Consider the following 288,358-nt stretch of genomic DNA (forward strand, 5'->3'; position numbering starts at 1 on the left):
AGAACTAAATAAATATTGAGTTTCTGAAATGGTTCTTGGTACAAAGGAACTGCCAAATAAATATTAACTTCTATTGCTCTTGTTACTATTTCATGGCAGCACTTCTGTTTCCTACTTTTGGGGGGAGGTCCACAACCAGTGATGCTCTGGGTCTACTCCAGGCTCTGTACTCAGGGATTATTCCCAGCAGAACTCGAGGGACCATACAGGATTGGATCTGAGTCAGTAGGGGGAGGGGCAGCAGAAAGACATTCAGTAGAAATCATACAAATATGTGTGCAATTCCAAATTATACTAAGATTAACAAAGGAAAATATTTCAATGTGATGGAAGACTGTTAATGGGCAATTCGACTTTAGAGTGGGAGGGTCATGAAAAGGTCCTTGAAGATTGCATCAAGGTGAAGAACACACAGAAGAGTCTTCAGGGCAGATCACACAGCTGAGTGGGGCACCTGTCAAGAAGGCTGAGAGAGGAGGCAACAGCGCTGGTCAAGGGAGAGGTAGTGGTCGGAGGTTCAAGTAGGGCCAAGGCCTCCTGGAGGAAATGTTTGGAGCTCTGCATGTGCATATGCAAACAATAGAGTTCCTTATGTGGGTTTAAAAAGTTTTCTCTGGGCTCTGTCACTGGACTGGCTTCGAGGACTATATTGGACCATCCTAGAAAGGTGCTGGTGCTCAGGCCATCCTTTGCTTTGTTGAAATGATCCATGATAATCCTCCAATTTCTGGGGTGGGACTATCTGATACCCTCATCACAGAGCTCCACAACAACTTCAGTTGCTAACAGCTGACTCAACTGTGGGGTAATGTAGCCTCGAACATGCACCAGACAATTCATAGACAGGTGGAGAGGAAATGTTAGGAGTTGCATATTTTAAAAGATAGTGAACAAAAAAAGCTACTAAAATGCAGTTTCCAAATTATGTATTTCATTGTATATTTTATAACACACAAACACACACATACTCATATTAATAAACAAATCCACCTCAGTGTTATCAACAGGTTCTTGGAAACAGCAACTTACTCTTAAATTAAAAGAAGCAACTGAAACTCAATCACAAAAATTTGTAAATCTACAACTGTATCTCATGGTGTTTCACTAATAAAAATCTAAAAAAAAAGAACAAAAAACAAAAAAAAATTAAAAGAAGCAAAACTAAGGCAAAACAGCACACATGTCTTGGATGGGCCCTGAAATGCATAATATATGCTCAAAATATGACAAGATAAATAGAGCAGGTTCAGACAACATTCTTGGGAGTAGCCATATCTACAAAATCAAAGGTACTTTGAACTTGGGTCAGGCTTTGGGAATTCAGTTAGGAATCAGACAAAGAAGGTTTCTAATCCTCAAAAAATTTCTCAAAGATTTTTCTAATGAAGAAAATTAAGGAGAAAAGGGAATTAAGAAGAAAAATCAGCGTATATAATTTGAGGCAGTGATGAGAATGATGTTGAGAAGAAAACATGTGATGGAGATGGGATGTGTGATAATAGGTGAGACGTGGAGAGGAAATATAAATGTGTATTATCATTTAGCTGCGCTGGAGCGATAGTACAGTGGGTAGGGCATTTGCCTTGCACTCGGGCTGACCTGGCCGACCCAGGTTTGATTCCTCCGCCCCTCTCCGAGAGCCCGGCAAGCTACCGAGAGTATCTCGCCCTCACGGAAAAGCCTGGCAAGCTACCCGTGATGTATTTGATATGCCAAGCACAGTGACAAATGTCACAATGGAGACGTTACTGGGCCCACTCGAACAACTCGATGAACGATGGGAGGACAGTGAGAGTGACAGTGATCATTTAGCTGAAGGAGGTAGGTGGTTGTTTGAATTGAGATTCAAATGACAAAATGCATCATGAAGATCTTGACAGAGCAGCCAAGTTTCTCTCCTCTTGACAGACTTTCCAAGAGGAGGAAAAACCAATAGCCTAAGGAATATATTTAATATGCTCTAGTACTATTTTTAAGCATCACGGAGTAGATTGTGAAAACTCAGATTGGTGAGTGGGATGAATTCACTTTGTTATTTCAAGACTCAGAAGACCTTGAAATGGCTTGGACTAGAAGAACAGATACGGGATGTGGAAAGTATAGACTGGTTTGCTAATGAATTACATGTGAAGGAAAAGGGAAAATAAGTGGTTGTTGCTAAGAGTAGATTTGAGCAACTGGGTGAATGGAATCATGAATTCATTTAGAGAAAAATAGGACAGATACAGGTTCATGGAAGAAAACTCCAAAAAATATCTGTGTGATTTATGTTGTTTAGGAAATTTATTTCAGAACCATTAGAGATATCAAGGGAAAGTTGCTGACAAATTTTACCCTCACTGAACAGTTATGGGGAGAGGTAGTTTTGACATCAATGCTGTATGTCTCCATGGTTCTCGTGCAGGTCATTGAGGAAAAATATGAAGAAAGGAGGAAAAGGGGACTATCAACTTGAATATTTAAACCTCTAATACATGTTCATTTGTTCTAAGATCTGATTCATCCTGAAAGTTTTTCAGTTTTTTCACCATATCTTGAATTTATAATTCTCAAGAGTCACATGTTTTTAATAATTAGTCATTTGGTATAAAAATTGTTACTGTAAGCTATCCGTAATCATTTTAGAAATCAGTTAGTGGGTAACAGATGTATGTATGACCAAAGGAAATACCAAAACCCACTTCCCATGGATGTTCCTCTTACTGTACGCATCTATTTTTAGCACTCATAATTGTAAGGTACAGTCCTGTCACTTGAGGGAACTGTGTTTCCCAATGGAGACACAGTATAACCGGACATAGGGGCGTATGCCCTGCATGCCAACGTTGACTCCTGCTGATTTGGTAACAAAACTCAAACGGCCAGGAAATTTAAGAATGACCTTTGGTAACTTGTGTGGGAGTATGTGTTTGTGTATGTGTGTGGAAGGGGTGGTGGTAAGTGATTGCACAAAACCAGTTCTATACTTCTAAGAGTTTCCTACGATGTCAAAATTTCTCAGAAAGCTGTGTTAGTTTAGGACTTTGGGACAAATTATCAGAAGAATGTACATGTCTCTTTCCTAATAGGTCATGTTCGATAAATTGCAACTAAGTAGAATTCTTTTCTAACATGTTGTGGGTGTTGACCCAATTATTTGAGAGAGTAACCTTGAAGATTCAAACCCTAAAAGATCCCCCCGCTGATTTCCTGAAGCTGTGTTTACATTTCCCTAACATTCAACTGAAAAAACTAATGTTTAACGAAAGTCTTGTATTGTACTAACTACAAATATATGTTTTATTTCTTTGGGGGGGGGGTGTTTAGATAGAGATGTTATAGGAAGCCTGTTTTGTAACCAGAAAACTTTGGTTTGAATTCAGACTCTAAAATTTACTAGTGCTATTATTGTGGAGAGGAAACAAAATACTTTTAGTTTTTAGTTTCATCATCTATAAAATGGGTATTAGAAAGCCACCCCAGTATCCTACAGGAGTAAAATGTATTTTATATGTCACTCTTTGCCATATAAGATGATAGAGAATTTTTTATTCGTTTCCCAGTTTGCTCAGAAGGACTTTTGGAAGATGGCAAAGGTCTAAAGAAAGCTCTTATATTCAGGAACTCATGAATTTTTAGCCACAGAGGGACCTGGCTTTAGTAGTCACATCTCTCTACCAGGCAGGATGTGGGTGAATGTGAATCTCTATAGCAGTGACTCAATGCAGTACATTAACACTTCATTTATCTTGGTTATATCAGATGAGGAAGAAATAAAATTTTTTTGCCTCTGGCGAACAAAGTGTATTCCCTTTCACATTTCACACCCTTTCTGGGTCTATTTACAGGAAGTTTTAATGCCTCTTATTTCAAAGGTAGAATTGGGATGTGGGGGGGGGACATTAAATAATGTTCACTTACCTTACAATACTAAATCATGGGCTCCAGCAATTCCAGTTTATGAATTTATGCTTTAAATGGATTCACTGATGTACACTCAAAGGTATATAGGCAAGACTTATAGGATTGATTATAGAACTAAAGAACTGATTATAATTTATTAAATAAAGATTCATATAATTATGGCATATTAATAATATGTAGATGTATATTTTGAACGCTAAAATATTTCCTGGATTATTATTTGAAAATAACTGTTTTTTTCAAATAATAAAAATAACTATACATTTTTATAAATATATAACTCAATATAATTGAGTTTTTTTTAGTTATATGAGTCCATTTATGCAAAATAAGATATAAATACATCTACATGTATAGCTTGGAAAGCTTAGACATATAAAGCACTATTGGGTGTTACTTAGGAGTGAAGGATAGAGGGAGATTTTGCTTCTGACGGATCAGGGCTCCATAGATAGAGCTGGGGATTGAACTCAGATTAGTTGTGTGAAAGGCTAGGGCCCTACCTGCTATACTATTACTCAGCCCCCATTAGAGAATTTTTAAGCATACTAGGTTACAGAATATGTTATTTAAAAATTTATATATTATGTTGAGTCTGGGGGGTTGGGTTACACCCAGCTGTGCTCAGGACTTATTCCTGGCTCTGTTCTCAGGGATCCCTCATAGTGGTGGTGGGGTTCTGGCACCATATGTGGTTCTGGGATTGAATTTAGGCTGACTGCCTGCAAGGCAAGCACCTTACTTGTTGTTCTATGTCTCTCTAGGTAATTTTATTTTCAATTGTAAAGTCCTTAATCTGCTTTTTGTTGCCACACCAATGATTTTTTTCTATAAAATGCATATCCAGAAATTTGTTAATAAATATTGGTTGTAGAAAAGAACATCTTGTTGCATTCATCTGGGGGGCATAAAGTAACAAAATAGGAGACTAACACCCAAGAATAGCCGAGATAAGTACGAGAAGGATTACTCCATGGCTTTGAGGACAGCCGCACACGCTAGGGGAAAAGGCAGCTCAGATAGAGAAGGGAGCACCAAATAAAGGGTGTTGCGAGGTTCCTCTCAGGATGGGAAATGCGTGATGAGAGTAGACTATAGTCCGAACAAGATTGCCACTCAATGTCTCTTTTGCAAGCCACAGCACTCAAAAGGAGAGAGATAACAAAAGGGAATGCCCTGCCACAGTGGTAGGGTGGGATGGGGGGAAGGGGGGTGGGAGGGATACTGGGACTGGTGGTGGTGGAGAAGGGGCACTGGTGGAGGGATGGGTGTTCGATCATTGTATAACTGAAACCCAAGCACAAAAAATTGTAAGTCTACAACTGTACCTCATGGTGTTTCACTAATAAAACTTTAAGGAAAAAAATGAATAAGCAAGATTTTATTTCTGATTTAAAAATGCATTACTGCATATTACCTAATAAATATATTTTATATTTTTGATAAAAAAAGAAAGAAAAGAACATCTTGAAGACTATGAAATACTAAATTCTGAATAAGTTAATCGGTTTGGTGGGTTGAGGTTACTTGGTGACTAACACAACTGAACTTATAGGACCCTGTTAAAATTATGTAAAGGGTTTGTTTATATCACCATCAAATGTTCCTTCTCAATTTCCAATATATTAGCATACCAGGAATTTACTGAAAGATGGTTCAGATTTACTTTTTACATATTTTGGAGGTAAAATTAAAGAATATAAGTATGTTATTTGGAAAGTATATTTTAAGTGCATTCTGATAAATTATACTGACTAATATTTATGGAATATCCACTATAACTCAAGCACTCTGCTGGGCAGGAAGATTAAAGAAGTAAACGAATTCATCTGCTATCAAGAAATCAGTCTAGAGATGATATTCAAAAATGAAAAAATGCCTCATAATGTTTTATTAGAAATAGACCCAGTAGGGAAGGGAAGAACGAGGTGGAGAGATGAGCTTTAGACAAAGTTAAAAATATCTCAACTTTTGTGAAGATTGAGGAGGAAATACAAGATCATAACTTCCCAAATGAAGGGATCACCTGTACATTTGAATTTTCTGAACATCTATGTCATGTCCCCCTCCCCAGCTCATGCATGCATGCAGGAACACACACACAGAGCTATATACTTTTAATTGATTTTTATTTAAAAAATGCTGCAATCTACAAAGTTGTTTCAAGCATTTAGTGTTCTAGCACCACCAGTGTGATCTTCCCTCCACCAATACCCCCCAATTTCCGTCCCAGCCCCAACTTGCCCTCTGTGGTACACAACAAATTTACTTTATATTCCTTATTTTTTGATCATTCTATTTGCCAGTTCTTAAGGTTTTGTTGGAATCACAGAGCTATATATTTAATCTATCATTAGGTCAGGGTACATATTCCTCCTGACTATTTCTGTGTTCTTCACTATGAAGTGTCACCAGGCACCTTCGCCATCATATGTATGTCACAGGTGTCAATAGTCATTCTCACAACAAAACTGTTTATTGTATAGAAGAAAAGTCCAAAGACATAGCTGCAAAGAATGATGGATTTTCATGATCTAAACACTACCAAACACGGTAGAGAATAATATATTACTAATGTCAGAGAGATATTCATTTCCTCTTCCACTCATTATCTCTAAAAGGTTTATAGATAACCATGATTTCTATAACCATATGTTATATTTGCTATATTTTGGAATTTATATGGAATTATACAGTATGTACTAATTTACATATGACTTCATTTGTTTAACTTTATGCTTGAATGATTCATCTGTATCCTCATAAGTACTTTTGGTTTCTAAATTCTCCTGCTATTAGCACTACATTATACAACTATAACACATTTTATTTGTTCTTCTGTAGATGTATATTTGGGTTTATGCTCTTAAAAACAATGTTGCTATGTGATTCTTGAGTATGCCTTAATGTACACACATGTACAAATTTCTGTTGGGAAAATGCCTAGAAATCGAATTACTGAGTAGTGAGTAAATTCCCAAAGTATATATCCAATATTAGTAATAACTATAAAAATTTTCAAGATGGCTATACCAATTTACATTCTTCTAAATAATAGAGTTAAAGTTGTTCCTAATTTTCCCCAACAAGTTGGTATTATCAGTCTTTTAAATTGTGGCCATTTTGGTCAATGTATTAGTGGCGTCTCATACATTTTGTATCTCTTTGATGTATAATAATTTTGACACGTATTAATATGTTTTTGACAAGTGAACTGTTCTCTTTTGTTAAGTGTCCTTTAAATTCTTTCCTCATTTTCCCTCTTTAATTGGAATATTAGTTCTTTTCTCTTCAGAGTTCCACATATATTTTAGATTTAATTCCTTTGTTCAAATACAGCTATTTCAACTATTCTCCCATTATTTGACTTAAATTATTCTTCTAATGATAGTTTTGATAAGCAGAGCAACTTATTTTAAAGTGATCCAATTAATCATTATTTTATTTTATACTATTAAATTATATTTTTTCTGGAGCGATAGCACAGCGGTAGGGCATTTGCCTTGCACGCAGCCAACATGGCTGACTTGAGTTCGATTCCTCTGCCCCTCTTGGAGAGCCCGGCAAGCTACCGAGAGTATCTCGCCCGCACGGCAGAGCCTGGCAAGCTCCCCGTGACGTATTCGATATGCCAGACACAGTAACAACAAAGTCTCCAATGGAAACGTTACTGGGCCCACTCGAGCAAATCGATGATCAACAGGAGGACCTTACTTTACTTTACTTTTTATATTTTTTCGTGTCTTGTTTAAAAACTTTGGTCATATCAAGGCTGTAAAAATAGTCTGTTTGCTTATAAATATTTTATTCTTTTATTTTTCATACTTAGATGAAAAGTACTACTAGATCTACTTATTTTATAAGTTGGGGATCAAAATTCACATTTAATTGGCCCTAATTTAAGTAATTGTGCATAATGATTCTGCTCTTATAGTCTCTATTCCGTTCACTGTCTAGTTTAGTGACAATGACTATGGCGTTTTTATGACTGTAGCTTTACAATAATCTTTTTGTTTTTGTTTCTTTGGCCATACCCAGCTGTGCTCTGGGGCTATTTCTAGCTCTGTGCTCATTTGTGACCCCTGGTAGTTATCAGGTGACCTTATTGTGTCAGGGATTGAAGTTAGAATCAGTCAGATATAAGGCAAGTGTCTTCAACCTGCACTATCACTCGGCCATATAATAAATTTTTATAGTTAAATATTTTGGTTTTGAATGCTTATTTGGAATTCATGGATTCAGATTTCAGAATTAATCTTAATTTCCAAGAGAGAGCTCTTCAGGACTTTTGACTGGAATTGTCTACTTTGAGGTCTGCCATTGAAACAATAGATAAGTTGAAGGAGATTGTATAACCAGCCTTGCAGTTACTTAACATAGACTATTTTTCTATTTATTTGGCGTAATCTTTAATTTTGTTCAATAACATTTTGAAAGTTGTCTTTGTACAAAGTTTATGTCCATCGTTTAGATTTATTCTTTGTTAGATTTTTTGGTTAGATTTAATGCTTTGTTTGCTTCTATTGTAAATATTGCTGCATTTTGTGTTACTTTATTTCTACACTTCCTTAGTTTTACAGTATGGTAGAGAGCAAGTGGTATAGCAGGAGAGCATTTTCTGTTAGTCGGCATCCTAACAGCTAACTATGTGGCACTAATTTTTGGTCCCCTCACCCACTTAAATGATTTCTACCATTCTTTTATTATACCAAAAATTGGAGGAAGTTTTATTCACTATATGGTGAAATTAAAAGTAATATTACAATTGCTTTTTATCATGATAATGTGATTTATCATAATATCTATATGACAGTTTTTTTTCCAAGAGAAATATTTTATTTTGTTTTTTTAAATGTAGGAGTACTGCTATTTATTCAGCTACTGATTAGCTGATTGATTGTGCATGAACTCCACCTTACTGTTTTTAATTTTTTATAATTTTATTTATTGAATCACCATGAGAGCTGTTACAAATCTTTCGGGTCTAAGCCTCGGTCATACAATAAAACACCCGTACCTTCACCAGTGCCCATTCTCCACCCCCAACAACTCCAGTATACCCCCATCCTATACCCTCCCCCTACCTGTGGGGCAGATGATTTCCACATTACTCTCTCTACTTTGATCACATTCAATATTTTGACACCAGACCCACCATTATTATTTGAGATTTTACCCCAACACTCAGATCTGCTGAAAAGGTAACAGTAGACAATTTGTTTTCTATTGCTGGTTATGAATAACATATGATGTTGTGTGTCTGCAATAGTGGCTGCGCGATTTTGAAATTCTGAAATTTTAACACCTAGATCTGGAGGGATTTCTGCCAAAATGTGCTGGGTTCCAAGCCTCCTAAGTCTCTGGGATCATGGCCGTTAAGCAACTTGATCTGGAGCCAGAAAGGCCGTTTGTGGGCGACGACTTGCGGTCTCATTGGGGTGGGGGAGGACAGGACCAGCTCCACCGCCATCCCGTGAGGCCCAAAATGTCTCGTCACTGCGCGCCCAAACCTGACTATCCAGTGGCCTCTGGAGGATGACAGCCACCAGGCCTCCTGGGGGAACAGGCCAAGGCACGAAACCTATTCCCAGCTGGGTTGGTCCAGCACTGGTAACCTCTGCCAAAAGCCACTGGGTTTCGAGATTTGTTTCTGAGTCTCTGGGATCATGGCCATTAAGCAGTTCAATCAGGAACCAGAGAGGCCATGCCTCCAATTACATAGCTGAGCTGAAGGTAGTTTGTGGGTGTGTTTCCCACATACCTAACTTTTGACCGTTTACTTTCTTGGTAAACTTTACCCCAAGATTTTGGGGTCTGGCCAAAGGCACAGCAGCAATTTTGGGGTATCTGGAAGTCTGAAGGCACCATCAGGCTGCTGATGCACTCGCCTCACGGGTACAGATTGACCTGCTGGCGGCACCATACCCACCCCCGCCCCCATGACAGTTTTATGGTTGTAGTTCAACTCCTTTACCAGAATTTGTCTTTTATCCTTCTGACTTACTTCACTTAGCATGATACCTTCCAACTCTATCCAAGTTACAGTAAACTGCATGATTTCAACTTTTCCCATAACACTTCAGAACAAAGGCACAGAGTTTCGCCATTCTATACTCACCCCTCATCCTTATTGAGGGACATTTGACAAAAAAAATTAAAGACTTTACTTAGTAGACTAGTTTTTAGCTATTAAAAAAAATGGAAATCTTGTCTTTTGCAACAACATAAATGGAACTTGAGATTATGCTAAATCAGTAAGTCAGGAAATGAAAGCCACATACTGGATGTTTTCATTCAGATGTGGAATATAAGCAAACAAATAAAGCACAAATAACTTTTAGACTTTGAGAAAAAAATTGTAGTTACCAGAAGGAACAAAGAAGGTAGAGGGTGACAAGCGTAAGGAGAACTAGTTCGTTTGATAGATATGAATTACATTACAATTTTGGCGATGGGTGCATATATACATATCAGGGTGTGCAGTAGTTATCCTGAAACTTGTATGATATCAATTTTAAAGTGTATGTTCTTAAGGTATACAAAGGAATCACTCGGTGTGTGTGTACACTATAAAATATTTACTACAAAGTCACACATAAAATGTTGTTACACACAAATATGCACTGAAGACTAGCTTTAAAAAGGAAGGCAATCCTGCTTTTTTTGAATTTTTATATTTTTATTTCTGCCTCATGGTCTTACTGTATTTGCCTTCAGTTTCTCTGCTTTTTAGTATTTTTCTCACCTTTATTTTTTATTTTCTTTAATCTTTATTAGTGAGACACCATGAGGTACAGTTGTAGACTTACATATTTTGTGCTTGGGTTTCAATTATACAATGATCGAATACCCATCCCTCCACCAGTGACCATTTCCCACCACCACAGATCCCAGTATCCCTCCCAACCCCATCCCCCCCATCCCACCCTGCCTGCATTCATCTGGGGAACATAAAGTAACAAAATAGGAGACTAACACTCAAGAATGGCCGAGATTAGTACCAGGAAACCTGCTTTTTTGTGATGATGTAGATGAATCTGCAGTACACTATGCTAAATGACATATGGCAATCACAGAAGAATGAATTTTCCATATGACTTATATGTGGAATCTGAAAGAACCAAACTGAGAAAGAGCATGTAGAAAACTGGTTACTAAGAGCAGGGAGGGGAGTAGAGATGGAGAGATTAGAGCTAAGGGGCATGCAGAATCAACACTGCAAAATGAGTAATTTCTGGAGATCTGGTATACAGCAGTGTGACTATAATTGACAACAGTATATTACATACTCAAAATCTTCTAATCTTCTAATAAAATCATGAATTTTATTGCATCCAGAAAAAAAAACAGGGAAAGAAAAGAAAAAAATGTTTCAATTCATTGCTTGTAAAGTTTTCTCTTTTCTACTTGTTTATTGTTGGTAGCACTGCAGCACTGTCCTCTTGTTCATCAGTTTGCTTGAGCGGGCACCAGTAATGTCTCACAACAAATTATGAGACTAGTTATTACAGTTTTTGGCATATAGAATTTGTCACGGGGAGCTTGCCAGGTATTGCCGCGGGTGAGATATTCTCGGAAGCTTGCTGGGATCTCCGAGAGGGGTAGAGAAATCGAACCTGGGTTGGCCACATGCAAGGCAAATGACCTACCCACTGTGCTATCACTCCAGTATAATGTTTTATAAATTAATGATAATTTACCAATTCAATTGAGATAAAAAACTTACTCTATGGTATCATTTAAGCAATAATAGTTTTTATTTTATATTTTAAGAAACAACATAGGTAAGAATATTAAGTGGATACTACTCAGAATTGGAACAAAGGTAGAATTGAGAGAAGACTGTCACCTTCCTCTTGGAGGTTTAATCTCCAGATTAGAATTTTACATGTGCTGAGCCATCTGGTTTAAAAATGTGATTTGATTCTCACCAGGAATTTTTAAAATTAAATGAGTTGCATTTAAAATTAAATGCAACAATTAGGAGGGTTGAAACAAAAATACAGCCCTTGAATTTTTTCTTGAAAAACTTGGATGTCGGGTGCACTGGGTTTGGGTTCCTGCAAAACTACAAGAGGCAGCAACTGAGCAGAAAAACAATGCACTGAATACTCAGCTTTACCTTTGTCCTCTGAATCCTTGTCCTCTGAATTGGTCTCATTTAGTTCCCAAGCCTCATTGAAAAATATTCTCTTTATTTCAAAACACCTCCTAAGAGCTGTTCAAACATGATGCTTCCACCTCTCACCTCCCATTCTTTCTTTAGTTGGTTTTCATCTTCAATCATTCCACCAAATCTCTTTCAAGCTCTTTGCTGACTGAAATTTTGCCAAGCATAGTAGTCAATTCTTTGTCTTCATTACACTTGATCTCCTACTTGAAATTAACAATGTGGAACATGCTCCCTCTTTTGCAACTGTGATCTTGAAGTCTTCCATGCTGCCCAGAGCCTCCCATTTCCAGTCTGTTATATCACTTGATCACTTGACATCCTGTTACTCATTGATTTGCTCGAGTGGGCGCCAGTAACGTCTCCATTTGTCCCTGTCACATGCTAGAGTAGCCCAATGGCGTCTGCTCATTCTAGAAACACAAAGAGCCTCAAACAGATCACTGAGGGTCTTGACCTAGAAGTCTCACCATCTCGTAGGTGGGTGGCCACGTGGTCTTAGACATCCCGTGGAATCCAGTCGGTAATGGCTCTAGTCCAGTGGTTGTCTCTAAGTCTCGTTACGTGTCCAGCCCATCCGATTTTCGACACCTTGGCAAATAAGACAGTGTCCCTAATTCTTGACTGTCGATGAAGGTCAGAACTCCGGATTCTTTCTCTCATTTGAGTGAAGCGTGATACTCCAAGCATAGCTCTTTTGATTCCTCTTTGGGAGACTTGAATAGCGTTCTCATCCTGTTTTCATAAGGCCCAAGTCTCTGAGGTGTATGTTAATGCAGGAAGAACAGTGAAATCTAAGAGATGTGCCCAGAGCCGGAGGTTTTTTGTCCTCTTAGCTATTTCTTTGACGCTCTTGAAGGCATTCCAAGCTGCTCTCTTCCTCCTGCACAACACAGGTGCCAGGACATTCGTCATGTTGACTTCTCGACCTAGGTACACATAACTGTTGCATTCAGAGATGTTCATTTCGTTGAGAGCGAATGGAACGTCAGGAACAAGACTATTTCTCATAAACATTGTCTCCATGAGATTCAGCTGTAGTCCGACATTTCCACACTCACGGTTGAAGTTAGCCAGCATTTGTGCCTCTTGGCTAATGTTTGGTGTTATTAGAACAATGTCATCAACAAAGCAGATGTGCTGTAGTTGCCAACCGTCTATCTTCACTTCCATTCCTTCCCATTCCAGTTGCCACATGACATTCTCAAGGGTGACACTGAAGAGTTTCGGTGAAATGGTATCACCCTGCCAAACCCCTCTCTTGACATGGACAATCACTTCCTTGTAGAATGGTGAGATCCTGGTAGTGAATTCGTAATACAGCTCACAGGGTATCCTGATGTATTGAGTTTGAATGCCCTGTTTGGCTAGGGCTTCGATGACTGCTTCTGTCTCAATAGAATTAAAGGCCTTCTTTAAATCAATGAATGTTAGCAGAGTGGCATCTTGAACTCGCGAGAAACCTCAATGAGCTTGGTTATCATGTGGATATAGTCAATCATGCTAAATCCTTTTCGGAAACTGGAAACCGGCTTGCTCTCATGGTTATCCTTCATCTAGTGTTCTACCAATCCTATACAGGATGACTCGAGTGAACAGCTTGTAGATGACAGACAATAGGCAGATCAGGTGATAGTTGCCAATGTCGTGGATATCTCCCTTCTTGTGCAGTAGTGCAGTCCTGCTGGTTTTCCACTGGGATGGAGCCTTGCTTTCAGACAGGTAGTATGTGAAGGGCCGAGACAGAACGACCACAAACTGGGAGCTCTTTGGCACTTTTGCGGCAACATGGGACGAGGAATACGATCAACTATGTCAGCACCTCCATGATTGTGTGAGGAACGCCAAGAGAGAGATAACCACAAAAAAAAAACACCTGTCTTCGAAAACTCTTGAGCTTATTTGCCAACCTCAGCTTATTCACAAGCTTCAGGCAACCAAAAGCAATGATCCAAGCTTGCAATGCAGTGCAGAGAAGTGATAAAGGAAGACCTCAAAAAGAGAAGAGCAGCAGTGCTGGCAGATGCAGCAGAAGCCGGGAAAAGCATTCGCAATGCCTGCCTGTCCTTCGCCAACTACAAGACCAAGATGACTGCCCTCTGACGTCCTGAGGATCTATCACATCTTCCAGAAGGGCAATGGAGAAGATTATCCATGATTTCTACTTGGATCTCTTTGATAGCCTCATCCACCTGCCCACATACCGAATTCTGCAGGATGGATATGTTGTTCCCAATGTTCTCCCTTCCGAAATCCGACATGCCGTTTTGTTGGTAAAGAAGCAAACAGCACCAGGCCCAGACAAGATCAGACACGAACACCTGAAGAGTATGCAGTCAGTACTCATTTATACACTGGCTCGGCTCTTCACACGCTACCTGTCTGAATGTAAGACTGTTATATACGGTTCTCCTAATCATTTTGCTTGTGTGTATGACTCAGATTCTCAACGTATTCCAGAGCTCTGTCCTCTCTGTCTCTGTTATCTAACCATTCCCTTACTTGGTGTTCTTCTAAAGAGGACAGAGCCTTCTGTCATATTTGTTCCTCTACTGCCAGTCTCTGTAGTGTGTAGATACCATCATAAAGTGTGTGTTGCCTTTGCTCATCACAACAACAACAACAAGAAGTAAAGTCGATTACTTGCCTTGGCCATGGCCAGTGGTTTTTATGGCCTATTCTTGCCTCTGAGCTCAGGGATCACTTCTGGTGGGCTAACCAAAAGGTAAGAGCTCATATTAATACTAAATGACTGAGTTTAAACATTGGAATTGAGGGTTTCTTCTGTACTTTGCTCTCCAACAATATTTTGATGCCCACCTCTCCACAGCTACTCCTGTTCCCCCTCCTGGAGTCACTGAGCACACATGAGCCCACTGAATGGGACTGAGGATATTTGTCATTGATTTAAAAATTAAAATAAAAGCATTTATTGAAAAATATAAAGATATACAAAGTAAAAATTTCAGATGCTGTGATTATGCCACTGTTTAAAATATAAAAAGCATAAAATTATGATGCAATGAATATATAATCTGGATCTTATGTGTGGATATATATCAGTAGTGTTCCTAATGGGGTTGGAGGTCTTTAGAGTCTCTTTTAATTTCAGTCAGAAAGCTCTCTTTCAAAATGATTCTTGAAAAAAATACTCAAGAAATTGTTATCACATCAAATTATGTGATTGGTATTAATAATAGCTATACCGGGGAATATAGCAATAGTGCAATAGGTAGGGCACTTGACATGTATGTGGATGACCAGGTTTTGATACCCAACACCCCATATGGTCCTCTAAACCCTACCAGGAGTGATCCATAAGCACACAGCCAGGAGTAATCCCTTAGCACCACTGGGTATGGTACTACCCCCACAAAAAATAATTAAAGGAACAAAAATAACAGCTACATTGTAACACTTAAACTTCCTTACTCTGGCTAAAGTCTGGAGGAATAGTTTGTGATTACATCTGAAATTTTGGCATTTCTTATAAGTTACACAATTTGCAAATCCCAGAATTTTAGGCATTTCTGCATTGATGCTTATAAAGCACTAAATCAAATCTTTGAGGGTGTCCTAATGATAGTTTTTCCAAGGATAAATAACTACAAAACACAAATATGGCAAAAAGTATTATGCTATGTGCATGAGATCAAATGCAGAGCAAAACACACACTTAGTACAATATTTTCCTTTATGTCACATATTTATTGGTATAAGAGGCTGGAAGTCACAGTTGGAAGCTTGACACAGTGATGGTGGTAGTGGTGGGGGCGGGATAGAGCAGTTAGGATAGAGAAAGGACCACTATAACAATGATGGATGGAAATCATTGCTCTGGACAAGAACTGAGGGCTGAAAGTAGGTAAAGGAACATTATAACCCTTCAGTACCTTTATTGCAAAAAGTGATGCCTAAAAGTAAAGAGAAAGAGAGAGAGAGAGAGAGAGAGAGAGAGAGACAGACAGACAGACAGACAGACAGACAGACAGACAGACAGAGACAGAGAGAAGAAAAATGCTTGCCAGAGAGGCAGGCTGGCAGAATAGGTTATGGATGGGTTATGGGGTGGTCTGCTGGGAGGGAAACTGGAGAAACTGCTAGTGGGAAATGTGCACTGATGAAGAGATGGATGTTGGAACATTGTATGACTGAAACCCTATCAAGAACATCTTTGTAATTGCGTATCTCATGGTGAATAAAAAAAAAATTAAAAGGCTAGAATTTAGGGAAATTCTCTTTCTTCTACTAGTTTTTACCCAGTTTTAACTTTTTACTTATTGGTAAAACCTTTCTATTAAACATTTTTTGGAGACTAACACACTCACTCATGGACTACATTTATGTGAACTACTTTGTCTCAGTCAAAGGCTTCTTCTGATACGGGGTTTTCTAAATCAGGTTGACATCAAGCACAACTGAATCTTTCAGGTTGCTAAAAGAGTAAGACAAGTTTTGTTAATTTTAGGGAGCAAATTGGCACAGTGAGGAAAAGCTGTGAGGACCCTAACAAGGTCAAATGGCAGTAATCCTCTTTGAGCTATTTTATAAAGATAATTAATTACACCATATGTCTAATCACATGAGTATCAGGGCCCAGCTGTCTGGAAGTAAAGTAAAGTAAGTAAAGTAAAGGCCCTCCCGTTGATCATCGATTTGCTCGAGCGGGCCCAGTAACGGGCTGGAGTGATAGCACAGCGGTAGGGCGTTCGCCTTACAAGCGGCCAACATGGCCGACCCGAGTCTGGAAGTAAAAGCTTGAAAAATATCCGTCAGCTCAAGATGAAATTGGATATTCAAGGCAAAAAGTATTCTTTAAAAAATTTTATTTCCCCTTATATTTTATATCAACACTGTGGTTTATAAAGTTGATGAAGATTTGTTATAGACATTCAATACACCAACACAAATTCCACCACTACTGCACCTTCCTGCCACCATTATCTCTGATTTTTCCAACCACCCCTTAAACCTGCTGTCATAGCAGGTCTTTAATAATTTATCTTATATTGCTTGTTATAATTTGCTAAAAAGCTGATCAAAAATGTTTCTTCAGAAGGAAGTTATTGAAGATTGTATCTCACCATGCAGCTATTAAGTCCTTGTGTAAGTGATTATTAAGATGTTGTTATAGCTTAAGCCTTCTGTGTTGATATTTTGTTAATTGATATTGGATGCCTTCATTGCATCCCATCCAATCTATTGTACTACTCCTTGTTTATCAGTATTGTAGAGTTTGAGGTATTGTGTGGCCACGAATGCAGCTGCATGCTCCAGGTAGTCCAAAATTTTTAATGAGGGGATGCAGCTGGAGTTTAACTTGTTGGCATTTGGGACGTGTGTGACTGACAGGACTTCTGGAAGTACAGGAAGATCTTACTCTGTGAAAGCCTGGAGATTTCAGTCACAAAACCTGCGTACCTGAGTTTTTTAACATATTAATTTCTGGATGAGGCTCTGCCTGAAGTGTGGAGTCTGGCTGGGAACATGATGGTGATTATAGAATGTGGAGGGTTTTGGCTGCCAGGGCTCTGTTTGGGTGTGTGCTGGGTCCACCCATCCCCTCCAGGGTACTCTGGACAACTCAACCTTGTGTGGGGTCTGGAAGAATCTCTGCAACTTTTGATATGTCTTGAGATTTACTTATTAGTCTCAGGATCATGGTCAGTGAAAGAGCTTACCAAGAAATATACTTTCTCCTTCCCACACTAGTCTCTCCACCTGTGCTTTGGATTTTAGGCTCCTAATAATTGTTATTCTCTGGTAAGATGTTTCCGCTACTGGATTTCCCCCTACTTTGACAAAGGAGCTCAAGTCCCCCGTTTCAATAAGATTGAGAATACATGATTCAATAAGGGATTTAATAGACATGTCCTGCATATCTGTTAGGGACAACTGACCTTGCACACACAGAGATGGACAAGAACGTAATGCTCTCCTTCAGGGAATTTACACTTGGGGGCCAGAAATGGTTGATGGTGGACAAGTGAAAAAGTAAATGAGGAAATGTCAGATAGTATCAAGTACTCCATAGAAAAATAAAATAGAATGATGGGACTGATATTGGTAAATGGGCAGTGGGACATCTTGAATTGCCCAGAGTTTGGGATAGAACTGTGATGAGATCTACATGGGTATTTTCCTCCCTCTATGCCCGTATTTCATATCATCTGTCTCCATTTTAGAGTCAGATTTATAGGATCAAAACATCCCTTACAAACTGACATACTAAAATCACCTGGAATTTTCTCGTGACTGTTACTGAAGCATGAGTTTGCGGCTAGGCCCTTTTCCAACACCTCGACTCTTTGAATACTCACCATGGTTCAGTCAAAGGGGTTCTCTTATTACCCTGTTTATGCTTTTACACATGTGGCCCCAAGCCTTATGTTCAAGGCTCACCATTAGTACAGGGAAGGAAGTACATCCTTTCCCTTAAACCTTTCCCTTGTGACCGGAAGTGGAGTTCTGGCACTTACCCAAACTCCCACAGTGAGATATTAATCCTTCTTCCAAAGTTTTCCTGAAACTCCCAACCCACCCTCACTCTTGTAGAACAGGTAACCTGGCGTGTGTACATAATCTGCACTTTGCTTTCCTCTCCAACACCCATATATTAAAATTATCTCTATGTCCTATCTCTCTCCCTGTGGGACTGCAGGCACCTCCTGGGTGGGGCCACCACTGACATACCTAGCATACGCAATATCCACTTTGAACACTTCCACCTCAAAGTGACAGTACTGTTTTCAGGAATAATCATGAAATAAAATAAATAATGGTGACCAGAAAATATATTCTCTGTAACTGTGTTCATATGTTCATGCATATATTTGTGCATAATAACAAAAAATATATTATAAATGGACAGAGAGATAACACCATTAAAATATATTATAAATAGGAAGAGAGTAAGATGCTTGCCTAGCATGGGTCCAATCCAGGTTTGATACCAGACACTACTTATGGTTCCCTGAGAACCACCAAGAGCAATCCCTTAGCACTGAGCCAGATGTAATCCCTAAGCACAGCTAACTATGCCCCAAGCCCACACCCTAATAAAATATTACAGTGCACAAAATAGAAAACAAATCTCTGCGTTTTAATTGCATTATTTTTTGATTAAAAGGAAACCCTTTCACTTATCAACTGGTCTTCCATAGAATTAATGATACATATTGCAATTTATTTCTTTGACTTCTACACATTGACATTTGTATTTAATAAAAATTGCTCTTTCACATAATCATGTTAGATGGATAAAGAGATATCAATATATTTTCCAATGATTAAATAACACATTAATTTCTAATATCTGTAAAGTCACATGAAACAATTTATATAGAGGAAAAGTATGAGATGTTTAATATCACTGTCACTGTCCTCCCATTGTTCATCGATTTGCTCGAGCGGGCCCAGTAACGTCTCCATTGGAGACTTTGTTGTTACTGTGTTTGGCATATCGAATACATCACGGGTAACTTGCCAGGCTCTGCCATGCGGGCGAGATACTCTTGGTAGCTTGCCGGGCTCTCCGAGAGGGGCGGAGGAATCCAACTCGGGTCGGCCATGTTGGCTGCGTGCAAGGCAAACGCCCTACCGCTGTGCTATCGCTCCAGCCCGCTTCCCAGGGCTGGAGCAATAGTACAGCAGATAGGGTGCTTGATTTGCACATAGCCTATCTGGGTTCAATCCCTCATATCTCACATGGTCCCTGAGCACTGCCAGGAGTGACTCCTGAGTGCAGAAACAGACATAATTCGTGAGTATTTCCAACAATGGCCCAAATATAAAATAAAACAAAAAATCACAATTCCATTAAGAGCAATAGTGGTCTTGTCTTTTTAACTTGTGGTAAATTCTGGCAGCTTTAAAAAAGTACTGTACATTTATAGGATTTCTCTATTTTATGTGAATTTTAAAATGTATCATCATAGAATTATTTATCCTATGATTTTTTATTTTATGTACCTGTTAAATAGAAAGAATTTGAAAAAAAACTGTTGAGACACATTTTTTAAAAGGAATTTTAAACTTATCTTTGATTTAAAATTTGTGGAATTTCAGGAGTTTAGCTCTGTTCATCTATATGTGTATAGATCTCCATAATAAATTTTTTAAGAAATCTATTTTTTTATGTAGGATATAAAGAAACAGCATGGCACAACAAAGAGCCATTGGAATTAAAATCTTCTTACAGAACTGAGCATATACAGTAAAGAAGAGATGCGGGCGGGGCTCTTTGGACACGTGTGGAAGGAAGCTGGCTCTGTGGTGATATGTGTGGGGTTGGGATGAGGTAAGCATGAAAAGTATGGTTAATGGTATTATAAATTAAGATACTTCAATAAAAAATGGTTAAAAATTTTAAGGAAGCTTATACAGTGAGCTGGTAGAAGAGAAAAGAAAATAAGTTAAATCCTCTCTCATCTTGATATGAATTATTTTGAGCCATTTTTCTAAAACAGTAAAAGACTTATAACAAAAATTACAAACATTTCTACTGATTACACACCATACTATTTTATAACTCATCTATATTTTTGCTACCTCCCTATAAACTAGGTATCATTATCTTCACTATGCACATGATAAATCTTAGGCTTAGCAGAAACTATAATTTGACCAAAGTAATAAATACAATAAATGACAAAGCCAACACTTGAATGCAAGTTATCTGATCCTTTAGTTCGAACTTAGCTATAATATAAGTGAATCCTTTTCTTGCCATCATTAACAATGAATCTTGGAAACATCTATAATGTCTAACTACTCTCCTTATTAAACACTCTTTTCAAAACTATAATCATATTTGCAAAAAAATAAAACTCTTCACTCAAAAAATTACAATAAAAACTCCTTATGTTTATAGAGAATGGCAGCATTGTAATCATTTGAATTGTATTTCTTTATCTTTACAACCTCTATATTATCATTTTAAATTCTGTGTCTTCTGTTTGGAGTATGTTATTCAAGATTTGGAGACATACTAAGCCTGAAACACTCTCAAATCATTCTAAACCATCAAATTTATGTAAGAAACAAATATAGGCAGTAATCATATACCCAGAAATTTTTAAAAGTTTATACAAAAGAGGAGACAAACTTATGATTCTGTGATCTGCATGTGATAAGTAAAACTCAGCAAAGTGCAGAAATTGATTAGAACATAGACTAACAAGAGATTTTTTGGAGGGAAGAGTATTTTATCACTGACAATGTTTAGAGTTGCCACTGCATGGTGATGATAAAAGGCAAGGGACTTTCCGTTGGTTTTGCTGTTACTTTTATATTCTCTGTAGATGTTCACCCACCACCTTTCTCCTGGGTGTGTCATGGGGCCACATCCTATGGACTTGTATGTTCTGGGGATCTGGCACTACTGTTCACAGCACTTGTACTGAAAAAAAAACTTGTCTTTTATGTTTTGTTTTGTGTGGGGCACCCTAGGAAGGGAACCATGCAGTGCTAGGAATGAACCCTTGAGTTGCTAGATTATAGGCAAAGCATAAACTCTAGCTCTTTGAGACATCTTGCATGAACTCTGGATCTGTGAGCCTCAGCAAACACTGATCATATGTACTCTCATTTACCTAGTTCCCCTGACATGGTCTACCGATTCTCTTCCTACCTCTCTGCTTGACTCATTCCTTAAGTATTGCCTTTTTATTGATATATGTTCATCCATCTCTTACCCTGGCAACTAGCCCTACTAGACTAGTTCTTCTCTGATATTCTATGGGATTTCTAGAAATCAGGTAATTGGTTATTATAATTAAGAGGGTTTGGTGGCGGTGGTGGGCCCCAAAGTAGTGTTCAGGGAACCTGTGAGTACTCTTGTTGATACTTGGCCATGCAGGGTTGGCAACCCAATGTGAAGACCTGAGGATGCTATGCTGCTGGTGTCCTGAGGTGATGGGGAACACCAGCATCACCCTTAGGTGATGGGCCATGCCCAGCTCAGAAGACCATGTGGTGCCAGGGATTGAACCTGGATTAGGTGCAGGTTGTAGATATGACCTCAACCCTGTATTTAATTCCTGGCCTAAGTCATAGTAATAGTGTATTCCTCCTCCTCCTCCTCCTCCTTCGTCCTCCTTCTCCTCTTCCTTTGTCCTCCTCCTCCTCCTCCTCCTCTTACTCTTCTTCTTCCTTCTTCTCCTCCTCCTTTTCTGGGTTTTATAGACAAAACATTCTAGAATGTATAGTGCATTATAAAAATCTCAAGATATTCTTAGTCTCAACACAACCCAGTGCACTGGGTGTACAATTTTTAGGTCCAGATAGAACACTGAATCTTGAAACTGTGACTAAATAAGTAGATCTATAGCCACTTTCCCTTCATCACTGCCACTATTTCCCAATCTTATTTCTCCTTCCCAAATGGTTGCAGAGACTTCCTAAGAAGCATCACTGGTAGCATTTACTAAATTTATCAGAATTAACATGAAACTAGATCCATTTGTAGTGGTTTTAAGTCCAGCGAAGTGCTAGGCACTGAGAAAATATATATCATAGATTCATACCCATTAGGACTGGAAAGGAAAGACCCAGTATAGATAAAAGCAGAAAAGGGACAAGGGACAGTAGAAGCATACAGTTGCTGTTTTTGCTAGTGGGTGTGAGGTTGATGACAGGAAGATCCAATGCCAGGACTGTTTTTCACAGCCACTCTCCCTTCATCACTTCCACCATTTCTCAATCTTATTTCTCCTTCCCAAGTGGTTGCAAAGACTTCCTAAGAAGATTCACTGGTAGTCCCTTCTAATTTATTAGAATTAACATAAGAGACTAGAACCATTTGTAGTGGCATTAAGCCCAGTGATAAGCTAGTCTCCTAGGATCTCAGTTTACTGTTGCAAGACCATGGATGGGTTACTTAATATTCCTAAACCTTAGCTTCTTCATCTGTATTCTTGAGATAATAATAATAACACCTACTTCCTAGGACTGTTGTGAAGACTGAACAAATTAACTCAAATAAAGCATTTTGAAAGTGTCCAGTGTGGGGGGCTGATGTTTCCTATTGAGCTCTTTCAAAGTGAAAATTGCCAGGTCACTAGTTTCATAGGCACTTCTGGCAGGGTCATTGAGAAACCAGAATTAGCCTGGAGACAAGCTGCCTTCTCAAGTGGGGGTCCACAATGTACATGGTGTCTCTCCATGGTCTAGTCATTGGATCTGGAACTCTCCATACAGCCAACTTCTTTCACTTTCTCTTGAGGGAGCAGGAGCTGCAGGTCCAAGGGTGAATTAAACCTGGTGGTTATGTGGCAGTACTTGGCTCTATTTCATTGCTGGCTAGGCTGGGGAGAAGAGGATGCTGCAACGGCAAATGAAATAGGTCACTAGGAAGGAGACAAGATTGGATGTAGACCAGTGAGATGTCTACAATTATTCAAAACACTATGTTGTCCAGTATAGTGTCAAGAAGTCTCTATAAGAAGGAATAAAAGCAAAGCCAAATCTTCTCATGTAAAAATTCAGCTACAGAAGTTGCAGAGAGAGGGAAAAAAAAACAAATCCAGGAGTTAAAAAAAATTATTATTCTAAGATTAAGCAACAACAGGCAATTTTTTTTATTAACTCCCATGTTGAAGAAGAAAAACCAAAATTGATACTGTAGGAAGATTTAGGAACAGAGTTAGATTTTTCATCACTTGAATTGATTGGAGTCATTCATTATCTTTATTTACCTTCAATTGAATGGCCGCTTTTAACTGCAAGGAGTGGAGGAAAGAGCTCAAGACCTCTTGAAATTCTGTTGCCATGGAGGATAAGGACAGACAGAGAAAATACGTTGAGTGGAAGAAAAACAGAGAGAGCCTTGGGGGAAATGCTTGCTTAAGGGTAGACAGCCCTGCCCCAGTTACTGTCTTTCAAAGACCATCATGAAAATTGGGCTAAGCCTTCAAATTACTCTAAGTGGGCAGATCATAGAAACGGAGTCTTTATGCTCTGAAATCAACTCAGCCACCCACATTCAGAGTAAACCCTGCAGTTTCTTTTGAAATCTATATTATTATCTGTCTTTTAGTGAACAAACAAAAGACTTGTTCTCAAAACACAGCCCAAGTCAATTACAGTGTGAGTGCAGCCACTTTTTCAAGTTTGGTTTTTTGCCTTCCCGTCTATCCTCTGAAGGGTGTCTAGCAGGCAGTAAAATGAGAAGATGTTTTAATAATTATGTGCAAAGACATTTCAACCCCCATCATTTCTATTTAGAAATAAAATTGTACCGAAATCCTACTGAGAACAGTTTAATATATGCAAAAAAGGAAAGAAAGGGTCTTCTTTGTTGTTTGTGTTCATAGGAAAGGACCCAGACAGCTCGATGTATATGAACGCACATCAACCTATATTGCAATTTCTGAATTCGTTTTTTTCTGCGCTCCTCTGAATGCTGATTCCCACTGAGGCAGGAGCCCAGTGACCTTCAAGTATAAATCATTCAATCCTCGCAGAAGACTTAGGAACTACTAATTTCTCTGTTTTATAGAGAAGAAAACTGAATTCTGGCAGATTAATTAATCCAGGTGGCAAGGAGACGCCGAGTGGACTCTTGGATTTCAGACACTGCCTGAAATTCCCCGCTCTTCATGCTGAACATCTGACGCTCTTTCACAGGTATAACTATGTAACTCTAAAATATCCTTCAAAGGATTTCTTCACAGCATTTCCTGTGGATTCTGCTCCCTCATCCTGGACACAGACACCCCGTTGACCTCCCTCAAAGGGTGCGCTGCAGAATTCTGCGCAGAGCCCCAGAGGTGTGCTACAAGCTCCCTTCAAGAGAAGAGACTGACTTTTCAGGCTTCTGTTAACACCCTATCTCAAAGGGAACCCAAGAGCTGCTATGTTAACTAGGGCTTTCACCTCAGTTTTGAAGGCGATCCAGACACAAACTGGAGCATTTTTTTTAACCTTAAAAAAAGATATAAAGTCCTCCCTTTGATCATTTCCTCCCACAGGTAGCTATTGTTTCTTGCACACGCTGTCAGAAAATGTTAAAGTATTTTTTTTATTCTTCTCACAAAAACAGGATTTGTCATCAAAAAGAAAAATATTGACTGGGTATCTGCTAGGTACCAGGCACTGGGGATTTAAGAGAGAATAATCCTAAGAACTCTCTGGAATGCATGTTTTCAAGATTTCAGGCAAGAGAATGACCCCAAATTCCATAAGTTAGTTTTAGACTTTTTAGACTTTTTTAAAATCGAGAAGTTCAATTTAAATTAGTATCTGCATCCAAAAACCTCTCTGCCAGAGAGAGAAAAGTTAGGTAAGCATCTTAGCTTTAAGTAATCAGCTTCAGGCCTTGGTGTTAATATAGGTTGGAATTCCTAGGTCTTTAAAGTACAGAAGCCACTAGGTTTTAATATCTTTTTCTTTTGCTTAAACTTTTGTCTTTGAAAAAAGAATCCACTCTTTGGATTAGACTTTAATTTAAAGCTAGATGATACTTAAAAAGATCTCTTTGCCTGTGTCATTTCAGATGTGGATGGAAATGTTTCACCAATACTGTCTCATAAGCAGTGATTCCCGGCTTCATCTCACCCGTTTCTCCTGGCAAGCTCGTCCTAAAGCTTGTCTTGTCCTAAATAACTCCCATCCAGCTCATGGCAGGCACTTTGGCCATGTGAAAGAAAGCTCAGAGGGTCGGAGCATATCCTGGAACTCACGCGGCCTTAAGTCCCAATATTGCATGCCCCTCCCTAGCACTGTTGGGCATAACTTTGGTACCCCTTATCACAGATAAGATCCAAGCATTACAATTTTCCAGACCTCCATGGCCTCTGGGACACTGCTGAGCACTGGAGGGAGGCACCCCCTCCAAAAATATGGACTTGGCACCCCAGAATAATATATGGTGTCAGCCTTTGATCATCTCTTGTCACCCTCAAAATTGAACTCCCTGATCGAAAATTTGCTGGCTCCTTTATCTTCTGTGAAAGACCTGGATTATATATTTGTTATCTCTGGTCTCCTGAGTACTTCTGCTTTTTTCAAAAAATTATCAGAAAGATAGATGTCCTATTCCTGCAGGAGGGAACTAGTGGCTGTGCATTTTTCAGAATTTGCTATGAATACGTGTACTTAAATTTGTTCACCCTTAACTCATCATGATGATTTTGAAGTTTACTCATGTATTATGTATATCAAGTTTCTCTTTTTTACTTTCTGACAGATTATCATTGCCACTCCATTGTTTGAATATACCATAATTCATTTGTTCCTCCATCTATTGTGCATTTAGATTATTTCCAAGTTGGGGATTTGGAGCTACTAAAAATATATCCTAAAGAACATTTAATATAAGATGGGAAAAAGATAACTTCTATGAAAGTGACAAGTATTACTTGCCTGTTCACCAGAAAAGAAAGAGCAGAAAAAAATAAGAAGAGTTGTAGAACTTAAAATCATTTTCACTGATGTATGAAAGCCATGTTTGTGAGAGCCTCTCTGCAGGATTTGGATGGGCCTCTCTTTTTGTCCCAGTTCTGTCTATTGTGACAAGACAACAGTTTATTATCTATAATTATACAGCTAAAAGAGTAAACCTGGCGTGTGATAAGAGAATGTGGCACTGACAGGAGACAAATGCGATTCACTTCTTCATGTATTTAGTAAAATTTGGCCATGACCCTTTCCTATGTACTCAGCACAGGGGGCTTTGTTGAACTCATGGATATTGCCTTTGTGATTCATGAGCTATGACTGGCCTTAAGTGATTGATATGACTGGTCGTAAAGAGTGTGTAGTTGGATGAGAGGCAGTCTCCTGGTAGTCCAATGGAAACCCTGAGCCTACAGGCATCACCAAAATGTAATGGTGACCCACAGGGTGAAGGAAATGGTAGATGTTCCCCATCTAACTTCCAGGTAAGGAGAAATACAGAAGGAGACCCATGGCAGGTTCTAGGAAAACACACTGGTAAGTCGAGGAACAGTTTGGAAATGGCACTGCTATTCTTTCTCATCAGGTGTTGCCAAGAGTCCCAGATACAAGTGGTAAGAAATCCATGCTAGATGCTTTCTCAAAAACTGTTCTTCACTGCTCCAGGTGAAGTCATTTATTTCTCTTTGATAGGTGGTGACCAAGCATATGTAAATGTGCATAGCTGGTGGTCTATAATGATTCTATACAAGAATTGTGTTTGATTTATGCTCTGTATATGCTAAATGCTTTGCTTTCTGTTACAAATAGCATATTATAGTATGTAAAATGAATCTGTACCTTGCAAAGCCAACCTGCCCAACTCTAGGAAACTTTTGTCTTAATTGAAGCCAGTGGAGCTGATATTGCAACAAGTGAAGAAAGTTAGGTCAGCAACAAACTCTGCAGGAGGCAGAGTTGTGATGGGAAGATTGGATCAGGTAAGGTCAGAAGAAATGTGTCAATTGTAGCCGATCCTGTGCACTCTCCAACAGTTGCTTCTTTTTCCTTGTTAACAAAGCTCCAATTCTATTTAGGGATCCAACCGCTCCTCACTTGCATGGATCTCAAAGGGAATGACCCCAATTCCCAGCCTGATTGTACTGTTAATCACAAGAGCCCCTGATCATGTGACTAAGACTAGCTTAGGCATGAACCTGCAACTTGAAAAGCCAGAGACACAAGAGCAGAAGTCAGTCACAGAATTCTGGCAAGTTCCCTTTTCTTAAAGAGGTTCTCACAGGGGAGAGAACCTTTAAAGAAGGTTCCCTTCTCTTACAGAGATTCTCCTTTCCCTCCATCCCTTTCTTCTTCCCTCTGATGGGGCCAGAAAAATGTCCCCCTCTGCTCCAACCTGGGTGGAGTAGCTTGTTCTGCTTTAAACACAATAGGCAGCAAAACCCAGAGAGGGCACAAGCTGTCGCTTATCTCCAGCAGAAATATCAACCCGCAGGAGGGTTGATGGCAGAAAGGCCCTGAGTTCTCTCGTCTACTGTGTGTCTGATAGCCCCAACTCCCTTATCCACAATAAAATTAGCCACCTACACTGAAGCTGTTGGTCCAGTTCCCTTATCTGCAGGCCAGAGGCTCTCCACTAGCCTACCCTCCTCTAAAGAGCATCGTGATAGTTCCCAGTGTGCCATGAAAGGATAGAGGAAGGGATGGAGGCCCAATTCCAGGTAAAAGGGAGTTTTCTAAGGAAAACCAACACCTCCCTATCTACCAGGTACTTTGGTCTCCATGATGCCTACTTGTATTCCCATAGATGGTCCCTTTCTCCTATCAATAAACTCAGTGTTTGGAGGTGAATGGATCTTCTATAATTATTTTGGACTTTCTCCTGAGTCTGCTCTTTGTCGAACATTTCCTTTCATCCTTGTCTCGCCTCCACCCTTTCTTCCTTTATTTCATCTTTCATTTACTCCCTTTCTCCCCTTCTTCCTTTCTCCTTCCTTTAGATCTTTCCTTGATTTTCTTTTCTTCCCCTTCTCTCTCCTTCCTTCCTGATTCCACCTCCTCTCCCCTCTTCACCTCCCTCTTTTCTTTCTTCATTAAACTGGTAGGTAATTAAATGGAAGCCTTAATTAAACCAGCATTGTTTTGTGTGGCAAGTGGTATTTTGAAGTCTGTGCAAACTTTAATGAAGCTATCAATTCTGCTCTGATAATGAGAAATACTGTGAAATTTATATACATACTGGATCTTGAATAATGGTGTGGAGTTTATATTACAGAGAAGTAAATTATCGATTCAGGAGAAACTCAGTGAATTAAAATATCTTCCAAATTCTTTAGCATTTACTCCATCAAAGACAAGAAAAACATAGTCAATCATCTAATGGGATAAGACATATTAAAATATGTACATGAACTGAAAGGATCTCTTTTTTAAAAAAAATTAATTTAAAAAATGTAACCATCTGCCTTATTTGAGTGGATGGCAGCTGCGACTGAAGTCTTACTGAACAAAATGAATGGAGACCAAGTGCTTCAAATGTCTCAGGCAGAGGCTTAGAGTGGAATCCAGAAGAGAAAAGTCCAGTGATCAGGCAAAGGGCACGTTTTTCTTCCTGATTAGCTTTTGGATGGAGCACTCACGGCAGAACCAATACTTCTAGTGGACTGTAAACTTCTTTAGGAGAAGGGAAAGGATTTGGACTCAGTTAGATGGTAAAACTTTATCGTAAGACTCAGTTTCCTGCAGATCTGCGTAGAAAAGAATCTTGGAAGGACTGTCTTTGTGTTTCCCTTATTCCCAAAGATGAAATAGACAAGAGACAGAAATAGCAGGAGGATGAGTGATTGTTTCTGTAACTCTGCAACATCTGAGGAGAGGCAACGAGGCTCTAATCCAACAAGTCCTTTCTCTGGCCCCAATCCAGATTCAGAACAAAGGGGTGAAAACTCTGGCCAATTCAGGAAGACATGCTATACTTGATGGTAAGGAACATCAGTGGGAACAACTGAGGAGCAATCTTGAGACAGATTTAAATTTTAAGCCCTTACGCCTTCTGCCTTGCTGCCCCATGAACTCCGAGATTTCCCAATGCTCTCTTATCAACCCAGTTGGTGCAAAGATAGACCCTCAGGGTAGCTCTGGATTGCCATGGGATGGTGTGGAATCTGCATCACTATGTTGGCACAGGACTGGCCATGCAGCAGACACTCACCCCTGTTATTTCATTCGTAGGAGAAATACAAATAAACATTTAGACTTTGGACTTTGGGTTGAAACTGATGCAACAAATTGGACCATTTCCTTTCCTAAGTCCCTCATTTAGTGATTTAGTGCTGAAAACATAGTGGGAAACAGCACAAAAATATTCTTTCTTCATGGACTTACATTCTAGAGGGAAGACAAGTAAACACACACACAAACACACACTCACGCACACACACATACATACGTGACATTTCCCAAAGATATGCATACTTCATGCATTATTTTCAGATAAAAATAGAACTATGAAGAAATTTTTAAAAAAGAAAGAGATTCCCTTTTTCCCAGCACATGGAAAATGGGCACTGGTGGAGGGATGGGTACTTGATCATTGTATAACTGAAACCCAAGCACAAAATATTTTAAGTCTATAACCGTACCTCATGGTGTTTCACTGATAAAAAAAAAAGAAAGAGAGAAAAGAAAACAGGAATGATATAACAAACCAGTGTTGTACATGAGAACACGGGTTGAAGTTGAGATACATCTGGGGAAAGATGGAAATCTTTGACCGTTGGCACAAGAATTCTCTGAGTATCAGATTGACCCTGTGACTTTATATCTCACATGCCATATACTTATAATGTACTAACTAAGTCTGGATCCAGACAAATTTCTTTATTCATTTCAATTGGATTTATTTCATGACCCCCGTATTCCTTTTGGTGTCAGGGAACTTGGATTACTCATTCACTAAGTATTTTGGCAGATCCTTCAACTGATGTGTATTTTTAGTACTGGGTTCATGTGTAAGAAAAATACATACAGAGGTGCTGGATGTATAATGCGAAAGGAAAATAAAATAGCAAACTGTGTTTTAAGTGTTAGTTTCATAGTAATGGAGTCAAAAATATTATTTGATTTATGGAATATGTGAGACTGAAAACAAGCCTAAGCAAAATACCAAAGGGCTCAAAGTCTCAGAAGTGAGTGTTTTTATCATGAAAAAACTCGACCTCACAAAGGGAATGAAAAGGGTCAGAGTGAAGGATGTCAGAATACAGAAATAGACATTAAGGCAAAAAGGTAATCTTCAAGGAGAATAACTGATTGGAATAGAATGATCAAGAACAGTTATTGAAATAGTTCAAAGAACTTTTCTTTCAAGGTTGTGATGAACAAGGTAGCTTCTAAATAAAGAGCAAAATCATGGTCTCATCTTTGAATTTGTAGTGTGACGCTCAACTGAAGGCTTTGGTTAAAAACACAGTAAGAAAAGTTTTCAATATAGAAGTCTCTGATAAACAGATTGTAGAACAGCTAGAGGCTCTCTATAAATATCCACACAGAAAGGGTAAGCTTTCAAAACAGCTATATCTCATGCAGTCAATGCCGTTAATTGTATGTAGTTTATAAAGCACTTGACACAATTTATATCAGCATTTTGAAACCTACTCAGAAAAAGAACTCCAACATTTGGCTTAGATTTTACATTTCTGTGATCCAGAGTTGATCCTCTGATTCAGCTGAACCTCTAACTCAAAGTTTATTTGTTGATTTGGTGCTCAGAGATTACTTCTGGCTCTGTGCTCAGGGATCACTTTTGGAGAGCCTGGAGGATTATAAGAGGTGCTATGACTTAAACCTGGGTCAACCATATGCAAAGCAAGTGCCTTACCCACTGTACTATCTCTCTAGCACTATCTCTCTAGCACCAAATAAACCTCTCTCCATCTTCATTCCTTTCCTTTCCTTTCCTTTCTTTTTAGGCCAGACCCAACAGTACTTAGTTTACTCCTGGTGGTGCTCCGAGTACCATTTGTACCATACATGATGCCAGAGATCCAACCTGGGTCAAGCAGGCATGAGCAAGGCAACTTGTCTTACTGACTATAGTATCTCTCTAGCCCCAGCGCATCTGATTTAAGCTATCATAACATTTATTTCTCCTTGGACTCATGCCTTGATTTAATCTCTTCTTTTTTAGTTTTTTTTCCTTACATTACCTCCTCACCAATCTTCCTTTTTGTTTCTTCTACCTTTCAAGATTTAGCTCAAAGCTCTAGAAAAACTCTTCTATAATGAATCTGCTTTTATTGTGAAGAATCAGAAATCCCTTGATTTGATTTTCCACAGTGTTTCATACATATTTTTATGCTCAGTGTATTTGCTATTATTATGACTCAATGACTTGTGTATTATTGTGTACATGCCATGTGCTGGGACTCTTAAGTGTACCATATACATGGATATTGTATCAAAAATATATTTCATATAAAATATAGTCTTTTATGCATATATATATAAATTACCACAGCTTTTTTAGCTAGTTATTATTAATCTAATTTACTGATGAAATTGTGTAATTTGGGGATGGCACCACAGGTTGAGTTGGTGTTCTCATTCTTGTTAAGGCAAGTACATTGGCTACTGAGCCCTCTCTAGAAACCAATTATTTAATTTTTTGCTAATATAAAACCCCAAATAAACGTGTGAACTCATCTATCATACCAATTACTTCTTGTCTAGGACTTGAACATGTTATATTATTGCTTTGCATTATTTATATGCCCACTGATCCTTGCTGGGCTCTGATTCCTTCAGGAGCTATGGGCGTATCTTATTCATTTTTGTGAGAACAATGTTGCGAGTCAAATTATTTAACTGTAAAATGTGGGTCTATGCATAAAGGGAGTAAACAACATGACTTGTAAAATGATTGACTACATAAAAAGTAGAATTCATGACTGCGACAAACAAAATCTCTCTTCTCTAGAGAGACAAGGATTTATTCAGGACCAGGAAAATATAATCCAGAGTATTTTAGAAAGAGTAAATTATAATTATGTTTCTCTTCTCTTTCTACTCTTCTGGCATGTTAAAAGTACAAAATCTTTCATAGGTCACCTAGATAATGTACCACTGAAGCCTTGAAATGTTTACAAGTTAATATTTGCTATAGAGTTAAAGCAAAGTTTTCATTCCTTGAAATACATTTCAAACTATGAAAAGCAGTGGGCTGGAGCTATAGCTCAGTGGGTAGGGCGTTTGCCTTGCATGCAGCCAGCCTGGCTCAGTCGGGTTCGATTCCTCCGCCCCTCTCGGAGAGCCCTGCAAGCTACCGAGAGTATCTTGCCTGCATGGCAAAGCCTGGCAAGCTACCCATGACATATTCAATATGCCAAACACAGTAACAACAAAGTCTTATGATGAAATGTTACTGGGACCGCTCGAGAAAATCGATGAACAATGGGAGGACAGTGACAGTGACAGTGAAAAGCAGTACTTGGAGAATGAGTGAGCAATCAATCATCTGTTCATTATTCATTCTTGTATGCAATGAATATATAAATATAATTTATATGTGTGTGTTTGTGTGTATGTGTGTATGTGCAATTATGTCTGGAAGTATTAAGTTGGCGATTAGAAAATATAATAATAAACCAAAATATATGTGATCACTACTCTTTTTGCTATTTATTAAAGAGAGATAGGTACAATTTTGAGTCATTAAAAAGAACTTTATACTCATTATACTCATGATCATTGCATTAAAGAAATATGTTTGGTGCAAACTAAAACAGAGATATATTGTACAAATCAAGTGCGGGGACCCTTTTGGGTATAAGACCATACAAGAATTCTGAGTTTTTATTCCAACAACAATAAAAAGGAATTAAGCACTGAATTAATATGATTCTTTTGTGATTTCAAAAGACTTTTCTTTGCCTATTTGTTTGATTTTAAATATTTTTAGAATAATATATGATTTTAAATTGAGGGCACTATGATTTATAAAACTGTTCATACTAGAGTTTCAAGCATACTATATTCTACCTCAAATCCAACCACCAGCATGACCTTCCCTCCACCAATGTTCCCAGGTTCCTTTTCCTTCCCACTACAGCCTGACTCCTTGGCAGGCATATTTTTAAGTTTAATTATTATGGCTTCGGTCTCCTGCTTGAAGTGTTTCTGGCTTTATATTTTAGACAAATACATATGCTTCTACACCTCTGATACACTAGGGTCCCTTGGCTCCTACCCCTGTTACCACCCATTTACCTCTTATCACATCTATCTAGTCAGAGTAGAATTATCAAGTGTACGTTCTCTGGAAAATGAAAAACAAACAGGCTTCACTTCTTTGATTTCAAAGAAAATGAGTTTAGCTAAAATTGGGGGGCGGGAAGGACTTTTCGTTGGCAGGTGGGGGGCAAGTACAACTGAGCCACCTGGAAGAAAATAGTGCCTGCTTTCTCCCAGTTTAGTAGCTTATCCTTCAACATTTAGCCTAATCAAGATCTTTCAACTTGAAGAAATAAATGAATACCTGAGATAATCAGAAACAAACATGTGTAGTTTATTTACTATTCCTCATTAAAAGGAGTAATAACTCCTTCTTTCCAACAGAAATTGGTGCTTTAGAAATTTAACAGTTTAAATGAGTTGATTTAGGCACTAAATTTTTTTATATTTCAACTTTGTGCCAGACTGAACCATGATTTGATGAAGGTCAGGGCTTCATTTGTTTTTTGTGTTTCCAGTGCCTGGTTTTTGGAGCTGAATATATGAAGAGGAGAAAGAAAAGCTCATTAATGGAAAAAGAGACTTTATATTACTATAAAAGAGACTTTAGATTACTATAAATAATAGGTAAAAGAACTTGACAACTTAATACTATATGGAAATGGGTAAACATTAGTGGATTTTGAATCTTTTCTACTTAAATTTCCAATTTGACTGATTTGCTATTTAAATTTTCTATTGTCTTTTTGCCAAGACTGCTCTCTTTCCAGCTGCATGTGCTAAAGTAATAAATTAAAACATTATGGTTGCTCTGACTATCTATTGTATTTCCAGAGATCTTCAGTGCATTTATGAAAATAAACTCTAACTTTTTTTTTAAATAAAAATTCTGGCATACTGAGAGATGAATGATGGGTCTTTGAGAAACTTGATAGCCCCAGATTTGTCTTTTCTCCCTTCTCCAAGTTGATTTCACGGGGCAGCATTTCTCTGGGACACACAGGGAGTTTGGATTATCAGCATGTATTTTCTAAGTGTAGAGCCTGAGTGTGCGGGCTATAAGAGCTTGTAAAGATGCCTATAAGGAGGAACGAATGAACATGGATTAATGTGCCCTAGGTCAGAATCGATGTTATGAGTTTAGTCTCTTTGGAAAACTATTACTTCTTTCTTTCTTTCTTTCTTTCTTTCTTTGTTTCTTTCTTTCTTTCTTTCTTTCTTTGTTTCTTTCTTTCTTTCTTTCTTCTTTCTTTCTTCCCGTGCTTTATAACTACTGGAAGGTCAAGGGAAATGGCTCAAGGTCACAGAAAACAGTAAATCAAGATTCATGCTGGTCCTCAATCCATAATCCTCAATCATGCTAGTCCTCAATCTTCTCTTGGTAAAGATTAATCTTGAATTATTTATTCCCAGAAGACTTGCTCTGTTCCTGTATTAAATATTTTTGTGTCTTTGGCTTTTCTTGTTTGTTTTGAGGCCCTTCCTGGCAGTGCTCTGGGCCTATTCCAGTTCAGTCTCAGGAGTCATTTCTTGGTGGTACTCAGGAGATCATGAGTATTACAGATTAAAATGGACCTTTTGCATTCAAAGTATGGGCTCCATCTCCTTGAGAGATACTACAGTCACTAGCATTACATCTTTAAGCTAGAGGTATTATCATTAATCCTTTTGGTAAAGCCCAAATACTCTGTGTTTAGTCTTAGAGACTTTCATGTTTTGGTAGGTGAAAAGATACATGAAGTAGCCAAGAACATGACAAAATGAGTGGAGAGAGCCTGTGAACAATGCCAGGCTTCAAAAGTACATTTAACAAGTGAAGGTCCTTCAAACTCCCCCCTTCATTTTAGAACTAACCTCAACTTCCTTTTACTCTTAGCCATACAGTTTACTCCGCCCAATAAGGTCTACCTGTAAGCTAAGTATTATAGCTAATTCCACTTCTCCCTTCCTTAAGGTGCTGTTCTAAATTAGAACTTCATCTCCCCCCCCCCCACTCTTAGCATATATCCTTACCTCCAGTTTAACAGTTGAACATTCTCTGAACCTGTCCATTGCATTGTCAACAGTCATCCCTGTAAAATTTACATGTGACTACTTCATTCCATTGTTTGCACTTTGGTAGTTCCCCAGTCCTCTTAGGATAAGCTGGACCTCAGCATACTCAATTCACCTAGTCTTGAAAGGAGGGCGTCTTCATCTACTACCATTCCTCTCTTGTCCTGTACTCTAGAACATTGAACTACTTACTAGTTTCTATGGGTGTCCCATAATGGCACACTCATTTAGTGTTGGGATAGGCTGTTTGAAATAGAAATTCTAACCACACTGTATGTGGGGTCATTTCAGCATGGAGTCCCAAAATTTCAGCCTCATGCACTAGCAGTGGTTTTTCAGTCTCTCAGATCTTTTATAGTCAGTACATCTCTCTATTTGAAGTTCCTCCCTGGTTATTTCTGGTCAATATCCTAAACTATAGTTATGCTCTTATAGACTCCCTAGCATTTAAAGAATAATCTTTATAGATTGTCCCCTTGACCACTTCTTGAGTGACTCAAGCTATGAAACTTGTTTATGTAGCACAGGATTACTCTTTGTTTTCTTACATTCAAGACTTACTAATGGTAAGTCTTGGTCAATTACTATAGACCAGACCTGTTTCCTGGAATACAGCACAAATGTGGAAAGGAATGATCAAAAGAGAGAAAAACTAACACACTGAATTGGTGCTTGTTGATAATTGGCCTGAAAATTTCCTATTAATTTACACTACAGTTGATTAAAATTATTTTTATTTATTGTGACCATCCATTTGTCTGCCAGTATGTGTACCCACCCACAGAATTGTATTGTTTTATTAAAGCAAATAATTTGCCATCAGAAAAAAAAAGGATTTTTTTCCTACAGAACTGAGCTTACATGTGAGTGTGTGATGAGGGTTCTTGGGACACTGGTGGAGGAAAGCAGGCTCTTTGGTAGTCCAAGTGGTGTTGGAATGATGAATCCATGAAAAAAGTACAATTAACAGGATTGTAAATCCATCAAGTGGAGAGAAGAGAGAAGAGCATTCAAGATTGAGGGTGTCACCATTGAAGCAGTCCTTCATCATGACATTCCCCAAAACTCCCGTCCAAGCTTGAGAAGCACTGACATAGTCTGGTAAGCTTTCCCTGCAGCCCTGTAGGTATTCAACCTTGTCTATTTGGCTTTTAGTCCTTATCTGGTTGTATTACGATTAGTTGCTTATATGAACTTTTACCAAGAGAAGCTTTCCCAATATTTGCTTAAACACATACTAATTTTCTTCTATGATTTTTTTTTTTTGCCTTTTGGGTCATACCCGGTGATGCACAGAGGTTATTCCTGGCTCTGCACTCAGGAATCACTCCTGGCAGTGCTCAGGGGACCATATAGGATGCTGGGAATCGAACCTGGGTTGGCCGCATGCAAAGCAAAGCCCTACCTGCTGTGTTATCATTCCAGCCCCTTCTACAATCTTCTAAAAAGACAATGGACCCATTGTTTTCTCTCCTTCAGAGGTTTAATAAGTGTCCCCTACCCTAAAAAAAATCTCTGATTTTCTAGTTTCCCTCCCAGACAGCTCTGCCAATGAAATGCAAGCAGAACTTTGCTCACACATTTTATTTTTTCCCCTCTTTGTCTGGAGCATGAATGGAATGTTGGTGGTGCAACTACTTTGTGCTCTACCATGAGGTCAAAAAAAGGCACAACTCAAGAAGGCAGAAAACTCTGGTTCCTTGAGAACGACATCCTTACTATGCCAAATTGCATCTCAGTGTACTTTCTGGAGTGATATAAAGGCAGTTTCATGTGTTCACCGTCTCATGAGTCAGTTCACTGTTCATTAAGCATAAGACATGTATGACAAAGGCAATATCTACCTGTAGAGATGGGAAAATGCAATCTGAATTTCCTCTAATCACAGTTGCTGAGGTTCTTCAAGTGGAATAAAACCAGCAGCTTGAACAATGACTTTTCAGATATATTTTTAAGAAAATTACTTTAGTAAATTATGAATTTAAAACAAGTCTTACTCCCTGAGAGGGGAAACAGGGAAACACAGACTAGATAAAATTATGTTTGAGTTATGTTCCAATTCAGCAGTATACCTGACGCCCACTTCCTGGCAGTGCTCTGGGTCTTTGCTGCCTCCCAATGTTTCCCATATGCAAATTCTGTGCAATCTATATTTCACTGGGTTGCATGGCAATTGTCAAATAGGGACTGGGTATGATAGACTCTCAGTCGCTATATAGCAAAACAATGCCAAAAAGTAGAGAGAGAGTATGGGGAAAATTGCCTGCCATGGGGGCAGGAGGAGGGTGGGAAAGGGGGGTGGAGTATACCGGGTACATTGGTGGTGGGGAATGGGCACTGGTGGAGGGATGGGTGTTTGATAATTGTGTGATTGTAATCCAAACATGAAAGCTTGTGACTATCTCATGGTGATTCAATAAAATTTAAAACAAAAAAAGAAAACCATAACAAAGTGTGTGGGGATTTCGGTATAGTCGCTTGTGTGAAGATCTTGCTATCAAAAGTACTTCCTACACTATGGGTGGTATTTTGTCCTTAGTGCCTGATCTCTACAAATTCAGCAGCTGCTTCCTGGCCTGGCACTGTCAGAACTAGCCCAAGAATCCAAATCAGGAAAGTTGAGCAGCCCTGGAACATTTGCACATTATTTTCTGGGTGCATCCCGTCTGTATCTCCTGGAGCAGATCAGGTTATGCTTTGTTGTTTTGTGAGCCTCATCCTACCTAGAAGAGCCACATTCTCAGACTGTGCCAGAGGAGGGCTGTATTTAAAAACCGAGCTAAGACAGGAGCATAACTCCAGCTCTGTGTCACAATGAATATGTCTGAGATTATTGCCCTCAGCACATTCTTTCCAACACCTTCCACACTGGAACCTCTGTCCTCTGAAGTTAGGGTTGAGTCTGAAAACCTGAGCAGTCATTTAGAGATGGGTCTGGAATGGAGCTGCTTGGTTTTGCATCTGTAAACACTCTTCAAAGGAAACAAAGAAGTCTCTCTACTGGCATCCGGGGAAAGGACTGGATGTTGCTGGAGTGACCACTCATAGGAAACCCAAGAGACCACACTCCCCTAAGGTTGTGCGACACTTCTGCTTCATCTTTTTGTCCTTTGGTCGTCAAACTCTCTCCTGTATTAGAGTCATGGGGGTAGGGGACTTTCTGTTGCAGAGCCTGTAGGCTGCACTTTCTCTTAATCATGCAGAAACTTTTGGGTAAAGGGACCCAAATCATTTGAATTTCAAACATTTGCCCAGGTGATGCTTATCTTGCTGATCCAGGATTACATGTGGAGGACCACCATGTCAATTAACCCTTCTACTGTCATCTTTTCATTCCAACTGGCAGCTTAATTGTCCATCTGAATTTTTTAATAAAAGGAGTGTGGGATTGGAGAGACGGTCCTGCCCATAAGGCACTTGTCTTGCATGCATCTGACCTAGAATTGATCCCCAGCATAGCCAAGCATCACTAGGTGTGATCCCTGAGCACAGAGCTAGGAGGAATCCAGGAGTCCAGCTGGGTGTGGCCACAAAACAAACAAATGAAAAAGTAATGTGACTTGGTTACATAGCTTATACTGTGCCATGATTCTTTATCTCAAACGATTAGTTATGAGGGCTTAGACGCTCATACGGGATCTTAGGCACTGATTACATTAATAATCTCCCTCTCCAACTTTGGGATTCAATGAGAAAAAGAGCATTTCTGTCAGGGGTATGAGGAGGGATGAGGTGGGCAGGATGTGGGGGTGTCATGGCCATAAGAGATAATTATATTTACTGGTAGGAGAGGCCGCACGACATTTTATTTTCTCATTCCTACTTTGGACAAACTGGCAGGCTACCGAATGTAGCCTGCCCACACGGCAGAGTCTGGCAAACTCCCCGTGGCGTACCCAATACGCCAAATACCAGTAACAATGATGGGTCTCATTCTCCTAAAGAGCCTTGAATATGGCACTTTCTTAAAAATCTCAGGGCTAGGATGAAAGAGATGTTACTGGGGCCTGCTTGAAGCAATCGACGAATAACAGGATGGTCGGTAGGAGAGACAGTCACTCATTCTGAGCCTTGTCGGGGACCCCAGCGATGGATTTCATTTGCTTTCTGCATTGTAAAGTTTAATATCTTAACCTTGGGAGGAGCCCCTATGCGTTCCTCCAAACACAAGTTTGCTCTGTGTTCCTTGTGTGTGTGAGCACGTGTCCCAGCTTAGTGCTCCCTCTTCATTTTGCCTCTTCCCCATTTAGGTAAACAACAAGCATGCTCGGGTGGTCACTTTGCTTCACTTTGCCCAGAAAAAAATCTAGTTAATTCTGCAACACCAACTCACTGTGCACCTCAATCTTGTAGTTTTCCATCATGTACGAGATCTTAGTTGTCTCTTAAATAAACCCTTAATTAGTCAGACTGTTAATATTCTGTATTTCCTCAAAAAAAATTACAGTGACTCTAAGAGGAAAGCCAGTGACCTCAGTAGACCAGGTGCCCTTTGCCACCACGCACAGCCACCTCCCTGTTTCTGAACCCTGCCAGGTGCCTTCAGAGCCTGGAGTTGCTGGGTGTGCCCAGCTCACTCACACTTACCAGAGGTGTGGGATACAAAGAGCTGAAATGAGAGTTATGGGGGATGAACACTAAGTGGAAAATTTTGAGTTTCTTTTCCTTTCTCCTCTTCTTCCTCCTCCTCTTCCTCCTCCTTCTCCTCCTCCTCCTCTTCCTCCTCCTCCTCCTCTTCCTCCGTTGTGTGCGGACTCACCAGAATATGGTAGCATTCTTACATAAAGCTGCTTGCATCCAGTCAGAGGACTCTGTGGACCAGAGAACAATGACCGTGTGAGGGAGATTGATAAGCACAAAGTAGGGGAAGGTGCCTTTCTTGGCATCTCCTTTCCTTTTTATCTCTGCAAAAACAAGCCTCATTCGTTAGGGCTTGGGGAAGCAATGCAATCTTAGCATTTATGAGTATCTGTTTGGCAGGGGACAGTGAGCTTTCTCCACCTACAGGCTGGAGTGCGTGCTTTGCATGTGGGAAGCCTGAGTTCTATCCCTGGTACCACAAAGTCCAGCAGGCAGCCCTGGGAGTGACCCTTCATCATTAATCTGGTAACCTCTGAGCACTGCTGGGCAGAGTCCCCTCAAACCAGTTCCACAAACGCACAAAAATCCCCAAATCAAAAATACCAAGTGAAAAATTTTCTTTTCTTAAATGTCTGTGGAGGATCTTCTGAGTTGATTTGCTGCCATTTCTCCCTCTCCCTTTTGAGAAGCTTGGTGGACAGGTTTCATCTCCTCCACTCAGTGAATAATGGGTGCTCCTTCAGTCTGTTCACGTCTCTCTTGACAATGGCACTTCACTGGCCCACCCAGCGGCTGCCTGAAACATCAGGGACCTGAAGGACCAGCTGCTGAAGAGACTTTCTGAGTTAATGGGTCTGTGACTCCACACAGCCAGCAGCTCCTGTTCTTTTGGAATCTCGTCTCTTTTTCCTTGTTTTGCTTTCCTTTTCTCAGCCAAAACAAATCCAAAACAAACCCAAATCAAATCCGTTGGATAGAGGAGTTTCCTGATATATCCATGATAGCCAGGGATTGGAGCATAAGGGGATTAGACAAAAAAATAAATTGAGAGTGGCATTTTAATGGGGTTGTAACTCAGCTTGATGGGATGGCTGGGGAACTATAAAAGCATCTGGAAACTGGGATACTTAAGACTTAGCATCATGATCTGCCTTGATTCTCCCCTTGAACAAGCAGAGAAAAGAAAGCTGATCATTTTTCACTCCTGACACGAGAAGGTGGAAGGGTGTTTCTTCAGAAAGTTTCCTCTCATTCTAGTTTTGACACTGATTAGTAGGCTGGGCTTTGGAAAATTACAGATGCCTGATGTTGGATGAATTTCCTGGGGGTAAGGAAGTGATATTTTTGCAGAGGAAGTATTTTGGCTATTGGAAGTATATTGGCTAAGTTTCTACCTGGTTGGAGGACTAGCCTGGGGACTCGGATGAAAATGCTTCACGCTTGAGAGGTGTGTATTCACATTTCTCTTTGTTCCCTTTGTGCTACAACCCTATACTGAATAGCTGACACACATTGATACCTCACCATTGGTTGTTAGTAGTTGAGTCTAAATCTGAATGCACATTTGGGTATACAAACTGCGTGCAGGCTTCATCTCTGTACCATGCTTTATTTCAATGAAACTGACTCTCGGTGCCCAGCTTACCAGAGAGCAAGGCAGGAAGCCTGACCTCAGTCATGATTGGGTTCCTCCCCTTCTTGGGTCAACAGATCAAAATAATGCCCCATCATCAATTCATCATAATTGCTTTGCCATTTCCATTCTTGTACTGGAGTTCTCTTATGGTCCAGTAGATCCTATTCTTTTGTGTCCCACCTATGGTATGGGATGTTGCCGTAACTGGAGAAGCTTCATCCCATGTCCAGCCTCCTCAGGTCTATGAGGAATTCAAGTCTTCCTGCTGGGTTGGGAGTGGGGCTTGCAAAGGACTCTGAATTCTGACTTAGTGGACATCTGACTTTTTCCATTTCTGGCTTCTCACTGTTGTCTCATCCTCATAGGCCAACTCCTTTCTGCTTCCAGTTTCCTTTCTCATAGGGAATGTACCATAATATCCCCGGAGAATGTTAATGTGTCTGTAAAAGACTCTTGTATTTCTCTGACCTGTAAGATTCTCTGCCGCAAAGACATGCAAAGGGTTTAAAAAATTGTTTTTGGATAAAGAGGTTAAGGGAGGAATTTTGGAAAATGTACAGAGGGCAAAACTAAAGCGAATTGAAATGAAATCAAAATAATACTGGAAAAATGGGACTCTGAACCAGAGAAGTGGACATGATGAATAACACAGGCTGTTCTTGCAGATTGCACTAAAAATGCTCTATCTCCTTGAGGGTAGATGTGGATGATGACTTGGAGACATATCACACAAGACAGAGTGGCATTACAAGCATTTTCTAATAAAAGACAAGAATTTTCCGGGGTCCCTCATGCACACAACATAAAGAACAGAAATTAAATAGAAGGAAAATATAAAAGTCAAACTAGGTAGATATTTGAATGGGTGAAAGATGGTTGGTTTTAAAATGTGGAGATGCTGTAATTTTTGTATGAGAGGGAGGAGTAGATGTTATAAAGTGCATTTTTGGTCATTGATAAATGACATATTTTGAAAGAGTATAATACAATGGAGCAACCACTTACCCTCATACATTTACAAAGTGCAACACACATTGCATAAAAATGCTAACTACTTGCTTCATTCTATAAGTGGTCTCATTCCTAGTTTACATATAAGAAAACCAGAGGCTCTAGGTACATTAGAGACCTGGAAAGGAATGGGAACTAGATGGAGGCCTGGGCAAGCCCACAGCCCACCAACTCTCAGTGAATCAATAGGTCCTCCTGGGCCACTTATCTAATGAGGTGGACAGAGAGTACAGTGGATTAAACATCAGTCTTTTAAAAAAATTTTTATCTTTTTTCTTTTTGGGTCACACTCCTCCCTTTGCACTCAGGAATTACTCCTGGCAGTGCTCAGGGAACCATATGGGATGCTGGGGATTGAACCAGGTCAGCCTCATGCAAAGCAAATGACTGACTCGCTGTCCTATTGCTCTAGTCCCTAAACATCAGTCTTATAGATCCTCCCAGTTCATGAATCTGCCAGAGAAGTCCTTAGCACTCGTAGCACATGGAGAGGGAGTTACATATTTCTAGAAATAAATCATGTAACACAAGAAGTTATAGCCTTAGTTGTAATTATTACTGCCCAGAGGTTCACTTCTACACTCCAGACCAGTAACCCCTTCAAACACCTCCTCGGAGCCACAGACACATTTGAAACCACTTATCTTACAAAAAATTGCAGAGTCAAGGAATAGGCATGGAATTCCTTTGAATAACAAAGTTGTTGGTACAAAATCCAAGCAGTACACTTTGAACATCTAATTAAATCAGGGAGTTCCCTAGTTCTCACTCAGAAATGCTTTTTGGTTTTGTATCAGTTTTAATGAGACCGGTTATCTGGTTATTGCATCTCGAACCAACACAGCAGCAAAAGGCATGCCCCAGTCCCAGAAATATCATGTCACTATCTATGCTTCTACTCTTTCTGGTCAGCGGGGAATGAAAGACTGGAACACAAATCTTGGTCACACAGCTCTGGAACCTTCAAGCCTCCTTCAGGGAGTCGAGTATGGATGATTTCACAGAACAGAGTCAGCGTTCCCAGAATAATTTTCATTCCATTTGAAGCCATAGTGGTTTGCAAGAGCAGGAAGTGTGCTCTGTGTTACTGGGAAGTTTGGGTCTTACTTTTGGCACTGCTAAACAGGGCCAGGCAAGCGCCTGCCAACTTTGCTTTGTAGATGGGGTGGTCGGCAGTGAAGGACTTTCATCTCTCGCTGTCACAGTCTTGCCTCTTCTCTAAACGTAGAGTCATGGCATAGTCCACTGCCACCTCCACCCCTCCTTGGTGAATACACAGGGGGTGCTCCTCAGGGCTATTTGCAAGCAACAGAGTTGCTCTTTCTCTTCCAAATATTGTACCTGGTGTTAAAGTGGGACCACATGAAGAGATGCATTCTTGAGAGGAAAGTGACTTTTTAGCAATAGAAGGAGCCAAAAATATTCTCCTGCTTCCTTCAGGGAACTTATGAGATCCTAGGGATGTAGCCGAGTGCCAAGAGTGAAAGCTGGAATTTGATCTTCACTGGTTTGCATGCTAATTCCCTCTGAAAATTTATTACCAGGTCTCTGTCTCCATTAAGTTTTTTTAAATTTTTTAAATATTTTTATAGTGAGGTTATTACTAGTACCTGTAGCCCAGGGTGACTGTGAGGCTCCAATGAGATGAGACAGACAAATATTTATCAACTTATCAGGTGTCTAGACAATAAAAGCACTTGAAAAATTTACATCTCTTAACCATACTATGGTTGTTATGATAGTTAACACAATGTTTTTACCCACATATTTCAAAAGTATTAGAAATAACTTTTCTTTTGGCCAATAGATACACAAAAATATGGTTTTTTATGGTTTGTCTTTAGGAAAATGTTGGTCAAAACCACAACATGATATCACCTCTACCTATGAGAATGATCTGTACCAAAAAACTAGAAGCCAAAGTTGTCAAAGATAGGAAGAAATTGATGGAAATGTAAATTGAAGTAGTCACTGTGAAAAACAGTATAGCCATTCCTTGATCACTGGACATTCCATTACCCATTGATTTGCTCGAGTGGGTGCCAGTAATGTCTCCATTCATCCCTGTCGCATGCTAGTGTAGCCCAATGGTGTCTGTTCGCTCCAGGTAGTTCTGATTTTAATTTATTAACCAGAACTACCATTTCCGGGTATTCACCAGAAGAATATGGAAACATGGATTTGGAAAGGTGATGCAACTCTATTTCATGAAAACAGCAGTCACAATAGCCAAGATAGGGAAATAGTTTTAAGTGTCCATTGAGGATTGAATGGTTGTGAGAGTGTGGTACAAACACACAGAGGAATACTACTTAACCATTACAAAGAGATACCGTTTGTATTAAAATTGATGGATCTCATAAATTTTAAGGGGACATTACTGAATGAAATAGAAGGGAGAAAGTGCCATGTGAGTTTGCTAAGACATAGGATATAAAGAAACTAAGCAAATAAACATACAAAGCAAAACAATCAACAAACCCTTAGATTGTCAAAAGAATGATGGTTACCTAGGGAATAGAGGGTGGGAATGGGAGAGCAGGAAGAAAAAATTAGATGGTGGATGTTGATTAAATATTTGGAGGTGGGTGTATGGTAGGACCATTGCATTATTGAGGTGTAAAGCTGTCAACTTGAATTTACAATGTCATAAACCAATATTATCTAAAACAACACAAAGCAGAAATGAACGCCCTTTCTTTGCATGATGTCAAAGGGTTTTGTCAGTAATTGTTGTTTTATTTTCTGAAGAACAGCAAAACTAAACAAAAACTCAAAGAAGACCCGAAGACCATCTTTACAGTTTTTTAAACATTAATTGCTGTTGTTTTTCCAGGGCCTCATACATGCAAAGCATGTGCTCTCCCACTGGCCTACATCCTTGGCTTCAAAGACCATCTTTAGAACTTGAGAGTCGTAATGTCATATGAGGCTGGTTTTGATGATTAGGTATATAAAATAACACACAGTAGGTATTAGTGGGGAACATAGGTCAATAAATTTGATCTCCCGATGGGTGGTTTTTGCTTTCCTCTTGAGGTGAGCAATATACTAGCACAGGGGACCCCCCAGATCCTGCTTCTGGTTTACTCAGGAAGCTGGTATATTCCAAATTATTGCCATTGTAAGTTTTCATTACATATAGGTAATTTTGAAAACTGGTAATGATATTTTTGATTTGGAAACCAGAATGGGTTTTTAGGAGTAGGTTTCTTTTTAGATGTCATTAGTTCTTAAGTTATTGAAGCAGTATACTGATAAAATGCTTTAGAAACAAGGAGGCCTGCATTTCAGTCAAAGCTGTGATAGTTAGCTACTGCTCTCTGAACAGTCAAATTTCATATAACTTCAAAATTTTTAATCTAAAATATGAACATAATAATATCTTCCTCATGAGCTTATGATGATTGAAAGGGATATTAAATGGTTGGCAAGGAAGCAAGTTAGTTGTATAAAGATAACTGATAAAAATTACAAAAGAGAACTAGAAAAAAATAAGATGCACCCAGTTAATTTTAAGGTTCTATTTAGGACGATAAATAACTCCCTGAGTTTTCCATTATTGAATGTATATTCAAGCTGCCTCAGAGACAATAACCAAAGAGTTAGTGATTAAGAACATTTGGATTAATTTATTGGCACTGGTCTGTGACTTTTCTTTAACTGAGTGTAAAAACCTCAGCACAATTATCACATTCAATCAGAAGCTTCACCAAGGTGGATTAAAGGCACTAAATATGGCTGCATGTCATCATGGACAAGTCAACAACAATTCCTTCAATACTTCAATAATGGAGCTATATTTGTGCAAGTGGTACCTATACCAAGATCAGTAGGCTGAGACACGTTGGTTGGTTGCTAGGCAACCAGGGGCCTGCTTTTCTGTAGTCCATCAATATCAACAGGCAGCATTAAGCAAACCACACTCCTGGTTCTACTTACTTGACAGCCATGTGGAAATGCTGGGGAACAGAGGAGGATTATGTAATGTGGAAAAAGTGAGAACTGGTTCTGTATAGCAAAACTTCATCTTTGGAACAGGAATAATTCAATGAGGCTCATCTGCTAGTCGTGGTTCTTGCTTAAATAAAAAAATGTTAAAGGAAACATATTAAGTGGTACCATGCAACATCTGTACCACAAGGTGATGCAAAAACTTGGCATATTTTGGCTAATTTGATCCATATGAGAAGAGTAAATCATTCTTGTTTAAGTTCAGAAGTACAGTTCTAAAGATGGGATAAGTCTTTGGCTCTGATTCACCTGTTTACCAGGTTGCTCCACATAAAGAGTTATTTGTAGCTTCAATTATACCTATTCAATAATGCATTTCTCTTTAATCATGTAAGAGAAATTCTCTGAAGATCCCAAACAGATGTCAACACAGTTACATTTCAGAGAATTCTAGATTACAAAGAAAATTAGTTTTACACAAAGTTATCAAATTTTTATTTATTTATTCAGAGTTATTAAGTGCTTTTAGCTAAAAAAGAGAAAGCTGATACTATAAAAGTATACAATTTAGAGTCTTGGTATTTGTTCTTTAAATATGCATTTATATAACACATCAGAAAAATAAAAAATTAGATTTACTTGGAAATACAATTTTCAACTGGATAGTCAGTATATTTAAATTACTTTATATTTGAGTACAAAAACCCCATTGCCTGAAATTAAATTGTAAATATAAGTGACCACATGAAACAGCAAAACAGGCTAGTTACATAACAATTTGGGAAGTATCAGGAAAAGGAAAAGGGTGGAGATACGTGGACATTTTCAAAGATTTTGAGATAATTTTGTGACCATAGAGAGAATACATGGGCAATATTTGGCGCCAATAACCGGAGAAACCCAGGAGCATCACAATACATGCTCATGAGCATCATAGACATGTTTAGTCACTGGTCACTCAAACCATCAGTCATCATAGCTGTTTTGACACAAGGTAACCTCTGGTCACAGCTTTCTTCTTCCCTCCTATTTCTACATATGATTTTATTTAAAGAACCAGCCAGCACACCCAGACCATTGAGCTCTTCATAACTGTTAATGAGATGTTCATGCAGCCACCCAAGGTCAGGATTTTGTTTGTCACTGCTGGAAGCTAGTGTGTGAGAGTGAAAGAAAGGTGCCTACAGGGATTGCATTTTTGGTGCTTCTGGGAAGCTGCCCAGAACCCTGGCCAGGTAATTTATCCATGGCAATTAAATTCTGGCAACTGAGCCAGCGCAGGCATCTGCCAGGTCAGGCTCAAACTCTTCTCTCACTCAGCTACAAATGGGTTTGGTTGAGACCAGACATCCTCACCATACCTTACAATAAAGTAAAATTGCTTGTCGTGAAAATGTTGATTTTCTCATGTCAGAGATGTCATTGTTGATGTCTGGAAGATTACCCAAGAACAAAAAAACCCAATGTTTAATCAGTTAAAACAGGGGAGAAAGGACCCCCAAAGGTCTGAGTAACCAAGGAGTTCATGTGAACATACAAAGAATATTTTAGAAGGGCATGGATGCATCCTCACATGATCAACTCAATGACCTTTCCACTGCTCTTACTCATGAATTCTCTCTCTTAAACACACCAGAAGAGTCAAGAGAGAACCAAGTCATATGACTCATGGAACCACCCAGATTTTCTCAAATATTTATTGAGAAATTTCTGTTTTAGGCACAAGGCTAGGGATTATGTGGTAGATCTAAAGTAGTGAATAAAACATATATGGTCTTTGCTTGTTCTGAAAACCTAGAATTGTTTTTATGGAAAATGTTAACAAATCATAGGATGCTTATAACAAAATATACCCTAGTAGGTAGGTATATCCAAGTAATGTAAAGATGGTTAAATAACAGTACATATATAACTTTAATGAACAAAAGTAATAGCTTAAAGGAGAAAAACATGTGATCCTTTTTGTATATATGCCAAACCATTTTATAGACACTCTTACCCAATAAAAGTTGTTAATAAGTTTCAGGTACTACTTGAAGAAGAACACTTATAGGCCTATAAATATGTAAGAACCAGATAATTACAAAATAAATAAAATTATAAAGTATATAAAATAAGATTAGCCAAAAATTGTAGAAGATATACAAAGAAAACTTCAAAACTTTACTTCTAAAAAAGAAAATTTGAGAAAGTGAGAAATTTGAGTAGATAGAAACTATATTATTAATTTGGACAAATATGAAATATTGCAGTGACTTTAACTCACCCTAAGTTGACCAATTATTCTTGATTTCAATAAGACTTATCCATTTCTTTCATTTTTCTCAGAACATGAAACTCTGGTTTGAAGAAACAAACTGAATGTGAAAAAATAAAAATATAAATGGCTACATTTTGCATACAAACGGGTATGCATGGAAGCAAACGGAATGTGAAAAAATAAAAAATGTAAATGGCTACATTTTGAAAAATAGATGTGGTGACAGGATTATCTTATACAGAGATTAGATATAAAACCAGAGCAATAAAACAATTTTGTTCCAACACAGATCAACAAAAGGTAAATGGTCCCAGGTCTAGAAAAAAAGATTAAAGATTCAAGTCCACTCATATGTAAAAGGAAATCTTCTTAAGCTAGAGAAGAAAACACATTATTCAAGCAGACGTTTTGAAAACAACTTTTTTTTTTCAAATAAAGGAAAGTAAAGTTGTATCACTTCTTCCTATTGTTCAAAGATTATTAGAACCTGGAAACTGCTTTTCCTTTCTTTTTTTTTTTTTTAAATGGAGTCACCTAATCAGAGAATCACCGTGAGATACACAGTTACAAAGTTGGTCATGACCAGGTTCCTGTCATACAATGTTCCAACACCCGACCCTTAACCATTGTAGGACCTGGGTAGTAATTTGGGAACATGTTTGTCACGTGCCAGACCCAGGTTTGTTCCCCGCTGCCACATAGTTGCAGTGCATTGCTGGGGACAGCCCTGGAACTCCAGCCTCCAGCACTCCAGGAGTGGTGGAAGTAACCCTGAGAGATACCAGGCACCACAGAGACTGAGCCGCACAGCTCCCTTGCATTGAACTGAAGGCCAAGAATTGCTGCAAGGGCCTCTGTGCTCTTGAGCACCAATAGGGAGTACCCCCTTCAAATACATTTGAAGAATGAAACTGATTAGAGTATTTGAAGGAGAAAACAAAATAAAATGTGAGAACAGTGGAAACTTCGTGAGATATTAAACATAAATGCCAGTGAGGAAATACATGATCAATTAAAATGCATCAAACTTTGGGCTGGAGTGATAGTTCAGTGGGTAGGACACTTGTCTTGCACATGGTCAATCTGGGTTTGACCCCGACACCCCATATGGTCCCCTAATCCCAATTGGGAATGATTCCTGAGTGCAAAGCCAGGAACAAGCCTTGAGAACTGCTGGTTTGGCCCCCAAACTAAGAATGCTCCCAAAAGTCCATCAAAATGAAAAACTTTAGTATAGCATAAATGAGATGGAAAAAATATTTTCAACATATCTAATAAAAATAGCTAATTTTAGTACTATTAAAAGAAAATTTATAAATAAAAAAATCAATGTTATTAAAATTGGGAATGGGGAAAGATATGTTTATAATTTGTAATGAAACATGTATGTATATAGTAAATATAATTATATACTTTTATAAATGTACAAATAAATTAATAAATGACTTATAAATATGAAGAAATATTTATATTCATATTCAGAGATCACTTGATCACTTGACTTCCTGTTAATCGTCGATTTGCTTGAGTGGGTGCCAGTAACGTCTCCATTTGTCCCTGTCGCGTGCTAGTGTAGCCCAAAGGCGTCTGCTCATTCTAGGAACACGAAGAGCCTCAAACCGATCATTCATGGTCTTGATGAAGAAGTCTGACCATCTGGTAGTGGGCAGCCACGCGTTCTTTTGACAACCCATGGAATCCAGTCGGTAACAGCTCTAGTCCAGCGGTGGTCTTTAAATCTCATTATGTGACCAGCCCATCTGATTTTTGACACCTTGGCAAATGAGACAGTGATTCTTTTTTTTTTTATAATTTATTTATTTATTGAATCACTGTGGGAAAAGTTACAGAGGTTTCAGGTTTAGGTCTCAGTCATGTAAATATCAAACACATTTCCCTTTACCAATGTGATTCTTGATCGTCGACGGATGTTGGAACTCCGGATTCTTTCTCTCATTTGAGTGAAACGTGATATTCCAAGCATAGCTCTTTCAATTCCTCTTTGGGAGACCCGAATAGCATTCTCATCCTATTTGCGTAGGGCCCAGGTCTCTGAGGCATATGTTAATGCAGGAATAACAGTGGAATCAAAGAGATGTTCCAGGAGCCGGAGGTTCTTCATCCTCTTGACTATTTCTTTGACGCTCTTGAAGGTGTTCCAAGCCGCTCTTTTCCTCCTGTGAAGCTCGGTGCCAGGTCATTTGTCATGTTGACCTCTCGATCTAGGTACACACAACTGTTGCATTCGGAGATGATCGGTCTGTTGAGAGTGAATGGAGCATCAGGAACGAGGCTGTTTCTCATAAACATTGTCTTCGTAAGATTCAGCTGTAGTCCGGCCTTTCCACACTCACGGTCGAAGTCGGCCAGCATTTGTGCTGCTTGGCTAATGTTTGGTGTTATTAAAACAATATCGTCAGCAAAGCGCAGGTGGTGTAGTTGCCTACCATCTATCTTCACTCCCATTCCTTCCCATTCCAGTCGTCGCATGATGTTCTCGAGGGTGGCACTGAAGAGTTTTTGGTGAAATGGTATCACCCTGCCGAACCCCTCTCTTGACATCAATGATTACTTCTTTGTAGAATGGTGAGATCCTGGTAGTGAATCCGAAATACAGCTCACAGAGGATCCTGATGTATTGAGTTTGAATGCCCTGATTGGCTAGGGCTTCAATGACCGCTTCCGTCTCAGCAGAATCAAAGGCCTTCTTTAAATCAATAAACGTTATACAGAGTGGCATCTTGAACTCCCGAAAAACCTCAATGACTTTGGTTATCGTGTGGATATGGTCGATGGTGCTGAATCCTTTGCGGAACCCGTCTTGCTCGCATGGTTGTGCTTCATCTAGTGTTTTGCAAATCCTATTCAGGATGAGTCGAGCGAACAACTTGTAGATGACAGACAAAAGGCAGATCGGGTGATAGTTGCCAATGTCGTGGATGTCTCCCTCCTTGTACAGTAGTACAGTCCTGCTGGTTTTCCAATGGGACGGAACCTTGTATTCAGACAGGTAGCGAGTGAAGAGCCGAGCCAGCGTATTGATGAGTACTGACGGCAGGTTCTTCAGGTGTTCAGGTCTGACCTTGTCTGGGATTCATAGATAAGACAATTACAATAATAAGATGTCACTTTTACCTATCTGATTGGCAAAGATGAAAATGTTTAATAATATACAATATGGTCAAGAAACTGCTTCAGATAGACCCAATTAGCAGGTTACAAGTTACTATAGACTCTTTAGGGCCAGTTTTGGGAAGATATGTCTAATTTTAAGGCACATATTTCTCTCCTCAGCAATTATAAAAAACAAATTCTATACGTGTACTTATTATGTGCAATGAAACTAATCTAATCAAGTGATATTATTTTATGTTTATCAGTTCAGCCAAGACAGGAAACAATCTAATACTTGTCTATAGGAGATTTGATAAATATATGCAAAGTCTTAGGTGTAATAACACGCCTCCCCATCTCCCACATCCCATGCAAACAAATTGCTTTTCAAATCAAAATGCAGAGCCCTTTCCTACTTTACTGCTCTATCCTCAGAAACAAAGATTACCCTGGTATCAATATATTTGGGACAAAGAAGACTTGCTAAAACAGGTTGAGTTGTAAACTTTCACTTACATGAACAAATCAAACATCAAGCTTTTTAAAATATGTTTGAGGGGTCAACTGGTTTTTAAAGATTGAAGGCAACTCTTCAAATGCACTCCCAAGATTTGCAACTTAACAGATTTTGATAAAGTTTTTTCCAAAGTATAGATATTTTCAATGAAATGTCACAAATATATAAGTGCATATTTTAATTAAAAACTATGTTTTATAATTTAAAAACGTAACAAAGTTAAATATAAAAAAGGTGGTGTTATGGTGATAAATTGAAGCTGACAAAAATTTCCATTACAGTATGTTATCTGGAAATGTTTAGGAGTTGAGACTTTAAAAAGAGCTGAAAGAAAAATAAGCACCTGATATGATGTATTGCAGATGGAATTTGATTCTTTAGAAATAGCCCATAGATTTTATAGACCAGGGCACTCTCATCACATTCAAATGTAGCACCAACTAATTAACAAACAAATGCTCTGTAATCTCAATTGAAAAACTGCTTAACATCTCATTTTCCCCTGTACTTCAAGTCCTAACAAAGCAATTTAAAAATGCAAAAGCAAAATAAGTACAATGCCAAAGTGCAGTCACCACCTTGTTTAAAAAATCTCATGATTTTAAGGAGGTTTTTTTTCCAGCTCTTCTGGGCATTGAGTGCTATGGTACCATTATGCCTATAAGGCCTCCAAATAATAATCAGATGTTTCAACTTGAACTTAATGAAGAGAGAAATCAGTCAGTTTTCTGTTATGCTATACAATCAAATGGCAATTAGTAATCTAAAGCAAAGACTAACAAGCAAAATTTATTTTTAAGTATATAATTAGGAACTCAATAAAATATAGTTCGTAGGTGTGGTTCAAATGATTTTTAATTTATTTTGTATTTCCTGGATTAAAGGAACAGTAATTGATTACTGTTTCTGGAAAATACTGGATTTTGCAATGTAATACAAGTTAAAGTTAGAAAGTGAGTAATTCTTATCTGTATCAACTCATCAGCTCACACTTAATATCTCAGTTAGAACAAGACAATAAAAAATAATATTCACTTGATCACTTGACATACCGTTACTCATCAATATGCTTGAATGGGCACCAGTAACACCTCTATTCGTCCCTGTTGAGTGCTAATGTAGCCCAATGGTGTCTTCTCATTCTAGAAACATGAAGAGCCTCAAACCGATCATTCAGGGTCTTGACGAAGAAGTCTGACCATCTCATAGGTGGGCAGCCACGCGATCTCTAGACATCCCATGTAATCCAGTCAGTAATGGCGCTAGTCCAGCAGTCATCTCCAAATCTCATTACGTGACCAGCCCATTTGATTTTCAACGCCTTGGCAAAAGAGACAGCGTCCCTGATTCTTGACTGTCGATGGAGGTCGGAACTACGAATTTGTTCTCTCATTTGAGTGAAGCGTGATACTCCAAGCATAGCTCATTTGATTCCTCTTTGGAAGACCCGAATAGCCTTCTCATCCTGTTTTTGTAGAGCCCAGGTCTGAGGCATATGTTAATGCAGGAAGAACAGTGGAATCGAAGAGATGTGCCCAGAGCCAGAGGGTCTTCATCCTCTTAATATTTCTTCGATGCTCTTGAAGGTGTTCCAAGCCGCTCTCTTCCTTCTGTGCAACTCAGGTGCCAGGTCATTATTTATGTTGACTTCTAGACCTAGGTACGTGTAACTGTTGCAATCAAAGATGTTCGCCCCGTTGAGAGTGAATGGAACGTCAGGAACGAGACCATTTCTCATAAGCATTGTCTTTGTGAGATTCAGCTGTAGTCTGACCTTTCCATACTCATGGTCAAATTTGGCCAGCATTTGTGGCACTTGTCTGATGTTTGGTGTTATAAGAACTATGTCATCAGTGAAGCGGAGGTGGTGCAGTTGCTGACCTTCTATCCTATTTCTTCCCATTCCAGTCATCGCATGATGTTCTTGAGGGTGACTCTGAAGAGTTTCAGTGAAATGGTATCACCCTGCCGAACCCCTCTCTTGACGTCAATTATCAACTCCCTGTAGAATGGTGAGATCCTGGTAGTAAATACGCAATACAGCTCATGGAGGATCCTGATGCATTGACTTTGAATGCCCTGATTGGCTAGGGCCTCGATGACTGCTTCAGTCTCAACAGAATCAAAGGCCTTCTTTAAATCATTGAACATTAGACAGAACGACATCTTGAACTCCCGAGAAACCTCAATGAGCTTGGTTATCGTGTAGATATGCTCAATTGTGCTGAATCCTTTTCGGAAACTGGCTTGCTTGCGTGGTTGTCCTTCATCCAGTGTTCTGTCAATCCTATTCAGGATGACTTGAGTTGAACAGCTTGTAGACGACAGACAACAGGCAGATTGGGCTATAGTTGCCAATGTCATGGATGTCTCCCTTCTTGTACAGTAGAACAGTCCTGCTGGTTTTCCATTGGGATGGAACCTTGCATTCAGACAGTTAGCATGTGAAGAGCTGAGCCAGTGTATTGATGAGTACTGATGGAGGTTCTTCAGGTGTTCAGGTCTCACCTTGTCTGGGCTGGGTGCTGTTTGCTTCTTTACAGACAAAATGGTGTGTCAGATTTTGGAAGGGAGAACTTTGGGAACAACATATCCATCCTGCGGAATTCGGTATGTGGGCAGGTGGATGCAGCTATCAAAGAGATCCAAGTAGAAGTCATGGACAATCTTCTCCATTACCCTTCTGGAAGACGTGATAGATCCATCAGGACATCGGAGGGCAGTTACATTGGTCTTGTAGTTGGCGAAGGACAGGCGGGCATTGCGAATCCTTTTCCCAGCTTCTGCCACATCTGCCAGCACTGCTTCTCTTCTCTCTTTGAGGTCTTCCTTTATCACTTCTCTGCACTGCACCGTGAGCTCGGATATTCACTTGTAGTTGCCTGAGGCTTGCGTCAAGCCATGTTGACGAATGAGCCCAAGAGTTTTCTAAGACAGGCGTCTTTTTGTGAAGGTCTCTCGGCATTCTTTGCACAATCATGGAGGTGCTGAACCAGTCGATGGTATTCCTCATCAATGTTGTCAATGATGGCATCTTCCCTTGTTCCCACAATAGTGCCAAGGAGCTCCCAGTTGGTGGTCGTTCTGGGAATTCTCTTCTTAAACTTTGCAGCCTTTTCTCCCGCTCTGTAAAGTAGAATTTTGCATGAAGAGACGGTGGTCTGATCCTGTTTGGAATTTTGGGACAACAGTGACATCTGTCAGGCAAGACCTTCAATTGAATATGATGTGGTCAATTTCGTGGTGGAACCATCCACTGGCAGACTCCCATGTCCAATGTTTATTTATTTATTTTTGTTTGCTAATTTTTTTTACATTTATTTATTGAATCACTGTGGGAAAAGTTACAAAGCTTTCAGGTTTAAGCCTCGGTCATGAAATGATCAAACAACTTTCCCTTCACCAGTGCTTATTTTTCACCATCAAGAACACCAATACACCCCCCTATCTACTTTGATTACATTCATTATTTCGACAAAAGATGCACCACTATTGTTTAGAGTTTACACCCAACAATCAGAAATGCTGAAAAGGCATTGTGAAATAATTTGTTTTCTACAGCTGATTATGAGAACCATATGATGTCGCGTGGCAGCCACATGATTTTGGATTTCTCATATTTTACTTATTAAGCCTGGAGGGATTCCTGCCAAGAGCCATATAATTACGAGATTGGTTTCTGTGGCTCTGGAGCCATGGCCATGCTGGAGAGCCACTCGTGGGGAACAATTCGTGACCTCGGTAGGGTGTGAGGCTCGAGCCGGGAATGCACCCCTTCCCATGAGGTTGCAGTTGCCCTGTCATTGCCGACTCATACCTGACCTTCCAAAAAGCTCCGAGGTGGCTGCCATCTTGCTGCCCAGGGTGGAAAAGGCGGAAGGGAGCGACACCCCTTCCCTCCTGGGCAGGCATGATACTGTGGATTAGCGCATAGTCCATTCACTTTTCTGCCGCAAGCTGCTGGGCTCTGCATTAAGTTCTTGTGCCTCTGGAGCCATGGCCGTGCCAAAGAGCCACTCATGGGGGGCAACTCATGAACTCGGTAGGGTACGAAGGATGAGCCAGGAACGCCCCCCCCCCCTTCCCATGAGGTTGCAGTTACCCTGTCACCACCGGCTCATACCTGGCTTTCCAAAAAGCTCTCCCATTTCCAACGTTTAGATTCAGCCTTCTGGAACTGTGAGTTACCATGGATGGTCTTGGTCAACATGATGAACTCAGACAGTCTCTCACCCTGTTCGTTCCATTCTAGACCATGGGTCCCAATATGGAATTCTTCGGGTGATCTTCTCAGTCCTATCTTGGCATTAAAATCACCTTGTAGAAGGTGTGGTCTTCTTTATAGAACTTCTACAGCTCCATGGAGAACTTCTCAATTTCTCCTTCATTATAATTGGTTGTTGGTGCATAGACAACAAAGATAGAAACTGCCAGCAGTGAGCCACATGAATTCAAGTGTAATCATCCGATTTGGGTTGTTAGGCATTCGAATGAATCAATTTTCATGGCCATGTTCATGTTGACAAGGACACCGACACCACTGACACCTCTTTTGTCACATGTTCCGAGGTACAGTTGTTCCCTAGTGTCGAAGATGGAATGATGTGAGTGAAGCTGCCTTGTCTCTGTCAGACCAATGATGTCGTACTTGATCTTTTGCACTTGCACCATCAGGTCCTCGATGGATGCATCCAATGCTAGTGTGCATGCATTGAAAGTTCAGATGGTCATTTTTGTCTTTCTTCATTGTGGCAGCCTATGTCAGCCCTGAGATTTTATCAGCCTCTCCTTCCTCATCCTTCTTAACGCTGCCATATTTGTAGCTCTTTCAGGGTCAGGGGAATGAGACCCATTGTATTTACTGGTTTTGGCATATCGAGTAGACCTCCATTACCTCCATTACCTCCACTACCCGACTGTTGACACACTCCAGGACTCTTTCTGGACTGCGACACATCATAATACCCTTAATACAAGATTACCTCAACATATTTGATTGCATTGAAATATGGGTTGAACCTTGGGAACACCTGTAAGGACAGTTAGAGGCCGCCCTAAAAGCCTCTATCTCTCTCGGAGAGCCTGGAAAGCTATCAAGAGCGTTCCGCCCACATGGCAGAGCCTGGCAAGCTATCTGTGGTGTATTTGATATGCCAACAAATAACATTAAATTTATTAATATTTCCCACAAAATTTTTAGTACAAATATTTATTGATAAATATCAAATACCAATATTCATTGTCAAAGTATCTTTACTGGGTCTAAAGAGAGAGTCTGTATGGAAACCTTTGAAAAGGGACTTTATTCTTTTACTTGCATCTGCTTTATCAGTATCTGTCCTGAGAAATTCTCACGGTGGGTGAATGAGAAAGTAGGCCACCTCATAACATGATAGAAAATACTCTATAGGACTCAGGAAGGGAGAGTTCTGCGTTTTTCATTCTAACTCTGTCAGGGCTTGGTTTGACGATTTTTAATAAATTCATGAATCTCATGTAGTTCCAAGTCTTAAATTTGAGAGTGAAGGAATTAAATTAGGCTGCCAAAGATTTTTAAAAACCAGTGGCCCAGGAGATAGTACAGTGGTAAGGCATTTTCCTGGCTTGCAGCTGACCCAGGTCTGATCCCGGGAATCTCATATAGTCTCCCAAGCATGGCCCAGAGTAGTTTCTGAGTGCAGAAGTAAGCCCAGAACAAGGAGTATCGCTGCGTGTTGCCTCCAAACAAAAAGTTCTCATTCCATAAATAGTACTCATATTGGGACTGCGGCAATAGTAAAGCAGGTAGGGCATTTGCCTTGCACGTGGCCTACCTGGCTTCAATTCCCAGCATCCCATATGGTCCCCCGAGCACCACCAGGAGTAATTCCTGAGTGAATGAGCCAGGAGTAACCCCTGAGCATCGCTGGCTGTGACCCAAAAAGCGAAATAATAGTAATAATAATAATACTCATCTTTGCATGGAAAACAATGATAGAGAAACAAAAAAATAGGTGCCTGCTGTATTGTCATTTATACTCTTTCAGCATATCTGGGAAGAAATGTTCTCTGTCTGACTTCCCATAAAGCTAAAAGGGTGACTGCACAAGCAAACATATATGTAAGCACAGTGTATGAGACTGGAGAGATAGTACAGGGGTTAATGCACTTGTCTTGCACACAGCCAACCCCAGTTCCATCCCTTGCACTGCATATGTTTTTCTGAGAACCCAGAGGAGTTATTTCTTTAAATAAAACCAGGAAATAAGACCTGAGCACCACAGATTGTGGCCCATCCAACCCCCCAGATATGTTGGTAAATATAAGACTTGGTTGAACTTTTAGAGAGTTAATATGTTACAGTGTTATCAGTGGGGCTAGAGAGCAGTTAAGTGAGTTCCAGAAGTTAAAATAAAGTTACTGGAAAGTAAATTCTAGTTTTAAATATCTTGGTAAAATTTTCTATAAAGTTGGACACCAAATACCCAGACCTTGAGATTGGTATACTTCATGTTAACATGGTGCGGGAAGGTATTAGGACACATGAATATCTATTGAAATTAATCCATATTTGTTACTATTGCTGCCCTTTCTATGCTCACCACTCATGAAAACCCTTAATTTCTTTATTCTGGAGTCTGACTGTCAATGATTATTATTTAGTCTTATTTTATAGATATGGGTATATTAAAAATTAAGGCAAGTAATTCTGTTGATTTTGTTAAGAATCTATATTTTCAACATAAAATAAAAAACATAAAATTACAGAAGTTAAATAATAACTTTTAAATATTATTTGGAAATATCTTTTTCTCTTAAATTTTTTCCTTAGCTTTGTTTATTGAAAGGATTTAGAAGCAATGATAATCTAGGAGCAATGACCAACCCTAGTACTGTACCCAGAATGAGATTTCTAAACGTGCTATCTCTAAATGGAACTAGAGTTCTTAGAAAGGGCTTATTCTAGGTTTGAACCAGTAATCGAATGAGATAAGCCTGAATTTTTTTTTTTCAGGAATCAAGGAAGTCATCAAAAACTAGCAGCAAATAATTTCTAAAGACATAGGATTTAAATTTAACTTGTTTTCAGTGTGCTGATACAAGAGAATGTGAATTGCAAAGGGAAAACAATGGCAATGTATTGAAATTCATCAAACGTACAATCACACACACATATATGCAATAGCACAGCTGTAGGGCGTTTGCCTTGCAAGCAGCCAACATGGCCGACCCGAGTTCGATTCCTTTGCCCCTCTCAGAGAGCCCGGCAAGCTACCGAGAGTATCTCCCCCCATGGCAGAGCCTGGCAAGCTTCCCGTGACGTATTCGATATACCAAACACAGTAACAACAAAGTCTCCAATGGAGACGTTACTGGGCCCGCTCGAGCAAATATGTATATACATACTTAAAATAACATTTCCAGGATAACATTTATTGTTTTGAAAACTGGTAAAGCAAAAGAATATTTTGAGATTTTCTGGTACATAATACCCAACTTAGGATGAGGCAATAGTCAGCAAAAAAAAAAAATTACAACTAAAATGCAAAGACAGAGTGACATAATTTCTATTTTGCAAACTGAATAAAATGGTAGATTATAGGCAATGCTAAAAATTGTAAAATAATTGATGAGGAAAATTTGTAAAGAAGGAATCATTATTTCATCTTTAAAGTAAACCAAGCAGACAACATAGACTTCAAGAAAGAGGAAAGTAGAATGTATCGTCATCCCCACTTATCCACAGTTTAAGTACTAACCTGTGCATAAGTGGGAACTGTCTGTACTTTCAATGCACGTATGCTGGCATTGAATGCATCCATCGAGGACCTGATGGTGTAAGCATGAAAGATCAAGTACAACATCATTGGTCTGACCGAGATGAGAAGGCATCAATCACATCATGCCATTTTCGACACTGGAGAAAAACTGTTCCTTGGAACATGTGACAAAAGAGGTGTCGGTGATGTTGGTGTTCTTGTCAAAACGACCTTGGCCAAGAGCATTGATTCATTCAAATACCTAACAACACGAATCAGAGGACAACACTTGAATAGGTGTCGCTCACTGCAGGAAGTTTCTATCTTCATTGTCTACACACCAACATCCAGTTAAGATGAAGAAGAAATAGAGAAGGTCTACACGGAGCTGGAGAAGTTATATAAAGAAGACCACACCTTCTACAAGATCATTGTTGGTGATTTTAATGCCAAGATAGGACCAAGAGGATCAGCTGAAGAACTTCACTTCGGGACCCATGGCCTAGAATAGAAAGAACAGGGTGAGAGACTGTCTGAGTTCATCATGTCAACCAAGACCATCCATGGTAACTCTCAGTTCCAGAAGGCCGAGTCTAAACGTAGGACATGGGAGTCTCCCGGTGGATGGTTGCACAAAAAAACTGATCACATCATATTCAATCAATGGTTTTCCCTGACCAGTGTCTCTGTTGTCCCAGAATTCCAAACAGGATCAGACCACTGTCTCCCTTGTACAAAATTCTACTTCAGTAGTGGGGAGAAAGGGCAAAATTTAAGAAGAGAACTCCCAGAATGACCACGAACTGGGAGCTCTTTGGCACTATTGTGGTAACAAGGGAAGATGCCATTGTTGACAACATTGTGAGCTCAAAAATAAGTGCAGAGAAGAGATAAAGGAAGACCTCAAAGAGAGAAGAGCAGCAGTGCTGGTAAATGCAGCAGAAACCGGGAAAATTCGCAATACCCGCCTGTCCTTCGCCAACTGCAAGACCAAGATAACTGCCCTTCAATGTTCTGATGGATCTATCACATCTTCCAGAAGGTAAATGGAGATTATCCATGACTTCTACTCGGATCTCTTTGATAGCCATGTCCACCTGCCCACATACCAAATTTCGCAGGATGTGTATGTCATTCCCAACGTTATTCCTTCCAAAATCTGACACACCATTTCATCAGTAAAGAAGTGAACAGCACTCGGCCCAGACATGGTGAGACCCTGCGGTCAGTACTCATCAATACTCGGCTCAACTCTTCACACACTACCTGTCTGAATGCAAGGTTCCATCCCAATGGAAAACCAGCAGGACTGTTCTACTGTACAAGATGGAAGACATCCACGACATTGGCAACTATCAACTGATCTGCATGTTGTCTATTGTCTACAAGTTCACTCGAGTCATCCTGAATAAAATAGGCAGAACACTAGACAAAGGACAACCATGTGAGCAAGCTGGGTTCTGAAAAGGATTCAGCATGATCGACCATATCCACACAGTGACCAAGCTCATTTAGGTTTCTTGGGATTTCAAGATGCCACTCTGTGACAGCCCAGATGTAGAAGAGAGTACCAAATGGGGGGTGTTGCTAGGATTCCCCCAGGATGGGGGAAGCTGCTGAAAGTAGTCTCTAGACCGAACATGATTGCCACTCAATGCCTCTTTTGTAAACCACAGCACCCAAAAGGAGAGAGAGAAGAAAAGGGAGTGCTCTACCACAGAGCCAGGATGGGATGGGGGGATGATGGGGGTGGGAGGGATACTGGGATTAGTGGTGGTGGAGAATGGGCACTGGTGGAGGAATGGGTACTTGATCATTGTACAACGGAAACCCAAGCACAAAAATTTGTAAGTCTACAACTGTACCTCATGGTGTTTCACTAATAAAAATAATAAATAAATAAATAAATAAATAAATAAATCCTCAGAGGGAAACCAAAAAAAAAAAATAAAATAAAGACTTTGATTCTGTTGAGAGGGAAGCAGTCATCGAAGCCCTAGACAAACAGGGCGTTCAAACTCAATACATCAGGATCTCCATGAGCTGTATCATGGATTCACTACCAGGATCTCACCATTCTACAAGGAAGTGATCATCCATGTCAAGAGAGGGGTTCAGCAGAGTAACACCAGTTCGCCAAAACTCTTCAGTGCCACCCTCAAGAACGTCATGCGATGACTGGAATGGGAAGGAATGGGAGTAAAGATAGAAAGTCGGCAACTACACCACCTCCCCTTTGCTGATGACATTGTTTCAATAACACCAAACATTATCCAAGTGGTACAAATGAACTGAGGGACAGATGGGGGTGTGAAGAAACTTTAGGACAGTGGTGGAGGTGCATTGACACTCTGGTGGTGAGTGTGGTATAGTAGCATTGCAAGAATAAAACAGTAAGACGGAATTGTTGTAACCTATGTTAATGCAATAAAAATAACTTGAATAAAGTAAATAAATGATTGTGCAATGAAACAACCAGGCAAATCAAGAGTGGTGATCCTTTGTAGAAGGCACATATAAGTTTCTCCAACATATCATTGATGTGAAAAGGGAGGAAATGGTATTTCTACTGAAGATATTTAGGAAACAGAACCACGTTTGAATTATGTATTGGACCAAACTTTTATAGACATTTTGAAATTAGAAATTATATAATAGACTTATTAAGAATATTCTGTAAGTTTAGTAGAAGGTCTAATAGCACAGAAGGTCCATAAATTATACTTCATTAAAAATACATCTTGAAGTGTTTATGTGGTTATGACTGACTCAATGTCTAAATTTTTCTTTAAGTGCTCCAAATATGTTCCCCTTAGTTCATCTCCAGTCATATGAGGCATGACAAAAAAGTTGACAAAATGTGGATCATCATAAAGGTGAGTGGTGAGTACAGGAAAACTGAACTAACACTTCTTTGTGTACACATGACAATTTCTATAATGAAAAGCAAACTCTTGTAGAGAAATAGGCACTATTGCACCTTTTTAGTGAAGCTTCACTCACTCCAATTCTTCTGTTTCTCACTTGATTCTGTCTCGAAATGGTTTGTCTTGATTAAGTTCCTATAGTTTTGGTTCACTGGTTTTACTACAATCAGAAAAGTCTAACTTCACTTTTCCTATCTTTGTTGGACTCCTGAACTAAGATCTTTTGACCATAGTATTTTCCTTTGCTTTTAGATGACATAAACACCTTTGTCTATTTTCTTAATCAGCTCAAGGAGTTCATCTGAAATTTTTTCTTCTTAAGAAGATTTCTCAATTTTGTGTTGTATCCTTGGTTGAATTTCCTAATGTATAATTCTGTCCAAGAAAAACCTTTGAAAATTCTTTTAAGATATAGTTTCAAGCTTTATGTTCACAATTTCAGACTGACAGATGATTAATATTTAACCTATTTCATCACAGGTAAAATAGAAGGTACACATATCCCACATTGTAAGAAATTTTTTTTTTGTCCACAGAACTTATTTTTGTGGTATACATTCCTTCTAGGCATTGCAAATGTATGAGTTCAATAGTGATTTATTTATATTTCTACATGACATACAATCACTTCCGCATAATCTTCAAGATCACAGCTCAAAATTAGCCAATGTTCACATCCTAGATGTGCATCAGCTAAAACTGCATCATATGTCTGTTAATAGGTCTATCTAAGAGGATGCTGATTTATTGGAAGAGTGTTAACCTTGACCATAACCTAAAATACTAGGTACTTCAGTCCTTTGCATGGGCTCATTAATGTTAATAATAATAAAAGTGATCATTATAATTAGAGATAGTCTCGTTGACTTCTGCTATATTCCATTAGGTACATGATACTTTTAAACTGAATTATTTTTCTCTAAGTGTATTCACCCAAAAAAATTACTTATCACTGTCATCAATGGAAAACAAACATCAATTTCCATAAAGTTAAGATAACCATCAAGCATATAGAATGAAATTTTGATCTTGATAACTCCAAAATGGCTCTACCCGGAGGGAGTAGACTGGTTGTTCATCTCCAATGACACGAAAGAGTATCCCACCTAAACCACTTCATGGCCATTAATCATCCTGGTACCACACTGGTGATACTTTAAAAAATAGCATCCAGTGTATCTTCAAATGAATATATATGCACAATGGGTCTTTGTTAAAAAATAAAAGAAATTCTTCATCTTACTTGACAGGAACATTGTTTACACTAGGTTGGAGAGTTTATTGAGAAAAAATGAAAAGGTCTAGTTCAAATAACTAGATCAGAAAACTATCTAAAATGGAAGTATTATATATGTGGGCCTTCTTTGCCTTGGCAAAAAGTATTGACCATATTCAGGTTTTCTGTAACAAACATATATGTGTGAATATATAATTATTCATAAGGTATGATATACATGTATTCTGTGATCAAATATATATATTTATGGATCCACAAAAACACATGTGTGTAAGTATTAATTTTCTTATATTGAGAGTGCCGATGCTGTGTACTTGTCTTCTGAAAATTCTGTCTTCCAACATGGAAATGGCCCTATAAGATATGCTGCTTATAGGTTACAGTCCTTATTTATAAACAAGAAACCAACTCAAAAATATTTATGATAGGCTGTCAAACATAGCCATTATGTGGCTGTATATTGAAAATGTATTAACTAGCTTGAAAATTTCTCCCAAGATTTTAGGGGTGGCAAGTATGTGAGTAGAACAATGAAGAATTCCAAGCCCATTAAACATTCAGCACAAAGTCCACTCTTGGCATTTATTTTATTCCAAGTATCATACATCATATTAAGAATTTTGATTTAAGATCATGACAGTTTGTTGGTTAGGATTCAAAGTCCTTGAACATTAAAAAAGATCGAAAAACTTCTATTTCATGGGACAAGTGTTCTATTTTGGAAAGTAAAATAATTTAAAAGTAGTAAAAATGATTTTGGAGTCAGAAAAAACCCAATGTGGAAATAGCCACTTTCTACCTTCAAACTGGGAATACTTATCTATGTGTATTTTCTCACTCATTAAGCAATTCCTTCATCAAAGGATTTATATACAACATATATAAAATGGTAATGAGAAGTATTTGTGAATTATTAAGTCTAGTATTTGGCCTATTGTAACATTTATTTATTCACTAGAGAAAAAAATTGAGAAAAACTTTCACTAGAGGAAAAAAGGAGCTGGCACGTGGCAACAGATAAATGAGGTAGCTGTGATCTTCCAGAAAATAGGCCAGATTAAGATTGTGTTATAAAAACAACCGGGAAGTAAATAAAATAAGATAGTGAACTTTGGTGGTAAGCAAATCTCTTTTTAAGGAAGTAACATTAAAATCTGAGATCTGAGAGACAAGATTGATGATTGAGCCAGGTGCAGGGGGTAAGGAGAGGCCATGTCACTAGCAGACTCAATGCTGAATTGAGTTTGGGTAGTAGCACAACAATTGCATCTGTGGCATGTTATAAGTATTTATTTGTTTTCTTCCCTTAAATAGCCTCAAAGAGAAAACTACATCACTGAGCAATTTCAATAAAGAGTGAATTAAAAGAAGAACAGTATAATGTTTCTTATATAAAATGCTGATTCTTCCACATCTTGGAGTCTTCTGGATTTCCATTATGTGGATTATTTTTCTTCCTGACCAGGCCTAGGATCAGATATGCTACTATGACAAATTGGTCTGCTTTGGATTTGATTATTATTTTCATTTAGTGTTGCCTGTCCAGGTTCCTGGTAATAAAACTTTTCAGAGATAATATATGGGGAAAAAAAGGAAAGAATGTTCTCTTCTTCCCTGATGGATACTCACTTAGCTGACTCACTGGCAAACAAATTTAATCAGAGAAATTCAATGTTGTATTATGGTTCTTCTGTCATAGGCAAGGGAGATTCTTATGTGGTTTGGGAGACAGTCACAAAACTCTTAAATGAAAGGTATGAGACAGGATGTTTCTTGCAAAGAAAAACATCCCTCAGTTTACCTTCTTTCCTCTACATTCAGAGGCAATATTAATTTTGTTTACTGGTTATCTGGGTTATGAAAGTGTTGTCACTGTAGGAACTGTAGTGAACGTCTCTGTATTTGAAAGAACAGACAGCCTATTCTGCCACCATGAGCTTCCTTCAGCTCTACTCTTTGTACACATCCACCTTACAGATGTCTTTCTTTTTAGGTTTCCGTTCCCTTGCCTTGAAGTGTGGATCAAATGCCCTACAGGCTCGGCTGGTTTAAGAGGATAAGTTATCAGTCGTAGTGAACTGTGTCTTTATATTTGTCGACATAATAAGGCAAGGATTTCTTGCTTTTACATAGTCCTAATGGACTTGAAATGGAGAAACACTAGTAGGTAACCAAGGAAACGATGTCAAAGACCGTACCCGTTGTTTGTCAAATTTGTGGGGTTGTCTCTGTACATTTGTACACATCCCATCTTTGCCTTCTTCATTTTCTCAGATGACTGACACAACCAGAGGCATATAAATGGTGGACTACTCAATAAATCCTCCCATGGCTAACACTAGCTGGAGCTGTTATTAATCCTCTCACAATTTGTTTTTTTTTTTAATTTTTGATTTTTATTAGTGAGACACCGTGAGGTACAGTTGTAGACTTACAAATTTTTGTGCATGGGTTTCAATTATACAATGATCAAATACCCATCCCTCCACCAGTGCCCATTTCCCACCAAAATGGATCCCAGTATTCCTCCCACCCCCCATCCACCCATCCCACCCTGCCTCTGTGTCAGGGCATTCCCTTTTGTTCTCTCTCTCCTTTTGGGTGTTGTGGTTTTCAAAAGAGGCATTGAGTGGCAGTCATGTTTGGTTTACAGTCTACTTTCAGCATGCTTCTTTCATCCTCCCAACACCCTTTATTTGGTGCTCCCTTCTCCATCTGAGCTCCCTCTTCCCCTAGCATGTGTGGCTGGCCTCTAAGCCATGGAGCAAAATTCCTGGTACTAATCTCAGCCATTCTTGGGTGTTAGTCTCCTATTTTGTTACTTTATGTACCCAGATGAATGCAATCTTTCTATGTCTATCCCTCTCTTTCTGACTCATTTCGCTTAACATGATATTTTCCATGTAGTACCACTTATATGTAAATTTCGTGACTTCTTCGTTTCTAACAGCTACATAGTACTCCATTGTGTAAATGTACCAAAGTTTGTTTAACCAGTAGAAGAATGTGCATTCTTTCTTTTGGGGGTGTAAAGCCCTGTATAGATCTATAAGCCCTTTGTCTTCTATTTCTTCTTTCAAGCCAATGATTCCTTGCTGAGTTTTGTTCTTGTTGTTCTATGCAGAGGTGAAAGGCAATGTTGAAGTCTCTGGCTACTGTTGTGTTGCTAGCAATGTCCTCCTTAAAATCTGTTGACAGTTGTTTTAAGTATGTAGCTGTTCCCTCATTAGGTGCGTATACATTTAAGGGTGTGATTTCTTCTGTTGTACGTAATCCTTGATGAAGAGAAAATAGCCTTCGCTGTCCCTTCTAATCTTTTTCAATGTGAAATTAACATTGTTGGATACTAGTATGGCCACCCTAGCTTTTTTGAAGGAGCTTTTTGCTTGTAGGATTGTTTTCCATCCTTTCACTTTGAGTCTGTGTTTGCTCTGACTGTTGAGATGAGTTTCTTGTTGGTAGCAGAATGTTGGGTTCTGTCTCTGTATCCATTTTGCCACTCTGTGTCTCTTAAATGGTGAATTTAGACCATTGACATTGAGAGAGATTACTGTTATGGGGTTTTGTGTCATCTTTTTGTAAGGGTGTGTTTGTGGTTGTAGGGTTTGTCCTGTCTTATAGTAGCCCCTTTAACTCTTCTTTTAGATTTGGTTTTGAGTCTATGAAGTTCCTGAGCTGCTGTTTATCTAGAAAATAATGTACAGTTCCTTCCATTTTGAGTGAGAGTTTAGCTGGATAGAGTATTCTTGGTGAAGCATTCATTTCAGTGAGATTTTTCACTATATCTTGCCACTGCCTTTGGGCTTGGAGGGTTTTCTCTGATAGATCTGCTGTGAATCTAAGGGGTGCTCCTTTGTATATGATTTCCTTCTTTGACCTTGCTGCTTGCAGTATCATGTCTCTATCGGCAGCATCGATCATTCTAACTATGATATGCCTTGGAGTGTTTTTGTTCAGGTCTCTTTTAGCTGGCACCCTTCGGGCTCCTTGAATCTGAATGGCTGCACTGTCGAGCTCTGGGAATTTTTCCACGATGTTTTGTTTAATCGTGGCTTTTTCATTGGGATTGTTTCCTGAGCTTCTGGTAGTCCAGTGATTCTAATGTTGTTTCTCTTGGAATCATCTTCTAGGACTCTGATTCTCTCTAGAGCTATTTTGAGGTCCCTTGCCACTGTTTGTTGTTGCCTGTTGGCTTGGTGGAACTGATCTTCCAGCTCGCTGATTCTTTCCTCAGCTGTGGTCATTCTACTTTTGAGGGCACATACTGAGTTCTTTAGTTCGTCTACAGAATTTTTAATTCATGACATTTCTGTGTGTAGCTTTCCAATTTCCGCTCTCATTTCTTCCTGTATTTTCTCTATTGCCCGATCATTTTTTTCTTTTATATCCTTCTTCAATTTACTGGATATCTGTCTGACTGTTTCATTGAGTTGGTTGAATGTCTTCATGACTTCCTATCTGAATTCTTTGTCAGAGAGATCCCTTAGGTGAGCAGCACCTACCGAGGCTTCTGGACTCTTCATCGCCCTCCCCTTGTGGTGGGGATCTACATTGTTTCTTCATGTTGGTGTGTAGGTGTGGGGGACTAGATTTCTTGGTATGAGTAAACTACTTGCGGCCATTTGAGTGTTGGGCTGCTGAAAATTAGGCCACACCCTCTTCTACAGAAGCCACGCCCACTTCTAAAGCGGTTACACTCCCACGGGAACCTGGTTTGTGTGTGGGGAGTAAAGGCTGGGTGGGGGAGAAGACCAGCTCAGCTTGGGGGACGAAAAGGAAGAGGCAGAGGCTCACAGATGCTTTGTTTCCCAATGTCTGAGAGGACGCCTGGGGGGCCTGCAGGGAGAAAGCCAAGTCCCGGGTTCAAGAAGCGGTGGATAAACTGACCTGGGTGGGGAGAAGACCAGCTCAGCTTGGGGGATGAAAAGGAAGAGCTCCTCTCACAATTTGGAGCTTTCTTGTAGGTTACTGTGTAGGAAAAGATTCATCTGCTGATGCACACACCTGAGGAAAAAATCATCCAGGGTAGTATGATGGAAATAATATGGATTTAGAAATCAGGTTTTCTAAATTGTGTCATAATTCTGGAGTTCAGCAGCTTTGTATTATGAGCTTTACTAATGATGATAGAAGCCCACCCATCTTTAGAGATCTTGTTCAGTGTCCTAGCTTAGTAAATGAGTTTGCATTGTCTGCCACATACACATTCAACAATTGCTGGTTATTATTTTAATTATCACTGAAAAGTACCATCTTTGGGTTGGATGGAATAAAAATATAGAAATGCCTGACTGGAAAGATGAGCTTTCCATAAGGACCTCCTAATAAGTTAAGTTAAACAGCTTTCTTTAGATAACTTTAGCTTGAGTATCCTTCTCAGTGTTCTTTTATCCTTTCTTGAGGACAGAGCATAGAACACAGGCTATGTGCTCAGGGTCCTATGAATTTTCTGATACATGGTAAGTTTTCAGCATATATTTTCTGAATAAAAAACATAACTGTAGCACTGTAGCACTGTCCTTCCATTGTTCGTCGATTTGCTCGAAAAGACCCAGTAATGTCTCCATTGTGAGACTTTGTTGTTACTGTGTTTGGCATATCGAACACGGCAGGGGTAGCTTGCCAAACTTTGCTGTGCAGGCGAGATACTCTCGGTAGCTTGCCCGGCTCAGATATTTTTTTGTAGTCTCTTGAGCCTCAGATGTTGAAGAGTTCGAAAAATTATGTGTTTTAAATAACACAAAAATATTTCCTCATACGTTTTTAGATGTTCAACCTGGAGTCACTGAAAATTTTCAAATGTTCTTACATTAAAATATTTTAAAAGAGAATTTTTGGACTCAGGTAGATGAATTTAAAATGATTCTAAATATTCTATTGTCTTTAAGTCGATCATTTTTGTATCTGTTTTAAAGGCCACTCAGATATATATTTTAGATGAAAGATTTGGCCACTTTTCATCGTGAGGGTTCTGTGGAGATCAAAGAACAGCATTTAAAAGCATTATCTACTTAAAGATGCATTGTCAGTAAACACTTAATGGAAAGGCAACCAATTAACTTACTAAATAAAGAACAGTGGAGTGACCTTATTATTTTAAGATTTTCACATTTTATTGGACTTGAACTTTAAAAGACTGTGTCTCTCTCAATGACACATCTTTAGGAAGAATTTCGAGGAGGTTGTGAGAGTCACTGAGGAAAGGGTAATGGTGTCTGGGCTGGAAGGTGAAAACATAAACACAGTGTGAGGTCTACTCAAGAATCTCCAAGCATCCATATATTGTTGAAACATTAGATGACTGAAACCCAGTTTTAAACAACTTGCTTACTGTTTCAATTAAACTGTGATTCAATTAAAAATAAATAAAATTTAAAAAATGAGATACTAGCATAAGTTAATGAAGGATGGTACTGAATCAAAGATATTAGAAAAAATCACTATATGATTAAAAGTGGCATTTCAAAGCAATACACAAAGATAAATTTAGTAAATTTTATTAAATTCATGACAAAAACAAATGTTAAGTCCTAAATCCATTCTCTTTGTCTCTCCGTTATTTGACTTTCCATATAACAGTAATGAATGGTGCTTGATTCCCTTGACAAACTATTTTTTCCTCCTCTGTACATTATTTTTTCTAGTAGTTTCCTTCTCTTATGTGTTCCACATCACTCTCTAACATCCTGTTTAAGCATTTTATTCTCTTTGGAATTATTCTTCACCTTCTCCTTCACCATCAGAATAGATCTCTCCCTTCTCATGCACTGATAACTGGATGCTTGTCTGTTGCTCTCTAGACAAGCCAACAGTGGCCCCTGAGTGAGGTAGTTGGTCGCTTGTCTTGTGACATTTGCAAAATACAAACAAATCATACTTTTTCAAATGTTTGAACAAAGAAAAATACAAAAGAAGATTATTTTGTGAAACGTTCAAATGGTCTGAGATATAATAACATGTTGCCCCAAATTTCTTTCACCCAATGATGGCATTGGTGACCTCCTGCCATAGAGAACAAATACATCCTGCAAAGTCTAAGAAATTTGCTCTCTGGTTCTTAATAGGAGAAGCTTGCCAATATCCACCTAATAGCAGAGGCCATCATGCTATTGTCATGTGGCTGAAATTCCTTACTCTCATAGACTGGTGCATCTGCTCTACAGTCTTTTTTTTTTTTGCTTTTTGGGTCACACCCGGTGATGCACAGGGGTTATTCCTGGCTCATGCACTCAGAAATTACTCCTGACCATGCTTGGGGGACCACAAGGAATGCTGGGAATTGAACTTGGGTCAGCCGAGTACAAGGCAAACGCCCTACCCACTGTGCTATTGCTCCAGTCTTGCTCTACAGTCTTTAGGCATTATCTTATTTCATCTTCAACGGCTCTGTAAGGTAGCTGCTATGATCATTTGCGTTTTATACATGAGAAGTTTGTGAGAACTTTTAAAGTTAGATAAGTTGCAATCTACGATAAGGGAGTCAAGTCTAGGTCTATCTCTCTCTGGTCAGAGTGATCCTGGTTATTGTCTCTTGTGCATTGAGGGTAGTAACTGAATGAGTTACATTTTCTCCCTGCTGCCCCCAATTGTGCTTCTATTTGGGGGGAAGGAATTGGGCCTCTCTCTCACGGAGGGTCCCATCGGTTTTGTTGAGTACAATAAAGCCCCATTGTTGGTAGATGAATGAACTTTTTTATGAATGTTATTTACTGAATGTATTTCCTGAGGCCCAAAATGGCGGGGGCTGGAGTGATAGCACAGTGGTAGGGCGTTTGCCTTGCACACAGCCAGCCCGGTCAAGCCGGGTTCGATTCCTCCACCCCTCTCTAAGAGCCTGGCAAGCTACCGAGATATATTCAATATGCCAAACACAGTAACATGAAGTCTCACAATGGAGATGTTACTGGGCCCGCTTGAGCAAATCGATGAACAACAGGAGGACGACAGGACAAAATGGTGGAGTCTGCATCCCAAAGAATTATTCTTAAGCTTATGTTTAATTAAGGAGACACAGCGATCTTTCTGGACCCTGGGAGTCAGAATCTAGTGGGTAGCAAGGATGGGATTGCAATTCCCTAGAGTATTCATGGCCAATTACATGGAAGCCTTCACTTAATCTATTTGTTTTAACTGTTTGTCTTCCATAGAGAGAATTTCGGGAAGAGTGCTGATGGCTTAGACTCCTGCCCTAACAGTGAGGATGATCTACGGTCCTCACAAGTTCCTCCCCAAGGCTGCTCAGGAAGGAAAGGGATGCAAGACATTTCTCTCCCTCCATTGCTTATCTATTGCTTATCTATTGCCCCCATTGCTCTCCTCAACACAGTGTTTGTCAGGCAGGGGATATGTGACCCTGATAGGCCCCCACATAAGAATTGCACAGATGGGAAATGGGGGGTAGTGGCAGATTAGCGGGCCCACAGATAGGTTTAGGGTGGATTTTGGACACAGAACCAGACAAGGTTGGAAGAGGGCCATTATGGGTTAAAGGTTGAGAAAAACTGCCATAGCAGACATAAATTCCTTTAAATCAATACACAGAGCATGAGGGTGTGAGGGGTATATGTACAAAGGAGGAAAGGGTAGGGAATGTCCATTAACCATGTAACCTCCTTCCTAAAAGCACTCCCAGTGTTTCAGTTCCATTATTGTAAAAGTGTGATAATTGTAACAATCCTTGTCCAGTTGTGAGGATTAAATGTGAGAAAAGCAAAGACATTTTGTACTGAATTTTCTCAAATATTAACTGCTGCTAAGGTCATTTTTTAAAAACCAGTGTTACTACTACTACTACTACTACTACTACTACTACTACTACTATCAGAATATTTTTCTATTCTAGAAATCTATACATAAAAATATTCAGAGAGTCCAGACAAGGACACAAGCTGAGTGATAATACAATAACAGCAGTTTTATATTGTGTGTTTCTGGAATGTTTATCCAGGCACAATATTACCCTATATGCCAGCTTAAAACACCATTGGTCTCTAGTTCAGAGGGATTTGGACAGAAATCAAAATTTTTTCCCTTTAAGACTATGGGACTAGAATTGGCACTGTTAATGTCACATGCTATTTATCTCCCTCATTTTGATCCTGTAGGTCTTGTATAAGGTAAGAATTTCCATTTTTGACAAATTCATTCCCTAAAAGACATAATTGCGTCTACTGTGTACTTGTTCTGAATCTCCCCATTCCCCACATGTGGTTCTACTGAATTCTTTGTGAATGTCATCTGTGATTAGGGCAGCAAGAACTTCAGGTGCATACCTTCTTTATCACATGGATGCTCTATTGTTCTATTATCTTACTGAATTTAGCTGGCAAAGATGAAGCAATTAAATATATTCAAAATAATGGGGAGGAATGATAGAACAGAGGGTGGGGCACTTGCCTTGTGCACAGCTGACATGGGTTCAATCCCCAGCACTCTATATCATGCCTGTTGCCTTGCTCAGTGATCCCTGAGCACTGATCCATGACTAAGCCCCTGAGTGTGAGTGAGTGTGGCCCTAACTCCCAAACAAAACAAAACAAAACAAAACAAATAGTTTCAAGGTGAAAACTCTGCCCTAGTGATAATGATGTTCACGTTTTGGTTTAGTGGTTTGGTGTTCACACTTTGAAAACCCCGGATTTAGATCATTTTTGGTTCACTTTGAATATGGAGTAAAAATTTGCTTCTTATTCCAACAAGAAGACTTTCAAAGATTTTCCAAAAGGATGAGATTGTTTCCAGAAGAAATGACTCCTACAAAATAACTCTTTAATGAGTTAAAGGGCAAGAAAATAAGAAACATCCAAATTGAATTTGTTAAAAAATACATATGGTTTCCCCAAAATAAAGGCTTGAGACAAAATTTGAATCATAGTTTACTGAACTCTGAAGCTTGGGGAAATACTGAGCTGGACTCCAGTCGCCTGAAGCGTTCCCTATTTCTAGAATTTCATTTTGGCCGGCTAGCTCCTGACCTGAGATTATTCCACCAAAGGGTGTAAGATTTCAGTTGCACGGAGGAGAGCTATTTCCAGAGTTAAATTCTTCTTCTTTCTCATTAATTTTCGCTTACTTCTTAAGGTTAATGTAATTAGCTCGAGTTATTTCTGTCGTCTTAGCAAGGAAGAATTTCCCTCTTTCTCACCCCACATTTCTTATTTTTTTTCTCTACTGGAATCATCTAAGGATAGAGTTTGCAAATTCCTGAGTGAATTTCTTTAATTTTGAGGCTTATCCCTTCGCATTGACAGAATCTTATTATTTTTCCCAACAACTGTGAACATTTATTACAGATGTTTGAATGCTGATTTTATTTGGGAACTGCCCACAGGTGAAGCCAGCTTGGTAGAAGTGTGAAGTTCAATCCCAAATCCTTATAATTACCATGTGGACATTCCAGTACATAACGTCTCTCTACCATTGTCTTTGGTTGAGCTCAGAACAGGAAAGTTCTAATCAAGGGCTTTCAGTGGATTTAAGTTTATGGGTGTGAACCATTAGCAAATTTATGCTTAACTAAATTGTTTCCCTTCTGGGGGAAAGATTTCTTTCCTCTGTCCTTAGGGCTTTTTTTTTGGTTTTGCTAAAGTTCAGCTTTAACCTGTTTTTCTATACTGTTTCTTCCAACTCAGTATCCCAGGAAAAGAAGGAAAAACTGATTTCTGAGTCTATGATCTTGAATAAAGATAACTGACTTCTATTTAAAAACATTTCATTTGTTTCCATGTTTTTATTATAGTTTAGGTAACACGATTGAAACATTGTAAACATTTATGGCTTTGATGTACAAAGCTACTAACAGTTTACTGCCACAAAAGTACTCAAGACCACTTGCTAAAGTAATTTCCTATCTGCTACTTCTTTCCATTCCTCACTTTTTCACTGTTTGGTAATCTCAGTTCTGTAATCTGAGGCAAAGGGTTTGTCATTGTTTCATAGAGTCTATTTCATTGTTTGCTTCTCTATGAACCTCTGAGGTGTGAGATCATGAAGCGTTTCTTCTGTCTTTAGGGGATTTAATACTTACATTATCACTGTCAAATTGAAACAGAAAATCTCATAAAACTGTGTTTTGCCCACTACTTGGAGAGGAGGACTGTGGAAAAAACACTCAATCTGACTTTAGAAGAGAAGGAAGTTTACCTTGGTATTTTAATAAATTATTGAGATTTTTGAGGTTAACCTATCCCCTCTCTCTCTCAGTATCAGATTGAGGATAGAGTCCTAAAATCTATCATTTCAAAGAAGCATTCTAAATGATTTCAACACTGATGGCATAGACATCCCAGTTTAACAAACACTGTCTTTGATAATTTTTCTAAGGGCAACCCTCAACAGGAACTACAGAAAAGAGGGATACAATTAAAATTTATTTTAATCATGGCTTCCAATAAACAAGTACAAGTATTCTTAGAAGGATGAAAATATGTGCACTCTAATCCATGGAGATTGTAGGTTGAATGGAAATTTGATCTATTATTTATGATACTGGTGTAAACACCAGATGTACCAGGGAACCAAATGACAACAAAACAAACAGTTGGAGATATGTCCATGAGGAACTCAGTGAACTCTAGATCTGGGGGCTATTCTATGCACCTTTCTTCTCATTTGAGTGGTCCAAAGAGAGTTCAGAGCACCCCACTGTCTTCTGATCAAATTCACCCTCTGAGAGAATACCTGTCTTTCTTGTGAGCAGAAAGTGATACTTTCCCTTAATAAGGACATATGCCAATTTGGAAGCCCCATACTCACTGAAATGGGGTAAAAGTGCACCGTTTTTGGGTAAACATTCGTTGTAAATCCTCCCAATGTTTATTCTAGTTGCCCATGATGGGTGTCTCCTTCCTTCTGGTCTATTCTAACCTCAATTAAATATGAATTTTTAGTGTGCCAAGATAGCAAAGTGACTGAAAATTTAAGTTTGGAGTTTACTTCAACTGGCTAGGAGTATTGACTGTCTCTCTGACTTCCCCCCTCTTCCCTCTCACCATATTCCCATCCCCTCTCCCCCATCCATCTCTCCTTACTTTCTCTGCATCTTTAAGAGGAGATTAATATTGTCTTCCCCAGAGGGGGAGAATTCTCTAACACCCAGGACAGCACAAGTGGAGACCATTGCAGGGTACTCAGTAAGTGGTCAATTACCTAGTCATTAGAATCAGATAGTACTGTTCTCACCCCAGTTTTTGTATTTCAGTCTTGTTCTGTCATGTTCAAAACTTTGAAATCCACTCTATGCTCAGTTTAAACTCAGCTCCACACCTTTGGGATCACAATCAGGCTTTTCCAAACACATTAAATTGGTGATTTTTCAACTCCTTATCAGCAGACCAGTTCCTGTCTGCAAGGTGTGAAAGGTTGAAAAGCACTGCTTAATACATAACCAAGTTCATCTACATACTCAATCTTTAAAGTTTTGTCTCTTTGTTTATTTAATGGCTTCCTAAGAGTTTTGGGTGGGGCTGAGGAGGTGGGGGCTGGTAAAGTTCCTCTCAGGAATTCTTGAACAGGTGAGTTAATGCAAGGACCTGAGGATACAAAGTCAATTGCAGGCAAAGCATGTGCAGTAACCCCTGAATTATTTCTCTGACCTTTGTCTTTAAACACACACACACACACACACACACACACACACACACACACACACACTGAATTTGATGGTAGTTATATAGGTTAATTAGTTGATGAGCCCTTTTAGCCTATAGGGCAAAAATTAAATAGAAAACTAAGAAAGTACACTTTCCATTAAAATTAATAAGACTCTAACTTAAATCGAAGCTACCAGGAACTTCCTCTAATGTTGAGAGATGTAGCAGGGGGAAGGCTCTGCATTTGATTTGCACAGAATGGAGAATGCAGTTCTAGTGAGAGTAGCCCTAGAGAAGGAAAGAACTTAGATGTTTTTTAGCTTAACCATCTATCCAGGCTGAAATCTGATTTGTCAATGTTGTTAATGCTGACAGGAAACACACACTTTAGAAGACTCACACCTCACTTAGTTCTACTTTCATGAAGTTAGAAAGTTGCCTTTGGCCAAAGGGCAGTTTTGAAGAATTACAGCCTGGAAGAAGCAGTTTCAAAATTCTGAGTTCTCAGGGTGGAGCCATAGGACTGTGCATTGGGTGCTTGCCTTGCATGCTGCCAACAAGTGTTCAGTCCCTGGCACCTTGTTCCCAGAGCCTGCAAGGAGTAAGCCCTGGGCACAGCTGGGTGTGTCCCACCAAAAAAAAAATCAAAACAAAACAAAAGTCCCAAGTTCCCTTTAAAAGTTCCACCTTAATGATGTAAAAAGCCTGCTTTTACTTTGGACACTGTAAAGAGTATAATGCACTAAAGAAACCACAGACATGAGAGGGTACTCACTTAGCAAATAGCCAACCTGACCCAGGTACTAAAAATCACACTAATTCCAGGCACCCCATATGGTCCTCTGAGCCTAGCAGAGTGAGAATTACTCCTAAATGTAGAGTCAGGAGTAATTCTCAGTTTAATAGTTCAAACGGATTTTTTTTTAATAATTTATTTATTTATTGAATCACTGTGGGAAAAGTTACAGAGCTTTCGGGTTTAGTTCTCAGTCATGTAGATACCAAACACATTTCCCTTTACCAATACTTATTTTTAGCCCCGAACCCCAATAGACCCCCACCTCCCACCCCTCCCAATTCTTGTGAGGCAGATGAGTTCTAGTTAATACTCTATATACTTTGACTAGATAGATTATTTCGATAGAAGATGCACAATTATTGTTTAGAGTTTACGACCCACCCCCCACAATCAGACATGCTGAAACAGCGTTGTGAAATGATTTGCTTTCTACAACTTGGTTTAAGAATAAAATGAGGTTGCACGGCCGCGATAGCGGCCGCGCGGTTTTGAATTTCTGCTATTTTACTTATTGACCATGGAAGAATTTCTATTAAAAGTTAGCTAGTTAAGAGATTGGTTTCTGTGCCCTGGAGTCGTGGCCGTGCCGGAGAGCCACTCGTGGGGGGCAGCTGGCGACCTCGGTGGGGCGTGGGGGATGGCCCACAAAGCCCCCCTTCCCATGAGGTCCCCGCCGCTCCCCCAAGCCCGGCTCAAACCTGCTTTCCACAAGGCTCCCGTGCGGCCGCCATCTTTCTTTCCAGAGAGGAGCGGGCGGGCCGGTCAACGCCCCTTCCCCTCCGGGCAGGCTTGGTGGCGCGTTTTAACACAAGTCCATTTGCTTCTCTGCTCCAAGCGGCTGGTTCTCTGTGCTAAGTCCTTGTGCCTCCGGGGGCCGTGGCCGTGCCGGAGAGCCGCTCGTGGGGGGCAGCTGGCGACCTCGGTGGGCCGTGGGGGACGGCCCACAAAGCCCCCCTTCCCATGAGGTCCCCGCTGCTCCCCCAAGCCCGGCTCAAACCTGCTTTCCACAAGGCTCCCGTGCGGCCGCCATCTTTCTCTCAAACGGATTTTAAAAAAATCATTCAATGCATTTGTCCATATATATATATATATGTATATATATATATATGCACTGTGATTTAAAAAACTTTTAATAAAAGTTTTGGACATTTATGTTCCAACCCCAAGCCTACCAGCATTATAAGTCTGCTTCCAGTAAGGACCCAAAGTTACCTCCTTCTTCCTATGCTGTCTTTTTTTTTTCCCTTTATTTTATTTTATTTTACAGTTGTAGATTTACAATTTTTTGTGCTTTGGTTTCAATTATACAATGATCAGATACCCATCCCTCCACCAGTGCCCATTTTCCACCACCATGGATAATATCCCTCCCACCCCCATCCCCCCATCCCCCCTGTCTCTGTGGCAGGGCAATCCCCTGTGTTCTCTCTCTCCTTTTGGGTGTTGTGGTCTGCAAAAGAGGCATTGAGTGGCAAACATGCCCAGTCCATAGTCTACTTTCGACATGCATCTCCCCTCCTGGGAGGATCCTCCAAACATCCTTTATTTGGTGCTCCCTTCTCTATCTGAACTGCCCTTTCCTCTAGGAAATCCGGCTGGCCTCTAAGTTATGGAGTAATCCTCCTGGTGCTGATCTCAGCTATTCTTGGGTATTAATCTCATACTTTGTTACTTTATATCCCCCAGATGAATGCAATCTTTCTATGTCTATCCCTCTCTTTCTGACTCATTTCGCTTAGCATGATACTTTCCATATTGTACCACTTGTATGTAAATTTCATGACTTCATCTTTTCTAACAGCTACATAGTACTCCATTGTGTAGATGTACCAAAGTTTCTTTAACCAGTCATCTGTTCTTGGGCATTCAAGCTTCTTCCAGTTTCTGGCTATTGTAAAGAGTGCTGCAATGAACAAACAAATATGCTGTCTTTGTCTCTGTGAGCTAATGTGTTGATGGTATTCAGGAAGTATGAAGCAACTCTTTGGCTCTCTATCTCTACTCTATAGATGAGCAGTATAATTCTACCGTGTGTTCAATGTGTAGCAGACCCTGCAAAGTTCAATCCTTTATATCTAAGTCTCTATTGGTGTTTAGTGCAAACTCCAAGTAGGAGACAATCCAAGAGAATGGGGCTTAACAAGCAGGGAGATAGTAACCATTGGGCCTGGGAAACGGTTCATCATTTCAAAGGAATGATTCAAAAAGATAAAGAATTCAATTAAGACTCTTGAAGTTAATATATATCTAAAGATTCTTTACATTTGTATCCAATGTTTGAGGTGTTGATTGGTAGGTTTATTAGGAACACATATTTTTACACACCTTTTTGTTTCTTTCTAATGACCACCTAGCACAATGCCAAGTAGAGCAGGTGCTTTATTTCTGTAGAACCCCAAAGCTATGGGGAGCTTTGGAGACTGGCATAGACCAAGCCCTAAATTTCATAGATAAGGAATCAGGAACTTGTTTGGACCATTTGGATAACTTCTTAATTGATTGTTAGACCCCTAGCAGGGGTAGTTGGTGCTTGGTGATTCCATTGTATTTTGTCTGTGTTCTGTGGACAAGGAGAAGCTGCTAGGGGAAAGGAAAATTTCCTTTTCTCACATTCCTCTCCTCGAGGCTATGGTAAATAAAGGGTCAAGGGCCATGGAAATTCACGTTCTGTGTGACTTCAGTGTCTCACCTATTCCCACACAACATGCCCTGGGAAGTTCCTCCTGTTGCTCTCTTTCCTAGCTCTGTCTGTGATATTTTATTGGACTTCTGCTCCCCCTGTATTTTCCAGGATTCTCATTCTCATGATTTAGAAGCTTCTTGAGCTTCTGTGGAAAGACGACCTACTCAGGAGAAAAGAAGCCAGGCCTCAGGTATCACATTTGAAGAGCCCCAATAAGGATTTTTCCTGAAGAAAAAAATTAAGACTGCTTCCATGCCTCAGGTAGATTCTGCCACTTAGCATGGTTTTAAATTGGAATTTCCCCCTGTCCTATAGATGTTTTAGAACCTAAGCACAGACAAATTTTTTCTAAAGCCACTGCACTTTGATATCTCAGATTCTCCACAGGCTCTAGGACAGTGGCTGCCCACATCTCCGTGGGGGCCACTTTTGAAGCCAACTCTGTGAATTCACAGAAGATCTGTGAAGAAAGCCTCAGGAAGGAGGCATTTTTAGAAATAGCCCCACAGAATGAAGCTTCAATCAATCCCTCATTCTGTGCTCAGACCAATTGCTCCTAAAATGTACAGTCAATTGATCATTGTATGATTCCCACATCAACAATATGGAAAAAGCCTGGCCTAATGGTCAAAGAAATGCCACCAGGCCTAATGGAACTTCAATTTCATGTCCCCTTTCCTGGTTGCCTCTGAGGTGAGGCCAGAAGCGCAGAAAATCAACTTACATCCTTTGTGAAGGGGAATGGCATATTGAAACATAGAACTAGCTCTTTTAGCAATTTCTTTCTGACTTGTCCTCTTTTCTCTTCTGATAAAATCAAAAAAGAAAACCTAAGCTGAAAACCTGACTGAGATCATTTTTTTATTATTGTTGTTATTATTCTTTCCTTTGTTAAGTACAGAATATATAAAGCAAATGGAAAGAAAGAAAAGGAACAGAGAACAAGTACCAAGAGATGAATAGAAATAAGTTCTATTAAAGAAAGCAAAGTATTAATTAATTCAGTTGCCTTTAGAACTGGGTATGGTTTATGAATACTAAGCCACTAAAAAAGTATGACATGATAAATATTTAGTAAAACTCTGGTACACACCAAAGACATTAGAAAAAAACATTAACTATGCCTTTTGCCACTTTGCATTTATATAACACTCTGCAGTGTTAAAGATTTTTTATGACCAATGAAAGGTTGCAGCTCACATTGCTTGTGAAAATAAATCAGGGAGTTTATTTTTAACCCCAATTTATGGGTTAAAAAAAGGCAGTATCAGAGTCCAAGGTCAAGAGATAAATAAATATGATCTTCTCAGTGGCAATTAGAATTCTGAAAAATATGGTCAATCAATTACAGAACGCTGTTATTTTTGTAAACTAGTCTATCTTATGGTCAATAGAGAAAAGTAAACTATGGGAATAGACATTACTCTTAATGTGAATCAAATTCCCGTATTATGGTAAGAATCTGTACAAACAAAATCTGAAATTAGCCAATACTAGAATCCAGTGTCAATTTGAATTTATAATATAGCAAAACACATTTCTTTGGAATACTTGAAGATGGATCCTTCCAAATTTGATCTGCGTAAAACAGTTGTCATTTATGCTGCACATACATATGCTTTTATAAACATTATCATATTTCATTTTACTTTTTTATGACTGACAATCAAATTTCAGGGAAAGAGATATCTGAACAGGCTAAAACAAACAGGAGGCATAATAGGATTGGCAGTTTCTAGATCACATCAGTCTTGGTACCTGATTAAGGACATAGGTGACAGTGTAAAGAAGATAATACTTAGCTATGAAGACAAAGCTTTTCCAATAAATGGTATGAGGGTCATTTATAATTACCTAAAAAGTAAAAATTTAGGCTCAGTTGGTTTGGGGTAACTCACTGATGCATAACATTCCACATTCCCATTATGACTCAGCAATCTATGAGAAACCATTCCTCAAACGTTTAGGATGGAAATAAGTGACCAATAATTATAATTATGTCTGTGTTACTCTCACACAACATTCTACCCACCCTCCAATTAAAATAAAACTTGAATTTTATTTCTTCTCTAAACTTGAATTCTCTCTAAAATTTGAACCTGTTGAAAGTCTCAGGTACTAAGTAAGTCATAGGCCTGACTGCACTCAACCTGTTTGTATATGTACATCACGACAGCTGAAATTCAATGTGGGTCTTTGCTAATGGATCCCCAATTTAGAACATGGGCAACTGGAGACAGGGCATGTCTAACAGGGGCGCCCAGCTCTGGAATCCCCTGCCTAACTCGGCCCATCAAAGCTCTACTTGCCAATCTTCCAGGCTTGATGCCAACCTCATATTTTTAGATTAATGAAGTGGCATTCTGAAGCTGGATTTTACAAGTGATTTCTTTTCCCCTAAAAGAGTAGTCTTATTAAGAGTGAGTCCTTTGTATATTAATCATTTAATCACTTAATTTTTATTGGAAGGTCTTCTCTGACCAGAAATAATAATAATAATAATAATAATAATAATTTAATTTATTTTACCAACTTAAACTAATGATTTGCTTAACAAATTCTTTGATATTTAAAATGATGCCCACTGCAACATGCATCTGGTCTTGAGTACAGAAAACAAATCTGCTAATTAGAATAAAATATTCAAGGACTAAAACAAATTAAAGGAAAGTAACGCATGTGGCTCAATATCTACTCTCCCCCATTCACAGGAACATTTTCTTTCTGTTCCTATCCCAAAGATGCCTCCATCCCCTCCAATACCTGCTTGTTGAGGAACTTTTGGTGAGAGCAGAGAAGAAATGATGGTGAGTTGCAAGTCGATTCTTGTACCCTCCCCTTCAGCTCTATGCTTGGAAATGCTCATGGCTCACCTCTGAGAACATTTTTAGTTTCATGCCACAAAGGAGATGCACTTTAATTACGGGTTGGAGAAGGAACTGGAATGCTGTGGTGGCACGTTCTATTTTAATGGAAAGAATCTAAGTGCCTGCACTGAACATTTGCCCCTGTGTATGTTTTTATTGTTGTGGGTTCCTTGCTTTTGTGCTGCGATTTCCCTTTTTCTTCTTTATTTTTGCTACTGCATCTGATGCATATCACTGTAAGTTCTTAAAATCATGATGAACATGGCGATACACAGATATGAAAAAAGAAGATGTTAAATGAAGTTATCATAACATTTGTATCTTGATATGCGATCCTTAATTGTGATCCAATTTGATTAGGATCAAACTTTGCATCCCTGACTGAACCAGTGAGGTGATTTATCTGGCCAGGCTTGTTCTGTATATAAAGGGTAACTATTTCCCTCTTGGACTTACAGCCTCCGCTTTTCAATTTGCTACTTAATTTTGGACATAGTTCTCTGTGATTTCACGTTCTTCGTCAAATGTCTTCCAAACTAAATGTATTCACTTGAAAAATTACAGAATAGTAAATTTTCTCTCTTAGCAATCTTTCTCACCACATTAGAAATACTGCAACATTTTATGTTATTTAATATGACTTCTAAAACTTTTATTAGTGATGTGCTAATGAGACCTTCATGGCTCTAATCCATTACAGAGGATGTAGCCAAGGCTAATAGGAGCACAGCTTCCTTGGCAACCAGGCATCAGATTTTTCTTCTAATATAAGACTGGTCAATTTTCCACTCCATTGACGTTTGTCATTGCAGTAATGAAGCAGCTTATATTTTCCTTGCAACAAAATGACTAATTTAGTAATTGATTTTCTGCTTGAATGTCATCTTTTATTTAAGTTTTTTGAAAAATAATTACTGTATTCTTCTACAGGTACAGGGTGAGATATAAAGGTTTTTTGTTTTATTTGGCTCCAACATTAAGACCTAAATGGATCTTTGTTTTGTCATATTTTTCATCTACTGAGAGGCTTATATTCAGATACGTTGTTCAGCTGGGATTTGTAGCACATGTTAACCTATCTGAAGCGATAGTGTAACTATCTCTCAAAACTCTCATTTAAATATGGAATCATACTGATGGAAAACATCTGAAAATATTGAAAGGAAATTACATTGATGTTATTTTTTCTGTTTGGGTCCTTTACTCTTGAGACCATAGTCAATATTTTAGAGGGAGAATTTTTAAAGTTAACTAATTTTGTGTTCTATAAGATAGTAAAGAACTTCAAAATGCCAATGCTTATAACAGTTTGACTTCATAACCTTGTACATTGTTTCCGGCCCATTGATCATGTTATTCCTTTTACTTTATGGCTCTTTGACAACTGAAGCCATACCTTATACATCTTTGTATTGTACCTTTTGAAGAGTGCTACACAATACAGGCACACAATAATATCTCTGTTAAATAAGTCATTGAAAAAAGCACAGATAAGATAGAGATGGTAAATGAGATAAAGACAGGGCAATAAGTAGATACTTCCATAGCTTGTGCATTTAATTTTTATTGGAAGGTCCTCTCTGACCTGAAATAATGTTCTACTTATGTATTATTGGGGCACAACCATTCCCTTTACCGGGCTCAAAATTCATGGTTTTAGAGTCACTAAAGAGATTAGTCAAGGATGATCAAAAGAATTCATCCCATATATAAAATAGTTCTATTGAACTGGTGAGGATCTCATAGAGTGGTAATTAGAGATGGGATGTTGTATTATTCTCCGGCTTAGTGAAAAAGGCCAGGTGGCCATCTCTGGGTTTGAAATCGGCTCTAACTTGTAGCAGACTCTTTATCTTGTGCTTTCAAATCCCAGGGAATTTAAAATTTAAAAGAACTTTAAATAAAATTTAAAAGAACTTTAAATAAATTTAAAAGAACTTCGTGGTTTTATATGGAATTAACCATTCATCCACTCTATTCTCATAACCCATTATTCTGTTTTTTAATCTTGTATTTGATACTGTCTCATTCCTCCAACCATCTACTTCCACTCATCTGTTCACCACTTAATTATAACTTCACCAAAATAGTTGTTCCTGGCAGATAGGTTTTCCCACTTTTTTGACCTCTACATGCCGGTGTGGATATAGGACATACTCTCCATCAGTTATGGTGAAGGAAATGAATAGTAGGATAAATGACATAGGCCACCCAACAGACTACCTGTATTGAATACATTAGAGACTGAACCTAAGTAAGAGGAAGAGAATCTTCCATGCCTGCAGAGACTTGGGTCTATGGCTGTGGAGGTAAGTGCATGGGATTCCATAGAGCACTGACACAAGGTCATTCCTGAATATTTTTTCAGTTCAAGATGACATTAAGGAAAGACTGAATGATCCTGTTAATCTTATATGACCTCATGATTTATAAGCACAGAGGGGATGTATGTGATTGGTCAGTCATACTGATCTTTATTTGAGAAAATCATACTAGAAAAGTAGACATTTCAGAGCTTAATACTACACAATTTGTAGCTCTGAGGCATGGAAAACATATTTAACATAAATTAGCCTTTAATTTATTTTACCTATATAAAAGAGTATCCACTTTGCAGGCCAGAATTAAATGAGGTAATATATGTACAGTGTTTAGCATGATATGCTTATATAACATTAGAATAATTATGGAGATGATTGTATCTATTTGTTTCTTGTTTCTGGCATTTCATTACTATTCTTATAATTTTTCTTGAAATGATTGTATGCTGGTGGAAAATATGACTTCGGTTTGTTTTTAACTGACTAAACCCTGCAAATAAATTATTCTTAACAGCATGGAGCATCAATGAAATAAAAATTAAGGTCATGTGACTTAGCTTTTCAAATATGTGCTTTCTGATCTAGTCTCAGCTAGAGAAGTTGGATTAGTTGTTATGAATCATAAAGCCTTCATTTCACTGATGCATGAGTCAAGAAAATCGGGATAAATACCTTGGATGTACATTTCCCCAGCACTCCCCTGCTACCTGCCTACCACCGCATTGAATTTAATTTTCCTTCCCACTTCCTAACAAAATCTTAAAATCTTAGGCAAGTAGACAATAGCATAACTCCCAACTTTTCACATGAGATTATCTTCGTGTGTTAATACAGCAGCCAGCTCCTGTTTACAAGAAAGAAACTAAAGTAACAAGGGTTAAGTAATATAACCATAAAAACATAAAAACCAAGTTTTTGATCAATGAATCAAGAATTCTTTCTATTGCTCCAAAGATGAATGGAATAACAATTTTCCTGAAAGAGGTGCTTTCCCAACAGGGTAATTTAGCCTGGTTGATTTCTTGCATACTGCTATTTAGCACACAGAAAATAATAAAATAATAAAAAAGAAATTATTGAATACTAATGCTCCAAGATCTGTACCCCAAATCCTTATAATAAAAATATAAAGTAGTTACTATTATTGTTCATTTTCTATATAAGGATGGTAGGCTAAGAGATATTAGACATTTTGTCCAAGGTCACCCATCTGATGAATGGTAGAGAATGAGACTTAAAATTATAAGTCTTTCTGACTCTAATTTATACTCTTTGTTTGTTTGTTTGTTTGGGGGCTACAGATGTTGATGCTCAGGGGTTACTCCTGGTTCTGCACTGAGGAATTAGTCCTGGTGGTGCTCAGGGGATCATATAGGATGCAAGATGCAGGGGATTGAACCCAGGATGGCTGTGTGGAAGGCAAACACCCTACCTACTGTGCAAACTATCGGGCCACTACACTCAACCAATATAAACACTACTTTTGTCTCTTAGTCATTTTACATTGACTCTATCTATTTCATGACTACATTTTATACTGACTTTGAACAGCTTTGTGGATAAAAGAGTGGAGTGGGATGGGACAAGTGGAGTGGAGTGAGACAAGGAGAGGAAGGAAGTGGGAGAAGGAAGGAATTTCTACTATTATATGCCTTCTAGATTTATCACTCCTACTATGTGCAAGTGGACTGGAGAGATAGCACAGTGGGTAGGGCGTTTGCCTTGCATGCGGCCAACCTGGGTTTGATTCCTTCGTCCCTTTCAGAGAGCCTGGCCAACTACCAAAAGTATCCTGCCCACACGGCAAAGCCTGGCAAGCTCCCCGTGACATACTCGATATGCCAAAAACAGTAACAAACAAGTCTCACAATGGAGACGTTACTGGTGCCTGCTCAAGCAAATCGATGAACTATGGCAGGACAGTGCTACTATGTGCAAGCACCACACAAGATTCTCAGTCATAGCTTTGAAAAAAAGGATGACTTTCTTACTCACAGGAGTCTCACTTGCCCCAGGAATCCTGCACCCACTTTTCCCAGTGAACAGAAAGTATGTGACCACTTGTGGGTTGTGACATCTGCAGCTTATTCTAGAGAAGCTAATAGGAGAGGAAATCTGTCTGTTAGCTGAAAGCATATAAAAAATTAAAAAAGAAAACATTTAATGGATTCTCTTAAAGGTGTCTTTGAGCCCCTGCTTTGATACCTATACAATGGACTATTTCTCTCAATGTGAAACGAATTGTGTTGCATCCCTCAAGTTATGTGTAACCATAAGGAAGCTGCAGCCTCACTGTGCTGTTGACCGGTAACTGTTTCCAATAACAGGCAGTCTTCATCTTTGCTGAGTTCTGAACACATGGGAAGGACACAGTGAGGGGCTTTCTTATTTTCTGTCACGAAGGGTGGTGATGGCCCTGAGGCAGGGCCCTGGGTGGGCCTCTCTTCCTTTGAGCACTTCTAAGGAAGTGACTCCACACAGTCCTGGGAATAAGTCTTACCTTCTTCGTACCCATGCCATATTTGGTTTGCCTAATAGTCAGCAACTGTCAGTCATTAAGCGTTTCAGGACAGAGAAGAATAGGGACAACTCCAGAACCCCCAAATAAGTTCCAGGGTCTGTGACTCACTGCATCATCTGGCCCCATGGAACAATTTTCCAAATATTTCTCATCACCATCTCTTCCCTTCAAACTAAAATGGCAGATTGGAAAAAAAAACTTTTGAAAGCACTGAGTAAAGGATAAAAAAGTTTCATAATGGGATTTGAAAGCCTGGGCAATCATGTCATTAAAAGAAAAAAAAGAGAAAAAAAAGGATTGGCTGCCAAACAGCTTGCTCAAATGACACTAGGCATATTGCCTAGTGAACTTCAGATGAATAGGCATTGGAGTCTGTCTGGGCCTGATTTTCAGTCTTTTTGAAGAGGGAATCTGAGGCAAGCAAGTACACTCCAGCAAGACGAAGCCCTGTCAGGTTAGCCCAAGGGAGGATAAGTCTGGGGAACTTGGGAGGTGGTCTTAGTGACCTGCCAGAACATTGCTCTGCAGAGTCACGCCCACCGTTCCTTCTCCCAAAGGGACAGAGAAACAGAAAAGTCTGTGGCCCATACAATATGGTAAGCAGATGTCCGCTCACACAGACACAGTGATTTAGTTTCCCAGAGAGGTAAAGGGAGCCGAGGTATCTTAAGAGGAGAGCAGGGAGGAAGCCCAGGAACCTTATCCTGGTCTCACTCTTGGAAGGCTAGTAAAATATTTCTATGCCATGCCTCAGGAGGGCCTCCCCGTTGAAGATCCAGGTGCGTGATAAAGCAATTCAAGAAGCACTATCTGCCAGGAAGCTCTCAGAGTGTTGGTCATCTTCACCTGGGCCCACAGTGACACCACTATGGTTATGAATACTGTGTACACAAGCAAATTAATGATCTACCCTGATTCACATCCTTTGTTTTCTTCACAGACTCCTGAGCAGTTAGTAATATCCACCTTTCCCTAGGTTCACCTTTTCCCTCTGTTCACCACATCCACCTGCATGATAGCCAAGGGTTTTGCCTCATTCTTGAGTAAGCTGAATATACAGATGCCTGTACCTGTGCCAGAGTCTCGCCACCATCTTTGTGGTCCACCTGCTCTTTGTTTATCAGCTTCTGTACACAGCCAAGTTTATTCTGCTTTATCACTTGAGTTACATCCGTGAATAGCGTCTTAGGTCATCATCTAGAGTTAGCCAAGACTATTGCTTAGAAGTAATCAGGACACTTTTGCATAAGCGACAGATCCAGTTTGTCTGAAAAAAAAAACTCATTTTATAAAAGTTTAAGATTCAGGTATATAAATTAAATTGCAATTAGCTTTTTGTGAACTCAGTGGGCTATACAAAGCAATGATCTTAGATGAGGTTGATATCACCTCCTTGGAGAAGTTTTGGGAATTTGTGGGGGAATTTTGCTAATGTGACTGAGGTAATGTGATTGGCATTTAGTGAGAAGAATTCAGGGAGGCTAAATCAGTTTTATGCAAAAACAAACAAACAAAAAAACCCCTGTCTTTGCAAATATTCTGGTGCCTAAAATGAATCACTTTAGACGCAATCACAAAAATTTTTTCAGAGTTTTAATGCAAGCTGAGTTTTCCCAGAATGCAAGTTTTACTGAAAAAAAAAATCAAGGAATGGGATGGTATTTTGATTTGTTTGCAACTTGACAAGGAGATTATTTGTTGGGAAAAAGTCACATGACTGACAATATGGTTAGTGATTTTTGAGTCACTGATGTACACCCTGATATCTGACTGTATTATGGTCATTACATGTCTGGTAATACTGTTGGTGTTAAAAATAGTAATGCATCATAATAATATGCTGCATCTTTAAAAACATTGCCCAGTGCTTGGAGCAAAAGTACAGTAGTAGATAGAGCACTGCCTTGAACACTCTTTTTTTTTACGTTGAATTACTGTGAGATACTGTTACAAAGCTTTCATGATTGAGTTTCAGCCACACAATGATAAAACACCTATTCCTTCACCAGTGCACATTTTTCACCACCAATGTACCCATTATCCCTCCAGTGACCCCCACCCCTACCCCCACTCCCAGCTCCCCACACCTACCCCCAGCTCCCCACCCCCGCCCCCACCCCCTGCCTTTGTGGCAGGTGACTTCCTTCTTACTCTCTCTCTATTTTGTGGCATCATGGTTCTTACACACTGTTGATCTGGTTCAACCCCTCCTTGTATGCCTTCCCCTCCCCCCGTCTCCCAAGATCCCCTTGGAGTTATCTTGGAGCACAGGGCCAGGAGTAAGCAACAACAAAAGAAAATTGCCAAGTTTTGTTATGCCTGGAAATTTTTCTAATAAAATGTTAAATTCGGGGTCTGGAGTGATAATACAGTGGGTCATGAAGCACTGGAGCAAAAATACAGCACATGCCTTGTATGCTGACTACCCAGGTTTGATCCCTTATTCCACATATTTTCCTGGAGCCCAACAGGAGTGATTCCCTAGAGCAGAGCCAGGAGTAAGGTCCTGGGCACCTCTGGGTGTGGCCCTAAAATGAACAAGCAAAAACAAATGTTAAATTTTCATAAAAGACTTATTTCTCTTGTTCTGTTTTACAGGACATTGTGGTTTATATTTTTAAAGTTTAAAAGTTAGTTTATGACTTTCTAGATGACAGCAAATTAGCTATTTAAAAAATAGATGTAAACTTTGTACGTGAGAATCACTGGCATCGAGTAACATTGGACTGTAATTCAGACTGAAATATTTTCCATTTTGCACAAATAGATTTCCTGCTGTACTAATGGATAATAATTAGGGCAATGATTTTCAACATAAATGATGTGGCAGAGCATCTGAAAAAGGTTTCCTTTTAAATTGTGGTTTAATTACTCAGTCACCTATCAATAAATTTTCCTTGTGCTTAGCTCATTTTTATTTTAACATTTTCAAAAAATTCCCTGATTACTTTATGTTGCTAGATATTCTGAGGATTAAAATACTTAGGACCCTGATTTTCTAGAAGCATAGACTGCCCTCTCTTGGAGGCCAATCTGCATAGTTAATAAATTTGGCATCTTAACTTGGACGTCCAGTATACCACCAATGAGGTTTCCATATAGAAATTCTGAACTGTCCCTTAACCATTATATCCTTATGGCCAACAAAGTGATTATCAAATAATGCTGGGGATTTAATGCCTCTAATCACTGGAGGTGCCAGGCCAATATTACAATGGAGAAGAGAAGAAAACTGACTTAGCAGAGTGAGAAGACCTTTGAATGTAGGTCTACATGCTGAAACTACGCGTTGGTTGTACTGTTAAGTAGCTGCCATCTTGGAAAAGTTCAATTTCTTCCTCTCTAAAAATGAATGTAATACTATCTGCTTAATAAACTGATTTGGGGATGACCTGTGTAAAAATACATCATAGAATGTCCAGTATACCAAAGGGACCAAACAAAGTGCATAAATCACCATCATCTTCTCTTCCTGGGAAACTCTGCAAAGTTCTAGAAGCTGAACAATCAAACTTACTTAGTCATCTGATCAAATGCACCTATTTATAAGGCTCTTTTTTCCTATAAATGGGAAATGAAAAATATCAAGCCTGTATTCTTCCTGTGGTTTTTTCCCCTTTATCAGTGGTAATATTCTACTTGTGACCCAAGTATCTTGAGTTGCAGAAAAATATGAAAGCATTTATATTTAATCTATTAAAAACTAACTCAATTCCTTCCTTCTACAACTATTTCCATCTCTCTTTCCCAGCAACCAAATTGCAGTGAGTCATCAAAATGGAAGGACCATATCAAATAGGATATCTATTATCAGGTGACAAAATAAATTAGTGCTTAGAGTATTAAAGGCCAAATTTTTCTATAAAACTCCCTTCTTACATATTCTTTTATACATATTTGAGCTTGAAATAATAAAAAAATATCTTTTCTATGAACACAAGATCAGTTGTGGCTAGATTCTTTTAAAATTGCTCAAAGTTGAGGCTGAAGAGAGAGTACAGTAGGTAGGGCACTTGCTTTGTTGGCCCATGTTTTATTCTCAGCACCACATATGGTTCTTAAAGCCCCACTATAAGTGATCCGTGGCATTAGAGCTAGGTGTAAGTCCTGAGGACCCCCAAGTGTGGCCTAAGAACAAAGCAAACAAAAATGATTGCTCAAAGGAAACCCCCAAGAGATAGATTATGAATGGGACCAAGCATTAGGTTATAAGCAACTTTTTAATAGAGGGATCTTAGAAAATACCTCCTTCCTGGGAGAGGCTTGGAGCTTACCACTAATTCTGCACCCAGCAATCACTCCTGACAGGGCTTGGGGTGAACTTATGTGGTGCTAGGGATCAAACCTGGTCAGTCTTCCCTGTTGAAGTGCCTTGCCTGCTATCACTCAGGCCCAGAAACATGTTGTTTTCTCCCTAATCAACCCCCGCTGTCCCGAGAATACTCTGCCAACTGTACTGTGCCAACTGCACTTAGTCTCAAGCGATAAACTCCGAAGACAGATGGGAGCTTGATTTATATCATTTGCTTCTACCTCCCTCCTAAGTACATAAGACCAACTCAGAGTCTGCTCTTCACTCAACTGTAACTCCAGCTTTTTGTGTTGTCAAAATTTAAATTATTTTTTTGCAGGGAAGACATCAATTAAGGTAGAGATTCCCTCACTCCCCAAAGGAGTAGAAATTTCAATGATTTCAGTGATTCTTTGGGGGATAGGGGGAGATCCTGGTGCTGCTAGATCATGGTGGTTTGGACCATACCCAACATTGCTTAGGGCTTACTCCTCGCTCTGCACTCAGAAATCACTCTTGACAGGCTGGGGGACCATATGTGTTGCCTAAGATAGAACCGTCCTTGTTGGTCATGTACAATGCAAAGACTATCAATTGTACTACCTCTCTGGTCTCTACCTCAGTGATTCTTTAGAAATATAGAAATCTGAAACAAGCCCTCCCACATCTCCCTGGGAAAGAAACAGAAAACCATTTAAAATGTGAGTCGTTCTCTCAGAGAATATCAACTACACATTTTGTCTTCATTTTACCATTAACTGAAGATGATTAATCTCATCCTAATTAGCCAGCTCCAAGTTAAAAAGAAAAAAAAAAAGAAATGTTTTTTGATCTGATAAGATTTGGTTTTCAGAAATTCATCTGGCTACCGACCCATTTTCTAAAATTATCTCCAACACACTTCAAAACTGAGAAATAGTTTGAGCCTGTCCTTTGTGCCTCCCTATAGATGCCAGCCAGCCATTCCGGAGGGCATGAAAGAGACTTTGAACACAGCACACTCATTAAGGGGTCAGTTCACACAGTCATCCCCTGCTCCCTTCCCTTTTAATGAGATTTGTAGACACCCCTGCAAGTTCCTCAGTCCCTGTTGCTTATCTCACTTCTAAAACCACAACCTTCAGTGACATTCTAACCATTTCCACAGTTTTTAACTTTCATGTTGTGAACTGAGATGTAATGAGATGTAACACGCAGATGAAAAAATATGGATGAGGTTGAGATGCACAACAAGGAGGTAACCTGTTTATAATCACACACACACACAAAGTCACTTGAAAGATGACACTAAGGCTAAGACATATTAAAAATATAAATTAGGAGGAAGTTTTCTCTACCCCGTCTCCAAGTGCATCTGTATTTCTTTAAATAGAATAATTTGACTTACTGTCAAGTACACTGTTTGGGGGTTGAAACAGGAAAATGCATGACGTCCAATTTACTAGGCTGCCAGCAAGTTTAGTATCTGTGTTGATTAGTACAATCTTAATTATGTTAAGGCAAGTATAGGAAACAAGATTAGAGGTTTGCTAAAATGTTAACAGCTGTTATCTTTGAAGAGATAGGTCTGAAGGAATTGAGGCTTTCATCTTTTGCTTGGCAGGAAAGCATATTTAAGCTCATGAGCCACAGAATGAAGTCAGGATGAGCACCATCCAAAGAAAAGCCTGTTAAATCCCAATTTGGGCTTGGTCTCTGCGGACACAGTTTTTTTTTTTTTTCAGAATTTTATAGGGTTGTAAAGGTGGAAATCAGCATGATATTTATGTGTGTGTTTCTAGCAGCAGCCCTCACCTCTAGAACAGCTATATTCCCGACCTTTCTTCCTGCTTGTGCACACTAGTAGCTTAAACAAATACTTGAATTATCTTTTTAGCAAGGCTTTTTAGACAAGAGCAGAAATACTGTTCTAGGCTCTGAACACACACTTCAATAAGTTTCCTGTTGTCCTGAGCTTATGTTCCAGTTAGATTTGCTAATTTGTAGACATTAATGAGTAGGAATACAGAATACTTTTGAGTGTTAGCTCTGAAAAAGATGGACTGTTAAAGATGTGATAGGGCTTCAACAGTTCTGGGTAAGGGGGGATGAAATGGTCGAAGAAATCTACCTGAGGAGGTGATGTTAGTGATGCTCTGTTACTCTAATGCTCTAATACTCTATAGATTATAGCAAGAAAGATCTGGCTCATTAAGTCCAGAGAGCACAAATTAAATAAGTGTTGTTTTGGAATAAATAGGTGGCATCTTAGCAGCAAGAAAGACCTCTATGTTTTACTAATGTAAGGAAATAATATAATTCAAATTTCTAGCCTTTACCTCTGAAGGTGGGACAAAATCTGAGAATCCACCTACTACATCATATCTTCATAAAAAATTGTTACAAGAACTTAAATATCGTATTTCTGCCCAAAGCACAAGTAACGTCAAATCACTGTATGTGACATTTAAATGGGTAGAAATAGTTCACATTGGAAAGTGGGAACCAAGTGAATCTAAGACAGTTTCCAAGAAGATAGAGTAAGAACAGTGCTCGCGAGGGGTAGGAGGAAAAGTCGGGAGGTCAAACTAGCTGTGGGGGACTGACTCTTTGCTCTATCAAGTCTCATACTGTCAGAGAGTTGGTGGGGTGCCTCTTGCAGGGGTAAATGCTGCCTTCTGGAGAAAATTCTGTCCTCTACACAAGCCAGAGACAGGAACACATGCACTGCTAGAGGGAAACGGGGTGGAGGAAGAGCTTGCTGGAACATCTACTTTTATGACATGTGCAGAAATATTTTAAATATGAGCCCTTCATTTAACAAAACTCATTTGTCTCTAACTTAAAACACATCTCTTTAAAGAACATATAATCAAAGGAAACAAGTTCTTTCAACTAACTGGAAGTGTATGCTTCACCAACAGGAGATAGTCTTGTGTCTTCAATTTTATTTTATTTGTTGTCTCTGGTTCTTGGAAAAAGGGATAAAGTTGGGGAAGCAAAACAAAGAAGACATACACTGGTTTGAAGCTCGTGTTCAGCTTACAGGCCAAAAAAGACTAAAAAAGAAGTGCAAAAGGATTTGAACTGAAGTTTAACATGAATAGAGGCCCCAACAATTCTAAACAGAGGCAAAAAGTTATGCATTGAAACATTTCAGGTTTTTATCTCTCCTGCACCCAAGATGTCAGCAGTGAGAGAAAAGAGACCGATTACCTCATATAGTTGATCCCAGTTTTACTTACTGTTCTCATCACCACTGCTCTTGGGAACAGCAAAGCAGAGAACCTTCTGGTCCTGGCCAGTGGGGAATCAGAGACTCAGCAGCTAACAGCTTTGGACTTTCATTTTACTTATTTTTAATTTTTAATTCTTACTGAGATTTGGAGCCCAGAAGTGCTCTGGAGCTATTCCTGGCTCTATGCTCAGGGATAACTCCTGGCAGTGCTCAGAGAACCATGTGAGGTGCTAGAGGTTGAACATGGGGTCAGTTCCATGCTAGGCAAGCCCCTTAACTCTGCCCTATTCTTCTGGCTTCTGGGTTCACACTTTATTATACCACAGATCCCTTTATAGACCTGTGGACTAGTGAGGATGCATCTGAGGCCACTTGCTTGCAGGTAACTACTACACAGTGGCCTCCAACAGGAAACCCATTAGGTCCCCTTTAGTGGTTGGTACCACACTTGGCTGGAGCCATTTTAAGAACATGCTGCAACATTTAGAAATGGCAAGAGCAATCCCAATTTCTAGATTTGGGGGAAAAAAATCAGATCTGGCAACTCTGGGTTCCACAGTCTTTTATAGTCCTACTTGGCTGGAACCAGTAACGGCTGCCCCCAATTGCATGCAATTTTTTCCTGGGCCCTGGCATTCCTGTGTGTTATCTTGTACAAGCTTTTGTTTGCCTTTCTGTGGAAACCAGGGCTGAACTAAAACAGTCAGTCTGTTTCACCATGGGTCAGAAAGTCTGTCACGTAAACAGAAGAGACTTGGCTGGGACCGGTTGAAATAGCCAAAGTTCATATCCATGTTGACCTGACCTCTGATCCCTGAGCAAAAATGATCCTTCCTGCCTTTCCTGGTACCTGGGAGTATAGACTTCGAGAATACTTGAGCAATACTTGATCAGTTGGGGGAGCAAGTTTTAGATTCATGAGGAAAACATTAGTGAGAGATCTGTCATTCTCATTTCCTTCTGTGTGACTCTTTCCTCCTTACGGACATTTTTGTTCTTCATTACATCCCTTGGGGGGCTTTGAAAAGAAGTATTTTGGAGGAAATTTCACTGGAGAGTCACAGGTTTTAATGAAAGTGCTTAGATAAATTCAGTTGAGTGCCAGAGATTGTATTTTAACCAGATTTCCTGGTCTAAGAAAGCCTGTTAAGTGGCCCACCTCCAGGCAGGCAATGTCAAGGGTGGGAATGAGTCACACACAGTGGGGTGTGGAGAAGATGATCCAAAATGTTGGACAATCAGTGTGAACTCACAGTAGGAAACAACTCCAAACAATCACACCTCTGACCGTGTGCTCCTCTCTCCCTACTCCAGTTCTCTGTGTTAATATTTTTGGGAATTTTCTAAAGTCACTGATGGGTAAGTGTAGTAATGATATTCCTGCTGGCAAAATACAACATGTAAGATTTTATATAGCCAAAGGATCTTTAACACAAGTTTAGGATATTCTCTCCTTGATCCATTAAAGTAGATTGCTTCCAAAACATAGCTTAAACTCTCAGAAGAATATGGGCTGAGGTCTTAACTTGGATGCGGGTTAGAGTTACCTGTTTTCAGTTCTTCGTGGAAAGAATGCCTCTAACTGACCATGCAACATGATGGGCATTTGAATGTTTATATAATTATTTGGCAGATATATGGATAAGAAAGTACAGCCTACTTTTTTTCTGACTTCTTGCTTTATTTAGAGTGTCAAATGTCCAATAATTACAATAATTATTAACATTTACATTACTCACTTTTTACATAGCTGAGATAATGTACTTTGAAACTCAGTTGAACTCTGGCACTGAAGAGTACTGAATGACCTATCTTATAGATATTACAATTCTGTCAGATTAGAATTGCTTTTGTATTCAAGAAAATATTTGAAGACTCTTGAAATATTTTTATAGCTAACAATAGCCCACTAGTTTAATTCAGCGAATGGTTCACAAATATTTGCTATCCACTTAATTCCTGGACTTTGGAATAGAGTGGTGACAAAGATTGTTCAGTTCCTAAAGCAGATTAACTTTCGGAGTTGATGGTAAGTGTAGTACTGATAAACATGGACATGGACGCAGAAGAAAACAAATAAGAAAATAAAGCAGAAAATAAAGTGGACAAGGAAGGGACTATGATACTTAGATGAAGTACCTAGGAAAGGGTCTTGGCCATGGAAGGGACTAGGATACTTAAATGAAATACCTAGGAAAGTGTCTTAGGGGTAGTGATACTTGTGTTTATTACTGAATTTCTAGAAAAATATAAAAACAGACATGAAAAAAGCCAGGGGAAAACATTCTGGGAAAAGTATAAAATAAATGTAAAGGCTTTGAAGTATGTATTTGTATATATGTGTGTGTAATGGAATTGGGGAGAAACTTGGCAGATATACAAAAGGAAGACCAAAGTGTGGTGTGAAGTTGAGATCAAAAGTAAAGTCAGGAGAGATTTTCACTATAGAGTGAAGTTTCTTTAGTCTAGACCAACCTAGCCAACCTTTGCCATAAGCAAAATCTGCTCCTTTGTTTGCTTTCATAAATAAAGTTTTATTGGAGCATAGCATGTTCCAATGCTATGTCTTTGATAATGGTATTGTCTATTGTAATGTTCATGATGCTATTGTACTACAATAGTTGATCATGTAAGTAACAATAGAGACTGTAAGGTTGATGAGAATGAAAATAATTGAAGAGCTATCTTGCCCTTTACAGAAAAATTTCAACAAAATTTTCTTTATGCTAAGTATTTTATAAGTATACGATGCCATGGGTTGAACCCAGGTTCTCTCGCCTATGAGTCATATTCTGTGTTGTTGAGCCACATTTTCAGTCCCTAGACTCTACATTTGTAATTAGGTTTCCGATGTTGCATTTATGCAAAGTTCTCTTCCCTTTCTTAAAGACACAAGGCAGCAGAGCAAAAACAGAAATATTAAAAATAAATTAAAATTGGTCTTAAAATTCATACGAGATTTGTCTGTGTCAGATGGGCAATTAAACTCTTCAAGAGGCAGTGTCACCAAATCAGGAAGTTAAATCACAGCGCAAGAGATCTGTAAACAAAGTTTGATTATATTTGTGGCACCACTTGATCCTGTCATCAGGATCCACCTGTTGGCCGTTTTCCACTGCTGGGAAACCTCACCTTTCTTGGTAGCAAGACTGCTGTAATGGTTCCAGGAATTAATGCAGATAAGACAGAAGACACCTCACAACAGAATAGGTGAAGTATTTGCTCTTACATGCCTTTTGATTAGCAAGGGAAAAAAATTCCTCCTGGCCCACTTTCCATCTGCTTATATCTTATTGGCTGGGTAACCTTGTATTTGCACCAATCTTTTGTAGGTAGACTGGATTTACCATGGTTTGCTTAGGCCAAGTAACATTGGAGTCTGCTTATATACATGGAGAGTAAACAGCTGTGAAAAGTTGCACTTTAACTAGAAGAACAGGCAGGTAGGAAATGCAAAGGACTGGGTAGCCAACAGCATCTGCCACAGGGTGGCATCTTCAAACACAATTCTGGGACAAATACAGGATTATAAATGAGAGTAAATGAGAAAGGTAGCAAAGAGCAGAGAAACAGGAACTTCAAATTCTTTCACTGAGATGTGGGTTGTAGGTGGTAGAATATGGTTGATTGCATAGTTCGTCCTCGATTCAATATAAATATTATCCATTGTGTCCACAACAAGTTGAGTAATTCGTTCCCACATGTGGATAACATACTTTCAAGGCAACATCTCTAGTGAGTCATTTTTCTGGACAGCTATCTCCTGAGCTCGAAGAAACCACAATTATTTCCATGTGGGATTGTTTCGACAGAGTTTTTCAAGTAGGGGCTTGAAACCATACTTAGCTCACAAACAGTTTCTCTCCAAACACAAGTCTAGTTCTTTGCATTCTTCACCTCTTTGGCTGGCTGGAAACCATATCCTCCTTTAATTGTCTGTTGCAGAGTTTATTTTTGTGAGAGAACTTTTCTCCCTCTACATATGCACATACACATGGAAAAGGACTTCTCTAGTCTTGAGTCTAGAGTTTGAGTGTGTAGTATGTTGTCCTGAGGGAGCTTAGAATCTGGTTCTTAGGAGATCATGGTATTTTCTATGAAATCTGTGTAGTTTTGAGTTTGTTTGTTTTGGGGGCAATACTTGGCAGTGCTTAGGACTTACTTTTAACATTGTGCTCAGGGATCACTCCTGGTGGACTCAGCAATCTGGAGCATTGACAATTGAACCCAGGTCGACCACATGCAAGGCAAGTACCCTACCTGCTCTACTATTCCTCTGGTTCAATATCTGTGTAGTTATTACATCTGTGTAGAGAAATGCTAAGTATTAGAAGGACTGAAACACAGCAAAGATTAGACCAGGAAGAACAATCTTAGGAAGCAAATCTTCTTGAATTTAACATTAGTTTTGCTGTACTCTGGCTTTGTTTATAATTGGAGCTCTTATAGAAATAAGGGGATAACAGAAGTCTTGTGATATTTGTGGAGGACTGGCCAAGTCATTTACATTTTGAGGCTAGGTCACTTATGTTGAAATGACTCTTACAAATCATAAGCCATAGATTCAGCTTCCCCAAGAGACAAATGATCTGAATTCCAGTCAATGAAGAAATATGACTATTATTTCTTAAATAGGGGTCACACCCAGTGGTGTTGGGAGTTAAGAAGGGTGTATTCATGGAAATTCTGAGCCCAGTGGTATGGGTGTGGCATTTGCTGCCTGGACCCTGCAGTGTACACCAGAGTTATCATCTGACGGTGGCAGGGACTGAACTCAGGGTCTTGAACATGCTAGAGATGTGCTTGATTACTTGGACTATCTCCCTGTGGTAAAGGGTGATTATTTTTTACCTCAGGATTAATCAAAAATCATTGTCACACTGTCTTTTGCTTATATTCAGTTACCTACTTCATAAATGGTGAGTATCTTTTATGTGTGAATAACTATCTTTGGCATCTAGTAGGCAAATAAATAAGATACTTATAAGCTGGGTGATTAAGGCACCATCCTTGCCTTCAAGGATTACATGGTCTAGTGGGGGAAACACATCTAAACAAGAATCTATCGCAATAAGATGAAGTCAGTAGACACACTCAGTGCTAACTCATACTTGTGTACTAGCATGAATTTGAGTACAGAATCAGGCCTTTATTGACCCTTTGCCATCTAAGACTCCTCATTTGTCAAAGAGTGTCTAGTGTGTTCCTCTAGGGTGCCTACCCCAGAGTTGCTGGGTATATTAAAGAAGATAGATAATATCTCTAAATTGTCAGCAAAACCCTTAGTCTATGATCAGTGTTTCTGATAGTTATTATTAGGTGCCAGGCAAGGGGCAGCATTGCCAGACAGCATTATGGTTGCTCATTTGAGTGGCTTGGAAACCACTCTCTCTGACTGTTCTGTGATCCAGTTACTTAACCGCCCTGTCCTGTAGATTTCTGCTCTGTAATATAGTGATAACATCTAATTCAGGGTGTCATTGTAAGACGTAAATGGTTTCATACACATAACATCCTTGGCATGCTGACAAGCACATATGCTCTGAGTAAATAAGTGTCAAACCACATTACTGTAACTGCTGTGGCTATGACAGCAACAATGACAATAGTCAATAGGGCCAGAGCACCTTTGAGTGGAGGAGATGACATTAAAAAATGTTGGGTCACCAGTGGCAGGGATCATAGCCATCAGCTTCTGTGGCTGTAAAAACAACTGTGCACCTGCTTTCTAGATTATGAACCACTGGCATTTTGTTTGCACTCTTTGGACAGAACATTAAATTATGGAAAATTTGAGAGTTGTTGCCTCTGTAGTTTTGTGGGATAGAACAGGGTGTGGCAAGTCCAAATTCCTGTCTTCCTCCCTCCTTTATGGCCAAACTTTCCTAGAAGATTTTTTTCTCAAGTTGCAGAGAACATCTTCAAATGCATGGAGGCAAGAGCGGGATTCTACAATTACCTCCCCTGTCTTCTCTGACCCCAGCCCCGGAGCTGTGGGTCATCCCCTAAACTCACTCCACTTTCAATATCAGTGAGATCTAAATTTAGATCCTTGTCCTGGCAGAAATCCTAGGAAATGGGTGTGAAGAATTAATTATTTGATGACCAGCACGACAGCAGAAGACTACAGAACTTTCCATGCTTTCCACACCCTCACCAACTGGTAGATGACTAGTTTACCTTCCCACAGTTCTTGGCTACTATTGCAAGTTCTGTTAGAAAAAACGGTTTGTTGGTACTTTTTTGATGCAGTTCTTTCTCTCATCTCTATCAGAACTTCAGTAGAACTAACACCACAACCTGTGGTCCACTTGGGATGCACAACAGCCTGGGGCTAAGCACATCAAAGAATCTGCATATGCAGCTTGTTTTGTTTTTGGTGTCACACCCGGCCATGCTCAGAGCTTATTCCTGTCCCTGCTTTCAGGGATCACTCCTAGTGGGGTTAGGTTGGAGGTGGAGGCATATGTAGTGTCAAGAATTGAACCTGGTTGGCTAGGTGCAAGGCAGGCATCCTTCTTGCTGTACTATCTTTCAGGCCCCACTGGAGGCTTTTATTAGTGAGTCGCTCTGCCTCATGTCAACAGTTAAGCTAAGCTTCTGTTCCTCTCTTTCAGATTGTACTATACTCTGAAAGGATGTCAGTCTGTAGCTCCCGGAATGCCCAGTCAGCAACAGCCTCCTTGCAAGTCTAAAGAGACAGAAGAGAAACAGGAATGTTACTCAATCTCCCAAACATTAGATTTTTAGTTTAAATTCATCAATAAACTCTCTCTCTCTCTTTCTCTGCCTAAACTGGTTTTATGTTGTCTTCTTTTATGTTGCAAATAGTTGAATCCTAAAATACTCATAGCATTTAAGACCTGTAACAATGGCCATTCTGTACAAGACATTTGGTCAATGTTTGCCAATAGTACAATACTTGTTTTACCAAACTTTGAAGATTCCATTAGAAAAATGTTGAAAAACACTTAGCAGAGGAGAATATAATAATATAATTTCCTCTTTAAAAAGAAGAATATAATGGAAGCTCCAGTAAATATCCTGCTAACAATTAGAAGCATGACCCCCAGGGCCAGCCTGGACGTGCTTACATTTCCCTTATCCCCTTTAACCCTGGGACACACATATCAGTTTCCTGGGACCATCCAAAGGGAAAGGAGGCCACAGACCTGTGCTGCTGTTGGCCTGGGCCGGACACTGTTCCTGGAAAGTATTCTGTGAGTAGGCTTTGTACTCAGATGCAGAGTTCCTTTGACAAATGAACAATTAACTTTAATTTTTATTCTCCAGACCACACTGGACTTATTCCCTGTTGGTATTTCAGAGACTGAGAAAAATACTGCCTGCCTTTAGGCTTATTCCTCGAATTAAAATCAAGTGTAATTTTTTTAAAATCCCAAGTTGTCTTAACCTCAAATTGTTACTCAATGTTTAAAGCTTGTTTTGAGGAGGTGGAACAGAGGTGGTGGTGGTGCCATGGGGATGAAAATAGGAGCAGTCATTTCTGAGCAGTGATTGTATGCCTGGCACATGTAGGTAATGCCTTTATTACACAAAAAGGGGAGATTATTTACCCCCATTGTACATGTCTATCTTCATTCCCATTCCTTCCTATTCCAGTTGTCGCATGACGTTCTCAAGGGTGGCACTGAAGAGTTTTGGTGAAATGGTATCACCCTGCCGAACCCCTCTCTTGACATGGATGATCACGTCTTTGTAGAACGGTGAGATCCTGGTAGTGAATACAGCTCACTGTATTACAGATTGTAATTGTATTGTAATTGTATATGTATTGTAATTGTATTGTAGATCCTGATATATTGAGTTTGAATGTCCTGATTGGCTAGGGATTTAATGACTGTATCTGTCTCAACAGAATCAAAGGTCTTCTTTAAATCAATGAACGTCAAACAGAGAGGCATCTTGAACTCCCGATAAACCTCAATGAGCTTGGTTATCATGTGGATATGGTCAATCGTGCTTTCGAATCCTTTTCGAAAACTGGCTTGCTCACATGGTTGTCCTTCATCTAGTGTTCTTCAAATCCTATTCAGGATGACTCAAGTAAACACCTTGTAGATGACAGACAATAGGCAGATCAGGCAATAGTTGCCAATGTCGTGGATGTGTCCCTTCTTGTACTGTAATACAGTCCTGCTGGTTTTCCATTTGGACGGAACCTCGCATTCAGACAGGTAGCGTGTGAAGAGCCGAGCCAGCGTATTGAGGAGTACTGACGGCAGGTTCTTCAGGTGTTCAGGTCTGACCTAGTCGGGGCCAGGGGCTGTTCATTTCTTTACTGCTGAAATGGCGTGTCAGATTTCAGAAGGGAGAATGTTGGGAATGACATATCCATCCTGCAGAATTTGGTATGTGGGCTGGTGGACGTGGCTATCAAAGAGATCTGAGTAGAAGTCATGGACAACCTTCTCTCCATTTACCTTCTAGAAGATGTGATAAATCCATCACGATGTCGGAGGGCAGTCATCTTGGTCTTGTAGTTGGCGAAGGACAGGCGAGCGTTATGAATGCTTTTCCTGGCTGCTACCACTTCTGCTCTTCTCTCTTTGAGGTCTTCTTTTATCGCATCTCTGCACTGCTTTGGAGCTTGGACATTCACAGTTGCCTGAGGCATGCGCCAAACCACGCATGGTTGGCGAATAAGGTCAAGAGACAGGCTTTTTTTTTTTTTGTGGCTATCTCTCTCTTGACGTTCCTCGCACAATCATGGCGGTGCTGAACCAATTGATCATATTCTTTGTCAATGTTGTCAATGACGGCATCCCATGTTGCAGCAATAAAGAGCTCCCAGTTGGTGGTTGTTCTGGGAGCTCTCTTAAACTTTGCAGCCCTTTCTCCCTGCTCTGTGAAGTAGAATTTTGCACGAAGGAGAAGGTGGTCCAATCTAGTTTGGAATTTTGGGACAACAGCGACATTGGTCAGGCAAAACCTTAGATTGAATATGATGTGGTCAATTTCATTGTGGAACCGTCCACTGGGAGACTCCCATGTCCAACGTTTAGACTCAACCTTCTGGAACTGTGAGTTACCATGGATGGTCTTGGTTGACATGATGAACTCAGAGAGTCTCCCACCCTGTTCGTTCCATTCTAGGCCATGGGTCCCGATGTGGAGTTCTTCGGCTAATCTTCTCAGTCCTATCTTGGCATTAAAACCACCAACAGTGATCTTGTAGGAGGTGTGGTCTTCTTTATAGAACTTCTCCAGCTCCATGTAGAACTTCTCAATTTCTCCTTCATCATAATTGGATGTTGGTGCGTAGACAACAAAGATAGAAACTGCCGACAGTGAGTCACATCTATTCAAGTGTAATTTTTCGATTCGGGTTTTTAGGCATTCAAATGAATCAGTGCTCATGGCCAAGTTCGTGTTGACAAGGACACCGACACCTCTGACACCTCTTTTATCGCATGTTCCGAGGAACAGTTCTTCTCCAGTGTCGAAAACAGCGTGATGTGATTGATGCCTTCTTGTCTCGGCAACTACATCACCTCCGCTTTACTGATGACATCGTTCTAATAACACCAAACATTAGCCGAGCAACACAAATGCTGGCCAACTTCGACTGTGAGTATGGAAAGGTCGGACTACAGCTGAATCTCACAAAGACAATGTTTATGAGAAACGGTCTCGTTCCTGACGTTCCATTCACTCTCAATGGGACAAACATCTCCGAATGCACCAGTTATGTGTACCTAGGTCAGGAAGTCAACATGACAAATGATCTGGCACCTGAGTTGCGCAGGAGGAAGAGAGAGGCTTAGAATGCCTTCAAGAGTGTCAAAAAAATAACCAAAAGGATGAAGAACCTCCGGCTCCAGGCACATCTCTTCGATTCCACTGTTCTTCCTGCATTAACATACGCCTTAGAGACCTGGGCCCTATGAAAACAGGAAGAGAATTCGGGTCTCCCAAAGAGGAATAGAAAGAGCTATGCTTGGAGTATCACGTTTCACTCAAATGAGAGAAAGAATCCAGAGTTCTGACCTCTGTCAGTGGTCAAGAATCAGGGACACTGTCTTATTTGCCAAGGCGTTGAAAATCAGATGGGCTGGACATGTAATGAGATTTGGAGACGACTGCTGGACTAGAGCCATTATCAACTGGATTCCACAGGTTGTGAAAAGAGACCACGTGGCTGCCCACCTACCAGATGGTCAGTCTTCTTCATCAAGATCCTAAATGATCGGTTGAGGCTCTTCGTGTTCCTAGAATGAACAGACGCCATTGGGCTACAGGGACAAATGGAGACATTACTGGCGCCTGCTCGAGCAAATTGATGATTAACGGAAAGTCATGTAATCAAGTGATCAAATACATGTAAGAAGACTCAATCCATGGTGGTAATGCTTAGAACTTTAAAAGTCAGATTTTACTCAAAGCCCTTAAAAATTACTCTACTTTTTTCTGTGTGTGTGAGTTACATCCAGCAATGCTCCAGGCTTACTTTGACTCTGCTCCCAGGGATCACTCCTGGCTGGCTCTGCAGACAATATGGGATGCCAGGGGTTGAACCTGGTTCAGCCATGTGCAAGACAGTGCCCTATCCACTGAATTATCTTCTGGTCAAGAAACTGATATTTTAACTGCTGGTCTTCTGAACAGGTTCTAGCCCAAAAGTATAAAAAGGTGATCCAAAATCAGATCATTTTTATACTTTAAAATTTTTAAATTTTCTCCTATTACTAAAAACTAACTGAACAGACATTTCTATTTTGTTTTCTCCAACTCTTATTAAGAGCACACAAAGCCTAATGCTTGTATCAAGCAAAGAAACACTGGTGGGCCCACTAAGGTGATACAACTATTAAGTAATGGCTTTTAATGGATATCAAATACAAATATAATGGAGAGTATAATTGATAAAAATGGGTTTAAAAGTATTTGTTTGGGAACTAGAGAAATAATACACATAAGCACCTTATGTGGCCAATTTAGCTTCAATCTCTATATCATATATAACCCCCTGACTACTGCAAGAGCACTGAGAGGTGTGTCCTTCTACCCCTTTACCACAACAGAAAAGAAAATATTCCTCGGTTCCATCTTCCTCTGTCTTTAACTATTAAAAAATATTTCTGGGATATGACTTTAATCATTAGATTTAGAACCATTAACAAGAAGGTTCATTCTTGGAACAGAAATTTTATTTGTTTGTTTGCATTTTGGGTCACACCCAGCATTGCTCAGGGATTAGTCCTGGCTCTGCACTCAGGACAAGTCCTGGTGGTGCTTAGGGGACCATATGGGATGCTGGGGATTTAATCCAGGTCGGCCACATGCAAAGAAAATGCCCTAACTGCTGTACTATTACTCTGGCCCCTTGGAACAGAAGTTTTTTAAAGAAGAGTTTGGCTTAATGCTGATGAATTAGTTTATAAAGGGGATAGAGCTTTCTAAATCTAACATAGCATCAACCCAGCCTAGCTAGTCCCTTTTCTGCGACTATATGGCAGTAAATGGTTCTTCAAGAGATTACCTACTCCAGATTATATTGTCAAACATACAAAAGACCAACAGGCAACCCCCAAATTGAAGGTCAGTGGGCCAAAACTTGAAATACAGGCTAAACAGGGTGGGCAGAGTTAAGCAGTTTGACAATTTCATTCTATTTTCTTGAGGGAAAGGCACAGAATTACTGGAAAGCAGAGAGCACTGCAGATGGCCCCTTCCCTGTGACTCACTGGGCATGACTTTTAAATAAGCCCTGAGCAGTGCCAACTTTAGCCCCCCATGCTGAATTCTGTGCCAGGAAGGAGCAGTTTTATTTGTCCCCAATCCCAGACCAAATAGAATTTGGGAGAAGATCCATTGTGGTCCAATTGTGGAGAATAGCTCCAAGTGCGTATTTACATAGCTTCTTTGGAGAACATCTGTAGCTAAAGGGTGTTCGTTTTGTACACGCAGGAACTCATTTCTGTGTTGGTGTGATGGGTCCAATATATATGCAAGATGCTCTTCAGCTCTTTTTCCATGAGTCTATGGTGATTTTTAAAAGCATTTGAAAAATGAATTTCTTAGTTTCTCCCATGTTACTGAACACTTGTCAGGTCCAAAAATATAATACAAGGGTCTTGCATGTGGCCAACTCGGTTCAACCCCAGGTACCCGTGGAGTTTCCAGTAATCCTCAGTATTATAGGGCCAAGCAGCACTGCATCTGTGGATGTTGGCATTTAATTACCTCCCCATTTGGCCAACAGTTACAGAGAGTAGCCTGAGGCCTCCTGATCAGCACTTAAGGAACTTGCCTCTCCCAAATAAAGTTAACTGGCATCTGTTGAGTTCATGCTTTGGTCTTAAAAGACACACAAAATTATTACTGTCATTTCTATTTAGTACATGTAACTTTTGACCAGTGACCCTGAGGTTTTGGTAGACAGGAGAAACTCGAGAAATAATTCTATTTATAAGCTCAGCTTCATCTAATAGACAAGGGGCACTGAGAGGGAGAGTTTGAGAAAAAAAAATGCCAACATATCACATGACCCTTTGGATAAAGATCCATGAATATAGACACCAGAACTGTCTCTTAAATAGGATTGACAAACTTAAGCCATCTGAGCTAAGAACAAGGTGACATTTTAAGCAGGTACATTTTATAGGCTTGTATAAATACAATATCCTTGAATTTACCTCTTGATCTGCAAAGACTGAAATATTTACAATTTGACTCTGTTTAAAACAAAGCTGTTAACTCCTCACTTAATAATTTTTATTTCAAAACCAAATCCAAGCCTTTGTAGATACAGGTTGGACTGTAACTGCTGAAATGATTTATCCAGAATTCACAGTATTGATCAATAGTGATAGGCAATATCCTGCCTAATTTATTTAAGATAACATATGACTGGCTTGGCCAGGTGACTAAAATGAACTGTTTAGAAGTCATAAGGACAAGGTGTGTTGTGTTTGAGTTCTGCTTGTGTCAGTAACATCCCCTTGGTTCTTTAGTCACTGATCTCAGTCAGAATTCTTGTAGTTAAAAAATCCTTGTCTCAGCTACATCTTGTAGATACTACTATTGGTTGGTGTGGTAGCTCACTGCTTCCACTAGAACTACATCAATTAGGAGGTGGTTAAAAATGCATCTCAGCTCTGACCCTGAACCTTCCAGGCCAAAACTTTCATTTTAATAAGCTGTCCATTAAAGTTTGAGTGCAGTTGTATAGTAGTTGGTGGCGGTTCAAACGATATTGACAACTCCATACTTCCTCCTTCCTAGCAGAAGGCCAGTTCTGTGAAGGTGACTCATCCTTCACCACCAGCCCACGTTGCTGGAGAAAAATGGAACCAGCTGTTCATGAGGCTTCATTTGCCCGAAGGCTCCCTCCTCCTCATAGTCCCTAATTTGTTCAGTAAAGACCATGCTGCCCAGTTTGGCCAGTGACCAACTTGAAATTTGCTAGGGGTTTCTGGACAAGTGCTTTCAGATGGAATCATTTTTGCATGAATGAGAGGCCCAGAACTTAGCAGATAGAGCCAAGAGGAGGGGGATGGAGTCAATGGACTCACAAGGAAATGATGTTCTTTGGCCAGAGCAACCTTATTTTTGGTCTTCCTGTCAAATGAACTCTCATGAAATATATGCTTGTTACTTACTTATTTTGTTTCAGATATTTTCTATTTTCAGACTGTCCCATTTTTTCTTTGAAACAATCTGTGTAGGAGGTATCCTTCCATTTACAAATAAAGACATTGAGCCCCTCTACTCTGCTTCTTGCCCTGCAAGAAAAAAAAAAGTCAAAGACAAAGAAATTGAACTAGCTTATAGCTATTAAGTAGCTGAACTACAATCTGCTGGTTCTTCTGACTGAGATTTTTTTTATCACAAATCTATTCTGCAACTTTCAAATACCTGTAGCTACATATATATATATATATATATATATATATATGTGTGTGTGTGTGTGTGTATATATATATATATACATATATATATAATGCTTACAAGGACAGGGCATCTTATTTAAAAATTTTCTCTTTAAAAAGTTGAATAAAACAAATTTCCCTCAGTGTTGTTAGTTATGAGCCTGCAGTATTAAAATTATTCTCTCAATTGTCTAGTCTACACGGGGCTTTTTATTTTTAAACAAAGAAAAGAAGTATTTAAAAAAAATTGATTGATATATATTCTAAAGTTTTACTGTATCTTTATGGTTTTTGGCACATTATATAAGGTTTTATTACCAGATAAATACTATTGCATACTTACCCTTGCAATGAAAAATAAAGCTATTTTAAGACATTTAATTAAAAACAATTGTCCCTTTTTTAAAAAGTCTATTTCTGTGTATTTATTATAATGGATATTAACATTTCTTTGGTTTTGCCCTTGGTAAACACAAATGAAAAATGTCATATAGTCAGTTCCTGGGAAACTCTTGGTCACTTTCATTGTGAATAAGCTTTTTCAAACCTTGAGGGTGGCATTAGGTAATTTATTTCTGAAGTAGACACCAAGAGGCATTCTAGGGATGAAAAGGAGGGTTCTCTTCCTAGGCAAAACTGGCAAGCCTACTGGATGTCTGAGAGAAGATTAAAAAAAAGTGGCTGTCACCTCAAGGACATCCAACACCAAATGCTTTGGTTTTTCTAGGGAACCAACTCTGGCTAGGCTAGATCAGTCTCAGTTAACAGGAGATAGTCTTCCCTTTGTTTTTGCATATGAATGAGACTCTGATTGCCAAGATATCCTGAAAGGTCAGCTCTCTTCTTTCTGACTGGCTGTAGGGAGGGTAGATGGTCCTCACCAGGTTCCCAAAGTACAGTGATTCCTAATCCAGAACTGTTCTGTGTTGGACTAAATTGTGCCAAACATTAAATAAGCACTGTTTAGAATATATTAACCTTAAGAGCTGAATAAATCAGCCAACAGCATTTGGTCAGCCAACTGCATTCAGTCCTAAGGGGAAGAAGGGGGGAGGGGCAGGTGGAAAATTACAATGGAAAGAATATATGCACTGTAGGGATGAAACACTTGCTGGGTAGAAATCTCAAGTAGCAAATTTTAGAGCCTAAGAGGAATTTGGAAAATCATTCCCTAAAATTATTTTTAGATAACATTAGGCATGACTAAAAGCTTTGAGGTTAAATCAGTTTTAAAAGTATTGTATTACTTTTAAAGTATTGTATTACTTGGCCCAGAGATATGGGACAAATAGTTGAGCATAATTCTGGAATTTCTGAAGTTCTGGGTTCAGTCCCTCACACTGAGTGGCCCCTGAGCACTGTCACAGCAGTGACCAACTGGAACTGAGTCAACAGCTTCCTTCATAAAGACCCTTGGGATACCTCTAATGTGTGGGCACACATGACAAATCTTTAGGTACAGACCCCTAAATACACATCCTTCCTCATTTTGAAGCAGATCTGGAAATGTTGCTTATAAATAGTTAGCCAATTTGCATTACTTTCTAGATAAAGAAAATAAAAGAAAGAAAGAAAATGGTGGAGTCCCCACAACTAATTATTGGCAAAGCCAAGTACAGGACTTGGTTCTCCTGGGCATCTAGTACTTTCCAGGGAATGCTGCTGTATGATTTGGTCTCATGGGACAGGTTCTTTGGAACGATCATCCCTCATCTCAAGGAACTATTTGAATGATTCTGTAGTCAGAGATTGTAAAGCAAATGAAGAGCAATATTTAGGGGGGAAATACTCTGGCCTTGAAATTCATGTTTTGCTTCATTGGAATAATTTGCAAGCTGATTCTCTTGGACCTCAGTTTCTGAACCCACCCAGTTAGAATTAATAGCACTTGTCAGTTAAGTGATGGAAATAGCCAGTATCTCAAGGCTTATGGGAGGAGGAAAATGTCACTTCAAATGCAAAGGAATGCCCTGAGGATTTAAAAGGTCAGCAGCATTAGGAATATAGCTCCTTGGGAGCTCTTGAGAAAGTGTTCTTTGCTAACTGTGTTTACTCACAGACATGATATCCATGAGGTGTTTAACTGACTATAGATGCCAACAACACAGGACAGGAAAAAAAAATATCTTCTTTTGGTTTATTTTTGTTTTTGAGTCACACTCAACAGTGCTCAGGATTTAAGCCTTGCTCTATGCTCAGAAATCACACCTGGTGGTGCGGGGGGATCATATCAGGTTCCAAGAAACGAACTGGGATTGATGTCATGCAAGGCAAGTATCCTACCAGCTGTACTATCTCCCGGGCCCCACAAAACATAAATCCTAATGGCGACACCATGCTGCAAGCAGAAAACTACCAATAGGGGACTAGAGGAAGCATCATCAGTAGTCTTTATATCATGGAGTTGAAACACATTTTTGATTAGTGTGACTCTCCTCTCTTAAACTCTATTTGATAATGATGATGGAAATATAGACATGTCGAAAACTAATTTGGGTGTTGAATTGAGTGGGTCCAGGAGATTAGTAATTTATAGTGCTTCATAATATAATTAAAACTAATTCCATGTCCCCCCTCCCCCCCACAGGATGGTTTGACTTTCTAGGGCCCAATTGTAGACTTTTAGGTCAAAAGCCTCAGCTTCCACAGGACTGAGGGAAAAGTTGTTCTGTTCCCTCATTTGAAGAATGGGAAAAATAAATGTCTGGGTCAGGAGTTTTGTAGTGTCATTAGCTTGCCTCTGCCCTTCAAAATAAATATGCCAGCTTTCATTGTGAACGTCACTAGTTCATCCACACCCCAAAGTGCACATAGCCCTTTTCAGGAGACAAACAAACACCCTAAATCAGAACTAGCTGGGCTCTGAATAATCCCACAACTGCCATTCTGGGTTGGAAGGAGCTGGGAGAGTGGAATAAAAGGAAAGGTGTAGAAAAAAGACTTTTTATTTGCCTTCAACACAATTTCCACTGGCAGTCATAACCATTTACAGTGACAACAGTAATGACTTTACAACCACGCTGGAGCTTCCAAAATACTTTTACAAATAAAAACAAATGATGCAATAAGTACAATAAGCCTTTGGGGAAACTAACCATAAAGGACACCAAAGTGCGCACAAACATATGCAGCACTACCCTGCCAAGAACACATTCCTTTTGAAGGCTGACCAAGGATCTCACACTTCAGCAACCCAACTGTTACCCACAGGCCTCAGTGCTGTGAGGCTTTGTTGTTAAACCACAGTCTTTCATTGTGTCTTCAAGACATCCTAAAATATTCTCAACATCTGTAAGATGTGCCACATTAGGCATAACAAAGGAAAAGAAAACGCGCTCCTGAAAACACGATTAAAAATAAGTGTATTACACAGTGGCTATTCTAGTTCTATTCAATGGGGAACACCAGGGTCAGGAAATGCATTCCAAAAGTTTTATTTTTAAACTTTCAGTATTTGACCAAAGTAGTATAAGTTGCTAGCTCAAACATCTACTGCAATTTTGTTAATGATCTAAGTAATGCTTTGTTAAATAGCTAAATCCTGTCAAAGAACATACTGATAGAATAATTTTATATGCAGAAGAGAGGATTAATTATCAGGGACAGTGTCTAGTCTAGAACCCAAAAGCTAGATGTAATGGCAATTGAGAGGTATGCATCTTTCAAAAAAAAATCTTTTGTTCTATCCTTAACCCTAAAGTATGTGAAGGAGAAGGACAGAGAAGGAAAGAAATCAAGATGGAAAGGAAGAAAATGAGAAAGGGCAGTAATGGGGAAACAGGGGATAGGGTCCTCAATTATACGGGTGATGCTGGAAGATATAGCCACATATTCAAAGCACAGACTCAACAACACTGAAAACATGAGACCAAACTTTAACCTCTGTGAAATGTGCTTGACAAGATGACAAATGGGGTGGAGGAGAGACGGACATGAGAACACTGGTGGAGGGATGTTGATACTAGTGGTGGATTTAGTGTCAAAATACCCTATGCTGTAAACCCAACTTTCAATAAGTTCGCAAATCACAGTTATTTAATTAAATAAAATATTTGTAAAACAATAAATTCATTTTATGTACACACTGGAATACTATGCAGTTGTTAGGAATAATGAAGTCATGAAATTTGCTTATATGTGGATGGATATGGAGAGTAGCATGCTGAGTGAAATGAGTTAGAAGGGGAGGGACAGATATAGAATGACTGCATTCATTTGTGGGATATTAAAAAAAAGTAATATGAGATTAATATCCAAGGCCTGGAAAAAGGATCCAGGAGGACTAGTCAATGGTTGGAAGTTTGCCACAAGTGTAGTGTGTGTGTGTGTGGGTGTGTGTGTGTGTATGTATGTGTGTGTGTGTGTGTGTGTGTGTGTGTGTGTGTGTGTAGCAGAAGGCAGTTAGGATAGGGAAGGGATGGGTATGACAATAGTTAGAAATTATTACTCTGGACAAGAACTGAGTGTTGAAAGTAGGTACAGGGTCATACATGATGACCTTTAAGTATCTGTATTGCAAACCATAGTGCCCACAGAAGAGAGAGAGAGAAACCAATCACAAACCATTTTTAACTGTGTATCTCACTATGATTCAATTTAAAAAACATACAAAACCACATACATCCTGCAAGCATATAGTCTCCTAGCTGATTTTGGAGAAACAAGTTATTCTATGTTGCATTTTGCTCTATGTTGTAAGTTATTTTTTCTGTGCGATTCTTTTCATGTACTCTTTCTATATTATGAATGGGATGAACCATTTAATAAAGAACGGATAGAAGCTTCCAGTTGAGAGCCAGCAAGAAATGGAGACCATCCATCTAAAAGCCCTAACAGAACTGATTTCAGCTGACATGCAAGCTGGGAAGAAGATCCTTTCCCACTTTATTCTCTATTGATATCTCATCTCTGGTCAGAGCGTTGACTGTAGGGATTCCAGGATAGTTTCAAGCCTATTCTAGTACGTAGGAGGCATGGGGCATTCATGGGATCTAACTCAAAATGTGCAACCCAGAGTTGCAGAGAAACTAAGACCTGTAGATGTCCTATTGAACAATGGGCAATGGAGAATAAGTATAAAAATCTCTCTCTCCTCTCTTCTGGGAATTCATAAAATGACTTAGGAGTGAAATTCAGCACAGGAAGTTCAATTTGATAAATTGGTCCCAAATTGGTAAATCTTTCTTGTCTGGGTTGTCCTTCCTGGTGTTTCAATCTTCTTATTCTTGATCCATAGTGACCATAAGATAATAAATATATATTAAGTATTTGATCACGGTTCTCTCATTGTTCATCAATTTGCTTGAGCGGGCCCAGTAACATCTCCATCATGAGACTTGTTGCTACTGTGTTTGGCATATTGAATACTTCACGGGTAGCTTGCCAGGCTCTGCCGTGCAGGCGAGATACTCTCAGTAGCTTGCCGGGCTCTCCGAGAGTATGAAATATAATATTTTGATAAGGCAATAGAAAAATCTGCTGTTGATTTTTTTCTAGCTATAAAATTATTGCTACATATTGGGTAACCTATAGCTCTGGGGAAAACAGTCAACTGGTGTTGACTCCATAAGAGCTAATTGGAAGCTATTCCTAGAGGAGTCCAGACTGAGACATGTATCAATGCTACCCGGATTGTTTAACCATGTAGTTTTCACCATGAGTTTTACCACTCAAGTCCTCTTCCACTATTTGATTAATAGCAACTGGGAGTTAAACTAATCATAATTTCTCAGACAGACACAGATTCCTGTGTGATACAACATACGCAGAAAATGTAAGTTTTAATGAAAATTCAGAATGGAAAAATCCCCTTATCTTTCATAGCACAGTGGGTAGGGCGTTTGCCTTGGACACGGCCAACAGACTGACCTGGGTTCGATTCCTCCGCTCCTCTCAGATAGCCTGGCAAGCTACTGAGAGTATCTCTTCCCCACGGCAAAGCCTGGCAAGCTACCCATGACATATTTGATATACCAAACACAGTAACAAGTCTCACGAAGGAGACGTAACTGGGCCCACTCGAGCAAAATTGATGAACAACGGTAGCATAGTACTACAGTGCTACAGTGCTACCTTTCATATATTAATTTCATGTTTCTTTTTTTTTAAATACTAAAGTCATCTGGGTAGACTGTGATATACAAATTCCTTTATTGGTATCTGTATCAAAATATGTGTTAGAATAAACACACTGTCCTCCCGTTGTTCATCGATTTGCTCGAGCGGGCCCAGTTAAATCTCCATTGCAGACTTTGTTGTTACTGTGTTTGGCATATCGAATACATCACGGGTAGCTTGCCAGGCTCTGCTGTGCGGGCGAGATACTCTCGGTAGCTTGCTGGGCTCTCAGAGAGGGACGGAGGAATAGAACTCGGGTCGGCCATGTTGGCTGCGTGCAAGGCAAATGCCCTACCGCTGTACTATCGCTCCAGCCCTGTGTTAGAATAAAAAACCTAAATAATTTACCCTGTGTTGGGAGGACCCTCCCAGGATGAGAGATGCATGCTGAAAATAGACTATAGACTGAAAATGATAGCCACTCAATGCCTCATCTGCAAACCACAGCACCCAAAAGGAGAAAGAAAACAAAAGGGAATGCCCTGCCACAGGGGTGGAGTGGGATGGGGTTGTGGGTGTGGGAGGGATGCTGGGAGCATTGAAGGTGGGGAATGGGCACCGGTGGAGGAATGGGTACTCAATCATCGTATAACTGAAACCCAAGCACAAAAATTTGTAAGGTCAACAACTGTACCACATGGAGTTTCACTAATAAAAAAAAAAAGAAAATTAAAAAAATAAATAAATTACCCGGTACCATCTAATGTGCATTTGGGATGATGTAAAGGCTCTAATTTCTTTCTTTTTTTTTCAAAGAAATTAGGAATAACATTTATCTACATAAAGACAGACATCCTTGTATTACTTATTCTCTCCTCAACACAAAAGCCTAAAGATTAAGGTATGTTTCTCATTTTGTTTCTACTTTTTTAGGTTTATAGATTAAATGAGGTCTGTCTCAAAGAAATAGCTCAGATCTCAATTATATTGTTCAGTCTGGTAGTGATTGGTCTGTAGCTTACCCAATATTCTTTATAAAAACTCCTTTTGATTGCATATTTTTGCTGTTGATGTTTTGGGGCCATACCTGGCAGTGCTCAGCAATGTCTCCTGCCTGTGCACTCAACGATCACTACTGGCAGCACTCCAAGGACCATATGGAGTGCCAGAGATCAAACAGTTTTTGTTTGTTTGTTTTCAGTGACCATTGGTTATTTTGAAGATATTATTTCTGCTATATTTAAACCAACCTCCTGACATGTTGCTAATAAAGTTTTACTTTTTTTTCCTCAACCCATTTCTGTATCTCTCATTTGAGTTGGCCCTTGAGTAGCAGTGAAACCAAACCTAGTTTTCATTTCCACATTTGGACATGCTACCTAAAATCTGCTAGAAGACTTTCAGAGCACACTTTCTCTCAAAGAATTTAAAGCACTGGTTCCTGCTGATTGCAGAATGCCCATAGAAAGTGGCAGGTGTGAGATTAGGTTGGGAAAAAAACTACTTCTCCATGGTTTGCTGATGGGTGGGAAATTCTATTCAAGAAAACTTGGAGAGTGAGAAACAGTACAGTGAAAGGCCTCAGATGATGCACCCAAGTTAGTGTTGCTGATTCTGGCTGAACAGGAAGGAAAACAGTGTTTCAGTCTGCTTCATTCTTCATTTGTCCACTTGACTAGGCTGGAACAGGCTCTTCGATGGCAGAAAAATGAGTCTGGGTGTTTAACTTAGACTAAAAGGCACAAGTGGAAAAGAGCAATTGCAGGTTGTGAGTCTTGGGTACTGAATCTGGGTAGAAACAGCACCATGTAAGGTTCCAAGAAGACCTTGTTAATCATGTACTCATTAACCATTTGTCTCCCAATTCACTTGAATACATAGCTCCACTCCTGCTTTGCCAGGAGTCAGTCTTGGTATTAAAGATCAGTAGAAAAGAAAGACTGGGTCTCTGAAAATATATTGGTGGCATTGCCCTTTGCAAAGATCACAAGAAATTAGATTCACTCAGAGCCACAATGTGTGTGTGATGGGTGGGTCAGGGTGGGGGGTATGGAGGAGGAATGAGGAGAGCTGGAGGCTGGGTGTCCAGGGGGGCTGGATGGGGGGCTTGCTGAGGAGCAGGGGTTTGAGGAAGTGCAAATTGTAAGCAGTTCCCCAAATTCTTCTACACTTCCCATACTACACTTGTCATCCTCTTGCTGGAACCCTTGGAGTTTGTCCCTGCCTCATGACCCTGTGCTCTTTGCCCTGGCACTCTAAAGTAGTCTGTCTCTGGATCTCATTTATCCCATTAAAACAGTTGTAATGAGGTGTCAGCTCTGGCTCTTATGTTAAGCAGACGTGGTTAACATTTATTTCAATTCCACTGGGAGCCCAGGGACCTTGGGTAAATTGTTCAGGTCTTTTTTAATAGCACCCCCAGGGTTGTTCAGAGTTTTGTTTATCTTGGGGTGGGTGGGCAATACAGGGTAAGACAGGGGCACATCCAGTAGTTCTTAAAGGCTACTCCCAGCTTTGGGTGTGGATTCCATTCAGAACCAGGCAGGAATATAACTAGGGTTGGCTGGGTTCAAGACAAAGTGCTTTAACCCTTTGCTATCTCTCCAGTCTCTTGTTGAGGGGACACTGGCCACGACATGGTTAACTTGTGGCTTAGTAGCATATGTGATAAACAATAGTCACTGTTGTTTTTGTTTCCTGTTTCTGGGTGGAGCTTTAGTTTTATATAATGCTGACAAATTCTTATGTAATAATCAGTTGGAGGAATATTTTATAAATGTTTTTAGGAGGAGCATATTGAAATAAGGAGTGCCTAAGCCCATAGATGGGAATCTGTGAAGCTGGAATGTCCAAGGATAGGGAAGGTCAATGGGAGAGATAGTTGCTCTCTTTAATTGTACAGCGAGGAACCAGAGACCTCGGATTGCTTTGTTCATCTCATCTAACTTTATTCTGCAACCCACCTGTGCAGGAGAGTACCCACCACTTCCTTTCCACAGGTGAAAGAGCTAAAGGTTCAAAGATCAAAGCACTGCCTAGTCACATGACTGTCTCTGGTAGAGAGATATTCCCAGGCTCTTCCCAGATGAGGTTTTGAGGGTTTTATATCTTCTTGAATTCTGTGCATGAGGCCTGACTGACATGTGTGTACTATGGGATCCAAAATGCATGTGAATCCAGGGAGAAGCTTCTTTTCTGTTTTCGGGTGATGGCTAGTTTTCCTTGGATTATGTAGTTTACAATGTTTGTGCCTTCCACGTTCCCTGCACTCTGGTTCTTCATCCCTTAGAAACTTCCATTAACACACGGAATTGGAGAAATGTGACCCAAAGCTCAGTTACAAAAATGAAATAAACCTGCAGTATTACCACCAATACCACCAACACGAGGTTTTGCTTCATGCTCAATCCATCCAGCAAGAGGTAAAGTAGGCAAATAACAACTTCAGGCACCAAAAAACAAAGCTAACAAAATGCAGAAGACTGGGATGCTTGTGGGTATAAACTGTCTGGACCTGGTACAATCTGGGCGATGAGGGGCATTTCAAAACCCAGGTGAATTTCTGGGTACAAAATAACAATTTCACACCACCCAAAAAACTTAAAAGTAGTTGGAAGATTTCAGAGGTGAACAAAAGGATAATTTTCCTGCCAGTTTGCAAGTTCAGAAAAGGGAAAACAGACAGCTGAGGGTCACAGAGCAGACAGGGCAGAGAGGAAGGCAGAGAAGGGAGAGAAAATAGGAATCACCCTGTTGCTTCCTCAGTCAACAAGCATGTGAATTCGGTAAAGTCTCATTGGTCTGGGATGTTGTATCCACTCCTACCCCCAACTATCCTCAGTCTCTAAAATGGGTAGAATGTGGCAACTTTAGCAGGACCTAGTTTTTAGAGGAGTTGGAGAAATATCTCGGTGTCCTATTTCACACACACCAAAACCCCCAAGAACCCCAAAGCCTGTGAATTAAATCATTTGTAATGATATTCATAAGGTAGCACTGTAGCACTGTCCTCGCATTGTTCATTGATTTGCTTGAGCGGGCACCAGTAACATCTCCATTGTGAGACTTGTTGTTACTGTGTTTGGCATGTCAAATATGGATAGCTTGCCAAGCTTTGTGGTGCAGGCGGGATACCCTCCGTAGCTTGCCGGGCTCTCCGAGAGGGGTGAAGGAATCAAACGCGTGCAAGGCAGATGCCCTACCTGCTGTGCTATTGCTCCAGCCCATTCATAAGGTACCTGGGGAAAATAGCATTCAACGCCAGATCTAAGAACTCAATGTTGACCTTCCTATCTAGTTGAGGAACCTAGAGGATGCACAGTTTCTGCCTTTGATGGCAGTTTTATGCACCACAAAATATTTTAATGAAAATCACTCAAATTACAATGTCAATGAGATACTAACAAGCTTTGTAGTTTTTAAAACAATGGTCAATTATTAGTACTGAACGTGGAATGTTCAGGCTGTTTAACTCTTTTGGGGAAGGAGATCAGAGAGAGGGCAAAAGGTGGCAGAAAAAAACTCACCAGCACCAAGTCACCTTTGCTTGTCTTCCAATATTATCTGGGTTGGTTCATATTCACTTGTTTCAGGAGCTAATTCAGGGTGGAGATAATGAAGCACATGGACTTAGAATGACAAAAGTTGTCTGTTTTGAGTCCTAATATTAGGTTCCTAAGCAACAGCAAGCAGCTCCTGTCAGAAATGTCTTAGCAGTATATTGAATTCCTCTGCATTAGCGCTCAAAAGAAATTTACAAATGCTACTCCAACTGTGTAAGAAGAACCGCACCAGAAATGATCCTATTTTATGACCAAATTTGAAGCTTTTACTACAATAGTAGCAACCTGAATCTTTAGTAGGAATCACAAGGTTGTCATGGCTGCCACTTGCAGTGGGAACTCCTGTGGAAAGCACCCGATTGGCTCAACAGCCAATGTCACTGATGAGAGATTTTTGTCCTCCTCCCCTCCCTAGGTGCCTGGAGCTCAGCCCTAAGGGAAATCCTATCACTCTTTTTCCAGCGTTCCAGGGAACAGTTGCACATCTGTTGTTGACATCTGTGGGGGCCTCAGCTTTCCCATCACCTCTAACACTGCTAATAGGGGATCATGACATTTTAAAACTGAAGAAATGACAGCCTTGCCAGGCAGAAGAATGCATGAGATAATAAAAACCACAACTCTCTCCTTATGTTTGCCACTTTTAAAAACAACCTCAAGAATGTGAGGTATTGGGGCTGGATGGATAGCACAGTGGGTAGGGTGTTTGCCTTGCACATGGCCTACCCAGGTTCTATTCTCAGCATCCTATATTGTCCTGAACACTGCTAGAAGTTAATTCGTGAGTGCATGAGCCAGGAGTAACTCCTGTGGATTGCCGGGTGTGACCCAAAAAGCATTGTCACTGTCGCTGCCCTCCCGTTGTTCATCAATTTTCTCAAGCGGGCCCAGTAACATCTCCATCGTGAGGCTTGTTGTTACTGTGTTTGGCATATCAAGTATGTCACAGGGAGCTTGCCAGGCTTTGCCGCCCGGGCAAGATACTCTTGGTAACTTGCCGGGCTCTCCAGGAGGGGTGGAGAAATCGAACTCGGGTCAGCCATGTTGGCTGCGTGCAAGGCAGACACCCTACCTGCTGTGCTATCGCTCCAGCCCCAATACCTCACATTCTTGAGGTTGTGTTTAAAAGTGGCAAATATAAGGAGAGAGTTGTGGTTTCTAATATCTCATGCATGCCAAGAGTAACCCCTAAGAAACACCAAGTGTGGCCCCAAAATAAAAAAAACCAAGAAAATCTAAAGAACAACAACAATAACAACAACAACAAAAAAACAAAAAAAGAACTGGTTTTCAGCAGGAGTATTATGGGTAGTGGTGGTGGGGTGGGTAGTTGGGGTGGTGGGAGGGGCTGAAACATTGGGATAGAGGTGGAGGTAAGTAGAAGGTGTGGTACTGGAATGTGTCAGGCGTGAAATGCTATCTAAAACACTGGCTCCTAAAATAAAATTGGGGAAAAGGAAATAAAAAATTGGAGATGGAGAGTCTTAGATTCCTGGCTCACCACCTACTTATTAGCTGGGTCATTTCATCTTGGGCAAATTGCTTCTCTTCTGTAAGCCTCCTTCCTAAACTGCAATGTAGGAATGGGCTCCCATCACTCCCGCTCTTCAGAGCAAGGCTTGGAAGATTCAAGAGGTCTGGATTGTAAAATCTTCAACCCAATGATCCTCTGACACAGTAAGTGCTCAATAAGTAGCAGCCTCTATTTCACAATTACCCAAAAGACCTGACTAAAAATAAATGGGCAAAGTGATCAGTGGACTAATTGGAAATTTTTAAGTGCTGAGCATTTATTTCTGCATATTAGGATGTGACAATTGGACCAACAAATATTTCTTCCTTATTGAGTTCTCAGTTGAGCTCACAGAAGGTGTTATAAGAAATGTCTCTGTTAAGGAAATGAAAATCTAACTGACTCAGAATAGCATTTGAATTAGAAAATCTTCCTTTCTCACAAAACTGCAACAAAAAAGACAAGTAAATGACCGTGACTAGTGGACGATTCATGGGACAAAAAATGGGAAAAATGGTTTTCTTGTTGCCTGACCCATCTCAGTGCATTCATCAAGTTCTCCTGACCTTAACTTCTCTCTCCTCACCTTCAGTGAAATCAGTGTTCTTTAGTGTGAAGGGGTAATTCCTTGGAGTTTGGAATAAGATAGAACCAACTTCAAAATCGAATTCCATGGCTCATGACATGTGTGTCTAACTAATCTGCACACCAGCCTATGCCTCTAAGGGTTAGGGTTCAGGGGGATGTCTTCCCGATGAGAAAAGCGTAGAAGATTAAACAAGAATGTGAATGAAATGTTCTGAACATGGTAGGACCTCAGCAAGTGGCAGCTGGCAAGATCATGAAAGTCATCCTCAAATTTTTTGAACTCTCTCTAAACTTATCCAGGCCCATAATGAGTTTTTGCTTTTGTAAACCTATAAGCAGGAGTTTAAAATAGGAATATGTGAGAAACTTTAAAATTTTTGTGTCACTGTCACTGTCACTTTCCTCCCGTTGTTCATCAATTTGCTCAAGTGGGCCCAGTAACATCTCCATTTTGAGACTTGTTGTTACTGTGTTTGGTATATTGAATACGTCACGGGTAGCTTGCCAGGCTTTGTCGTATTAAGTTTTTAAACGACAATAATCTCTTTACATACTAATTCAAAATATTCCTTGATGAAAATAACTCTTTTCTATAACATAAAACAAAAAGAACAGTTTTACATCCCTATCCTCAGCCCTTAAAAGAAAATAATGGACCTCTTTTATCTGCTTTTGCATAATCTGTTAAAATATCAAGTATAATGTAGCTTCAAAAAAACTCTACTTGCCAGAACCTTCCAGGGCTCCTGTGCCAGTGCCTCTAACTGAACAAATATTCACGAAAAAAGTAAAAGGCCCTCCTGTTGATTGTCGATTTGCTCGAGCGGGCCCAGTAACGTCTCCATTGGAGACTTTGTTGTTACTGTGTTTGACATATAGAATACTCTCGGTAGCTTGCCGGGCTCTCCGAGAGGGGCGGAGGAATCGAATCGGGTTGGCCATGTTGGCCGCTTGTAAGGCGAACGCCCTACCGCTGTGCTATCACTCCAGCAAAAAAAAAGTAACAACTGCAAAAGACAGAATCAGTGAGCTTGAGGATGAGCTGCAAAAAACGTCCAGACAACAACAGAAATTGGAAAAAGACCTCAATTGTGGAGCAAAACAGAGAATGGATTTATTCAAGAGGAGAAGCATTAGAATCCTCAAAGTCCCAGAGAGACAGGGGGGCAACCTCAATGAGGTAGTAACAGCTAAAGACACCATTGCTGAAAAGATCCAAGAGCTGGAGACCACAGGCGCCCAGGTCCAAGAAGCCAAGAGTGTGCCAGCTAGAAGAGACTCTGATAGAAAGACTACAAGAAATAACAGTAATCGGAAGGCCCAGCACCATAAACAGAGATACAATACTGAAAGCAGCAAGATCAGAGCAGAAAATTACATACAAAAGAATGTCCTCAGATATGCAGCAGACCTACCAAATGAATCCTCTGGTTCCTAGGACTATGGTAAAATAAATTGTTAAAATAAAAAAAAAAACTTATCAAAATGGAGCTTCACCATGAATACACAGTAGACTCCCATTATATTAAAAAAAGATACACTAATTCGTGGATAAAGAACAGCTCAGAAACTTCAAAGACTCAAAAGCAAGTTTGAAAGAAAAAAATCAAGGAGTGAAAGTAAGGCAAGACAAATAATTCTCTAAAGAAAGATGCTACAAAACCCAAAGATAATAATCATTCTCATTGTCAATGGCCTAAATGTACCTAATAAGAGACACAAGTTGGCCAAATGGATTAAAAATTGAATCCAACATTCTGTTTCTAGTTTTCTAGTTTTCCGGGTTCTGTAGGGCTTCACTCGTGCATGAGTCTCGGACTGATGCCCGGAACACATCCTGAAGCGTGGTGGCGGCTGAACAGTGGAGGTAGTGGAGGTAGTGAAGGTCTGCCTGGCTGCTGGGAGGAGGCAGAGGATCTCTGTTCCCAGGTCCATTGAGCTTGGAGTCCAAGGTCACAGAGTTCTGCTTCCCTGGTTCTGTGGGGCTTCACTCGTGCGTGAGTCTCGGCCTAACATAAACCTAACATATTTTCCAAATGCAGAAGGGAGGGAAGAGATGGATGGATGAGAAGCTCAGGGAAGGGGAGTGGGAGTGTTGCAGGGACCCCAGTGGGCAGAGAGAGGGCTGCAGCCTGGAGAGGGGCTTGGTTGCTCCCTCCCTCCCATCCTGGGTCACTGGGATGTGCCCGAGGAATTCACCTCTGGGAAAGTAGGCCAGGAGCCCCTGCAGGAACAGACCTCACTTCTCTCCAGCCGCAGGGGCAGTAGGAAGCTGACCTGGTGCCTATTGCTCTGTGCTCTGTGGGAGATGATCCCTGAACCCTGATTACTGGGGGCGCCGTGGAGTTGGGCTGCAGCGATAAATCACTCTTGCAAGAGAGAAAAGTCAGTCTAGGCCCAACTCAGGCACTAGGTCTGTCATTCTCTCCCCCAGCAAAGAACTGCAGGAGAAGGGGTGAGTAAAACCCTTTGATCAGAGGTTATGAAAAAGGGAAGAGGGGTATCACACTCAAAGGAGACTGTGGGCATCTCCAGAGGTGGCAGCAGCCTTGAGCAGCTTTTCAGTCTGAGTTACATGTGCTTCATTCCCAGAGAGCCTTGAACTGGGGATTCTGGGCACCCAAAGGTTGGTCAGGATGTGCCACAGCAATGAGCTTTGGCTGTTTATGGGATTTCACATCCACCCCGTGGCCTTTTGCTTCTTTTAGAGTCTCTCCTCTCCTGTAGGGCTCCAGGCTTCCCTCAGGCCGCTGTGGCCTAACAGTCTCATCAGGCCTCAGGCCCTGTGTCCAGAAAGTGGGTCAGGCTCAAATGCTTGGAGATGCTAGAGTGCTAGTGACAGAGTCACTTCTGCAAGTCCCATCATAGCTTTATTACTCCTCAAGAACTATTGCCCGGCCCACAACCCACACACACACACACACACACACACACACACACACACACACACACACATATTCATGCACACATAGTTATACACATACAGTCACACACACTCACAGATACACACGTATACACAACCACACACACAAACACTAACACACACACACACAGACATACCTACATATCTGTTTCAGAGGGGCCAGATATCAACCTTCATCCCTCCCAGATCTCCTGAAAATCACAAAGCAGAGACCACCGAACCTCATATTCTGAATTCTCAGAGCCAGTTGCAGGTACAACTCTTACTGTATTTGTCTGTGAGTCACCCTCACTCTCCAGTCTCCCCTCCTGAGACACTGAAATTTGTGGATTCGTGTCTGTAGTCCTCCCTCCCAGCAAATGGTGACCCCACTGAATCAGCACTCCTCTTTGGGCGACCTTCCCAAGCCACGTGTTAAACATCGCAAATACACCACTAGTTCTTGACTTAGGAAACGGAAAGACTTTTAAAAGTTCAGTGTCAACAAAAGACAAAGATTGAAATGTGTTTCTTAATAGAAATCACGCTATCAACCAAGGGAGCAAATGAATAAATTAGGATAAAATTGATGGATATCACTAAGGATATTTGGTGTAGCATTTTCAGTGGTTTCTCATAACAAACAATACAAAATATATTTTCTTGGTTCTGCTTTGGGGCAGGGATTTGGGTGCAGGATGGAAGCATCTGAAATATGGTGGTGGGAAGGTGTAATGGTGTTGGGATTGGTGTTTGAATATTGAATGTAATCAAATATTCTGAACTACTTTATAAAATAAAAAATTTAAATTGAAAAAACAAAAAAAGAAAACTCTACTTAACACTCAAGAGAAAATAAGAGTGAGAAAAATTAGATAATATATAAGTGTTATCAAAATAGCTTAGACTATGTGAATTTGTATAAAGGGTTTTAGTAATTCTCACAATGTAAAATAAAAGTACTTAAACCAACTTTCTCTCATATTTTCTACTGAAGAGTCAGTGTAAGACACAAATATTGATGTAGAAAAGGAGCAAGCTCAGTGTATATGGAAAAAAGAAAAACATCAAAACTAAGAATACGATAAATTTGAGGCCCAGTTGACTTTGGGAATAAGAACAGACTTAGGTTAGGAAAATACAGGAGTCAAATATATTAAGTCAAGCATGAATTAATATGCTTTAAAGGCTGAATTCTTATGCTGTTGAGTATCTAGGTATCACAGATGACTGCTTTTTTTTTTTTTCCCTCTCATGTCTCTGCTTTTATCTTCTCTACTCTGCACAGAACACCAGGAAAAATGCCTGGTGCTGTCATTTATCAAATGATGCAGTTTACCCCCATAAAGACTTGTTGCCCAGAATGTTTTTCAGGCATAAAGACGGAGTTCAAGTCTCATATCTACCACTTAGAAACTCTGTAAACTTGGAAAGAGTTACTTTAATATATCATATCTCTGAATTCCAATGTCTATAATGGGGCTTATGAGTGATGGAACATGGCCATATTCTGACACTATTCCTTTTGAAAAAGTTGGTCTATTTCACTGTATTTTTTATAAGCAGAACTAGGCTGACCCTTGATCTTGATACACTAAACTAATATCAAAGCATGAGTCCTGAGTTTCAAGGTTATACTTCTGTTCCTTTGGAAACTAGAAGGTCTAGGGATGTGCTGAAAACACACAAGGAGAGAAATGCCCAGTTATCTCTGCTCTCTAGCCTCAATAGTTGGGGAGAACAGTAGAACTACCATCCAGTCAGTCTACACTACAGAGCTCTGAGAAATGAACGTTTGTTTTGGAGGTCACATAGTAACACAGTGGCAACGTTTGTGGATGTCCCACGTGTCAGTTTTACCATGGAACTCACCCAACTTTAGCACAGAAAGTCCCATGAAACTCCTTCATCCCGTCAGTTTTTAGCACCACCGCAAACCTGAGATATCGTGGAAGAATGCACAGCTCAGCTTTTTCAGAAGATTGCCGTGAAAGAGGCAGCTACGGCAAATTGGAGGGTCCAGATGATGGAAGATATAGCTCATGGTTTCAATTTGCAGAATTGAAAGTTACAAAATAACTCCAGATCTCCATAGATAATAAAAATGTGATCTTTTATCTTGATTAGTGTTTAAGTATCAGGCCCCTATTTAGTTTAAACACATCAGATAGTATTCTCTGTGGGAAGAAGAGCTAAATCTGAAGGTAGCAGGCCCCTGGGAAATTATGAACCCAGAAAGACAAAGTAAACACTGGCGTTAACCAAACTCAAACCGGCTGTGAGTTCTCAAAACAGTATCACTGTTGAATATGGAAAACACTTAATATTATGTCATTCTGGGTGGGTCTAGAATAGGACTACTCTTTTTTGGACAATATTTTTCCCAGGGGCATGTCTGGTGAAAACACAATTGCAGAAGATTATTCACACACAAAAATACCAATACAAGGTGTCCACAAAAAGCAGAATTTTGGGGTCTACTCATTATGAGAGTTGAAATTTTTAATACTATTTTAGAGCCACTCTTTAAAAAAGAAAGATGGGAGTTGAGCATAGAACTGAAGGGGGAGGTAGAAATATTGTAAAAATCTGAAATTCATTAAACTATGGTGCAATCTTTTCCTCATGTCATAATTTTTATGACCTAAAAATACATTTTAAATGGCCAAGAGGTAATGCGTCTCTCTTCCTAACTGAAATTGTCTGTTATTCACACAATTAAAATAACTTCCCCACTTCTGTGGCCAAAAGAACTTCATGCTGCCAAGAAAATAACTATTCTGTCTATCACTGAAAAATTCTGACTTCGCAAAAACATGTGGGAAATCGTTCTGTAGTCTGAACAGCAAAAAATGTCAGCCTTGGGGAATTTAATCAAGAAGGTATTTCCTCCTCCAGCCTCCTGATAGGCAGCACACTGAAAATGGGCCCAGGTACATCTGTCCTGCATATGTCTTCCTTGGATCATGGAAAGAATGGTCTTAACAGCAAGATAGTTTAGAAAAGCTTTTCTGTTCATCACTAAAAGCCTAGAACGAAACAAGATCATCATACCAGTATAACTGCCACTCCTCCTGGGAGCAAATAAACACCAAAAAAAGAACCCTAAAACTACTTTAAGTAGTTAAATCATAACTACTAGCTATGATAACTAGAAATAGGTCTAGTGGCAAGAAAAGGGTGTCCCAGGAGTGGCAAGAAAAGGGCATCCTAGTTATATTTCTATAACTAGAAATTTAGAATTGAAGGTAAGCAGAACTTTAAATTGTTTAATGGCAATTCTTATTGTGGTCATTGTTGTTTAAGTGCCAGGAATCAAATCTAGAGCTACATACAGGCTTTTACCACTTGGATACATGCCTGGGCATTTAAGGAAATTTTTAAAATCAGTGCCCTCCATTCCTGAGGTATGCACTTGTAGATTTAAATATATCCTTCGATAGATGGATAAATATCTGATCTATAGCACCATGCCTTTCTTCTCTCTTTTTTTTTGCTCTTGCTTTTGCCAAATCCATTTCTCTTTATCCACCTGTCTACTTTATCACCTATTCATCTAGCTATTTTATTTATTCATCATTCACAAACTGATCCATCATTACCCATCTAACATCTTAGCTATTCATCAATCATCCATCCATCCATCTACTCATCATATATTTATTCTCTCATTATCCATCTACCTATCATTCAGATATTTTTCTGAAATCACAAATATCTGATGAAATGAGGCATATAAAAACATCATTTCTTTCCTATAGTCACTCTCTTTCACCTGAATGAAAATTCTTGTTAGAATGCATGTCTCTTTTACCCCAAATTTATTCTCCTTATAGAAACAAGAATAATATTTTAAAAGATAATTGATCCAATCTGTTCCTCTACTTAACATTCTCAATGGCTTTCTATTGCTCTTGGAACAGAAACCCAAACTCCTCGCCATGATTGACAAGGCATTAGGTGACGATCAAACACTGTGGTTTGCAAACACTTTTATTCTTGACAACTGTGTGCTGGCCACACTGACTTCCCATTTTTCCTCTTGAAAACAAATAGGTGTTTTAAGGTGTTTAATGGTTCTCTTGCATTCTCCTGGGATGCCCTTTTCTTGCCACTAGATCGCCTTATATCGTTTTCCATTTTACCCAATGTAACTTCCCAGAGTAGTTCCCCTGGCCACTTTTCTTTAAATATCTATCTCTCTAGCATCTTTACTCTTGTCTTTTCCTTCAGGCTCCTCTCAGAATCTAAAATTATCTATTATTTTACTAATTAATTATCCAGTGATATAATAATAGCAATGACAACAATAATATCTATGGTGTTGTTATTTAGGAAGATGAGTTCCTTGGAAGAAAAATCTTGACTTACTAATTCATTCTTCAATCCCTTGTACCTAGACAAGTGCCTGGGTTTGATTTCAGGAAAGTGCTGATATCATCAATACCTAGAGAGTTGGTTGGAGGATGGCAAACCAGGTGCAGGGAAATCATTTAGAAGATGATTGCAACCATCGCGAAGAGGGCCAGGGCCATCAAAAGTTCTGATAGAACTCTGACAGGCATACTTGGTGTTGAATGGTGGTAAAGCAACAAATTATACTTCTAGAATATACACATACTAAGTGAACAAAAGTGAGTGATGTGCCACATTAGGGGGACACCAGGAAAAGAAGCTGATTTGATAGTAAGGCTGAGAGATTCCCCATTCTCTCATTTTAAGCACTCCATGAAGCTAGGAATGTCACTGAGAGTCATCTTTCTTAATTTCTATGAGGTTGAATGACAGAACTGTCATCCTAAGGCAGCAGAAATATCAAATAGATGACACATGTGTTTTGTAAGAACTTGCAAGCCATGGCTGGAACTCACACTAGTAGAAATCATGATTAATTGGGGCAACTTCTCAACCTGTTGTAGAGACACAGGAAACCAGCAAGATTGGAGATGACTTCATGAAACAAACAAGAGCTTAGAGTTGGCAACCATGATATTTTGAAGGGAGACAAGAAATAAGCTCTTTGGCTGTTCATAAGCTGGAATGCAGATCCCCGCCAAAGCATATCAAACCCACACACATCGCTTAGATTTTGAAGGATTTCAAGCTAAGAAAATAGTGATTTATAAACAACATTAATTTAAATGTCTAGTAGTTCAATAATGTCATAGGAATCCGCATAAACCTTCTAGTTTCTTTTATTAAAATAATTTGATTGTAGTAACACGTTGGTTTGTAAGAGAGAGTTCAGCTCTGAGCTCTCAGTGGGTTCCTGATCTATAGCAACTATTCTTGACCTTTTTTCCTCTGACCCTCTCTCAATTTTTGAGAATGTTACACGCAGTGGTTCTTGGAATATATTCCTGGCTCAGTGCTCAGGGTATCTCACAGAAGTTCTTAAGAGTCCATGTGGTACCAGGGATCAAGTCCAGGTCTTTTGCATGCAAAGCATGTACTCCAATCATTGAGTTATATTCTGGGTCCTATTCCAACTTTATATTGGAAAAAATTTTCTGAAATAATTTTAACTACTTATGAGTTTACCAGATATTTTCTGAATACATATGACAAGATAATACTGTGATATGTATAGAAGTGAGATGTCTATTTTCAGTAACTGAGAAAATGCTTTATTTGCCTCCAAGTTCTAGTTTGTGTACTTGCTTTTGTATAATTAACATCTTACAAAATAGTATTAAGACTCTCTTTTCTAGTTTGGTTGGCCACTGATTACCATCCAGAAGCCCAGAAAGCAAAATACAGAGGTAGGATGAAAATTAAATCCTAGTTCAGCTGAAATTATAAAAATGCTAGGTGATCAGAGGGTTCTTTGACTCTAACATGATTCACCAGGAGATAATCTGTAGCACTCTTCTCCCGTTGTTCATCGATTTGCCGGAGCAGACCCAATAATGTCTCCATTGTGAGACTTGTTGTTACTGTGGTTGGCCCAACGAATACGTCACGGGTAGCTTGCCAGGCTTTGCTGTGCGGGCAAGATACTCTTGGTAGCTTGCTGGGCCCTCTAAGAGGGGTGGAGAAATCAAACCAGGGTCAGTGGGATTGGCCTTGTTCAAGGCAAATGCCCTACCCGCTGTGATATTGCTCCAGCCCTAAGATGTTTCCAGCTCCAGGCTGGAGATAATACAGCAGGTAGGGCATATGCCTTGCACATGGCTTACCTGGGTTCAATCCCTGCCACCCCATATGGTCTCCTGAGCACCAGCAGGAGTTATCCCTGAATACTGAGCCAGGAATAAGTCCATAGCACCACTAGGTGAGGCCAAGAAAACAATAAAAACAATAAAATTTCCAGCTCTCTAGGCAATAATATAGCTTGAGACAGGAGACAAGTTTAGAAGTTACACAAATTTCTTTCCAAAAATAAGTACATGTAAAAAACAAATATACTGATGCAAAAGAAATAAAAAAAGGGAACAGGTCTAAAATAAATTGACAAGATCAGTTGATATAGCCAATAAAAATATCATGCTATTGGCAGTGTTTATCAAAATGTCACTGGGAAAATAACAGCTGATTGCTGTTATTCCTGGGAAAAGTCGCACTGACATTTTGTATTTTTTTCTTCAAGTTTTTCCTTAAATTAAGACTCACAGCAAAACAAAGCCTCTGGCTGAACTGTGAGGAGCCCTGTTCATCTCTCCCCTCTTCAGACTGATTTAGTCAGAACATCTTTCCAACAATTAATGTTCAATTTATAGCACGGCCAGAGTGAAAGGCCCTCAAATTAATGGTTACATAGATTGTTTATGCCTCCAAGAATCAAAATAAAATATTTCATCAATGATAAAAGAAATATTTGTCTTCTTAAAGAATTATTAAGAAATTTAAAAAAAAAAACGGGCTGGAGCAATAGCACAGCGGGTATGGCATTTGCCTTACATGCGGCCAACCTATGTTTGATTCCCAACATCCCATATGGTCCCCTGAGCACTGCCAATAGTAATTCATGAGTGCAGAGCCAGGAATAATCCCTGTATATTGCTGGGTGTGACCCAACCAAAAGGGTATTTAGCATCACTCTTCAAGTTTGACCACCTGAAGAGTTTGAGAGCGTTTCTAATTTCCTTGGGTCAAATGCTTCAATTATAGATTCTTGGGCCTTTGGACCCACTAGATTTGGTCTAGACTGCAAGGTGGGCTCACATACAAGACCTGTTTACCACCTTAGCTTCCCCTTACAGTCAATGCTATTCTTCATCACTTCTCCAAGTGCCCTTCCTGGATGTTCTCTTCTCTGTGTCTACTTTTGAAAGCTATACTTATAAAAATGTCAAAAGAAGAGATTTTGGCAAACACTGGTCTGTTCGGTTGGCACAGAACAGATGGGAATTTTCTCAGAGATATGCAAGGTAATTTCTTAGTTTTCTTCCAAGAAGTTCTAGCACTGTGGCTTTACAGCAGGAAGGTAGCAATAGATTGGATAACTATTCATTCCATCCTAAATTCATCAAAAAAAACCCCAAAACCCCCAAACCAAACCAGCAACATGTATTTTCAGCAGAAGAACACACCCAAGGTAAACTTAATTTCATTATTAAGATCTCCTAATTTGAAATTGAACTAATATAACATTTTGGTGGTAACTAAGTAAATAGTTATCAGAGATGAGAAAAGTTCATTTTCTTTTACTCTGTTTTTATTGTGGTTTAATGACTATGGTGTTTGCCCTGGCAAATAAGTTTCCATTAGCTCTCAAAGTTGTTCACATTACTTTACAACCTCATCTCAGCTACTAAACTTTCTTATGTATGTCTGAACCAAGTAGCTATGATCCCTTTCAAATGTTCACATTCCTCTTTGTAAATGCTTTTTGTTCTTTTGTTTTCCTGGGCCACACCCAGCAGTATTCAGGGCTCACTCTTGACTCTGCACTCAGGGATCACTCTTAGTGGGGCTCAGAGGACCATAAGTAGTGTGGAGTGGAGCCTTGGTCAGTTGCATGCAAAGCAAATGTTGCCCCATTATACTATCACTCTGACCCTTCTTTGTGAATACTTAGATCTGGGTTAGTGCATACCTAAGAGGTGCCCATCTCAAATTTACACCTAACATGAATGAAATCCAGTAATAGAAAAGATGATCAAAACCAAGAACTTGTAGGGTACTGTATTGGTAAAGGCAGAGGTCCAACTCTGAAACTTGGTATCTTTTGCAGTTCAACATCCACCTCTTAAGCACTCTTGTTGCAGATTTGTTGTTGACCTTGCAGGTCAACACAGTTATAATTGGGTTTCCACTTATAGTTGAGGAAAAAGACACTGTCCAGAGGCCTACACTCATCACCTTCGGAACGACAACCATGTGCTGATTCTGTGTTCCATATGAGTAATGATAGGGTACATCTACTTTTGCTCTCACCCCAAACCATGGCACCTGTTATTCATTCATTGTGTTATTTATGAAACTATTATTTTAACTACATGATTTTAATAATTAAAGATATTTGGTAGCTTCCTTCAAACACAACACAAAATTTTTTGACTTTTGATAGCTGATTCTCATACCAACTTCAGCAATATGATTGACTCATTGCCCACTAAATTGCACTTAAATCCCATACTATATCCAATTGGTTCATATCTCTTTGGAGTTTACTATACTCTGTGTCCAAAATCCACAGCGGGTAGGGCGTCTGCCTTGCACGCAGCCAACATGGCCGACCCGAGTTCGATTCCTCCGCCCCTCTCGGAGAGCCCGGCAAGCTACCGAGAGTATTCGATATGCCAGACACAGTAACAACAAAGTCTCCAATGGAGACGTTACTGGTCCCGCTCGAGGAAATCGATGATCAATGGGAGGGCCTTTACTTACTTTACTTACTTACTTCTTTTTATTATATTATATTGTTCAGGTCCTTTTAAATTTCTTAAAGCAACTTCTTACATGAAGTCATCCTAGAATTATTGGTTCCGCTCTTTTTCATTTGTTTGTTTTAAGACCAGAATAATATCCTCTGATTCACTTTCCTGGGAACACACTCAATCCACTATATTTCTTGTTATAGCACATCTCCTATCATATAGTTTTCAATTTCACTTTAAAATTTTAATCCTTTTTAAACTGTCCTTAGTATATACTAAGGTGTGTAGTTGTTTATCAAGTTAGGTTGGTGGGATGAATACTGAGGATAGTGAGTTGTGTGAAAAGTTTTCCCTAGCAGAAAGATTTTATCACAGGCATTTGTTTAGACTCACTGGTCTAGTCTGGTGGCAATAAAAAACACGCTGATTTTCACTTGCTTTTATTATTGTTTTTAAATTCTTTACAAACAATAAATCTCATTATACTTCCCTTAGCAGTAGCTTCTACTCTCCTCCCCATCCTATGGCACTGTTTAAAGTATTCCCAAACAACAAATTTCTAGTCAAGAACAAAGCAATTCTTCAAGATCCTTCTTCCTTAAGCACATTTGACGCAATAGTCAAAGATCTCAAAGACATAGGAAAAGGAGTTGAACATGGTGTACATACACAAAAAGAACTGAAATATTTTGTGTGTGTGGCTTAAGATCACAAAAGTCATGCACTGATTTTCATACACTGACCTTTTACCTTCTGTGTTAATATAAATAAAATAAAGATTCTAGCACTTTTCTTGAAGTTTTTGAAATCTCACATACTCCTAACTTGGAAGTTTTATCTCCTCTATACCTGCTGAATCTCTTTTCAGATTTTCCCACATTATTAAGAACCTTACAGTAAGTGAAAGAATAAGAGAAAGGATTTCTTTGCCTTCTTCTGGGAACTTTCCAGAGATCTAATAATTCTATATATATAAGACCGTTTTAATCATTTCACCATATCACTAAAAGCACATCCAATCCCTTAGTAACCTTCTTGGAGACGGTACTAGTTAGGGAAATGTAAATAGAGCATAAAGGTGTGTGCTGAAATAGGTAAGAAGGGAGAATTTGGGGGCCAGGTATGTACTGACACACTGCATTTATGCTTATCCCTGGTATTATTATTTCTCAACTAGGGGCCATAATGTTCCCTGTGGGTCTCTGGGATATTCCAAGGGGGCCACAAGTGGAAATCTCATAAATAGGGGCCACAGCACAAGGGACCAACCAGTAAGACTGGATAGAGAACACAGGAAGAAAATAAAGTTGGAAGGTTGCCAGAGATGGAAAAAGGTTGAGAAACACTAATGGAGACCACTTGTTGTTAGACCTCAGCCACAGGCAGTCAGCAATGGAGGCTATAATCTCCACATTTTTAGCCACACAGGGAGATACTGACACAGATATTGATGACCAGTCACTGACTCTGCTTTACCACCCAAGGATTATAAGAAGCTAAGGGCACACTTAGCCCTGTCATTGCCAAATTTTGTGCTTCACACACCACATTGTGGAGTCTTCGTAGACTTAGCCAACAAGGTGTGTGGTATGTATTTTATGAATAATAAGAAAATAATTGCATCTACTGTAAAAATCAAAGACTTCACTCTAATCTTTTAAGATTCAAGAGGAGAGTCAGTGGTTCTCACGAATACTCTCAAGCTTCCACCACTTGGTTGAAAAATTTTAAATCAACAACAACTAATAGCAGTTCCTCTAACAAACTGGTCTTTTTTTGGTTTACTTTTGAAATAATCAATTTCACACACAAAACTATTTTAAAGTGAGTATTTAACTTCTAACTATGTGCAGCTGCTTATATAGTTACACATACAACTATTTGAAAGTGAATATTTAAAGAAAAAACGGGTTTTACTAGTTTCCAGAGACTTAAGACAGGACATGTAAACATTTACAGTGAACAAATAGTATAACATCAGTGTCAGTACAGTGCTTTGGAATAAATGGGAAAAATATTCTGTGTTTTGAGTTTCTCTTGAAGAACCTTCCTATTGCATATCAGCCTAGCAACCAATTTATATGCTCTCACGAATCAATCACTGTGAGACAGGGGCCCACATTATGTTCCAATTCTGAGCCTCTCAACTTGTGCCAGAGAGAAACACTGATGCAAACACTTCAGATATTTGGCTGATTCTTTCAGGTATGAGAACAATGAGAACTAATGGGCTACAATTTTAAGATCACAAGAGAACAACTGTAGATTAACAAGCAAAAATAGTGTAATTATCTCCAAATAATAGACATCAGCAGGATTCTGTGGAGATGGATTGCTTCTGCATGCTAAAGAAAGAGATGAAATTATGCCCCCTTCTACACTTGTAGATAAAGGGATGTAACACAGACATTTTAAGAAAACTTAGGCAGCAGGTTGTTTTTTTTTCAAATGTTTTTTACCATTGGTGATGGAACTTGGTACCACACTGAAGAGTATATCACTAAATCATGCCACGTCAAATCAGTTCCAAAACAGGATGTTTCTAAGCCACTTAACATGATATTCGAAACATAGGCATTAAAAATACAGAATTAATACAAACCATAATGGTTCTGCTCTTACCTGCAGCCATTGCTTGGCTTCTAATCCCTGACAGTCACAATCCACTATAACTCTACCTTGATGATGACATTGAGATTACCCTATATTCCTAGTTGCTTGTTGTGGAAGACTTGGAAGTACTTAACCTAATCCCTTTAAATCTGCAGGGTACAAGACTAGGGAGAAAGTACAGCTGGCAAGGTGCTTGCTTTGCATGCACTTCTGATTCCCAGCACTCTATACAGTCTCCTGAGCACTGCCATTAATGATCCCTGAGCACTGCAGGTGTGGCCCCCAAATTAAAACTTTGGAGCTGGAGGGATAGTACAGCAGGTTGGGCACTTGCTTTGCACAAGACAGACTGGGGTTTGCTCTCTGGAATCGCATATGGTCCCCTGAGGAACTCTAGGAGTAATTCCTGAGGCAGAGTCAAGAATAACCCCCAAGGTGGCCCTACTAGTATCTGACAACATAGATTTTAGGTTGAAAAAGATCAGAAGGGTCAGTGAAGGATATTGAGCTCCCAATTGACCCAGCAATACCACTTCTGGGAGTATATCCTGGAGAGCCAAAAAAATATAGTAGAATGACATCTGCACTTGTATGTTCATTCCTGCACTGTTTACAATAACTAAAATCTGGGAAAAAAACCCTAGTGCCCAAGAACAGATGACTAAATAAAGAAACTGGTACATTTATACAATGGAATACTATGCAGTTGTTAGAAAAGATGAAGTCATGAAGTTTGCATGTAAGTGAATCAACATGGAAAATATCATGTTAAGTGAAATGAGTCAGAGAGGCACAGACATAGAAAGATTGCACTCATCTGTAGAATATAAGGTAACAGAATGGGAAACTAACACCCAAGATTAGTAGAGATAAGGACCAGGTGGTTTACTCCAAGACTTGGGAGCCGGCCTTAAATGCTGAGGGGAAAGGCAGCTCAGATAGAGCAGGGAACACCAAGTAAAGGGTGTTTGGAGGACCTGCTCGGTGTTTGCAGGAGATGCTTGTCAAATGTAGGCTATAGATCAAACACAATGGCCACTTAGTGTCTCTATTGCAAACTAGAACACCCAAAAGGGAAGAGAGAGCAAAAGGGAATGCCCTGCCACAGAGGTGGGGTGGGGTGGGGGGATAGAGTGGGGGTGGTGAGAGTGATACTGGGATCATTGTTGGTGGAAAATGGGCACTGGTGGAGGGATGGGTACTCGATCCTTGTATGACTGAAATGCAAACACAAAAGTTTGTAAGTCTATAACTTAACTCACGGTGATTCACTAATTTAAAATCAAATAAACAAAACACCAAAAACAAACAAACAGAAAGAGTAACCCTCAAGCATCACCAGGTGTGGCCCATAAAACAAACAAAATGTGCACTATCCCCTCTGGAAAAAAAGATGGCAGCTGCTTCGGAGCTTTGTGTAAAGCCAGGTATGAGCCGGTTGTGATGGGGTGACTGAAACCTCATGGGAAGGGGGGACGTTCCCAGCTCGTCCTTCACGCCAAACCGAGGTCACGAGTTGCTCCCCCACGAGCAGCTCTCCAGCACGGCCATGGCTCCAGAAGCACAAGGACTTGGTGCAGAGACCTGTAGCTTGCAGCAGAAAAGTGAATGGACTATGCATTCCACGCCACCATGCCTGCCTGGAGGGGAAGGGTTGTTGCTCCCTTCCGCCTTTTCCCCAGCACGGCCATGGCTCCAGAGCACAGAAACCAATCTCATAATTATCTGACTCTCAGCAGAAATACTTCCAGGGTTAATAAGTAAAATACCAGAAATCCAAAATTGTGCAGCTGCTATTGCGGTTGCGTGACATCATTTGATTCTTGTGACCAGCTGTAGAAAACGAATTATTTCACAATGCCTTATCAGCATGTCTGATTTGGGGGTGTAAACTCTAAATAATAATGGTGCATCTTTTGTCGAAACAATGAATCTAGTCAAAGTAGATAGAATTCATCTGCCTCACAGGCATTGGAGGGGGGGTTATTGGGGTTCTTCGGGGTGAAAAATAAGCATTGGTAAAGGGAAATGTGCTTGATATTCACATGACCAAGACTTACACCTGAAAGCTTTGTAACTTTTCCCACAGTGATTCAATAAATAAATAAATTAATAATAATAATAATAAAAATGTGCACCATGGAATAAGAATGTAAGGCCTCTAGTACCAAATGAATAATTAATCTTGAATCTGAGAGTCTCGAATATTGAGGAGTATCAACATCAGTTGGAAGATTAATTAAGACAAAGATTGCTGAAACGCTGGTTCAGAAGACCTGGGGCAGAGTTGGAGGCCATGCATGTCTACCAAGTTCTCAGATGGTGTTGATCCAAGGGAGTACCTTTGAGAGTCAACATATTAAAGCTGATTAATAGGTATTTCCAGGACAGTAATAATATGATATTAAGATAATATTAATAACAGAATAGACTGTTGCTATTAAAGGGACAGAAATGTTGCTTACACTATTAATCTTTCATCTGTGTAGGTGATAATTCTACAAGCATAAAAATTTTTATAATATATTTAAGGATGTACTTGTAAAGTAATGAAATACTAGATAATGAATAATAGTAATTTGTAAACAAGTTCACAAAATAAATCAATCACAATCACAAATCATCCTGTTAATCATCGATTGCCTTGAGCAGGCCCCAGTAACGTCTCCTTCATCCTAGTCCTGAGATTATATTCAAGGCTCTTTAGGAGAATGAGACCCATCATTGTTACTGGTATTTGGCATATTGGGTACGTCGCGGGGAGTTTGCCAGACTCTGCCGTGTGGGCAGGCTAAGTAAAACTTTATATGAATATATAATATTCACATAAATATTATATATAAACAATGAAAAATAAACAATTAAAATAAGGTACAATAAATTGTGAGAATATGAACAATGGATATTAATTGTTCTCTACTCCCACTTCCCCCCCCAAATAGAATTAAATTAGAAATACCTGTATTTAAAAAATCTTTTTAAAATCTTATTCATAAAATTATTTTATTATTTATTTATTATTTTTGGTGGAGGAGGTGATACTTGGCTTTGCTCAGGGTTTACTCCCTACTCTGCACTCAGGGATCACTTCTGGCAGGGCTCAGGGGAAGATATGTGAAGCCAGAGATAGAACCCAAGTCCGCCACAAGCAAAGCAAATGCCCTAACCACTGTGCTATCTCTCCAACTCCAGTATAAGCAACAGGAGTGAGATCATTCATTTCTATTGGGTCTCCCAGTCTTTTAGTTCTGGTCAACTCCCAGCTGTCCAAAAACACTGATTCCCAAAGATATGCAGTGGCAGGTTCTGATTCTGTGCTATACTGGAGAGTCTCTCCTGATAATTTCAGCAGTGACTTTGCTTGGTATGTTGGGCAGTGTTTCTGGAAGAGTCCTGTTGGAGTGCCCTCAGGTGGGCATGCCTGCTGTATAAGGCTCACATTTCTGCTGCCTTGCAGCTGACCACAAATTTCTACCTCCTGCCTGCAGCACCTCCAAAAACCTGTCCGTGAATCAGTGGGAAATCCAGGCTCCAGAAATATTAAGCAACTTCCCTGTGGATAACCCCTGAGCAGCACCACTGCTGAGTCTGAATAGAACAATTCTCTGTTCCAAGCTTCCTCTTGGACTTTGCTTCTTCCTCTGCCTTTAGGATTCCTATATTGCCAACATAAGAAACCAGACAAGCACTCAGCCAGTGCCTCTACCTCTCTTACTCTCAGTCCTGCCTGAGATCATGAATCTCACAGACATCTACATCAAGTCTATCACATTTCAAGTCAGCTTGACCCCAAAGGCTTCCTTCCTCAGATGGAATCCTTTCTCAACACACTACCTTCCTCTGAAGCTTTTTTGAAATGTGTTGAGACTACTTCCCATTTTTAGGCTTGTGGAAGAGGAAAGTATTATGAAAATAAAAACCAGGGTGAGAGCAATCCCTTCAGCACTGCTCTTGGACTCTGCTAGAGAAATAGTGTAGGTTTTCACAAAGACACTCAAAAACAAAACATGACAAAGAAATTACATTTCAGCTACACTCTGGGTTGACAAATATATTAAAGTCAAGGGAGATAAAGTTTCTCTACAGTCTTTCTTAATTTCACAGTCTGAGCAAATTTCCAAATTTCTCTTGTCATCATGGCAGGGAGATCATACTTCATCTGTTCCATTCTGGTCTTCTTTAAATCCTGACTGCCATATGAGGGGCAGAGAGAATCCAAAACAGTGATGTGCAAAATTCAGCAGTTGCCTGGAAAAATGTTCTTGGAACAGTTTCTTTGATATCCTGCACTACAGTCATTTCTAGCAGACCTGAAATCAACTCTGGTCACAAAATGTCAATGGCATTTTTGTGATCCATAGTTTTTAGAGCAATGGTTTCAGTTGAGGGTCCATTGTCCATTGCTGGGACATAGGTATAGAAAGGTTGAAAGTCACATCCAGAGCTTCTCAAACACACATGTGCTCACAAAGTAGGTCTGCAGCAGAATTTGAGAATCTACATTTCCTCTATCCTGTCAGATACTAGATTATCAAACTTCTGTTCCTTGAGTAGCTAGGGATTTATGCTCTGAAGGGGCCATCTATTATGTGACCTGGGTGCAAAATTCTGCCCTCTGGGCCTCCATTATTTCATCCCAAATAGGGTACAATCTTAGTAGATACTCCACAGAGACTGGTGAGGTGTCAATGGAATAATAAATGTAAAACAATTATGAAGGTTAGCTTTTATTATCATTTTTGGACATCATAGTTTGGCATTTATTCTTTTTTGGGGGGTCACACCCAGTGATTCATAGGGCTTACTCCTGGTCTGCACTCAGGAATTACCCCTGGCGGTGCTCAGGGGACCATATGGGATGCTGAGAATCGAACTCAGGTATTCCGTGTGCAAGGCAAATGCCCTACCCATTGTGCAATTACTCCAGCCCCTGGCATTTATTCTTGAATTCTTGATATAAGCACACATCAGGAACTTTGAACTTGCCGCAGTCTCTTGATTTCAAAGGCAGGTCCTTCTCTCTCACTCACTTCTTTAATCCTTTCTACACATGCAAAGCACATCTAAATGTGCCCCCAATGATCATCTCCTCATTTTAAAGTGGAAATTCCCTGAGAATAGTTGTCAACCTTAGTTGGAATAGGAGAGAAATGAAGAAGGAAAGAAAAGAGGGAGAGAGGTCAGATGAGTAGAAGAGGAAGGAAGAGAGATGCAGAGGGAGACAATTTTTTGAAATGTTCAGATAATAGACTCTTTCAAGAGGTATCACACCTTCCTGGAAAAATGAAACGAGAATTTTCTGCTTTAAATATATACTACAATTTTTTTCTGCTGCCACAAAAAAATATATTTTCTTCAGAAATCAATAAGATTCCCTCAATAAAGTTGAACTGATAAGAGAAATCTAGTCAGCAGTTTATCCTCTGCCCTGGGCCATCTGCTAAGAAAAGTTGTGAATGTTTGTTTTCCTTCTTGGTTCTACTGACCAAAGCCACAGTCAGTGAGTTTTAACTCTTCATTTAATGGAAGATTCTTGTGGCTTGGTTGCCTGGAGCAACTTAGTGGGGAAGAAAAAGGCAAACAAAAATAGCATTTTTAGATACCAAGACCGACTTTACAAGATGTAGATAGCCATAATCTCGCATAACCACTTGGAACCTGTGTATCTATTAAATTGTGTTAGAATCAGAGTTTAGGTAATATAGTAACAAGAATGTTTATGTTTATTGTATTGATGCATAAAATAGTAATTTTTTTGGCACACTTTATGCTCCGTCACAGCCTGAAGTGGAATGAGCAGATGGAATGGAGATCATACACAAGTGCTTAAAATGTTTGAATCACCAGAAGATATTGGAGGACGCTCTAGGGCTGGAGCAATAGCATAGCGGGTAGGGCATTTGCCTTGCACTCAGCCAACATGGCCGACCCGAGTTCGATTCCTCCGCCCCCTCGGAGAGCCTGGCAAGCTACCAAGAGTATCTCACCTGCACAGCAAAGCCTGGCAAGCTCCCCGTGACGTATTCAATATGCTAAACACAGTAACAACAAGTCTCACGATGGAGACGTTACTGGGCCCGCTCGAGCAAATCGATGAACAACGGGAGGACTGTGATCTCTAGGCCTGTACGTCCATGTCCTAACCTTTTTCTCTAGAAAAAACACAACATTTGCAAGAGATAAAGAACAGACTAAGGTCTCTGACATGACTTCATATACATGCTCTCCTTCTCAATATGGTGACCATCTTGAAGATGATATTAAAGTTCCTGGATTTTCAGATTGTTTTTAAATGATAAAATTGTGTAAATATAAAATTATTTATAATTATATAATAAACTTTTAACACAATAATGCAGAATAAGCATTCAACAAATTATTGACTTTTTTTTAAAAGAGGAATCTGTGTTCATATATTTATCTGGGGATGCTCTTACCATTAATTTATATGAAAAATATTTGGACATGCCCAGATTCCAAAAATAGCCTACTGAACCATAACCAGTGCTTTCTTTTCAATAGTGAAAGAAATTTGTTTCTACAACACTTTGTATATAACTTAAGGTAATCCATATATTTCTGTGAAGTATATCTATGGACATATGGGACAATACCTGTCACATGACTGATATTTAACCATAATATGAGACCGAGAGGGAGGAGGAAAGGTGGAAAAGGAGAACAAGGTAAAAAATGAAAGAAATAGCCAACTTTGTTTTGGGTTCAAAACACAATTCTATGAAACAGCTTTGAGGCTATTAAGGAATATACTGCTAAATTGACTCCCACCTCTGATTTTTTTTTTTCCAATACCAACATCTTAGTGATTTTTCTCAAGTCAATTTCTAGTTCTGAGAGTTCCTGCCCTGCCTTCCACAGACCTCTGTGTCCCTGCTGCGGAGATCTCACCCAAAGATAAGATCTTCTATGGTGATCTCCCCAGCTCCCCTTCTGGGCTCTCTGGACCACCATAAGACCCAGACTCTACAGAGGGTCACTTTTCAATCAACACAACTTTTACTTGAATTTAAAAAATGAATACTGTGCTTCTGTCATTTGATTATGATTATGTTTCTCTTTGGGGGCCACACCTGGTTTACTCCTGACTCTGAACTTAGGAATTACTCCTGGTGGTGCTCAGTAGACCATATGGGATGCCAATGATTGAACCTGGGTTGACTGTGTGCTAGGCAAACACCCTACCTGCTATACTATCGTGCTCGGTCTCTTAATTATTATTTCTTAAAACTCAAATGTTTGACCCCAGGAAAGAGTGCTTGGCTCCTGGTCTTGGTAGTTTAGAAAAGGTTCTGGATCAGGCATGGACCGCAAGCACTGTGCCCTCCTGGACTCTTTCTCTTCAGTTTTTCTACAAGAGCTGCTGGCTATAATTTCTGATGATTATTCACTTTGTAATTACTTTACACATTTTTATAGCTTAAATTGTATATGTAAGCAAATGAAAATGTGCATTAACAATAGCAGTAGAAAAGAAAAATAATGTGGGACTTCTTCCCCCTACCCCTCCCACCACCTGCCAAACACACACCCATAGGAAGTAAAAGAAATGGCAACTCACCTCATAATCCTCTCACAGGTAATTAATTGACTCAGGGGGTACTCTCAAGAAGCCAGAAGCACAAAGGCTTTCATTTCCCTTTCTGAGATCCTCTTCCCTCTATTAACCTCACTTTTCTTCAGTCAGAGTAAAATCTAATTTGCATGCTCCTCTTCTCATCCTGAGTTTCTCCAACAGATTTTTTTTTCCCTCAGAATAAGTGACCTCCTTAGTTCCTGTCATTTTGAATTCTCTTGGGATGACTTTTTACTTTTTACGAAGAATTGGCTGAAACATTGGAGTAAATAAGTTTTCATTCAGAACATTCAGAATAGGAAGTGTGTGTGTATGTGCGTGTGTGTGTGTGTGTGTGTGTGTGTGTGTGTGTGTTTTGATGGTAATGTCAAGGGTGTCTGTAGTTTTGTGAAAGTCTTGTTTGTGGGATTCTGAGAGAATTTTGGTTTGAACCTTACAGACTAGGTAAACTTATGTCATGGTGGGGTGGCCAGATTGAGGAAGTACTCTGAATGAAACAGAAAAAGGAAGTGGTGGGCTAAGGCAACTAAGGACAGCTTCCTGTTTTTTAGGAGGAAGAAGTCTGATTTCAGCTCTTCACAATTACAGTCTCTCCACACCAGCCCTAGGGGAGTACAACAGGATGATGTTTTCGTTGGGTCTTTCCCTTGTGCAGGTGGCTTGATAAATTCAGACGGGTGACCCTGTTGACAGGGTTGCTAGGTCTTTAATCTTAATTACATGCACAAGACTTGCATGTACATGTGCTTGGTGAGCTGAGTGAGTAGGAGGGTTGGTAGCTTTGGAGAGGAACAGAATTTGCCACCTTAAAATTAACCTTTCTAATTTAAAGATTTTCTTTAGCTGGTTATTTTAAGAAGAGCTCAGAAAACTTAGAGGAGCTCAGAAAACTAAGTAGAAGAGACTTTTACTTCAGTAAAAAAAAATCTATTAATTAATTAAACTGGTCCATTTATAAGAGAATTCTGTGAGTGAAAGGGTGAAGAGGATGAGTAAGCCCTAGAAAATCTCATCAATAGAGAAGACATGATTTTAAAGCTGGATTTAATTTGCTGTTATATACTGTGTATTGCTTACCTACTTCCCATCACTAGCTCCCTGACACCCTACCCCCACTTCATTATACTAATCTTTTGCTTTTTGCCACAATTATCTATAGATGTGACTTAAGGCACTTTGGAGAGATAATATTCCTGTGTCTCTTCAGCCTATACAGGGAGTACACTTGTACTCTATTTTTATTTGTTTTTCTCCTTTTAACTTTCATTACAGGGGGGATAAATATATTCAAGAACATGGAAGGGCAGAAATGAGACTACTTTTCCTTTCACACTTTTTATTTATGCCTGTCCAGTATTCAGATCAATGCTTATCACACAGCTTGAAGTTTGAACTCAGAGCCCTTCTTGAGTTGACTTCAACTGGTTAATTGGTGACTGAAGATATCTCATAGCTATCTGCAGGATAATATTGGTTTGTCCTTTCTGCCTTACTACAGGGAGCTTAGCTTTATTGTGTTACTCCCATCACAGTGCTCCCATTCTTCTGTGTTTGCTTGTAACCTCTTTGTACTCTGCTTCCCCAACCAGTTAATTACACTTATCTCCTAATCAGACTGTTAACTTGTAAATATTGCTTTTCTCTTCTTAAGTCCTTTGCATAGTTAATTCAGAGCAAAGTCCCTTTTGTATAGACACAGGAAGACAGTGCTATGCTTTTGTAAGTTAGGAGTTAATTGACTCCAAATGATTTTCACTCCTGGACTTCTGTTCTCTCAACTTACACCCCTGTTGCCCTCACTTTCTATCACCCCAAAAGCAGAGTCTGACGAGGAACTGGATGGACCCAGGGCAAGCTGTGAACTACCCTGACATGGAAATGGACCAGGCTAAAGTGCCATAATACTTAAATATAAGTTAAGAGCATGGTCATGGACAAATTCTTCATGATCCAAAAATTAATAACTAGATTCAGATCCTGTTACGGTTAGGAAAGATTAATCTGGCCTTAGCACTGTAGTCTGAGATCTATAACAAGATGTCCCCAGGAGAGTCACCCTACAAGCTTAATGTATCTCATACTGTGTCTATACAAAATAGCTAATATTAAGAAGTAGAATTAAGATATTAATTAAGATGTTAATTAAGTTATTGGACTAAGGAGAGGAGAAACACCCTTAAGTGGTATTTTGCCCTTGAGTGGAAGAAAGACTTTGTGCTACTGGATGGGATGTGGTGGCTACCCCCAATGCAGGGAGTTGGAGAGAGACTAGGGAGAGACCAGGCATGGAGGCGGAATGCAGAGAGACGAGTGGGAGAGACAGGAGGAGACGGGAATGAAGGACAGTGTGAGACTAGAATGGAGAGCTTAGTGAGATTGGAACAGATGCGTGGGGAGAACGGAAAAAACCAGCAAATGATCACCAACCAGCCTGGCGGCCTCATTTCCTTCTTCCTTGTCAGCCCATGGTTTCAGCCACCCCAGGTCGGAGAGAGGATTGAGACCACCATTTGCAGGTGTCCAAAGAGAGCCACAGGTCTCCCTAGCCTCATCTGGAGATTACACAGCTACCTTCTTTTTAAAAAGGTACAGAAGAAAGGATGCCTCCCAAATACTGAAATATTTGAAACAAATCCTCAAAATCCTTAAAAGATATTAGTGGGATGATGCCCTACTTAGTTTCTACTTATGTTAAGTGCTATACTTGATCACAACGTTTAAGTGGGAAGAAGTCTTGGTTTTTGGCTCCAAGGCACCATGACCTGGAGGAGAAGACAGAAAAGTTAGTGGGTAATTAAAAATAAATCATGAGGAGGAGGGAGCGATAGTACAGTGGGAAGGGTGTTAGCCTTGCATACAGCCAATCTGGGTGTGATCCCCAGCATCCCATATGGTCCCCTGGGCATTTCCAAGAGAAATTCCTGAGTATAGAGCCAAGAGTATTGCCGGGCGTGACTCAAAAAACCCAAAAAAAGAAAAATCCCCAAACAAAACAGAACAAATTGAGATGAGATGCCAGAGAGACAGGCACTTGTCTTGCATGCAGCAGACCCTTTTCGATCCCTGGAACTCTATATGAATTCCTTAGCATTTTTGTGACTGAATACTGAGCTTCTCAGTAGGAATAAACCTTTAGCAGTGCTTGCTATGGCCTTCCCAAAGCAGAACAAAAAGATACTAATATACAACTTGAAGTTGTATTTTTTGAAAAATACGTATTGGATTAAAAAATACTTATGAGATAAAGTTACCCTGAAAGAGAGGATACTTACTCATTGTGTAGATGGGATCTATTTTCTCACACCTTCAGGATAAAAAATAAACGCCCACAGATTGAGGTTCACAAAACACTCCATTACCTGGCCCCAACTATATCTCCTAAAACACTTCCTCTAATACCCACCCCAGTCTTCCCCACCCTCTAGTCTTCACCAACCGAAAACACACCCACCTCAAATTTCCCAGATCCTTGAGGAATGATTCTACCTCTCTATTAACATTGTTTGAGAGAAAAAGTGAAATAAGATGAAAGGAGTAGAATTATAATTGCATTTGCTACAATCAGATAAGTAATAAGGACTTGAGGCATTTTTATATCCTTGCTCCCACGACACCCTACTCTTGCTTCCTTTATTTACTATCCTCTGGATTTAAAATATCCCTAAATTGGAAAAAAACATCAAGACTCTTAAATTTTTTTAATGAAAGTACGAGTCTTGATTTATATGGATATTATACATACATATATAATATATATACATATATAATATCTGGAACTTTGTTATATAATAATGTGTCTTTCTGTGTTTCTCTGTACAGCTTATATGAGGCTTCAATTAAAAAAATTATTTACCCTTTAGACTGGACTGGAGTAATAGCACAGCGGGTAGAACATTTGCTTTGCATATGGCCTACCTGGGGTTCAATGCCTTCGTCCCTCTCGGAGAGCCCAGCAAGCTACCAAGAGTATCCCGCCTGCATGGCAGAGCTTGGCAAGCTCCCTGTGTCATATTCAATAACCCTGTAGCACTGTCATCCCATTGTTCATCCATTTGCTGGAGCAGGAACCAGTAGCATCTCCATTGTGAGATTTGTTGTTACTATTTTTGGCATCACTCATATGCAGGGTGATGCCAAAAATAGTAACAACAAATCTCACAATGGAGATGCTACTGGTTCCTGCTCCAGCAAATGGATGAACAATGGGATGACAGTGCTACAGGGCTACTCTTTAGACTGGTTTTGGGATCAAAGACAGACATATGGGAACGTTCTGAGGATCTGGATGAAATTTCCACACATTTTAAACCACAGTTTGCATTATGCAATATTTTTCACAAACAGGTGTGACGGTGGTGAAAGGAACCACACTGCAAACTATGAAGAGAACAATCAAGTTAACAGTAATTAAGATACTAATATAGAGACATACTAAGTTCCAGATGCTGCACAGGGTCTCTGGCATCTGGACCTAGTAGTTCTAAACCTCTTCGTTGTCTTTTACAATCATCTGCGACCCCCCCCCCCCAAAAAAAAAGCACTGTTTGAGCAGGACTGACAATTGACACAGAGGCCATTGAAGTTACAATGAACCATGATGAGAGCCATAAAGCTACTGTGATTTTAACACTGGGAATTAAGTCAAGCCAGCACACTCATGACAAATCTACACCATAAATCAAAGATACCGTGTTGCTGTTTTTCCAGCGCAAAGCGTCCAACACAATAAGGACCAACCGGTCAGCAAATCAGCTACACAATTTCCTACTCAGCAGGAATTTATTGGGGTTTGGGAAGGAGCTAGCTGAGTTTCATAATAGAAATGCTGGGACTGGAGTGATCGTAAAGCAGGCAGGGCACTTGCCTTGCATGGACCCAACCTGGGTCCATCCCCAGCACCCCCAAATGATCCCCTGAGCCTCGCCAGGAGTGCTTGCTGAGCTTAGAGCCCAAAGTGAGCCTTGAGCAACACCGGGATTGGACTCAAAACAAAAGAAATAAAAAGAAATGTTGTGCTTTGGTTCTTTGGTCTTGATTTACTTAGTTGAAAGTTCTAATTGGGGGAATCCAAAAGAGATTAGGATTTATCATTGCAGACTGGATGTTGGTAGGGTGCTAACTCAAATGGCTCTAACAATCTATTAATGTGAAGACAGTTATATACTCCTAGGCTTCTCTCAGAGTCTCAGGAGTCTATTATACATATTTCACTGAATAATCTACAGAGCCATTTACATGGAGGGGGCAGGTCTTTAAAGGATGTATCACCAACAGTCTTCTAAAAGCTTGAAGTCATTTTTCTGTAGTCTTAGTTTTGTGGTAAGGAGAGGGCATGTTTGGCGACTGGACTTAATTCCCTGGAAATGTTAGTGTCAAGAATATGGCTGCCATCAAGTCCCTCCGCCCCTTCTTTTTTCAGACCCATAACCACTGTACTATCTCTCTGGCCCCAGTGAATTTTATTTAAATGCATGCAAATAACCAGTCTCTCACCCCCACTGCCTCCACTGTGTCTTCAGCCCAATCTGAATTAGAACAATGAAGGGGAGCTATTTGTAGATGAAAGCCATCTACCAGCAGTAGTTAACATGTATTAAAGTTCTTATTCTCATTGATTCATACCTTTGGAGGGAGTTTCATCCATATAAAAAGTTCAAGGATTAAAGATTTAGATTTAGTGATTTTCACATGATAACCAAGCTCATTGAGGTTTCTTGGGAGTTCAAGATGCTGCTCTGTCTAAGGTTCATTGATTTAAAGAAGGCCTTTGATTCTGTTGAGACGGAAGCGGTCATTGAAGCCCTAGCCAATCAGGGCATTCAAACTCAATACATCAGGATCTTCCGTGAGCTGTATTACGGATTCACCACCAGGATCTCAACATTCTACAAAGAAGTAATCATTGATGTCAAGAGAGGGGTTCGGCAGGGTGATACCATTTCACCGAAACTCTTCAGTGCCACCCTCGAGAACATCATGCGACGACTGGAATGGGAAGGAATGGGAGTGAAGATAGATAGTAGGCAAGTACACCACCTCCTCTTTGCTGATGACATTGTTCTAATAACACCAAGCATCAACCAAGTGGCACAAATGCTGAACAACTTCGACCTTGAGTATGGAAAGGTCGGATTACAGCTGAATCTCACAAAGACAATGTACATGAAAAACAGTCTTGTTCCTGACGTTCCAGTCACTCTCAACGGAATGACCATCTTCGAATGCAACAGTTATGTGTACCTAGGTCGAGAAGTCAACATGACAAATGGCCTGGCACCTGAGTTACGCAGGAGAAAGAGTGGCTTGGAACGCCTTCAAGAGCATTGAAGAAATAACTAAGAGGACAAAGAACCTCCAGCTCTGAGCACATCTCTTCAATTCCACTGTTCTTCCTGCATTAACATACACCTCAGAGACTTGAGCCCTATGAAAACAGGATGAGAATGCTATTTGGGTCTCTCAAAGAGAAATCAAAAGAGCTATGATTGGAGTATCATGCTTCACTCAAATGAGAGAAAGAATCCGGAGTTCCAACCTCCTTCAACGCACAAGAATCAGGGACACTGTCTCGTTTGCCAAGGCATCGAAAATCAGATGGGCTGGACACATAATGAGATTTAGAGATGACCGCTGGACTAGAGCCATTACCGACTGGATTCCACGGGATGTCAAAAGATCACGTGGCCACCCACCTACCAGATGGTCAGATATCTTCATCAAGATCATGAACGATCAATTTGAGGCTCTTCATGTTCCTAGAATGAACAGATGCCATTGGGCTACACTAGCATGCGACAGGGACAAATGGAGACGTTACTGGCGCCCGCTTAAGCAAATCGACGATTAACAGGAAGTCAAGTGATCAAGTGATTTTCAGGTTTCCACCAATAGCATTGATTTCAAATGTAGTGAGGGGTGGATGTGAGAGAGAGAGACAAGCCATATATGGTAGAGAAGTCAGTGACCGTCTTAATACATAGATAAATATCTTTTCTCCTTAGCACTTTTATGACTAGAAGGCAAATAGGACCAAAGCTTAATGTTTTTGTAGAAAAGATTCTACAATCTGATGTATCTTCTGACTTCATTATCTGGTACAGGAAAGATTTAACATGGGTTGAAAAGAGTCTCAGAAGAGGATAAATGTTTAAAATGGTAAATATTAAGAAAAATTAATTTCCCCTCAATATAACTGCATTTGTCTCTACAATATTTAATGATTTAGTATATATATACATATTATATCTTTCTTTCTTCCTTTCTTTCTTTCTTTCTTTCTTTCTTTCTTTCTTTCTTTCTTATATATTCTTCCTCATTCTTCAAATTTCACTTAGATACCTGTGTCATAGGCTGAGAAGGTATCCCTTAGTTATCCCTAGATTGCAGAGTAAGGCTGCATGTTTCCATATACTGTTACTCTCATCACACTGATTTATCATACACTCATCTCCAGCATCATTCCCCCCACTGGATAGGAGCTCCTTGAGTACAATCATTATCATTATTTATCTCTGAGTCCTTGTTTTAATTTAGAGTTTGGCCCATTAAAATGTTTGGTTTACTCTTGCTTAACAAAGGAAGGCAGTTATATGTATAATATTTATTCTTCGATTTCTACTGCTCATGACTAAACCTCCCAATTTTGCTTTCTGGCTGCAGGTCATTGGTGAGTTAGTCTTGTTAAATTGTTTCAGGGATGAGATCATTGAAGTTAAGTCATTCTCCCAAGACTTGGAATCTTTAACTGGCTGAACCATTTCTTGCAAGTCAGTGACAAACTCAATTGGTGTTCACTTCTAATTTCCACTGAGTCTACTTATAATTTTATTCTATATTGAAAAGAGAACAGTTGATTTTTTTTTGTTTTTGTTTTGGAAACATACCTGGAAATGTTCAGAGATTAATCATTGCTCTGCACTCAGGAATTTTTCCTGGCTGTGCTCAGGGGACCACATGGGTTGGTAGCATGCAAGGCAAATGCCCTACCTGCTGTCCTATTTCTCAGGCCCCCCAAATAGAAAAGTTTGTTGGTAAGTAAAAGAGAAAAAACCCACAAGTCAAAGAGAAACTTAATGTTGGACTAAGTTAAATAACAGTAGTTTCGCTTAAAATTCTAATTGTCCCTATTTACTGTGAATATTCATTTATTTCTAATCAGAAATATTAGTGCATTTGATTATTTTATAAAAAAAATTGAAGTATATCAGTATTTATCAAACATATATTGAATGACTTCCTCAAGAGACCTGCATCATACAGTTTAAACACTTATATTTTAATGCTTACTTTAGCAAAATAATATCAACTGTTGTATTAAATTGGTATCAGTTATTAGAATTGTATTCACTGGGCTATTTCATTTGAAATCTGTTGTCAAACTATTTAGGTATAAGTGTGCCAGAAGCTATACTACAGAAGTATATTACATTTACTATTATTTCCTAACTTTATATTCGTAATATTTGAGTGATATTATAATAAAGTAAATCAAAATAAATAAAATTAAAACTACCAAGGAAATAAGGGAGAAAATAAATATAGAAAATTATCTTTCAAAACCTCTTAAGTCCTAGAAGGATAGTATAAATAATTTCATGTGTTCAAATACACATCTATCAATGTTAGATGAATATATACATATAATGTATTCTGCCATAGTAATGGACACCTTACACAATCGGGTCAATCTTTTTCTTGAGAATTCTACTTCCTTTTTCCTTTGGTCAAAAGCACAGTGAATTCACTGAAGTTAAATGGGTTGTAGGGGGTTGTTATGAGATAGCAAGGAAACCCTATTTATTCTACAGTAACATAAATGACAGATTCCATTACACAGCTAACCAACTTGCAGATCCCACCCACCTCTTTAAGGATCACAAGCTTACAAGTAGCTCAGAAAAACCAACAGAGGGAGGGTCGACTTGGGATACCATAGTAAAACCATAGTTAGAGTGCTTGCATGGTTGTCGTCAGCAAGAGAGGACACAGAACACGTGTGGCACAGTTTTGGACAGCAGTTACGTGTATGGCCCAGTCAGATAAATGAATGAGTGAGCAGACTGTAAGGAAACAACAATTCAGGATGATGAGAACTTAGAATTAAAACAACTTTCAGTATCAAAGTGAAAAGAGGCAGTGGTTGGAATTTGTATTTCCACAACAGCTAATGATGACTTCAGTTGTTGAGATTAGCACTGTAGCACTGTCCTCCTGTTGTTCATCGATTTGCTTAAGCGGGCCCAGTAATGTCTCTATTTTGAGACTTGTTGTTACATTGTTTGGCATATCACATACGCCACGGGTAGCTTGCCAGGCTTTGCCGTGCGTGCGAGATACTCTCAGTAGCTTGCCAGGCTCTCCAAGAGGGACAGAGGAATTGAACCCGGCTCGGCCGGGCCTGCCACATGCAAGGCAAATGCCCTACTGCTGTGCTATCGCTCTAGCCCTGTTGAGATTAGAGTTTCAGTAATCTTGGATCTTTTATTTTTCTAGGGGAAAAATGAAGACTAGAATTTTATGTGGATTCTCATAACTTTCTACAATGCCAACTAATTCAATGAAAAACATAGTGTGGATCAAATAAAATACATCTGTGAACCAGATTGAGTTTTTGGACCATCAGTTTACATCCAGTGTCTTAGAATCTAATGGCAGTTACTAGCATCCATTGACAAACTGGTCACACATGGTCTCCTGTTTCTAGCACTGGATGAAAGGAGACTGAGACTCTTCTCTTGTGGTAAATCATATTATTTCCATCTGAGGTGATAGCTTTGGAGATGGCCCAAGGGTTCACGTCTGGAAACCAGCAATCTCTTTCTGCCCTTGTTAATGTTTTTGGCTAATTGCAATAGATATTAAACTGGATTGGAACAAATTGAAATGAATACTCAAGGACTTTATAACGTCTTCCTTTCAAAGTGAATCTGAAACTGAAATTCAACCGCTTTTCAGTCCTTCTTGAAGTTTATATAAAGTACTAGATTAGTTCAATACGGAAATGTTTCACTGGGCCAGTAGAACCCAGGAGATAATTTTTTCACTTGACAAACATCAAACACTTGACAATAAAATATTTTCACTCATTTTCAGGAGAGAAGAATTGTTTGCTGGCATATTTTCAAACAGTGGTAAAGAAAGAATTATTTTATTCACATTTCAACCATAACTTTTGTTCCGGCTATATTTTTCATGCAAGAATATATATTTCATTCCTATAATGTTTCAGCACTCTTACCCACCTTAAATTTGAAAGAGACCCATAGACAAGATTCTTAAGTTTCTATAAGTATAATTCAAGTAGTACATTTGATGCTATTTCTAATACAATTATATATTCAATTTAGAAATCTAAAAATGTGCTTTATACAACACAAAATATGAAATCACAGGAGGCAAAAAGTGTAGCTATCTTAGGAAGACAGGGAAAAGAAGCACATAAAAAGAAATGGCAAAAGGAAAAAAGATAATAGTGGAGATCAGAAATTTAAGCATTTTAGAGACTCAACAATAAATCTCTAGGAAGAGAGCACAGAACGTTGTGCCATAGCCATGCCTCCAAACTCTGTACAAGGATGTTTCATTTGGGGTAACCCAAAGCAGGGTGGGTGAGGTCCTTCCTGGCTCCAATGGAGCCAGCCCTGTCAGCTGAAAACCTCCTCAACTCAATCGCTGATGTGCTTACAGCTGCTCTCCACATGCTCGCTTGCCTCACCCATGAGTGAAACTATTCCTGGACATCTCATACTTTCACCACTGATATACCAAGAGTAGCACACCACATTTGATGGGGTTTAAAGTAGAAGGCAACTAATCTTAGGGGGAAATATATTTATACAGATATATATATATATATATGCTTCTCTCTATATATACGCATATACATACATATATATGTATATATATACACACATACAAGGCTCAACCTTTAACAACTTATAGATCTCATATAGAAGGGCTTAATGACTCCTGAGTAAAATACAACAGTCTTCATATAATTTCCTCTAAGAAACCTTTTTTGGATCATTTTTGGCAGATTATTCATAGCAAGCAATACAAAATAAATTATTGTGGTTCTCAACACCCAAAAGAAGAGAGAGAACAGAGGGAAATGCCCTGCCACAGAGACAGGGTGCGATGGGGGAGATGGGGGGTGGGAGAGATACTGGGATCCGTGGTGGTGGGAAATGGGCACTGGTGGAGGGATGGGTATTTGATCATTGTATAATTGAAACCCAAGCACAAAAATGTGTAAGCCTGCAACTGTTTGATGTCTCACTATTAAAATGATGTCTCACTATTAAAAAAATTTTTAATAAAAAAAATTATTGTGGTTCTGCTCTGGAGCCAAGGTTTGGGGTTTGGGATGGAAAGATCAGAAATATGGTGGTGGGAAGGTGTAATGGTGGTGGGATTTTTTTTTGAATATTAAATGTAATGAAATATTGTGAGCAACTTTATAAAAATAAAATAAAAAATAAAAGAAGAAATTTAAGCATTTATACATCAACAGCTAGGACATCTGTATTTCACAGAACAGAAATGAGCAAACATAAAAAATATAAGCACAAATTACTACTTTGGTGTAACAAACTTTTAGTTCACTGTAACTGTATTTCTTTAGCTGAATTTAAAGGAAATCCCTTTGGTATGAATAAATCAGTAAAAATTTCAAAGTTTTAATTACAGTTTAGTTTTAAGAGGCAAGGACTAAAAACAAAATTGGTATAAATATAAATAGATATTAAAGATGGTGTCTACTTGTCCAAATGTCTCCAACAAAAAAATTCAACAAATTGAGGATTTGACATGGTTTCAGTAACTGCTAATCTTCTTGACTTTATTGTTCATATGCTTTTTTTTTAAAAAACAATCCCTGACATCCCCCCCACCCCAACCCACCCCCTACCTCCTCTGCCCTGCTGCTTGGGAAAAAATGCAATACTGAGATAATCAAAGCAAAGAAAGTGTTTCTGTTTGTTGGTCCTCTCAAAACAGTTTCTATATTTATATCTCTAAACCTCAAATTAAACAATTTCTTTATTTCAGGAGAAAAATAACTGAAAAGGACAATGCTAATGAGCTAAAATACTGGCCTTTGCCCTAGAAAGATAGTATAGCTAATAAAGGTTCTTGACTTGCCTTCAGACAACCCAGATCTAATCTTTGGCACTGCATATGATCCCTGAGCCTTTCCAGGAGTGATCTCCGAGCACAGAGTCAGGAGTAAATCTTGAGCATAGTAGGTGTGGTTCCCAAATAAAAAATAAACAGAAAATTTTTCTTTAAGAAGTGAGAAACTGGTCTTGAGAGACAGGTCAAAAGGTTGGTGCAAATGCTTTGCATGCAGGGATTTGAATTTTAGGCTTAGGCACAGCATAGTTCCTAAGCACTGAGCCAGTTCTAATCCCAAAATACTGCTGGGTGTGGTCCCCAAACCCAAACAGTTCAAAAACACAAAATAATTTAGAAGTGTTTTCTCCAGCGTATGAAGACATAGAAGTGCCACAGCACTTCTCCCTTCCCCCTGCCTCACATTTTTGGCTGATACTCAGTATTAGTGCTCAGGGATTACTCCTAGTTTTGTGCTCAGGGATTACTCCTGGCAAAGCTCAGAAGATCATATGCAATACCAGAGATTGTACCTAAGAACCCAGCTTGGCCAAGTACAGGACAAGCACCTTACCCATTGTGCTGTCTCTCTGGACTTAAGTTTGCTTTCTTGTAATCACTAGTAATTACTAGTCATCCCGTTGTTTGTCGATTTGCTCGAGTGGGCGCCAGTACCATCTCCATTTGACCCTCTCTTGTGCTAATGTAGCCCGATGACGTCTTCTCTGCTCACTCAAGGAACACGAAGAGCATCAAACTGTTTGTTCAGGGTATTGACAAAGAAGTCCGACCATCTCAGGTGGGTTGCCAAGTGTTCTTTTGATGTCCCGCGGAATCTAGTTAGTAAGAGCTCTAGTCCAGTGGTTGTTTCCAAATTGCATTATGTTTCTGGCCCATCTAATTTTCGACACCTTGGCAAATGAGTCATGTCCCTGATCTTTGATCATCAACTGTGGTCGGAACCCCAGATTCCTTCTCTCACTTGAGTGAAGTGTGATACTCCAAGTATAGCTCTTTCGATTCCTCTTTGGGTGATCCAAATAATATTCTCATCCTGTTTTAGTAGGGCCCAGATCTCTGAGGTGTATGTTAGTGAAGAAATAATGGTGGAGTCAAAAAGATGTTCCCGGAGCCAGAGTTTCTTCGTCCTCATAACAACTTCAACACTCTTGAAGGTGTTCCATGCTGCTCTCTTCCTCCTGTGCAGTTCTGGTGCCAAGTTTCTTATGTTGAGTTCTCGACCCAGGTACACATAGCTGTTGCAAATGGAACTTCAAGGACTAGTTCCTTTTTCATGAACATTGTCTTGTTGAGATTCAGTTGCAGTCCAACCTTTCCACACTCACTGTCGAAGTTGGCCAGCATTTGTGCTGCTTGGCTAATGTTTGGTGATATTAGAACTATTTCATCAGTGAAGTGGAGGTGGTGTAGTTGCCGACTGTCTATCTTCACTCCCATTTCTTCCCATTCCAGTTGTTACATGACGTTCTCAATGGTGGCACTGAAAATTTTCAGTGAAATGGTATCACCCTGCCAAACCCCTCTCTTTATGTCGATGATCACTTCCTTGTGGAATGGTGAGATCATGGTGGTAAATCTGTAATACAGCTCGCGAAGGATCCTGGTGTACTGAGTTTGAACACCCTGCTTGGCTAGGGCTTCGATTACAGCTTCAGTCTCAACAGAATCAAAGCCCTTCTTTAAATCAATGTGCTTCAGACAGAACAGCATCTTGAACTCCCAAGAAACCTCAATGAGCTTGGTTATCGAGTGGATATGGTCGACTGTGCTAAATCCTTTTTGGAACCCCCTTGCTCGCATGGTTGTCCTTTGACTAGCATTCTGCCTATTTTATTCAGGATGACTCAGTGAACAACTTGTAGACAATGGACAACAGGTAGACTGGGCGATAGTTGCTGATGTCGTGGATGTCTCCCTTCTTGTACAATAGAACTGTCCTGCTGGCTTTCCATTGGGATGAAACCTTGCATTCAGACAGGTAGCATGTGAAGAGCTGAGCCAGTTTATTGACGAGAACTGATTCTTCAGGTAATGGGGTCTAACCTTGTCTGGATCAGGTGCTGTATGCTTCTTTACTGTTGTACTTTCTTCTTGATCACTTGATCACTTGACATCCTGTTACTCATCGATTCACTTGAGCAGGTGCCAGTAACATCTCTATTCGTCCCTGTCGTGTGCTAGTGTAGCCCAATGGTGTCTGCTCATTCTAGGAAAATGAAGAGCCTCAAACAGATCGTTCAGGGTCTTGATAAAGAAATCTGACCATCTCGTAGGTGGGCAGCCACACGATCTTTTGATGTTTCATGGAATTCAGTCGGTAATGGCTCTAGTTCAGTGGTCATCTCCAAATTGCATTACGTGTCCAGCCCATCTGATTTTCGATGCCTTGGCAAACGAGACAGCATCTAGGAAGAACAGTGGAATTGAAGAGATGTGCCCGGAGTCAGAGTTTCTTCGTCCTCTTAGCTATTTCTTTGACGCTCTTGAAGGCGTTCCAAGCTACTCTCTAGCTCCTGTGCAATTCAGGTGCCAGGTCATTTGTGCTTCGTGACCACGCGACACATCATAAGATACTTAATACCCATCTTCCAAGATTACTGCACCATATTTGATGGGGTTCAAATATGGTTTGAACCATGGGAACACCTGCAAGGGTGATTAGAGGACACCCTAAACACCTCTATTCCTCTCAAAGAGCCTGGCAAGCTACCGAGAATATCCTGCCCGCCAGAGCCTGGCAAGCTGATCACTGATGACTGTCTTCATGTTGTTTGTCAATTGCCTCGATCAGGCCCCAGTAACGTCTCCATCATCCTACCCCTGAGATTTAAAAAAAAGCCACATTCGAGGCTCTTTCAGGGTCAGGAGAATGAGACCCATCATTGTTACTGGTTTTTGGCATATTGAATTTGCACGCCACGGGGAGTTTGCCAGACTCTGCCGTGTGAGCAGAATATTTTGGTAGCCTGCCAGATTCTCCAGACTAAGAACTAGATAAGATGTTGCGGCCACACACTTCTGGGAGCAGGGTTTTATAGTTCCTGGATCTTGGCCGTTGATGGGATTACACGATGCTTGGGGCAGTTGGTGGGTGCAATGCCTACATACTGAAAGGTGGGGGATCTGGGTGGAGGAGGCCCCAGTCCTAATCCGAGCAGGCTTGGAGATCTACACCCTGAGTTCCGCAGACCTGGGTTCCTCTGCCGGTTCCACAGCATGGCCGTGGCTGGCAAGCTATCCGTGCCGTATTCGATATGTCAAAACCAGTAAATACAATGGGTCTCATTTCTCTGAGCCTGAAAGAGCCAACAATATGGCAGCGTTAAGAAGGATGAGGAAGAAGAGGCTGATAAAACCTCAAGGCCAAACTAGGCTGCCAAAACAAAGAAGGACAGGAAGGACCACGTGGCTCCACAGCTCCCAGAGAAGAAACCAGGTTCCAAAAAGAGCCGAGATCACCAGGAAGTCCCAGACGGGGTAGGTGCCGCAGCCCGCCTCCCTCAGATGGAACCCCAGTGACCAGAAGCCTCCACAAGCATAGCTCGAGTATGCGGGAACTAGGACTTTTCCTCCAAACCGCGTGGCCGCTTATGCGGCCACGCGACATCTCTGTGTATACAAAGTGATCAATGGGAAGTAAATCACCCAACATCTCTCCCTGAAAATCAGAGTTAAGTTTGGAGCACGGCCACAGCCCCAGAAGCACATGGACTTAATGCAGAACCCAGAAGCTTGGAGCAGAAAAGTGAACGGACTATGCGTTAATCCAGGCCATCATGTCTGCCCAGGGGGGGAAAGGGTGTTGCCCCATTCGCCCTCTCCTCTCTGGAAAGAAAGATGGCGGCCGCATGGGAGCCTTGTGGACAGCAGGTATGAGCTGGGGGCGTGGGGGCGACAAAAACCTCATGGGAAGGGGGGCGTTCCAGTCCGTCCTTCACGCCCTACCGAGGTCACCAATTGCCCCCCACTAGCGGCTCTCCAGCACGGCCTCGGCCCCAGAAGCACAAGGACTTAATGCAGAACCCAGCAGCTTGGAGCAGAAAAGTGAAAGGACTATGCGTTAATCCAGGCCATCATGTCTGCCTGGAGGGGAAAGGGTGTTGGTCCCTTCCGCCCTCCTCCCTCTGGAAAGAAAGATGGCGGTCACATGGGAGCCTTGCGGACAGCAGGTATGAGCCGGGGGCGCGGGGCGACAAAAACCTCATGGGAAGGGGGGCGTTCCGGTCTGTCCTTCATGCCCTACCGAGGTTACCAGTTGCCCCCCACTAGCGGCTCTCCAGCACGGCCATGGCCCCAGAAGCACAAGGACTTAATGCAGAGCCCAGCAGCTTGGAGCAGAAAAGTGAGCGGACTATGCGTTAATCCAGGCCATCATGTCTGCCCAGGGGGGGAAAGGGTGTTGCCCCATTCGCCCTCTCCTCTCTGGAAAGAAGATGGCGGCCACTTGGGTGCCTTGTGGAGAGCAGGTGTGAGCCGGGGGCGTGGGGGCGACTAAAACCTCATGGGAAGGGGGGGCGTTCCAGTCCGTCCTTCATGCCCTACTGAGGCCATCAGTTGCCCCCCACGAGCGGCTCTCCAGCACGGCCACGACTCCAGAGCACAGAAACCAATCTCTTAATTATCTGACTCCCAGTAGAAATACTTCCAGGGTTAATTAGCAAAATAGCGGAAATCCAAAACCAACATTTAATTCTTGAACCCAGCTGTAGTAAGTGAATCACTCCACAATGCTTTCTCAGCATGTCTGATTTGGGGGGAGGGGGTAAACTCTAAATAATAGTGGTGCATCTTTTATTGAAACAATGAATCTAATCAAAGCAGATAGAGTGTCAACTAGAATTCATCTGCCTCGCAGGCATTGGGAGGGGTGGGGGGTGGGGTTTTATTGGGGTTCTTCGTGGTAAAAAATAAGTATTGGTAAAGGGAAGGGTGTTTGATATTTCCATGACTGAGACCTAAAACTGAAAGCTTTGTAACTTTTCCCACAATGATTCAATAAATAAATTAATTAATTTAAAAAAAAAGAAGGACAAAAATGACTGTCTGTACTTTCAATGCACATATGCTGGCATTGGTTGCATCCATCGAGAACCAGTGCTTTCTTATAGCCCTAAAAATCTCATGGTTAGAGACATGGGTTTAAGAAAACTTCAACTTTATCAAGTTTTAAAGAATTTTAATTTTTTGTTTATATGTATAATTAAACAATAATAGTAACGGAAGAATTTGTCCAGTAATTTCAGGCTATCCACAGATCAGTTTTACCTGTTGCTTATAAATTATTGTGAATGGTATAGCGTTTGTTCTGTTGGAGATCATTTATGTAGTTTTTCATTTTTTATTTAGCTATTTTAGACCTTTAGGTCCTAGTAAAAAATATAATATCATTGGGGGCTGGGGAGTTAGCTTACAAGGCTGGGGTGCATTTTTTTGCATTTTTTCTATGTAAGAGCCCCAAGTAGAGTCTCTGGCAGTGTATGATCCCTTGAACATCCTCAGCCACACACATACACAAACAAAATAAAATATGTTTGGAATACAGCAGAAATGACAACTTCTGAGCAGTAAAAATCTTTTATAAATACCCATTGAACAATTATAGGTATGGTGATATATATATATATATGACAGAGCATATATGTATATATGTCATGTATATATATGACACTGTATATATGTCATGTATGTGTTTTTCTATAATATATGTTTATACATATATATATATGTATATGTATATATAAAAGACACTGAAGATACAGTGATGTCAAATGGGATGGGCACAGTCCTGCCCTCATGAAGTCAATAATAGGGAGACAGACAAGCATAGTAAGCATGACAAGAGTTATAAAGGAAAAGGTCAAGGTGGAAGAGTGGAAAGGAAAGGGATATTTGATGAAATCAGGGATATCTTCTTGAGGGAAAGATACTTTTTCTGACACCTGGAGGGCATATGAAAAGCTAATATGTTGGGAAAAAGAATAAGGAAGAGAGAGACAAAGAATGAGACCATCTTGCCCATTCTAGCACACACTACCTGACTACAGCTCCTAGAGAGAACTGAGGTGAGAAAAACAGTAATTTTACATTCAAACCCATTAACCCACAGAATCAGGATTTATAATAAAGTAGTTATTTTTATTTGGGTTTTAGGATTATGTTATTGGTGCTCAAGCAGTGCTTCATTTTTATAGTAGTACTTTGTTTATGTAGCACTTCATTTTTTAATTTAGCTTTTTAGCATATTATACCAGGGGACATTTATTTTTCACCAGTCGCTAAATCAAATATGGTGGCTTCTGTTTTACAAGTTATGTTCATTTATTTTTATAGTACAACTGGATGTTGTAGGTGCTCTGTAACGTCTCAAACAAGAATCTCCCAACACATATTCATAGAGACAAAGAGAACAGAAGAGAGAAATAATGAACAGACCACATGAAGGATTATAAACAGGTTCTCTGAGAAGCTAGTAAGATGGTGGGAGAGACCAGGGTGCTGTTGGCACAAGTAGAAGGAATTTGAGTCTTCATGTGACTTTATCTCCAAGGCAGTTGTTTTGTGTTTACATTAAATATATGTATACATATTTGTATTTCCTTATATTCTATCATTCTTTTTTCTTAGAAAAGTTGCCTAAACACTTTTTCTCCACCATGTCTTTAAAAATGGGAATAATGATAATATCAAATAAAAGAGTCGAGCAAGATGATGTATATAAATAGCACAGCGGGTACGGCGTTCGCCTTACAAGTGCCAACATGGCCGACCCGAGTTTGATTCCTCCGTCCCTCTCGGAGAGCCCGGCAAGCTACCGAGAGTATTTGATATGCCAGACACAGTAACAACAAAAGTCTCCAATGGAGACGTTACTGGGCCCGCTCGAGCAAATCGACGATCAACGGGAGGGCCTTTAAAGCATCTAGCATGTAGAGTTTAATAATTTTTCAGTACATTGCTATTAAAATAAAAAACTCCTAATCAATGTGAAAGAAAATTTTCAGAAATTATTGTCTTCTTCTAAAGTTAATGAGAAAGCAACATTTCACTCATGTAAGAAAAGAGGAAATTTACCTTGCAACTGTGTCTCTCACTGTGATTCAATAAGAAAGGATTTGTAAAATGAAACAACACCTTTATATAGTAAAGTGGCAGGCTACAAAATGAATATGCAAAATGTCCATGGCTTTCCTATATTCATATCATGAAGTAGAAGAGAGATTTTTTTCAAAAAAAATCCCATTCATATTTGTGCCTCTCAAAATCAAGTAGTTTGGAAACAGCTTAACTAAAGAGTTGAAAATTTTATACAAAGAAAACTGGAAAATGCTATATATTACTTCAAGTAACAAAAAAGGACATGAGGAAGTGCAAACATATCTCCTGCGCATGGATTGGAAGGATTAATATCATCAAAATTGTGATACTAACCTAAGCATTGTGCAGACTCAATGCAATCTCTATAAGGCTACCTATGGTTTATTTCAAAGAAATAAAACAAAAGAGAAAAAGAGGAAAGTGAATATTAAAGAAATAATTTTTCTAATAGCTATTAATTATATTTCAATTGTTAGCTACTACAAAATTCACACTGATCTATTTTGCACATTTGGATAGTATTTAGATTTTTTGGTGGGGGGGTTGAGGGGTGGAGGGGCATACTTGGTGATGTTCAGGCTCTGCACTCGAATTATTCCTGCCAGTTCTCAGGAAACCATATTGGGTGTAAGGGATCAAACCCAGGATGGCTGCATACAAGGCAAGCAATCTACCCGCTGTATTATCTCTCTAGCCACTTGGATACCGTTTTCCATTTTCCAAGAAACTACAGGCCCAGGAAGCATACTTATTTTTTCTTAAAGTATATTCAGACCCATAGGATGGGGAGATGGCTCGGTGGCTTAGGTGTGTGTTTTTTACAAGCATGAAGCTGTGACTTTTAACTCCACTGTTGCCATATGAACCAAGGATAATGGTGGAGTTTCTGCTGTTTGTAACTCCCGACTTTGCAAGCAAGTCAAAGGTGTGTGTAATCACATCAACCTATAGTTGTGACATCTTTGAGTGTCACAACTCTAGGCCACAATCTGCAATGAGCATATCTAAAACCATCTGTGAGCACTACAGCCAGGAGTGGAACTTCCTGAGAGCACATGTGCAAGTTCTAAGGTTAAATGAGTGAGGATCCCCAGTGAGCACTGTGGCTGGGTGTGTGAGCACTGTAGTGACAGAGTCCCCAGCCAGCACAGCTAAGTCTGCAAGCACCACAACTAAACATGTGTGTGCCTCCAGGTTATGCCAATATCAGCAGAAGGAAAGAAGGAAAAACCAAAGTCAGATGTAGGCAACTAATGTCACTTAGTTTCTCTGAGATGGTTTCCTTACTAGTAAAGGAAGTTATAATAATGTTATAATAATTATGTTACAATAATTGCAATCTCAAAGGAGTTGAGGGATTAATAGAGATCATGTGTGTAAGTACCCTCAGTGACTGACTCAGAGGGGGGCCCACTAGATAATAAGTTTCCTTTCTTGCATTTTAGGCACATATTAAGTGGACTTCTGTCATTTTGAGAGCAGAGATGAAGTGATAAACAGAATCCATATATTTAAGGTCATTGTTCTTAATTGGGTGCATCACCAGTTTGGAGACGCAATTTTACTTAGCTGTTTCTCTTTCTATATTGTTCTGTTTTCCTTGTATTTAATTAAATTAATTTATTTTTGGTTTGGCGGCTACATCAAGCTGTGCTCAAGGTTTACACCTGGCTCTGAACTCAGAGACCACTCCTGGATGGGGTTTTGGAGACCTTGTGAAATGCTGGGGATTGAATATAGGTTGAACATGTGCAAAGCAAATGCCTCACCTGCTATACAATAAATATCTCCTTGTATCGTAAGTGAAAATCAACCTCAAACCATTTTATATAAGTCATGACAAGTTTTATGTGAAAGTAAAACTATAGTAAAAACAAAGGAAAGTATACATATCACTTTATCATTGTATCGCTGTCATCCCACTCATGGATTTACTCGAGTGGGGTGCTAGTAACGTCTCTATTCCTCCCAGCCCTGAGATTTTAGCAGCCTCTCCTTACTCGTCTTTCCCAATGATTGGAGAATCTTTCAGGGTCAGGGGAATGAGACCTGTTATCGTTACTGCTTTTGGCATATCGAATACACCACGGGAAGCTTGCCAGGCTCTGTGGTGCGGGCGGGAGACTCCTGGTAGCTTGCCAAGGCTCTTCAAGAAATGTAGCACAGCGGGTAGGGCGTTTGCCTTGCACGCAGCCAACATGGCCGACCCGAGTTCGATTCCTCCACCCCTCTCAGAGAGCCCGGCAAGCTACCGAGAGTATCTCGCCCGCACGGCAGAGCCTGGCAAGCTCCCCGTGACGTATTCGATATGCCAAACACAGTAACAACAAAGTCTCCAATGGAGACGTTACTGGGCCCGCTCGAGCAAATCGACGAACAACGGGAGGGCCTTTACCTTTATATATATATATATATATATATATATATATATATATATATATTCTTGCCTAATGTCTGAACCCAATCACCAATCAAACATGGTGTGGTAATTATGGAAAACGAGTGGAAGTGTCTTATAATGTGTCGCATGGCTGCAAAGTGGCTGCATGTCCAGAAAGTGGCCTGGAGCCTGGCGGCGGTTGGGTAGCAGAGGTCAACTGCTGGAGCTGGGTCCCTTGGGGCAGGGAGGGCTCTCACCCGCCCCACTCTGGGGTGCCCTGAGTGAAAACAGCCTGCCGTGGAGTCCAGTGGTGGTTGTGCGATATTGGTAGGGTGTGAGTGAAGGACTTATTCATGTTGCTGATGGCTCTGACATAAAGGTCAAAGTGTATCTTTGTGGAAGTGAAACTATGTAATCATCAAATTATAAAATTGAAAATTTTAAATTTTATTTCTTAATAAAAAATGGTTTGGTCAGTCACATTTTGGGAGGCAATGTGCTTACATAATTTTGATGTGTTTTTCTTGACAAATTGATCAGAAAAAATTAGCAACTTGGTCAATATTGACACTATATTAAACAATCATAGAGTATTAGAATTAGAAGTCTCCCAAGTAATGATTTCCTCCAGTCTCTGTTAATATTTGTATTTTTAGTTTGTAAAAATACTCATGCTTACAGTTCTAATGCACTGCATTATATTTTAAGGCAATGTTATTTTAATAATTTGGAGAACTTTAAACATCTAATTTTTAATAGCTAAAACTGTTCCCTTGTTAGTTGCTATGGGCAAGAGTAAGAGGGAAAAATTTTAAGTATCTTATTGACTTAGCAATTACATAGTATCCTTCCTTAATCGGTTGAATTACCTCAGTGTGTGTGTGTGTGTGTGTGTGTGTGTGTGTAATTGATACTTAATGCAAGGTAGCTATTTTAGGAAAGTTTGCAGTTAGCTCCATGTTGTCATCAGAGACTGTATGCTTTTTTTTCCCCTTTTAATTCAGGAACTCTCTAGGGAAGCTCAGGAGGACTGAGGCTCCTCCCAGCAATTCCCAGCCAACCAGTCCTGGAGTTCAATATGAGGCCCGGGAATGTGTTGCTGCACAGACCCTGTGATTACGTGGATTCCTTGGGTGGTGCTTGGGGATCTTCAGGGCTGTGCCTGGCAACATTTGGGGGACCACAGTCCAAATTGGGTTTGCTCAATAGAAAGCGTGACCTTAACCTCTGTACCCTCTCACTAGACTATTTTATAATCTAGCGTTCCTGAAAGTTGGCAACAAAAGGTAGAAGAGAATAGTAGGGAACACAATTTAATATTAGCAGCTTGGTCAATCACTGTCACTGTCCTCCCGTTGTTCATCGATTTGCTCGAGCGGGCCCAGTAACGTCTCCATTGGAGACTTTGTTGTTACTGTGTTTGGCATATCGAATACATCACGGGTAGCTTGCCAGGCTCTGCCGTGCGGGCGAGATACTCTCAGTAGCTTGCCAGGCTCTCCGAGAGGGGTGGAGGAATCGAACTCAGGTCGGCCATGTTGGCTGCGTGCAAGGCAAACGCCCTACTGCTGCGCTTGGTGAATATTGACAATATATTAAATCATCATAGAGCATTCGAATTAGAAGTTGCCCAAGTAATGATTTCTTCCAGTCTCTGTTAATATTGGTATTTTGATTGTTGAGCTCATTACTCTAATCAAGCATTCAAATACTAAGCTGTGAAACAAATGTGTAGTTGCTATATTTCTGTGCACTTTAGACATATGGATTGAGATGTTGTTTGGAACCAATGGAAAATCAAAAGAGTGGTTGCTAAAAACTGTTAAGTTCTAAATATTAGATAAAGTACTATATGTATGCAGCCAACATAGCCAACCTGAGTTCGATTCCTCTGCCCCTCTTGGAGAGCCTGGCAAGCTACCGAGAGTATCTCGCCCACACGGAGCCTGGCAAGCTCCCTGTGATGTATTTGATATGCCAAACACAGTAACAACAAAGTCTCCAATGGAGACGTTACTGGGCCCACTTGAGCAAATCGATGAACAATGGGAGGACAGTGACAGTGACAGTGACTATATGTATATAATGCATCTCTGTGTATATTGGTAATCTAATGGTCATGACTGATCAAAAAATTGAGTGTGATTGAATAGTTTAAAATTCAAGTTTTTGAGGACCTTTAGAAAACTGAGAGGAATGATTTAAAACTTACTTATACTCAGAGACCAGTTCCCCAAATCAACATATGGCACAAATGCAATGGAAATACAGGAGCTGAAATAAGTCCATCTGGGATCCTTTGGATGCTACATCCAAGAGATCTCTGAAGTTCCCTTCAGAAATAGCAGCTACTGTTTGAGGCTCTCCTTGAAGAACAGCCCTTTCTTCTGCATCACACTGATGATGGAGGGGATGTGGGTGGCTGTGTGGATTATAATGAGGGAGGACACACAAGTTCCAGACCCAAACTCTGCTGCCTCTCAGTGCTGCTGGTCTTCCACCCACATTTGAGTGGTTTATAACCTCCCTTCTTTTACTGCCCATTGAACTGCATACTTACATAATGTGGATTCCCTCAAGTAGAACATATGGCAATTTTATATGATTGGTGTAAATCGTAAGTGAAAATTTCTCCACCCAGGCAGAACTCTACGTGTGGAGATCCAAACTACTTTTCACAGCACTTGAAATACTCTTCCATAGTCTTAAACCCTTTAAAGTCTTACTTCTTATTACTAAAATAAAAAGTGACATGCAGGCTGAAATAAGTTTTTCCAACTGATGGCATCACAGGTATTGATAAATCTCATCTGGAGATTTACATTTGCAACAAGTAAGTTTTCAGTTTTTAGCAGTAGAAAAATGCCTTTCCACTGGGTCTTTGGAGAAATAGCCATTATGCTGTGACTTGCTTTATAAAGTTATTCATTCAAAGTCTATGGGTTAACTGAGACATACAGTGTTAAGAAGGAATAGATAATATTTTAATTTATTTGTAATTGGTGATAAAATGTATATTATAGCCTAAGTGTATTGTAAATTTATCAAATCAAGTATATTGAATTTGTATTTGCATGACCATCAATTCTTCTTAAAATTCTATAATTTTATTTATGACAAAATATGATCTGCTTATAATGAAAAACAAAGCAAAAGTTAATTTCTTGCATGAATTTATCTCCCAAAATTCTTAATACTGGGCTTGAGAGGCATTTCCTTTTTTATGCCTAGAAATTTGACTTGGAAATTTCCATCAGCTTGACACTAACTTGAACTTTGAAACATTCTCAGGGTTTCTTAGCAAACAGCTGCAAAAAATATGTGAACAGCTGAATGCCTAAGCATTTGTTAATACCAAACAAATGGGTATATCAGAAAAGGCAAAATAATTTTCAAGTGCTTCAATATAAAACGTTCTACATTTGGGGGAAATTTGTTCTTTATCCTTCTGTTATTCTAAATAAGCATTTTGGTGAACCTGAAATTATATCCACGTTTCACAGGAAAACGGGCCATTACTTGATTCTCTAAGTCATGATAAGGTTTAAATTTAAAATTTAAAATTTTCCAATTAAATATCACAATAGTTTTTCAACCAAATGTCATACTAGTTTCTTTGATGGGTATCATATACCCATGGGTATACTTTCCTTAAGATTCAATTCTATATAAGAATTGGGTGAGGTTTCTGGGGATTCCTTAGAGGACTTCCAGCCTTTGGCAGTACTGCCATAACTTTCCAGGAATGAAGGTTGATTGCAGAGGTGGGGAACACTTGGTCCATGGGCCATTAAATGCCTGTGAAATTGTGTGGTTCTGGCCCCCCCAGTGCATGACCAGACAGATAGCAAGTAAGCTTCTAGTTAGCTGTATGAGTTTCCTCGGCCTGTGTTGTATGGCCTGTGAATGATGTTACAAATATCCAAATGATTCTCAGTACAAAGGATCCCCCACCTTTGCAAAGGTAGAACCATTGTTTTTCTCTAATGGCCATGTTAAAACACATATTTTAAACTCAAGGACATGTTACAACAAAAAAATTCTATTTAAGTTAGGTAAGCTACATGTCTTCAGTTTAATGCCAGATCTGATTTTTAGTTCAAAGAAGAGAGAAGAGATATCTAGGATCTTTGTGATCACAGAGCAGTCTCTCTCTCTCTCTCTCTCTCTCTCTCTCTCTCTCTCTCTCTCTCTGTCTCTCTCTCTCTCTCTCTTTCTCTCTGAATGTAGGGCTACATTTTTTGGCTTAACACAGCCTCTGAGAACCCAGTTGGGTTCTGAATACAGAATATCTTACACCAAATTATCCTTTCCTGTGCACAAAAATCATAGTGTTTAGAGGCCAAGTCTTGCATCTGCTTTGAAAGTCTTTTCAACGGACTGCCCCAAATAGCTCTAGGCCCTTCACTTCATTAGTTAGTCATCCTGTCTTTTTCATTCAGTTCCTTCAAGTTTTCAACTTTAACTGAACAAGCATTTATTCTGTTTCTTCTATCCCAGAGACTATTAGATAATACCCTGGTCTCTGTACTTACAGTCTGAAGGGAACTGCCATAAAAAAGAATAACTGTTCTGTGCCATACTGCAAGTGTTATGATAGCTGGCTGAGATTTGCAGAGTGAAAAACCAGATTTGCATATTGGGATCTATCACTTATTACCCTGCTGCCTCCCACAGATTATACAATTTCCCTGAATTCAGCTACCTCCTTTATAAAATGAGGACAACTACATACATGTCTCTTAGGTTTGCTGTGAAGACAAAATGAGATGAGAGGAAACCTCTTATCTTGGTGCTTTGTGTACAGGCGTTTGCCTACTATATGTTATATATTACATTTGTCAAGTATTTGTGATTGATCTGTATCAGGTCAATCTATTTCACAAAATTGTAAATCTGGTTGACTGTAGAAATCATGTAATTTAAAAATAGATACTTATATAAGTCAGGGTTCAATGAGGAAAACCAACTGGAAGTTGAAAAAAATAATTTAACATAAAGAATTGTTAGCTAGGTACAAAGCTATTAACTATATAAAAAAATCTAAAAAATTGAAATTATGAACTGTAGGAAGCAGCTCTTACCTCCGGACTGGAGAAATAAAAGGAAAGAGGAATTAATAAAGCTTAGAAGCTGGGAGGAGGCACCAAACTCCCTCCCAGCCTCTTCAGCTGAACTTAGACCCCTAAGAGAGAACTGGTCAGTCGCTCTAAGCTCACTGGAGGCAATTTATAGGCCTGGAGCTAGACATCTAAAGCAAAGGAATTGGTCAGCTGGTATGGGTATGAACTGTCTATTGCTATGAACTACCCATGGAGGTAAGATAAAGCTGGTTCTACATATACTAAAGGAACAACACAGGAAATTCAGCTGTTACTGTTGGAAAGTAATAACCACTGCAGAGGCAGGAAAAAAAATGCTTTATTGACTCCTGGTACTAGGTCTTTCAGGAACTGGCTCTTAGTTGAGCCAACCAGATTTTCTAGTAGGTGAATGCTAGAGTCTTTATTAATTAATACATATCTTGTGAATAAGAGAAGCAAAGTAGCATCCAGCTTGAATGTGACATTCTTCTGAACTACATCAACGTCATTTGATTTTTAAAAATCTCTATTAAATTCAGAAGTTTACTCAGAGGATATACTTAAGTTTTGTTGACAGAAATTCAGACATAACTCTAGATACTGTCTGTGTATTTTACCAGGATTCATTGAGGCATTTCCATCATCTTAAAATTATTTTTATTGCTTCTCTGAATGTGCCATGCATTAAAATGCAGGATGGTTGTGGCAGTTGGAAAAATGACTCTCTTCAATTTGGAGTTACATGTCATATGTACAGGACTGGTCAAAAGAAGACTCTGTTCTTAAAGAGAATGTCAACTATCCTTAAACAGAGCAAGCTAAGTAAATATGTAATTTTGCTTGTCATGTATGGTGTTCTGACTCATGTTAACTAATATTCAGTGTGATGGATAGTCATTGAGTTATCATTAACTCTCTTCAGCATCAAAATTCTTTTGTGTATACTGTAGTAGTATAAATGTGTGCATGTTAATTTAGAAATTGTTTTGTGTAAAAATAGCAGCGCTTCCCTATCTTATTATGAACAGTTATTTTGGACCATATAGTAGGCAAAATTTACGATTTAGCTAAGAATCTATTTAATACTTAAAAAATAATGGGAAGAAAACCCAGAAAAAGTGGAGGAAAAATATCTAAGGAATTAGCAACACTGAATATTGAGCATATATTTTCCTATAGTTCGTGCTTTTCTGTTAGCAAGTTCTTTAAGTTTCGGGATAGGCGTGTTTGAAGAATTGGAAGTTAAATTAAATTTATTTGCATGGCACCAAAATCTGATCTTATCATCTATTGCTGAATGTGCGTGTTTGTGTGTACATGTGCATCATTCATCAGAGTATTAAACAGGTATTTTAATTCATGCAATTTGAAAATATATAACTTACCACTATATTATTTTCACACTGCTAACTCATATCACATATCTAGGTTATTTTGAGAATCATTCCTGAGTAGGCATATCCTTATAAAATTATAATTCATGTATATAAACTACAGTGTTTGCAATCAGTTTCTTTCCCTTTTGCATACCATGGTTTGACTATCAAAAAGTAAAAACTCGGGGCTGGAGCAATAGAACAGTGGGTAGGGCATTTGCCTTGCATGCAGTGGACCTAGGTTCGATTCCCAGCATCCCATATGATCCCTCAAACACTGCCAGGAGTAATTACTGAGTGCAGGAACCAGGAGTAGCTCCTGTGCATCGCCGGATGTGACCCCCCCCCAAAGTAAAAACTCAAAGGGTAAAGATTCTTGGATGTTGGAGATATTGTAAACAACTGGAGCACATTCTCTGCCCGTAGAAGCACCATGTTCAAACCCTAGCACTGCATGGTGACCATCCCTCTCCCTTAAGTTCAACCATTATGATGTTAGGAGTCATTTGTACACACAACATATGAAAAATTCAAGCATCACTTCTTCTCTCTAATGGCCTAATAACGTTTTATTTGTATATATAAATAAAATAAATGTATATACTTGTATAATATATAATTGTATAAACATAATTATATAATATAATACCAATGTCCTCCCATTGTTCATCCGTTTACTTGAACAGGCCCAGTAACGTCTTCATTGTGAGACTTGTTACTGTGTTTGGCATATCAAATACATCATGGGTAGCTTGCCAAGCTCTGCCATGCGGGCGAGATACTCTTGGTAGCTTGCTGGACTCCCCAAGAGGGTCGGAGGAATCGAACCCAGGTTGGCCAGGCGTGCCGTGTGCAAGGCAAACTCCCTACTGCTGTGCTAAAAAAAAAACCCTCTAGAACTCAGCTACAGCTATGCTCAAGGTCACTCTCCACATGCTCAGACAAGCCTCACGCATGAAGGAACCAGCAGAGAAACCATGGTATGTGGGACCCGGGATTGAGATCTCCAAGCCTGCTTGGATTGGAACTGGGCCTCCTCCACAAAGATGTTCAGCCGTACAACAATAGAACACCCAGCCCTACACCAGTGCACATTTTCTACTACCAATGTATCACCCCTTACAAACCCATACACATCACAGTCACTTAGAGGACTTTTTACTTCACATTCAAAGTGATCAGTATTAATTAGAGTAACAGACACAAATTTTCAACCATTATTAGACTAAATTAAGCTTGAATTCCCTTAAAACTCTCGACTTCTATGATTCTGTTGAAGTTCTTGTCAAAATGACATTTATGCCAACTCCTATGTAATATAAACTTGCATCACTTGAAGGAAAATTATTTTACTTGACAGCAAAACAACTGAGCTGTAAATTATTGGACTATTTGTCACTGTTGAATTGAAATTGTTAATTTTTTCCCAGCCCATATCATTTAGATTGTGAACAATTTTCCTTCACACATAAATTTAGATGTGCATTGTAAGGAGAAAGAACTGTGGGTTAGTATTCATTAGTATAACGAATCTGGATTTAAATTTTAATAATTCAGCCATGCTGGAGTGAAGTTTGTTTATCTGAACCTTTTGTTCCTTATTGGAAAAATGGTAATAGTAGGGAAATATTAGGGTAGTAGTAATCCCTACATACAAGGATTGGGGAAGGGGAGTTATTGTCATACTAATTTAGAGTATACCAAGCACTGCTTGGTACTCAGTAAACACCAATCCTAACCATTTTACTAGGATTTATCTTCTGCTTACTGGTTTTGGCATATCGAATACTACTTTTCAGTGCCACCCTCGAGAACGTCATGCAACGACTGGAATGGGAAGGAATGGGAGTGAAGATAGATGGTCAGCACCTCTGCTTCGCTAATGACATTGTTCTAATAACACCAAACATCAGCCAAGCGGCACAAATGCTGGCTGACTTCAACCGTGAATGTGGAAAGGTCGGACTACAGTTGAATCTCATGAAGACAATGTTCATGAGAAACGGTCTCATTCCTGACGTTCCATTCGCTCTCAACCGAATGCCCATCTCCGAATGCAACAGTTATGTGTACCTAGGTCGAGAAGTCAACATGACGAATGACCTGGCACCTGAGTTGTGCAGGAGGAAGACAGTGGCTTGGAATGCTTTCAAGGGCATTGAAGAAATAGCTAAGAGGAAGAAGAACCTCCAGCTTCGGGCACATCTCTATGATTCCACTGTTCTTCCTACATTAACATACGCCTCAGAGACCTGGGCCCTACGAAAACAGAATGAGAAGGCTATTCCCGTCTCCCAAAGAGGAATGGAAAGAGCTATGCTTGGAGTATCACACCTCACTCAAATGAGAGAAAGAATCCAGAGTTCTGACCTCTGTTGACGGTCAAGAATCAGAGACGCTATCTCCTTTGCCAAGGCATTGAAAAATCGATGGGCTGGACACATAATGAGATTTGGAGATGACCGCTGGAGTAGAGCCATTACTGACTGGATTCCACGGGATGTCAAAAGATTGTATGTCCGCCCACATATGAGATGGTCAGACTTCTTCATCAAGGCCCCGAACAATTGGTTTGAGGCTTTACGTGTTCCTGGAGCGAGTAGACACCATTGGGCTACACTAGCATGCGACATGGACAAATAGAGATGTTACTGGCGCCTGCTCAAGTGAATCGATGAGTAACTGGATGTCAAGTGATCAAGTGATCCTCTTATGCTGAGAATTTTCCCGTCTTCATATTAATCACTGTTTAAGGAATGTAACAAACATTTCCCAATTTGGTCCTCTAGATTCTTATTAAAGTGGAGTAATATTATAATAAAAAATTAGAAATAACATGTATTTATGAGTGCATTTAGTGTTCTACAGTAAAAAGTTTAACAATTTAAGTCTTTATAGTTAACAATGGTTCTTATTATGAAATTTATCAGCATTAAGGAAGTAAAGACTAGTTATGGTCACATATGTCTGGCTAATTAAATTGGAAATAACAACTGACATAATCAGCAAGTTAGGTAAAAGATATGATCATAGTTAAAATTGCAAAAGATAAAATTCAAAGAATATTAAAATTTTTAATCTTAACTTCAAGATAAGACTCAATGGTAAAATATCTACCTTGCATTTGTGAAGCTGCCAATTTGATTGCTGATTCTTGCCCTCATTCCTGTGAATTACCATCCCTGACTCTGGGTATCATTCTATGCATCATAATTTAAGGCTTATCCCTAACTCATCACAGCCAAGAGTGACAACAGCCCAATTCAGAGTATGTACATGCCAGCCAAGTATGCAACCCCAGAGCATTAAAAGTGTGTAATCCCGGCATTCCACACCAACAATAAGAACAGAGAAGGGGAAAGTTAATAAAGAGAAAGATAGAGAAGTACGTTTTAAAAAATAAAAATCTATTCCTTTTATATAGGTTGCAATCTATGTATAGATTTTCTGTACATTTTGAATACTCTATTACCAAGTTTGCCTCTTTCATTATTGATATCTAATATTCTAAACTAATTGAAAAGAGATTTTTAAATAAATTTATCTTTTTAGTTCCATATTTCTTAACTTTCAAAGGAATTTTTTTTAACATAGCAAAGAAAGATTGTGTTATATATCAAAAGAATTGTTGCTGTGCCTTGGGCTTGAACAGTAAAAACATTTGGGACCTCTTGCCCCTTAAAGAATGAATATATACCATTTGATATTGCTTGTTTAACTCTCCTTAGAGTCCATCTTAATGGGAACTGGTCAGGAAGGATATAAAATCAGCAGTAACAGAAAGCTAGCTTCTCATGTACCATTTCTGTGACTTTTTTATTTCTCTACTCACAAAATTGCTTTCCTCCTGTATTATAGATATATTTCTCTATGTATATACAGATATATACACATTAAATCATAAAAAAACTAGTGAAGCATATACAGAGTCTCTTTCTGTGTGCGAAGAACTATGTAGACAGATACAACATTTACAAACAGAAAGTAGAGCCAAAGGTACTAGAAGCTGTGTCTTTCATTGGTTAATATTCATTGGAATTCAGGGACTGGCCAAAGAGATAATACAACATTAAGATTCATGTAGCAGACCCCAGTTTGAACCCCAGACCAGATGGTTCCCCAATATTGCCTAATCATCGCCAAATCCTTAGGTCCTTGTCTTGAGGGTCTAAGTACCACTTGGGAGTCACCCTTCTCAAATTTCGTTTAATTCGTGTTCATTTTATTTATTACCCATCATGGAATTATTACGATTCTCAAGACAAATATGAAATCTCAGTCTGTAACATTGACGGCATAGTTTTATTAACATAGAAACTTTGTATAAATAAAATCCAAAGTCAGAAATTTGACAGTTTAATTAGAGAAGGAATATAAACTCATTGAAGCATTCGTGCAAGCCAAGCCAATTTGTAAGTCTTAAATTCATTTCAATTCAGAAATGAACACCAGAAGTATTTTAGTACTTATATTGTGTTTGCTTGTTAAAGGCAAAGAATTTTCTTAATCCAAACCATAGCCTGCTAGCAACTAACTTCTTATATCCTGGATCAAGCAAGGGTATTAACTTGTTGCCTGTCTTCTCAACATTGCAATCATATAATATTAAAGGTTCCTTTACTTTCTCAGTTATTAAACGCTTTTGGACCGACCCATGAAACATGTGGAGAAGAAGCATCATTTACCTTAACTAGAAAGAATTCTTATACCATGAATGGTGAGTACAATGAGTTAAAATTTCCTAATGGTTATCCTTAAACTTAAAATAAAATGCAATCTTAGCTGACCAGGTAGATGCAATGAATATATAGGTGATGGGCAGAGCTTACCCACAGTACTCTGGAGGTATTGAGAATGAGTTCCCTAGATGTGGAAAGCTATACTGCATAATCTGTGGTAGTGGGGACTACATTCTCTTTCCCCTGATTTTGGAACAACACATCTACTCATCAATTATGAGTAAGAATCTATCTTTGTTTTATCCTTTAAAATCCAGGCCTTTCTCAAATTATCCTAATATCCTTTATATATTCTAGGTTTTTTAGCACAAAATTTTATTATTGTAAATTTAAAAGTATTTACATTATTATCAAGAATTGTCATATGGCTTTGTAATAATGTATGTGATAATTATGCAAATAATTCTTCATTCAAATGGCATTCATCTTTCTTATTAACCTCTTATTAAATACATAATTTTAGAATTTGAAGTACTGGGATTAACATTGTTGTTCATGAGAGAATTCATGCATGAACCTTTCTGATACCACACCCTTCTCCAGAATGTCTGCTTCCTTAAACCATTATCCTATTAAATATTTTACTTATTTTTTTGGTTCTTCCTTTTGATCCATAATTTTTATTCTGAGGGCTTTCATCTTCGGAAGATGTGCATTTGTTTTATTATAATTTAATCAGTTACATTATTTTAAATAGATTATTTTATATATTTTATTGTATTATTTACCTTTAGTTGTTATGAAAAAGGCCTTTAAGCCACAGTTAATTTATTTTTCTTTCTGTTATAAGTAATATTTCTCTACAATAGAATCGACTCTGTCTGAGTCTTTACAGGAAATGTCTTTATTTTTGAAAGTTAATGATTTAACTACAATATGCCTGATAACTACTGATCTCATTTTAACAAGTTTGCTTGTGCAGGGCAACACTTTTAATCTGTAAATTCAGATCTTGAGTCTTGAGCTGGGGAAAGTGTCTTTCAATTATATTTAATTTTAATTTAATATGCATCCCTCTCATTTTCTCCTGTTTTTTTTTTTCAATCTGGGAGAGAGATTTTTGTCTGAGAGAGATTTTCTCTTTTCCTTTACATGACTTACTTGGTCTTCTTCAATTGCAGATCTAGTCCTTGTTGATTATAATATAGATAACAAGTTTATCTATAGGGCCTGGAGTGATATATATAGTGGGTAGGGCACTTGCTTTGCATGTGACCAACCTGGCTCCAATCCCCAGCATCTTATATGGTTCCCAGATCATAGCCAGGAGTTATTCCTGAGTATAGAGCCAGGGGTAAGCCCTGAGCACTGCTGGGTGTGGCCCAGAAAACTAAACAAAAACAAATAAACCTTGAAATAGATTATAAGTAACTAGTTACAAAGCTCAAGAAATTCCCAGGCATTCCTTATAAATGTTTGGAGTTAATTGTGGTATTAAAATTCTAGGGACCATAGAGATAGTATAGTGGATATGGTGCAGTGGTTACTTTTGAAATTTTAGAATCCATGTTTGGATGCTAGCTAAATAATAAACAATTCAAATGATACCTCTCTATATTCAGATGTTATTCTTATTGCTCTCATCTGCAATTTTCACTGGTATTCTCATAGGTAGGTAATTCTCTGAAAAGTAGATTGTGATCTTCCTATTTTAATGGACTGCAGCTTTTGGAAATGGATGGCTGTTTCTCACATTTAATAACCCTCCTGTACCATTACTGAAGACCCGGAGCATTATTAAAAAATGAAGTACAGGGGAAGAATTGTACATTTTTGGACTTCACTAGAATTATTTGGAGTGTATTGAAGGGTTTTAAAGAAAATTCTGCCTTGCTTAGGGCTGCATGAGGGCTGAAAGTGAAGAGAGTGGATCAATATGGATGCTGTCCCAGCTCTGCCTGAAGTACCATGGTGATTAGAGGAAATGGCTTATCAGTTCCATTTACAATCTGGAAAAAAAAATTGCGGGATCAATGGATGCCAGGCAGAAACTGTCAACTGCAGTTCAAAGATATATATCTTCATGATTATCAGATATCTAAGTATAAAGAACCTAAATTCTATAGCCTCATGCATGATCTAACTAAATGCATCATACTGGTTATTAGACACAATTTATACACCAGAAGAAGATAGACATGAGTTTGCCTTCTACAGAAATAAATGCTGGGATTTTTCTTTTATCTGAATAGGTTTCTTACAAGAAAAATTCAAATCTATTGCAATTCATTTGCAGGGACCAGCAGAAAGAGTGAAAGGGCACAAAATATAATTCTTCTGGCAGAGATATGTGTAATCAGCCATTGGACTACTTGGGGATGTTCAAACAGAAACTGTTTAAAGTCAAGAAGATGAGGGCTTCCCGATTGGTGCTATGCAGACAGTGAGGAAAAATAGCACATGGGTAGTGGGGGAAGTGCATGCACTATGCAAAACACCCAAGAGGAGCTGACATAAGACCCTCTTTCATCCTGCAAGTTATTTCTGGGCTAAGATGTTTAAATTAGAACAAGATGGGTAATTCTTTAGGCTTGAACAGAGAACCTTTTAGCTGAGACAGAGTGGAAGTGTGGAGACTGTTACACTCCAAGGAAAAATCCTCAGCCAGGGAGATTTGGCTCAGAAAGTAGTGACTAGGCAGCTGGGCTCTGACATGTATCTTTTAACCAGGAAAATCTGTTTATGGGTCTTGAAAAATCTTGGATCTTTGTGGTTTGGCCTGGTTAGGGAATTGCAATGTAGGGTAAACAACCCATAGGGCATTTTTCTTCTAAGCAATTTAAATAGACCCCAAGATATTTATTGGGACTCTGGGGCCACATAAATCACAGCTCCCTTCCCGGCTGGGTTCAAGCTCATTGAGAAATATATCACTGGAAACAAGATAACTCAAGATCAAAATGCCAGTTTTTAATGGATGAAGTTTAGTTGGAACACAGCTGGGATCTGCAACCACTAACACTTTTCTAGCTGAATGAAAACTTCCCAGCCAACCAAGAAAATGGAGGATAGCCGTTGGTCTCTTACTGAGGTACAAGCACACTTGTGAGGAGTTACTTACAGAGATAAAGCAGACACCCAGGTCTGTTGCTCCTCTCCTTCAACTTATTCACTGTTTAAAGGAAGGAAAGGAAGGGCTGTGAAGAAAGGGATTGAAGGGAATTAAGGATAGCCTGAAGCATTTTCCCTAGTTTATCTAAATAATTGGCATTGCCAAGAGCCTTTGAGTCTCTATGGGAAGCCATATTTCTATGTAGCTGTAGAGAATCAACAAGGCTAGTGCACCCTTCTCATTTATATATACTAAATAAAAGTTATTTAAGACGATTTTAGGTCACAGTTAACTAACTGCAAGACTGGGACCAGAAGTCAGGGCTGCTTTCTCAGGGGGATCATTGGCCTTATTAAGGAAATAAGTCTATATTAGTGTTGGAATATTATAAATTAAGCACCGTTCCAAGCATGTGCGTAATACCAATTAATCTGTACAATCAGGATGAGAAAACTAAAATTTACAGAAGGGGTCCTCCTGGGTTATTCAGAGACCAAGTGGTCTTGAGCTGAAAAAAAGGGGAGTCTCACATTCAGCCTTCTTCATAGTGTCAGGGCTCAAAAATATCTTTTAAGAGTTTAACACCCATCTCACCATAAGGAAACATTCCAGAAAACAGAGGCTGGTCTTGCCTCAGTCTTGACTCGAAGATTTTAATTAATATGGATATGTTGAAGAATGTATAGAGAAAATGGGTCTATTAGAGCTGGACATGGTAAGTGCTCAATAGATAACATGGTAAGTGCTCTGGCTTCTCAAGCTATATTGCTAAATATTAACATCAAAATATTTTGTTGATTTAGTTAACACATTGTAGCTTTACTCATTGAAATAATTGATTTTCAGTTAAAAACTCATTAACAAGAGCCAGAGAGATAGTACAGTGGGTAAGTTGCTTGCTTCCATATGGTCAAGGTTCCATTCCTGACACCATATTTGAATCCAGGAGGATTCAAATCACTCCTCAGCAGGAGTGATCCCTGAGCATAGAGCCAGGAGTAAGCCCTGAGCACCACTGGGTGTTCTCCCCTCAAAAAAAAAATAATAATCTCATTAACCAAATACAAAGATGTTAAGTACAATAGCAAACCAAAGTATGGTATTCTTTATAGTCTTTAGAACCAAAGACTATATATTTTTTATCTTTTTATAGTAAAAAAATCATACCATTATATTCTAATTACTTTAATATTATTTCATGACACTATCATTAATATTATTATAAAACATGCTTTCTCAATAAAAATTGAAAACAATATTTAACTGATTTTGAAATTAAGATATTTGTACGAAATAATTATATTTCTCTTTAAAAATGGGGTGAATGCCAAAGGAAACAAAAGCAAAAATAAACAAATTGAGCTACATCAAATTAAAAAACTTTGCACAGCAAAAGAAGTCACGCAAAAATAAAAAGATAACCTAGCAATTATGTGAGGATGGTTGCACATCTGGGTTAATAATAAAAAACATATAAAGAACCATACAACTTAACAACAAGAACAAAAAGCAGTTTCACCCCAGTTTAAAAAAAAAGGCAAAAGTTATTAATAATACCTCTCCAAAGAAGACATGTAGATGCATATAGATGACTGCAGACATATTTAAAAATGCTTAGTATCACTTATTATTAGGGGAATGCAGATTAAAAACAGAATGAGGTTCCTGGGACCTAAGAGATAGTACAGGGGTTATGGGACTTGCCTTGCATGTAGCTTACTCTCTGTCACCACATATGCTCCCCCTGGCACTGCCAGGAGTAATTTCTGAGTACAGAGCCAGGAATAAGCCCTGAACACTGCCAGGCATGCCCCCATCCTGACAGTAAAAGCAAGAAAATGAGGGGGGGGGGAGAAGAAAAGGAATCATTTCACACCTATCTAAAAATAATTGGAAACAGCAGGTTTGGTAGGGATGTAGACAGAAAAGACCTTCACTACCTCCACTACCTCCATTACCTAGCCGGCGCGATGCTCTAGAAGCTTTCTGGACCCTTGGGCCGAGACTCATACTCCTGTGAAGCCCACTGAGCAGGGAAAGTGGAACACTCTGACCTTGGACTCCAGGCTCAGCATACCCGGGAGCAGAGATCCTCTGCCTGCTTCCAGCACCTGGGCAGAACTCCACTACCTCCATTACCAAGCCGACACCACACTCCAGGATGCTTTCCGGCCTTTCTGCATTGCGGCCACGCAACATATCATAAAACAATAAATATAAGATTACTGCACCATATTCAAACCAAATATGGTTTGAACCATGGGAACACCTGCAAGAATGACTAGAGGCCGCCCTATAAGCCTCTATCCCTCTTGAAGAGCCTGACAAGCTACTGAGAGTGTTCCACCCGCATGGCAGAGCCTGGCAAGCTATTCGTGGTGTATTCGATATGCCAAAACCCAGTAAATACAATAGGTCTCATTCCCCATCGGTAAAGAAGCGAACAGCACCCGGCCCAGAGGTTAGACCCAAACACCTGAAGAACCTGCCTTCTCTCTCATCAATACAGTTGCTCGGCTATCTGTCTGAATGCAAGGTTTCATCCCAATGGAAAGCCAGAAGGACTGTACTACTGTACAAGAAGGGAGACATCCACGACATTGGCAACCATCACCCAATCTGCCTGTTGTCTGTCGTCTACAAGCTGTCCACTGGGGTCATCCTGAATAGAATTGGAAGAACACTGGATGAAGGACAAACATGCGAGCAAGCTGGGTTCTGAAAAGGATTTAGCACAATTGACAATATCCAAAGGGCTGGAGTGATAGCACAGCGGTAGGGCGCTTGCCTTGCACGCAGCCAACATGGCCGACCCAAGTTCGATTCCTCCGCCCCTCTCAGAGAGCCTGGCAAGCTACCCGTGATGTATTCGATATGCCAAACACAGTAACAACAAAAGTCTCCAATGGAGATGTTACTGGGCCTGCTCGAGCAAATCGATGAACAACGGGAGGACAGTGACAGTGACCATATCCACACAATAACCAAGCTCATTGAGGTTTCTCGGGCTTTCTAGATGCCACTCTGTCTAATGTTCATTGATTTAAAGAAGGCCTTTGATTCTGTTGAGACTGAAGTGGTCATCGAAGCCCTAGCCAAACAGGGCATTCAAAGTCAATCATCAGGATCCTCCATGAGCTGTATTACGGATTCACTACCAGGATCTCACCATTCTACAGGGAGGTGATCATTGACGTCAAGAGAGGGGCTTGGCAGGGTGATACCATTTCACCGAAACTTTTCAGTGCCACCCTTGAGAACATCATGTGACGATTGGAATGGGAGGAATGGGAGTGAAGATAGATGGTCGGCAACTACACCACTTCTGCTTTGCTGATGACATCATTCTTATAACACCAAACATTAACCAAGTGGCACAAATGCTGGCCGACTTCGACCATGAGTGTGGAAATGTCAGACTATAGCTGAATCTCACAAAGACAGTGTTCATGAGAAATGGTCTCATTCCTGACACTCCATTTGCTCTCAAAGGCACAAACTTCTCTGAATGCACCAGTTATGTGTACCTAGGTTGTGAAGTCAACATGATGAATGACCTGGCACCTGAGTTGCGCAGAAGGAAGAGAGCGGCTTGGAACACCTTCAAGAGCGTCAAAGAAATAGTTAAGAGGAAGAAGAACCTCTGGCTCTGGGCACATCTCTTGGGTTCCACGGTTCTTCCTGCATTAACATACACGTCAGAGACCTGGGCCCTAGGAAAACAGGATGAGAAGGCCATTCGGGTCTCCCATTAGGAATCAAAAGAGCTATGCTTGGAGTATCATGCTTCACTCAAATGAGAGAGAAAGAATCCAGAGTTCTGACCTCCGTCGATGATCAAGAATCAGGGATGCTGTCTCATTTGGCAAGGCGTCGAAAATCAGATGGGCTGGACACATAATGTGATTTGGAGATGACCGCTGGACTAGAGCCATTACCGACGGGATTCCTGGGGTCGTCAAAAGATCGCATGTCTGCCCACCTATGAGATGGTCAGATTTCTTCATCAAGACCCTGAATGATCGGTTTGAGGCTGTTTGTGTTCCTGGAGCGAGTAGACACCATTGGGCTACATTAGCACACGACAGAGACGAATAGAGATGTTGCTGGCACCCGCTTGAGCAAATCGATGAGTAACAGGATGTCAAGTGATCAAGTGATCAAGTGGACAGAAAGTAACCCTGGTGGGCATATAAGCTGTTGTGTCATATATGCAAAGTGGAGTGGAGATTTCTTTTAAAAATATGAAAATTCCACTTGTTCCACAAATGTTACTCATAAAAATTTATCCAAAAGATATGAAAACACAAATTTGAATGATATATTTAATTTTCATAGTAACACTAATCACAATAACTGAAACATGGAGTCAACCCTAATGTTAATCAATAGAAGACTGAATAAAGAAATTATAGCATATTAATACTCACTGAGATTCTACTTCATTCATTACAAAGATAAAGTTGTACCTTTTCAGGACTAAATTGATGGATCTTGATGTAATTATACTAAGCAAAATAAGGAGGTGAAAGACATTTATTAGATCATTTGATTGCATGTGGAATACATAAATCTCTAAAGCAAGTAGACTGGTATTAAAACATGATAGCCTCTCAGTACCTGTATTAAAAACCATAATGCCCAAAAGTAGAGAGAGAGTATGGGTGAAATTGTTGCCATAGAAGCAGGGGGAGGGGAGGGATGGGGGGTGTGGATTCTGGGGATATTGGTGGTGGAAAATGTGCACTGGTGGAGGGATGAGTGTTTGATTATTGTACCACTGAAACTGAAACATGAAAGCTTTGTAACTGCATCTCAAGGTAATTCCATAAAAAAAAACTGGTATTAAACAATAGAAAAAACCCTAATATTTGCAAAAATTGTGGTGGTTACTAGAGTAAAAGGCGGGAAGGGTGTGGAAGGAATGAAGAGAGAAGTCTTTTGGGTGGCAGAATGGTACTGGAACTTCAGCAGAGGCAGTTCTGACAATTACACACATACAGATATTTGAAGCTAACCTCTGTAAATCCCCAATATTGTAAACCAATTACAAGTCAGTGAAAATAATGTCAAATTATTTATCATCAGAAATTCATAAGACTTATATTTCACATGTAAATATATCACAATCTTAGAATGACTAATCATCTTAAAAATTCTATATTATTATTAAAATTATGTTTTTGTTGCAAATGGTTTGCTGATTCCTTTAGCTCAGCTTTCTCTAGAAAGCTCAAAGTTTAACCTGTAAATTATCCTAACAATGCATAGATATCACTCCTTTATTATTTGAATAATTTTATCTTTATAATCAAAGACTCTTGGCATTCTTAAATATATATTACCATTCTGAAATAAATATTTGGACTGATTGACCCATATCATTCTAGAAAGCTGGAATTGCTTCCTGGCTGTATTTTTCTTGTGGCAAGGAATCCCAGTTTCTTCATACCCATCAGCTTGACTGTCCTTGACTAAGTAAGACTTGCTCTAGACTCAGGAACTTAAACGCACAAAAGAGTGGATACCCTCAAGGGGCTGGAGTGATAGTACAGTGGGTAGGGCGTTTGCCTTGCATGCAGCCGACCTGGGTTCATTTCCCAGAATCCCATATGTTCCCTCGAGCACCACCAGGAGTAATTCCTGAGTGCAAAGCCGGGAGTAACCTCTGTGCATCTCTGGGTGTGACCCAAAAAGCAAATAAATTAATTAATTAATTTAAAAAAAAAGAGTAGATACCCTCTCAACACAACCCTGGCAGCCAGGTCTAAGCAAGTTTTAGAATTTGAGAAGCACTTGATATCTTTTGTTAAGGAAAGGAGATAAAGCAATCTTCCTCAATAGAGAGGCCCTGAGAGGGAAATTAAAAGACAATGATCCTCTGCTAGAGGCCAAATGGCAGATAAAAGAGATGGGTGGTGAACTCCCTTCTTAGTCAATGTACCAACACCATCTCAGCATTCAGTTTTGTCAAGTCTGCCCCAAGCAGTGAATTTTATGAAAATTAAAAAAAAATTGAATCAGAAAAGAAATAGTCAATCCTGCTATTCCTTTTGAGAACATAATTGCCCATTAACCTTTGTACTCACATCTCTTTTAGTGAAAAGGCCATCTTTATTTCTGAAATTAATTAAGGAAAAAAACTTGCTGGTCTGGTCATTCACTACAAACTGGAGCTTTCTTGTTTTTGGTTATAAAGTTGCATCAGTTAGAGTGAGTTGGGGGATATTGGTATCTGTGTGACACAGGAAATCACACTAGAGGTTGCATGTTCTGTCTTCGGTGTTCACATAAAAAATGCTTGCAAATGAGTTAACTATGCTTTATTTAGGATTCTCAGAATAATTCATTTTCATTTCTTTCACTTCTGAATAATGAATTTTTTATCTTTTGGCAGGCTACTATTCTAAATGGCTTGATTGTTTATTTTATGTCATCTATTATAAAATTCCCTCTCTTTTTTGTATCAAAGTTGCATCTACAAAGGAATACATAAATGGATTAAATTCTTTGAATCAAATTCCTGTGCTGCAGGATGAGCACATACTTTAAAAAGACCTAGGTCAGAGTCTCAGCTATACTCACAACCATTTAATGACTCAGCCCAGTCTCCAGGACTCGATTTTCACATCAGTAAGGAATATGTGCACTAGATTGTCTGTCATCTGCCATCTTTTCTCCCGTTGTTCATCAATTTGATCGAGCGGGCCCAGCAACGTCTCCATTTTGAGACTTGTTGTTACTGTGTTTGGCATATTGAATATGTCACTGGTAGCTTGCCAGGCTTTGCCACGCGGGCGAGATACTCTCGGTAGCTTGCCAGCTCTCTGAGAGGGGCGGAGGAATCGAACCCGGCTCGACTGGGCTGGCTGCCCGCAAGAGACCAAGAATCATGGGTAATTGAAAATAGGCCAATATCACTGAGCACTGATACTAGAATAAATATATTAGGAGTTTCCTTTTGGGATGCTGAATACAAAGATTTTCCTATTCAATCTGATCAGTTAATTAAATTGAAAAAAATAAGTGAATTAAACCAAGAAACCACAATGACTGAATGATATACACAAACATATGAAGTATTTTAACATAAAAAGGTTCAAATATTTCACAAAATGATGGAACTTAAAAGAATTTTTTCTAATTTTATATTATTAAAGCACCGTGACTCACAAAGCTATTCATAATTGAGTTTTAGACATACAGTGTCATGGTGCTTTAATAATATAAAATTAGAAAAAATTCTTTTAAGTTCCATCATTTTGTACCACATTCTGATCATCCTCTAACCCATATCTAATTTTATGTAAACACATTTTAGGTACTAAAACTTATCAAGACTCCAAAGATTCCAATCAATTTTTCATAAGAATGGAAATTGTGTTTTGCTTTCATGTTTCATTGGTTATAATGTTGTCAATGAAACCTGCCCAAAGAAAATTAAAGCTGAATTTAGAATTGAAAATCAGCAAACACTTCTTTCTGTATACGGGCAGTTGAGGATGTATAAAATGCTCTGTCCTTTTCCTCAAAGCCTAATACCAGGAAGCTAACTGCTAATTGGAAACCTTTGCTTAGCTTTGCAGATATTTTGGACAATGCCTCAAGAGTCCTATCCAATAAGGAATTTAGAATTTAAGTGCAGTAGCCTATAAACATACTCTTTCTAAAGGTAGACTTTTCTGCCCTTTTCCTTTGAAATGGATGAATACATACATAGTATAAGGCACACTCACTAGCTATTATATGATAAATATGAGGAACTAAGTATTCCTTTTAGATTAAAAGACAGTGGAGGGAATTTGAACAATAGGACTGTCCACTATAGTTTTGGAATTGAAGATATCAATTTGGGTTGTTTGCTGAAAGTAACTGAATACTTTCATAATGAATGTCAGCAAAGAAATGAATTCATTTAATAAAGCATCTGAGATGGTATACCAAAGTTAAGAAAGTTAAATTATCAATGCTGAAAACAATGGAAGCAAGAGAAGTGCTTGGCATCCTGGGAGCAATTACTAATAGATGTCTCTTTAGTTTGTCGTATAAAAAGAATGAACTACATCTATTTTTTATTTTTGTGTTATTCAGATCAAGCTATAAATCTCCAGCAGGGAATTCCAATTGTCCCATGGACTTCTTATCTAAAGAAGATGCTGTAAAGGACCCTCCTCACAAACTCTATGCACAAGTAGGGATTATCCCCCAACACAACCAGATATGTTGTTATTGGTTATGTTGTTATGCATACAGGACTAACTATGCATGGAGAACCTAGATATATGTGTGAACAAGAGATAACTTTACTCATGAGGATATTTAGAACTGTAGAAATGACCCCAAATTCTGCTTCAAAGGTGAAATGTGTTCCGAGTACAAGGAAAGCTGACTGTCTCTCTGTATTGACATCTGTTCTCCCAGAAGTTCTCAAGACCTGAGTGAAATGTGCTGATTTCCTTCACCGTCCACATTTTTCCAGCTGAGAATAGGTGTTGAGATATGGATTTAGGCTTCAGTTTGTCACTTACAAGTTGTATGATCTTGGATGAACCATTACTTTTATAGACAGAGATTCTCCATTTGCAAAATGAAGGTTCTTTTAGATAAAACATTCTTTTTTTTTTTTACATATTCCCTTCCTTCACATGTTTGACTATAATTCAGTAAAATTGAAATATCTCTGCATTATTTTTTGGAATTACTTTGCATACCAGTGAACAACAAAGTGCAAATTGTACTTTGGTTTGAGTGAAACTATGTAAATATGTAAATAAGGTGCTTAGAGAAAAATTAATATAGCAATAAAAATCATTAAAAACACAGGGGGGCATTCATTTGCTCTGTGTACTAGCTAGCCAGCTACTTATACTATCTCAAGTTGCTTTGCAGGAGAGATTTCCATTTTTCCATGATAGCTTTCATAATTGTTCCCCCACTGGTGTGCTTACTATAACATATCATTTTCTTATCTAAATGTATTTTGTTTCCTTGTTTTTGACATTGCTGTGCTTGGTTTGTTCCCTTTTGCTCAATATCTAAATGAGATTTCCAAGATGGTTTCTCAGAGTGCTCTATAGGAAAGTAATACATTTGGTTTATTTCAGAAAACTCTTCTGAGCTGAACTTTGAGGATCTTAGGCCCACTCAAGGCTTTGATATTATTTCAACCCTTCAAAACTGGACCCAACTCTGGATTAAGGAGAGAGCAGGATAAATTGAAAGCCTCCAGCACTAGCCCTTATAGATGAGAGACCAATGTTAAAATTAGATCAGTCACAAACAAAAATATTGCTATGCAATTTTTAATGCATTTTTTTCTTATGTACAAGTTTAGGACTAAGATTTATCTTACAAAGATTTGAACTTTATTTACTAGATTATAGGGAGGTAAGTAATGCCAGAGATATGTCACTGTCACTGTCATCTTGTTCATCGATTTCCTCGAGCAGGCACCAGTAATGTCTCCTTTGTCTTAGCCCTGAGATTTTAGAAAGTGCCACATTCGAGGCCCTTTCAGGGTCATGGGAATGAGAGCCATCATTGTTATTGGTTTTTGGCATATTGAATATGCCACCGGGAGTTTACCAGACTCTGCCGTGCGGGCAGGATACTTTTGGTAGCCTGCCGGGTTCTCCAGAGTAAGAACTAGATAATAAGATATCACGCGGCTGCAAGCGTTTCCGGGAGCTGGGTTTTATAGTCTCTGGGTCTTGGCCATTGATGGGATTACATGGCGCTGGGGGCAATTGGTGGGTGTAACGCCTACCTACTGGAAGATGGGGGAATCTGGCTGGAGGAGGCCCAGTCCCAATCTGAGCACGCTTGGAGATCTCAGACCCGGGTCCCTCATGCCTGGGTTCCTCTGCCGGTTCCTTCATGTGTGAGGCTCATCCGAACGTGTGGAGAGTGATCTCAGCATGGCTGTGGCTGGTTCTGGAGGTCTTCAGCTGCCAGGGCTCTGCTCGGGGCAGGGAGGGAAATGCCTACCTACTAGAAGATGGGGGATCTGGGTTATACCAGAGATATATAAATATTTATATTAGAAAAGTCACTTTGGCAGCAATGTGGAAGTTAAAATATATGGAAAATATAAGTGAAAGTTAACAGGAAAGTAAAGTTGAGAAGAGATGAGACAAGAGGAATCCAGGAGACTGAATCAATAGGTGGATTGTAGGAAAGCTAGCTCATCAATTACTTCTTTAGCCAAATATATACTTTTTCTATTTTGACCTATAGCTAGATTGCATTGCCCAGTCCCCACTTCCTCTCTCCCCCACCATTGGATCTGGCTTTGTTATTAAATCTGGACCAGGGGATTGTGGGAAGAAGTGATGTATGTCATAGGTATGTATGTCACTTCCCATATGAAAATTCATGTGCCTTTTCCTCCCTAGGTATCAACGAGATGGAGGAGAAGCCAGGATGTGTTGACAACCAGGTGAATACAGCAGATGCCCCCTGGGGCTGGAGTTCTGAAAGTCTGGATGGAATAATTGAACATATATAGATTCACATGGCCCAAAAGATGTGTACAGATACACTTGTAACAAGGGACCATCCTTTGCAAGCACTGCTGTAGACACATTCACCTCTTATCTACATTCTGATTATAAATATGTTATAGAAAAATATAAAAAAAAGTACATCCACATTTCACATCCCACATACCAGAAATAATCTGGTATATTTTCTCTCACTTTTTTTCCCAATAGTAAAATGAGGGAATGCTTTATTCAGATACTAAATTTCCCAAATAGTGACATTTACTCCTTTAATAGTTCAATTTATGATATCTGTGATAAATGTTAGGGATAAAAAGAGAGTCATGATGCACTTCCTTTCCCCAAGGAAATCATAGCCTGGTGGAAAGAGAAGCCTAAGTTGATCATGACTAACATAATGACACAGAAATGTGTCAGCAGAATGACAAAGGGAAGAGAAGGAAGCAAAAGAGGAAAGGTGTCTGATAGAATTAAAGAAAAACACATTTATTGAGTGTTTTCTATGTTTCAGAAACTGTTCTAATCAACTTTCAGATTTAATTTAATCCTCATGACAATCCCATGAGATAGATACACATGAGGGTATTTCAATGTTACAGATGAGAAAACAAAAAACAGAAAGTACAAGGATTAGTTCCATAGCTATCTGGTATGGAGGGGGTTTCATCAGTGTGTGTGTGTGTGTGTGTGTGTGTGTGTGTGTGTGTGTGTGTGTATGTGTGTGTACACCTGGAATAATTTCATACAAGAAATAGTAAAAAATACATGACAAATTGCCATCAGAATCCTGGTTACCTGCTAACACTGAGAAAACAGGTGCCCGGATCTCTGGATCTTGTGCTTCTGGTAGGCTCCTGACTTAGAAATTGATACAAAGACAATTGGGCTCCTTTTAGGGGTTGATGTTCCAAAGTAAGTCTAACTCCATTCACAGACTCTTCCCAGAAGGACAGCCATTCATGGGACATGTGACTTTTGAGACCCTATAAACACCATTTGCTATAAATGTGGCCCAAGTGGTGATCTGGTATCTGAGACACTGTTTTTCTTCCTGGAGCCCGTGCCTCGTGGAAATAAAAGAGGGAATTAGTAGAGAGAAAAAAACCTTCTTTCTTTAGAGTGATGACAACTCAGAGCTCTATTAAACTCAGAAGTAATGTGTGTTTCTGCAAATCCAAAGCCTAAATATCATGTAAAGAATATGGTGCTTGTGATATTATTTCATGGGTGAATTAAAGAGACTGGTGGTAGTGGGGAAAGGGTAGATTTTCAGTGCAGACAAGTGAGCAAACCTGGCTGAAATCCATCCCTAATCAGCTGTAAGGAAGCCTGTCAATCTTGTTCTCTTCATCTGGAAAGCAGGACAAATGGTTTGAAAAAAAACACACATCCTAAGAAAGCCTTTTTCCTTTCTCATTGCTAAATTCCATCCCTTATGTACTCCAGATTTGCTAATTAAAATCGGAACTCTCCCATCAGGAATGTTTTCTGCTGACCTCCTATTCTTTCCCTGTCTGTCGGGCTCCATAAAAGGATGGATTTCTTTTACTTCCCTGAACCCTTCAAATTATTCTTTTCTCTTCCAGATAATAGTTTCATACGTGTCAATGATTCAATGACAAAGATGCTCATTCTTAATATCAAGAATCTGCCAGTCTGTTACCTAACATGAAAAAAAAAGATCTTTCCCACTGGGAGTAAATGTCTTGAAATGAGGCGATGAATGCTAAGAGTGAGCTCAACAGAATCACAAAGAACCTTGAAAGTAGAAGAGGAGAAAAAAAAAAGAGAAATTTCCTTTCAACTCTGTGCCTAAGGTCCTTCCATATGAACAATCTGTTCTTGACTGAGCAGATCAAGCTAGATTTGTCTGAGAGAACCCGAGGAATCAGCAAGGACCCAGTGATACTGACTTAGTGTTTGGGTGGGGATCAAGAAAAGAAAATAAATTCAGGGAGCTGAAGAGATAGCACAGTAGATAGATCCCCAGCACCCCATATGGTCCCCTGAGGCTTCCAGGAGTGATCCTTGAGCTCACAGCCAGGTGTAAGCCCAGAGCACTGCTGGGTATGGACCAAAAAACAAAAGCAAAAGGAAAGAAAGGAAATGGATATAGTTTACTGAAGATAGCAGGATGGATCATTACCATTTCAGCATTTTACTGCAGCATCGGATACCCTTCAGGATTTGACATCTTCTTTCTCAGACTCATCAGTCCCATTCCTGCCCACCTCAACCCCAGTCATTCTGGACCCTTGCTAACTTTGTAGCAGTCTCATCCTTCTTTCTCCTCAAACAGGCCCCCACCTCCTTCTTTAGGGAATTGTGCTTGCTCTGTCCTATGTCTGGCATGCTATTCCCCAGGTCTGCACAGAGATAGTTATTTTCTTTCTTTCCATTTTTTATATCAGAGTTACACCCACCAGTCCTGAGGGATGAAGAGGGGAGGCAGGGGAGGCTGAGGCTACTCCTGGTCATGCTCAGTGTGGAAGCAAGTTCCTGACAGTTCATTGCTTGGGCTGAGCAGTATAAATACCTACCGTTTTCAGGGAGGATCAGGGCCATATTTGGCGGTGCTCTGGGGGCCTTGCAGAGATCAAATTCAGGACTTGACACAAACTCATGTCTAGGCATAAGTTTGTGCAAAGTGATTTTACCACTTGAGCCATTACCCCAAGATGGGTTAGTATGGGTCCCCAAAAAACAGAACCAGCTTTCTTTCATTCAGGAGTGAGGGATCTAACATTGTTTAGAGAAAATTCTGCTGATTATACAAAGGCGTGTCTTATTTTAATAATTTGCTTTCTCTCTGTCTTATTCTCCTTCATCTAGGCCCCATGAGGCGTGAGGGTGAGGAGTAACGCCTATGTAGTATATATAACTCTATCTCCAGGGCTACTATAGTACTTCATAGACAATTAATACTTAATAATTACTCAAGTAATTGAACAAATATATGACACCTTGCTGGGTAATGGTTGATTTTTGTAGCACTGCCCTCCTGTTGTTCATCAATTTGCTCGAGCAGGAACCAGTAACGCCTCCATTGTGAGACTTGTTGTTACTGTTTTTGGCATATCAAGTACATCATGGGTAGCTTACCAGGCTTTGCTGTGCAGGCGGGATACTCTTGGTAGCTTGCGAGGCTCTCTGAGAGGGCAGAGGAATCAAACCTGGGTCAGCCACGTGCAAGGCAAACAACGTCCTACTTGCTGTGCTATCACTCCAGTTCATGGTCAATTTATAGACAAAATAACTCTGTTGTGGAAGCCATTTGGTTTGCCATGGCATACAAAGAGAAAGTTGATTGCTTTTTAACATTTTAGTTTGATGACAGGTCTCACCAAATAAAACCACGGCTATATACTCTTATTTAAATGGATGACGTACATCACCTTTCGTGATGGGCACAATTACTGTCATGGACGTGGCAAATAAACCAGCTGTGACCCCTCTGAGACGGACTCCTCTAATTGATGGAAACAAAAATTGCTTTTCTGCTTTGGTCAGAAGGCGGAGTGTGTAGAGAAAAACCTAAATTTGCTTCTAGCCTTGATATAAACTCATCTGTTTGCCATTTGCCTGGTACAATTGAAAATAGCATTCTCACAGCCAGCCTGGCCCATAATGATTTATCATACTCGCTGTTCCCAGTGTTGTCGTAACTATGTCCCCAGAATAATATGCAAGCACCAGCTTCTGTAGCAGTCAGTAATTATGCAGGTTTCTCCGCCTAGAAGAAGGTCAGCGTGTATTATAGAGCAGACAGTTTTGACTGATTAGAAACCTCAAACGCTGATAGCAACTTGAACATCTATAATTGTTTAAAACAAAACAAATGAAAGTAGTTCTCTCTCCTGTGATTTATTCCTTGAGGATACGGTCAGAAAGATGATTGCATCAGATTGTCCCAAATCGCAGGCTGGTAGCATCAAGTCCTTGCTGACTTGCGCTTGGATCTTCATCAGGACACACAAAACAACAGGAGTCTGTGTGGTGAGAGGGAAAAGGTGGAGAAAAGAATGAAGCCGAGACTTGTGAGGTTGGAGAACTGATGGCAAGGCCAAATCTGAGAACGTGGCGTCAAATCTTGGGACAATTCTTTCTCACTGGTCTTAGGACACAGGCAGTTTCTTTGGACCCTTCTAATGTCTCTTTCCTGTCAATAAAACTGGAAAAATATAATTTCATGGGGTACAGTGAGGACTGAGCATGACAATGAATGTACAACTTCCTAAATCTAAAACTTACGGTGGAAATACCAGGTATTTATTATCGACACAAGTTAGACCTTTTACTTTCTATTCTTTGGGAGAAAGGCTTCCCAAACTCTGTTTCGGGGATGCTCATCCCTGAAATTCTCAGCCAATCGAGCCTGCAATTTAATATGAGAGTCAGGATGCAGGGATGTTTTGGACTATCATGCGGGGATTGCTGGATCACCCCAGTAGTGCTGAGGGGTAGTGGTGCTCTCAGAACTGCATCTAGAGGTGCTACCCAAGCCATGTAGTACCGGAAATAGAACCCAGGTCAGGTATCCTTTCTATCAACTTTTTAATTTCTTAAGTGAGGTTTTAGTAAATGAGAAAAACTGCCAATACCAAAGGCCTTTGTATGTCTTGAAATGACAGGAGTGTTAGGGACGACAAAATTTTGGCGTCAAAAAGTCCCAGTTTGAATCCTGCTAACTAAGTCATAGTCATCAGCAAATAAGAAAATTTACTAATGATTCTTTTAAAAATTACTCCAAAAATTAATGAGATAAATGAGCTCTGTAGCAATTTCCTGCTCAGAGCTAAAGCAACTTTAAGAGCAAAACTACCATATCATGCATAGTCTCACTAAAGACCACAAATTTTCTGTATTTTACAGAAGAATTTTTATATTTAAAAAGATGGTCATTTCCATGGCACTTGGATTTTTCTGGAAACTTATTAATATGATGGTGTCATTCTCTACCCACACCATCAAACTGAAAATTAATTCTGTCCATAGCTAAATTCCCCAGTAAATATTATGACCAAACAAAATTTTCTCATTATATCATTATTATTATTACTATCATTATTTTGTCTTCATGGAGAACAGAGTCTTCAGGTTTGTCTGTCATCTGTGTGATCTTTGCTGTCTCCCATATGTGGAAGACAAGAGCAAAATTCTGATTCCACATCATTTTCCAGCAGGGATAACACAATCACCCATTTCTTAAGTTCACAATTGTTCCACCAGTGCACCCTCCCCTCTTCTATTTGAGTATGAGGCAGCTATTAAATTTTCACTCCACAATCAGCCTGGTTTCTTTCCCCCCAGGACTAATATGGGGAATTTTCTCCCCTCCCTGTGAATTGTACTGGGTTCATTATTAAATTTTCTGCTGGTGAATGAGGAAATCAAGGAGACATGAGGTGATTTCAAAAGCACATGTTCCCCATTCTCTTTGGCAGGGCCTAAGGGGAGAAGAGCAACTCGATTATTGGAAGATTTTATTTTATTAAGAGAAAATTAGTGGTCTCTGTAGGTTTATACATATTTTGGGAAAATTGCAAGTTCTAGAATTCAGGTGATTCAAGTAATTAGGCAGTTGGTTTTGTTATGAGTGAAAATACCATTTGAGACCCTTAGGACTTAGGGTTTATAATAAGGAATGGTAGGGGACAGGCAGTTAAGAACCAGGTAGACTGAGCAACGGGGTTCCTGTAAGATACTACCGTTGTGGGTGCTGTCTTTCAGAAACACAGGCAGATGGGGTGCGGAGCTGTGATTCATTTCCACTCCCCTCGGACCCTCCACAGTGCAGTGGGACAGCCTGTGTAGCTCCCTTCGATACCTTCAAATCGAGTCCAAAGTGACAGTTTCTTTTAACGATGCTCTGGGCACTTAGCAGAACATTCCACAGCTTCATAATATTCCTGTGAGGAGCGGCTACTATTTACCCCATTTTATAAAATTAAAAATGGAGTCAGAAGATGTGAAGTGGGGTGCTCAGCCAACAGCTTGGGAGTGAGAAGTGGGGCTGAGGTTCCACCGGGAAGGGGTGAAGTCATTCTAGAACTGTCCTCTTCCTGGTACCCCGCCTTCCCTCCGAAGGTCAGCCTGAGTGCTCTCTCCTGCTGGAAGTCAATATTTGTATAATGAATCTCAGCTGACTCTTTGGGGAAAAAAATCACTTACCACCTGACATCACTCTGATTTTGCAGTCTCCATGTTGTAGAGTTAATCTTTGAACAGATTTGCACCATGGAGTCCACCTTACACTTGGAGGATTTTTTTTTTATCTGCACTTTACACATGTATGTTTTAATCAACTAGCATATGAACCACCGATATACAGGATCACATAGAAATTAAATGAGGATATTAGACATTACTTGGAAATTAGGCCCCCCCAATTCAATTTATAGCTGAATAAGTGTCAACTATACTTAAATCTCATGCTCCTTTTAGTTCTTTTCCTCCAAGTTTAATGATTTCCCAGAAATATTCATCCATTCATCATTCCTTTATCCATTTTTTTAATCAGACATAGTTTTTTCTCTTTTCACATTCCTTGATAAATTCACTTTGGTCACTCAGTGGTCTATGGAGCTGTCTTTTTGTGTAAAAATTAATGACACACAAAAAACAATAATAGGTGATTACAAAGCTCACAATCTAGCAGACAAGATGTTAGTTCATCAAATAACCATGTACATATATCACTACAAATTGTCATTGGTATGATAAAGAAATGCAAGAAGTTGTGAGTGTATATTATAGGTGAATTTTACATCATGTGGTGGGACTAGAGAAGGCCCACCCAGGAAATGCTATGTAAGATACACATCAGAAGAGATGGTGCCCCTCAACTCTCATATGCTGAGTGCTTAGTATGAACTGGGCTTTGTTCTGAACACTTTACACTATGACTCTTTGAATTCTCGAGATAATACTAGTATTTCCCAGGCCCTACCCTACTTCTGTCCTTAGTGTTGAAGAAAAAGAGGGACCATTTCAGAAAGCAGGACTAGTTGGAGGCTGCTGCAGAGATGCAGAAGAAGTGGAATAAAATGAAATCAGAGAGATAGCAAAGTGAATTTTTGAGTTCTTTGAATGTGTAAGCTAGGAAACTGACAACTACACTTCTGTTCTCAAAAAACACTTTGGCACCTGTGTGGACAGGGGTATCTAAGAGAAGGGGTGATATGAGGAGACTAATTTGGTTTGGAGACCATTGTCCCCTGGGAGAAGGTGGGGACTAGAGTGGCAGTGTATGGCATGATGTCAAATAAATAGACTCAAGTGTATATATATATATTCAAGAATTCAGTTTACTTTACTTTACAGTTACAGATATGTGCGCATAATTATGTTGATTCATGATTCCTAAAGTTGGAAATACTGTTCCCCCACCCTTGAGTGGGATAGCCCTAGGTGTAATTGGGGAATGCTTTTATATTGCTTTCTTTGTTGTTATTTTTGTGTTTGGGAGCCATACCAAGTGGTCCCTAGGGATTACTTCTGGCTCTGTGCTCAAGGATGGTGCCTGATGGGGTTGTAAGGACTATATTAGGTACTGGAGTAAACCCTGATCAGCCATGTGCAAGGCAAAAGCTTAACCCATTGTACTATTTCTCCAGTCACTCAATTGTTTTCTAAAGGAAGGTAGATTTCCAGTGGAGGGAGGTATTGGGTAATTTCTTTTAAAAAGGAAGTGCTAGGTAACCACTTAATGTGTGAGGTTATATATCCTTAAAATTTTAAATTTTTTCCAGTTACTTTGATATATGTCTGTAAGTTCCTAGTGACATCCTTTCTACAATTCATTTTAAAGTGCTCATGGTAGGATAAAGTGGGAGTCACTGTTTCTTGCAATTTTTGATCTCCTGGGGTTTCAGGGTTTGGGATACATACAATTAACCTGCTATGGCAGTGTGAAGTCTTTTGCAAACAGGTGGATGTTACTCAGCATTGACAGTAGGAATTGAGAAAACCAAATTTCAGCAAACCTCTGACTCAATATTTTGGATTTTCATGTGCATATAGGAAATGAAATAGTTCAAACAGTTATCATTCCTCAAATGGTCAATACAGAGAAGGTAAGACCTAGTCTTCATTTTTGGAATTGCGTTGTGTTTATTTTGTTTCAGGGAAATGTATCTGAATTTGAATGACTGAGAAAAGTTATTGCAAATCGTAAAAGTTATCTTAAATCCATTTCAGAATTGTTATTTAGAAGAGGAAATGACATTTTATTAGAACATAAAAGTTGGGCGTGGTGTTTCTGAATTTTTATACTTCAAAACCAAAGCATAGAAAATTTATGTGGGATCAAGTGTTTATTATTGAGCTTTATAAAGTCAGAGACAGATATTACCATAGTCCCCAAGAGTCCTGTGTAACTGAAGTTTCCTATGAAGGCAGAGCATTCATATTGATCTTCATGAATGACCAAAACCCCATGTGAAGTAATGGGTATGGTGCGTCTGGGATTAGAATGTGATAAGGTTTGTTTGCAATCATCCGCCTTGGTGCTCAGTTCTCTGGTGCATATTAAAGTAGGTTTGTTCATATCCTCCTTCCTCTCTTCCTTCCTCCCTTACTTCCTTCTTCCTTCAATCTATATTTATGAAATCCCTCTGAGAATTGCACTCTGGCAGTCACTGCTAAGAGAATCAAGACTGTAGGCCAGAAAAACCAAGCCCCAAACAAAACAAATAAAACAACTAAAGCTCTTCCTGGAAAAGAGAATAATTTTTAATAATTTTTAAGCCAACATTTCATAATGGTATGCCAAAATGCAAACAATTGAGGCACTTGCAGCTTGTTTGCTTGACATAACTAGCTGAAGAATATTTCAATTCCAATTTTATCTGGGATGGTGAATCTCAACTATTGGATATTCCTGCCCAGGGGGATCTGGGTGATTTGGCTAAGTTGTTCTAAATTCTCATAATGTACTCAATTACATATATTTTACAAATACTATAAACACACCCTTAATTATAAAATCATGAATGCATGACTTTGAATGCAATGACACCTAGAATTACTAGGCACATAAAACTCTAAATAAGAACTCTTGATTGTTTTCCTTAAGGTAGGGCTTCCCGTACAATTTACAAGGATTAGGTGGAAGGTGGGTGGGGTTTCCAGGGAACCAGCATTTATTCAACTCCTATAATGTGCCAGCATATTCACCCAGAAGGTGTGCCCTCCCGTGTGTTATTTCACTGCATATTTTCCTTGAGCCCATTGAGTTTAGCATTTTCCTGCATCCAGAGAAAAAGACTCGTTCCACCATCCAATTTGTAAGACAGATTTCTTAGTTACTGATAGCTTTTCTTAAATTGAATTGCCATGAGATACACAGTTACAAAATTGTTTATGGTTGGGTTTCAGTTGTACAATATTTCTCCGGTAGTGTACATTCCCACCATCAAGGACAGGAAAAATGTCCCCTGTTTCCTTTCTGCCATAACCTCACACACCCTGCCAAACCAGCCTGCAAGCATCTATGGTAGGTACTTATCTCTCTCTCTCTCTCTCTCTCTCTCTCTCTCTCTCCCTCTCTCTCTCTCTTTCCTGGGCATTACGTTTTGCAATACAGGTATTGGGGGGTTCATGATCACGATCATCCTCTTGTTCATCGATTGCCTCGAGCAGGCACCAGTAACATCTCCTTCCTAGCCCTAGATTTTAAAAGAGCCATATTCAATGCTCTTTCAGGGCTAGGAGAATGAGACCTATAATTATTACTGGTATTTGGCATATTGAGTACGACATAGGAAGTTTGCCAGACTCTGCCATGTGGGCAGGATACTTTTGGTAGCCTGACGGGTTCTCCAAAGGAAAAATGAGATAATAAGATGTCACGCGGATGCAAATGCCTCCACACGCTTCCGGGAGCTGGGTTTTATAATCTCTGGGTCTTGGCCGCTGATGGGACCACCTGGTGTCAGCGGCAGCTGGTGGGTGTAATGCTTACCTACTGGAAGATGGGGGATCTGGGTGGAGAAGGCCCAGTCACGATCTGAGCAGGCTTGGTGATCTCAGCCCCGGGACCCGCATGCCTGGGTTTCTCTGCCAGTTCCTTCATTCATGAGGCTTGTCCGGACGTGTGGAGAGTGGTCTCAGCATGGCTATGGCTGGTTCTGGAGGTCTTCGGCTGCCGGGGCTCTGCTCAGGGCAGGGAGGGAAACTCAACCAGCCCCCCTCCAACGGGCCCCAGTGAGGACAGCCAGGCGGGGGAGTGGGGCAGGAGGCTCGCCTTGGGAGGTTATCTGTTTGAAATGACTATTCTGCATAAGAACTGTGTGGTGAAAGATAGCCTATTTTAAAGCGTGAAATATCCATTCAATGAGAAAACAATTACTTTTAAAATTATTTCTCAATGATGATTGCATCAAGCAGAAAATATGATGTGCTTAAATCTTTAACACATCTTTTACACTTTATAATCTTCATTTTCAACTACAAAAATAGGTTCACAGATTCACAACTTTAGTTAGACAGCTAAAAACTAGTCTTTAATTTTTTAAATATGTTTAAAATTAGTATTTTAAAATTATTTTTAAGTTAAAATTATTATGTCAAAATTATTCAAAAATGAATTGCATTAAAAGTATTTTTAATAATTTGGGATAAAACAGGGTGCTAATTTAATAAAATATCAAGGGGCTAGGCAGATGTATCAAAAGACTGGAGCAATATACTTTGCATGTAGGAACACCAGGTTTGATCCCTGATATCGCAGATTCCCCAAGCATGGCTGGAAGCATCTTCTGAGTACCAAGCTGGAAGTACCTTTTGAGAATCACTAGGTACAGCCCCTCCAAAAAGCCAAAAGCAAGGAAATTATTATTAAGAACTATTAATAAATTATGACTAAGGAAAAAACAAAATAATATCAATTTGTATGCCATTGTGACATCAATACTGGTGTTTGATTTGGTTTGGTTTGGTTTTTGGGTCACACCCAGCAAAGCTCAAGGGTTACTTCTGGCTCTGTACTCATGAATTACACCTGGTGGTGCTCACTGAGCCTTATGGGATGCTGAGGATTGAACCAAGGTCAGTCGCATGCTAGGCTACTGACCTACCTGCTGTGCTATCTCTCCAACCTTCATGGCAATAGTATTAGTCATACTATTAAATTGATTGCAGTTCAAAAATCGTTGCTCTAGTCAGGGGGAACCAAAACTGTTTGATGTGTTCTTATGATCACTGAGCTTTGTTTAAAAGCCATCAGAAACTTTTTTATCCACCCAAAATAAATACATGTTAGACACATCTCTATGAATACACCTAAGAACACTGAAAATATACTGAATGAAAATGAAAAGAGTGTAGAAGTAGAAGATATAAAGAAAATGAGAACAGTGACCAGATAAGAAGAAATGTTTACTTACTATTAATGTATTACTTGTTTCTATCGTTAGTGCATTCTTTCCTGATGAACTTAATGCATTCTCAATTCTTTTGAAAATAGCATGATATATTATAGTTATAGGAATTAGCTGTTAAAGGATCATTAGTGAAGATATTTCAAAAAGAAAGAAAAAAGTAAAGACTATCAAATTTAAAAGAGCCACAGCTCAGAGAATATTCTTTGCATCAATCTCTGAGTTCAGTACATTAAGTAATGCAGAACTTCAAATTTAGGCTGAATGACTAGTCATTTTCCACTATGTAGACCAATTGAATGAAACTTTTACTTGATTTTGTTTTAATTTTTGTTTGAAAATTAGTGTTTCAGGTCTGGAGAGATAGGACAATGGGTAAGGTATTTACCTTGCATGTGGTAGACTAGATTTAACCTATGGTTCCCTGAGCACAACTAGGAGTCATCCTTGAGTATAGCAACAGGAATATGCCTGGAGTGGAGATATATCCCCTTTCTCTAAGTCGAAGGCACTTTTATCAGCAAGCAACTTTTTAAATGGCTAAGTAAAGTTTTAATTCATTTCATAGACTCATTTGTTGGTGCAATAATTGTTGAAAATATAATAAATCAATGGCCTAGTAACAAGTCTAGATAACTTTCTATAGTGTTTTTCAACTTACTTGCTTTTCATTCATTAAATGATTATCTGAATATATTTACTAGTCTTTGACATTGTCCTTAATCCTCTCCATATATCCCAAACCAACTTGGAACCATCCTTTGATTTACCAATGTCATATAATCTTCCTTCATCAGGATGTAACACTCTATCCAAATGTTAAATGTGCTCCTACCATGCTTGATCAATTTGTGCAAAGGTCTTTCTAGGGAAAGTGAATGAAGATAAGATTTCTCTCTCCTGCCAGGAGAAATCTTTGAGCACAGAGCAAGCAGTAAGGTCTGAAAACTGCCAGGTGTGACCTCAAAACTTAAATGAAAAAGAAACAAGTGCTTTGATCAGAGTAAAGTTTTCTAGAAAAAAAATTCTATTTTCCTTTTCATTTAAAAGTTGAGAACCCTGAGACAAAAGAAATAAGTTTTCTAGCATATGGATGGCCTCAAAAATTCATCATAAATATCAAAGTAATTCTTTCCAAGTCCCCCTTACAGCACAGGTTTTTAATGCTCAGAATGTATAGATGGTGTGATACAGGCTATGCTTCGGAGTCAATAAGAGTTAGTAAAATTAGCTTTCTTCTATTTTGCTGGAGGGATACTCAATATAACTTTTCTTGTAGTTTCTACCTAGAAATTCAATTCAGTGTACTATCTTATTTGCTCTGAATGAGTATTTCAACACTTCTATATTCTTGCCTTTTCATGCCTTTATCATTCTTGGCGTGAATGTAAAGCCATCTGTATTTGTCATTCCAAGAGTGGTGTGTGAGTATCTCTTTTCATGAAACTTCTACCCTCACTTTTTATGTTCTTATGTTCTTTCAAAAGTGAACGCTGAGTTAATTTTTTTCAAAGAAAGTTTATCTGATTCCTTCTTTTTAAGTTGTCCTGAAGGGCTAAACAAATCTTTGGTTTGAAACATGAGTTTTAGGCAGAATTTAGGAAGATCTGACTGTATAAATTGTGTGTGCTCTATTACTTATTGCCTAGATGAATTTAATAATTATTCAAAAATGAACATTGTAGAGTTCGATTCCTCTGCCTCTCTCAGAGAGCCCGGCAAGCTACCGAGAGTATCTCGCCTGCCCTGCAAAGCCTGGCGAGCTACCTGTGACGTATTGAACATGCCAAACACAGTAACACATCTCACAATGTTACTGGGCCCGCTCAAGCAAATTGATGAACAATGGGCGGACAGTGACAGTGAATTTATATGACATATTCATTAAATGTATGCTTTGTGTAAGATGGGTCGCTGTTATTTGGCAATGAAGTTATGAACAAAGGTATACACTATATCACATTTTCTTTAAAGAAGAGGGTGATAGTGAAATCAAATACAATTTCCTTCATATATATGGAACAAAATACTGATTTTCTCTGCTAGAAATCATAATGGACTATATAGTATGTAGCTATGGATTTAATAAATAGTATTTAGTAATTTTTGTTCAATGAATGAATAAATTAATATAGAACTGACTAATAAAAGTCTGTGGATAGGACACATTTAAGTGTTTTAGAGGAAGAGATTCAGCAAAATGAATAAATACATGCTGGCAAACAAAGTTACCCACTAGAGAACAACCAGGCATCTCCTACAGGAAATGTGTCTTTTGCTCTCAGCATAGTCAGCCTCAGACACATGTGTCTGGAAATCTTTCATGTACGATTAGGGATTGGAATGGAATTACAGGGGTGGGACTGATTGATGAAACCATCTTAATTGGTAAAATGCATAGCAGCATAATTACTGCTGGAGATCTCTCCTGTCCAGGGGAGGTCTATGACTGTAAAAATAAAAGTCTACTTTCAAGACAAAAATGAAAAACTGTTTTCTTACGTTGTCACACCAAACTCGGGAACAAAATAAAATAGAACAAACTGAGCTCTGGTGTTTTAGTCTTTCAGAAGCTGTATCAGTAATGAGTCTCCTCTCTTTTCCACCAGAGAATCACACAGTATCTAGCTATTGCCCAGAGATGCAGACTGTAAGGTAAGCTTTAGCAGGAGTAGGTGTCAGGAGTGGCTGCAAAGGTGAGGGGGCAGCTTGGAACTTCTCTTTTTGGGATGGTTCTCTACTGTCCCCCAGCCAAAACACTATGATTGATTTTTTGATCTGTCAGTTGAAGTGTTCCATCTCCTCATGCCATCCTCTCCCCCATCCTTTGTTTCATGGTAAACATCCTTTGTTTCAACACTAAAGTCCTAGCATCACATGCAAAAGAAGTCATCCCATAGGTGTAAGTGGAATAATTCTACAGGAAACTATTATAATATTAATATGAAAACTATTATAATATTAATATGAAATTACTAAAGGGAAATAACAAGTTTGTATAGAGCAACCTAAGGACATAAACTGGAGGAGTTAACCAAGAATAGTGAGGAGAGAATTCCAACAAAGTTTGGAGAAGCAAATCCAAGATATCAAAAAAGAGTTGCATGATTATAAGCTCTTTATTAAAAATATTAACACTTATATAAATGAAAAAACTATCTAAAGAATTAACAAAGAAATAATGGCACTAAATGAAGCAATAAAACTAATGAACTCGGATTCATACACCAATTTAATTTCAAGAATGAATATACTTCTTAAATGTGCATGGTACATTTTCAAAGACATCCCATAAGTTTGGACAGAGAAAAGTTTTTAAAAATATGTTCTATTAAAATACTATCAAGTATGTTTTATATTTATTTCTATGACTCTAAGCCAGCAATAGATAGAAAACCTCCCATATATGTGGAGATTAATGAGTTTTTAAATAATTATTGAGACAATGTAGTAATCAAAAGAGAAATTACATTTTTCCCTCTAGAACAGGATAAACAAAAATTTAACTATTAGAAATACTATGAGATGCAATAAAAGCAGTGCCAAGGAAAAAAAGTGTTAAGAAAAGAAAGTGCTTTATCACATACAAGAACACATCAATAATGATAAAAAATGTTTAAAATAAGCAATATAACTTTAGACCCAAAGAAATTTAAAAAGTAGAACAAGAGAAACAAACAGCAGAAAAAAGTAAATAACAAAAATTTGAGTAAAAAAATGAAACAGAAAAGAAAACTTAAGATACCAAAAACAATGAAACAGAGAGTTGATTAATTGAAAGGATCAATAGAATATCTGGGAAATAGAGAAAATCCTTATTAAAGTTTATGAATAGAAATTGTGAAACTATAACTGGTACTGCATAAATTAAAAGTATCATAAAAGACTAAAAGGAATATTTAAATGCATATTAGTCAGATAAACTAAACAATAGACATATTTTTAGAGTGATACAACTTTCCAAGTTTGGATCAGGGAGAAATATAAAGTATGAACAGATCAACAAAAAGCATAGAAATAAAACAAAAAAGTAAACAAAAGATGTAACTCAACAACAAAAAACAAAAATCAATCAAAATGTGGGCAAAATATCTTAGTAGACACTTCAAGAAAATACATAGTTTTGATCTACAGACACAGGAAATAATGTTCAGCATCCTTAAATTAAGAAAAATGCAAATTGAAATGCCAGTAAAATATTACCTAAACATTTAGGTATTACCTAAGTCAACAGTATTAGAAGCAACAAGTGTTGGCAAGGAAATGAATAAAAGAATTCTGACATACTGTTTGTGAGAATGTAAATTGGAGTAAGCTCTAAAGAAAATAGTGTGGAAATTACTTTAAAAAAATAAAAACCATGCATGATCTTTTAGTACCACTCCTAGATATTTATCTGAAGGATTTAAATACTAATTTGAAAGACAATTTGCACCCCTACCATCATAATAGCATTATTCACTATAGTCAAAACACAGAATCAACCTAAATGCCCTTCAGTGGGTGACTGGATGAATAAACTGTGATATACACACTTAACAGAATAGAAACATGTCATTAACACAGATGAAATAATGTACAATGGATGGGACTTGAGGTGACTACAATAAGTATAAGCAAATAAGGAAATGAAGGACAATTGTCAGATTGTTTCACTTTTATGTGGACTATGAATGACTAATGCAACCAAACTACCAATACACAATAAATATAACCCTATACTCACTGAGAAAAGTATGTGGTTACCAGAGGAAAAAGAGAGTGGAAGTGAGAGAAATAAAAAGAAGAGTCTTTGGGGGTTGATTGACACTGGAGCATAAGTGGAGGGATAGTGCAATTATACACATATGGCCAGTGAAAAAATAATTTTAAAAAATTCTAGTATAACCCAAGTACACAGTGGAGTTGTCATATATAATAAAGGTGCCATCTTGAAAATCACCTTGAAGTAGTTTAAATACATAACTTTGTTAGGAATGTGAAAAGTGTGAGCCCTAGAATTTGTGTTTGAAAAACAACCAGAGATGAAAAATGAATGGATTAACAAATTGTGGACATCTAAACCAGTCAAATTAACTTTCTTAGTTGACAAGAAGGTATTTTTAAGACAAAAAAATCAAGAGGATAATACTTTGTATACTGTTTTGTTGATTTTTTACATTTTTTACTGAAGAAGTATTAGTTCACAAGATGTAAAGTAGTCAACATATGAACCATATTGATAATGAAGTTCATCGATTTGCTCAAGCGGGCCCAGTAACGTCTCCATTGTGAGACTTCTTGTTACTGTGTTTGGCATATTGAATACTCTTGGTAGCTTGCAAGGCTCTCTGAGAGGGGCGGAGGAATCAAACCCAGCTCGGCCGGGCTGGCTGTGTGCAAGGCAAACGCCCTACCACTGTGCTAAATTGGAATGATACAGAGAAGATTAGCATGGCCCCTGTGCAATTAAACCAACATAAACACTCACAATATTAGGTTAATTGTAGACATTGTAGTCTTAAAAAAACAACAGAGGTAAATAGGAGGTAAATCCCCACATCACACCTCCCCATGCAACTTTGCTATCAGGATCAAATAAGAACAGAATTAAACAAAAAGTTTCACACACAAGGAATTAGCAAGTAGGCACCAAAGAATCTAGAATTCACTTGTGCATCTTTTCAAAACCCTATACTTTATATATTGCAATTTGCATGAAAGCTCACTGAAGGCTGCTAATACTTTCATGGTTAATATCTGGCAAATACTCCTCCACTGCACTGCACTGTACTGATCTCCTGTTGTTCATTGATTTGCTCAAGCGGGCACCAGTAATGTCTTGCAACAAATTGTGAGACTTGTTACTGTTTTTGGCATATTGCATACATCACACATAGCTTGCCAGGCTCTGCTGTGCGATTTAGGTACTCTCTGTAGCTTGCTGAGCTCTTCGGAGGGGCAGAGGAATTGAACCCAAGTCAGCCGCATGCAAGGCAAACGCCCTACCAGCTCTGCTATCACTCCAGCCCTCCAGATTAGTGAATTCCAAAACCTCATTCTTGATTTGGTCTGGCTGCCATTCCTAAAGCTAAGATAGGGCCTTCCACTTAGAATGGAGTTTTCACGGCACACCACCAGAACACAGCTAAAAATCTAGATAGAGCACAAAGGAAAATCTATTTCAAGGCATTAGAGATCTGCAAAAGCCATGGAGACATGAAAGGTAAAATTCCTGAAGGGAAACTGGAGAGTCAAAATTCAGGGATTTCCAGTAGCTTTTCCCAGGGACATTTACCAGGTCTGGCTGTGGCCAAGTTAAATCAAAGTAAAGGGGTCCTGACGGCAGGTTCTTCAGGTGTTCAGGTCTGACCTTGTCTGGACCGGGTGCTGTTTGTTTCTTTACCGATGAAATGGCGTGGTGGATTTCGGAAGGGAGAACGTTGGGAACGACATATCCATCCTGTGGAATTTGGTATGTCGGCAAGTGGACATGGCTATCGAAGAGATTTGAGTAGAAGTCATGGATAATCTTCTCCATTGCCGTTCTGGAGGATGTGATGGATCCATCAGGACGTCGGAGGGCAGTCATCTTGGTCTTGTAGTTGGCGAAGGACAGGCGGGCCTTACGAATACTTTTCCCGGCTTCTGCCGCATCTACCAGTACTTCTGCTCTTCTCTCTTTGAGGTCTTCCTTGATCGCATCTCTGCACTGCTTTGCGAGCTCGGACGTTAGCTTGCGGTTGCCTGAGGCATGCGCCAAACCACGCTGGCGAATTAGCTCAAGAGTTTTCGAAGATAGGCGATTTTTTGTGGCTATCTCTCTCGGCGTTCCTCGCACATTCATGGAGGTGCTGAACCAGTGGATCGTATTCCTCGTCAATGTTGTCAACAATGGCATCTTCCCATGTTGTTGCAATAGTACCAAAGAGTTCCCAGTTGGTGGTCATTCTGGGAGTTCTCTTTTTGAACGTTGCAGCCCTTCCTCCCTGCTCTGTGAAGTAGAATTTTGCACGAAGGAGACGGTGGTCCGATCCCGTTCGAAATTTTGGGACAACAGCGACATCGGTCAGGCAAAACCGTCGATTGAATATGATGTGGTCTATTTCGTTGTGGAATCGTCCACTGGGAGACTCCCATGTCCATCGTTTAGATTCTGCCTTCTGGAACTGTGAGTTACCATGAATGGTCTTGGTCGACATGATGAACTCAGACAGTCTCTCACCCTGGTAGTTCCATTCTAGGCCATGGGTCCTGATGTGAAGTTCTTCAGCTGATCTTCTCGGTCCTATCTTGGCATTAAAATCACCCACAATGATCTTGTAGAAGGTGTGGTCTTCTTTATAGAAGATTCCACTGTTCTTCCTGCATTAACAGATGCCTCAGAGACCTGGGCCCTACACAAACAAGATGAGAACGCTCTTCAGGTCTCCCTAAGAAGAATAGAAAGAGCTATGCTTGGAATATCACGTTTCACTCAAATGAGAGAAAGAATCCGGAGTTCTGACATCCGTCGACGATCAAGGATCAGGGACGCTGTCTCATTTGCCAAGGTGTCGAAAATCAGATGGGCTGATCATGTAATGAGATGTAAAGATGACCGTTGGACTAGAGCTGTTACTGACTGGATTCCACGGGATGTCAAAAGACCGCGTGGCCGCCCACCTACCAGATGGTCAGACTTCTTCGTCAAGATCATGAACGATCGGTTTGAGGCCCTTCATGTTCCCGGAGCGAAGAGATGCCATTGGGCTACACTAGCACGCGACAGGGACAAATGGAGACGTTACTGGGCGCCCGCTCGAGCAAATCGATGACTAACGGGAAGTTAAGTGATTAAGTGATTAAGTGAAAGGGGTCCTAATAGGGATGGAGAAAACAATGGACAAATGATTGGCAACCCTAACTCTGCTAAATTGGTGATCCAAATGACCTCAACACTTTGTTGGTTTCCTCTTCAAGATACTAACTTAATTATAAAGCCATGAAGAGTGAGACTTAAAGAAGAAATTCCTAAGAGTCAATCCAGTAAATTCCAGAGGCTGTACGTATGCTTTAACATACATACACATGTATATTTGTATGTATATAATCATGTTTAAATTTTTTTTTCAGTGCTACCATAAAATTGATGGATTTTGGTATACAGTTCTATACATTTTAATAGGTCTACAAGAAATCCCAAAATAGTCTTACTTAACTGCCAGCTTATTCCCATAAAAATCTCTGCTATTGGAATGGAAGGAAGAATTATCTCTACCCCAGCCTCTCATTCTGAATTTCCTGACAAATAAGTGGAGGTAGAATAATAGAAGCATAATCAGCACCCCATTAATGCAAATAATAAATTGATCAGCAATCAAACCCTCAAGAATCTGAAGCTTCTTTGTCAACACCCAGGAAAATTGAAAAACAAAGAGGAATTTGGCTGCTCCAGAAGACAGAGTCCAGGTAAGTCAGACCTAAATCTGGAAATAAGAATCACAGTTACAGTCACAGTCCTCCCATTGTTCATCCATTTGCTCTAGCGGCCCAGTAACGTCTCCATCGTGAAACTTGTTGTTACTGTGTTTGGCATATTGAATACGTCACGGGTAGCTTGCCAGGCTTTGCCACGCAGGCGAGATACTCTCAGTAGCTTGCCTGGCTCTCCGAGAGGGGCAGAGGAATTGAACTCAGGTCGGCCATGTTGGCTGCATGCAAGGCAAACGCCCTACCGCTGTGCTATCACTCCAGCCCCGGAAATAAGAATAATAAATAAAAATATATTTAAGCTGATGTCTAAATAAGTAGAAAAAGAATAAAAAATCAGGACCAAAAGTGAAGAGATGAGGAACATAAGAAATGTACAAATCTGAGATAAAAAAGAATGCAAAGGATCAATAATAATAAAACTAATGTAAAACTAAAAACAAAACCAAAAATCAATGAAACACAAAGATGTTTCTGAAAATATCCACAAAGTGCTTAAACCTTTATCAAACTTACACAGGCAGTATATATATATATATATATATATATATATATATATATATTACATGTATATATTATATGTAGCTATATGTATACAGCTATAACAAAGATGAAATTTTGCCATTTACAACAACATACATGAATCTAAAGCACTGGTTTTTAACTGCTGGTTCACAAACTGGTGCTGATCTGCAGGTGTGTAATGACTGAAAATGACTGGTCTATCTGGTTCAGAGGGCATAGTTATTACTAGTGAGCAATCCAGATTAAGAAAGGTAAACATTATTTGAATTCCCCTCCACGTGATATGTAAAGCAAACAGACAGGCAGATGAACCTAATATAACAAAAATGAAGTTTGGTTTTGGATTATTAGACTAATTAGTGTTTTCCAAAAGGAAAACAAGAAAGTAGGAGTGGCTATATTGGACAAAGGGAGCATATATATATTTTGACAAACAAAACTGGACTTGTAGTGCTGCATTTATTGCGGTATGCATATATATATATATACATATATATAATTACATGGATGTATATCTATTTCAATGCTGCTCAGCTGAATCTAATATAATGCTACAATTCAATTTTAGTTCAATTTAAATGAAACTACCAGGTCAGAGAAATGGTACAGGATTTAAGGTGTTTGCTTTAGATACTGCAATTCCAATTCTGTCTCAGCACCGCCTTGTCCTCCAGTGTCACCTGGAATGATACCTCACCCTCAGCTTAGAGATAGGAGTATCCCCTAAGTACTTTGGGTGTGACCTGAACCCCAAATCAAAAGGAAAATAGATACATTGATACGTAAACATAAAAATAAAAAGAAAATCATAGAAGTATTTTCCAGAGTGGCCCAGCTGGGAATGAGAGTTTCATTTGCCTCACATCAGAATTTGGCATTGTCAGATCATGGTCACGGTCCTCCCGTTGTTCAGCGATTTGCTCGAGCGGGCCCAATAATGTCTCCATCGCGAGACTTGTTGTTACTATGTTTGGCATATCGAATATGTCACGGGGAGCTTGCCAGGCTCTGCCCTGAGGGCGAGATACTCTCGGTAGCTTGCTGGGCTCTCCGAGAGAGGCAGAGGAATCGAACTCGGGTCGGCCATGTTGGCCACTTGTAAGGCAAACGCCCTACCGCTGTGCTATCACTCCAGCCTGGCATTGCCATATCACTTAAATCACTTAACTTCCCGTTAGTCGTCAATTTGCTCGAGCGGGCGCCAGTAACGTCTCCATTTGTTCCTGTTGCGTGCCAGTGTAGCCCAATGGCATCTGTTCGCTCTGGGAACATAAAGAGCCTCAAACTGATCATTCATGATCTTGATGAAGAAGTCTGACCATCTGGTAAGTGGGCAGCCACATGGTCTTTTGACATCCCATGGGATCCAGTCGGTAACAGCTCTAGTCCAGCGGTCGTCTTTAAATCTCATTACGTGACCAGTCCATCTGATTTTTGACACCTTGGCAAATGAGACAGCGTCCCTGATTTTTGATCGTTGATGGATGTCGGAACTCCGAATTCTTCTCTCATTTGAGTGAAACGTGATATTCCAAGCATAGCTCTTTCAATTCCTCTTTGGGAGACCCAAATAGCATTCTCATCCTATTTGCGTAGGGTCCAGGTCTCTGAGGCGTATGTTAATGCAGGAAGAACAGTGGAATCAAAGAGATGTGCCTAGAGCCGGAGGTTCTTCGTCCTCTTAGCTATTTCTTCGACGTTCTTGAAGGCGTTCCAAGCCGCTCTCTTCCTCCTGCGCAGCTCGGGTGCCAGGTCATTTGTCATGTTGACTTCTCGACCTAGGTACACATAACTGTTGCATTCGGAGATGGTCGTTCCGTTGAGAGTGAATGGGGCATCAGGAATGAGGCTGTTTCTCATAAACATTGTCTTCATAAGATTCAGCTGTAGTCCTACCTTTCCACACTCACGGTCAAAGTCGGCCAGCATTTGTGCCGCTTGGCTGATGTTTGGTGTTATTAAAACAATGTCATCAGCAAAGCGAAGGTGGTGTAGTTGCCGACCATCTATCTTCACTCCCATTCCTTCCCCATGGAATGGGAAGGAATTGCCAGATATTTCTTTAAAAAAATAATTTTTTATTGATTGATATTCTGTGGTTTGCAATACTGGTAATAATGATTTCTCATGCAAATAATTCCCATACCTCACTCATCACCAGGTGGCTCACCTTCTACCCCCCAAATACATCAACACTCCTTCCTTTAAACCCTTCCTCCCAATACTCAAATATGTGGATCAATTCTCCTGTTATGTTGCCTTTTATTCTTTGTTGCTATCTTCTTGTGTATCTTTAAGTTCTACATATGATAAGGATCATTCTGCATCTATCTCTTTTTTCCTATATTGTTAATGTTTTCGATTTTAATCAAGAGGTGTGTAACGTGTAATAATACTATGAAGAAGGTATCTCAATTTTATGAGTGTAGAAATCAAAGTTTAAAGAGTTCAGGTATGTTTCAGTAATGATCAGAAATGAGATTCTGATCTAGTCTATCTAACCCCAATGTCCTAGATATTTTTCACGAGTTGCAGAAGTAGTGCACTCAAAAAGATATATTTACACTTGTATTTGCAAGACATAACTCTTTAAACAATTTGGTGTTGCCATTACAAAGTCAAATACAATCCACACAAGTAAGGGAGGAATGAGTGAATAACAATGATTTGAATATTCTTTTGTATGAGAAAATATATTTAAAGGGAAAAATGTGCAACCAAACCAAACCTGTTCCTTGTGACCTTTTTATTTTCCTTTTGCTCTTTCCTCCCAGAGGGTAATCATTGCTTTTTTTTTTTCTTTTCTTTTGCTGGTCAGGAAAATGCCAGCTCTTACAAGTCATTTTTTAATAGATTTGAAAAGAAAAAAATAGCCTTCCTCACTTTTCATGCTCCCAAGTTTCTTTTTTCCTTTTTCTCTTTTAATTGTGGTCTTAACACAATTGCATAGCCTCCTAGCAAGCATGATGAGGTAAATATTGTAAGTCAGAGAAGAATAAGAGCTAACAAATGATCTAATAACAGAGAAGAAACATTTCCAAATGCATTGGACTTAAAAAATATATGCTGATATTATCCCCAAAATGTTAACAATTTGGTCATTATTTTTAAAATTTTTCCCTGGGTTTAATTTCTCTGTAGGTACTGAGATTATCTATTGACAACAGCTAATTAACTAGTAGAAGAATGCATAAGATTCAGGCATTGGTTAGGAAAGAATTACTTTTCCTAAATAAGTGAATGAATTTTCATCTTTGAGGGAAACAAAGAGTTGTTTGAGTTTCTCATCATCTGGTTTAATGTTAGATCCACGAATTCTTGATTGTTTTCTACCATGCATTGGCCCTTCTACCTCTGAGAGCTTCTACTGTCCTTACTCAACACTTCTTCCTGCTTAGGAAAGACCTGTTGTGTACATTTTGTTGTGTACAAGGGTAAATTTTTATAGTCATGCGTTGGAACCTCAGTGTTGCTGGGGAATTCCCCTGAAAATAGCTTTATATGTAGTAGAATTGCATTTAATGCTGGTTTCACAGTATTTCGTTATGGAATGGGTGCATTCTAGGGTAAATTAGAAAGTCTTTATATTCTGTTCCAACATCCTTTTTCTAGTGGAGCTCAGATATCTTATTACCTTCCTAGCTTTTATTCTGTTTATGTCAGTGTTACCAGAGATCGGTGTGTGTTTATGTGGGGGTCCTGTGTATTAAGTTCACAGCTCATGCTTACGTTTATACTTCCCAAATGACTGAGTCTTCTCCCAGATCTTCTTGTAAATGATCCCTAATAGCAGAGCTATCAGGATTTCCTAAGCACTGGAAGGCAGCAGTGGAATTTGAAGTCCTGGCCTGCCAGGTGAGTGCTTCTGGCAAACTCCCATCTCCTCCTCCCATCTCCTACTGGGTGTATAAGTCCAAAGTTCTCACTATATTAAGAAACAAAATCAAACCAAATAAAAAACTTTCTGATAGCACATATACAAGAAAATCCACATATATTTGAATGTGAAAAATAATTGAAATCTGTAATTAAAAATAATCTAAGATAACTTCTTTGTTACCTATGCTGGACAATGATTTATTGGTCAAAACATTAAAAATTGAGACTTATAACTATAAAGCAAAAAAAATTGAAAGATTACTTAAAAATTAAGATACTTTATTTAATGAGAGTCCAAGTTTATTGGCAGGTGACTGAACTGGAAAATTATTTGTCACATAAAAGCAATAAGAAGTGTTATTTACATTTAATTATAAACTCATAACTCTAAAGGATAAGATGAAGCTGTAGCAGATGAATGGAAAATAGATATGCCAGACAATCTATGAAAGAATATAATAAAATATCCACAAATATTGACAAGATGCTCAAAATTATGTGTAAATAGACATGTGCATATTGACACAGCAACCGTCTCTCAGTTGATTGGAAGAGACTGGATGTCAGGGAACATTAAGAACTGGCAAAGAAATGGAGCTACCAGACCATCCAGTGTTCTGATATTACTGACTGAGAAGACATTTTGGTATGGAACTGCTTAGTCAAAATAGGTCTAGCTCATTCTATAACCTAAAAATTCTGTTCTGGTATTTTTACCAAATAAATAGTCCTGAAAAATCCAGAGTAGGTCATATGGAAGGATATGATCCGTGATCTTGTTTATGCAGTAGGGAGCCAGAGACAATCTGGCTGACCATTGCTGAGAAGGCAATTGGATACACTGTGATGGATAACTCACAACAGATATGAACAGGATGAAACTGCAGTGACGTGGAAGGATCATGACACACAGTGATTGCAAAAGAAGTGGAGTGAGTTATCATTTAGTAGTATTTATGTGCATCTAAAACACACAATCACTACATCCATTCTGCATGCAAAGGAAAAAAATGTACCTTAAAATACACTCAGCTAGAATGTTTGAGATGGGGAGATGGAAAATGTGGGCTTAAATGTATTGATAGCAAAGGGGAATTGATGAGGACATTGTGATGAGAGCCAGAGAATTAATTCAAGTTTGTTTCTGAGCATCAGAATAAACAAAAACCAAATTTATCTAATTCTTACTTCTGAAGCTGACTCATCCCAGAACATCTTCCCGATCTTTGACAATCCTAGCATAGTCTGAAACTCAGTGAGCTTCACCTAAACTAGGAGAGAGCCAGCATTTCAGTCTCACTTATCAGTCACATGGTGAAGAGTTGGCTCTACTGGAAGTCTCTCAATACGACCTTCTCTGTGGTTTAATTCTCTGATCGTCTACTTAGATTTTGTGACTCTAAGTTCTACATAAGTAGCTGTTCATGACAAAACACTCATCTTACCTGATTGATTTTTGTTGTCTCCTTTTTTTTTTTGATGATGGTAAATCCATTAGAAACAACATAAATATCCATCAATGGCATATACTGTAATGGTCGTTGCAGCCACAGAAAGAAATATGCAAGTTTATAGTGGTTCTTAATGAACCAGTATTAACTTGTTTCACAGGAAATGGTTTTAAGTTTTAAATATAATATGAGAAATACTGTGAATGATATGCTGAAATTATGTTACAGGGGAAAGAATATGTGTATTTGTATGTCCATATATAGTCCATGTATATTTCCATATATATTTTCATATGCATTATATTATACATATTCAACATATATATGTGCCCTGTTGGTTCCCCTTTGCTATAAATGAATTCAAACCCGTATCTTCCATCACCCCACCCCAATCACTCTAGCTGAGTGTAATATTTTCCTTTGTGTGCAGAATGGATGCAATGATTTTGTATGTGCTTTAGATGCATATAAATACTACTAGGTGAAAACTTACTCCACTTCTTTTGCAATATGTATATACATATATATATATATATTCTTTTCCCCTTAACATTATATATACATACATATATCTTGATACATGTAAGCAAATATACCTATACATATGTATGTATATATACATATTTATGCTTATGTGTATCAAGAATATTTAAAGGGCCAGAGATATAGTTCCAGAGGTGAGATACTGGCTTTGCATATAACTATTTCAACTGTGATCCTGGTTACACCCCTGGTACTACATATTCTCCCCTGACAATACCAGGATTTTGGAGCACAGAGCTAGGAGTAAACCCTGAACACTGCCAGGTGTAGACCAAACTCCAATAAAAAAACGAAAAAGAATCTTTGAGAGATTATATAAGGAACTGATAAATTGACTTTTTTCCTGGGAGGATATCCATTGACTAGTGAACAGAGGAAAAAGCACATTTCATTTTTATGTTTTAATTTTTTTAATTTTTTAAAATTTATTTTCACAATAACAGCAAGTCTCAAAATGGAGATGTTACTGGGCCCGCTCGAGCAAATCGATGAACAACGGGAGGAAAGTGACAGATTTTCATAAAGTTTTCACAATAATGTATTACATTCAATACTTGACACCAGTCTCACCACCATTACACCTTCCCACTACCATTACTTTGAATTTTCCTGCTGCCATTCAAACCTGTTGAAAAGGCAGATGCTAGATAATTTATTTTGTGTTGTTTGTTATGAATAGGATAAGATGTTGTGTGGCCACGAGAGCTAAAATTCTAAAATTTTAGATAATGAGGGTCTGGACAAATCTCTTCATCGAGCTACTCAGTTCAGAGATTCTTTTGTGTGTCTCTGGATCATGGTCATTAAGGAGCTTAAACAACATCCAGAGGGAGTTTGTGGGCGTGATCTCAGGGTCTCCTAGGGACAGGAGATGGGAAGGGCTGGCACATCCCCTGTCCCTTGAGGCCTGGAGTTTACTGTTACTGAATCCGTGTACCTGCACTTCTCATTGGATTCTGGGAGTTGGCAACCGTTGAGATTTTCAGGGGGCAGGTGGTACGATGACGCCTGCTCCCGTCTGAGGCACCCTGGTGAAATCAATCTGGCTTAAAGTCTGGAGGCGTCTCTGCTGCAAGCTTTTCAGTTCTGAGATTCTTCTGTGTGTCTGCTTTTTAAAAATTTTTTGAATCATACAAAAGCATCAATCCCTTTAATCTATATTTAAAATAAATATCACAAATTAAGCCTTCAAGAGTGTCAAAGAAATAGCTGAGAGGGCAAAGAACCTCCGGCTCCAGGCACATCTCTTCTATTCCACTGTTCTTCCTGCATTAATATACACCTCAGAGACCTAGACCCTACGAAAACAGGTTGAGAATGCTATTCGGGTCTCCCAAAGAACTATGCTTAGAGTAACCCACTTCACTCAAATGAGAGAAAGAATCCAGAGTTTCTATCTCCATTGACGATCAAGAATCAGGGAAGCTGTCTCATTTGCCAAGGCATCAAAAATTAGATAGGCTGGACACGTAATGCTATTTGGAGATGACTGCTGGACTAAACCATTACTGACTGGATTCTACAGGATGTCAAAAGATTGCATGGCCGCCCACCTACGAGATGGTCAGACTTCTTCGTCAAGCCCCTAAACATTCGGTTTGAGGCTCTTCATGTTCCTAGAACGAGCAGACGACATTGGGCTACACTAGCATGTGGCAGGGACAAATGAAGATGTTATTGGTGCCCGCTCAAGCAAATCGATGAGTAACAGGATGTCAAGTGATCAAGTGATAATAAATTAAGAACAGTCACTGTCACTGTCACTGTCCTCCCATTGTTTATCAATTTGCTTGAGCGGGCCCACTAACATCTCCATTGTGACAGTTGTTACTGTGTTTGGCATATCGAATATGTCACGGGTAGCTTGTCAGGCTTGCCATGCTGGTGAGATACTCTCGGTAGCTTGCCAGGCTGTCACGATAGCACAACAGGTAGGGCGTTTGCCTTGCACACAGCTAAGAAGAACAGTCAAGGATTAAAATTTTATCATTATTATTTTTGGTTTTGTGTTCACTCCTGACTGTGCTCAGGGCTTACAACTGGATTTACACTCAGGGATCGCTTTTGGCAGTACTCAGTGGACCATATATGGAGTCAGGGGTTGAACCTAGCTTGACATTGTTCAAAGAAAATGTCCTACCCATTGTATAATTTCTCAGTCTTTTTTTTTTGAGTCACACCCAGCAATGCACAGGGGTGACTCCTGGCTCTACACTCAGGAATTACTCCTGGCAGCACTCAAGGGACCATATGGGATGCTGGGAATCAAACCCAGGTCGGCTGCGTGCATGGCAAATGCCCTACCCCCTATGCTACCACTCCAGCCCCTATCTCTCAGCCTTTAAAGATAAAAATTTAATATATCAAATTATATATTTATAGGTAGATAGTATATATACACTTAAATGATGATAACTATGCCCTTTAATAAGTTACAGTGGGGAAAAGTACAGGACTAAATTTGAAAAATAAATAAATTTGACTGTAAGGGAGTTTGGAAAAATTTATGTCACGGCCACAGCAATCTTATTTACATTTTAAAGCCTCACTTCAGGATCTACAAGTTGTGTAGCAGAGAAGGAGCTTGCCTTGCACACAATAAGCTCAGGTTTGCTCCCTGGCATTGCATAGTTCCCGGGTTCCCAGGATACACCCAGAAATCAGAAATTCAGAATCTCAGAAATCTGAAAAGAAAAAAGTGAGAAAGACAAAGCAGAGAAAAAAGATGAGAGAAGGATAAAGAGGAAAGAAGGAGAGGAAAAGGAAGAGAGAAAGAGATGAGAAAAGAAAGAACGAAAGAAAAAAGAAGGAAAGAAAGAGAAAGAAAAAAGAAAGAAAGAAAGAAAGAAAGAAAGAGAGAGAGAAAGAAAGAAAGAAAAAGAGTAAGATGAGAGGAGATAAAGAAAGAATGAAAGAAAAAAAGGGAGGAAAGAGATGAGAGAAAAGAAAGAAACAAAGAACAAAAGGGTAAAAGAAGAAAAGGAAAGAAAGAAGGAAAGAGAGAGAACGAGAAAGAGTCAAATTGGCATCTGTGTGGATAAGGTGTTGGGCAGGACAAAGGGAACAGGAGGTCACCAGAAAGGACCTCCTTTGAGATGAAGGTCCAGAGTAGTGAGGATATGGGTGGAGGGACAGTTGAGGGACAAGTCACCCCGAACAGGAAAAGAGGCACAAACATAACAAAAGTTAACTGATTGGAAGCTGCAGAGGGCATTTGGAGACCATGGTAGTCGAAACCCTTCATTTCTGCAGATGAGGAAAACACATTCCACGAGGGTTAGGGAGCTGCTTATGGTTTCAGAAGCATGGCCTGACTCTGGGCCCCTTGATCTCTTCTCTAGGACGCCTACCTGGAATTGCTGGAAGAGGACCATGTACACAGGAGAAAAGAGAGAGGCAAAACAGTAACCAGAGAACTGAACAAACAAACAAACAAAAGGAAAAGGAACTGAAAGGCTTCTGGGATGGAATGAGAAGAACATAAACCCGAGAGAACTGAGAGGCTGGGAGCGAAGGTGAGGAAAGCAAGCCTTGTTGCTGGGATTATTTAGGGCTGATGGTTTCCAGTTGAGGTTTGGTTTAATAGATCACTGCCTGGCACACCACAGCTGTCATCACACCAGAGACAGCAGTTGGAGCAGCTGCCAGTGCCACCTGAGCCACAGGAACAACGGTAGGGCAAGTGCAGATGGGCAGGAAGTAGCTCTGGGTCAAGCCAGGTTAGCCGGATCATGTGGTTCTCCAGAAGTTCACCAAGAGCCCAGAGATCTGGTTCATATCTTGGTCATAATCCCACCATCTTGATGCCCATCTTCTTCCTCAGACCCCATCAGCCTGGTCCTCCTACTATTTCCCCGGGGGCAGGTGATGCGCTGAGACTTACCATGCATTTCTCTTATATCCTCACAAAGACACGGAGGGAGATATTGTTGTCCCTCCTTTATACCTGAAAAAACTTAATTCCTAAGTAGCTAATAGCATCTCAGAACTGGAAAGTAAATGGCAGAAAGGCCCTACCTTCCTGTGGGGGTCTGTTTTCAAAGGAAACAGGGTGTTCTGAACAGACTAGGCCAGATGTGTGTGTCCACAGACACCTCTGGTGCTTTTTCTCCTCTAATGTAGGAAACTTGTCTGGGCAGTGGGGACTGCTGGGACCTCCTGAGGTTTTGCTCTTTTAACCATTCTAGCCTTCACCTCCTTCCCTGAAGGAATACTTCTCTTCAATGCCACAAGAATACAATGAAAATTTTTAGCTTTTTTATGCTGTTACTTTCTGATCAATACAAGGTGACTGACACCTCTGTATCCTGCAAGATCCTTTCCAGGGGTGATGCCTTTTAAGAAAGGTTGTAGTTCTTTTTTTTCTGAGGAAAAATAAATCCCAGCTTTCTGGGTGCCCTTTGAAAACATAAATCTCAGCTTTCTGGGTGCCCTCTGAGTCTTGTCTGATCAAAGCCCATGTATGCTGTCTTTGCTACAGCATTGGCCTCTTGAGGAAATACAGTGTGTCTTAATCCATTCTGTGCCTAGCACAGTCAATAAATAGTGACTACACTGAAAGACAAAAAGTGCAAAGGATGTTTGTTGGTATCACTCTGAATCTGCTACTACTTCCCACCTCGTCTTCACTGAGAAACTCAAATGAAAGAAGATATTGCTGCTCCCTCGAACAAATCCATATCTTTAATATACTGGTGTGAAATTAAAACTAGCACACGGATTTCATTTGGGATAATCAGTAATAAAAGTATTTTGTAAGGATGTGAGATTTTCACATTGACCTCTTGCTCTCTCTAAATTGTTATCCTGTATGGAAAATAAAAGGCTTTTTTTGTATTTTAAAAATGCACAGTTTATACATATTCTGTAAGGAATATGAATAAATGACCAATGATAAGGTTGAAGTGCAAGAAGATATAACATAATGTTGAAACATAGCTATGCATTACATTGAGTAATGCCACTGAAAGCTCTCCATCTCTCATTTGTTCTTTATAGATACTGTTTTATTTTTGACAGAAACTTTATTGACAGTATCATTTTCACTGATATTCATTGACAATTAAAATTATGTCCATTTTGTGAACATATTTCATTTTGTGTGTGATATAGTTAGCTATTAAGTTGTTTAGAAGGCCACTTATAGCCAGATGTGGGACCCAGGCCTGACACATCTAATCATCAATACATGGCAGATACTTTCCAATTTGAACTCAGACTGGTCAACTCAATTGGTGATAGTCCAAATAGATTGGTTAGTGGACTCTTAAATGATAGGCTTCTGAAAGTCCCTATGAGACTCGAACAGAATCTCTGGATTGGCTCCCTGTCCCCAAAGCACTTGGATCAAGGCGTGAACCCTGGAACTCCTTCTTGTCCACAGTGTGCCAGAGATTGGGATGGACTCTGCCCAGCTTGTCTCCAACCTGTCTGAGGAACAGTAGTGTTGACGACCCCCAATCCTCTGCTAACCTCTCATCCAGTGAACCCTAGGACCCTGAGCTGAGATTGTGGTGCTCACTGGTCCCTAAGACATGCTATGTTGAGTGTGTGGGCTGTGGCTTCAGTCAGCTAGAGGTGAGGATATGATTTGGGATGTTCTATTAGTTATATGAATATTCTTAGTTGGATTTGCTTACTTATATGTGTGACATTAGTGATGACATTGATTGTGTACGTTGTTATTCAACAAATTAGAAGTACTTAAGCATATTTGACTCCACTGGCCTCTAACATGCTCCTGACAATATTTGAGTCTACAGACACAGTTCTATTTATAAAACATACAATGCCATTCAGCTTCCCTCTTCTTCACAACAGGGTATTTCTGCACTGTAAGTTGTCCTCTGGGCTGGAGTGATAGCTCAGTGGTAGGGCGTTTGCCTTACAAGTGGCCTACATGGCTGACCCGAGTTCGATTCCTCCACCCCTCTCAGAGAGCCCAGCAAGCTACCGAGAGTATCTCACCCGCACGGCAGAGCCTGGCATGCTACCCGTGACGTATTCAATATGCCAAACACAGTAACAAGTCTCATGATAGAGACGTTACTGGGCCCCCTCGAGCAAATTGATGAACAACGGGAGGACTGTGAAGTTGTCCTCTACAGCACCACCCAGAAACTGCATTTGTGCTGTTAACATAACCACTGCTATAGTGTAGCATCTGATAAGTTTTATTCTCCTGATCTGGCTCCCATTTGTTTTTGTCCATTACCTGTAATCACAAATAGATCACTTGTCAACAATGTAGTGAATTAAACCAATTCTATTTATTGAATTATATATGTGGAAGTCAGAAGGCAAAGAGAGGCTTTATTTGGCTAAAATCTGTGTATTGGAAGAGTTGAATGGTGGTGATGGTGATGATGATGACTTTGGTAATACAAGGGATATGTGGGTCAATTCTGGGCTCTATGTTCTAAGTGGCTCCTGTCAGTTCCAGGGGACCATGCGGTGCAGGGAATTTAACCCAGGCCTGCCATATGCAAAGCGTGTGTTCAGCATGTTGAGGATTCTCTGGGACTGGACTCTTTTCTCTAGAAACCCAGGGGAAATTTTTCTTGCTTGCATTTTTAGTTTCTGGATGCTGCCTGCATTTCTTGACTCATAGCTGAATCCTCCAAGTTAAAAGTCAATGAAGTTATGTATTTCTAATCTTTCTTCCATAGTAATACATCTCCCCCTGTCCTGCTCTGTCCTGTCCTCTTCAGTACGAGCCCACCCCAGCCCACCCCAACCCCTCCCCAGCCCACCCAAGTCTACCCCAGGTCATCCTATTCTGTCCCATTCCATTCCATCTCATCCTGTCACATTTCAATCATCACATCCAATCCCCTCCAATCCCATCTTATTCTATCCTCTTCTCTCCTCTCCTTTCTGCTCTGTCTTCCTCTTTCAAATTTATGTACACTTTTGATGACACTAGCTTCCCCAAATTAATCCAAGAATAATGTTCTTATCTTAAAGTCAACTGATTAGTAAGCTTCCTTCCATCTGTAACCTTCACTCTCTTTGCCATGTAACCTAACAGTCATATGTTCTGAGGATTATTCATGGACCTCTTTAAAGATGAGGAACATTAGACTGCCTACCAAGTACATCTTGTCCCTTAAGTCCCAAAGCAGAATTTTTAATATCCAGAGTCTCTTATGTTATTAATAAATAACTACTGTAATAAAACAGGAGATAAAATTAAAGTGTAAAAATCAATTGTAATTCTATTGACATGTATTATTGATGCAAAATTGGAAGAAGCTTAATGTAATATCATTTTCAATAGCATCGAAGATATCAAATGCCCAGAAGTAGATTAAAAAGTAAGCGAATATTCAATATTTTTGTATGTTGTAAATTTTATATGCTGAATATTATAAAATGATGCCAAGAGTTTTAAATGTCTTTTACAAAACAGAGTATATTGGTAGAAGAGGCAGTACAGGGTGTAAGGTGCTTGCTTTACACATAGCTGTTCCCAGTTTGATCTTGTGTACTGCATATGGTCCTCTGAGTACTGAGTGTATAGTGATACTTGAGTTCAGGGCTAAGACTAAGCCCTAAACACTACTTGGGGTAGCCTCAAACAAAATGGAGCAAAAAATAAATAGAATATACCTTAAGTCTAAATAAGAAGACTAAATATGACTAACCTAGCATTATCTATCTTCAAATTGCTTTATAGATTCTATGCAAGTTCACCAAACTATCAGAAACATTTTCTTTATTATAAATTAATAAAAGAAATGTAAATGTTAAGGCATTCAAAAGAGTTCAGTCCTGGCATTGATCATTTATGGTCAATATGAATGCAATCTGATTGTGAACAAGTATTGAATATATGTTACTAGATAGATAGATAGATAGATAGATAGATAGATAGATAGATAGATACATGTCACAAAACATATAATACTGTAGCACTGTAGCACTATCCTCCCTTTGTTCATCAATTTGCTTGAGCGGGCACTAGTAACGTCTCCATTGTGAGACTTGTTGTTACTGGTTTTGGCATATCGAATACACCAGGGAGACTTTCCAGGCTCTGCCGTGCGGGTGGAATACTCTCTGTAGTTTGCCAGGCTGCTCTCTGGGAGGGATCGAGGAATCGAACTCAGGCTGGCCTTGTGCAAGGCAAACACCCTAACCATTGTGCTATCACTCCAGCCCACAAAACATATATATTCAATATATGTCATAGTAAAAGCAAGGAAGCAGCATAAAGAAGTGATAAGACAACTCTTAGTTCAAATTCTAGTTTTGTTATCTCTACCCTTCCCAACAACAGCAGACTCTTCATACTCTTTATATTCTTCATACTCTTCTGGTGAAGATCCTGGGGAAAATGATTGGTATAGTCTGTAAAGAGGCATTTAAGAAGGTTTAGCTCTAACTCACACAATGACCCCACCACCACCTACCACCTGGTGAGAGAAGCATTCTTCAAAAACAATCATTCAAGTGATACTATGCTATTAGATTTGGTAGGAACCCTAGTGAATAATTATTTACAGAAGCTTCTTTTATTTTCCAAAAATAAAAACAGGAGGCTAAGTAGAGGTGAAATGGCTTGCTCAGGATCACACAACTGTCAAGATAACTGTAATTTATCGACATTAGATCAGAACCTACCTCTAACTTCCCAAATGAATACAAATTACAGAACTGCCAAGTGCCAAGAGTTAACCTTGCAATTTGAGAATGAATCTGAAATTCAGGTCCCTTACTTTAAAACACAAGGAAAACTAACATTTATTTTAAAATAATCTATAGTAATTAAAGTTTTTAATAAAATTCCTTAGTGATTTTCTTCCTTTCCTATTTCTCTCCCTGTCCTTTATTTCTAGCTGATCTATTCACATATATATATATATATATATATATAATATATATATATATATATATATGTCCCAGGAAGTGCATTAGTTAGATTTTTCTGGCAAGTTACAGAACGATGTTTTGGCTGGCATAAGTGAATATGGTAGTCAAACTATACAGATCAAGGGCACAATGCCCAGAGGAAACAGAAACTGAGATCTCTCTTCAGTAGGAGGATTGCTACAGTGGGGGGATGGGGGGACAGTGAAGGGATGATACTGGGATAAGTAAATGAAGTGGACACTTCACTGGACAATATGTTTCTGGGATTTTTTGTGCACAAAACCCTACCATCAACAGTGTTGTAAGCCACCAGGGTCTAAACGGAAAGATTTTTAAAAAGATAAAGGGGGATTATGAGATCTCCAAAGTCAAGAACTCAGCCAGGATTTAGAAAATTACTCCAGAACATAAAGCCATCTCTCATTCTCTCCTCTGTCTCTTCTCCACACACACACACACACACACACACACACACACACACACACACACACCCCTCTTTTCTGTCTCTGTCTCTCTGTCTCTCTTCTCTGTCTCTGTCTCATTCTCTGTCTCTCCCTTTCTCTCTCTCTCTCTCTCTCTCTCTCTCTCTCTCTCTCTCTCTCTCTCTCTCTCTCTCTCTCTTTCCCCCCTACTCCCTCCTCTGTGCATATGGTAATTATACATAAAGGGAAACCTCACAATTACTTTTTCTACATTGTCTAGCTCAGACTCAATGACATTATTTTAATTCTAATTCCAAATTTTTGAGAAAGAGAATTTTATTGGCTACTTGTAGGAAGGCAGCAACCACATCACACAATATAAACTAGCTGCTAGGAACCTGGAACTCAAGGTGAAAGCAGTAGGCTAGGGGTCATGATAGATCATGCAGCGATATTGAAAACTGACTAAATTAGCCTGGCAGTGAGTTGGTAGATGTATGAGAGGAGTAGTTGTTCATAGCTGAATAGTTTCTAGCTGATCATATAGCTTTGCGAGGGCCAGGAAGGCAAAATCTTGCTCTCAGTGTTGGTGCACTGGGGATTTAGATTTAATCTATTTCCACAGTTCACTGTTGAATTTTTAAATGCCCGGACTCATGGCCACATGGTAAGTTTTCTCAAATCTTTTTCCTTGACTTAGTCATGAGGAGGTGGAGATCAGATATTCTTGCCCTTAAAAACCTGTGCTTATGGAAAAACTGTACTTAAGAGAATCATCATTTCAAATAAACTTGGCCTTAAAAGAAGGGAGCCCTTTCATTAAATTGCTATGAAAAGTTGCATAAAATATGCATTATCAGGAAAAATATTGGCTTCATGTTTTTCTGATATTCAATAGTCACTCTCAAAGTCCAGATACTATAAACATTCCAGCTCAGCAGTCTAGTTTTCTGCTTGCATATATGACTGCCTTTCTAATGAATGAATTACATATGAGCTAATTATAGAAAAGTAGTGCTTTTAAAATACTTTTTGGGTAGGATTTACCATGGTCCTTTATTGGCAAAACCATTTGCTTCTCCAGGGTTTAGATTTCATTCATTTTCTCCTTAATTAAAACCACTGATTTTAGTGGAAAATTAAATGAATAACATGCTTTGCTAGTGGATGTAAGCTTATGCTATGTAAATACTGAAGATTTATAAACTGCTTCTCTGGTTCATCCCACATGGGGTAGGAGTAGGTTGGGGAACCCAACACTTATCTTTGCTCCAAGTAAGGGTAGCTTTTCTCTGAAGCTTTGCAAAACACATGAAGAGGAAAATACTGCTCAAAGTTTCAAGTCCATATCTCAAGGAGGTCATTCTTTGCCACTGGTTGCCTGTATGTCTGAAAGCATCTCAATTGACTGTAATAGAAAATTATATATATATTATATGTATGAATATATGTTATAATTCCCCCCATAAATATGACAAGGCTGTTGAGGTACATATGGGAGTCCTGATATGTCATATGCATGATTGAGCATTAAAAGCTGAATGGGAGAAGGAACTTAAACAAAAAAATAGGAGAAAGATACTTTCATGTACAATGAAATGAAAAGTCCACATATGAACTTGTATGTGTCTCTCATCTTTTAAAATTAGATCAACCTGCCAGGATCAATGGATTAACTGTTTCTTTGGCGACTTCCTCTCTTTTCTCTTATCTTCTCCTCTGAGAGCTTCTAAAGTTCTACCAAAAAAATAACTTTAAGCTAACCCACACATCTGGGAAATGAGCAATTAAAACATTTTTGCAGTTATAATGTATAGAGTAATATGGTAGGCAGTAGACATCTACTTTTTGGGTAAGTAAAATCTTTCCAGTGTGTTGTTCATGGTATAACTTTTAAGTTGTGTCATTGGTTTTATACCACTCCTCTTTTTTTCTTAAAACTGAGCCTCCTGAGAAGGCCAGTGCTATTGTACAGTCAGCAGAGTGCTTGTCTTCCATGCAGCCAACCCAGTTTTGATCCCTCACGCTCTATATGCTCCCCTGACCCCCACCAGGAGTAATCCCTCAATGCAGAGTCAGGAGTAAGCTCTGAGCACTGTTTGGTATGGCCCCAACATGAAACCAAATCAAACTGAGTCTGCTGATAAAAATGTAATATGCTAAAACGTTGGTATGTAGCAATTTAACTCATTTTAGCTTATTAGATAAAGATAAGGTAAAGGCCCTTCCGTTGTTCGTCGATTTGCTCGAGCGGGCCCAGTAACGTCTCCATTGGAGACTTTGTTGTTACTGTGTCTGGCATATCGAATACGTCACGGGGAGCTTGCCAGGCTCTGCCATGCGGGCGAGATACTCTCGGTAGCTTGCCGGGCTCTCTGAGAGAGGTGGAGGAATCGAACTCGGGTTGGCTATGTTGGCTGCGTGCAAGGCAAACGCCCTACCGCTGTGCTATCGCTCCAGCCCTGAGCTTATTAGATTTATTATTTAATCTCCTGAGCTTAGTAGATATTTTATAAAATTTCTTATGACTCAATTTTACAATTTCTGTCCATGTAATTACATTGGATCATAACTTTCAAGTTCATAATGCTGTATCTTATGCAAGAAACAGTTGCAGGTAAGTAGAAGGAAATAAGGACCAATTTACAGTTCCACATGAAGGAAAGTAAATTATTGATTGATTTAATAAAGTTTGGTTTGGGGGGCCTCACCTGGTTTATCCCTGACTCTGCTCAGGAACCTCTTCTGTTTGGGTTTGAGGGACCATATGCATAGCCGGCAATTGACTCTGGATCAACCATGTACAAAGCAAGTACCTTACCAGCTATACAATCTCCTTGGCCCCAGTTCTTTAATTTAGTTACTTTATTTTGCTATTTTTGGTTTTGGCAGGAGGCACCTAGAAGTTCTCAAGTCCTACTGCTTGATCCATGTTCAGAGATCACTTCAGGAAGTCCTGGAGAGCCATATGGTGTGTCAGGAATTGAACCTGGGTCAGCCATATGTAATTCCTCTACTTGCTGCACTATCCCTCTAGCTCCACATTTTTAATTTTCAGTGAACCAATCAGTAGACATTTGTTGAGTGTCTACTGTGTATTCTAAGTAGAACACATAGAGCAGTATAAATGCCTAAGCTTAAAGGGTTTAGAACTATAAAGAACATCACTAATATGTAGCACTGTAGCACTATCCTCCCGTTGTTCATCAATTTGCTTGCGCAGGCACCAGTAACGTCTCCATTGTAAGACTGTTGTTACCATTCTTGGCATATTGAATATGCCAAGGGGAGTTTGCCAGGCTCTGTTGTGTGGGCAGAATACTCTCAGTAGCTTGCCAGGCTCTCCGAGAGGGACAGAGGAATCAAACCCGTGTCAGTCCATCACTAATATACAAGGCATTATATTGAATTAAACTGAATTTGATTGGATCAAGTAAGATTACACTGGATTGGATGAGGTGTGATTAGGTCGCTTTTGATGACTTTGGATTATTTTTATTATTATTTTAAATTAAGGCACCCTGACTCTCGTATGCATGACTGTGCATGCTGGAGACATCATGACTTGAGGCTTACTCTCTTTATGGCCATCCTGAAATGAATATAAGACTTGAGCTGTACTAAAGTGCAGTGTGGGCAGAGAAAAGGAACCACAATAGAAAAAGACCTAAGTAAAAAATATTGATTAATCATAGAAAAAGTTACCACAATTTACAAAATTATTTGTAGTTGAGTTGTAGGCATAGAATGTTCCAATATCAATCCCACCACCAGCATCAATTGCCCTATTCCTATGTTCCCAATTACTGCAAACCCTCCACCTGCTTTTTTGACACTTTAAGATTTGTTCTGTTACGTGTGTGTGTGTGTGTGTGTGTGTGTGTGTGTGTGTGTGTTATCTCATACCTCAATACCATCAAGAGATATTTTTTAATTGTTGCTGAAATACCCCACTGAGCAAGGTAACTTGTGTTTGGAAAATAAAAATTAAAAATAAAATATGCTCCCTCTCCCGCAAGATAACACAATTGAAATAAACTAACTGGAAGTAAGATATATACATCCTCAGTAAGATATGAGCTGTTAATGGCTACTGAGCACAAAACTCTTTCTCCCCACACACTCATGGGGAATGAACATTTGAACTGATACAAGAAAATGACAGATATGACTTGTAAAGAGGACTAGATTCATTCTAAGTGTGGTGATCAGAGTATACGTTATCAAAGAGTTAGACACAGGTTCAGACTGGGTTTGGAGGAGGAGGGTATTCAGGTTGAAAGAACAGCTTAAGCAAAGGCCTGGAGGGGTAAAGTGCCAGAATGTGCAGGGAATGGTGAGTGCTCATTTCATCTAGAGTATAGAGTACAGGATGGGGGACGAAACTCTGCATGAGATAAATTAGGGGAGGAAGATTGGGACCAGAGCCTTGAGGTACTTGTGAGGAATCTGAGTCCAAGGACTACAGAGGTTGAAGGGAACTTATTGTTCAACTAGTGGAGCATTTATCCACAGGAAATCATCACCTCTCACTCATCTGAAAGTGCCATCTTTGAACTGTTCTCTCCAATTCTTACTCTGTCCCCCTTTAATCTATTCCCCACCACTGCTAGCCTGGTCTTTTGGAGACTATTAACCAGATCATGTCACACTTCTTTTTAGAGTATTCCCTTTGCTCCTTCTTTCTTAATTCAAAATATTAATATATATCAAGACTTTAATAGACTGTTGGACTCTATTATGTACATTCACTTGTCCTTTCTTCTTTTAAAGTTTATTCATATTTTAAATCAAGAGCCAAGTCCCATATAAAACTTTCACTTCCTAGATCATCCAATATAATGCTGGAAAAATATTAACAGATTTATTGCAGGTGAGGTTGTAGCTAAACAGATGTGTCATTACGCAAAACTACCCCTACTGGTGATCTTTAAGTCTTGCCCAGTTTCCTTATCTTCAAATAAGAGAAAAAAGCAGATACAATTCATTTGGTTGATGTAAGATATAAGTGAGATAATGTGTGTATACACACACTATAATCAGTGCTAGGCACACAACACTCCAGACTTGATCCCTAGAGATAAATTTATTTTTTGATCTGTTGTTTGGATGTATTAGCACAGATATGTTTAAGGTTTGTCATTGTTTGGCACAACAGCATCCTTATGCTCTTCCTGTTACCTTGGCTGAAAGGAGCTTGCTTTTCCTGGGTTGCTTCGGCTGTAGTCATTCCCTGAAGTCCAGTCCTGCACTTGCAAAGGGCTAGGCTTGCTTGCCCTTACTAGAGGAGGGCTTGGGGTTGGTCTGATGACCACAAGGGTTGATATGGGCACGCACAGCTCCATGCTGCCCTCTAGCAGTGGTATTTTGGGCTGCCCCTTCCCTGCATTGAGCTTTCCAGGACTACCTGACAATGAAAGGTGAAGTATATAGAAGGTAAAGTCTGGAAAAAATACCAGTAGAGAGAGTCCTTGGAGATTACTGGGGTGGGGGGATTCACTGCACCAGGTGGTCTCTCACACTCAATTACTCCCATCAGCACACTCCCTCCTCCATACCAGGTAGGACCACACAGTCTGCTTAAAAAAAAAAAAAGCTCAAATTGGGGCCAGAGTGATAGTTCAGTGGGTAAGGTACTTGCTTTGAATGCAACTATCTGGGTTCAATCCCCGGCACTCCGTATGGTTTCCTGCGTGCCTTCAAGAGTAATTCTTAGGTACAGAGCCGTGTTGGCTGCTTGTAAGGCAAATGCCCTACCGCTGTGCTATCGCTCCAGCTATGGTCTGGAGCGATAGCACAGCGGGTAAGGCATTTTCAATGCGAGCGGCCAATATGGCCGAACCGAGTTTGATTCCTCCGCCCCTCTTGGAGAGCCCGGCAAGCTACTGAGAGTATCTCGCCCGCATGGCAAAGCCTGGCAAGCTACCCATGAAGTATTCAATATGCCAAACACAGTAACAACAAGTCTCACGATGGAGATGTTACTGGTCCTGCTCAAGCAAATCGATGAATAACAGGAGGACCGTGATCGTGACAGAGCCTGAGTACACCTGAGTACATCCGGGTGTACCATGCCCCCCACCTCCCCTCAAAAAAAAAAACCCAAAAGCTCAAGTATCTTCAAGGGTTGTGGTATACTGAAGTTCAGTTGACATCGTTCAGAGGATCTTGGAGTGGGGGCGGGTTAATAACATAAGATATTAAGCTAAGTCCTGTGTAAGACATACCTCGGTCCATTTTCTTTCTAGAAGGAAAAAGACACTTGCTTCAGGAATTCCTCTGTATTGCATCAACTGAAAGTAACTAAAGACGAGAGATCTTACCCTTTCCATCTCGTATTCCTGGTGTCGGGTACATAATAAATAAAAAAAGATGCTTATTGTGTGGAGGAATATTTTATGACACTGAGTAGCTTTTTTAACCTAGAGTCACTAGTAGACCCTGGAGCCTTCTTTATTTTTTACCTTTCTCTCTTCCTTTATATCCAACAAACAAGCAAATCTTAAGATTTTACATGTTGTGTATCTGTCCACATCCTGTGTGGCTTTGATGAGTGTTATTCACCATCTCTCTTTCTTGGATGACTACAGTTGTTCTCTCAGTGCTCTTTGATTTCTCTCTCCTTCAATACCCTTCTCCTCCAGATGCTGGAAGACATTGTTTAATCACAGATTGGTCCTCTGTAAAATCAGTCTCATTGCACATAAAATGAACCAGTCCTTCACCTGGGTTTACTAAGCTCTATGTGACTCCGATCCCATCCCCAGTGAACCTTGGCTTTCCATATTGCAACCAATTTGATTCCTATTCTGTGCCTCCCAAAGGTTGCATCTGCTTTTGTACTTGCTCTTTTCTCTGTCTGGAATATCCTTCCTGAACCCTTACAACGGCTGTTTCTTTGTCTTGTTCTGTCTCAACTTGGATGCTACCTCTTACAGAGGTCTGCAATGATTACCTGATTTAAGCATTCTCACTCTCGAATTCCCTTTTATTATTCTTAATCATGTCCTCCTATTAATTTCCTTCAATACAGCAATCACTTTTTGTATTATCTTTTTTTTCTCTGCTTATAGTGAGTGTCCTTCATTATAATATATTTTCCTAGAGAGAGGAGATCTTAAATTTCCCAAGCTGTATTCTCAGTATCTGGTATGTAGTAAATACTAAAATATTCTTATTGTGTGGAGGAATATTTTATGGCACTGGGTAGCTTTCCTTAACCTACAGTCCCCCTGCCATGTCTAATAACAAGGAATTGTCTTAATCAGATGTGTTTCTAAGTTGATTGAGTAAATGAACACACAAAGCAGTCTCATATTCTCTATAGCATGTCCTTTGTTTACATAAGCACAGATCAATTTTTTCATATTTACAAAAAATTACCTCTTCCTCCATATAACTTACTATAGCTAGCGAATTTCTATTTCCTTTCATATTCATCATCCTAACTCAGAGTAATAAGGTTTGATAGTCCTAAATGCCATTACATTAAAACAAACTTAATATTCTGTTTATTTGGTGATGACTTTATCCTGAAACTATGCATTCAAGAATTATGTCCAAGAAAAATAGTTGAATAGAGGAAAACACTAAAGTTTCCATTAAAATAAATAGTAGAAACCAGTGTGTGTTGTGTGTATATCTGAAAGTGTATGTGTATATATGATTCTCCTCTGATTCTACCTCCAACAATGACTAGAAATAGATACTCAAGGGTAATGGGAATGAATTTCACAAGAGTCAAAAATAATGAACCATTTTCTTTCAGAAACATTAAAGCACATACCAACCTAGAAAGGCCGAGAAACACAATATGCACATGTGGAAAAATAAACATCTCGGTAAAGAAAAATATGCAGAACCACACACAGTATTACGCACACACAGTATCCTGTCTCCTTTTGACTCAGCAACAATAAGCTGGTTACACAAGAGTGAAATTTCAGCCACATCTGGTCCTTTTAGAAGGTGCTGAATCACTTGCCCAGAGCAAGTTGCAGACTCTTAGCACATTCAAAGAAAGCAGCAGAGACAATAGAATGATAGTCTAGAACATTAAATATACCTCACTTGGTTGAAGTAGCCACTCTTTTTTTTTAAATAGCAAGCAGAACATATATTTTACAAATTACCACAAAAATATTATGCAGATTTTAGGCACAATCATTATAAATAAACATTTGTACATTATACATTAAGTTCATCACCAAAATCTAATTCTCTTCTTCACAGTACATTGGTCCTTTTTTTGAAAATTTTTTTTTTATTAGTGAAACACCATGAGGTACAGTTGTAGATTTACAATTTTTTGTGCTTGCATTTCGATTATACAATGATCAGATAACCATCCCTCCACCAGTGCCCATTTTCCACCACCATGGATAATATCCCCCCCACCCCCATCCCCCCATCCCCCCCTGCCTGTGTGGCAGGGCAATCCCCTGTGTTCTCTCTCTCCTTTTGGGTGTTGTGGTCTGCAAAAAAGGCATTGAGTGGCAAACATGTTCAGTCCATAGTCTACTTTTGACATGCATCTCCCCTCCTGGGAGGATCCTCCAAACACCCTTTATTTGGTGCTCCCTTCTCTATCTGAGCTGCCCTTTCCCCTAGAATGCCCGGCTGGCCTCTAAGCTATGGAGTAATCCTCCTGGTGCTGATCTCAGCTATTCTTGGGTATTAATCTCATATTTTGTTACTTTATATCCCTCAGATGAATGCAATCTTTCTATGTCTGTCCCTCTCTTTCTGACTCATTTCGCTTATCATGATACTTTCCATGTTGTACCACTTATATGTAAATTTCATGACTTCATCTTTTCTAACAGCTACATAGTACTCCTTTGTGTAGATGTACCAAAGTTTCTTTAACCAGTCATCTGTTCTTGGGCATTCAGGTTTCTTCCAGTTTCTGGCTATTGTAAAGAGTGCTGCAATGAACAAACAAGTGCAGATGTCACTTCGACTATACATTTTTGCCTCTCTGGGATATATTCCCAGGAGTGGTATTGCTGGGTCAAATGGGAGCTCAATTTCTAATTTTTTGAGAATCGTCCATACTGTTTTCCAGAAGGGCTGAACCAGTCGACATTCCCACCAACAGTGAAGGAGTGTCCCTTTCTCACCACATCCGCGCCAGCATCGGTTGTTTTTGTTCTTTTGAATGTGGGCCAGTCTCTGAGGTGTGAGATGGTATCTCATTGTGGTTTTGATCTGCATCTCCCTGATGATTAATGATGTAGAGCATTTTATCATGTGCTTTTTTGCCATTCGGATTTCTTTTTTGAGAAAGTTTCTGTTCATTTCATTGCCTCATTTTTGTATGGGGTTGGATGTTTTCTTCTTGTGAAGTTCAACCAGTATTTGTATATCCTTGATATTAACCCCTTGTCAGATGTGTATTTGGCGAATATCCTTTCCCATTCTGTAGACTGTCTTTGTATTTTGGTCACTGTTTCTTTGGAGGTGCAGAAGCTTCTTAGTTTAAGATAGTCCCATTTATCTATCTCTGTTATCACTTGCTCAGTCAGTGGCGTGGCATCTTTGAAGATATCATTAGCCTCAATGTCATGGAGGGTTTTGCCAACTTTGTCTTCAATGTACCTTATGGTTTCTGGTCTGATGTTGAGGTCTTTAATCCATTTTGATCTTACTTTTGTACATGGTGTTAGGCAGAGTTCTGAGCCCATTTTTTTGCATGTAGCCATCCAGTGATGCCAGCACAATTTGTTAAAGAGGCTTTCCTTACTCCGAAGTAGCCACTCTTTAAGGCAAACTTGCTTTCTTAAATGTAACTCCACAATCTACTCTTGTATCTCTTAGATGTTTTCATCCTTTTCTATGGCATAAGCAAGTAGAGAGATGGAAGATGAATCAGTGACTTTATAAATTAGTTCATTAGTTTTATACATTTAGTCTATTGATTATAGTAGGAGTTCATATCCTGGGTCTTATTTTATATTCAGAGTAAATTGCATTTTAGTTGTTCTAGATGATACTCTAATATTCATTTTATATTCATAAAAGTTGTGCCTTTTAGTTTAAATACTATTCAACATCTAAGAAATGTACATGCTTGTAATTTAAGATCTTAATGCTTTAGTAAAACTGTTACTTTTTGTGGTGGGTTTATTAATAACAATCAAAAGTCAAGGATAGTCATCACATGTCCAAACAAGCTAACCAAATCTAATTAAAAATTTGAAAGAAGAATGTTAATCAAAAGACACATAACACAGATCAGAAATGTTTATCTAGGTGACCCAATTTTACTCTTTAAAAATTATAGTTCATAGAAAGTTTATTTGCGATGGTTTGTGTTTGCTGAAAGGAAGACACTAAGATATAAAGTCGGGTTCCATTTCTGCTGACAGAGCCCTAAGACAACATCAGTGGATGGATAATGTTCATGAACTCTGACCTAGCAGACCTCAACAAATAGGCTGATGGTATGATATGCTCAGGAAACACCTGATTATCACAGAGTTTTTCTTCTAAGCTACATTACACAGGCTAGGACAGTTCTCTTAACGTCTTCATTCCACCGCTCAACTTTTCACAAAGGTCAAGGGTGGTCTTCATTCTACCGCTCAAGGTTTCCACAAAGGTCAAGGGTGGTCAGGAAAAGGATTAAGTTGTAGAAAATGCAATGTATGTAAAAATCAGACTTCTTATAGTCTAATAATTCTTTGTAACTTTTGGGGAATTTGTAAAGGCTTCAGTTTTCTAAGTTTTAAAATGTGTTTTTTTTTAAATCTGTTGTTTGTTTTGGGGATGTTATTATTATTTTTGTTGTTGTTTTGGGACACACCCAGAGTCCACAGGGCTCACTCTTGGCTATGGCTCAGGGATTACTCCTCACTGGCCGGGGAGAACCCAGAGGTGGTGTGGGAGTAGAACCAAGGCTGGCTGTGAGCAAATCAGGAGGCCTACCTGCTGTATTATTGCTCTGGCCTCTCAGTTTTCAAATGTGGATAACTGGGAATCCTGTTCTAGGAGACCCCTCCCATGATCTGAGGGCTCTCCTGCTTTACTCCCCTACTCCGTTCTGTTGCCCTAAATGAAATCTTTGGCCATTTTGTTCTCTGGTTCCTTGCTTTTAATATTTGTTCTCTGGTTCCTTGCTTTTAATTGCTTGAGGATAAGAATCTGCTACAACATTTGGCTAAAAGCATTTGATCTCTGCATCATCATCACCCACCAAAGTAAACTGGCCAAACTTAGTTTCTGTCTTTTTCTTTTTTCTTTTTTATTGAATCATCATGAGATACAGTTACAAAGTTTTCATGTTTGAGCTACAATCATACAATGATTAAACACCCATCCCTCCACCAGTGCACATTCCCCATCACCAGTGTCCCTAGTATACCCCCTTTTCCCACCCTCCCCCTGCCTCCATGGGAGACAGTTTACCCCATACTCTCTACTTTTGGGCATTATGTTTTGGAGTACAGATACTGAGACGTTATCATGTTTGATTTTTTATCTACTTTCAGCACACATCTCCCATCCTGAACGATTCCTCCAACCATCATTATCTTAGTGATCCCTTCTCTATTTCAGCTGCCTTCTCCCTCAGCACGTGAGACAGGCTTCTAACTAGGGGGCAATATTCCTGGCCCTTGTGTATACTGTCCTTGGGTGTCAGTCTCATATTATGTTATTTTATATTCCACAAATGATTGCAGTTTTTATATATCTGTCTTTCTCTTTCTGACTCATTTCACTTAGCACGTTACTCTCCATATCATCCACTTAAAAGAAAATTTAATAACTTCATCTTTCCAAAGAGCCTGGCAAGCTACCGAGAGTATCTCGCCCGCATGGCAGAGCCTGGCAAGCTACCCGTGATTTATTCAATATGCCAAACACAGTAACAACAAGTCTCACAATGGAGATGTTACTGGGCCCGCTCGAGCAAATCGATGAACAACGGGAGGAACGTGACTGACTGTGACATCTTTCCTAATAGCTCCATAGTATTTCATTGTGTATATGTACCAGAACTTCTTTTACCAGAACTTCTTTAACCAGTTGTCTGTTCTTGGGCACTTGGGTGGTTTCCAGATTTTGGCTATTGTGAACAGTGCTCCAATGAACATATAGGTGCAAATGTCATTTCTACTGTGCTTTTTTGCACCCTCAAGATATATTCCCAGAAGTGGTTTTGCAGGGTCATATGTCTCTTTCGTTTCTTTCTCTCTCAACCCTTCCTCAGGCTTTGCAGTGTGTAACAGTGCAGGTAGCAGCTGTCTTGGTTGAGCTTCCTCATGCTGTCCTCTGCTCTCAGCCTGACATTCATCTGGTTGTGATCAAGGGGGGACCAGAGAATTGAAGATCTTGCCCAGGGCTACTTGTTGGTTGTTTGGAAGCTCCAACTCTCACTAAGCCCTAGGATGCTAAGGGAGTCTAGGATGCTCAGTCACACAAAAATCATTTTACTCTCCTCACTGAGAATGTTTCCTCTGTATCTTCCTTTCTCTAGTCTCCAGGAATAAAATGCAGGTTCATAGAAGGACCACTGAAGGGTGCTGAGGGTGTTCCTGAAGGTCCCTTGGGTTACCTCATGAGAAACTTCAACCCAAGATGGGTGGAGATTCTGCTTGACCTCCTTGTCTCTCTTCAGTCTGAGTTACATTCTGACCGCTGAGATTGGTTGCTCAGGGTCTGTTTGGAGCTATAACATTGCTGACCATCTTTTTTTTTCCTTTTTGCTATGTTTCTTTCAGTCTACACTTTCATAGCAGTGCCCTTTCTGTTTGTTGTACCAAGAAAGAAATAGAGAGAGAAAGAGGGAAGAAGGAATAAAGGAGGGAAGGAAAGAAAGAAGGAAAGAAGGAGGGAGGGAGGGAGGGCAGGAAGGAAGGAAGGAAGGAAGGAAGGAAGGAAGGAAGGAAGGAAGGAAGGAAGGAATAATGGGCTCATTCATCCTGGTTTATTGCTCTACCTGGGTAGGTGTGAGATTCAGTAAAATTGAGAATGGGGTGAAAACCATAAAAATACTGTAAAATATATGATGTGATGAATGTCGTAATGTTGCAGGTGACTCGTGAATTGGGAAGAGATGGAGTATCTTCAAGAGAGGAATCTATTGCATTATTCTTTGCCTGTAACTGTCACCCAGGAAGTGCCTGAGAGGGTTATGGATGTACTGATAGTTTTCTACCAGCACTTAAGAAGCTGCATAGGCCTTGGGTCTCGGCAGCTCTGTATGAGAGTTGTCAAGTGCACCTAAGTCCCGCCTGATCTTCAGGAAATGGGAAATAATCCCCAGCATCTGAGGATTTCTTAGAGCAGACAATCATTTGATAACTGACATCCCGTTGCTCATCGATTTGCTCGAGCGGTTGCCAGTAATGTCCCTATTTGTCCCTGTCGTGTGCTAGTGTAGTCCAATGGCGTCTGCTCTTTCTAGGAACATAAAGAGCCTCAAACCAATCATTCAGAGTCCTTAGGAAGAAGTTTGACCATTTCGTAGGTGTCGGCCACACGATCTTTAGACGTTCAATGGAATCCAGTCGGTAATGGCTCTAGTCCAGCAGTTGTCTCCAAATTGCATTCCGTGTCCAGCCCATCTGATTTTCGATGCCTTGGCAATTGAGATAGCATCCCTGATTCTTGACCATTGATGGAGGTTGGAAGTTCGGATTCTTTCTCTCATTTTAGTGAAGCATGATACTCCAAACATATATCTTTCAATTCCTTTTTGCGAGACACAAATGGCATTCTCATTCTGTTTACATAGGGCCAGGTCTCTGAGGCATATGTTAATGCAGGGAGAACAGTAGAATCGAAGAGATGTGCCCAGATCTGGAGGTTCTTTGTCCTCTTAAATATTTCTTTGACACTCTTGAAGGCATTCTAAGCTGCTCTCCTCCTGTGTAACTCAGGTGCCAGGTCATTCATCACATTGACTTCTCGACCTAGGTACACAAAACTGTTGCATTCGGAGATGTTCATTCCATTGAGAGTGAATGGAACGTCAGAAACAAGACCATTTCTCATGAACATTGTCTTCATGAGATTCAGCTTTAGTCTGACCTTTCCACATTCACGTCAAAGTTTTTGTGCTGCTTGGCTAATGTTTGGTGTTATTAGAATGATGTCATCAGCAAAGCGGAGGTGGTGTAGTTGCCGACTGTCTATCTTCACTCCCATTCCTTCTCATTCGAGTCATCTCATGACGTTCTCAAGAGTGGCATTAAAGAGTTTTGGTGAAACGGTATCACTCTGCCGAACCCTGCTCTTAAAGTGGTTGATCACTTCCTTTTAGAATGGAGAGATCATGGTGGTGAATCCATAATACACCTCACAGAGGATCCTGATGTATTGAGTTTGAATACCCTGTTTGTCTGGGCTTTGATGACTGCTTCAATCTCAACAGAATCAAAGATCTTCTTTAAATCAATGAATGTTAGAGCAGCATCTTGAACTCCTGAGAAACCTCAATGTGCTTGGTTATTGTGTGGATATGGTGGATGGTGCTGAATACTTTGTGGAACCCGGCTTGCTCGCATGGTTGTCCTTCATCTAGTGTTCTGCCAATCCTACCCAGGATGACTTGAGTGAACAGCATGTAGATGACAGACAACAGGCAGATTAGGTGATAGTTGCCAATGTCGTGGATGTCTCCCTTCTTGTACAGTAGTACAGTCCTGCTGGTTTTCTATTGGGATGGAACCTTGCATTCAGACAGGTAGCATGTGAACAGCCGAGCCAGTGTGTTGATGAGTACTGACATCTGGTTCTTCAGGTGTTCTGGTCTGACCTTGTCTGGGCCAGGTAATGTTCACTTCTTTACTGACTAAATGGCATGTCAGATTTCGGAAGGTAGAACATTGGGAACGACATATCCATCCTGTGGAATTTGGTATGTGGGCAGGTGGATGTGGCTATCGAAGAGATCCAAGTAGATGTCTTGGATAATCTTCTCCATTGTCCTTCTGGAAGATGTGATAGATTCATCAGGACATCGGAAGGCAGTCATCTTGGTCTTGTAGTTAGCGAAGGACAGGCAGGCATTGCGAATGCTTTTCCCGGCTTCTGCTGCATCTGCCATCACTGCTGCTCTTCTCCCTTTGAGGTCTTCCTTGTTTGCTTCTCTGCACTGCTTTGCAAGCTCAGACAGTCACTTGCTCTTGCCTGAGGCTTGCGCCAAGCTACGTTGGTGAATGAGCTCAAGAGTTTTCAAAGACAGGCATCTTTTTGTGGCTATATCTCTCTCTGGCATTCCTTGCACAATTATGGATCTGCTGAACCAATCGATCATATTCCTTATCATTGTTGTCAAGGATGCCATCTTCTCTTGTTGCCCCAATAGTGCCAAAGAGCTCCCAGTTGGTTGTTCTGGGAGTTCTCTTTTAAACTTTGCAGCCCTTTCTCCCTGCTCCATGAAGTGGAATTTTGCATGAAGGAGATGGTGGTCCAACCCGTTTGGAATTTTGGGACAACAGCGACATCAGTCAGGCAAAACTGTTGACTGAATATGATGTGCTCAATTTCATTGTGGAACCATCCACTGGGATACTCCCATGTCCAATGTTTAGATTCGGCCTTCTGGAACTGTGAGTTATCATGGATGGTCATGGTCGCCATGATGAACTCAGACAGTCTCTCACCCTGTTCGTTTCATTGTAGGCCATGTGTCCCAATGTAGAGTTCTTCGGCTGATCTTCTCCATCATATCTTGGTATTAAAATCACCAACAATGATCTTCTATAAACTGTGGTCTTCTTTATAGAACTTCTCCAGTTCCATGTAGAATTTTGCAATTTCTTCTTCATCATAATTGGATGTTGGTGTGTAGACAATGAACATAGAAACTGCCAGCAGTAAGCCATATCTATTCAAGTGTTATAGTCTGATTTGGGTGTTAGGCATTCGAATAAATCAATGCATATGGCCAAGTTTTTGTTGATAAGGACACCAACACCACTGACGCCTCTTTTGTTGCATGTTCTGAGGATCAGTTCTTCTCCAGTGTTGAAAATGGCGCGATGCCTTCTCATCTCGGTCAGACCAGTGATGTCATACTTGATCTTTTGTGCTTGTTCCTTGATGGATACATCTGATGCCAGCATATGTGCATTGAAAGTACAAACAGTCATTTTTGTCTTTCTTTGTTTTGGCAGCCCAGATTGGCCTTGAGATTTTATCAGCTTCTTCTTACTCATCCTTCTTAATGCTGCCATATTGGTGGCTCTATTCAGGGTCAGCAGAATGAGACCCATTGTATTTACTGGTTTTGGCATATTGAATACACCACGGATGGCTTGCCAGGCTCTGGAGAGGGATAGAGGCTTTTAGGGTTGCCTCTAATCGCCATCGCAGGTGTTCCCATGGTTCTAACCATATTTGAACCCTTTCAAATATGGCGTGGTAATCTTGTACTAAGAGTCTTTTGATGTGTCCTGGAGCGTGGCGGCAGCTGGGTTATGGAACAGACAATACATATAGTAGTAAGTGCAGCTGTGTTCTCATTAAGCTTTATTTGCAAAAATAAGCTGTAGGCTGAACTTGGTCTGCTTATCATAGATTAACAGTCCCTGTGCTTTTTCTCATTCTAATAAGTGGAATTCTTGGTTAGCACTGTAGCACTGTCCTCCCATTGTTCTTCAGTTTGCTCAAGCGGGTTCAGTAACGTCTCCATTGTGAGACTTTTTACTGTGTTTGGCATATGGAATACGTCACGGGTAGCTTTCCAGGCTTTGCCAAGCTCTCTGAGAGGGGTGAAGGAATTGAACCCGGGCTAGGTTATATATTTAAAATATTTTAAGTTTTAACAATAAATGCCAACATTTTACAGCATGGTTCTATTTTTTTTTACCACTGAAAATGTGTAAGAGCTCATAAGTACTTAATATTATCAGTATTTTTAATTTTTAGCCATCTTAATTGTTTTATGATATCTCATGTGGAAGCAATGCTCATTTCCCTAATGGCTAAAGATATTGAACATCTTTTCCAGGTGCTCATTGGCCATCTATATATTGTCTTTGCAAGAGGCCATGTCTTTTGCCTTTTGCAAAACTAAGTGGTTGGAATTATTATATTGAATTTTCTTTATGCATTTCCTTTATATAGGCTATTAAAATTTCTTTATGTATTCTACACATAACTTCTTTTTGACATACGTCACTCTATCTTCAGTCTATACCATGTCAACTCTTTAGATTAACAGTCTTTTTCAAATAAACATTTATAATTTTGTTTCACACTTGCAAGGCATATGTTCAAGCACAGAGCCATACACAAGAGTTTAATAAGCAAGAAAATGTGAGTGAACGGTATCTGAATTTACTTCACTGTCTCTCATCCATCCTTCAACTCTTTAGTCTGTTCTTTCTCCTGTTGCTTGAATGGTACCGGAGCTAGTAATCTCACTTTGAAGAGTTCCAAGTCAAACTCATGTTACACACTTAAATACTCATCTGGGAAAAGCAGTGGAGGAAAGAAACTCTGTGCATATTCTAGCAAGGTAGGTAGATCTGTGATGACTTCCGTAGCTGATATAGAAACTTGTGATTTTCAAGTATGTAAAAATTAAGAAAAATAAAGGCCATTTTTTTAAGACTTGCTAAGGAGAGCAAGATAAAAAATGGGTGTAGATAGCCCTAGAGTTCTGTTGGCTCCAATATCTGATTGCTGTTATTTCAAACTTAGTTTAATATAATATGAAGTGTAATGCAGTAACACAAACATTATACATTCCACAGATTCTGTAACTGTCATTTGACAATCCAACAAATTTTTTTAGTACCCCCTGAATGAATTGACAATAAGTAAGCACATCTGATTTCTGCCTTGTGTTATCCCTGTAGCTAGGAAGAAATGGAATTATGTACTGAAGGACGATAATTAGACTTCTTCTTTTAAATCTGCCTTGCATGTTAAATGCTTTGATCTCAGTTAAATTGCATCCTTCGTTAATTAACAGATAAACAATTAAGAAGCTGTTTTGGCCGTTGAAAATAAAGTTTCACAGAAAAGCCAACTCATTACACATGTCAACCATGATCTCACAAACCAATTTCCTGCAAAGACCAATAAGCTTCTTTTTTTTGGAATATCCATCTCCAAGATGTATCTATGTTTGTTTACAGTGATAAAGTCTTCTTAGTGGAATATCCCTCTGATACTTATAACCTCATAGAAATCATAACAAACTGATCTGTATCGCTCCTATAAACCAAGTAAAAAAATTAGGCTTGTCTTCTCAGCTCCAGGAGCTACATCTCTAATAAAGTTCAGCATTGTCATGGAAGTTATACTTTGCATGAGGCTCATAATTTGAAAAAATAAAACACTGGGGGGGGGGATTTTTACAGACAAACATAGCCATCTTGGCTGTATTGTGATATTTAACAAAACTCTACAGAGTCACAGCACCAGTATAAGACACTTATTTTCTTATATCACCCCAGAGAAAAGCCTAACTTAAAATGCTAAATAGTACTTCCATGAAAATTATTAATTCAACCTCTCTCATTCTTGTTGCTGGCTTAATATTTAATTAAACTGCATTAATAAGGGACAAGCGCTTTAGTACACTGAGTTGGGCATTTGTCTTGCATTGCAGCCACCCTGGATTCAATCTCCAGCACCACACATGGTTCCCTGAGTTTCACTAGGTATTATCTTTGAGAGTAGAACCAGGAGTAAGACTTGAGCACTTCCAGATGTGACCCCCAAATTTAAAACCTTCATTAATCATAATTACTTATTTTTCATATTTGGTATAGCAAGGAATGAGTTTCCCTGGGCCTATGTAAAGTAATACCTGAATATCATATACATGAGTTTGAATGTATATATATATATATGATATATATCCAGATATAGATCGCACAAATAATGGTATAAATATTATAGATAAATTTCCACTTTGGTGCAAGGAAATTTATATTTTTCAGCATACAATTATAATACATTACAAATGTGTTGTGTATTCAGTTTGTTGGGAAGGAGAGATCCTGGGGTCATTGGTGGAGGGAAGAAATGAAGGATGGTGGGTTTGGGATGGGAATATTTTATGCTTGAAACTAGAATAAACAATTTTGCAAAACAGTGTATAAATAAAATTTAAAGTTTAAAAGACACAGTGAATTGACAATGTTGAGAAATATTTCAACCAGTAGATATGAAGTCACTACGACATACAGGATGAAGGCTGTATTAAAAGATAATAAAATCTGAGGTGGGGAAGACAGTTTAAGCAGTAGAGCACATATCTATTATGTGCGATGCCCTGAATTTTATCTCCTGAGTACTGCTAGATGTGGTAGTATTGCATTTTAGAGATCCAAGCTCCAAACTTTCAGGTCTGCACCACTGGGCAGAGCATGGCTGGGAGTGCTGCTCCCCCTTGCCCCAAATTAAAAACAATTAAAGGAGAAGAGCTGGTGAGCACCATCATTAGCTTGTAAGTAAAAGAGCTTCTTGGTTGCTTGACAGTTTGGTAAATTCATTAAATGATTCACTTAGCAACTGCTTTTTGAGGATATTATGACAGGCACAGGGCCTGGTCCTGGTGTGTGAGTAGCAAACAAAGTCTAACCCAGATAAAATGTGACACTGAATCTTGTGAAAAATCCCTCACGTATTTCAACGATCAATGATTCAGCTGACAACAATGAAACACCTGTGTGTGTCAAACGTTGATTTTTGTATTTGGAAAACAGTTGTGAACAATCATCGCACGCTTTACTGTATCTCATTCCATAGCCTAATAAAATACTGAACATATTCAATCCTCGTGAAAAATACCCTCTGCTATGAGGTAGGTATATTTTCAGTAGCCTTTTAGCAGAAGAGAGAATGATGTGCAGTAAAAGTTTCCGCATTCATACTTGCTAGTAGTGGTAATTCTAGGATCTATTGGATTTTCTGACTCTCCAATTTCCCCAGACAATCAAACTGTGTGACTGAGAAAGCAGGAAATCAAATTAATATCCTTGAATACCTTAAAATTTATCTGGAATTTCTTCCAACTACTGACTAACAGGAAACAGGATGAAGGTATTTTCAAACTCCTGCCCATAGCTGTGAAATTGTAGTTCAGTGGCAGCTCTTGTGTGGTGTAATTGTCGGTGGAGGATCAGGTGGACAGGGCCACATAGGTCACACATTATCAACAAGGAGCATAGGTTGCAATGTAAGTGCAAATGTAAGTCTACCACCCACCTTCCTCATTTTTACTTCTATCTGCATTCGGTTTCATGTTGAAGACAGATTCTGGATTATGTTCATTTAGGACTATTCTGAAACCCCAAACAGAATAATAGATGTAATCCCACTACACAGTAATTACTCAATAGTCATCAGCTAGTTTGAGAATGGTTTTCAGGCTGGATCTCAGAATTTTTTTAAAAGTTGGGTCACACCCCAAGAAGAGTGTATGGGCCATATGGTGCCAGGACTCCAACTCAGAATGTCTAGATGCTGGGTTGAACTGTATCTCTGACCCCGAAATTTGAGCAATTTTTAATGACCTACTAGTAAAGAAACTACATGGAAGTGGAAGAGGTGAGCATGAGGTTCAGAGATTCAAAACTAAACATAAGCAGACCTAATTCACTATATTTCATTCCTCCCCCTTTTCTAGTTCTTGGCCCTTCACAATCATTATTTGCTCCTGGAATCTAAGTAATGTAATTAGGCACTTAGTGGTGATAACACACATATGCGCATATAAATACAAACACAGAGAAACACTGACATGCTCAAACACATACTTATGGACTTAAAATTTAAGAGCAATTTAAGTCAGACAGTGTTTTGGCTAAGCTAGGTAAGGCAGGTAAATTAACCTCAGGAATTTCATATAAAGTGAATTACAGTGTTAGAAATGTTTAGCAACTTACAAGAGCATTGTACTAACTAGCACCCTTATTTTCAGAAAGAAAAAAAAGGCAGGGGCTGGAGCCATAGTGCAGTGGGTAGGGCATTTGCCTTGCATGCGACACACTGGGGTTTGCACCCCATATGGGCATCCCACATGGTCCCCCAACATCATCAGAAGTGATTCCTGGAACAACCCCTGGACATCACCGGGTATGACCCAAAAAGCAAAAACAAACAAACCAAAAAAAGTAATTTTTTTTTACCAAGAAAGCAATCCATTGGCAATGTTCTTTATATGTTTATTATGCCTTTATATGTTTACTGTTTTTGGTTCTTTTATCCTTCCTAGATAATAAGGTAGACATTAAGAGAATCTCACTTGTTGTCTGTGAATGTGCAGTGTGGAAGGTGAATAGAAAATACTAGCTGGAACCTGTGGACTGAAGAGTCTCCAGTTGAAGGGCCTGAGAGAATATAGGCAATAAGGCATTTGTCTTGCTCATGACCATCCCTGGTTCAGTACATATGGTCCCCTGAGCACTGTCAGGTGTGGTCTTGAATCAGAAGTAAGCTCTGAACATTCCACACCTCCCCACTCACAGTTTTGGTCACATGCTAGACAAATGCCTTGAGAAAGTGAAAAACAAACAAACAAACAAACAAACAGTGTAGAAGCCAGATAAAGTACAAAGGCTAAGTTACTTGCCTATCAGGTGGTTGCAGTTACATCCCTCAGTCAAATTCTGGCACCATATATCGTCCCCAAGCACTTAAAAAGAGTGGTCCCTGACCACAGAACCAGATACCTCTGAGCACTGTTAGCTGTGTTCTCTCCAATTTAAAGTATATTTGTGTGAGGGGCAGAGATAATTTAGAGGGCTAAGCACACATTTTGTGAGCATGAAGTCCCTAGCACTGCATGTCTCCTGATTATAGGATTAGCCCCTGAGCTCTGCCAAGTATGGCCCTAAAAAATACGATTCATAATTACAAAAACAAACATTATAATAAGTATAACAGGCACACATATGTAGCCAGGCCTTAGAAACAAATACTTTGCCCACAGCCCTGTTTAGTTTAAATGGGCAGTATTTCCTTTTACTTTGCATTTTAAATAAATTCCCATTTGTTTCCAATGCCCAATCTACAGTATAAATAAGAGCTTGTAATTGCTAGGAAAAAAAGGTATCAAATCTCACCTCACTTGAGAAGAATACTTAGGAAATATTAATGAAAAACAGTTGGGACCTATTGAGCACCAGTCTAAGATTTTGCTGGACTCAGGCAAACTGGGTATATTTTGAAATTAAACGTTTTATAGGAACTGATTACACTGTTGGATAGATGCAACATTATACCAACTTGTCATTTATTATTTGTTCCATTTATATGAAATAACAGTATTTACTATAAACAAAACAAAAAAACCCAAACAAACCCTTGTCTTCCCATTGTTCATTGATTTGATTTGCTCGAGCGGGCCCAGTAACGTCTCCATTTTCAGACTTGTTGTTATTGTGTTTGGCATATTGAATACATCACGGGTAGCTTGCCAGGCTTTGCTGCGCGGGCGAGATACTCTCGGTAGCTTGCCGGGCTCTCTGAGAAGGGCGGAGGAATCGAACCAGGCTCGGCCAGGCTGGCTGCGTGCAAGGCAAATGCCCTACCACTGTGCTATTGCTCCAGACCCATGAAAATAAAATTTTCTTTAAAAATATTAAAGTAATGTGGAGTTCAAGCCTGATTTAGTTAGCTTAATCAGTGGCTGAACATATGAAACTCAGATCTGGTTCATTGTTATTGCATATCAGTTTGGGAAGCAATTAATAAAAGACAAATAATACATGACAGGGGTAAAAGTCAGTCTTGAGGAGTTGAAATACGTTTTCAAGGGTCTCCAGTCCAACTTTTATGCGTTAGCTCTGTGCGAACTCTCTATAGCACAGTGTGAGTTCTTATTGTCAAAACTAGGGAAAACTCCTCAGGGCAGATATATGGTACAGTGGTTAATGTGTACCATGTGATGCCAGGGACCTATCCAGTGTTAGGTCCCTGGTACCACATGGTACACGGGCATTGCCAGGTGCAGAACTGGAGAATCCCCTGAGCAATGCCAGGTGGGTATATTGGATTAGCCCTGACCCCACAGGGCCAAAGGAGTGCTGTGTCCTTCCTTCAGCCTTCACATTGATCCTGAATGAACTGGTGGAGAGTCAAGAGGGACCCTTTGATAGTCCAAGGGAAGCACATCCTCCTGCAAAAAGTAGGGGAAACTCTTCATCCTTTCATTCTGTCTCAGAAACTATTTTTGCCAAACTGACTGGAGAGTATCTTTATAACACTGCTGTTTGTCAAGTCTCCTTGGAATCAACTCTGGATGATGGTGGAAACCTAGTCCTTAAGAATGAACCTTATAATTACTTTGATATTGATCAAAACACAAAGGAGTGAGCTAATATATTGTGTTTGGTTGCAAACACCGTCAGACCCTGTGCTTGATGAAAACTAGGCATGGTCTCTGACTGAGAGCATCTAATAAAATGTTATGAGTTCTGAGTCAAAGAGATTAAAATTGATGGTATGCTGTCAACCCTGGAGTTTTTGAAATGGAATTTTGATTCTGTGTTGCAAAACCACAAGTCAATATGTTTGTCTTTAGTTGTTGACTTGGAGTATGTTAGACATGTTGATATTTTTGTCATGTAGAAAACCGACACAAAGCCATTGTAACTCAGCTTGGCATTTATTAGGCTTTCAGTAGGCATGAATGAACATGTTCATCTTCAATTCTAAAGTCGAATTAAAACGTGAACCATTCTTCAGGTGAAAACCCAATGTGCAGAAAGAGTAACCACAGTTTCTGGATATCAACTGGCTATGTCAAAGCTTATAATTCATAACTCAAAATACCACGAATGGGCCAAGACAGGGACCAGGTGGGATGAGACAAGCTTTGAGGTTATGTCAATCTGGGGCTAAGGTTCTCTCCTGAGTGAATTATCTGAGTCTGATTTTTCTAACAGTTGGGTCACATTCCTGTTTAATTTTGTTTTGTTTTTTATATCTGAGTCACATCTGAAAGTCCTTGAGGGCTTCTTCTTATTCAGTGCTCCTGGTTCACAACTCCTGCCATACTCTGAAGGTCATACAGTATCAGGAATTTTAACTGAGGGCTCCAGAACTCGAATGCTGTGAAGATGAAATTGTATAATTGTATTTAGTGGGAAATGTATAAGATATATTAAAACACACTTTGGGTGTGTCCATGAAGTGTTACTTAGGCACAGAATTGTCTCTATTGATTGACTGATATATTCACACACCAAGCTTTAAGTTTAAGAATTTTCTTAGAATTCTCTTGCAAATGTGCTGAAGGCATGCCAGTGGAAAAGCATGATAAGGTTGGGGTTGGGAAAATCTTCATTTCTTTTTTTCTTCTTTGAGGGATAACTATAGGTTCTGTTGGTAGCACTGTAGCTCTGTCCTCCCGTTGTTCATTGATTTGCTCGAGTGGGTACCAGTAACATCTCCATTGTGAGACTTGTTACTTGTTACTTGTTACTGTTTTGGCACAGGGAACTTGCCAGGCTTTGCCATACAGGCGGGATACTCTCAGTAGCTTACCGGGTTCTCTGAGAGGGGCGGAGGAATCAAACCTGGCTAAGCCACATGGAAGGCAAACGCCCTACCTGCTGTGCTATCACTCCAGCCCAGGTCCTGTTGGACCTGGATCAGATCACTGAACCAGTCCTGTTGGACCTGGACCAGATCACTGAAAACCCTTAGTGCTATACATGTGAAAGATCCAATTAATACCTATAATTCTTGGGTACAATTAAATATTTTTCTCAAGCCATCTTCAGATAATCGCAACATAGATTGTTGGTATGTTTGTAGGGATTTATATATAATTTCTCTGAATATTTGGGGTCAATATTTAGGACATTGGGAACTTTTCATGATACACAGTAACTTCTGGCCCCACACTTCTGTTTTCCAAAATGGTTCTCTGCTTTGGGATATTTACCAGAAAAGTTAAATTATTAGTTTTACAACAGTCAGGAAGCAGGCAATATAAGATCACTTGTGTTCAAAGCCTTGACTCTAACAAATGGTTTTGCTTCCAAAGATATAAAAGAAACCTAACTGTCCCTCTACAGATGAATGTATCAAGAAGTTGTGGTAAATACACAATTGAATACCATGCAGCTCCAAGAAAGAGCAATATCATGCCATTTTAGCTACATAGATGGAGCTAGAAAGTATGTAGAGTGAAGTCACCAGAAAAAGTGGGATAGATACAGAAAGATGTGGGATTAAAGGTACACAACAAGGTAACAAAAAGCCAATGCAATGGGATAAGTGATCCACACTTCTTTGGGGATTTGGGGGTGCAGCATGGGAAGGAGGGATCTTGGAATCCTTGGGAGAGGGTACACTAGTGATGAATGTGGTGTTGGAATTATGTGCACGCTAAATATTATTCGCATTGAAAACCACAGAATCACAATTAACAAATTATTTAAAATAAATGGCTTCCACTTTTAGCTCTCATTCTTCAGCCTCTTTCCCACCTAGCCTCAGTATCCTAGTCTGCAAAATGGAGACACAGCAGCCGCCTTCTGGGATGCAGGGACGAATCCCTGAACAGACATACCTAAGACACCAAAATGAACTTCTGATTAAGGCCCACAAGCATCAATCAGGGGGCTGGAGCGATAGCACAGTGAATAGGGCATTTGCTTTGCACGTGGCTGATCCAGGTACAATTTCCAGCATCCCATATGGTCCCTTGAGCACTGCCAGGAGTACTTCTTGAGTGCAGAGCCAGGAATAACCCCTGTGTATCGCCAGGTGTGACCCAAAAAGCACAAGCATCAATCATTGTCATTCCTCTATTCCTTAGCTACTCTTCCCAAGCTGTCTTTCTTTCCATACTGCTGAAGTTAAAGGTCGTTAAACTGTTATCATAATGGGATTGTTGCAACCTAATATTTTTTCAGTTTATCTTTCTTAAGAATGACCATCTCTCAAATGGGTCCATTTAGAGATCAGAATATATTCCTGAGAGCACAGGGAGATTCTGCTTCCTAATCTTGTCTCTACCTGAAAATGACTCCCAACAATTATTTCCAGAGGAAGACTTGGTGTAGGGCCGAGAAGTCAGAAGCAAGGGTGTATTTTCAGGTTGAACTGCTGACCATCCCTCCCAGAACTGTACATGAAACTCTCTCACGAGCCTCATCTGGTCCTTATTTTCTGTTTCTTAAGTGTTTGTATACACAGTGAGCACTATATGAACTTATGCTTCTTTGCATGAGTCTGCTATTAAGAAAGAGGGCCCCTTTCTTCCATGGATATGAGCAACCACTTTGAAGTCAATTAGATGTAACTTTAAAATATCCACTCTGCCCCTTACCGGCAAGATTTCTGAACATCTTGGGGTTTTGCTTTTCTCATCAGTGAATGAGAAAGCTAAAACATGTAAAGAGCTTAGTAGAGTGTTGTCACATAATAAACACTTAATAAATATTAACTCTATCCTGAGAATTGCTTTCTAAATGGCTAAGAATGAATTATAGTAATGATGGTCTTTGAACATCTGGAAATTACTGTCAGTTGTGATAACACCATTTCTTTCTGGGTCATATAAATTTAAAAAAACAAATAAAAAGAACCCCACCTCACCACATATACACGTACCACCATCACACTTTGCTCTAAGACTTTAACTGCATTGTGGTACATCTACAAAGAATTATTTGATTCTAAACCCCAAAGCCACTTTAATTCTTTGAGTAATCTCATAATTCCTTAATTTTGTCAAATGACCTTACTTTTTTGTTTTAGACAAAACCAAGGAAGATAATTCTAAATCAGGACCATTTGACAAATAAGGTAAAGGCCCTCCCGTTGATCGTCGATTTGCTTGAGCGGGCCCAGTAACGTCTCCATTGGAGACTTTGTTGTTACTGTGTCTGGCATATTGAATACTCTCGGTAGCTTGCCGGGCTCTCCGAGAGGGGCGATAAATAAATAAATAAAGGTGTTGTGTCAGAGTGACAGTATAGGGTATAGGGTCCTATTTGCCTCAAATGTGTCCAGCACAGATTCAATCCCCAGAACCCCACATGATCTGTCAAGCCTGCCAGGAAAGTTCCTTCAGCATAAAGCCAGGAGTAAGCCCTGAGCACCACCAGGCAAGGCCCACCGAAGCAAAGCAAAGCAAAACAAGGCTAAATTAATCAAGACAAAATAATAATAATACAAGTCTCAATAATAATAATAATAATAATAAAGGTGTGGAAGGAAACATTATTAACCATCATATTAGCAAAAATAACTAAAATGATATTTTAAAGACTTTTTTCTGTTAGCAAAATAAATTATTTCCTTAATTAAATATTTTACATAACTATTATAGGAAGTCGTGCCACTGCATATGCTTTTCTTTTTTCTTTCTCATAATGCTATCTTCTTAATCATAAGAAGGACCTAGGTGGTTGCTGCCTTTCCTTATCTGTAGGGATATTTAGGTACTTGGATATCTTGCCATAAAATACTTAGAAGTCATATGTAAGGACGATGAACATAAAATTTGAATTTCAAAGAGTGCTCAAATATTTTCTGACCCGTTTTCTTTTTCCCAGGCAAGAAATCCAGTGTCCTTAGTAGAGATTGGGAATCATGGAGATGTTGAACTTGGAAAGATCCAGCTAGTATAACCTTTAATTTATCCAGTGACTGTTAATACTGACAATATTAGGAGGCAATCTCAGGAGACTGGAGGAAATCTCAGATGTAAGCACCCATGTGTGGGTTGGCACAACTCCACAACTCTCTTGCTCTCTCTCTCTCCCACCCCTCTCTCTTTTTCTTGCTTTTTGGGTCACACCTGGCAATGTTCAGGCGTAACTCCTGGTTTTTCATTCAAGAATTACTCCTGGCTATTCTCGGGAAACCATTTGGGATGCTGGGGATCGAACCTGGGTTGGATGGAGTCTACAGAGTAAGATGAGCCCAGCTGGAGTCATGGCATTTATTCATGACTAGGTCCGAGATATCACTTCAAGACCCTTTAATAAGACCCTTCCTAGTATTTGCCATATGGAGAGTACACTACGTCATATACTGTGTCTGAGAAGGCTTAGTTATGAGTGGCTGTTGTTTTTTGAGACAAAAGTTTGGATTCTTAGGGTGCTTTTCCCTACACATGAGCATAAATCCCTCACTATTTATTTTTATTCAATATTTATTTATTTTTAATTCAATATTTAGATATTGTTAATTCAATATTTAGATACTGATCAAGCTTAGCTTCATTTTTTTTAAAAGAATCATTTCTGGACCTTCAGTTTCATTGAGTTATTTTTCTAATTAATCACCAGCATTCTGTACTTTTTCTTCGTAACTACTATTTAAAGATTATTTGAATTTATTTTTATAGTCGTCTTAGCTATTGCTGATGGTTATTTGTGTAAAATTGTGGTGCCTGAGACATAAATTCAGTATTTATAAATACCGAATACAGATATTCAGTATTTTGTGGAATGAATAGTGAATATTATTTGAAATTTGAATCCTGTATATCCTGAGAAATGATTCATTTCTATCCTTAAAAAGCAGAGGTTTTCCTTCTTAAACTTGCAAAACCTGTAAACCAACATGGAAGTATAGGAGTCTGATGCCTGAGAACACCCTAAAGTTGGTACCATTCAGGCAGTTATGCTATCTGGACCTGGCTACAGATTCTGGGAAATGCTGGAAATGCACAGAAAGCACTGCACTTGGAAGATGAAAAATAGCATAAAATTATAAGAATGATCATGTTGTATTGTGTGTATCCTTCTCAGTCTTACAATCACCGGCTATACTGAGATGCAATAATCACTGGAATCCAGTATATGAGAACATATAAATGCAGTCCAAATCTTCCATGAAGTGTGAATAATAAACAGAATATTCCCTCAATATCCCACATCATGCGGTAGCCTGACCCCAGATAAAGTGAATATTCTGATTTGGAGTCCGTGAGCAATTGAATTATGCCTCAGGTCCCCTTGTTCTGATTTAAAAAGCCATTGTTCATGAGAACAAACATTGTCTGTGTTAAAAAAATATTATCTGGATATCGTAGTAGGAATTATTTGGCAGAAGTTAGGCTAGCTTTCCTGAAGATACAGTATTTTGGTCGAGATTTTGTTGTGGAAAACTGTGGGGAGAGAGATAGTGAATCACCAGAGAACACATATATATTAATAATCAATATTAGTGTTTATTGGTTATTTTCTCTGTGCCTGCCTTTATGCTGTTTTATGTTCATTATCTCATTTAATTTTTACAAAACCCTACCAGGTGCAGGCTAAATCTGTTTACAAAAGAAGCAGAAACTCTGAAATGTTAGTCATCTTGTCCAAGGTCACTTGCAAACAAATAGCAGAGACAAGTTACAGATCTACATTGTTAGGCCTCCAAAACCTTGTTCTTAACTATTTCACATTCTACCACCTTGTATTTTAAAATATCCTTGTGTAATAGAGACATTCCCAAGCTATTAGTAAAATTCAAGGAGATTCTTATTACTGTTTTGTTGCCCACCGAGACATTAATGAGATATTGCCATCCTGTCTGTCTCTCCTTCAGGATGCCAACCTTGAAAGTCTAGAACAATGCTTGGGTCATTTTGTGTAACTACTCTCAAATACAATGGCTGAAAATAAACACTGAACTTATGTACACCATTATTCATTGCAACATTTAGAACATCAGCTAGGGTATGGATCAATCTAGGTGCTCCCCAACAGATAAGTGGATAATACACAATGGAATACCACACAGCTGGAAGGAAGGATGAAGTCATGCAATACATTTCAACTTGGATGAAACTGGAGGATATAATGTTAAGGCAATTGGATCATCAAAAGGGCAAATAAAGACGGGAAAGAAAAGAAAACAAAGGTGGAGTAAGAAGAGATGAATAGGAAGTAACAGGGATAGGGGTCAGAGGTGTCATTATTGGTTTAGAGGTGTGTTATAACTACAGAGCCAATGATACCTTAAATATGAGATCCAAACTACAATAACGAAATAAAACTGCCTGTCAAGAAAGCAGTCTATAGGATGTGAGGGAAACTGAGGGACGTTGGTTTGTGTGTGTGTGGGGGGAGGGGATTCGATAGTAGCAATGGCACTGGTCATGGAACACTGGACTCTTGAAGATGACTTGAATGATTATGAACAACTAAAAATCACGGTGCCTTAATATTAAAACACTTTACTGTAAAAGAATACTTAAAAACATCTTCTTATACTACTTTGCCATTCACGGTCATGGTCTTCCCGTTGTTCATCAATTTGCTTGAGCGGGCCCAGTAACGTCTCCATCATAACACTTGTTGTTACTGTGTTGGGCATACCTAATGTGTCACCGGTAGCTTGCCAGGCTCTGCCGTGCAGGCAAGATGCTCTCGGTAGCTTGCCAGGCTTTCCAAGAGGGGCGGAGGAATCGAACTCGGGTTAGCCATGTTGGCCGCTTGTAAGGCAATCACCCTACCGCTTTGCTATCGCTACAGCGGTAGGGCATTTGCCTTGCAACCCGACTTTGCCATTAAAATTGAGAAATTCTGCTGAAAAATGGTTCTGAAGGATGGAGCAGTCTCGGTTCAATCATGGCAATGCATGGTCCCTCAAGCACAGCATAAGGAGTAGGAAGCCACGTTTTGCCAAATGTGACATAAAAATAATGAAAAAAGCAAATAAGAACAATAAAATTTCGAGTTTTAATGGGTAGATCTTGAGAGGATTTTGCTGAAATAAGAGGTGAAAATAATAATTTAATGCCTTCACTCACATGTGAATATAAATTAATAAGAAAAAATGGTAAGAAATGACAAAATTATACTAGAATCTATGAAAACTATAGAGATTCCCAGAGCAGGAGAGGTTCAGGGTTGGTAGAATGAGGCAAAGAGGCTTTTTGTTATTAGGAAGGGGTTTTCTGCTATTGAAACTTTGGCAATGGCATTGATAGCAATTACACACATATAGAGCTGTGAGATCAAACCCTGCAAATATATAGTTTTGGAAACTATAAGTCGGTGAAAATGGTTTAAATAAATTTTTTAATTAGCTAATGGTTATATGATCAGGAATTGGGCTTGGGTGGTTTATTATTTAAAATTTGAAAAAAAATAAAACAAACTACTTCTAAATATCTTAAATTTTTCTAGATTTATTGACGTATAATAGACAAGTTATTTAATCACTTGATCACTTGACATCCTGTTACTCATCGATTCGCTCAAGCAGGTGCCAGAAATGTCTCCATTCGTCCCTGTCACGTGCTAGGGTAGCCAGTGGCGTCTGCTCATTCTAGGAACATGAAGAGCCTCAAACCAATCATTCAGGGTTTTGATAAAGAAGTCTGACCATCTCGTAGGTGGGCAGTCACATGATCTTTTGATGTCCTGTGGAATCCAGTCAGTATGGCTCTAGTCCAGCGGTTGTCTCCAAATCTCATTATGTGACAGCCTATCTGATTTTCGATGCCTTGGCAAATGAAAGAGCATCCCTGATTCTTGATCATCAATAGAGGTTGGAAATCTGGATGCTTTCCCTCATGATTTTCCAGGCACAGCTCTTTCAATTCTTTTTTGGGAGACCTGAATAGCATTCTTGTCCTGTTTTGATAGGGCCCAGGTCTCTGAGGCGTATGTTAATGCAGGAAGAACAGTGGAATCGAAAGATGTACCCGGAGCCAGAGGTTCTTCATACTATTAGCTATTTCTTTGACGCCCTTGAAGGCATTCCAAGGTGTTCTTTTCCTCCTGCACAAGTCAGGTGTCAGATCATTCATCATGTTGGCTTCTCAACCTAGGTACACATAACTATTGCATTCAGAGATGTTTGTTCCATTGAGAATAAAAGGAATGTCAGGAATGAGACCATTTCTCATAAATATTGTCTTTGTGAGATTCATCTGTAGTCCGACCTTTCCACACTCATGGTCAAATTCGGCCAGCATTTGTGCCACTTGGCTAATGTTTGGTGTTATTAGAATAATGTCCTCAGTGAAGCGAAGGTGGTGTAGTTGCCAACTGTCTATCTTCATTCCCATTCCTTCCCATTCCAGTCATCCTGTGACATTCTTGAGGTGGCAGTGAAGAGTTTCAGAGAATTGGTATCACCCTGCTGAACCCCTCTCTTGACATGAATGATTACTTCCTTGTAGAATGGTGAGATCCTAGTAGTGAATCCATAATACAGCTCATGGAGGATCCTGATATATTGAGTTTGAACACCTTGCTGGTTAGGGCTTTGATGACTGCTTCAGTCTCAACAAACAGTCTCAACATCTTGAATTCCTGAGAAACCTCAATGAGCTTGGTTATCGTGTGGATATGGTAGATCATGTTGAATCCTTTGTGGAACCAGTCTTGCTCACATGGTTGTCCTTCATCTAGTGTTCTGCCAATTTTATTCAGAATGACTTGAGTAAACAGCTTGTAGATGACAGACAACAGGCAGATTGGGCAATAGTTGCCAATGTCGTGGATGTGCCCCTTCTTGTACAGTAGCACAGTCCTGCTGGTTTTCTATTGGGATGGAACCTTGCATTCAGACAGTTAGCGTGTGAAGAGCCGAGCCAGTGTATTGATGAGTACTGATGTCTGGTTCTTCAGGTGTTCGGGTCTAACCTTGTCTGGGCCAGGTGCTGTTCGCTTCTTTACCAACGAAATGGCATGTAGGATTTTGGAAAGGAGAACTTTGGGAACAACATATCTATCCTGCGGAATTTGGTATGTGGGCAGGTGAATGTGGCTATCAAAGAGATCCAAGTAGAAGTTCTGGATAATCTTCTCCGATTGCCCTTCTGGAAAATGTGATAGATCCATCAGGATGTCCGAGGGCAGTCATCTTGGTTTTGTAGTTGGTGAAGGACAGGCGGGCGTTGTGAATGCTTTTCCTGGCTTCTGCCACATCTGCCCGCACTGCTGCTCTATTCTCTTTGAGGTCTTCCTTGATCGCTTCTCTGCACTGCTTTGTGGGATCGGACATTCACTTTTGGTTGTCTGAGGGTTGCTCTAGCCACGTTGGTGAATGAGCTCGAGAGTTTTTGAAGATAGGTGTCTTTTTGTGGCTCTCTCTCTCTCTCTCTCTCTCTCTCTCTCTCTCTCTCATCATTCTTTGCACAATCATGGAGGTGCTGAACCAGTCGATCATATTCCTTGTCAATGTTGTCAAGGATGCCATCTTTCCATATTGCTGCAATAATGCCAAAGAGCTTTCAGTTGGTGGTCTTTCTGGGAGTTCTCTTCTTAAACTTTGCAGCCCCTTCTCTCTGCTCCGTGAAGTAGAATTTTGCACGAAGGAGACAGTGGTCTGATCCCATTTGCAATTTTGGGAAAACAGCAACATCAGTCAGGCAAAACCGTTGATTGAATATGATGTGGCCAATTTTGTTGTGGAACCATCCACCGGGAGACTGCCATGTCCAAAGTTTAGATTTGCCTTCTGGAACTGTGAGTTACCATGGATGGTCTTGGTCGACATGAAGAATTCAGACAGTCTCTCACCCTGTTTGTTCCATTCTAGGCCATGGGTCCCTATGTGTAGTTCTTCAGCTGATCTTCTTGGTCCTATCTTGGCATTATAATCTGAATATAAAATATGCAATACATCATTAACTATAGTAACTAAGTTTTAATTAGATTACAAGAACTTATTCATCTTATTACTATAGCCTTTGACCAGAATCTTCCTATTTGCTTTACTTTTTAATTCTTTTTCTTTTTTTTTAATTGAGCCCCCATGAGATACATAGCTACAAAGCTGTTTATTATCGGGTTTCAGTCACACTATGATCCAATACTGTCCCTCCACCAGAATACATTCATTTTCCATCACCAATGACCCCAATTTCCTTCCCGCCTTCCACCCCTGTCCTCCAGCCTCTATGGTTCTCTCTCTCTCTCTCTCTCTCTCTCTCCCTCCCTTTGAGCATTAGGGTTTGTAATACTGACACTGAGAGGCCATCATGTTTGTCATGCTTGTTTCTTTAACCTCCATTCAGCACCCAGTTCTTATTCGAAGTGATCATTTCCAACCATCATTGTTATAATGGTCCCTTCTCTATCCCAACTGCCTTTTCCTCTAGCACTTGAGGCAGTGGACCACTCCATGGATCACTCCTCTTGGCTTTGTTTTTAGTGTCCATGGGTATTAGTCTCATATTATGTTTTTTATATTCCACAAATCAGTGCAATAATTCTATGTCTGTCTTTCTACTTCTGTCTAATTTCACTCAGCATCATACTCTCCATGTCCATCTGTATAAATCTATTTTTCTACAATCAGTCCTTGTCTCTAGCAACCACTTTTCTATTTTATGCCTCTCTGAATGCTAGTATTCTAGATTGCAATATATCACACACTATTTGTCTTTCAGTGTCTGACTTACTTAAATTACCAGAGTGACATATAGGTTCATCCATGTCATAAATAGCAAGATTTCTACTTTTAGTAACAAATAATTTTACATTGTACAAATTTATGACATCTTCATTTATCTACTAAAAACACTTGCTTCCACATTTTTGCTAAGAAGATAGAACACATATTTTAAAGCACTGAAGTTATATCTTTAGGGTATATGCCCATAAATGTGATTTCTGGATTCTATGATAGTATCATTTTACTATTTTATAAAATTTCATATAGTTATCCATAATAGTTATAGTAATTTATGTTACCAACCACAGTGTTTATGGGTTTCCTTTTTCTACACCCTTGTTAACATTTGTTATCTCTTGTCTTTATGATGACAGCTATTCTAATAGGCATGAGGGAAAACCTCATTGTGGTTTTAATTTATATTTCTCTGATGATTAATGACATTCAGTGCTTTTTCATATACCTGCTGGCTATTTGTATGTTCTTTTTAAAAGTCTAAGTTCACACTTTGTGTGCCTTTTAAAATTAAATGATTTAGGTTGGGTTCTCTGTTATTGCATTTTGTTGTATGAATTGTTTACATTTTTAAGATTATTCTCTACTAGATTTTCTTTTTGCAATTTTTCCACATTCCATAAGCCTTTTTATTGTCTTTTTGCCTTTTGCTATAACAGAAACTTTTACTTATTTTTAAATAAGTGTTTTTTCTTTTGTTCCTAGCAATTTCGGTGTTGTATTAAAATATTGCTAAGATTAATGTCAAGAAACTGTCTATGATTTCTTCTAAAAGATCTACCATGTGGTATCAGGTAGGGAAGTTGGGGTTGAAGGGAATACTTCTAAGATGGAATCTTTAGAGAGTGGGGTCTCTTTTTTTCTTTGCGTCTCTGCCTTTCTTCAAGTCTATTACTGTGTTTTTTTTTTTATCATACTGGGTTTGTCCAGTATGCTCTTCTACCACATATAATGCAAAAGTTTTAAAATAGATGTGCTTTTCGTATGTTGTTTTCTCTTAGAGTAATTGTTCAAAAGTAAGAGCTTCAAGGAATCCTGCAAAGATGATGCAAGTCTTCAAAGAATCTCTGATTGTCAATTCTACAATGCCACTTTTGCTGAGTTTTGGTAGTTAAATAAGTCAATAAGCTAATTATGTTGAAAAGATTGGGGAAGATGAGTCTCACCTTTATATAGTGGAACATCTATGCAAGTAGAGGGATGGTGTATGAGTCTAGGAAAAAAGTGTGTGATGACAACAATGCTGTGCAAGAGAAGAGATTGATACCAGCCCTCTTTGAGAGGAGTAACCAGAGACTCTCTTAAAAATATGTCCATCTTACCAGCACACACTTATGGAAATTAGAGAGGACATCTTTGAATAAAATATTGTGAGTAAAATATAATGGTGATACTAGTCAACTGCTCTCTGCCATCCTCTGAACCAAGAACTTTATATGCACTATTTCATCTAATTCTTAAAACAACTCAAAGTAGGCTTAATTATTTATGCTATACATAAAATAATATGACAAATTGTAAGTGGCATCTCTCTTATAATCTTCTGAGCTTTCAAAGCTTTTGTCTGTAGTATGTTATAAATCAAGCTAAAGTTTATGAGGAAGGTGGGAGTGAGTGAATTAAGACAAATTGGAAGCATATTTAGCTATATTATCTATAACCTGAGAAACAATTCTATTCTAATACTTCAAAAGTAAGGTTTGCTTTTTGATTATTTGATAAGTAAACAGGAGGAAGACAAGAAATAGGCAAGAGAGAGAAAGAAGGTTTGGAAATTGACCTATTGACTACCCAAAATTATGTAGACTGGAATTAGATAAAATGGGAAAACAAGCAAGTTCTGGTGGCCTTGAAACTCAGACAGATGAATCTGATCCAAGATCAGACAACCACTCATTCCAAAGTAAATCTTTATATTTATCCTAATGACCTTAGTTGATTGCTTTTCCTTTTGCTTCCTTCACTATTAAAACACTTGTTTTAGCTTTCTTGATGTGAAGCTACAACTCCCTTTAAGAGAGGAATGAAATTTCACACCCATCAATGAGTCAAGTCAAACAATGTCCTGAGTTTTACTCCAGAGAAAAATTCTCTATGTGTATGAACAATTCCATTCCTCATTTTTCCCCTCAGAATTGACAATAGTTAGGAGGGAAAAGTTGTCGTTTTTCAACTTTGAATCAACTATAGGATTGAGTAAGGCAGTATCTTAGGTAGACTTTTGGTCAACTGAGCTTTGGAAAAGTTTATAAAGCAGTTCTGATACATGAATTTGTAATAGAAAACTTTTGTTGTTTTAGCAAATTGCAATCGTTAAAAAAGCACTGACTTCCCAAGTAGGCTGGTCTAAGATTGGATCTATTTCCATCATTTACTACCTGGGTAACTGATTGAGTTACTTGCCTTTTGAAACCATAGTTCACTCATTTAAAAACTATAAGAAGAACAATATCAGATGAAACAAAGTGGTTTTAATAAGACGATAAATTAGAAGTGTGTTAAAGGGCCTGGGATTAATGAAAGTGCTCAATATATATTAGTTATTGATGGTAAATATATTTTCAGATACCTGGTCTCACTTCAGTGCCTAGTCCTTGCTCTGCTGCTTTCAACTAGAAATGGGTTTACTGCAGTAAATGCACCTATAATATCATGAAACGGAGCTGTCTGAAAAGGCATACTCTTAATTTACTAGAAGTGGTATTCAGGAGGAATTTGAGTCAAAATCTTCCTCTACACTAGTGGTTTCAACTTGTAATGTATGCATTCCAATACCATTCCACAGACCAGTGGTTGCAAACCATGAGTCTATACTGTATTACAAAAAGTAAAACAGTATCTTCCTCTTGGGTGTTCAAAGGATTAGTCTATAAATCATAAAACAATGTCAGGTACATATGATCTTGTCACATATTGTCTATTATTTATAATTATTGTTCCACATTCAAATATTTGTTGAGTGACCTCTGTGTGGCGAGTACTATTCTAGGGGCTTCTTTGGGATAAATGAATGTCTGCATAGAAGACTGATTCTTTGAATACTGCAAAAGTTGTGACAGTTATTTTAGCAACTGACTAAAATATACTGACAAGCTACATATCATCTGTACTTGAGCTCAAAACAAACTCAGTGTATGGTGCTTCTGTGGGTCTATGTCAATATCTAGGCTTTCAGAGGGCAGTCCAAGCCAGAGAAGAAGTGTGTTATTTAGTATTCCTTAAACATGCAAACATGATGTGGCTATAGTGAGAGGATGAGCCTGAGCAAAAAAAAAAAAAAGAAGTCAATTAGCAAAAGCACAGTGGGCAGGGCGTTTTCCTTATACGCGACTGACCCGGTTTGATTTCTCCATCCCTTTTGGAGAGTCCAGCAAGCTATCAAGAATTTCTCACCTGCACGCCAGAGTCTGGCAAGCTCCCCGTGGCCTATTCGATATGCCAAAAACAGTAACAACAAGTTTCACAATGGAGACGTTACTGGTGCCTGCTCGAGCAAATTGATGAACAATGGGAGGACAGTGCTACAGACAGTGCAGTCCTACAATGGTCATTGGGGTTTTGTTCCTGAACGTTCAGATCAGGGATCCATGCTGACTTTTAGGGTGAGCATGCTACAGAAAAACTGGTTCAAGTGAATTATCTGCTTTTTTCTTATTGCCCCAGGTATGTCCAGTGTATAGTTAGATATATTGGTATCACCCAGCCTTGAGATAGTTTTGTTAGAGAAAATGCTCTCCTTTACAGTAAGAGGAATGGTGTCCTTTTGAGCAAATCTATGAACAATGAGAGGATAGTGCTACAGTGCTACAGATGTGACACAAAACAGAGAAGTGAAAAATGAGGATGGATATGGAGGAGATTACAAGCTGGGACAGGTCCAGTTGAGTAATGTGGATATCTAAGAATGATTTTTATGTCATACTAGCAGCACTATAAAGAATAGGTCATTTGATTTAAAGGAATTGAGTAGATTTTACCCAAAGTCCTACTCATTTTTTTCACTTTTCCATTTATTTTGAGCTGCTCATGTTTTGAATAGGCCCAATTTTAAGCCTTGGGAATTGTCAATAATTTAAGAAATAATTGATCCAAAATCCACTTTTATTTTCAGCTGCTTCGGCAGCACAGAGAACTATTTAACCTTCAAAACTACTTCATAAGTGGTTAGACATGATTTATGCTAAGGAGGCACATGGCATTGGAGGAGCAAAGCTGGACATTAGTCTATAAACTACGATCACGATCATGATCACGATTCTCCCATTGTTCATCAATTTGCTCGAGCGGGCCCAGTAACGTCTTCATCATGAGACTTGTTACTGTGTTTGGCATATCGAATACGTCACGGGAAGCTTGCCAGGCTGAGCCAACAAAACTGCAAGCATGAGATTCAAACTAAAACGACCAAACATAAAAATGTGCCTGTCAGGGGGACAGACTGGTGGTGGGAGGGATTCTGTGGACATTGGTAAAGGGATGTTGATACTGGTGGTGGGATTGGTGTTGGAACATTGTTCTCTTGAAATTCAAATATGAATAAATATTTAAATCATGGTGCCTTAGTATTTTTTAAATATATATATTTAAATCTGAAAGTTAAGATATTGGCATCTCATAAGCATGTTTTTTTTCTGAAAAAACCACAAATGAACTAATGAAATATGATATCATATACTTATAAGAATATAAGTAAGCTATGAACAATCAGTATAATTAGTTTGCTTTCCTGCACCTGACTTCATTGGTTCTTCACGGGAAATATTGAGTAGAAAAAGTGAAAATGTCTAACTTTGAGGTAAAATTGAATGAGATACTTTTTTCTAAGTAAAAAGATATCTATCATAATTCACAAGCATTACTCATATAACAAAAGTGAAGTCTTTACCTTGAAGTGACTGAAAAGCCCAGGCCAAATTGTTGCTTGAAGAAATACTGACAGCATTAAGTAAGATAATGCAAAATTGTTCACCTGAATCACTGTGGAGAAAAGAAAAATCTAAACCAGATTCATGGCACTGTATGGGCAACCATACCATTTTGTTGTCTTAAACATTCGGCATAAGACATGATTAAGGTCAATTCGTTCATATTTCAAAAATTTACAGAACATAACATGGTGTCCATTTACCTTTACCCCATTGCCCTTCCTGGCTTCATTTATCTTATTTAACTTTGACTCTATCATCCATCATTATAATAACTCCCTTACAAAACCACTTAGTACCACTGTCCATCATTCCTTTCTCCATCCTCTGCTAAAAGTCAAAAATGGTGAACACCATCTGCCTTCTGCAGGCTTCTAACTGAACACAGGAGTGTTACCAGACAAATTCACTGCGAGAAAATTTTTCACCTTTTTTAATTTTGACTATGCCTCCACAACACACTCAATGTCCTCCAGTAATTTCGTTTCTAATGTATGTTATTCTAATTTTTTTTCTGAGAACTCAATTTCACATCTTCTTCTGTCTCTTTATACACTGAAGGAGTCTGTACTAAATATAAACTCCATCTAATGCTGCACTGATATATTAGAAGACATAACAAAATCAATAACAAATAACCTTGACCCCACATATTTTTCTATTCCACACTCTGATTCAGCTTCCTTTTATATTAAATTTCTCAAAAGAGCTATTATCCATACATCATATTTGGGGGCAGTAGTGGTATTTTAACAGAACCCAAGGCCTCACAGTCTTGTCTGAGCCTTTTACCTTGCTATGAATGTGCTCAATTTTAAGATGATTTTGACCAAATGCTGTCTTCATTTTAACAAAATATTTGCTCATTTTGGAGAAGAACTATCCAATTCTATTTTTGGAAGTGATATAACAGTTAACTCTCCTTCTGGATATATTCTTATTCTAAATTTCAGGGTGCTTTATCCTGTTTTGCTTCTCTTTCACAAAATATTCCTTCTTAGTATTATGGCTAGTTTCTGCAGGGAAACTTTGGGGTAGGACTCAACCCTATCTTTCTTCCCTCTCTCCACGATATGGGTACAGGACACATTTTACCAGTGCCAATGGTGTTGTGTAAGAAATTATCGTAACTTTGGTAGCTTAAAATAACACATTTTTAATCTCACACTTTCCCTTTGGTCGGGAGTGTTGGTATGTTTTAGGGTCTATTATCTATGGTCTCACAAGGCTTCAGCTGAGGTCTTAGCTATGGTTTGATTTCATATGGAGGCTCATTTGGAGAAAAATATGCTCCTAAATTAACTGTGATTATTGTAAGAATTCATTTCCTGCATTCGTCTGAGTAAGGACCCAAGTATCTCCCTTGCTTGTGTCTTGAGGCAGCTCTTAGAACCTGCTCACAGATGCTTGCTACATAGACACCCCCTGAATGTCTGCTCATTCCCTCTAGACTTGAAGAAGAGTGTCTAATTCCATTCTGCTAAGTCTTGTAGAACCAAAAATAAACTTTAGAATATAAACTATTATCTTTGTCATGTTTTATTGGTTGGAAGTAAGTCATATCATGCCTATATACTAGGGAGGAGGATACATAATTATTTGGATTTCAGGAGAGAGGGAACTATTAAGAATCACCGTAAGGTCTCCCTGACACACAAAATTTTACAATCCTTTTAAAAATTTTCCTAGTAAAGAGTTACAAAAGCCATTGAATCCATTTCTTAAAAGTATGAAAATACAACAGATGATGAGAATGCAAATTGGTTCAGTCTCTATGGAAAACATTATGGAGATTTCTCAAAATCTTAAAAAATATAATTACCAAACTCTCCCACAATTCCACTAATTTAAAAATCAGATCTATTTCATTGCTGCTGGTATTTCATTTCATACCAGCAGGACTGTACTACTGTACAAGAAGGGAGACATCCATGACATTGGCAATTATCGCCCGATCTGCCTGTTGTCTGTCATCTACAAGTTGTTCACTCGAGTCATCCAAAATAGGATTGGCAGAACACTAGATGAAGGACAACCATGTGAGCAAGCCGGGTTCCGCAAAGGATTCAGCACCATCAACCATATCCACATGATAACCAAGCTCATTGAGGTTTCTTGGGAGTTCAAGATGTCGCTCTGTCTAACGTTCATTGATTTAAAGAAAGCCTTTGATTCTGTTGAGGCGGAAGTGATCATCGAAGCCCTAGCCAATTAGGGCATACAAACTCAATACATCAGGATCCTCCATGAGCTGTATTACAGATTCACTACCAGGATCTCACCATTCTACAAAGAAGTAATCATTGATGTCAAGAGAGGGGTTCAGCAGGGTGATACCATTTCACCGAAACTCTTCAGTGCCACCTTCGAGAACATCATGTGACGACTGGAATGGGAAGGAATGGGAGTGAAGCTAGATGGTTGGCAACTCCACCAATTCCGCTTTGCTGATGACATTGTTTTAATAACACCAAACATTAGCCAAGCGGCACAAATGCTGGCCAACTTCTACCGTGAGTGTGGAAAGGTCGGACTACAGCTGAATCTTACGAAGACAATATTTATGAGAAACAGCCTCGTTCTTGACGCCCCATTCGCTCTCAACGGAACGACCATCTCCGAATGCAACAGCTATGTGTACCTAGGTCGAGAAGTCAACATGACAAATGACCTGGCACCCGAGCTGCGCAGGAGGAAGAGAGTGGCTTGGAACGCCTTCAAGAACGTCAAAGAAATAGCTAAGAGGACGAAGAACCTCCGGCTCTGGGCACATCTCTTTGATTCCACTGTTCTTCCTGCATTAACATACGCCTCAGAGACCTGGACTCTATGTAAATAGGATGAGAATGCTATTTGGGTCTCCCAAAGAGGAATTGAAAGAGCTATGCTTGGAATATTACGTTTCACTCAAATGAGAGAAAGAATCTGGAGTTCCGACCTCCGTCGACGATCAAGAATCAGGGACGCTGTCTCATTTGCCAAGGTGTCAAAAATCAGATGGGCTGGTCACGTAATGAGAATTAAAGAGGACCGCTGGACTAGAGCTGTTACTGACTGGATTCCACGAGATGTCAAAAGACCGTGTGGTCACCCACCTACCAGATGGTCAGACTTCTTCATCAAGATCATGAATGATCGGTTTGAGGCTCTTTGTGTTCCTAGAGCGAACAGACGTCATTGGGCTACACTAGCACATGACAGGGACAAATGGAGACAATACTGGCGCCCACTCGAGCAAATCGACGATTAATGATAAGTCAAGTCATCAAGTGATTTCATTGCAGAGTACTAACAGAAATATAACTGTTAAGGGTCTTTCTAAGAACTTTTAGAAAGTTAGAGGGAAAAAAGCAAATAAGACATAGTATCATTTATCTTTGATTTATAAAGAAACAAAGCAATGATGTAGACATGGTTAAGTAAAACAACAACAACAACAACAGACTTTAACCGTAAAAGTAAAATTACCAAGGGAAAAGGGGAAGGCATAAAAGGTTCAGTATATTATGGGTAAGAGATATTGGCATGTTTATAGTAGATGTATTGTGGTAACACTACACCCCTAAAATACATAAACATTAACACAGTTGTTTAAAATGTAATAGACTGCGTTATTCAGGAAAGTGGGAATCTATTTGTGAATTTTTTGTAAAGGCTTTTTTACTAGTTGATGGATGCAATTGAAAACATGAAATTAATATACATGATTTGTAGCTTAATCCTACACTCACCTGAAATTATTTTCTCAGCTCCATGCCATCATAGCTAATCTTTTCTATCAGCCAGTGCTGGCTAACCTGATAAGTTAATCTCATTATTGGTTGGAGCAGATTCTAAATAGATGAAATATTTTTCTCTGGACTGTAGCCTCTGAAGTTTGTCATTCCAGAAGAATTTATAGTATTTTCACAGAGAATACAGTGGTTAAACTTGGCTTTTAGAGGCAGAGCTGCAGACCAATGGAACAGAGTTGAATATACTGATGTCTCCTCCCAAGCATATGATCATCTAATCTTTGATAAGGGGGCAAGAAAAGTGAAATGGAGCAGGGAAAGCTTCTTTAATAAATTGTGCTTGCAAAACTGGGCGGCTACATGCAAAAAAGTGGGCTCAGATCTCTGCCTAACGCCACTTACAAAAGTAAGATCAAAATGGATTTATGACCTCAACGTCACACCAGAATCCATAAAGTTCATTGAAGACAAAGTTGGCAAAACCCTCCATGATATTGAAGCTAATGGTATCTTCAAAGATGTCACACCACTGGCCAAGCAAGTGAAAACAGAGATAGACAAATGGGACTATCTTAAACTAAGAAGCTTCTGCACCTCAAAAGAAACAGTGACCAAAATACAAAAATAGTCTACAGAATGGGAAAGGATATTCGCCCAATACACATCCGACAAGGGGTTGATATCAAGGATATACAAGGTACTGGTTGAACTCCACAAGAAGAAAACAACCAAACCCATCAAAAAATGGGGTAATGAAATGAACAGAAACTTTCGCAAAGAAGAAATCCGAATGACTAAAAGGCACATGAGAAAATGCTCTACATCACTAATCATCAGGGAGATGCAGATCAAAACAACAATGAGATATCATTTCACACCACAGAGACTGGACCACATCCTAAAGAACAAAAGCAACTGGTGCTGGCGCGGATGTGGTGAGAAAGGGACCCTCCTTCACTGCTGGTGGGAATGCCGACTGGTCCAACCCTTTTGGAAAACAGTATGGATGATTATCTTAATTTTAGAATTTGATCTCCCATTTGACCCAGCAATACCACTCCTGGGAATCTATCCCAGAGAGGCAAAAAAGTATAGTCGAAGTGACATCTGCACTTGTTTGTTGATTGCAGCACTCTTTACAATAGCCAGAAACTAGAAAAAACCTGAGTGCCCGAGAACAGATAACTGGTTAAAGAAACTTTGGTACATTTATACAATGGAGTACTATGTAGATGTTAGAAAAGATGAAGTCATGAAATTTACATACAATTGGTACTACATGGAAAGAATCATGTTAAGCGAAATGAGTCAGAAAGAGAGGGATAGACACAGAAAGATTGCATTCATTTGGGGAACATAAAGCAACAAAATGGGATACTAACACCCAGGAGTGGCCGAAATTAGTACCAGGAATTTTGCTCCATGACTTGGAGGCCAGCTACATGTCCTAGGGGAAAAGGAAGCTCAGATAGAGAGGAGAGCACCAAATAAAGGGTGTTAGGAGGATCCTCCCAGGATGGGAGAAGCATGCTGAAAGTAGGCTATAGACCAAACATGATTGCCACTCAATGCCTCTCTTGCAAACCACAGGACCCAAAATGAGAGAGAGAACTAAAGTGAATGCCCTGCCACAGAGGCAGGGTGGGATAGGGCGGATGGGGGGTGGGAGGGATGCTGGGACCTGTGGTGGTGGAGGATGTGCGCTGGTGGAGGGATGGGTACTTGATCATTGTATATCTGAAACCCAAGCACAAAAATTTGTAAGTCTATAACTGTACCTCATGGTGTTTCACTAAAAATAAATAAATAAATAAATTTTAAAAAATACTTGACTTTTAGGATTGTCAGCTAAGGACTATCAGAGAAATATCATGTGTGTATGTGTGTAGGTGTGTGTGTGTGTGTGTGTGTGTGTGTGTGTGTGTGTGTGTGAAAATGGATCCTCATCAACCCAACATCTGTAGTTCTCTTCGTTAACCTTAAATGCAATGATGAAAGTGTATAGCATAGTAAAATTCAGAATTCAGCTGCGTAATTGAAGTCTACTTTTTAAAAACTTGCTTTATAATTACTTTATTTTAAGCCACAGCTTAAATAATCCAGTCTCACTCGGTTCTAGCAAATTCCTTTACAAATTGATTTATTAAGTACTGTTCTGCTAAGAAATGAACATATTTTTTCCTCATGCATGAATTTCAGAAAGAATCCTCTCTCTACAAGAGTCAAACTAGTGAGACAAAATAAAAGGAAAGATTTGCCTTATTTTCTTTCTCAAACCTCACACTTGGAGCACCAGCCTCTCTTTGCTGTTTTTTCCTCCTGCAATTGGATTCCCTCTTAGCTGCCATTAAATTCTAGAAGCCTGTGATAATATTGCACTTAAAGGAATTACAATAAAATCTAGTTATTGAGAGTTTTCATGTGTTGATTCAATGCTTAATTTTCTGAAACTTTCCATAATTGACCTTAAGTTTTCCCTCTAGGATATATAGGTTTTCTTTCTTCTGCAGATAGTTCTAATACTTCTAAATATTGTCTTCTCTGATTCACCCAGTTTATGTATTATTTTCACACATTAAACTGATATATATATATATAGAGAGAGAGAGAGAGAGAGAGAGCTTTATTCATCAGCTTAGAATGCCATAACACAAAACCACAGACTGGGTAGTTTAAATGAAAAAATTAATTTTCTCATAGTTCTGGAGTCTGAAAGTTCAAAGTCAAAGTGCTGGCAAGGTTGATTTCTCCTGAGGCCTCTTGGTGTGTCCTCATATGACTTTTCTTGGTAAGTTTTAGTTCATGGTTTTCCTTCCTTTTATGTTTCCTTCCTTTTATGGACACTGGTGCTATTAGATTACGATCCCTAATTTCAACAACATTTAACTTTATTTCCTCAAGAGCCCAATCTTTAAGTACACTCATGTTAGGGTTTAAGGTTTTGATCCACACATTTTGTGAGGAACCTGTTTAATATATAAACGATCCTTACACAATGTCTTCTATCAATGAAATAAAATCCTGGTGTACTATGGTATCATAGATAAATGATCATAGATGAATGGTTTCAAATCTTTGAAAATAACTTGAAAGAGTGAAGCAGTTGATGATCCAATCAGCATAGAGTGGGACAATCTTATCCTTTTTAACTTTGTTTTGGGGGGTAACACCTGGTGATACTCAGGGTTTATTCCTCACTGTGTTCAAGAATCACTTCTGCAAGACTCATGGAATAAGTTAGCTGTGGTCAAGGAAAGTAAGTGCCTCACCTACTGTACCATCTTTCCCAATCTTCTCTTTCTTTATATTTATTATACTCATTTAGTCTAGATAATATTCACTTTGTAGCAAATCTGTTGCCATGAAAGAGAGCTCAGCTTCGTGTAATTCTCAAATTATATCCATCAGTGTCTGTGTAACTCTTGTCTCCACATTTGTTTGAAAACTGGGATGGGGGTAAGTTTAAGAGAGTGTCTTATGATATTCTATTCTTTGCTATACTCTGACAAATACTGTGTAATATTTATAAGGAACAGTGTGGGCTGATCATGGCCTGTTTGTTGGGAGTGTGATTGCTTTACTTGGTTTAATTTTATGTTCTAGATTATCTTAAAGTTTTGAATAAGAAATATTGTATTTTCATCTTGCACAAATTATGTGATTTACTTTACCATGAAAGGTTGCATCTGTAGCACTGTCCTCCCATTGTTCATCAATTTTCTCGAGCAAACCCAGTAATATCTCCATTGTGAGACTTGTTGTTACAGTGTTTGGCATATGGAATACATCACAGGGAGCTTGCCAGGTTTTGCCATGCTGGCGAGATACTCTTTGTAGCTTGGCGAGCTCTTTGAGAAGGATAGAGGAATTGAACCTGGGTTGGCCGGGCCAGCCACGTGCAAGGCAGATTGGACTAAAAGTAAAAAGACCTTGATTCTGCCCCAGATACTGCTACTAACTTGTAAATATAAAGATAGATGCTCATTTATCCCCTCACCTGAAGGACACATACAGACACACACATAGACACACACACACACACACACACACACAAATCCTCTCTTCTAATTCAAAAGTTGTACAGCTCTAGAAAAATATTTATGTAGAGAATAGTTGCTGATCTTGCCTACTGCATATTCAGTCGTTCCAGTTTTTTTCTCTTGTGCTCTATCCAAGTGGTCACTAGGTTCATGGGCCTGAACCCATTTAATCCCCAGCTTCTAGCTCAGGGTGACCTTACAGTCCAGACCAAAGCCGATCAGCATGGTTTATTAAACCTATCCCCCTGGACAATAGAACTGGTCAGAAATGGGTAACTGGTGTAATCAAGGACAATGAGATTTAGTGACAGGGTGTTGATATGGTATAGATGTTTCCTTTTGGCCCTGATGAGAGAAACAGATAGACCAGAAGATCCTAGTAATCATCTGGCTGCCATCAGGGATAAGTTTGCTTGAGGATAGAGTCAGCCCAGAGGAAGATCTAGTGAATGATGAAGAGAATGAGATCAAGTTCTGAGTACATGGCATGAGCCTCTGGGTGAGTAGCAAGATGCAGCCTGGATGAGAGAAAATCAAGGACCGTTACCCTGACAACGGGATAAGTCACTGGGTCCCAACTGCATCACCCAGTGCTGCCTTGTAACAGACACCGAGTTAATGATGAAAATATTGCTTTGTGATGAAAGTCATTACAACTTACATACCTAAGTGCTGCAAGATGCAGACTCTATGAGAAGAAGCAAATAAAGGGCCCCAGAGATTATCAAGAACTTGTAGCTAAGGATCACTGAAAAATCACTTTGCAAATAATCACTTCTAATGGTTTGCAATAATGAAAATTGGCTTTCAGACAAAATTTCAGAGAGTACTTTTTAAAATTCAAAACACCGTTTAAATCAGGGAAATTGACATTACTATAAAGATAGGTTATAATTATTAAATTAAACATGCCCTGTGTCATCCATGAACAAATCTGGACCTAAACGCAGCTTGAATGAGTCTGCTTATTTTCTCCCTACCAGGTAATTATCTATGTTAAAAGCTAATGAAATGACATAGCTAAACTTTTATTTAAATTACGATTATTTCTTTGGTGGCCCAATGTTTGAAATGTTTCTTTGGTCCCATGAGGAAAGTCTGCAATGTTTCTTTGGGGTGATAAACTTTTTGTGTTATCTCTCACAGCAAGGAGCAATATTAAAAAGAGGCAGAGAAGAGTTTACTTAAAGTACGAAGAAAGTTATGTAATGCTTTAGTCACAGAATGGACATTTCAAAAAAGTGAATATATATCCTCAGAGGCAACAGAATCGAGGATATACCTGGTATACCTGGTATACCTAAGAAAGGCCACGGAGAGCTATTTAATTGGATACATGTGACACAGGTGACATCACCTCATGCTGGAGTTTTGAATTCCTTACCTGTTTTACCAGTCAAGATGGATAGTGAGTTCTTCGAAGCTGGCTTTATAAGCCTCTCAGGTATTTGATGTGCAGAGATGTCGATATCAATATTCAAGGAGATCCCAACGAATTGGTATCAACACTTTTGCATCCTCTTATGAGGGTTCCAAAGTCCCAGTGGGATGTTATATATATATATATATATTTTTTTTCCCTCTAAAGGGCTGGAGCGATAGCACAGCAGGTAGGGCGTTCGCCTTACAAGCAGCCAACATGGCCGACCCGAGTTCGATTCCTCCGCCCCTCTCGGAGAGCCCGGCAAGTTACCGAGAGTATTCGATATGCCAAACACAGTAACCACAAAGTCTCCAATGGAGACATTACTGGGCCCGCTCGAGCAAATTGACGATCAACGGGAGGGCCTTTTTTCCCCTCTAAATCTAAAGCACCAGAAATTCTTAAATTCAATTGTTCTTTGTTCTTATTTTCAGTGCACAGGATCATTATCAACTTGGAGAACTTTAAAAATCACCTCGAGTACATGGGGCAGGTATGATAATTCAGCAGGTAAGGCACTTGCCTTGCACGCGGCCAACCTGATTCCTGGGCATCTCATATGGTCCCCCGAGTCCCCTAGAATTGATTCCTGAGAGCAGAGACAGGAGTAACCCCTGAGCATAACCAGATGGGAGCCCAAAACCAACCGGATTAATAAATAAAAATAAAATAAAGTCAAGCACAAAGAAGAGCTTGTATCAAGGGACTTGGGGATGGTCTAAATCAGCCTTTCTCATAGTGGATGATATTCCCACCCCAGGGGCCCTGGAAGCATTCCAGGGGCAGTAGTAACCTCAGTGAAAAAAGGGGAAATTTCTGTTTTCTCAATTAAAGAGATTTTCAGGAGGGTGCTGAGTAAATTTATTTTCTCCTGAAAATGGATGGTAGGACAAACATATTTCGGAAACTCTAGTCTAAATCTTATCCCTCATTTTGGTTATGAGTTAACAAAGCCAACCTCCAAAGTCAAAAGATTTTCTCAAGGTCACAGAGCAATTACAGGAATGCAGAGATCCTGACCTTAGAAAGGCGGCTTCCTATGGGTGTTAAAAGCTCCTGGATGAAGGACATTATATCAATAATGACTCTATTTTTTATTAACTAGACTTGAGAAAATTTCAGACATTCCTTTCCAATGCTCCCATCAGCAAACACAAAAGAAGCAGGATTGCTTTGAGTATAAAATACTCGGGGGATTATGCTTCCCCTTATCCATAAATCAGACATGAAAGATCAGATGTCAGGACTTGTTACCACACAAGCCCTTTCTGAACAGACTGAAAGATTTTGTTTTACTCTCTGAAAGTTAGTGATTGTACTTTGAAAAGAAAATTCAAATGATGACTATTTCTACTTGCATTCAGAGACTAATTTTACCCTTTCATGCTAAATTTTTCCTATTAGACTGTAAATACAATACAGATGGAAATCTCGTCTATCATTTGGAACCCTGAATGCATAGGTTGCTAAAGCCTCAATACAAATGACATTCAGCACTTAAAAGTCATCTTTCATTTACAGCTTTATCATCATTGGCGATGTATTGTATCATATTTGGAGGCCGCGATCTACTTCATTTCTACTGTCTTCCTAAAACAATATTCTTACCCTGTTCCTTGTTAACATGTTGACATGCCAAACATGTTAGCACAAATGTATATAGCAAACTTTGTATGCTGTTTGTCTAGAATGTTTTGCTCTAAGATCACACAATAATTATTCTCACTGTGAAAGTGATTGCTCGAGCAGGCCCAGTAACGTCTCCATTGTGAGATTTCTTGTTACTGTGTTTGGCATATTGAAAACTCTCGGTAGCTTGCCAGGCTCTGCGAGGTGAAAGTGATTAGTTAAAATATTTCCTTGGAGACATCTATTATCAGAGTACTCTATGACAACTACCCTATTTTTTTTTTGTTTACCGTAAGGAAAATCTACATTTATTTGCTAATTACTGATCAAATACACTTCTGAGATAAGTATATGTTCATATATATGTATATATATATAAATTCTAATAGAACAAACTGATGGATTTTGTTATATGAAACCTTTAACTATTTCAACAATTTAAAGGTGATCTTAAAAATAATCTGATACATTGCCTTCATCCAGAGATGCTGGCTCTAAATATTTTAACTCTAACAGCTGGTGATATTTCTCTTCTATACTACATTTCTACAGCTAAATATATATTGCTTATTTATTTTTATTTGGTTACTTCTCTTTCTTTTTTTCATGTGAGCTCATGACAAAAGAGTTCTTCCTGTCTTCTAAAATGGTAACAGTAAGTAATCAGAAAACATTCATTTGTTGTAAAATTTCACATTCCATGCCCTATCTTATAAAATGAGAGGCTATTGTTTGTTATATGGGAAAGAGAGAAGAGCTGACTTAGTTTACCATTGAGATTCTATAAACACTATGGTGGCCAATATTTATTTGCAAAAACTGACTATTTAATGATTATCTGTGTCCTTAAGTCCATTGATATATATATATAAAGAGTGATAGAAAAAGTGCAGTTTGAAGTACTTTCTTTCTGAAAGATTTTTTTCTTTTCAACTTCACACACACACACACACATATATCACTTGATCACTTGATACCCCGTTATTCATCGATTTACTCGAGCGGTAAAGTCTCCATTCATTCCTGTTGCGTGCTAGAATAGCCCAATGGCATCTGTTCGTTCTAGGAATATGCAGAGCCTCAAACCAATCATTCAGGGTCTTGACGAAGAAGTCTGACCATCTTGTAGGTCATCCACGCGATCTTTTGACATCTGTGGAATCCAGTCAGTAATGGCTCTAGTCCAGAGGTCATCTATAAACCTCATTACATGTCCAGCCCATCTGATTTTTGATGCCTTGGCAAAAAAGACAGCGTCCCTGATTCTTGAGCGTTGACGGGGATTGGAACTCCAGATTCTATCTCTCATTTGAGTGAAGTGTGATACTCCAAGCATAGCTCTTTCTATTCCTCTTTGAGAGACCCAAATAGCGTTCTCACCCTGTTTTCATAGGGCCCAGGTCTCTGAGGCGTATGTTAATGCAGGAAGAACAGTGGAATCGAAGAGATGTGCTCAGAGCTGGAGTTTCTTTTTCCTCTTGGTTATTTCTTCAATGCTCTTGAAGGCGTTCCAAGCCGCTCTCTTCCTCCTGCGTAATTCAGGTGCCAGGTCATTCATCATGTTGATTTCTCAACCTAGGTATATAGAACTGTTGCATTCGGAGATGGTGGTTCCATTGAGAGTGAATGGAACATCAGGAACAAGACTGTTTCTCATGAACATCGTCTTTGTGAGATTCAGCTGTAGTACAACCTTTCCACACTCATGGTCGAAGTCGGTCAGCATTTGTGCCACTTGGCTGATGTTTTGTGTTATTAGAATGATGTCATCAGCAAAGCAGAGGTGGTGTAGTTGCCGACTATCTATCTTCACTCCCATTCCTTCTCATTCCAGACATCGTATGATGTTCTCGAAGGTGGCATCGAAGAGTTTTGGTGAAATGGTATCACCCTGCCGAACCGCTCTCTTGACATGGATGATTACTTCTTTGTAGAATGGTGAGATCCTGGTAGTGAATCAGCAATACAGCTCACAGAGGATCCTGATGTATTGGGCTTGAATGCCCTGATTGGCTAGGGCTTCAATGACCGCTTCCGTCTCAACAGAATCAAAGGCCTTCTTTAAATCAATGAACGTTAGACAGAGCAGCATCTTGAACTTCTGAGAAACCTCAATGAGCTTAGTTATCGTGTGGATATGGTCGATGGTGCTGAATCCTTTTTGGAACCCGGCTCGTTCACATGGTTTTCCATTTAGTGTTCTGCCAATCCTATTCAGGATGATTCGAGTGAACAGTTTGTAGATGACAGACAATAGGCAGATTGGGCGATAGTTGCCAATGTCATGGATGTCTCCCTTCCTGTATAGTAGTACAGTCTTGCTGGTTTTCCATTGGGATAGAAACTTGCATTCAGACAGGGAGCGTGTTAAGAGCTGAGCCAGTGTATTGATGAGTACTGACGGTAAGTTTTCAGGTGTTCAGGTCTGACCTTATCTGGGACAGGTGCTCTTTGTTTCTTTACCAATGAGATGGCATGTTGGATTTTGGAAGGCAGAACATTGGGAATGACATATCCATGCTGCAGAATTTGGTATGTGGGCAAGTGGACATGGCTATTAAAGAGATCTGAGTAGAAGTCATGAATTTTCTTCTCCATTGCCCTTCTGGAAGATGTAATAGATCCATCAGGATATCGGAGAGCAGTCATCTTGGTCTTGTAGTTGGTGAAGGACAGGCGGGCATTACGAATGCTTTTCCTGGCTTCTGCCACATTGGCCAGCACTTCTGCTCTTCTCTTTGAGGTCTTCCTTGATCACTTCTCTGCACTGCTTTGCAAGCTCAGACATTCGTTTGTGGTTGCCTGAGGCATGTGCCAAGCCATGTTGGCAAACAAGCTCAAGAGTTTTTGAAGACAGACTTTTTTGTGGTTATCTCCCTCTTGGCATTCCTTGCACAATCATGGAGGTGCTGAACCAGTCAATTGTATTCCTCATCAATGTTGTCAACGACGGCATCTTCCCATGTTGCCACAACAGACCAAAAGAGCTCCCAGTTGTTGGTCATTCTGGGAGTTCTCTTTTTAAACTTTTCAGCTCTTTCTCCCCGCTCTGTGAAGTAGAATTTTGCACGAAGGAGCCAGCCAGAAGTTCGATCCCATTTGGAATTTTGGGATAACAGTGACATCAGTCAGGCAAAACTGTCAATTGAATATGATGTGGTCAACTTCATTGTAGAACCGTCCACCGGGAGACTCCCATGTCCAATGTTTAGATTTGGCCTTCTGAAACTGTAAGTTACCATGGATAGTCTTGGTCAACATGATGAGCTCAGACAGTCTGTCACCCTGTTCATTCCATTCTAGACCAGGGGTCCTAATATGGAGTTTTTCGGCTGATCTTCTCGGTCCTATCTTGGCATTAAAATCACCGACAATGATCTTGTAGAACGTGTGGCCTTCTTTATAGAACTTCTCCAGCTCCATGTAGAACTTCTCAATTTCTCTTTCACCATAATTGGATGTTGGTGCATAGACAACAAAGATAGAAACTGCCGGCAGTGAGCCACATCTATTCAAGTGTAATTATCCGATTCGGGTTGTTAGGCATTCGAATGAATCAATGCTCATGGCTAAGTTCGTGTTGACAAGGATACCGACTCCACCGACGCCTCTTTTGTCACATGTTCCAAGGAACAGTTCTTTTCCAGTGTTGAAAATGGCATGATGTGATTGATGTCTTCTCATTTCGGTCAGATCAATGATGTCGTACTTGATCTTTCGCACTTGTACCATCAGGTCCTCGATGGATGCATCAGATGCCAGCGTACGTGCATTGAAAGTACAGACAATCATTTTTGTCTTTCTTCATTTGGGCAGCCTATTTCTGCCTTGGGATTTTATCAGCCTCTCCTTCCACATCCTTCTTGACTCTGCCATATTCAGGGTCAGGGGAATGAGATCCATTTTTTTTTTTTACTGGATTTGGCATATCGAATATACCATGGATAGCTTGCCAGGCTCTACCGTGTGGGTGGGATATTCAAGGTAACCTTGAAAAATTAAATAAATATAAATAAAAAGTCCCGGGAGCTTGGTGTGATAATCGCTGGATCCTGGTCGTTCTTGGGGTTACATGGCAGTTGGTGGGTGTAACTCTCTAGCTACTGGAAGGTCCAGTCCCAAACCATGCAGGCTTGGAGATCTCAGCCCTGGGTTCCACACACCAGGGCTCTTCTGCCAGTTCTTTTATGCGTGAGGCTCATCCAAGCATGTGTTGAGTGGTCTCAGCATGACTTTGGCTGGGTCCCCGAGGTCTTCAGCTGTTGGGCCCTGGTGAGGACAGTTAGGCACAGGGTAGGAGGCTCTGCCTTGTTCTCTCCCGGGAGCTTGATGTGATAATCTCTGGATCCTGGCCGTTGTTTTATATATATATATATATATATATATATATATATATATGTGTGTGTGTGTGTATGTAATACGTATATATACAGCTGGAGCAATAGCACAGTGGGTAGGGCTTTTGCCTTGCATTCAGCTGAACCGAGTTTGATTCCTCCGTCCCTCTTGGAGAGCCCTCATGGCAGAGCCTGGCAAGCTCCCCGTTGCATATTCAGTATGCAAAAAACAATAACAACAAGTCTCACAATGGAGACATTACTGGTGCCTGCTCGAGCAAATCGATGAACAGCGGGAGGACAGTGCTACGGTGCTATGTGTATATATATATATATATATATATATATATATATGTATAAATATATGGTGAGTCTAATCTAGTACTTTTTCTGTCATATAGCATATCAGTGAAGGAACACAAATAGGTTCATCCCATGTGATCCAGAATAGATAGATAGAAAATAGCATTTTCATAATTCACAATATCCAAGATATAGAAACAACTTTAATGCAAATTGATAGACGTCTGAAAAACTATGGAGGTGGGGAGCAGAGCACATAATGGAAAACTATTAAGCTATTAAAAAAAAACTTGGGCTGGAATGATAGTACATGAGGCCCTCTGACACTGTCAGGAGTAATTTGTGAGTTTAGGATCAGGAGAAACCCCTAAGCAGTGTAACCCAAAAAGCCAAATAAAATAAAATAGAAACAAAATGTTGGTTTTTGTGACAATGTGGATAAAACTTGGGGCAATTGTGCTTAATGAAATAAGCTAGAAAGAGATTATCAAATACAATTCCCACAACACATATAAGGAATGTTAAAAAGTAAACACACAGGGGCTGGAGTGATAGCACAGCAGGTAGGGCTTGCAAGCAGCCGACCTGGGTTCAATTCCCAGCATCCCATATGGTTCCCCAAGCACCACCAGGAGTAATTCCTGAGTGCAAAGCAAGGAGTAACCCCTGTGCATAACTGAGTGTGACCAAAAAACAAAAAGAAAAAGTAAATACACAAAAACAATGAAAACACTTATGCTCTGATAACAAAATGGTGATCACCAAAGGAAAAGTGTTTAGGGAGGCGAAAGGAACAGGGCTAGTGGGCTAACTTGTTCAGGGCAGATGGTACAAGAACTTTGGTAGTGGCTATATTGAAATATGTTTTTATTAGGGATGCAATGCATGCTTGAAATTATTATAACATAAATCAATATTATATTTATGTTTTACAAAGTTTTCTGTAGGACTAAGGTAAAAGCTCTTTCAGGGTCAGGGGAATGAGACCCATTGTATTTACTGATTTTAGCATATCGAAAACTTCATGCGACGACTGGAATGGGAAGGAGTGGGAGTGAAGACAGACGGTCGGCAACTACACCACCTCTGCTTCGCTGGTGGCATCTTTCTAATAACACCAAACATTAGCCAAGCAGCACAAATGCTGGCCGACTTCGACCATGAGTGTGGAAAGGTCGGACTACAGCTGAATCCCACGAAGACAATGTTCATATGAGAAACAGTCTTGTTCCTGACATTCCATTCACTCTCAATGGAACGAACACCACCAAATGCAACAGTTTTGTGTACCTAGATCAAGTTCTTCTCAAAATGACAAATGATCTGGCACCTGAGCTGCACAGGAGGAAGAGAGTTGATTGGAATGCCTTCAAGAGCATCAAGGAAATAGCTAAGAGGACAAAGAACCTCCGGCTCTGATCACATCTCTTCTATTCCACTGTTCTTCCTGCATTAACATACACCTCAAAGACCTGGGCCCTATGAAAACAGGATGAGAATACTATTCGGGTCTCCCAAAGAGGAATAAAAAGAGCTATGCTTCGAGTATCATGCTTCACTCAAATGAGAGAAAGAATCCGGAGTTCTGACCTCCATCGATGATCAAGAATCAGGGACGCTGTCTCGTTTGCCAAGGTGTTGAAAATCAGATGGGCTGGACATGTAATGTGATTTGGAGATGACTGCTGGAGTAGAGCTGTTACTGGCTGGATTCCACGGGATGTCAAATGATCGCATGTCCACCCACCTATGAGATGGTCAGACCTCTTCATCAAGACCCCGAACAATCAGTTTGAGACTCTTCATGTTACTAGACCGAGCAGATGCCATTGGGCTACGCTAGCATGCGGCAGGGATGAATGGAGATGTTACTGGAGCCCACTCGAGCAAATTGATGAGTAACTGGATGGCAAGTGATCAAGTTAAGGTAGAAGCATTCTAAAAATAAATCCAAATCCACAATGTCATCACTGCTGTTTGGAAAGTAGTTTTCTGAGTAGTATTGTGTTCCAAGCCTTTCCTATTGAAATGGCTTAACTTGTGTCACACACAAACAAAAGCAAAGACTTTTAAAAGCTCTAAAAAATGGTTTATAGGAACTCTGAGATAGAGCTATAGCATAAGAATACAACTAACCAAGCTAATTAATCCCAGTAGAGTTTTAACGTTCTTTTTGGACAACAGTAAAAGAATCAACTTGATTCCAAAGTTTCAGCATGTAACTTTAACTAAACCAGAACTTCTCCAACTCTCGATCTCTTAACCCTCAAATCTCACAAATAACTTCAACCTAAGTTAGTAAGAGAGCAAATGAAAAATGGAAATAAATCCATTCTAATTATGCGGTACAAGTATGGCTCTTTGTGCAAATCTGAAAGTATCCAGACCATAATCACTTCTTGTACATCCTGATTTTTTTCAGCTTTATCCTCCTACCAATTTTGGGGGGCTGCCACAGGCCACTAGCAGTTTCTGCTAGCAGTCCCATATGTTATTCTTAAGGATCTCTAAGATTTATGGTATATGTCAAGCAAAGTTCTCAAGTGCAATGGTACCACCCGGGTTTACTTTACAAATATCTTGCCTCATCTAGGAATTTGTTTTGGATTATGTCTTGAACTACAAATTGTTAGCTGGGAAGCTCATAGATTTATTAGTTTAATTAATGCTGGGAAAGTACACTATAGTTTCTCAGGGATTAAAGTTTGAGACTCTGGTTTTTGAGGGGGATGGTATATATTTTCCTGTTCCCACGTTTGTGTGCCTTTCATCTTCTGACTTGGTGTTCAGACTTGTTGCCAGCTTTTCATGAAACAACCAACAGAAAAATAGAAAGGAAGGCACCAGGGAAACAGAAAAAAAAGAAAAAAGCTGGTAAGAAATTCTTTAAAAAGTCCAGGAGCCACTAGGGAGAGGGAATAGGAGAAAGATGCATTGACTGACAAGAGATGGAAAATCACTGAACCATAATAGAGCTCACTTGTATTGACATGCGCTAACTAAAGTGAACAGCTGGGGTAAAGTTACTGAGCATCCTATTTCGGAGTTTGGCAGTGGACTCAACTCTATTTGCAAAGCAGGCAGGTATGACAGGATTTTACAGGTCTAACCAGAGCAAAAATGCAGTAAGCCCAGCTGAGCGACTGAACTATTGCAATGGCCATTTCTCTGCTAGACTCTCTCCTTCTGTGAAAGGAATACCCGCTGGCTTTCCTTTTGTATCATAGCTTAGACATATTCTGAGCCTGCTGCTGATTCCCTTCAGTGGAGTCAGGATTGTCATTTAACAGCATGTGTTTGCAAGCTATGGGCTACATCTGATGCTTTCTCCAGAACCTGAAAACAGTACCAAAAAGAATTTATGTAGCAGTACTACTCAGAGCTAACATTAATGGAGGACTTATTCTTTGTCAATGACTAGGATAAATCCCTTTTGTATGGTTCACCTTATTTAATCCTTACAGTAACCTTGTGTGGTTAATAATGTTATTATTACCATTCTATAGGTGGGATCGAGGCATGAAGAGATGAAGTCATTTGGCCAAGGCAGGGTGAATCAGTGAGAAAGTCAGAATTACCACTTAAAATAATGCTCAAACCTGGGTACTTCCCCATGAGACACCACCAACACAATTCTAGTCATGTGTGGAGACCCCCAAATTCTTCTGTTTGGGTGGTTCCTCATTGCCTTAAATATTTAATTTAGTTTTAGTTTACTCATATTGCACTCCAAATTTTTTCTATGTGTTGAGGTAGTACAGAAATTCTCTGCTAGTAACTGTGCCATTTTCAAATGATTCTCCTCTCTGGGAAGTCTAAAAAGGCAAAGAGGTAAAGGCCCTCCCGTTGTTCGTCGATTTGCTCGAGCGGGCCCAGTAACGTCTCCATTGGACTTTGTTGTTACTGTGTTTGGCATATCGAATACGTCACGGGGAGCTTTCCAGGCTCTGCCGTGCGGGCGAGATACTCTCGGTATACTCTGGGAAGTGTAAGTAAGTAAAAGTAAAGGCCCTCCCGTTGAGCATCGATTTGCTCGAGCGGGCCCAGTAACATCTCCATTGGAGACTTTGTTGTTACTGTGTTTGGCATATCGAATATTCTCGATAGCTTGCCGGGCTCTCCGAGAGGAGTGGAGGAATCGAACTCGGGTCGGCCATGTTGGCCGCTTATAAGGCGAACACCCTACCCGCTGTGCTATCTGGGAAGTGTAATATGAGAAATTAAAAAACCAAACCAAACAAGTGGAAGTAAGAAAAGTAAGTAAGAAAATATGCTTGGTATACATCTTCTCTCTCTCTCTCTCTCTCTCTCTCTCTCTCTCTCTCTCTCTCTCTCTCTCTCTTTCTCTGTCTGTCTCTTCTACAAACAACCCTGATTATTTTCCTATCCATTTAACCTCTTCATCCTTTGCTTTGAAGATCCAAGTACTTATTTATATTGTGCTGAAAAGATGTAGATAGAGAAAATAAAATTAGAAAAAGAATAATACTTCATTTTGATTTTTTTGTTTTAGTGCTGGGGATTGAACCCAGGGAGACAGACAATCTCACATTTTAAAGGAATAAAAACCCTAGTATTTGCCACACTTGGGTCCCCATGTGTGCTTTCACCTGGAGTACTGATTTCACACATACATTTAGAATGTATTGCCTCTAATTATAGTAAAAACACTCAAAAACCTTACCATATATTTTTTTAAATGAATACATACACGAAGAGAAGAAAAAATGAGTTCTGTGATAACTTTTTGACTTTTATTACTATATTTTCTTTATTATAATTTCATCTGTAGCCATTATGCCCCTCTGACCAACTAATGAAGCTACAGGGAAGATGTTAAAGTTATTAAGAGTTATTCTGTCAGTGGTGTGCACCTAAACTTCAAAGGCCTTCCTAGATTTGATGGCAATACAAGAGAGAAATTATATGTAGATAAAATAGAATCTCTCAATGTTTGCTGCCTCTGCCTTCTGAACATTTTGTTTGCTGTTTGCAATGCTTTTTCCTGATTCCTGACTCTGACTGAAGGTCTCTGCTGAAGAATTATGGCTAGAGAGAGGCCATATGACCATAGTTTGAAGTAACCCCAGTCACTGTCTCATCCTAAACTTGTTTTGTTTTCTTTATGACACATTTCTCTTGTCCTGTGAGGGATTTGAGTACTACTGTTTGTCATCTTGTAATAGGAAGCGCTATGGTCAATAAGAATAAACACCTTCTCTGACATGGATCCCCAGAGCCTAGCATGACACCTGGCACAGTTGAATGGATGGTCAATGGTGGGGAAATCAAGTCAAGGAAGAGAAAACAGCAAGTAAAATGTTATTTATTTGTGAACCCACAATTCTAGGATGATGACTCTGTGATCTTTAGAGAAGACATCCTAACTTCAAAAAAGATCTTAGTAGATAAATTGATCTTAAGGGATCTTGGAGAAAACTAGGTGTTCCAAGATTCAGCAACTATCTTTCGGCATGTAAAAAAATAGGCATGTATTATAAGATTTGAATTTGAGTCTTACTCCCTGATATAAAACTCTGAAACCAAAGAAGAATCTGTCTTTTTTTTATTTCTCCACATTTTTTTTTTGTTTTTTGTTTTTTGGGTCACACCCAGCGATACTCAGGGGTTACTCCTGGCTCTGCACTCAGGAATCAGTCCTGGCGGTGCTCAGAGGACCATATAGAATGCTGGGAATCAAACCCAGGCCGGCTGCATGCAAAGCAAACGCCCTACCCTCTGTGCTATTGCTCCAGCCCCAATTTCTTCACTTTTCAACAACTTTTTATCATTATCATCATTAAGACTGTAAAGATTTTCAAGTAACCTTACTAAAATAAATGAAAACACTTAAATACATTTAAAATTGCACTTTCTCTGTTTCCAAAGTATAAAGAGTTTTTCATTAAATGTAGCATGGACAAAATTAAAATCAATAAATATAATTTCATTTGATTTGTGGTTCTTCCCCCTGTTTATGCATCACTTTACTTTCTCTAGTGCTGGATCCTAACCTGCAAAATGGCCCTAAAGAAGGTGGGCTAAAATGTTCCTACATCATCAGCCATAATTAAGAGGCTCTTTTAGCTCCCTGGAAGAAATAGCATTTTTGTGTAACCTAGAAAGATTTTAGTGTTTGGCCACAGTGTTATAAAGCCCCATATTTCACATTTATTTTCCCTTTAACTCAGACACTTAAATATTTTTAATGTTATTTTAGTTTCATTTATTTCTTTTTCCCCTTGGGAATTATTTTGAACTCTTTCACATGAATTCTAGTTATAAAACTGCAGGGCTGAACTGACACAGACAGGAAAGAGAAGCAAGAGAGTGTTGCTATGAGAAATGAACATAAGAGCCAAAACACACTCAGGCAATCCAAATGAGGAGTGAGTAGCTCTGAGCACCACATTGACTTAGCCATTGTTAAAAGCCCATATCAAACTGACCTGTAGTTGAAATCTAAATGAACCATCATTAGCTGCTCAAATTATTAGATCTTGTTGTGTCTCAGATAACTCATTGTTGAATCACAATAATAATCCCAAGCAAAGTTGTTGTGAGCATTGAATTGTTTATGAAATTCTTAGCACTGTGACTGGCATAGAATGAATATTTCATGAGTATCTTCAAGTTTGACAAATACAAGATGATCTCATTCATATGTGGCATATAAATAAAAAGAGGAAACGAGAATAGACAGTATTGAATAGCAAATCCTTGTATATTGCTACAGAATGGTGGTAGGGGAGAGATTTATTGGGGATTGAGAAGTGAACTAAAAGTAATATGGGACAGTGATAGACATTCTTTGACACTTTGATATGGGTGAAAGTGTAGCAGCTTTGTATATCAAATACCAACACTTGGAATCGGGCTAACACAACCATAATAAGTATAATAAATTATTCAATTATTTCTCTCTATATATATCATTAGAAATACAATAAACACAACTAATTAAAAGAAGGTTTTAAACCAAGCAAACCACAATGAAGTATGAATAGGCTACCATTCATACAAATGTAGGTTTAAATTCTAATTTCATTAAGTCCTAGCAGTATAATAGTGGATGAAATATTTGAGTTTTGTTTCTTTAGCTATAAAATGTTATCATATTAACCATAGTGAGAAAATGCCATTCAGGAAAGTACATTATTGAGGGACATTTGAGAGTCGATAAAGAATTGGGTGTAGATTGGAAAGAAGGAGT

General features: G+C 39.4%; 1 pseudogene; it reads left to right on the forward strand.

Annotated features, from left to right (window-relative positions):
* Positions 1-207,686: 207,686 nt before the first annotated feature.
* LOC130033148 (uncharacterized) lies at positions 207,687-207,781 on the forward strand (annotated as a pseudogene).
* The last annotated feature ends 80,577 nt before the right edge of the window (positions 207,782-288,358 follow it).

The sequence above is a fragment of the Sorex fumeus genome, unplaced genomic scaffold (genome assembly GCF_029834395.1).
Source record: "Sorex fumeus unplaced genomic scaffold, SorFum_2.1 ptg000051l, whole genome shotgun sequence".
In the NCBI taxonomy this organism is placed as follows: Eukaryota; Metazoa; Chordata; class Mammalia; order Eulipotyphla; family Soricidae; genus Sorex; species Sorex fumeus.